General features: G+C 46.6%; 3 protein-coding genes and 1 long non-coding RNA gene across 5 annotated transcripts; 2 read left to right on the forward strand and 2 right to left on the reverse strand.

Annotated features, from left to right (window-relative positions):
- Positions 1-21,626: 21,626 nt before the first annotated feature.
- Positions 21,627-25,505, reverse strand: LOC144720181 (uncharacterized). Its single transcript, XR_013585721.1, has 3 exons — positions 25,344-25,505; positions 22,622-24,009; positions 21,627-22,414 (listed from the first exon to the last, which is right to left on the reverse strand). It is a non-coding gene; the product is annotated as an uncharacterized LOC144720181 (long non-coding RNA).
- A 1,245-nt stretch (positions 25,506-26,750) lies between these two features.
- On the forward strand, positions 26,751-143,386 carry UTP20 (UTP20 small subunit processome component). Of its 2 annotated transcripts, none has more exons than XM_078596680.1 (63): positions 26,751-26,965; positions 27,191-27,256; positions 27,985-28,065; positions 28,350-28,416; positions 28,632-28,764; positions 29,472-29,660; positions 30,243-30,324; positions 30,708-30,845; positions 32,217-32,372; positions 32,552-32,698; positions 33,675-33,809; positions 33,961-34,038; positions 37,959-38,137; positions 38,675-38,830; positions 39,327-39,415; positions 40,846-40,954; positions 41,275-41,425; positions 41,994-42,056; positions 43,468-43,620; positions 48,700-48,776; positions 49,582-49,661; positions 50,868-51,108; positions 53,245-53,463; positions 54,094-54,184; positions 55,217-55,302; positions 55,475-55,600; positions 56,509-56,675; positions 57,628-57,836; positions 59,170-59,313; positions 59,999-60,078; positions 61,764-61,987; positions 68,062-68,212; positions 70,828-70,915; positions 71,039-71,182; positions 72,057-72,110; positions 76,487-76,639; positions 77,437-77,592; positions 79,673-79,810; positions 80,618-80,755; positions 82,668-82,807; positions 83,273-83,358; positions 85,359-85,645; positions 86,313-86,452; positions 88,046-88,202; positions 90,048-90,146; positions 91,738-91,905; positions 93,235-93,401; positions 97,814-97,958; positions 99,827-99,943; positions 100,760-100,930; positions 102,793-102,924; positions 107,267-107,377; positions 108,317-108,396; positions 109,117-109,369; positions 116,662-116,793; positions 117,172-117,304; positions 122,509-122,684; positions 124,372-124,443; positions 130,410-130,563; positions 138,887-138,987; positions 139,956-140,082; positions 140,985-141,130; positions 142,878-143,386. In XM_078596680.1, exons 2-63 carry the CDS (start codon positions 27,212-27,214, stop codon positions 143,031-143,033), a joined length of 8,367 nt encoding a protein of 2,788 aa, XP_078452806.1. In that variant the 5' UTR covers positions 26,751-26,965; positions 27,191-27,211; the 3' UTR covers positions 143,034-143,386. The 2 variants fall into 2 exon arrangements, with proteins under 2 accessions (XP_078452806.1, XP_078452805.1); XM_078596679.1 differs by having other exon boundaries at positions 26,751-26,924.
- Positions 143,387-143,495: 109 nt separating this feature from the next.
- LOC144720185 (potassium voltage-gated channel subfamily A member 1-like) lies at positions 143,496-150,100 on the forward strand. Its single transcript, XM_078596682.1, is given in 2 exon segments — positions 143,496-146,648; positions 146,651-150,100. Coding segments are annotated over 2 exon segments (1,311 nt in total). The 5' UTR covers positions 143,496-145,358; the 3' UTR covers positions 146,672-150,100.
- Positions 148,674-235,836, reverse strand: LOC144720184 (anoctamin-1-like). Its single transcript, XM_078596681.1, has 23 exons — positions 235,366-235,836; positions 234,556-234,701; positions 233,956-234,010; positions 232,738-232,789; positions 221,965-222,020; positions 220,835-220,870; positions 219,409-219,473; positions 211,597-211,731; positions 211,103-211,263; positions 207,260-207,342; positions 204,890-204,967; positions 204,144-204,224; positions 201,958-202,032; positions 198,107-198,308; positions 185,086-185,197; positions 184,623-184,680; positions 178,628-178,728; positions 178,064-178,212; positions 173,543-173,695; positions 169,693-169,745; positions 166,030-166,196; positions 152,697-152,802; positions 148,674-151,594 (listed from the first exon to the last, which is right to left on the reverse strand). Exons 1-23 carry the CDS (start codon positions 235,378-235,380, stop codon positions 151,298-151,300), a joined length of 2,436 nt encoding a protein of 811 aa, XP_078452807.1. The 5' UTR covers positions 235,381-235,836; the 3' UTR covers positions 148,674-151,297.
- Positions 235,837-281,977: the final 46,141 nt, after the last annotated feature.

Below are 281,977 nucleotides of genomic sequence, written 5' to 3' on the forward strand. Positions count from 1 at the left end.
GTGAGTGGTTAGTGCTGAGGGTGAGTGATGAGCGTGAGTGGTAAGAGTGAGTGGTGAGGGTGAGTAGTGAGGATGATTGGTGAGGGTGAGTGGTGAGCGTGAGTGGTGAGGGAGAGGAGTGAGTGGTTAGGGTGATTGGTGAGGGAGAGGAATGAGTGGTTAGGGTGAGTGGTGAGGGAGAAGGGTGAGTGGTGAGTGGTGAGGGTGAATGATGAGCGGTGAGGGTGAGTGGTGAGGGTGAGTGGTGAGGGTGAGTGGTGAGGGAGAGGGATGAGTGGTGAGGGTGAGTGGTGACGGATAGGGGTGAGTGGTGAGTGGTGAGGGTGAGTGGTGAGCGTGAGTGGTGAGAGTGAGTGGTGAGTCGTGAGTAGTGAAGATGATTGGTGAGGGTGAGTGAGGGTGAGTGGTGAGTGGTGAGGGCGAGTGGCGGTTGTGAGTGGTGTTTAGTGAGGGGTGAGTGGTGAGGTTGAGCGTGAGTGGTGAGTGGTGAGGGCGAGTGGTGATGGTGAGTGGTGAGCGGTGAGGGTGATTGGTGAGGGTGAGTGGTGAGGAAGAGTGGTGGTAGTGAGTAGTGAGGGAGAGGGGTGAGTGGTGAGGGTGAGTGGTGACGGAGAGGGGTGAGTGCTGAGGGTGAGTGATGAGCGTGAGTGGTGAGAGTGAGTGGTGAGGGTGAGTAGTGAGTAGTGAGGATGATTGGTGAGGGTGAGTGGTGAGCGTGAGTGGTGAGGGAGAGGAGTGAGTGGTTAAGGTGATTGGTGAGGGAGAGGAATGAGTGGTTAGGGTGAGTGGTGAGGGAGAAGGGTGAGTGGTGAGTGGTGAGGGTGAGTGGTAAGGGTGAGTGGTGAGGGTGAATGATGAGCGGTGAGGGTGAGTGGTGAGGGTGAGTGGTGAGGGTGAGTGGTGAGGGATGAGTGGTGAGGGTGAGTGGTGACGGATAGGGGTGAGTGGTGAGTGGTGAAGGTGAGTGGTGATCGTGAGTGGTGAGAGTGAGTGGTGAGGGTGAGTGGTGAGGGTGAGTGGTGAGGGTGAGTGGTGAGCGGTGAGGGTGATTGGTGAGGGTGAGTGGTGAGGGTGAGTGGTGAGGGTGAGTGGTAAGGGAGAGTGGTGAGCGTGAGTGGTTAGGGAGACGGGTGAGTGGTAATGTTGAGTGGTGAGGGACAGGGGTGAGCGTGAGTGGTGAGGGAGAGGGGTCAGTGGTGAGGGAGAGGGGTGAGTGGTGAGGGTGAGTTGTGAGGGAGCGGGGTGAGCAGTGAGGGTGAATGGTGAGCGTGAGTGATGAGGGTGAGCGTGAGTGGGGAGTGGTGAGTGGTGAGATTGAGTGGTGAGTGTGAGTGGTGAGGGTGAGTGGTGAGGGTGAGTGGTGAGCGGTGAGGGTGATTGGTGAGGGTGAGTGGTGAGGGTGAGTGGTGAGGGTGAGTGGTAAGGGAGAGTGGTGAGCGTGAGTGGTTAGGGAGACGGGTGAGTGGTAATGTTGAGTGGTGAGGGACAGGGGTGAGCGTGAGTGGTGAGGGAGAGGGGTCAGTGGTGAGGGAGAGGGGTGAGTGGTGAGGGTGAGGGAGAGGGGTGAGGGTGAGTGGTGAGCGTGAGTGGTGAGGGAGAGGGGTGAGTGGTGAGGGTGAGTGGTGAGGGAGAGGGGTGAGTGGTGAGGGTGAGTGGTGAGGGAGAGGGGTGAGTGGTGAGGGTTAATGGTGAGCGTGAGTGACAAGGGTGAGCGTGAGTCGGAGTGGTGAGTGGTGAGGGTGAGTGGTGAGGGTGAGTGGTGAGGGTGAGTGGTGAGCGGTGAGGGTGATTGGTGAGGGTGAGTGGTGAGGGTGAGTGGTGAGGGTGAGTGGTGAGGGAGAGGGGTGAGTGGTGAGGGTGAGTGGTGAGGGAGAGGGGTGAGTGGTGAGGGTGAGTGGTGAGAAGTGAGGATGATTGGTGAGGGTGAGTGGTGAGCGTGAGTGGTGAGGGAGAGGGGTGAGTGGTTAGGGTGATTGGTGAGGGAGAGGAATGAGTGGTTAGGGTGAGTGGTGAGGGAGAAGGGTGAGTGGTGAGTAGTGAGGGTGAGTGCTGAGGGAGAGGGGTGAGTGGTGAGGTGGTGAGTGGTGAGTGGTGAGTGGGGAGGGTGAGTGGTTAGCGTGAGTGGTGAGAGTGAGTGGTGAGGGTGAGTGGTGAGGGTGAGTGGTGAGCGTGAGTGGTTAGGGAGAGGGGTGAGTGGTGATGGTGAGTAGTGAGGGACAGAGGTGAGCGTGAGTGGTGAGGGAGAGGGGTGAGTGGTGAGGGACAGGGGTGAGTGGTGAGGGTGAGGGAGAGGGGTGAGGGTGAGTGGTGAGCGTGAGTGGTGAGGGAGAGGGGTGAGTGGTGAGGGTGAGTGGTGAGGGAGAGGGGTGAGTGGTGAGGGTGAATGGTGAGCGTGAGTGATAAGGGTGAGCGTGAGTCGGAGGGGTGAGGGTGAGTGGTGAGGGTGAGTGGTGAGGGTGAGTGGTGAGCGGTGAGGGTGATTGGTGAGGAGGATGAGTGGTGAGGGTGAGTGGTGAGGGTGAGTGGTGAGGGGTGAGTGGTGAGGGTGAGTGGTGAGGGAGAGGGGTGAGTGGTGAGGGTGAGTGGTGAGAAGTGTGGATGATTGGTGAGGGTGAGTGGTGAGCGTGAGTGGTGAGGGAGAGGGGTGAGTGGTGAGGGTGAGTGGTGAGGGAGAGGGATGAGTGGTGAGGGTGAGTGGTGACGGAGAGGGGTGAGTGGTGAGGGTGAGAGGTGAGCGTGAGTGGTGAGAGTGAGTGGTGAGGGTGAGTGGTGAGGGTGAGTAGTGAAGTGAGGATGATTGGTTAGGGTGAGTGGTGAGCGTGAGTGGTGAGGGAGAGGGGTGAGTGGTTAGGGTGATTGGTGAGGGAGAGGGGTGAGTGGTTAGGGTGAGTGGAGAGTGGTGAGGGGTGAGTGGTGAGGATGATTGGCGAGGGTGATTGGTGAGGGAGAGTGGTGAGGGTGATTGGTGAGGGAGAGTGGTGAGGGTGAGTGGTGAGGGTGAGTGGTGACAGAGAGGGGTGAGTGGTGAGGTTGAGTGGTGAGAGTGAGTTGTGAGTGGTGAGGGTGAGTGGTGAGGGTGAGTGGTGAGTAGTGAGGATGATTGGTGAGGGTGAGTGGTGAGGGTGAGTGGTGAGGGTAAGTGGTGAGGGGTGAGGGTGAGTGGTGAGCGGTGCGGGTGAGTAGTGAAGTGAGGATGATTGGTTAGGGTGAGTGGTGAGCGTGAGTGGTGAGGGAGAGGGGTGAGTGGTTAGGGTGATTGGTGAGGGAGAGGGGTGAGTGGTTAGGGTGAGTGGAGAGTGGTGAGGGGTGAGTGGTGAGGGTGAGTGGTGAGCGTGAGTGCTGAGGGTGAGTGGTGAAGATGATTGGTGAGGGTGATTGGTGAGGGAGAGTGGTGAGGGTGATTGGTGAGGGAGAGTGGTGAGGGTGAGTGGTGAGTGTGAGTGGTGACAGAGAGGGGTGAGTGGCGAAGTTGAGTGGTGAGAGTGAGTTGTGAGTGGTGAGGGTGAGTGGTGAGGGTGAGTGGTGAGTAGTGAGGATGATTGGTGAGGGTGAGTGGTGAGTGGTGAGCATGAGTGGTGAGGGTGAGTGGTGAGGAGTGAGGGTGAGTGGTGAGGGAGAGGGGTGAGTGGTGAGGTGGTGAGTGGTGAGGGTGAGTGGTGAGTGTGAGTTGTGAGAGTGAGTGGTGAGGGTGAGTGGTGAGGGTGAGTGGTGAGCGTGAGTGGTTAGGGAGAGGGGTGAGTGATAATGTTGAGTGGTGAGGGACAGGGGTGAGCGTGAGTGGTGAGGGAGAGGGGTGAGTGGTGAGGGAGAGGGGTGAGTGGTGAGGGTGAGGGAGAGGGGTGAGGGTGAGTGGTGAGCGTGAGTGGTGAGGGAGAGGGGTGAGTGGTGAGGGTGAGTGGTGAGGGAGAGGGGTGAGTGGTGAGGGTAAGTGGTGAGGGAGAGGGGTGAGTGGTGAGGGTGAATGGTGAGCGTGAGTGATGAGGGTGAGCGTGAGTGGGGAGTGGTGAGTGGTGAGATTGAGTGGTGAGGGTGAGTGGTGAGGGTGAGTGGTGAGGGTGAGTGGTGAGCGTGAGGGTGATTGGTGAGGGTGAGTGGTGAGGGTGAGTGGTGAGGGAGAGGGGTGAGTGGTGAGGGTGAGTGGTGAGGGAGAGGGGTGTGTGGTGAGGGTGAGTGGTGAGGATGAGTGGTGAGTAGTGAGGATTATTGGTGAGGGTGAGTAGTCAGGGTCAGTGGTGAGCGTGAGTGGTGAGGGAGAGGGGTGAGTGGTGAGGGAGAGGGGTGAGTGGTGAGGGGTGAGCGTGAGTGGTGAGAGTGAGTGGTGAGGAAGAGTGGTGAGTAGTGAGGATGATTGGTGAGGGTGAGTGGTGATGGGTGAGTGGTGAGGGAGAGGGTGAGCGTGAGTGGTGAGAGTGAGTGGTGAGTCATGAGTAGTGAGGATGATTGGTGAGGGTGAATGAGGGTGAGTGGTGAGGGCGAGTGGCAGTTGTGAGTGGTGTTTAGTGAGGAGTGAGTGGTGAGGGTGAGCGTGAGTGGTGAGTGGTGAGGGCGAGTGGTGATGGTGAGTGGTGAGCGGTGAGGGTGATTGGTGAGGGTGAGTGGTGAGGAAGAGTGGTGGTAGTGAGTAGTGAGGGAGAGGGGTGAGTAGTGAGGGTGAGTGGTGACGGAGAGGGGTGAGTGGTTAGTGCTGAGGGTGAGTGATGAGCGTGAGTGGTAAGAGTGAGTGGTGAGGGTGAGTAGTGAGGATGATTGGTGAGGGTGAGTGGTGAGCGTGAGTGGTGAGGGAGAGGAGTGAGTGGTTAGGGTGATTGGTGAGGGAGAGGAATGAGTGGTTAGGGTGAGTGGTGAGGGAGAAGGGTGAGTGGTGAGTGGTGAGGGTGAATGATGAGCGGTGAGGGTGAGTGGTGAGGGTGAGTGGTGAGGGTGAGTGGTGAGGGAGAGGGATGAGTGGTGAGGGTGAGTGGTGACGGATAGGGGTGAGTGGTGAGTGGTGAGGGTGAGTGGTGAGCGTGAGTGGTGAGAGTGAGTGGTGAGTCGTGAGTAGTGAAGATGATTGGTGAGGGTGAGTGAGGGTGAGTGGTGAGTGGTGAGGGCGAGTGGCGGTTGTGAGTGGTGTTTAGTGAGGGGTGAGTGGTGAGGTTGAGCGTGAGTGGTGAGTGGTGAGGGCGAGTGGTGATGGTGAGTGGTGAGCGGTGAGGGTGATTGGTGAGGGTGAGTGGTGAGGAAGAGTGGTGGTAGTGAGTAGTGAGGGAGAGGGGTGAGTGGTGAGGGTGAGTGGTGACGGAGAGGGGTGAGTGCTGAGGGTGAGTGATGAGCGTGAGTGGTGAGAGTGAGTGGTGAGGGTGAGTAGTGAGTAGTGAGGATGATTGGTGAGGGTGAGTGGTGAGCGTGAGTGGTGAGGGAGAGGAGTGAGTGGTTAAGGTGATTGGTGAGGGAGAGGAATGAGTGGTTAGGGTGAGTGGTGAGGGAGAAGGGTGAGTGGTGAGTGGTGAGGGTGAGTGGTAAGGGTGAGTGGTGAGGGTGAATGATGAGCGGTGAGGGTGAGTGGTGAGGGTGAGTGGTGAGGGTGAGTGGTGAGGGAGAGGGATGAGTGGTGAGGGTGAGTGGTGACGGATAGGGGTGAGTGGTGAGTGGTGAAGGTGAGTGGTGATCGTGAGTGGTGAGAGTGAGTGGTGAGGGTGAGTGGTGAGGGTGAGTAGTGAAGTTAGGATGATTGGATAGGGTGAGTGGTGAGCGTGAGTGGTGAGGGAGAGGGGTGAGTGGTTAAGGTGATTGGTGAGGGAGAGGGGTGAGTGGTTAGGGTGAGTGGTGAGTGGTGAGGGTGAGTGGTGAGCGTGAGTGCTGAGGGTGAGTGGTGAGGATGATTGGTGAGGGTGATTGGTGAGGGAGAGTGGTGAGGGTGATTGGTGAGGGATAGTGGTGAGGGTGAGTGGTGAGGGTGAGTGGTGATGGAGAGGGGTGAGTGGCGAGGTTGAGTGGTGAGAGTGAGTTGTGAGTGGTGAGGGAGAGTGGTGAGGGTGAGTGGTGAGTAGTGAGGATGATTGGTGAGGGTGAGTGGTGAGGGTGAGTGGTGAGGGGTGAGGGTGAGTGGTGAGCGTGAGTGGTGAGGGTGAGTAGTGAGTAGTGAGGGTGAGTGCTGAGGGAGAGGGGTGAGTGGTGAGGTGGTGAGTGGTGAGTGGTGAGTGGTGAGGGTGAGTGGTGAGCGTGAGTGGTTAGGGAAAGGGGTGAGTGGTGATGGTGAGTGGTGAGGGACAGGGGTGAGCGTGAGTGGTGAGGGAGAGGGGTGAGTGGTGAGGGAGAGGGGTGAGTGGTGAAGGCGAGGGAGAAGTGTGAGGGTGAGTGGTGAGCGTGAGTGGTGAGGGAGAGGGGTGTGTGGTGAGGGTGAGTGGTGAGGGAGAGGGGTGAGTGGTGAGGGTGAATGGTGAGCGTGAGTGATGAGGGTGAGTTGTGGGTGGTGAGTGGTGAGGGTGAGTGGTGAGGTTGAGTGGTGAGTAGGAAGGGTGAGTGGTGAGGGTGAGTGGGGAGGGTGAGTGGTCAGTGGTGAGAGGTCAGGGTGAGTGGTGAGGGTGAGTGGTGAGGGTTAGTGGTGAGGGGTGAGTGGTGATGCTGAGTGGTGAGTGGTAAGGGTGAGTGGTGAGGGTGAGTGGTGAGCATGAGTGGTGAGGGTGAGTTGTGGGTGGTGAGTGGTGAGGGTGAGTGGTGAGGTTGAGTGGTGAGTAGGAAGGGTGAGTGGTGAGGGTGAGTGGGGAGGGTGAGTGGTCAGTGGTGAGAGGTCAGGGTGAGTGGTGAGGGTGAGTGGTGAGGGTTAGTGGTGAGGGGTGAGTGGTGAGCATGAGTGGTGAATGGTGAGGGTGAGTGGTGAGGGTGAGTGGTGAGGGGTGAGTGGTGATGGTGAGTGGTGAGTGGTAAGGGTGAGTGGTGAGGGTGAGTGGTGATGGTGAGGGGTGATGGTGAGGGTGAGTGGTGAGGGTGAGTGGTGAGGAAGAGTGGTGAGGTTGAGTGGTGAGTAGTAAGGGTGAGTGGTGAGGGTTAGTGGTGAGGGTGAGTGGTAAAGGTGAGTGGTGAGGGTTAGTGGTGAGGGTGAGTGGTTAGGGTTTGTGGTGAGTGGTGAGGGTGAGTGGTGAGGGTGAGTGGTGGGGGTGAGGATGAGTGGTGAGGGTGAGTGGTGATGGTAAGTGGTGATGGTGAGTAGTGAGGGTGAGTGGTTAGGGGTGAGCGTGACTGGTGAGGGTGATTGGTGAGGGAGAGTGGTGAGGGAGAGTGGTGAGGGAGAGTGGTGAGGGAGAATGGTGAGGGTGAATGGTGAGGGTGAGTGGTGAGGGTGAGTAGTGAATGGTGAGGGTGAGTGGTAAGTGGTGAGGGTGAGTGGGGATTGGTGAGGGTGAGTGGTGAGGGTGAGTGGGGAGGGTGAGTGGCGGTTGTGAGTGGTGATTAGTGAGGGGTGAGTGGTGAGGGTGAGCGTGAGTGGTGAGGGTGAGGTTGAGTGGTGAGCGGTGAGGGTGAGCAGTGAGGGTGAGTGGTGATTGGTGAGGGTGTGATTGGTGAGGATGAGTGGTGAGGGTGAGTAGTGAGGGTGAGTGGTTGTTGTGAGTGGTGAGGGTGAGTGGTGAGGGTGAGTGGTGAGGGTTAGTGGTGAGCATGAGTGGTGAGTGGTGAGGGTGAGTGGTGAGGGAGAGTGGTGAGGGTGAGTGGTGAGGGTGAGTGGTGAGGGTTAGTGGTGAGGGGTGAGTGGTGAGCATGAGTGGTGAATGGTGAGGGTGAGTGGTGAGGGTGAGTGGTGAGGGTGAGTGGTGAGGGTGAGTGGTGAGGGTCAGTGGCGGTTGTGAGTGGTGATTAGTGAGGGGTGAGTGGTGAGGGTGAGCGTGAGTGGTGAGTGGTGAGGGTGAGTGGTGAGGGTGAGTGGTGAGGGTCAGTGGCGGTTGTGAGTGGTGATTAGTGAGGGGTGAGTGGTGAGGGTGAGCGTGAGTGGTGAGTGGTGAGGGTGAGTGGTGAGGGTGAGTGGTGAGGGTGAGTGGTGAGGGTCAGTGGCGGTTGTGAGTGGTGATTAGTGAGGGGTGAGTGGTGAGGGTGAGCGTGAGTGGTGAGTGGTCAGGGTGAGTGGTGAGGGTGAGTGGTGAGGGTTAGTGGTGAGGGGTGAGTGGTGAGCATGAGTGGTGAATGGTGAGGGTGAGTGGTGAGGGTGAGTGGTGAGGGGTGAGTGGTGATGGTGAGTGGTGAGTGGTGAGTAATAAGGGTGAGTGGTGAGGGTGAGTGGTGATGGTGAGGGGGGAGGGTGAGTGGCAGTTGTGAGTGGTGATTAGTGAGGGGTGAGTGGTGAGGGTGAGGGGTGAGTGGTGATGCTGAGTGGTGAGTGGTAAGGGTGAGTGGTGAGGGTGAGTGGTGAGCATGAGTGGTGAGGGTGAGTTGTGGGTGGTGAGTGGTGAGGGTGAGTGGTGAGGTTGAGTGGTGAGTAGGAAGGGTGAGTGGTGAGGGTGAGTGGGAAGGGTGAGTGGTCAGTGGTGAGAGGTCAGGGTGAGTGGTGAGGGTGAGTGGTGAGGGTTAGTGGTGAGGGGTGAGTGGTGAGCATGAGTGGTGAATGGTGAGGGTGAGTGGTGAGGATGAGTGGTGAGGGGTGAGTGGTGATGGTGAGTGGTGAGTGGTGAGTGGTAAGGGTGAGTGGTGAGGGTGAGTGGTGATGGTGAGGGGTGATGGTGAGGGTGAGTGGTGAGTGGTGAGGGTGAGTGGTCAGGAAGAGTGGTGAGGTTGAGTGGTGAGTAGTAAGGGTGAGTGGTGAGGGTTAGTGGTGAGGGTGCGTGGTAAAGGTGAGTGGTGAGGGTTAGTGGTGAGGGTGAGTGGTTAGGTTTTGTGGTGAGTGGTGAGGGTGAGTGGTGAGGGTGAGTGGTGAGGGTGAGGGTGAGTGGTGAGGGTGAGTGGTGAGGGTAAGTGGTGATGGTGAGTAGTGAGGGTGAGTGGTTAGGGGTGAGAGTGACTGGTGAGGGTGATTGGTGAGGGAGAGTGGTGAGGGAGAGTGGTGAGGGAGAGTGGTGAGGGAGAATGGTGAGGGTGAATGGTGAGGGTGAGTGGTGAGGGTGAGTAGTGAATGGTGAGGGTGAGTGGTAAGTGGTGAGGGTGAGTGGGGATTGGTGAGGGTGAGTGGTGAGGGTGAGTGGAGAGGGTGAGTGGCGGTTGTGAGTGGTGATTAGTGAGGGGTGAGTGGTGAGGGTGAGCGTGAGTGGTGAGGGTGCGGTTGAGTGGTGAGCGGTGAGGGTGAGCAGTGAGGGTGAGTGGTGATTGGTGAGGGTGTGATTGGTGAGGATGAGTGGTGAGGGTGAGTAGTGAGGGTGAGTGGTTTTTGTGAGTGGTGAGGGTGAGTGGTGAGGGTGAGTGGTAAGAGTGAGTGGTGAGGGTGAGTGACGGTTGTGAGTGGTGATTAGTGAGTGGTGAGGGTGAGTGGTGAGGGTTAGTGGTGAGCATGAGTGGTGAGGGTGAGTGTTGAGCGTGAGTGGTGAGGGTGAGTGGTCATTGTTGAGGGTGTGATTGGTGAGGATGAGTGGTGAGTAGTGAGGGTGAGTGGTGAGGGTGAGTGGTGAGGGTGAGTGGTGAGGGTCAGTGGCGTTGTGAGTGGTGATTAGTGAGGGGTGAGTGGTGAGGGTGAGCGTGAGTGGTGAGTGGTCAGGGTGAGTGGTGAGGGTGAGTGGTGAGGGTGAGTGGTGAGCGGTGAGGGTGAGTGTTGAGGGTGAGTGGTGAGTGTGTGAGGGTGAGTGGTGAGCGTGATTGGTGAGTGGTGAGGGTGAGTGGTGAGGGAGAGTGGTGAGGGTGAGTGGTGAGGGTGAGTGGTGAGGGTTAGTGGTGAGGGGTGAGTGGTGAGCATGAGTGGTGAATGGTGAGGGTGAGTGGTGAGGGTGAGTGGTGAGGGGTGAGTGGTGATGGTGAGTGGTGAGTGGTGAGTGGTAAGGGTGAGTGTTGAGGATGAGTGGTGATGGTGAGGGGTGATGGTGAGGGTGAGTGGTGAGGGTGAGTGGTGAGGAAGAGTGGTGAGGTTGAGTGGTGAGTAGTAAGGGTGAGTGGTGAGGGTTAGTGGTGAGGGTGAGTGGTAAAGGTGAGTGGTGAGGGTTAGTGGTGAGGGTGAGTGGTTAGGGTTTGTGGTGAGGGTGAGTGGTGAGGGTGAGTGGTGAGGGTGAGTGGTGAGGGTGAGTGGTGAGGGTAAGTGGTGATGGTGAGTAGTGAGGGTGAGTGGTTAGGGGTGAGCGTGACTGGTGAGGGTGATTGGTGAGGGAGAGTGGTGAGGGAGAGTGGTGAGGGAGAGTGGTGAGGGAGAATGGTGAGGGTGAATGGTGAGGGTGAGGGTGAGTAGTGAATGGTGAGGGTGAGTGGTAAGTGGTGAGGGTGAGTTGTGATTGGTGAGGGTGAGTGGTGAAGGTGAGTGGGGAGGGTGAGTGGCGGTTGTGAGTGGTGATTAGTGAGGGGTGAGTGGTGAGGGTGAGCGTGAGTGGTGAAGGTGAAGTTGAGTGGTGAGCGGTGAGGGTGAGCAGTGAGGGTGAGTGGTGATTGGTGAGGGTGTGATTGGTGAGGATGAGTGGTGAGGGTGAGTAGTGAGGGTGAGTGGTTGTTGTGAGTGGTGAGGGTGAGTGGTGAGGGTGAGTGGTAAGAGTGAGTGGTGAGGGTGAGTGACGGTTGTGAATGGTGATTAGTGAGTGGTGAGGGTGAGTGGTGAGGGTTAGTGGTGAGCATGAGTGGTGAGGGTGAGTGTTGAGCGTGAGTGGTGAGGGTGAGTGGTCATTGTTGAGGGTGTGATTGGTGAGGATGAGTGGTGAGTAGTGAGGGTGAGGGTGAGTGGTGAGGGTGAGTGGTGAGGGTCAGTGGCGGTTGTGAGTGGTGATTAGTGAGGGGTGAGTGGTGAGGGTGAGCGTGAGTGGTGAGTGGTCAGGGTGAGTGGTGAGGGTGAGTGGTGAGGGTGAGTGGTGAGCGGTGAGGGTGAGTGTTGAGGGTGAGTGGTGAGTAGTGAGGGTGAGTGGTGAGCGTGATTGGTGAGTGGTGAGGGTGAGTGGTGAGGGAGAGTGGTGAGGGAGAGTGGTGAGAGAGAGTGGTGAGGGTGAATGGTGAGGGTGAGTGGTGAGGGTGAGTAGTGAGTGGTGAGGATGAGTGGCAAGTGGTGAGGGTGAGTGGTGATTGGTGAGGGTGTGATTGGTGAGGATGAGTGGTGAGGGTGAGTGGGGAGGGTGAGTTGCGGTTGTGAGTGGTGATTAGTGAGGGGTGAGTGGTGAGGGTGAGGTTGAGTGGTGAGGGTGAGGTTGAGTGGTGAGGGTGAGTGGTGAGCGGTGAGGGTGAGCAGTGAGGGTGAGTGGTGATTGGTGAGGGTGTGATTGGTGAAGATGAGTGGTGAGTGGTGAGGGTGAGTAGTGAGGGTGAGTGGTGAGGGTGAGTGGTTGTTGTGAGGGTGAGTGGTGAGAGTGAGTGGTGAGGGTGAGTGGTGAGCGTGAGTGGTGAGAGTGACTGGTGATTGTTGAGGGTGTGATTGGTGAGGATGAGTGGTGAGTAGTGAGGGTGAGTGGTGAGGGTGAGTGGTGAAGGTGAGTGTTGAGGGTTAGTGGTGAGGGTGAGTGGCGGTTGTGAGTGGTGATTAGTGAGGGGTGAGTGGTGAGGGTGAGCGTGAATGGTGAGTGGTGAGGGTGAGCAGTGCGGGTGAGTGGTGATTGGTGATTGGTGAGGGTGTGATTGGTGAGGATGAGTGGTGAGTGGTCAGGGTGAGTGGTGAGGGTGAGGGTGAGTGATGAGTGGTGAGGGTGAGTGGTTGTTGTGAGGGTGAGTGGTGAGGGTGAGTGGTGAGGGTGAGTGGCGGTTGTGAGTGGTGATGGGTGAGTGGTGAGCAGTGAGGGGTGAGTGTAAGCGTGAGTGGTGAGGGTGAGTGGTGAGGGTGAGTGGTGAGGGTGAGTGCTGAGTGATGAAGGTGAGTGGTGAGAGAGTGGTTAGTTTTGAGGGTGAGTGGTGAGGTTGAGTGGTGAGGGTTAGTGGAGAGTGGTGAGTGGTGATTGGTCAGTGGTGATTGGTGAGGATGAATGGTGAGTAGTGAGGGTGAGGTTGAGTGGTGAGGGTGAGTGGTGAGGGTGAGTGGTTGTTGTGATGGTGAGTGGTGAGTGGTGAAGGTGAGTGGTGAGGGTGAGTGGTGAGGCTGAATGGTGAGGGTGAATGGTGAGAGTGAGTGGTGAGGGAGAGTGGTGAGGGAGAGTGGTGATGGTTAGTGGTGAGGGTTAGTGGTGAGAGTAAGTGGTGAGGGTGAGTGTTGATTGGTGAGTGGTGAGGGTGAGTGGTGAGGGTGAGTGGTGAGGGTGAGCAGTGAGGGTGAGTGGTGATTGGTGAGGGTGTGATTGGTGAGGATGAGTGGTGAGTGGTCAGGGTGAGTGGTGAGGGTGAGTGGTGAGGGTGAGTGGTGAGCGGTGAGGGTGAGTGTTGAGGGTGAGTGGTGAGTAGTGAGGGTGAGTGGTGAGTGTGACTGGTGAGTGGTGAGGGTGAGTGGTGAGGGAGAGTGGTGAGAGAGAGTGGTGAGGGAGAGTGGTGAGGGTGAATGGTGAGGGTGAGTGGTGAGGGTGAGTAGTGAGTGGTGAGGATGAGTGGCAAGTGGTGAGGGTGAGTGGTGATTGGTGAGGGTGTGATTGGTGAGGATGAGTGGTGAGTAGTGAGGGTGAGGTTGAGTGGTGAGGGTGAGTGGTGAGGGTGAGTGGTTGTTGTGATGGTGAGTGGTGAGTGGTGAAGGTGAGTGGTGAGGGTGAGTGGTGAGGCTGAATGGTGAGGGTGAATGGTGAGAGTGAGTGGTGAGGGAGAGTGGTGAGGGAGAGTGGTGATGGTTAGTGGTGAGGGTTAGTGGTGAGAGTGAGTGGTGAGGGTGAGTGGTGATTGGTGAGTGGTGAGGGTGAGTGGTGAGGGTGAGGGTGAACAGTGAGGGTGAGTGGTGATTGGTGAGGGTGTGATTGGTGAGGATGAGTGGTGAGTGGTCAGGGTGAGTGGTGAGGGTGAGTGGTGAGGGTGAGTGTAGAGGGTGAGTGATGAGTAGTGAGGGTGAGTGGTGAGGGAGAGTGGTGAGGGAGAGTGGTGAGGGAGAGTGGTGAGGGTGAATGGTGAGGGTGAGTGGTGAGTAGTGAGGGTGAGTGGGGAGGGTGAGTTGCGGTTGTGAGTGGTGATTAGTGAGGGGTGAGTGGTGAGGTTGAGTGGTGAGGGTGAGGTTGAGTGGTGAGGGTGAGTGGTGAGTGGTGAGGGTGAGCAGTGAGGGTGAGTGGTGATTGGTGAGGGTGTGATTGGTGAGGATGAGTGGTGAGTGGTGAGGGTGAGTAGTGAGGGTGAGTGGTGAGCGGTGAGGGTGAGTGGTTGTTGTGAGGGTGAGTGGTGAGTGGTGAGAGTGAGTGGTGAGGGTGAGTGGTGAGCGTGAGTGGTGAGAGTGAGTGGTGATTGTTGAGGGTGTGATTGGTGAGGATGAGTGGTGAGTAGTGAGGGTGAGTGGTGAGGGTGAGTGGTGAGGGTGAGTGTTGAGGGTGAGTGGTGAGGGTGAGTGGCGGTTGTGAGTGGTGATTAGTGAGGGGTGAGTGGTGAGGGTGAGCGTGAATGGTGAGTGGTGAGGGTGAGCAGTGCGGGTGAGTGGTGATTGGTGATTGGTGAGGGTGTGATTGGTGAGGATGAGTGGTGAGTGGTCAGGGTGAGTGGTGAGGGTGAGTGATGAGTGGTGAGGGTGAGTGGTGAGGGTGAGTGGTGAGGGTGAGTGGTGAGGGTGAGTGCTGAGTGGTGAAGGTGAGTGGTGAGAGAGTGGTTAGTTTTGAGGGTGAGTGGTGAGGTTGAGTGGTGAGGATTAGTGGAGAGTGGTGAGTGGTGATTGGTCAGTGGTGATTGGTGAGGATGAATGGTGAGTAGTTAGGGTGAGGTTGAGTGGTGAGGGTGAGTGGTGAGTGGTTGTTGTGATGGTGAGTGGTGAGTGGTGAAGGTGAGTGGTGAGGGTGAGTGGTGAGGCTGAATGGTGAGGGTGAATGGTGAGAGTGAGTGGTGAGTGGTGAGGGAGAGTGGTGAGGGAGAGTGGTGATGGTTAGTGGTGAGGCTTAGTGGTGAGAGTGAGTGTTGAGGGTGAGTGGTGATTGGTGAGTGGTGAGGGTGAGTGGTGAGGGTGAGTGGTGAGGGTGAGTGGTGAGGGAGATTGGTGAGGGAGATTGGTGAGTGGTTAGTTGTGAGGGTGAATGGTGAATAGTGAGTGGGAGTGGTGAGGATGAGTGTTGAGGGTGAGTTGTGAGTAGTGAATGGTGAGGGTGAATGATGTGTACAGTGAATATGCACTGCTGTAATCATAGCAGGTACCACCACCACAGTATGTACTGCTCTCATCAGAGCAGGTACCACCACCACAGTATGTACTGTTGTTATCATACCAGGTACCACTACCACAATATGTACTCCTCTCATCATAGCAGATACCACCACAGCAGTATGCACTGCTGTAATCATAGCAGGTTCCACCACACTGTGCACTGCTGTCATCATAACAGGTACCAACACAGCAGTATGCACTGCTGTAATCATAACAGGTACCACCAGTCAGTATGCACTGCTGTAGTGATAGCAGGTACCACCTCAGTTGGTATACACTGCTGTAGTGATAGTAGATACTGCTATCGAGTTGGTAGATACTGCTATAGTAAATACTAAAACAGTCAGTATATACCACTACAGTCAGTCAATACTGCTATAGTCAGTATATACTACTATACAGTCAATACATACTACCACGGTGAGTAGCTACTAGAGTCAGTAGATACTATTATAGAGTGAGTAGATACTGCTATATATTTTCTAGTTACTACTATAGTCAGTGGATACAACTATAGAGTCAGCAGATACTATACAGTTAGTCGTTACGAGTATATAGTCGGTAGATACTACTGTAGGCCCAGTAAATACTACTATGGTCAGTAGTTATTACAGTCACTAAATACTACTACACAGTCAGTAGCTACTACTGGCTCAGTAGATACTACGGTACAGTCAGTAGATACTACTACAGAGTCAATAGATACCACTTCCTCTGTTGGATGTAAGGTGTTGTTAGTATATATACCTACGAGGGGTAAAGATATTTTTGAGGGGGGGGGGGGGAGACCACAATTTTCGGAAACCTTTTGACATCAACTATTTACCCCACACTTTCTACAACTTTTTGGACTTGTGAAAGCCTCTTATATATTTGCTGGTGGAGAAATGTACAAACAGCCCACCGGGCTTTGACAATACCTTAGTATCTGTGTATATATATGTAAGGTTCTTAAGAAATATATTTTTCACCCGGGCAAAGCCGGGTACTTCCGCTAGTACCAAAAAATTAAACTTGAAATGACAGTTTATGGGGAGTCCCTGACATACAAACGAGTTCTATTCCTAAGACTCGTTCAGAAGTCGAAACCCAATGTGCTGTATTTAAATGGACATAGAGTCAGTTTTAGAAAATGTGTTACGGTTAATAACGGGAAGCATTGTTTAACTCATAACAAAAATTATTGCAAATTAGCATGTCATACTGTATAGTAAATAAAACGTCAAATAAAGTAACATAAATAGAAAAAAAATAGATTTTCATTTCACTTACGAGTCCTGATGCCGGGTTGCTGGACGGAAGGGGCATAATGAGTCGTCACAATTGCATACACACAGGGGGGTAGGCACGCACACAACAGTGACAACGATTCCCTGTGTAGTCTTAACAGATTGTAGCAACAAGTGCTGTTAGCAAGCAGTGCCGATGGAGACCGGTACAGCACACGAGGCGGTGGATGTCCAGCACCACGCTTGGCCGCCTTTGACTCCCCAGTGGCGATGTTTACAAACAGCACTAGGTTCTCAGTTCAGGCTGCGTCGACCTAGCGGAGGCCCAGGACCAATTCATATAATCGTCACTGGTGTTGGTCGACGGATTCGTAGCGCAGTGTGCTAACCACTATATTACCGCTCCCTTACTTTCACACATTCATTCATGTGAGGGCGCGCACACACACTCGCTCCCAGCGGGATCATGGGTGGCAAGTCGAGGTTTAAAATAATTAGGTTTGATAAGGTTTAAATAAAAAAAAACTCAATATCCCTAGGGGCCAGTTAGGGTGAGGTTTTGATGTTTATTATAAAAAGACGCTATTTTGTTTTTTTCAGGAAGTCTGACTGAAGTAACGGACTAAGGAAGGCTGGAGCCCGGAAATCAGAAATCTTGGCATTACCTGAGTTACTAATGTCATCAATCGAACCCAATTTCCACCGCGAGCAAGATAATGTATCAGGACCTGGATGAGGATTTACTCGATTCCGAAGAATGTGACAATGATGTCGTAATTGTTATGGAGAAGAATGGAGTGGCCGATGCGAAGAAGGATTTAGTGGCCGACGAGGCATCGGCGAACACTGGGAAGTCCAGGGGATGCTCAATGGGCCAGTTTTGGCACTTCACCGATGATCCGGAACCGCACAAGTTGAAGAGTGCCATCTGCAAGCATTGTCACACCAGATTCAAACATCACAAGAAGAGTGAATAGGTGATGAGGCACCTGAATGCATGCGCCGCTTTTCGGAGGGCAATGAATGGCACCGAGATAGATGATCGTCCCGAGTAGTATGCGTCGAACAAGAAGCGAGCGAAGCCATCGAAGGCAAGCGGCAGCTCAACTCAATCTACATCGAATGCTTCATCGATGAAGCAAAGATCGATCAAAGATCACCTAATACCCAAGCTCGATAAGAATATGAAGGAGAAGTTCGAGCAGGCCATAGCAGTGCATTACTTTGTCTCAGGCACGTCGTTGCAACGGGCTGAGGAGAACCTGGTGATCGCTGTGAAGGCCCTTTGCCCAGATGCTGTGCTGCTGAACAGGAAGAGGTTGGCCGAACCATTGCTCGATAGGGCGTACATCAACATGAAGAAGAAGGATGACACCGTCATGGACAAAATAAGTCCGTTTACCTGACATCTGATGCGTGGTCAAACATCAAGAATGATCCGATTGTGAACTACATGGTCACATCGCCATCCACAACGTTGTTTCTCGAGTCAGTGTCTACTGGAGAGCAGGGCCACAATGCTGACTGGATCGCCTCGGATCTTCAACGTGTGATGGCGTCCCATCCGAAGGCTACATTTACTGGCGTAGTCATCGACAACACACCCACCAACAATAATGCATGGAAATGGCTCTCGAAGGCGCATCCATCTTATTTCCAAGGCTGTACGTCGTATGGTCTGCATTTGCTTGTCAAGGACATATTCTCTGCGACGAAGACGAGGAAAGCCGGCCAATCAGAACACACATACCCGATCGACTATCCATTCGAGTACCTGCTTGAGTTAATTGTGGGGTGCAAGGACACGGTCAAATTGGTTCACAACAGTCACGTTCTCAAGGCACAGCTGCAGGCTGAACAGAAGATCGCTGGCCTTCGAGCGTTGGTCCGGCTGGCTCCTACACATTGGGGAACGAGCAAAGGCTATTGCGAGACACTGCTGTCATCAGAGAGGATTCTCCATTCCATTGTCACAGCTCGTGACTTCATCAAGGGAAGCGCATGCGAATTAAGACCATCATTACTAGCGACGACTTTATCTCTCTGTTGCAGAAGTCCCTTGACATTCTCACGCCCATCGATGCATTGATTGTCAAATATCAATCCGATTCCGTACCAGTCTCTGAAGTTTGCCGGATTTTCACGCCCTCCCTGCTGAGTTTGCCAAGCTACACGAAAACGGTCATGCGAGCACTGAAGAGATCAACTACCTGATCAAGTTACCAGCAAGTCGCTTTCAGCTCATGTACGGAAAGGCCCAGGCCCATGGACTGGCGTATCTGTTAGATCCTCAGTTCATTGGAGAGGGCTTGAGCCCAGCTAATCGAAACATCTTACTGGAGACACTGATCGAGGTTGAAATGGCAGTTGATGACGAGAGGCGAGAGGGACTCTTTATACAGCTCACCGAGTATGTAATTTCGGCGCAGCAGGAGGATGCCGTCGGGTTTAGATTAATTATGCTGCTCAAGGGACATAAGACACTTTTGCAGTATTGGCAGTCTGACGGCGAAGCCTGGCCCGATCTTCAGAAGATCGGCGTCCAGCTGTTCACCGTGGCGACATCCTCTGCAGCCTCGGAGCGCAACTTCTCAACTATGGGCGTCAGATGTTGTGGTCATGCTGGGACATGCACGGTGCGGGGTGTCTGTGATCCCACAGAATCCCGCCCCTCGGTGGGGAGCGGTATAAACCGATGCGGACCGGTTGGGTTACCCATGGCCAGAACCCCTCTGAGGGGAGGGGGCTGGGGGATGTGTGAGATCCCACAGAACCCCGCCCCTCGGTGGGGAATGGTATAAAAGGCGGGATCCTGAGAGCTGGAGGCAGTTCGCCTCAAGCTGAAGCCAAGAAGCCGCCTGAAGACAAGACCCTGGACCCCAAGTACCGACGTCCTTCTCAGGGCCGGGGCTCAGTGCGGTGCCAGTGGTCAGGAGGCTAGGACCCTGAGGATCCCTCAGCCCAACGTCCTTTTAAGGGCCGGGTCTGGATGGGCCAGTGATCAGGGACCCACCAAGCCAGTGGTGGGTTAGTCTCCCCGAGGTCCAACTAGCCAGAGGGCCATAGAAGACGTTAGCCCGGTGGCTAGGGTACATTAGCCCGGAGGCTGTACCTCCCTAGGTTGTGGGTGGAAGGGGCCGTTACCCCTTCATGTTAGGGACCTAGTTGTGTACTGTGATAATTATAAATAAAACGTGTTGCCTCCGACGACGACCCTACAAGACTACTACACATACATTATGTCATCCCTCTTTTTCATGACGTAGAAATATCCTTTCGGCGGACAAGGGCAATGCCACTGTCATCATGGATAAACACTCATACAATAACAAAATCCAGGACCTACTCAATGATGGCAGCTACTCAAAAATCAATAGATATCCGACTAATAGCCTAACTACTAAAACCAACAAGATCATCACTAGTTCGACTTCCCTAATCAAACCAAGCAAACGCCTCTCCCTGAAACCCTCGGCATTGAGACTTCCCAGATTCTATGGGCTTCCCAAGATCCATAAAGAAGGTACCCCACTACGGCCCATCGTGTCCACGATCAACTCACCTACCTACAAACAGGCCCGTTTTCTGTCTGATACTCTGCTTCCCTTCACTGGCAAGACCACCTCAGCCGTACTTAACTCAACTCACTTGGTCTCTCTAGTCAAGGACATTGTACTGTCTACTGATGATGTCCTCATCAGCTTTGATGTGGTCTCTCTGTTCACCAAGGTTCCAGTGCCTGACACCATAACAATAATTGAAGACTTAGTCCAACATGAACTGAACCCTGATGTCCCTGCACTGGTTAGGCACTGCCTCACTAACACGTACTTCACCTGGAATGGTACCTTCTACAAACAAAATGAGGGCACCCCTATGGGTTCCCCCTTATCACCAGTGATAGCCAATGTTTTAATGGAGAAATTTGAAACAAACGCCATCCAGACATCCACTCTGCGTCCTTTCCTGTGGAAGAGATACGTGGATGACACTTTCGTCATTTAGCCACATGGCCTCCCAGCATTGAACCAATTTCTAGACCACATAAACTCCATACACCCATCCATCAAATTCACCATGGAAGTGAAGGATGGCAAGCTACCATTCCTGGATATTCTGTTTGAGAGGAGGCCCAATGGCTCTTTGGGACATTCTGTCTACAGGAAGGCCACCCACACAGATTCCTACCTGAAGCTTGATTCCCACCACCATCCGGCACAAAAGAATTCCCTCATCAAAACACTATACCATAGGGCCCACTGCATCTCTGACCCACACCACCTGGCCAGTGAATTGGAACATGTACATCTGGCCCTCAAGATGAACGGATACTCAGACCGTGCTATCCGCCAGGCTGTTTCTCTCAACGTGGAGAAACAACCCCTTGAGACTCCAATCAAAACCATTACGTTGCCATACATAGCAGGCGTCACCAAAAAGATTTCCAAAATTCTGAACACCAGATCCAGGTCCGATTCAGTACAGTACACAAGATCTTATCCCATTCGTCAAGGATGTCATTCCTGACTTACAGTACCCTGATGTCGACAAACTGAGTTGCATCTGTGGGGATTGTTATATCGGGGAAACGAAACGACATATTTCTGATTGCATTCGCGAGCACAAGTCGGATTTGAAGCACGGCAGGACGAATTCTTCGGCCGTGGCTGACCACTTGTAATACTGCTGGTTCTCATGACATTGTGTTCTCCGATACCAAGGTACTCTGCAAACCTCCTGGATACTACCAAAGATTTGTCCATGAAGCCATCCAGATATACAAACATAGACATAACTTCAACCGAGATGATGGATTCAAATTGAGCAACCATTGGAAAGATGTAATTAACGAAGTTAAACTTTAGTTACCGTGCAGTTTACTGCTAGACAGCCAGTGTAGATTTATTTTCTTAAACAAATCCATATTCCCAGTCTGTTACCCTCAGCTCCACACACTACCATCACCATTAACATCTCAGTTTGAACTCCACACGGTAGCATAACAAAGGCGGCTTAGTCATAGCTTGCTTATCTACTTCCGCCATCTACATCACATCGCTTCAGTTGCAGCTCCAGTTGCTGCCTCCCAGCGCACCCCCTGGTGTACCCAGCGTCACCTCCCAGCCCACACCCCGCCCCACACTCACCATGGCCCCCTCCCTCCATCCCCTGCAACTATATACTGTAACTCCTCGTCACAGCCATCTCTGAGACACACTTAAGCGGTTGCGCTTTCACTACGTTGTCCACACCTGAAGGACGCTTGTGTTGCGCCCGAAACGTCGTGATTCAATTTATTTTATTATTTTTGACCTACGTGACTTTACCGAAAAAAAAAAGAGTATGAATCCTTGCAGTCACGAAAACTTAAAATCTATCATTCTTGCCCTAACATCTTTTAAGGCTATACGGGTTTTTTTGGGTTGCATGAGCACTGTATGTGCACCACTGTATAGGGTTAAATCGGCTACATGGTGGTGCACCAACATGTCCCCTCTCGTGTCCTCATGGACTCCTGTCCACTGGGTTGTTACACCCATCCTCCCTCCCGCCGACCCGTGCAATGCGCACATTTGCTCTGATACGTGGCCTTTGTCCCTGCAGTACATGCCTGAGCAACCCCTCAACTGAGAATCCTCGAGCCTGCTGGGATTCTGTATCACTCTTCCAGACCGTGTGACTGCTGCACTTGCTTTTTAAATCCCCTGGTCGTCAACCCCTCTCAGGAACCCACAACTCGGCCTGACAAAGAGCTTAAGCACACGATGGTGCGCAACCCAAAATCATTTCCCGCATTTTACCCGCTACGATTATGTGACAGCATCAGTAACATTTTCAGTGACACTTTCGACGGCTGTGCTAATCAGAGGTGGGACAAAGTCATTGATATGCAAGTCACAAGTAAGTCTCAAGTCTTTGCTCTCGAGTCCCGAGTCAAGTCGAGTCAAAGATGAGGAAAGTCCCAAGTCGAGTCAGAAGTCAAAGCCTGCAAGTCTCAAGTCGAGTCCAAAGTCCTACCATTTTAGTTTCGAGTCATTTCAAGTCCTCTTACCACAGAAATAAAATTTATACAAATCATGTATGTCTGTAAGATTTGTATTTATTTAAACCTCTTTTTATACAATGACATTAATCAAACACAGTAAAAAACAGAAAATTTAATTTTCACAAAAAATGCTCTTATTTCAACAGCATATTGCACTAGAACAATGCACAGCAGCTTCAGTCCTGTATTGCATTGACCTCATATTGCAAAACAGTTTAACTTTCAAATAGACATGGGTTCTTTTAGCCTAAACTTTTTTAAACATGTCATCAATAAAATCCTCACTCCTCAAAATTATCACTTCTGAAAAACTGGACCAACCTGATAATATAATTGGAATGCCTCCATAGAGACTGGTGTGTATGAGAGAGAGAGCTGTGTGGACAGGTGATGAGCAGAGAGTGAGTGTGTGTGCGCATGCGTGCTGTGGACAGGTGGAGGGAGGCCCCTACACTGCATTGCATTTGCAAAAGATCAAATTGGCCAAAAGTCTGTCAGTCATTTGTGCACGATGGGGACGCAGAATGATGCCACCATGGCTGAAAACTCGCTCCACTGGAGCACTAGAAGCAGGCACTGCCAAGACTCGGATGGCTACTTGAAAGAGTGAAGGAAGAGTCTTACTGTTCAGTGCCCAGAACAAAAGGGCATTCTGTCCTTCTGCCATGTCAATGTAGTGACTTAGCTGTACTGCTGGTGGGGTCCCAACATCCCTTTTCTGCCTCCTATGGTATGCAGCAAACAGCCCTTCTCCTTCCATGTCCTCTAGTTCTTCTTCAGCAGGCACCGGCACAGGCACAGGTTGCTCCGTCTCTGCAGCATCTTTCAGGATCAATTAAAAAAAAACGTGTCACAACAGCAGAAACAAAAGAGCTCTTATTACCATTACTGATGTTGATGATACTGTGCAAGACTGAAAATTGTTATTATTGTTAAAGTCAGATTAATATCACATTAGATCCTAGATCAGATTAAGATCAAATTATTTTACGTTGCATTTAAGTTGCATTGCAAGTCAATAAGATTTACCTTTAACTCGTTGTGCCACCTCTGCCTTGATGTCACGGTTGACCAGCACATGGGGCTCAATCCACAACAGACAAAAGGCTGGATCCAAGGCAGCTGCTTTCAGGTAGACTGTGTCCGAAAAGGGGGCAGTGATCCCTTCTTGAGACTGGGCCATTTTCACATTAATGAAGATCCCAAGAAATCTTTTTTCCAGGGATGCCTGCAGACCTCTGACCAGGCCGCTCAGGAAACGAACTTGAGGCTTCAGCTTCTCAAGATGGTGATTGAGGGACAAGACGGATGGAACAACTGCACTGATTGTAATTACTTTCTCCCCCTGTGTCAAATCAGTTGCTTCTCCGAACAGTTTCAAGATGTCCACCAACTCCTTCAGTAGATTCCACTCTCGTAGTGTGAATGACAGTTCTTTATGCCCGGCCTTCTCAAGAACTGCGCAGAGCTTTTGCTGATCACAATGAAGGACTGCTTTCACCTGCCGCAGTGTAGAATTCCACCTCGTGCTCACTGCAGCAGGGATGCCTCTGTGCTCCCCAAATTCACCATCGAATATGTCTTTAAACGTTGTGCTTGTGTGGAGCAGGGAGCTAAGTTTTGATAACTTGGAGAGAGAAGGACATGCCGCTTTTGTTTCTTTCAAACCGTCTCCCACCACCAGCTGCAATGTGTGTGCAAAACACTGCAGGCGCAGTTTCTTTGCCATAGCAGCATCGACGGTTTGCTGGTCTTCTAGGGTTAAGTCATGCCATAGCTCAGGATCATCAAGATTATCTCCAGCATCATCATCTTCCTCCTGTTCGCTGGGGAAGCAGAACGTAAATGCCTTGCGCATGTTAGCAGCATTGTCACTAATCATATAGTCCAATTTAGCTTTGATGTTGTATTCATCACATATTGCCTCAAATTGGTCACAGATGCGCTCCGCTATGTGAGAGCCTTTGAAGCGGTTGCAGGCCAAGAGATTTGTCTTTAGCTGTACCCTCTCTGCATCTCTCTCCATCCAGTGCACAGTGACACCAAGGAATCCCCTCATCTTTCGATCAGACCAAATGTCCACAGTGACTGAAACATGGTCCGTGTTGCTCAATTGAGTTTTTAACTTTGAACGTCTCTCCTCAGCAAGGCTCTCTGTTTTTGTGGTCAGCGTTCGGCGACAGACTGGGGTATACTTGCTGTCCAGCACAGCCAGAAAGTGACGAAAGCTCTTATTTTCCACAATAGATAGAGGAAAATTGCAATCAATAATCAAGTCAGACAGTGTCGCATTGGAGATGGCCTTCTGCTGTGGGTGGCTCATGCTGTAACGCCCTACACGAGTGTCCAGGAATTGTGAGATTGAAGGCTGTTGTGGTTCATCTACGATGCTTTTGTTCATCTGGTATTCTTCATACCTGTAACAGAAAAGAATATGAAACAGATGTCAGAAAATCCCTTATTGCCACACATGTTGTATTTGAAACTACTCTTTACTCATATCAATGTTGTTGTGTTAATATTCATTGTCTATTGTACACTACGGTATACGATAATACATTTCAGTTTCAGTGTATGCAATATTAAGAATATTTTCACTGCTTCAAAAGTCATAAGAAAGCCCTTTCCCTCAAGAAACTGAAGTCATATGCTTTATAGCAGTGGTTTTCAAAGTGGGGACGGGGAACCCTGGGTGTCGCTAGGGGGTGCTAGGGGGGCCATGGCAAGTTGGCATGAAAAGTATAGCAAAACAAAATAATTGAATAAATTAAATAAGTAAAATAAACCAAATTAAACCAAAAATAAGCTAAACAATATCCCCATTAGTTAAGAACTGCACTATAATAATCTATTGCATCTCTGAACATTACTACTATAATCGTTATTATTTTATTATATACTGTATATATCCCAGTGGTGCGCTGCCTCACAGACCTAGACTACGGTAGCACGCTATGTCCATGCGCTGCCTGCTGTTTGGGCATGATATGAAAAGGGAAGGCTAATGGTGGATCTTCTGTGACTGTGTCATCATTTTCCTCTTTACAGTGTATATGTCTTACTATGTTTCCTGTTGTACTTGGATGGGTTTAGGGATGCACCAACTCCATCGAGTTGTGAAAGGAGGTGCACAGAAAAAAGAGTGTGGCACGGCCCATGTCAGGGGGGCCTTGGCTGGAATCTACTGCTATATGGGGGGCCTTGTCATGGTAAAGTTTGGGAACCCCTGCTTTATAGTTCACTCTCTCCTGTACACCAGATTCCATGGTGCCTTGCTGCATCACACAGCAATTGCAGGTCTACTGCTGCCTCATTCATTGTTTAATTGTGATAGTTTATGTCTTCAGCGACAGTTCAGCTTAGTTGTGATTAACCAAAATTACATAAACGACCTCAATGAGGCAGCACACCAGCCACTCTGAAACTGAACGATTGAAAGAGTAAAACTGGAAGGCCTGTTTTTGTCTCATGTGTGTTGGAGAGACTGAGATATACATTTGTGTTTATCCGTCTAGCAGCAAGGTAGAAATGATACTTTAAAACGGACGTTGACATGATGTTGAAGAGGTTTTCCATCTGAGTGTGTTACACTCATGTACCTCATATAATCGGGGTTCAAAAATCCCTATTTTTGTAAGCATTAACCGGCAAGGGAGACGTGCGTTTACTGTCTCGTTGATACAGTAAATATGCAGCAGCTAGTAAGTTACGGTACATCCGATAAGGTGCTTAGCATTCGTTCAAAACTTACCTTTCTTTGTGCAACTTCAGGTGTCGAACAAAGTTAGACGTTGTGGCAGCACCGTCTGTAATCTTCGACCCGCATGTTTTGCAAATTGCAACTCGTTTTTTGTCGACTACATCGTAATTTTTATAGCCAAACGAAACTATCTTCGGTATCATTTTGCCAACTGGCGCGTTGTTGCTTGTTGCGCTTCATTGGTTGTCTTGCAATGTGCCTGCTTAGATGCTGTCCAATCAAAACAACGTGAGACTACAGTGATTGGATGTCGTGCAGGCAGCGCGCGTGCTCTCTGCATGCATACAGGTGGTTTACATTTTTTTCACAGATGCAGATAAACTGAGAGCGGCGCGGCCGTGTGAACATTTTTTCCCCCAGTTTTCATGGGAAGTAGCAAGTCTTCTCGAGTCAAAAGGCGCAAGTCCAAGTGAAGTCACGAGTCATTGATGTTAAAGTCCAAGTCGAGTTGCAAGTCTTTGTACATTTTGTCGAGTCGAGTCTGAAGTCATCAAATTCATGACTCGAGTCTGACTCGAGTCCACACCTCTGCTAATTATAGTGTACACCCCCAGGGTAGTGCTGAACATCATAGCCATACGTAAAGTAATTTTTATTTGTGAATTGCGATAACCTATTAGTTATTATGTTAATACGTTTATTGCTATTTTTCCTTTATAGTCTTCTTTCACAAGACTGCTGTAGATGCAGAGCAACAGCTAGTTTCACATGCAGGTGGTCAACCAAATAAGCGCATCGGGAGCAGAGGAGTGTGTCGCTGTTGAGTCTCATTTCGTAGTTGTGGATCTTTGGTCTGTTTTGGATGACCAGTCGCACACTACTGGAGAGTTTTTAATTTTCCATTTCTGCATTAGGTATCCGCATCTGCCATGGTTTGTTCAGTGGATGCGGTTTAGGGTGGATCATGAACTTCGTGTAAGATCAAACCCAGAGATCTTGTGTTGTCTTTACATAAACAGGCTGAATGTCTCACGAACACAGCCACCGTTGCTAATTTGTTTTTCCTACATTCCTCCTTATGACGATTGCTTGTGTGATTACGATCGCTTGTGTTGTGATCGAAACGTCGTAGTTTTTTGTTATTTTATTTAAACCATCTACATGACTTTACTGAAAGACCCGAATAATATTTATCGCTCTCCTTGTATTTGTGGGGGAGCGGGTGCGAATGGAATCGAATTCAAAATCGATTCCTTTAGGGCGGAATCTTACATTCGAATCGTAAAATCTTGGATTCGGTCATCTGTATCGAATGCGGAGAAGGTTGATGGAGGAATCGATTCCGCCTCGACCCTTGCGCCTCTCAGGCGCGGTGACGTCGAGCGGATGGGGAGGGGGTACTCGGCGGACCCGCCGTTTCCGGTGCAGGCCTCGCCCCCTGACCTTCACCCCGGAAGTGACGTCGGACACTGTACACACGTGGAGCCAGCGCGCGGTACAGTGCGTGTTGGAGCTCGTGGTCGGAAACGGAGGAGCCGGAGTGTGAATCGTCCTCGTGGGGTTTGATTCTTAACGCAGGAGCGGCTCGTCAGCTCAGAGATACAGCTGGGAACAGGGTTCACCAACTCAGAGGTATATCACCACATCTCGGGTTCATCGCCACAGAGACACCGGTACGCGGTACTGTATATCAACACCATACGAACAAGGTACAGAAGCATTCATTGAATACATAGAGCCGCTGAAGGCCTCAATAGATACAACAATGTATACCGTTATTGATGATAATACAGATTCCAACAACGCAGTGTTTTTGGCCAAGGAGATGCGATAAGAGGCAGGCTGCAAGATCATGGCCCACTGGACACGTGAATGAAGCTGCGTGTTTGTGATTACAGAGCAACGGAACGGCCTCCACAATGAAGACGAAGTCGAGCCACCACAAGTCTGAAAACAGGTTTCGCGTAAGTGCAGCAGTGTTTCAACGGCTAATTTCATCTCCTGGTTAAGTTGTACGTTACAAATAAATTGATATGTATTCGATTGCTTTCTTAACATTGCCCTATAATGGAAACATAGTGTGCAGTGCAACTACTCTTATCCTAGAAAACAAATTCGTCAATAACACTGTGTGTATGTGGGCTTGAGTTGGCAACTGCACTTTAGACCATACGACCCGAAGAGAATAAAACATGTAAACTGTTTTATGATCAGTTTTAAAATAGACGTGGAAAGTTACCTCATGGTAGCTGTTGAATAACACACTAATTTAAAGAGTATTACTAAATAAACTCGTATTAAAAGTATAGTAAAATTATTCCTGCACATGGTATGATAAAAACAACTTTTTTTATTCCATATGATGTGAGGACGCTTATTGATGCGTGTATTACCGTGACAATTACTCATCGACGTTGGTGTAAAACTGGCCGATTTATATAACATGGTGATAAATTTACCCCCTTTTCTACCAAATGCTGGTGTCAGTCGCCTTTCCGTCATCTTGATCTTAATTGGATCAAGCCGGCGAGGCTCCCAATGGGGCTAAACAGTTGGCAAGACAAATGAGATCCACTATCTTCGTTACATATCAACCAGTACATGTTATCATTCGTGTGAAAAGCTATGCCCGTGATATTTAGTGAAAATGAGTCGAGCCTGTGATAAAGTTATTTCTCGCTTTTCTCCGCAGTTCCTGACCTTTGCAGAGCGTTTGGCGAATGTCAACATCGATGTGATCCACAGGATCGACCGCACGGGCAGCCTCTCTGAGGTGAGGCCTCTCCGGACAGCAGTGGCATTGTCTCTGTTCCAGTCATCATGTTTCCGCTTCTAAATCAGCTAGTATATATATATTTATACATATAGAAAAGTGTTTTTATCATTTTATTGATCCCCGGCACAATTTAGTGAACGTTGTGAATACGTTACAGTCTGAAAAGCATCTGAATGTGGGCACTAAATGAGTATTTGGATATTTTGGCTGGAAAATAAAATGGTGTCCTCACTGAACCATTGTTTTCAGATGTGTATAACTGGACTGTTTCTGTGACTCAGGAGGTGGAGACATACTTTTACGAAGGACTGCAAAAATGGAAGGATCTAAATGCCACGGAAAATTTTGGTATGCATTACATTAAACAGTCATTTTCGTGTAGGAATTTTCCAAATGAATTATCACCTTGAAATGATCACAAATATTTTCCTTGAATAATTGCGTGACTACAGCAGGTAAGTTCTACCCCATACTCTTTTGCCAAGTAACTTTGACTTTTTGAATACCTGCCAATGTTCATGTATAAGTATGCATTGGTTGTAATGTGCGGTTTGTGTTCGCAGGTGCATTTTTACGAGAGGTGAATGGCTTGTGCCAGTCATTCCCCCAGCTGGTACACCACCAAAATGCTGTTGTCCAGGCCCTCAAAGCACATCTACAAGTACCCAACAGCCTGGCCTTACAGCCACTGCTGGAGTAAGCCCACGTCGTACTTTTATCCTGTCACTAGCTTTACTACCCGGCTTCGCCCGGGACTTGGATTCTTGTCTTGAATTAATACACGGCCTACGCAGAGGGTTGGGGGGGGGTGCGTGACGTCAGCAGGCACACTGCGTAACGCTGCCGCAAGCGGGTGACATGACAGATGTGACGTCACCGCTCACTTGCCGTGCAAAATATATGCATTATTGCGCCCCAAACCCCACAAAAATACCAAAGTCTTTATACTTTTTACATTGTGTACAGTCTAGAAGCTACCCACATGCCAAATTTCAAGTTTGTTGCATGTCGGGAAGTATGCTAAACATTTCGAACAGACACACATTCACAAATTTCCCTTTAATATATATTGATGAGCATTCACCGACTTGGATGTCAGAATTTTGGACAGCAAATGCTGTAAATGGCTCTAGGCCATTGATTGAGAGATTATTTTTGCATTTTACATGGATTTTTTGGCACATGAGTGACCATGTAAACGAGTGAATTTTTACTTTTTTTCATTACATTAAAATATTGAAACCATTTTAATATAAATTTTGAAAATATAATCTTGATAGTTGCCAGACAATCAGAATTTCCTCTTGCACCTTTGTAGTTGTATGGGATCCATGAGCAATGTCTTCAGCGTGATGGTGCAGATTTTGTCTCTAATGGTGCATGCTTGTGTGTTTCTTCAACAGTCTGGTTGTGCAGCTGGCCCGGGACTTGCAGACAGATTTCTACCCTCATTTTCCCGAGTTTTTTTCCATTGTGACGGGGCTGTTGCAAACGCAGGACACTGACCAGCTGGAGTGGGCCTTTTGCTGCCTCGCCTACCTCTACAAGTACCTGTGGAAGCCCCTCATTCGGGACATCCAGAATGTCTACAGGTCTGCCCCTCAATTCAACACGGTCGTCAATAATATTACGGTCTTAAAGGAAATACATAATATTTGATGTGTCAGGCAGTGGCCCTTCATATAACATAGGTCAGGGAGAAGTTGTGAAAAATAGTAGGCAACTGTACCGTACACCATTGGTCCCTGATAAGAATTACAGTTTAAGATTGTTTCCAGATAAGTCTTAGATTGACATATAAGTACTTGCCCTTTCATAATTATTGGGTAAAATGTAGTTTGCACGAACTCATTTGTATGGAAAGTATTTCAAATGTTTCTGGCACATTGCATCATGGGTAACCATGTTGCAGCATGGAATCGTATTGAAGAGATCCATTGTTTTCTGACTGACTAATTTCTGGGCCTCATTTGATTTGACATCAATGAGGCATTCAGGTATAATGTTCTCAATTCCTAAAACTTATCCATATATAATTTCTCCTTTGCTCTCATACCATTACATTGGAGAGCTGATTATTCTTATACCATTACATCGGAGAGCTGATAAGTGGATAGCTGTGGTAGTAAACAGTAATCTATATAGCTTTATTTTAACTTTTTGTGTTTGTGCAGTATGTACAGTACTCTTCTGGCACACAAGAAGGAACACATCAAAAATTTTGCAGCTGAGAGCTTCGCCTTTCTGATGAGAAAGGTAAATGGTGTATTGCTAAATTGTGATTCTCATGTTTTTATATGGTGACCTCAGCTCATGGAGGAGGGAGCTGTTTTGTTATTTACCCAAGTACATGTTTACCCCTTAAAGAAGCCGATTTTTACTGCACCGAGAGTCTGTTTCTTAAAACTTTATTATGACATTAGAAATAGCAACGGAATAATATTGAGTTTGGAAAGCCATACATATTATTACTAAAAAGGGGATAAAGGTATGTATATATTTTCCATGCTGCTTTAGCAGCAATGGTGTTAAAAACACTACCTTTCCACTTGGTCGACAAAATAGGGTGTCATGATTGTGTGATGATTATATGATAAGAGGTGCTTTTGCGTTTTTGTCGTAACCGATGCGATAAACAGGTTCCTGACCACAGCGCTCTCTTTGATTGGATGTTTACCGACCTGGAGCAAAACCCGGACAAGCGCGATGGGTTGGGTCGCCTGCTGTTTCAGATGTGCAGGGGGGTCCGCATGCAGTTCCACTCCTGCGCTGGCAGGGTGAGTCACATCTTGTGTGCTTCCACTGCTAAGGAGGGGGTTGGGGGGTTCGGGTATCATCCTGGCGTGTACGCCTCTCATCTAAAGTGTACGATCATACCGCTGTAGTTCACGTAAAACTCGCAACTTATGACTTTTATCTACTTGACCAAAATATTCCTTGTTTGCGATGCATTCTCGCACATGCTGTTTGAACGTATGAGTTTTACACGGCTTTGTATGTGTGTGTGTTGCTCATGAAGGCACATTTACACTACTGCCCTACTGCATACTAGATGGTGCTCTGCGTGGCATGACGTAACCATCGCATTATACGAAGCAGCATGCCTGGAAATGGTGTGACTCCCGCTAGTTTGAGCTCACGTCCCAATGATGTTTAAAGTGCCTTCCTTTCCAACACATATTTACGCGATCTAACCCAAAAACCTATTATGGATAATATTGGTCGCGAAAGCCTATGTGTTAAACTGCCCTCCTTAGCTCTCCCACATAGGTCAGTGGGGAAATCATTTGTAGGAACCACACCCTTTTCTTGGTCCCAACATTCCCAAAATAAAAATTGGATCCTTCTTACATAATCACAGACAAGAAGCACTTAATCTTTTTGAAACTTTTCTTAGGTCATGTTTTCTGTTATTTTTTTACGTACTATAAAAACAAAAACCACACGGAGTCTCAAGATTTTTTTTCAGGAGGGTTCTGCACTGGGATGTTTGGCCAACACCAATGCCATATATTAATTTAGGAGCTTTCGTGACTGCAGGAATTATTCTTTGGTTCTTTTCGGTTAAGTCACGTCTAAAAATAAAATAATAAATTAAAATAACATATTACGACGTTTCGATTGCAACACAAGCAATTATCATCAGGTATAAAAGAAATAGCAACAAAAAATCTAACTAGAAAACTATAGACAGACATACAAGCAGACAGACATCACAACGGCACACAGAGAGAGGACACACATCGGCACAAAGAGAGGGGTTGTCTCTATGACGGTCCCTTAAATATAGAGAGGGGGGGCGAGAACGGAGAGAGGGAGGGGGCAGAGAGAATTAGCATATCAATGAGTGTACGCCAACGTACGCCAACGCAGTTGGCGTACGTTGGCGTGTTGCAATCGAAACGTCGTAATATGTTATTTTAATTTATTATTTTATTTTTAGACGTGACTTAACCGAAAAGAACCAAAGAATAATGCCATATATGTTTAGTTGTGGGTGGAAATGGAGCAAATTAGGCAGAGAACATACAAACCACACACAGAGAGGTGCCCAGTGTTAGGAATCAAACCTAGGTGCTTACTGTGAGGCACAAGAGTATGTTGGTATTCATAAGGGAACGTATTGGACCACCGTTTGCATGCTTCAGGTGCTGCCGATAATGCTGGAGAAGCTGGGACCCCGAACAAAGGTGGGGCCTCCTCTGCCCTGGGCAGACGTGAGCCACTCTCTGTGCCAGATGGTCCAGTGGGTAGGGGACCACATGCTCAAGGAGCACTGCCCGGTGGTCTGGGACTCCCTGCTGGTATGCCTTAACATATTCACTCGTTTATATAAGTGCAAAAGGACACACGTGCTTTTGTGGTTCAGCGTATATTTCGTGATGTAATGGGTGTGATCATATCTACATGATTATTGAGTGTGGCGTGTCAGTTGTATGACATAAGCACATTTATTTCATTTGATTAATTCTCATCTACACAGGATGCTGTTGCAAAGCTAAGCCAAATGTTGGCTGGAGACGGTGATGCTGAAGGCTGGGAGCAGATGGAGAGACTGCTGGTGGTCATTCTCACATTGCTCAAGCACGGGCGTGGAAAGAAGGTCACAGAACCGGAGAAGATCAGCCTCGTGAGTTGCAATCCATGTGCCCCCCATAATACCGCTGGACCTTTACTTTAAACCAAAACTATAAAGCTTAAAACTGTTTTACCATTTGAACTTCACTCTAGTACAGGAGGCCCTTGAATATCGCAGGTTTATCTTCCGTTGTTTCGACCTATCGTGGGCAACCTCTTTGTATACCAGTTTAGTTATCGCGGGGGTTTGGCTTTTCGTGGGTATTCTGTACACAGAAGTACTGAGTCATTTGCTGATACCTTGAGGTGGGACAAGGCAGGCAAGAGACATGAGAGAGTCGGTGGGACCTCAATCTTTGCCGTGCAAGGATCTCGCGGACAAAGACTCTCCTATTAACACTGTTGGCAAATGCTGTTAGCGAGCACCTCTGATGGCCAACAAGGCACACGAGGTGGTGGGTGGCAAACACCACGCCCGGCCGCCTTTGTCCCCCCAGTGGCAATATTTACACACTGCTCCACGTACTCATTTGAGGCTGAGTCGACCTTGGGGAGGCCCAGGACCGATTCAGATAAACTTCACTGGTGTTGGCCGTGAATGGGAATTAAACTTGGGTCGCTGGGTTCGTAGCGCAGCGCGCTAACCGCTACACTACCGCTCCCCACTCGCGTACAAACACACGCACACAAAACCCACTTTGGGTCATCTTCGTTGATCGTTGAGTACAGTATTTATACTCCTATTTATTGTCTAGGAATGCTTTTTTTTTACATGTGTATTTACATTTTTTTTGTGTGCAGTACGGTACTTATTTTAATTGTGTTGTCTATTTTTGGTTGACTTTTTACCTAACCCCATAATTTTGGTAAGGCTTAAGTATTAGATATTGCGGTATTGGATTTCGTAGTACCCCCCCCCCCCCCACCACTGATATTCAAGGGTCTCCTGTACTTGTTCCAATCCATGCACGAGCTTTGCGTTCATGTGTGTGAGATTAAAGTGGAGTTGTACAAATGTCAATCAACAGGTGCTGGTGAGGCTGTTGGAGGGATTCCAAGTACCGCACGAGCGTGCATCCTCGCTGCTCAAGGTGGTGTCCACCCTCCTGCTGGCCGAGCACGCGTTCCTGCCCAGCCACGCCGTGGAGCAACTCCTCCGAGCAGTAAGCCCTTCTCCTCTGCGCGCAATTATTTTTCCACTACAGCTTGGCCGTGCGTGTATTTCATGTGACCATAGTGATTTATGATATAATTACGAATTAATGCGCTTGGATTATTGGTTTTTTTTATAGCTTTGTGTGCGTTCTCTTTCAGGTGTTTGACAGCAGCTGCAGCCAGGAGACTGTGATTAATTTCTGCCTGGAAATGTTTGACGTGCCAGATTTTGAGCAGGTATGTGTACGCTGCAGCCACGTTTTTAGGACAAGAGATTAGGATGTGGTGCCCTAAGATAAGGATTTTTGGGACCGCATCAGTTGTTCGTTTTATATTTTGTATAGTTTGTTTAGCATTGCAGCTGAATTTTTCAATTTTGGAAGGTTATGAGTACAAATCCTGGTCAGGTTCACTTTGGTCCATCGGGCATCCACCGTAGGTAAAAAGAGGGGACCCCTTTGAAAAGTCAAGAGTGGTTGTCTCATTGATTTGATAATTGTGTAGTAATGTTTCGATGCACACGAAGCTGGAATAACAACTATGATTGAACAACATTGTTATTTTATATACTTTGAGAACATAACTTGTTACATACACTTTAATAAAAAATATCCTTTCCCAAACCTGATTTTAAGTGTACATCAATCCCTCGCGAATCGTGGGGTTTAGGTCCCGGGCCCTATGGGAAATAGGGGGGGTTAGGGGAACCAGCCATGGTCAGGCTCATCATATCTGAACTAAGTTGCCTGTTTATTCACTAAACACAAATAGAATACATTACATTACACAATAACATAATAGGACGAACATACATTACATTTACTATTCTTAGGTTTTTTCGGTAAAGTCACGTAGGTAAAAAATTTAAATTAATAAAACTAAAATAAAATAAAAAATCACGACGTTTCGGAGGCAACCCAAGCTTCCGTCTTCAGGTGGAACCGTTACAGCCCGACAGCTGTATCAAGTAAATGAGAGATTACAAGAGATACCACTCCGTATATATAATGGTTGAGGGGGGGGGGCCAGGAACGGCCCACTTTTTATTATTATGGTAAGGTGCGGCTTGAGACTACGAATAGACTACATAACAAATGACTGAGCCTTTATTATGGAGAGGTGCGGTTTTTGACTACGCCTAGCCTACATAACAAAATGCTGCAAATGAGACCGAGCCTCTGCCATGTAGATGGTAATGGACTACATAACAAATGACTGAGCCTTTATTATGGAGAGGTTCGGTTTGTGACTACGCCTAGTCTACATAACAAAAGTGTGAAAAAAGAAGCTAAACCTGGTAAAACAAAACTGGCTGTCTATCAGTAACCTGTAATAGTTGTCTGTCAAATAAGATGGTCCAAATAAGTGTAGTTACATCTTTTTTGCATGGTTAATCACATCTTTCCAATGATTACTCAGTTTGTAACCATCATCATGGTTGAAATTATGTCTGTGTTTGTATATTTGTATGGCTTCGTGTACAAACCTTTGATGGTAGCCAGGAGGTTTGCAGAGCACCTTAGTCTCGGAAAAGACAATTTCATGAGAGCCCACAGAGTTGTAGCAATGATTGGCAACGGCCGAAGAATCAGTTCGGCCGTGTTTCAGATCTGACTTGTGCTCGCGGACACGATCAGAAACATGACGTTTCGTTTCTCCAATGTAGCAATCACCACAACTGCAACTCAGTTTGTAGACTCCAGGATACTGTAAGTCAGGAACGACATCCTTCACAGATGGAATCCGATCACGGATTTTATGCACTGTACTGAATCGGACTTGGATCTTATGTTTGTTTAGAATTTTGGAGATCTTTTTGGTCACGCCTGCTATGTATGGTAACGTGATAGTTTTGGTCGGAGTTTCATGTGGCTGTTTCTGTATGGTGGGAGAAACAGCTTGGCGGATGGTGCGGTCAGAGTATCCGTTCATCCTGAGGGCCCGATGTACATGTCTTAATTCACCGGCCAGTTGGTGTTGGTCAGAAATGCCATGAGCTCTGTGGTATAGCGTTTTGATGAGAGAATTCTTTTGAGATGGGTGGTGGTGGGAATCCGGTTTCAAGTAGGAATCTGTGTGGGTGGCTTTCCTGTAGACAGAATGTCCCAAGGATCCGTCAGGTCTCCTCTCAAACAGAATATCCAAGAATGGTAGTTTACCATCTTTCTCCACTTCCATGGTGAATCTGATGGATGGGTGTCTGGAATTGATGTGGTCCAAGAAGTGGTTCAATGCTGGGAGGCCATGTGGCCAAATGACGGAAGTGTCATCCACATACCTCTTCCACAGGGAAGGACGCAGGGTGGATGTCTGGATGGCGTCTGATTCAAACTTTTCCATGAACATGTTGGCTATCACTGGTGACAAGGGGGAGCCCATAGGGGTACCCTCATTCTGTTTGTAGAAGGTGCCATTCCAGGTAAAATAGGTGTTGGTGAGGCAATGCCTAAACAGCGCAGGTACATCAGAATTCAATCCATGTTGGACCAAGTCCTCAATTATTGTTAGGGTGTCCGGTACTGGGACTTTGGTAAACAGAGATACTACATTAAAACTGACGAGGATGTCATCAGGAGATAGTACCATGTCCTTAACCATAGAGACTAATTGGGTTGAGTTGAGTACTGCCGAAGAGGTCTTGCCTGTGAAGGGAAGCAGAGTATCTGATAGAAACCGGGCTAGTTTGTAGGTAGGAGAATTTATAGTCGACACGATGGGTCATAGCGGGGTGCCTTCTTTATGGATCTTGGGAAGACCATAGAGTCTGGGAGGTCTTGCCGCTGATGGTTTTAGAGAGGGACATGATGATGGTTACAAACTGAGTAATCATTGGAAAGATGTGATTAACCATGCAAAAAAGATTTAACTACACTTATTTGGATCATCTTATTTGACAGACAACTATTACATGTTACTGATAGACAGCCAGTTTTGTTTTACCAGGTTTAGCTTCTTTTTTCACACTTTTGTTATGTAGGCTAGGCGTAGTCACAAACCGAACCTCTCCATAATAAAGGCTCAGTCATTTGTTATGTAGTCTATTACCATCTACATGGCAGAGGCTCGGTCTCATTTGCAGCATTTTGTTATGTAGGCTAGGCGTAGTCACAAACCGCACCTCTCCATAATAAAGGCTCAGTCATTTGTTAGGTAGTCTATTCGTAGTCTCAAGCCGCACCTTACCATAATAATAAAAAGTGGGCCGTTCCTGCCCCCCCTCCCTCAACCATTATATATACGGAGTGGTATCTCTTGTAATCTCTCATTTACTTGATACAGCTGTCGGGCTGTGAAGGTTCCACCTGAAGACAGAAGCTTGTGTTGCCTCCGAAATGTTGTGATTTTTTATTTTATTTTTTATTTTACTTTCATTAATTTAAATTTTTTTACCTACGTGACTTTACCGAAAAAACCTAAGAATATGAATCCTTGCAGTCACGAAAGCTTCAAATCTAGAATTACATTTACTTTTTACATACCTTTAATATTGATGATAGACATCCATGATGACCATGATGACAATGACGATATATATATGTCTGTTTAACTTGTTTCGCACCGTACGTAGCCAGAGATGCTGGGGAAGGACGACAAAGTAAATACAAAAAACTTAACACGGTGACAATGAGATAATGGGTGAAAGGATGGTTAGAAGGAGGAGCTCAGCCCATCCTCCCCCTGTTTGGTTCATCAATGACAGATGAGTGGGCACAGTGACGGCCATCAGCAGTTATGGCTGCGCGGCATATAGGACACTTTTTCATTTTTAGAAGCACCACCAGCAACACTAGCGACGTGGTCTATGTGCTGCGAGAATCGCAACAAAACAGAGGGGACAGTTGAAGAGCTACGCAGCACCACGGGTGGCCCACGGGTGGTGCTGTGGCACGGAGGAGAACCGCGACCCAGCAAAATCTGTAAATGGGTGTTACCGACCTGTGGGTACTCAAAATGTCCAGGCTCCATTTGGTACATTGGTTAACACGTAATAATAAACCGTGTGTACATGCATTCCATGGTTGGCAAGTCCGCGGTTAGCGAGGGATTGCTGTATAACACAGTGACAAAGTAGTAAATTATGGCCTCGTTTGTTGTGCATAGAGCAACCATGGTGGATGCACAAGTCATACTGATTCTGTACCTTTCTCATTGTGCAGTTATTCTTGCCTCAACTGCTGCAGTACCTGGAGTGTTCCTTCCTGAAGGATCAGGAAGACCAATCAGATATGGCTGTGGGCCTCTTGGCCCATCTTGTGCTAAAGAAAGCCCCACCGCCTACTGATGGTTCCATGCCTTTTGAGAAATATCCTCTCCTCTTCTTGGGGAAACAGCGAAGGTGAAGCGATTTGCCTCATCCGCACAGCACGATGACATCTTGCTTGTGATACATTGTAAATGCATCATGTGTAAACATGAAAACTCCACTGCAGGAAAGTGTATTGATGCATGTAAGATATGTTAATCTTATTCTCCAATTCTGTTATTCTTGGACATTCGCTCCACATCAAGAGTTCTACCTCGGCAATATATTTCCATTATTTGGTCCACGTTAGTAACAAGTCTGTCATGCATTTATATATCAACGAGTCCATAATTCATCATTAGCCACAATCAAACCACTGCCGCATGAAGAAGGCTGCTCCAAAGCCAGTGGCACTTTGCATAGTTCCACGCTGCAAACATCTATCCAGCACCAGCACACAAACTGATTTAATAGTTCCATTTCCTCGTTGAATTAATTGCATAATAAACAGAAGCAATTTGCATCGTATAGCCCGGTTGTGATTGTTGTCATCAAGGCTCAATTGGTGAGTATCACGACGAGGCAGAACGGTAATTTACTTGAAAGGCCTCGTCCCTTGGATGCTGACAGGAGCGCCCTGAAGAAGGGAAAGAGTGCGGTGGAGGAGCAGGGGACGTACTTGAATGTAGCGGAGTACCTGCTGGGGCTGCTGGAGATGCCGGGCGACGGCTGGGAGGAGCGGCTGCCTCTCCTCTGGGCCACTCTCCTTGTGCTTCCACATATTCGGTATGTCAACGAATGCATTCGGTGTCGCATACAGAAATGTGAACATGTGTGCCCGTGCTCACCGTTATGCTGGATGTGGGGTTGTATATACGGTGGAATGAGTTGGTTGGTGTGATTGTTATTAATTGCATAATAAGTGTAACTAATATATACATCGGTTTAAACGTTTGTGTAATTCAACGGGATTTCTGATTGTAATACATGTACATCCTGCACATGCCAATGTTTTATTAGTTGTTCTTGCTGTAAAAGAATGATAGATTGGCATTTTATTCTGTGAAATTAACTTGCAGATTCTACTGGAATTGAGGGGTGGTCTTTATTGTTGCACAGCCTGTCCTTGGGCATCGTCTTCATGAAGTGGTGTGGTGTTAACGCTGGCATTATGATAACGAGAAAAGGCTCCAGGGAAGGTCATTGACGTCACCATTTAGTGAGAAGTCTCGTAATGTATGTAATGTGTGAATTTAACTACCAATGCCCCTTTCTCTCACAGGCCACTTGAGAAGATGTTTGTCAATACCATCTGCGAGCTCATTGATAAAACAGTAGCTGTGGTCAGAAACCAAGGCGAGCCAATATCAGGTGATATTTGTATAATATTGATTGCCAATATCCATTCTAACGTGAATATTATCCCAAGCATTGTTTTGTATGTTCTGTGTCTGTTGTCAGTGTATTTTGTTCTGAGGCTCCCTGTGCTGTTAATGCTCTCCAAGAAGACTGATATACTTCTGCCTACTGTATTATATTTGTGAGTTATTTGATTGGATCACTTTGTCGTCATGGCAGATCTAGCACTTCCGAAATAAAATTTACCTCACCTTCATCTTTTTATGATTATTATAATCTGCTAAGGCCAAAGAAATTGTGATTTTTTTTTTCCTGTCATGGGTCTGCAAGGATTTGCTGTCGCGTTAAATAATGGAGAGGAAAGCTTAGATCTCTGCTCTTGCACAATCTTTCAATACTATATGGCTTTTAGAAATATGGTCTCATCACCTAGATTGATTTGTACAGGGGCAAGGAAAGTTTTTTCTCTTTAGTAACATAGTTATCACCTCTGCCGTGTTGAGCCAATCTTCCCGAGCTGTTTGCGCTGCAGGAAATTGAATATTTATCTTTCATTTAACATTGATTAATATTTGAAATATATTAGATTTTTCATGTGCTTATTTTTTATTTGTGTTCTTTGCTCTGATGGCTTTATCTCATTGCTGTACTTTTATTCGTTTTGCTTTTGCAATTTTGGTGATCCAGGTCACCCTTGAAAATGAAACAAAACGAAACTTGAAACGTAAAACTTCATGAGCCCAGATTAATTTCGAACATGGGCACCACAATACCTGGTGACGTGGCCTCATTAGATTGCATCATTAGGGACCTGTGTGATTTTGCCCTATGAATGGCTGCAGAGTTTGCCACTAACAGTAGAGCAGAGCCCAGTCTTCGTTTTTGTGTTGATGGCCGTTATATCAAACCGATGATGACTGCCGGGCAAGCCCAGAACGATTGAAGGTCAATGGGTTTGCGTATGACAAACTCAATTTTGGCTGTATAATGGTTTTTGCACTTCGGATGTACATGCACTGATTCTTAGGTGCACATACAAATCAACATTGGGAGTTGGTATTTATACATTCATAATAAAAATCGTCATTACATGTTATGTATCGCTGGGTCACTTGGATTTATTGCGCAGTTTAAGAGAAACTCGTGTTGCTGATTTTATTATTCGTGACCCCATTCCGATACACTGTCATTTTTACTATTTGTTTGAATGTCGACGGCTGGATTGGGCCGGTATTTGTTTTTAACACTTCTTCCAAATGCCTTGCGCATGTTTAATTCCACGTTTGTTGTATGCATACCATCACTGCCCTCGTTTTGGTGCTGACAGCTTTTCAAATACACCTTCTGGAGATACGCCAGCTCCTTCGTGTGATATTCATCCACGCTGTGGGGGCATTCAAGCAACCGATTGTTTTGTAACGTTTCTTTCGGGCCGCATGCAGGGCTTTTGCTGTTTGTGCTGAGGCAGGCCGTCTCGTCGCTGCTCAGCCTGACGGAGGACGTGGATGTGCTTGCTGTCTTGCCTTGCCCACTGGTCATCACGCTGGTGCAGTAAGAAGCTCACTCTTCACCAGGACAACTCTGCTCTTTGCTTATTGTGGCGTGGTGGTATAATGGTTAGCACCTTTGTATTGCAAATCAGAGATCACCAGTTGTCCACCCAGCAGAAACAGTGTGTAACTCTATGAATGGGTGTGTAACCATGATTGAGTGTAACTCTATTCATGGGTGTGTAACGCTATGAATGGGTGTGTGGCTCTATGAATGGGTGTGTGGCTCTATTCATGGGTGTGTAACTATGAATGGGTGTGTAGCTATGAATGGGTGTGTAACTATGAATGGGTGTGTAACTCCATGGATCTGCTCTCCAGGCGTTTCCCCAGCGAGCTGTCCGTGCTGCTGCTGGCAGACCTGTGCTACACGAGGCTGGCACTGACAGGGCAGCACCACCTGCTCTCAGCACAGCATCTGCTGGAGATTTTTCCTCCGCTTGAGAAAAATCTCTCCTCCTCCAGTGCAAGGGTACCTTAATTTGTTTCTAGAAATGAAGGAAAAACACGTCTTGTGTAGCTGAATCAATGCAGGGCACGCATCTAACAGAGCATTGGTTTAAATAAGCATAGCACTGCTGATGAGATACTGAAGATCGCTTGAATTAAACCAATGCTGCTGAAAATGGCCACTCCGAGGAGGCCTTGTGGCTGGTGAGATCTGTCAAATAAAATACTCCTGGTTTTTTCTGTAGATGGATACATATGGGAAAGAGGTGTCATGTCTATTGTGTTGCTCATAGCGAAGGCAAGGAAACATTGGTAATGGGGCTCTTGTAAAATACAAATCTAATTTAGATCACATGTCTTTCTTATCCAAAATGTAGCTTTAGCCTAGCTTATGGTCAAATACCTCCTTTACACAGAAACTAGCTATTTCCAAAGTAAGCATTTAATTCCTTAAGCATTTATAATATTAAATATATTAAATTAAGTTTAGCTTTCAATAATGTCATTGTTTTGTGGTGAATTACATATATAATGGAATATTTGCAAATGATCTTTGCTGCAATGCTATTTGTATTTGTCTCTTCTCATAGGTGCGGCTACTGACCCTAAGAATACTCAATAATTTTGAAGTAAATCTGCACAAGGTTGATGAGGTAAAATTCCCTACTTCAACATTTAATTATAACATCGGAGGTTAACGTGGCTGGAATCTTTTAGCCAATGAACTTAGGAGTGATTGACCCAAAAATGCCTTATTTATGGGAAGATGCAAGATGTTTGTATTTAAGATGTTTTTGATTAAACCACAGTCCTGTTTAGGGTGTCCAGTCAAACCCCGCACGACCTGGGGCCCGTCGATTAGAGACTGCACACGGAGAGGGAGTGTGATCTCCTCTTTAGCTTCAAGATAACGAGCAACCCCGCACTTCCTTTGGACATGATCCTCAATCTGCCCTTCCCAGCCAGTCGGCCAGGAGCACTTGTACAGTAGAACCGCTCTTAACGATGGTAAATGGTTCCACGAAACCAGTCGTTAAGCGATTTGGTTATTAAGCGAGTATAGGAAATACACGTTAAAGCCTTCATTCGTTCCGATAGCATTTAGAGTTACCCTTCATCCAAAAATCGTACTTTGTCATATTTAAACAATGGATTTTAATACATAAAGATACTAACGTTATAAACAAAAACATTAAAATAAACATTGTTAATTAATGCATTAATTAAAAATGACTTTACCTACAACAGCCCGTCGTTACTAGGAGAATGGTCGGTATGCGAACACATTGGGCTCTATGGAGGCCCGTCGTTAAATGATTAGTCGTTAACAGGGGTGCTCGTTAAGAGGGGTTCTACTGTATTCTTATGTCGAACCTTCTCTCTCTCCGCCTCGTTCAAATATTCGCATCCAGCCTATACATCATCAGCCATTTAATGTTTTGAGAATGGCCCTGCAAAGTAATGACTGAAATGTATATATATACACATTGTTAGCTTTTGTTGGAAATAAGACAAATATAGTGCTGCAGAGCACACCATGAAAGAATTTGAGAATATAATCACACTTTTTTTTGGGAGAGAATCAAAGTAGTGGCTAGTGTGCCTGCAATACACCAGCCATTTTATATACCACATACACACTTGTTCAGAATTAACAAATAGTTGTGGTAAGTAGATTTAACTTTCATAACCACTCAATGCATTCGTCAATAACGCTGCCTTCAGGAACAATATAATAAGGGACCTTTTGGGCAATGGCCCTTCTTCAAAGGACCTGAGAGGCCAGAGAGATGGAGTGAATAGCTCCAGAGTGATGGAGTGAATAGTTACGTCTCTCCATTCCATGTCTCTGGCCACCCTATCTATGCGCTGAAGGAGGCATATTGTCCGAAAAGTCACCTATTATATTTTTCCATTTTAAGGCATTATTTCTGTCTGTGCACCGCTGCCAAACACAGCATCACCAAATAATCTGCACACTTTTACAAAGCGTCCTCTTTTGTCAAGTCTTGTACGGAGGTGATATCGACGCTGATTGTTTGTGTTACGATGCGGTGGGGGTAGGAGGCGTCGAAGCAGACGAGCGTGTTCGAGATCTGCCTGCGAGCGGAGCTGGTGGAGCCCACGTTGCCGGAATACCGTGAGAAGCTGCTGCATATGCGCAAACTGCGCTACGACCTGCTGTCCGACTGTGTCCCGGAGGGACCCTACCAACAGGTATGGCGGCCAAGCCGTTCTCTCTCTCGGATTAGGCGGTTGTGCGTACACACCGGCGCTTCTCACCTGGTAGGGGAAGGAGGGGGGACATGGAAGCCTTTTGGGCTGTGAGGTAGGGGATGCAGACTGCGGCGTGAATCAGGTGCAAACATTTGGAATGTGCGTGAAGGATTGCGCAAGCACCATCTTCTGCTGCAAATATCATTGTCAGTGAACGCGTTGAGTCATGTGCAGACCGCACGGCAGCACTCACTCACCGTGGGGCAGGCGGCGGGGGTCTGTGCTGGGATCGTTGGAGAAAAAAGTTTGGAAATCGTGTAATGAGCATTTTTTTGGTGTTTGCGTAATTGTCATAGATGTATCTTCTTGGTTCTTTCGGTAAAGTCACGTAGAAAGAAATTAATAAAATAATAAAAATAAAACATAAAATAATTCTCACGACGTTTTGGCCACAACGCAAGTAGCCGTCTTCAGGTGAAGAACAGGTCTGGAACGCCCCAGGCTTGGAGCGACTATTTATGTTGGGATGGAGGGGCGAAGAGCGTCTTGACAAAATAATTTGCATATCAAGAGGAATTTAGCATATTTATGGGAAATGCAGAAATGCGATTAGTGCTACTTGTGAAATGCGTAGGGGGTCTGGCGAGGGGTTTAAAGTCACTATGCCCATGCATTATGCAGGATTAGCAGCATCAAAGGGAGGAAGTGAGGTCAGAATTAATAAAGGGAAGGAATCTTCTTGGTTCTTTCGGTAAAGTCACGTAGAAGGGAAGTAATAAAATAATAAAAATAAAACATAATAAAATAATTCTCACGACGTTTCGGCCACAACGCAAGCAGCCGTCCTCAGGTGAAAACCAGGTCTGTCGAGGTGACAGCGTCTGAATGAAACAGCACACGTGCTTGGAGCATATATATAAGCTGGGTTGGAAGGGGGGAAAAGGGCGCCTTGACGAAAGAATATGCATATCAAGAGGAATTTAGCATATTTATGGGAAATGCAGGTATGTGTTTAGTACTACTTATGCCTGTGCATTATGCAGGATTAGCAGCATCAAAGGGAGGGGATATGGGAAATGCAGGTATGTGATTAGTACTACTTATGCCCGTGCATTATGCAGGATTAGCAGCATCAAAGGGAGGGGATATGGGAAATGCAGGTATGTGAATAGTACTACTTATGTCCGTGCATTATGCAGGATTAGCAGCATCAAAGGGAGGGGATAGGGGTAGCATTAATAAAGGGAAGGAGTGTTAATAGTATGTAGCTGCAGTAACTAAAACCACCACGTAAACAACTAAAGTATAATCTACATTGTATCATCAGTATACTAAATATACTCTACAATAAGCTGAGTTACTAACAGTAAGTAATACATTACAATTCTACATCGTAAAAAATATATAATATGCTTATTATGTTTTATTTTTATTATTTTATTACTTCCCTTCTACGTGACTTCACCGAAAGAACCAAGAAGATGAATCCCTGCAGTCACAAGGGAAGGAATGTTAATAATATGGCGCAATGGGAGACTAGTGGTAGGAGGCTTGCAGTGGAGCAAAGAATTCATTCCTTGCGGAGAATATAAGATATATAGTCAATGTCAGTGAGTGGACTGCGGTCTGAAAGTCACCATAAACGTGAACACAATGAGTTAAGATCCGAAATGGTTTATTACGTCCTTCCAATGATTGCTGAGCCAGAATCCATCTTCTCGGTTGAAATTGTCTCTGTGTTTGTATATGTGGATCGCCTCATGGACGAATCTCTCATGGTAGCCGGATGGCTTCCAGAGAACCTCTGTCTTGGAGAAGTCAATATCATGTGAGCCCACTGAATTGTAACAGTGATCTGCCACGGCTGAGGTGTTTGTCCTACCGTGTTTCAAATCTGCTTTATGTTCACGGATGCGGTCCGAGACATGCCGTTTGGTTTCTCCAATGTAACTGCTACCACAGAGGCAACTTAGTTTGTAAACGCGAGGGTACTGTATGTCTGGAACTACGTCTTTTACAGACGCAGAGGTGGTTTTTCCAGTGAAAGGCCGCAGGATTTCAGACAAAAAACGAGCCAGTTTGTAAGTGCGGGAGTTGATAGTGGAGACAATGGGACGAAGAGGTGTATCTTCTTTATGTATCTTTGGCAAGCCATATAATCTTGGTGGCCTCGCTGCAGAAGGTTTCAACGAGAACTGTTTGGTTTGATCAAATAATGTGGTTGAATCAGAAATGATTTTGTTGGTTTTAATGACGAGGCTGTTGGTGGGGTCTCTTTTTATTTTTGTATAGCTACCATCGTTGAGTAGTTCTTGAATTGTTGTTGTATTCTATTTTGTCCATGATAACCGTGGCATTGCCTTTGTCGGCTGAGAGGATGACACTTACAAACTGGCTCGTTTTTTGTCTGAAATCCTGCGGCCTTTCACTGGAAAAACCACCTCTGCGGTACTAAACTCCACTGATCTGGTATCGACAATCAAGGGAATTTCCCTGTCCCCAGACGACCTGCTTGTCAGTTTTGATGTGGTTTCTTTATTCACCAAAGTTCCTGTACCTGACACCATCGCAATCATTGAAGACTTGGTTCATCAAGGACTAGATACTGGGGTACCCCCCCTGGTAAGACACTGCTTAACCAACACATACTTCACCTGGAATGGAACTTTCTACAAACAAACTGAGGGCACCCAATGGGCGCCCCCCTATCTCCGGTTGTAGCCAACGTTTTCATGGAGAAATTTGAGACTGACGCCATCCAGACTGCCACTCTCTGCCCGACCTTATGGAAGAGGTACGTAGATGACACTGTTGTCATCTGGCCACACGGCCGACCTGCTCTAGACCAATTCCTCGACCACATCAATTCCATACACCCAGCCATCAGATTCACCATAGAAGTCGAAAAAGATGGCAAGCTACCCTTTTTGGATGTCCTAATTAAAAGGAGACCTGATGGTTCAATGAGCCACTCTGTCTACAGGAAAGCCACCCATACGGATGCTTACCTAAAACCGGATTCCCACCACCATCCATCCCAGAAGAATTCCCTCATCAAGACTCTATACCATAGAGCCCAATGCATCTCCGACCAGGAACACATTGCCAGTGAACTCAAACACGTACGCCAAGCTCTTAAGGCTAATGGTTACTCCGACTACACAATCCGCAAAGCCATCACTCCAACCATCAAGAAGGATCCTGTTGAGGAGCCTTTCAAAACCATCGCCTTACCCTACATTGCTGGGGTTACAAAAAAGATCTCCAAAATCCTGGTAAAACACAAGATCCGGGTCCGATTCAACACAGTACACAAAATCCGTGATCTGGTCCCGTCTGTAAAAGACGTAGTTCCAGACATACAGTACCCTGGCATTTACAAGCTAAGTTGCCTCTGTGGTAGCAGTTACATTGGAGAAACCAAACGGCATGTCTCGGACCGCATCCGTGAACATAAAGCAGATTTGAAACACGGTAGGACAAACACCTCAGCCGTGGCAGATCACTGTTACAATTCAGTGGGCTCACATGATATTGACTTCTCCAAGACAGAGGTTCTCTGCAAGCCATCCGGCTACCATGAGAGATTTGTCCGTGAGGCGATCCACATATACAAACACAGAGACAATTTCAACCGAGAAGATGGATTCTGGCTCAGCAATCATTGGAAGGACGTAATAAACCATTTCGGATCTTAACTGATTGTGTTCACCGTTTATGGTGACTTTCAGACCGCAGTCCACTCACTGACATTGACTATATATCTTGTATTCTCCGCAAGGAATGGATTCTTTGCTCCACTGCAAGCCTCCTACCACTAGTCTCCCATTGCGCCATATTATTAACATTCCTTCCCTTTATTAATTCTGACCTCACTTCCTCCCTTTGATGCTGCTAATCCTGCATAATGCATGGGCATAGTGACTTTAAACCCCTCGCCAGACCCCCTACGCATTTCACAAGTAGCACTAATCGCATTTCTGCATTTCCCATAAATATGTTAAATTCCTCTTGATATGCAAAGTATTTTATCAAGATGCTCTTCGCCCCTCCATCCCAACATAAATAGTCGCTCCAAGCCTGGGGCGTTCCATTCAGTTTTTGTCTCCTTGACAGACCTGTTCTTCACCTGAAGACGGATACTTGCGTTGTGGCCGAAACGTCGTGAGAATTATTTTATGATGTTTTATTTTTATTATTTTATTAATTTCTTTCTACTTGACTTTACCGAAAGAACCAAGAATATGAATCTCTGCAGTCACGAAAGCTTTAAATCGAAATTTATCATGGATGTGTTTAAATGTGTAACTTTCTTGCTCAGCAATTAAGCGATGAAAGGCCAATGTGTTTCCTCGCTAAAGTATGTGAAGGGGTTTCACATCTCCCTTTACGACCCTGAGCCACTGGTGGAATGTTCACATTTCTATGGTAGGGGGACCATTCTACAGAACAAGCACTGTTTATTTCCCTCTTTAACATGGAGCCCATTGAGGGATGGTCACATGCTCTGACCGTCTTTCCAAATCATCATCCGGTTTGCTTAACATTGCTCAGGAATTTTTACTTAGATTTTTTTAGATTGTTTTTGTGGAAATTGCACTCTTGAGTTACAAACCCTTAAAAAGGTGTGTGTTTGTTTTTAAACAAGCCGCCCCTCCCTCCTTTTCTAATATAGTATGATAGATAGTGTATCTCGCACATTTGCACGGGATATGTGGCAGGGTGGAGGGTGGGTAGGAGGAGGCGCGGTGTCCATACGATGCGCCAACAGGCACAGCACAGAGGGATATCGGTGACATCGCCTCGCATGAGCACTTAGCCTTGTGCCAGGAATCCAGCCAGGAAAACTTTGTTTAGAATAATGTGTTTATCATTGCATTTTAGTTCGCGTGTTGAGATTATCACAGACAATTTGCTGAAACGTTTCACTTACTGGCATTCAGTGTGGTATGGTTATTTTATGAGGTTATATGTCTGTTATCGATGGAGCTGAGGCATGTAAAATATATGAGCAGAGTTATATTTCACTTATTTGACGTGTCGCCATGCTGTGTGACGAATGCTTTTCTCCATTTTCAGGTGGCGTTGCGGTATTTGATTGGGATTCTGTACATTAACTTTAGCATGCTCTGGGATCCAGCTGTGGAACTCATCAGGTAATTACCACTGCACATATTCAAAGATAATGGGTGTTTTTATGTTGCAAATATCAGCAGTGAAATAAAATTGGTCAAACATCCACATCAGTGGTGAAATACAGCTATTGTTCCATTCTTAAAACAGTAAACTGCAAGCCACTTGGCCTAATTGCTACAACCTCTACCGTAGCCCTACCGCTAAATTGTGTATGCTTCTGTTGGCACAAGTAAGACTTTGGTCACAGAAATATAAATGTTGAGGCTCAAGAACCGCCTCCACGTTATTCTGACATAGTAAACCCTCTATCCTCGGTGGTTACGTTCTTGGAAACGCTCCCAAGTGCAGAATCCGCCAATGCAGAAACCTTGTTTATATGGGAAAAATGTGGTTATGTTGCTGGTACGTGTGAACATAGGGGGTAAATGTTTCATAACAATGACTATAATAAATAAATAATGAATTATACAACTAAGGATTGAGCGGGCAGCCGAGGGTGTGCCTAATCTTCACAGACAGTTTCCAATGTAACAACATTCTGTGCGCACCTCTCCGGTGAGGGTGGTCTGCCACTACGTACACTCACGTAACACGGGAATCCGGCGGGTCGCGAATAGGGAATTAGTATACATTTAGTAGCTCGCAAATATACAAACCTCGCTAATCCAGAACTCACGCTTAGCGAGGGTTTACTGTAGTTAAAAATGGTAATAGAGTATTAGATGTCTATTTTCTTGAGTTACTTTTCTGAAATGTTTTTCAATCTCACCATTTCCATATTTTTTCTATTGTAGTGGTGTAAAGAGTGGTTATTTTGTTTGGCAGCTCTCATGCTCGGGAAATGAAAAGCAAGGCATTTTGGGAGGTATTTGAGCAGCAGCTGGAACTTGCGGCCTCTCAGAATGGTACGGCTTGCAAGGGACCAGTGGCACTGTCCAGCACATGCTGCACCACTTATACCCTACATGCACAAACCTATCCACATTCACGGCAAGCAGCCTCTTCCGTGGTCTGTACAACGTACACCCTGGCGCACACTGTGCACTGCATACCATGCTGTTAACATGCACATTGAGCTTTTCTTTGGTTCCTTCGGTAAAGTCACGTAGAAAGAAAATAAATGAAATAATAGATCTCGAGGTTTAGTTTTACGTGATGACGACTGCTTGTGTTGCAATCGATACGTCGTAAATTTTCTTTCTACGTGACTTTACCGAAAGAACCAAAGAGTAATTCCTGCAGTCACGAAAGCTTCAAATCAAGTTTTCACATTGAGCTGTTTTTGAGGTGTCAATATTTCTCCCAACCCTGTCATTGTTCACGCTTAAATTATTTACAAACAGTCCGTGGGATCGTTTTAAAAGCAACATGTCTGCCCTTGGTTCCATTCCTGCCACTTCCGAGCTAGCGCGTTCTATCTTATGCTTGTGCCGCCTACTTTAGTGCCGTCTATTATCATTTCCATGCTCGTTAAAGTCCAGCCGTTTATTTGTATTTACAATAAACATCCACATAACCCCATATCTTAATGAGTGTATTTGACGGTTTGTTTTTTGAGGTGACGAATTAAGCCATGTATACAGTGTAAACATGATTTCTTTTGGTAATATTTCCAAACGCAGTTTCTGAATATCATTTTCACGCACTATTTGAACATTTGCTTCGATAAAAGTGTCATGTATTTGAGTTATGTTTTTTTGAACACTCATATTTTTGCAACCAATATTATTGATAACAGATTTTTTTAAGTTAGGCTCTTGAAATTAACTGGCCACATTTTTCTGTCGTGAAGCCCTCCCCCAACCAGTGGAGCCAAATAAATGTACATTTGCACGTATGTCATTCTAGTTCTTGAGCAATGTTATGCTTTACATATCAATTATTCAATTTATGATGCAAACGGACAATGCCCCATCTTCATGTGCTATGGAGTGTGCTGTGAAGAAGGGCCATTGCCTGAAGTGTCGTCTATTCACTGTTTCCTTGTAAGGCCACTGTTGCTGACGAATGCGTACCACTGTTGTCATTTGTGCTTGTGCACCACACAGCAGTACTAAATAACATGTTCAATTATGTGTTATCGTGTTTTTTTTCACCCCAAACATCCTCAGAGAGAATATTACGCGAAAGTCTGAATGATTATGAAACAGAGGACGAGGCTGTTGGACCAAACGGAGCTTCTGGCAGCATTGAACGTTTGTGCTGGCAGCAGAAGCTGGCGCTCACAGTGTCCCCCGAGCGGCAAGATCACGTGAACTTCCGCCTGCATCTCTGGAAGGCCATGGCTGATTTTCCGGAGAGGGTGGAGCCACATTCTCGAGATCTCTCGCCCTTGCTGCTCCGCTTTATCAGGTTGGTGCTACTGTGGGGAGCCATGCGCTCACATCTGTATATATTTTTTTAACAGTTGCTGAGCACAGGCCCAAAGGCCCCCCAAACACTGTTAAAGTTGGAATAGGTAAAGGTGAATATATTTCTTGAATTGATAAAGTTAGGTTGTTAAATGAGCTTGGAAAAGAGAATTCGGAGGGATATCCAAAGTGGAGCGCGAGGGTTGAATACGATGTAAGTGAGATGAAACAGTCTGGTAGACAGATTCCTCAATGTGCGTAGAGGAATCAAGAAGACAGTTTAATGGAACAGTAGCCATGGTTGGGAGTAATAGTAGCGATAGAAGAGTGATAAGGAATTTACTGACTGCCAGTGAGCGAGTAACTGGATCTGATTAGTCCTACCTTATAAATCGACCTGAACTCCCCAATACGTGGCCCATCGCTCATGCCATTTGTGACCGGAACGTTCTATGACCTGGTTATTTTGGCTATATTTCACGTAGGCGCGAAAGGAGTCAAACTAGTTTAGTTTTTAATGATGAAAAATCTCGTGAAAAGGGGTCACAATAGGGCAGGCTGGTGGGTGAATTTATTGAGGTCTGCTGTTCAAAAACTGAAGAGTACCCTTTCTCTCCACTCTTGTGCACCACCTGCTGATGTTTTATGGACTGGGTTACAATTTCTATAGCAAACATATGTACGGGCTGAAATAAAAAATGATTGTGAGTGTACACAGTGGTGGTAGCGTTAACAACTAACAGAGCGTTACAGTCGTAATAATCATGGTTGATTATTGAGGCTCTTTGAGCCAGACTAAGGTGGCAGCCTTGGAATTTAAAGGAGAGTTAATTTATGAGCCTAAAGGATTTTCCCGGGTCCAGTAGTAACTCCGAATGCTCATAGAGCCAGCTTTAGACAGACTAAAGATGTTTAGGGTTCATTATCAGCTCTCAATACCCAGAGAGCTAATGTTTGGATATGTTATTCTGGTTATGATTCTATGTAATTTTTTTTGCATTTTAGTTCTATTTTTCTGCTATTTGAACACCCATCTTGATGTTGGTCCAAAATAAAATCGGAGGGTCTACTATTTTTTGCCAGCTAAAATGGCAGCATCCTTCTTTAAGTCTTTCCAATGTTGACAGCTTCTTTGCCTGATGCATGTACCTATATATATATTTGTTTGTTTCAATGCAAGTGTAGTGACATCGGGGATGTCACTGTATGGTGCCGGCCCGGGAGGGCCGTTGCGTGCGATGTACTTACGTCGCGGGCAGCACCGTGTGAGCTGCTGTGTGAGGCCGGCTCTAGCACAGCACGGCGTGCGATGCACCGTCATCGCGTACACCCAGTAGGTGGGTGTAGTACCAGCCCTAGCGGTGCTTGGTAGCGCTGGGATAGCACGGGCACCACGCATAGCGTGTAGTGCGGGCTCCCACAAGGGGGAGCGGGAGAGTGTCAGCCCAGGGGCAGGGTTGCCCCGGGCTATGGCACTCTGGTTGACCCCGTAGACACGTGATCCGGAGTGTCCACAGAGAAGGCCCCCAGTGGGGGGGCTAGGGGGTGATGACGTGTCCAGGGAGAGCTCTTGAGAGGGATCGAGAGTGAGCTAGAACGCTCGCGAAGGCGGGCGGGGCCTGGGCGGAGCCGGCCCTGACCCGGGAGGATATAAGGTGGGTCCCTGAGAGGGACCGGGGTCGCGTCGTTCTACAAGCTGGAAACTTTGCATCCTACGTCTGAAGAGGCATCAACACGTGGCCGGGGACCCGAGTGAGAGTCTGACCCTTCGTCGCTGTAACCCCTACGTATAGTGTAGTTAGCTGGGTGGTCACTACCCCAGGCTGTATCTGGTTAAGGGGCAGTTACCCCTTTGTATATACGTGTTACAATAAATGTGTTGCCTCTGAAGAATAACGTCTGCGACTCAGTTGGACTCACTACACAAGTGTCCAGGTTCAACATGTGCCGTATGCATCCTAACTAGGCTCGTCCATCCTTTTCATATTTTCTCAATTGTGGGCCTAATTTGTTTTGTGATGTAATTTTTGCTATGTATTTTCCTCTTTTAATTTTGCTTTGGTAGTAGCAAAGGCATTTTGTTTTTGTGTTTTCTAATTTACATTGACGGGACGTAATGTATGGCGTGCCCACGCAGCCAGGAATACTTCCCAGCAGATCTCCTCGTAGCCCCCACCGAAAATCTACGCAAGAAGGGCTGTGCGAGTGCCCCGACGGAGGAGGCGTCGGCAGAAACATCTGCCGCGTGGAAGGGCGAGAGCGATGATGAGGAGGAGGATGAAAAGGATGAAGAGGTTCAACAAGTGCAGCAGAAGAGGAAGTCTTTCAGAAAAAAGCCAAGGCGTGCGGCTGTCAGGTGACCACGTGTTCTCTTCAGTGAGGGAGATAACTTCGGTCGTCCTGTTTCTTCAGCTAACCATTCATTCGAATAGCTTCACTTGACAATGAGCTTGGTTAAGAATGGATGGGATCTCCTTCGGTGACTTCAGTCATGCTTTTTTTTAATCAGCTGTAGTAGAGTGGCATCGTGCTATTGTGGTCAAAGTACGCTTATAAGAATACGCATATATAATTAGGCAACCGAGGGTTCTCCCTCTCAGCGAGTGGCATAACTACCAAACGCTTATGATGTGGGAGAATTTATACTCAGAACATCCACTGTTGACTTCTCACTGGTGGCGCTCTGTTTATCGACTTCCCCAAGGGAGGAAGGGGTGAGTTGAACCGTAACCAGAACTTGCGGCATGTGCTTGAGTCGCATGATCTTCTGCATTTGAAGTTGGAGATCGTGCACGCTCACTCGCCTTGGAAGCGGTGTGAAAATAAAGCAAAAATTAAAGTTATGAAAGCTAAAGTTGAACTTAAGGAGTAGAGAGATTCAATAGAATATCTAAACTGTCTAAAATGCGTTTCCCAGTAGTATATTGACACTGACATGCAGTGCTCATTAAACAAGTAGCAAATTGTCTTGTCTGGTGTCTCCTAGAGAGCTGGTGGCCCATCTTAAAGTATTTTCCAAGTTCAGCAATCCGAGGGCCCTCTACCTGGAGTCCAAGCTTCGTGATCTTTACTACCAGGTGGGTTTCTCCTCATCCTCTGTATAAATCACACATTACTTTTAAATCACTCAAGTGAAAATTGATCACTAAGGCTTACTCCTTATAAAGATTAAAGTGGCTTCATACTTGCGTTCACACACAAATAAGTAGACCGTATTCCCTCTTTTTGCACGAACTTGCTATCCGCAAATTTTGGCTATCCACGAATCGCATCTGGAACTCTCCACGACTGCATCGAGAGAGAGAAAGAAAGCGATGTGAGAAAGTGATGAGAGAGAATGTGATGAGAGATAAAGTGCTGCGAGAGAAAATTGAGAGAAAGTGATGAGAGAGGAGGAGATGAGAGAGAAAGTGACGAGATAGAGATGAGAGATCGAGAAGTTTTATAAGCTGTAGGCCAACATCATTATCCGTGAAATGTGCAATTCACATATCCCTTGCAAATAATGAGGGAATACTGTCTCACCATTCTTTCTAACATGTTTGCTTTAGGTAGTCCTGATGTCCACTTGGGACATGGGTTATTATTTATGAAAGCTAAATGGTGCAGATGCACAACTAACTTGTTTACTTTTTGACTTCATTGTGCCTGAAGAGTAATGGCAACACTCATGATATGAAGGCAAGCATCTGGATAGTTCAGTGCCCATGCTGCTCAGCAAGTTCATATTGTTGTAAATGATTCAATTACTACGGCAACCTGTTCATTCTTTGGCCGATTATGAAAGAACAATGTAAAAACTGTGACACTCCTTGCAAGGGCCAAACTTCTATTGACTGTTGTTATAGCATAGTATCATTACGTCAACAGAAGAAAGTTTTAAATCCATTAATATTACCTGCCATGACGTGTGTTGGACAAAAACACTTGTAACAAGAGCTAAAAATGAAGCAGAGACGCATGGAGCGATGCGTGTGTTTCGTAGAGAGATTCATTATTACATCGCAGGACAATGAGGGGTGGTGACGATAAACGTGCGTTCATCTAGCAGTGGATGGAGCTTGTCTGATAATGATTACAAGTATTCTAAAATGCTTTTCCATTCACAGTTGCTGTGCCATCGGGACCAGGATGTTCAGAAGGTGGTTCTCTCGTGCTTGCTGACCTACAAACCCAAGTATCTCTTGCCCTACAGGTATCAAGAATGTGCAGCTTCTGTGTGCGCACAACGCGTGTGTGCGACATTTACCTTTATTTTTTGGTTGGATCAATGATGTCTTGTTTTTATAGCATTTCATTTGCGTGTTTGATTGTTGGGGGGGAGGTGTTATGAAGTAAAGTGGCTGAGCGACGGGTGTGCTGTGCAGAGAGAGACTGGAACGGCTCTTGGAGGACCGCTACTTCAAGGACGAGATTGTGCACTTCAGCGTGTCGGAGGAAGCTGGCCTCGTGAAGGCTGACGACCGCGCTGAGCTCATGCCTGTTCTAATGAGGTGATCTCTTCAACCCACGTGCCATGTGGAGCGCTTTTACAATCCGTTGAAAAAAATAAGTGTTGCCATTTTTTTAAACCAAAATCGCTTCTGGTGACCGCTTAGCCAAACCATATAAACATCTGTGTGATCCCCTAAACATGACCGAATGGTAATTCTGATATTTAGTAACGTTCTTCTTCCTGTCTTGAAGAAAGTGGTGTTCGTCAGTGTATTCTTCATCCTCCATTGACCTACAAAGAGAGCTAGGCATTTTTATGAGGTCCAATTACTGATTATGGATAGACATGCTGTGCAGTAAATAAGTCCTCTAATCTTATATTCGTAAAAAATGTGGAAATGTTTGCACATTGTAACTTAGTTTTGATTCTTTGTAACTCTTGCTACAGTCACACGAATACAATTCTCATTGGCTCGCTCTCAACTTGCCCAGACTAAAGATTTTGGCAATTCAGAGATGGCTACCCTCGAGCGAGCCTCACGTGGCACGGGCCTCGAGCCTCGAGCGTGCCATGCAGTGCGTGTATTGCGTGGAGCACAGCGGTTAGCGCTCTAATCTCAATGCGTGCCATGTGGTGCATGTACCGTGTGGAGTGCAGTGGCTCATGCCACACTGCGCTACGAACCCAGCAACCCGGGTTCGATTTTTCACTCTTGGCCAACACTGGTCATGATTATCTGAATCGGTCCTGAGCCTCGCCTAGGTAAATTCGGCTTCCAATGTGCCTGGTGCAGGGTGTAAACATCGCCACTGGGGGGATGCAAGCAGCCAGGCGTGGTGCTGGCCACCCACCACCTTGTGTGTGCTGTCCTTCATAGGCGCTACTCATGAACAGCACTTGCCCCAAGTCTGTTAAGGCTACACGGGGGATCTTTGTCTTAGTACCGCGCATGTGCCGCACCTGTAGGATCCTGTACGGGCGCATGATGAGCAAGACGGGGAACCGCACACAGGGCCGCGCTGGGGCCACCACGCGCATGTCCATCGTGCTGCGCTTCCTGGCCAGCTCGCTGCCCGAGGAGATGCACATGTTTGTGCGCCTCCTCCTGGAGCCTGTCGCCACTTTCATGGAGGGTAAGAGCCACTCGCCTGCCGCTCTGCGGACCCCCTTCGCACAGTGGCACCTCGCAAGTTGCATTTTCGTTCATCTCGACGTATGGATTAGCAGATTAAATTAATATGACTCGACGCCACCTATTCTGGTGGTCTCTGTTGTACTCTCAACCGGGTTTGCTGCCAGTGTTAAAGTATGTCAGTGTTCAATGTCTAAACTGTGTTTAGTTGTACACATTTGTAATGTAGCATTCAGAGACGATGTCTAGCTTAAGTTATATGTATATATTTATTACATATTACAGTCCACCCGACTTGATGACACGTTATCAGGTGGACGCAGGTTCACTACATAGCGGACTGACTATATAGGAGCCGTCGATGTAGTAGCCACGGGGAAGTTATATAACTTCCTTCCCTGCCTTCCAAGACGATGAGGGCGATCCCCCGTGATGTCAGCGACGACAGTCCGGACCCCCAATCCCCACAGCAGCCTTGAACCCCGCTCCGTGCAGCCTTTTATTTCCCCTCTGCTCTTCCACGTCCCTTTCCCCGAACTCTCTCCTTTGCCTCACTATATAACACCCCATCTCTACCCCCGCGTTGACTCCTCACCCAGTTAGCTCACTTGACCCTGCCTGTTCTCATCGCTGCAATCATTATTTATGGAACTAGGCCCCATACTGTCCTTACACATTGAAAGTGGTAGTGGCAGGATTTTACATGGTAATGCTTTGCAGTTCCAAAGATCAGTTTGTTTAAAACATTCAGTGATTGCCAACAAATGAGGAATTTAGTACATTTTGTGAGGTTGTCGATTTCTTAATGGATTTGATTAATTTATGAAAACCCATTTTTTAAATAGTTATTTTTCGTTCGTAGAAGATAAAGTTTATTGGTGTGTGAGACTGGAGAATGTGTGGTGTCTGGCATGTGATGATGATGCCGTTGCCGCTGTCGCTGGTGGACGCAGGCTCTTGCGAGCACGCGGTGACACGTACTGTGCAGGAGCTGGAGCTGGGCTCTGTGATTCCCCTGGGCCGTCAGCACGGCATCCTCAACACAGTCGACACGCTCATGGCCAACGTGGGCCACCTGCTTCACGGCCACCTGTCACAGCTGCTGCAGATCCTCCTGTGCATGGTGGCATCCTTTTCGCACATCTTGGATCAGCGCGATCAGGTAGGCTGCCCCCCCAGCAAAGGAACGACGCGATAATTAATGTGTTGAACCCTCTTGGCAAACCCGTCGTTGATTTTGTCCGTACGTAGCCACCCGTGCTAATCGCAGGTGCGGGTTGTAATCCAATAAACACTCAGGGTTAGTAGCATGATTCATGTCTTAAAACTTTGGTGACTGCAGGAATTCATCTTCTTTGGTTCTTTCTGTAAAGTCACGTAGATAGAAAAAATAATAATTATAATGATAAAAAAGTGAAAGTACTGGCAGTCTATTATGTAGACTGTAGCCTGAATTTTAAGCTGATGAGCATATTGGCAGTCTATAATGTAGACTTATTCTGGTTCTTTCAGTAATACAAATAAAATAAACACAAAAACCACAACGTTTCGCTCGCAATACAAGCGGTCGTCATCAGGAAAAGGGGGGGGGGGGGGTTAGCCTCTAAAGGCAAACTGTTTATAAAGGTTTAGAGATGGACGTAGCCCAAGTGTGTCAGCAGCATGGGCGGGGCAGCTAATGTTAATGTTGGAGGAAAGACAAGCAACTACACCAATCAATGGGCCGCCAGGCAATCATCTCCACACACCCATACTGCTGATGGTGGAGGTTGACGAGAAAAAACACAAATCAAGTCTTGACCCAAAGTGGTTGATGACATTTCCAATGATTGCTGAGTTTATAACCATCTTCTCGGTTGAAATTGTGCCTGTATATATGGATATCTTCATGAACAAATCTTTGATGATAGCCAGTAGGCTTGCAAAGTACCATCGTCTTCGAGAAATCTATTTCGCGTGAGCCAGCTGCATTAAAATACATCTGACAGACAAACGCTCCTCCGTGCTGTTCCGTGGCCGATCCACCCCGTTTCCTTCCCCTCTCCATTGTTTGCCATTAGCCCCCGGCCCTCTCAACTCTCCCAGTGAAAAGGGTCGAAAAGCACTGCATTAAGGCGTTACAGCAAATAACCATGACTGGGGGATGAGGGAGATAATTTTTTTATAAGCATAATATCATTATCATGACACTCATACTGCGTTTAGTTTAGTATGCTTTTGTAAATTCGGTCATGCAGAGTGAGACTACATTTGTGACATGTTTAACACTTTAGAAAAGAGTTGCTTCTAGCGATGCTCTGCAAGGCCATTTTACTCTCCATTGTCATGTGACGGCGTGACCAAATTGGTGGCGCATTTTACCGGGTGGCGGGGTCCTCTGCTTTACTCCGAAGCTGCTTGGTTATTGTGAGTGCCCTTGTTGCATTATGAACCCTGCGCTGCCCGTATCACTGATGCGTGCCTGCCATTGGCACTGTGACCCTGATTGCCTGCAGGTGCAGCCACGCTCGGTCGCGCTCGTGAAGCGGCTGCGACGCCTGGGCCAGGATAGCCTGCTGCACTTTTTTGAAGACAACGATGCGTACGCCTTCTCTGCTGGCGAGCTGGAGGCAGTCTTCCAGGCACTCTTCTGGCCCCTGGTAAACGGAGTCTGTGTGTGATAAATGGACATAATAAACGCACTCGTGAATTCAGAAGTATGCAAGCGAGTTGATGCGTTCTGAATCTTTTGAAAAGCAGGTTTATATGTAATAATTCTGTGATGGTTTATTTTTATATCAAATTCCAACTTGCCTTCTTCGCTTGGCCATTCTTACAGTTGAATGACCCTCACCCACATAATTCAACTTCATTCTGTAAACGCTGCGAGCCAGTGCGAAGCGCAAGCGGTGTCGTAACAATTGTACGAGTGGTCACATCGGGGAAGGTAACACAACTTGGTCAACTTGGCAGCTGACTATGGCGACAATAAGAACATTGGCAGATAACTTCTATATGGTGCATTACTTCTGTCTACGTTTTGTGGACTTTCAACGTGACTATATTATCCGAGATTAAAATACTAGGTATTTTATTTTAAAAACCCACGTTACTTATACTGTTAAACGATTTTTAAAAAGCAACAGATATATGGCGTTTCACATTTGGTGCTTCGATACATGGCCCTTCAACACAGCACTTGATAAATCTACATATTACATGATCTGGTGCTGTTCCCAATTATTAAGCCAGGGATGTTTGACTCTTGTTTTTTTGGATTAGATTTCAATGATATAGCCAAATAATAAAGTATGAATCTTGTGTGCCTTTATGGGTTCCTTTTAGATTACTCGCCTGTCCACAGAAAGCCAGTACTCCCCTACGCCGCTGCTCAAACTTGTACAAATGTGGAGCCAGATTCCAAGGTGAGTGGTTGCGCGAGCCTTCAACGTGTGAGGCTGGATCACTCTGGAACCAATCAAAGCTTTGTCGGACATCAAAATTACTCGATTTAATATGATAAATAATGAGGGAATTATTAACCTAAAATATGAGCGCACAGTGTTCATTGATAACCTTGAACATCCAGCAGTATTGACAAGAGGGCTGTGTACATGTGTTGGTTCAACACCCTTAATCTTAGCTGGGACACTGTCTTAACCGCTGCTTGAAGAGGAAAACTCTACGTTTGCCTCCCATAGACACTAATAATCCTACTCTGTCATGACGCAACTTATTTGGGATGCTGCATTTGCGGTGGCACACAAGCTCAGTGAACAAAAAATGCAACACATACTATGAGACAGAGTACGTGCTATGAAGAAGGGCCATTGCCTGAAATGTCTATTATATATATTTTTTCTTTTAAGGTCACTGGTTGATGAACATGTAGAGTACTCTGTAATTGTGGTCATCTCTGCCTCTTGACATGGAAAAGGTTGTCGGTTTAAATCTATGTGGTTCTCTCCTGGTCCTCCTCACCTCACCGAGTCCCACTATATACCGATGTATTTCTTAGTTCTACGAGATTTGATCGGTTCCAGAGTTGTGTCTCTTGCAATGTTTGAGTGAAGCCACATACACCAAATACTGCAGTGAGTGTTAAGCCACCATCTAACTCAAACACACACTCTTCCTACTTCTCACAATAGTGCTGCCCAAATTTAGTGTTAATCGTTGTCATTTCGTTTCATCTAAATGTTTGGATACATTTACAATCTGTCATGATAGTTACAACATTTTGAAATTTTAGCACTTTATAGGGCGATTGTAAAGTGCCGGCCCTGGATGGAAAGTAATGTATGATCGTCACAAATAATATTATTTTTTTTGAGTATGCCTTAAAATGCAGGATAATGCATGCTTTTCTGGTAATGCTTTTGAACCCAATAATTTCTCTTAGTGTATTTGAAATTTTGTAAGCTCTCCTGGAAATTTCACCAAAAAAGATTCAGCAATATTTCTTCAGTAACTTTCCATCCACGACTCTCAATCTTTTCTTCATTTTTTCCCATAATTCTTGGCTTTATTTTGTATGCTTCTTGCTAATTTTACAAAAAGTGAATGGTTGTCAGGTCAGAGGGCCTTTAAACTTTGGCGACCTACCAAGTGCTCAACCGTGCTCGTAACGTCTTCTCAGATGGTGCCTCCTGTCTTTAGACCCTAGCACACTCTCTCCCAATATTCTTCAGATAGCCACAACACATTGAGATTTATTTTGCACTTTCACGATCTTGTAATGAACTAAGACCAGTGTTGCCACCTGAGTAAACAAAACAAAAATACATACTTGAAATGTATTAAACATTTGTATTAATAGAAAGTTCCATAATACCACTGCACCATGTACTGGATGTATTGTTGGATTGTTGCATCGCGAGATTGGGAGAAGTGGTGGCAGCTTGGGGAGGCCTTCATCCAGCAGTGGAGTGATTGATGATAGCGGATGATGACAATTGACAGGATAATATATGAATATCTTTCCAAAATAAAGGACGCCAATACTTGGATTGGATTTTACACTATCTAACAATTATTGTATATACTACGTTGCCAAAATGTTGGTATAGTCTGATAACTGTGTGGTGTTTTCCTTGGTGTGCAATTGCAGGTTCATCCCACTCTTAGCCAAGGAGCACCCAGAGCGTCCCGAGTGCAGTGTGCTGCCCAACGTGTATGCACTGCTCAAAGCCAAGAATCTGAGCCCAACGACGGCCCAGTGCGTGCTCGACATTGCCGAGAACCTGCTGATCGTGCCTGACCCGGAGTCCACGGAGACGCACTCGGCGCTGTCTACGCAGGGCTGCGTGCTCCCCGCACCTGCCAGCCTCCCCGGTACGGCAACACATTATGCCTCTTTGCCACAAGTTCAAGTAACTTCACACCTCGACACACGACGAGCAGCAGATCTGTGTCATAAGACCCTCCACCACCTGGCATAGTGACACAAATGAAATTATCACACTTACATATATTTAATTTGCCAATTATGGTTGTATTAGCTCAACGGTAAGTTGAATAGCAATTTTAATTGGTGCGTTAAACGTTTGTAGACTTGAAAGTTACATTTGTTTGCTACGTTGGGTGGTGGAGGATACGAACAAATTTGGCAAGATCGTTATGTGGCCCAACCCATAAATCAATCATGAATTGTAATATTAGTTGCAACAACCTATTTGGTAAGTTATATAACGATTCATTTGCCAAAGTAAAACTGTTTGTCAGGCCCCATGGTGTAATATGTATTCTTTCACTCTTATCGACCCTATCTCTCTGGCCTTTCCAGTTTTATTCTACTAGTGGGAAGTACCCGGCGTTTCCTGAGAGAAAAAAATATTTTAAAACTTATCTTAAAAACATAACATACACAAGTACTAATCTATTGTGAAAGCCCGGCATTCCGTTTGTCCATTTGTCTGTCAACAAAATTATAAGAGGCCTGAAGAAGTCCTGAATCCAAAATTAATAGAAAGTGGCGGGTAAATAGTTTATCTAAAAGGTTTCCTAAAATTGTCGACACCCCCACCCTCGAAAAATATTTTTACCCCCCCCCCCCCCATAGGCATATATACCTACACACCCTACATACAATAGAGTGAGTAGTATCTAGTGACTCTAGTAGTATCTAGTGACTCTAGTAGTATCTGGCTCGACAGTAGTATCTGGCTCTACAGTAGTATCTGTTGACTTTATAGTAGTATCTATTGACCCTACAGTAGTATCTACTCACTCTACAGTAGTATCCACTGACTCTATAGTAGTATATACAGACTCTATAGTAGTATCTGCTGACTTTATAGGAGTACATACTGGCTCTACAGTAGTATTTACTGACTGTAGCAGTATTTACTGACTCTAGTGGTATCTCCTGACTGTAGTAGTATCTACTGACTCTACAGTAGTATCTGCTGACTATATATCAGTAAATACTGACTCTACAGTAGTATCTACTGACTACAGTAGTATCTACTGAATCTCTAGTATCTATTGACTTTATAGTAGTATCCACTGACTATAGTAATAACTACTAACTCTATAGTAGTATCTGCTTACTCTATAGCAGTATATACTTACTCTACAGTAGTCTCTACCGACTCTGCAATAGTATCTCCCGACTTTACAGTAGTATCTACCGACTCTACAGTAGTATTTACCGACTCTATAGTCGTGACTACTGACTGTAGTAGTATCTAGTGACTACAGTAGTTTATACTGACTGCAGTAGTATCTACCGACTCTATAATAGTGTATATTGACTCTATAGCAGTAGCTACTAACTCTACAGTAGTATATATTGACTATAGTAATATCTACTAACTCGAAAGTAGTATCTACTGACTCGATAGCAGTATCTACTATCACTACAGTAGTATGTGCTGGCTGTAGTAGTAACGACGATAACTACAGCAGTATGTACTGGCTCTAGTAGTAGCTATACTAACTCTATAGCAGTGTGTACTGGCTGTCGTAGTATCTATACTAACTCTATAGCAGTGTGTACTGGCTGTAGTAGTATCTATACTAACTCTATAGAAGTGTATACTGGCTGTAGTAGTAGCTACACTAACTCTATAGCAGTGTGTACTGGCTGTAGTAGTAGCTACACTAACTCTATAGCAGTGTGTACTGGCTGTAGTAGTAGCGATACTAACTCTATAGCAGTGTGTACTGGCTGTAGTAGTAGCTACACTAACTCTATAGCAGTGTGTACTGGCTGTAGTAGTAGCTACACTAACTCTATAGCAGTGTGTACTGGCTGTAGTAGTAGCTACACTAACTCTATAGCAGTGTGTACTGGCTGTAGTAGTAGCTACACTAACTCTATAGCAGTGTGTACTGGCTGTAGTAGTAGCTACACTAACTCTATAGCAGTGTGTACTGGCTGTAGTAGTAGCTATACTAACTCTATAGCAGTGTGTACTGGCTGTAGTAGTAGCTATACTAACTCTATAGCAGTGTGTACTGGCCGTAGTAGTAGCTATACTAACTCTATAGCTGTGTGTACTGGCTGTAGTAGTAGCTCTACTAACTCTATAGCAGTGTGTACTGGCTGTAGTAGTAGCTACACTAACTCTATAGCAGTGTGTACTGGCTGTAGTAGTATCTATACTAACTCTATAGAAGTGTATACTGGCTGTAGTAGTAGCTACACTAACTCTATAGCAGTGTGTACTGGCTGTAGTAGTAGCTACACTAACTCTATAGCAGTGTGTACTGGTTGTAGTAGTAGCGATACTAACTCTATAGCAGTGTGTACTGCTGTAGTAGTAGCTATACTAAATCTATAGCAGTGTGTACTGGCTGTAGTAGTAGCTACACTAACTCTATAGCAGTGTGTACTGGCTGTAGTAGTAGCTATATTAACTCTATAGCAGTGTGTACTGCTGTAGTAGTAGCTATACTAACTATAATAATAATCTTTGGTTCTTTCTGTAAAAGCACGTAGATAGAAAAATATTAATTAAAAAAGTGAATAAAATTAATGAAAATAATAATAATAAAATAACCATTAATGTAGACTGTAGCCTGGTTTTTAATCGGAGTGAGTGTACTGGCAGTCTATAATGTAGACTGTTGCCTGGTTATTAAGTTTGGTGAGTGTACTGGCAGTCTATAATGTAGACTGAGCGATGTAAGGAAATACATAAATAATAAATAGCACTAAATTCTTCATTTAACTACTTTAAAGTTGACGGATGGGAAAATCGAATAGCGCTGGCTCACCACGGTGCTTATCGCGTGGTACCTGCCTACTTTTTTAAAACGGAAACCCCACGGTTCGCGAGCCAAATCCTTGGCACGTTTCATCCACACACACACACACAGAGAGACAGACAAAAAAATACGTTTAATCGGTAAGACTAGCGGGAAGTACCTGGCGTTGCCTGGGCGAAAAAGACAGACACACACATCGACTTACACAGACTTACAGACATTGACCCACACACAAACACATCAACTCACACACACACACACATAGCGACTAAGATACACACACACATGGACTTACACACACATATGGACTCAAGCACACACATCGACTTACACACATCGACTCACACACATACATAGACTCGCACACATCGACCTACACACACATATGGACTTACACACACATATTGACTAAGAGACACACACATGGACCCATGCACACACATTGACTCACACATATACTCAGACACAACACCCTACACACACACACATATGGACTGACACACACACATGAACTTACGCACACATTGCCCTACACACATACACATATGGAATCACACACACAGACATCGACTTTAGATACACGCACATGGAGTTACACACACATATCGACTCACACACACACACATAAACGTACGCACACACTTCGACTCACACACACATACATCGACTTTCACACACACATCGACGCAGACATGCACATGGACTCACACGCACACATGGACTTAGACACACACATTAGAATTTTAAAAATTACCAACCTAATTGTGAAATATTAGTTGTCTACACACACACCATGCACACACATTGATTAACACACACACATCGACTGACACACACACACATCGACTGACACACACACACACACACATCGACTGACACACACACATCAACTCGCACACATACATCGACTTATACACACACGGACGTTCACACACACACAAATTGTCGCAGACACGCACATGGACTCAGACGCACACAAGGACATAGGAACACATGTAATAATAAAAATAATAACCAAGTAAATTGTGAAATATGAGTTGTCTGCACACAAAAAAATATGTTTGTTTAAAAATAAGGTGATTGTTTAAAAAATTGGTTTGAATGTACATAAGTTTAGTGAAAGAAGCAAGAAAATGAAATAATAGTTGCCTGCACACAAACAATATTATTGTAAGATTTCTAAGGCGATAATGTAAATTATAGGTTTCTTTTGCTACGTGCGTTTAGCGAAAGAAGCAGGAAAAATAAATACTATTTGTCTGCACACAATAAATATTAATTTAATATTTACAAGGTGATTATTTAAATAATAGGTTTCTATCTATGTGAGTTTAGCAAAAGAGTTAAAGTTCATTTATTAGGTATAGCCCTGTGAGCCATTCGGCTCTTGAATTGGGTGCAACCGCAACAAACAAAAAACAAAAACATGAACATGAAAACATATTAAAGTGACTGTGCAAACTGAAAATCCAGGAAAAAAAACAGCAAAAATTCCAGAAAAAAGCACCGTGCACCAACGCTGTGTGCAAAAATTCCAGTGGGATGCAAGTCAAACAACAACAACCACAAGACAACTTAGATTGAGGCCATCAGTCTCACTCCGTACTACAACAAACAAACATGGCCAAACCAAAAAACTTTTCGAAATCACCAAAATAAAGCCATAAAAGCAATGTAACAGTGATCATAGGAACTGTGACCGAATGTTCACAATAAACAACATAAACAACATGAACCACCAAACCCTGCAGCCATAGCTGGCTGCATGAGTCACTCCACAACATCAGGAGCATCAGTCGGAGTATAACATTTTTCAATGCACCTTTAAGATCAGCACAATAAATCAAAACACAGATAATACTTTGCAGCGGTCATCCGGAGCAAAACATTTTATTTTATTTTAGGCCACTGAATAGTAGTGGCAGCTAGGGGTGTACAACTCCTCTAGAGCAGTTTTGAGTGAAGATCTCATAGGTAGTGATTCAAGTTGCAGTTTATTGGCAATAGCATTCCAAACTTATTTTTTTAATATCAGTTTTCTATGTATGTGAGTTTAGCGAAAGCAGCAAGAAAATATAACTTTTGTCTCTCCCTCTCCCTCAAATTGAGCAATCTTTGGAAGAACGTAATCAACCAGGTTGGGGTTGTTGACTGTTGTGTTGGCTGACTTTGTGTTGTATTGCATTATATTTCCAAGTTTACTGTGTTTGTTTTCTCATTCATTTGTACCTGATGATGGTTGCTTGTGTTGCAATCAAAACGTCGTATTCTATTATTATATAATTTAATTTCTTTCTACGTGACTTTACTGAAAGAAGCAAAGAGTAAAATATAACTTACTTAACGTTGCCGTGGTGAGGCCTAGTCCCGTGCAGAGCCCCCGGCCTCGCCTAGATTGGCCAGCCGGCCGAGATGGCACCTTGGCAGGCTGGGGGCTGGGCTGCTCCTCCCGCCCGCGCTTCAATAATACTATCTAAGCGCTATAATATGAATATGTACGGACTCTATAGTAGTAACTGGACGCATTGGGGTGGTGGGAGAAGAGGACATCACACTAAAGAATTAACCTCAGTGTTCTGTGTTTTTTTGTTGCATTCGTAACGCGAATGAAAGTTTTTGCCGATCGTGTGTGCGTTGCTAGGGGCAACCCCTGTCAGCGTTTCGCGCATGCACAATTGCGTGCTTTGTCCCGCGCCGAGTGGCTAGCTAAATTATTAAATTAAGAGAAATTGCACTCAATAATTAATTTAACTACTTTTAAGTTTACGGATGGGAAAACGGAATAGCGCTGGCTCACCACGGTGCTTACGGCGTGCTACTTTTTCGTGGTATCCGGCTACTTTTCAAAAACATAAACCCCACGGTCCGAGAGCCAAATCCCCCGCAAGCGAGCATGCGCAGACAGACGGACAGACAAAGAATGACGTTTATAGGTAAGATGACAAAGGGCCATTGACTGTGAAATGTCTCTTATATATTTAATTTTAAGGCAATTTTTTGTCAAATGTGTTGAGTTTTTTGTGCTCGTGCACTATTGCCAACACAGCATCAACAAATAATGTTAACTTGTTTTTGACCGTTTTTATACGTTTTATTTTTAAGACATTTCAAATATCACAGGACGCCTCAGAAAGAGAAATAGAACCGATGATGAGAAGCCGTTGCATCATCGCCACCTTTTTTCCCCATTGTAGATGGGACACAGCTGGAGCTGGGCACACGGCTGCTGTTGCCACACGTAACGGGCATCCTCCAGTACCTGGCGGGCGTTGTCAAGGACCGTGACAAGATGAACAGCAAAAAATTCCACGATCAAGTTTCCAAGAACCTCAACATTTTGTCTCGGTTAGTACTCGGATGAATCTTATGCAAATGTTCACTCGTAAAAGCAAGCCATGCTGTTATTGTCTTACAATTGAATGGCAACCTTGGCTGTGTGGCATGTTATGGTCGATCAATTTTAAAGTTAATTATTCGACCCTGAGTGCAATTTGACATGTCAAATATATATAGTTTTTATCTAGTTTTTTTCATATATAGTTTTTAAATATTTTTTTCAGTTATACTTGACCACATATAGGCATGACTTTACTATGGGGCACTGCGGTGCCGAGATTTTATCTCCTCCTTGTACGCTTGAGATCGTGGGTTCGATCCCGGCCAGACGATGCCTGGTTCACAGCAGCCGCACCTTTACATCAGCCTCACCTTAACAACTCTTTTCAACCAGTCTACACAACAAAGGCTCATTCCTAACAGCGTGCTTCAGCCGCACCGAACCTCACAATATTAATATCCAGGGCCTACCATGGCTCCTCCCACCCTCAACCAGTATATATACAAGGACTATTTTCTTGGAATTTCTCTTACTTGATACAGCTATCGTGCTGTGACGGTTCCACCTGAAGACGGAGGCTTGTGTTGTCTCCGAAACGTCGTGATTTTTATTTTATTTTTATTTGACTTTTATTTATTTTAATTTTTTACCACCGTGACTTTACCGAAAAAACCGAGTTTTCATGTTCTTTCCGTGGTTGCGCCTATTTTTCTCTGGGCCCTCCAGTTTTTCCCTCCATTTAGAAACGTGCTTTTAGATTAGTTGGCTACTGCAGTAAATTCACACATGGCCAGGTCGCCTCTGAAAAAGAGCTCAGTGGGCTCTACCTGGTAAAATACAAAATAGTTTAGTTTATACACAAATACGATTGTACAGTGTGTTGTTTGCACTCAGGCTGTCCCAATGCAGACAGGACATCCTGGGTATTATAATGATGTCTGAGTATATACAGTATACAATATTAAAACATAACGATCCAATTTCAGTACTTTATTCTAATTATGCACTCAGTGTCATGATGAGGTGAAGAGGCACTCTTATAGATCTGAATGAGCTCTTTCATTCCGAATAGCATGTTTTACTGTGTCATGAAACAGTGATGATCATGTTTCCATGATTTATAACAGGCAGTAATCACAGTTTAAGTTGTATTAGTCTTGCTGCACAAGTGTTCCATTCATTGTGTTACGTTTGTTACAGTCTGGTCAACACAGTTTTGGGATGGCTGTTATAATACCACTTTATATACTTTGGTTCCTTGTTTGGCAAGTTTTAACAGTACATTATATCAGTCCCATTTAACATTACATTTATTGGATTTACACACATACACATCACTGTAAAGGAGTATTTTTTAATGCATTTATCACAAAGTTATTTATTTAGGGCTGGACCTATTAAAATATAGTCTTCAGCCTCAGAATATATGCAATGTTATGTGCAAATCATATTACAGTGGTACCTTGGTATACGTCGTTAATTCGTTCCAGAAGGTTTGACTTATACCGAAAATGACGTATCCCAAACGAATTTTCCCCATAAGAAATAAAGGGAAAGGAAATAATCCGTTCCAGAGTATAAGAAATTATATTTTATGTGGCATATTATAGATTAATGGGGTTGTATAAAATAATTTAGACACTAAATAAATTGAATTTTTTTTTACGTCACTTTACCTTGCTGAGAGGAGTTGATAGCCTACGAGGATGGTGGTGAGGAAGGGGAGGAGTCGTGAACGGGGTAGACACGGGTATGTGGTGACTCATCCAGACCCATACAAGTTCTAGCAAGCGCGTCATATTCCAAGCAAGACGTCGTATCCCAAGACATTTTTTTCTCGTCAAAACACAACGTATACCAAATTCGACGTATTCCAAAGCGGTCGTATACCAAGGTACCACTGTATAATGTTACGTATCAGCTAATGGAGCAATTACATGCAGACCTTGCTTAGCACTCGAGGTGCGTTCCTGGAGAAGTGAGCACAAATAGAATCGCCACAGTGGCGAGATGTTAATGTTAACTACCTCGCCTGGTATACAGGAGGTCGTGGGTTAAAACCCGACCCTGACGCCTGTATATTTGGTGTTTGCATGTTCTCCCTGTGGTCGTGTTGGATTTTTCTCTATGTCTTCCGGTTTTTCCCTTCACATTTAGAAACATGCATTTAGAATATTTGGCTGCTATAATTTTCCACATGGTAAGCCACTTCGTTGATCTATCATTTGTGGCCAGGTCGCATCTGAAAAAGAGCTCTATAGCTCTAAGTGGCGCCCACGTTGCTTGGTTGAGTAGAGTATGTCGCTTTCATTGGCTGAGTGAATGTAAATAAAGATGTTGACTGTTGTTTTTCCTTTGGCCAGCGCTCTGTTCACTCGTAAGCACTTTTTAGGTTTTGGGATTTTATTCATTTAAAAAAAAAAAAATTCTAGGACAAAGATCGCGTTCTACGGGATGACAATGTCTGCTAAGCAATGACTGCTTGTAATGTATATTGCACTCGATGTGCAGTTCACACATTCATGTTACAGGTATCCCACTTGATTTTATCTGGCTTGTGTTTTTTCATCAGTTATTCAGGTTCTCTGCTGACATGTTGGTAATTGGAACTGTGGTTTCGCAGAGTGAGCAAGTTCGTGGTGAACGAGGAGCAGAGCTCTCTTCTCATCGGTCTGCTCGTGCCCTACCTCTCCAAAGCCAACCTTGGACAGGTTTCTAGACGCACAAGTCAATATGAAATTATCCAAGACTGTTCGCATCCTATGCTGTTATACTGTGACTTGACTAGGATTACTACTAAGCTGACATTGCTGGCTGTGTGCATGTGAATGCAGGACATGGAGGTGGACATCCTGGAGACAATCATGAACCTATTGAAACGCGTTTCTGTTCCTGGGAGTTACCTCAAGCCTCTGGCATGTCTCCTGTCATGCCTCCAAAACAAGCTCTCTCGACAGGCCCTCTCTGCCGTCTTCCAGGTAATCTCATTGCATTCACAAACGACGCTTTGTGATGGTATTGTGTTATGTTTTGGATAGTTTTGCGTCAAACTGGGACCCATATCTTTCGGAGAGAGTCCTTGCCTTTTAATAAACATCTTCCGTTTTACCAGCTTTGGTTCAAGCAAGCCTGCCTCTGCTGACAAGACACTCAATGTCAAAAGCGATCCAGAGTTTGCTTGCATTAAACCAATACTGCTGTAATGTAGCTCTCATTGACACCGTCTTGTCTTTCCGTATATTTATTGGAATAAAGTCCACTGACAACTCAACAAATAACCACGAGTGACTATATACACTTAATGAGAAGAAACTATTCTGGGACAACATAGCTTGTAGTCTCAAGACATCTCGAAGACGACGGAGACGACCCGTTCCAAGGCGACGACGACGGCGTTCCCCACCAACAGCCCCCCAGGTCCGGCTCGCGACGGCTCTTATGCCTCTGCCGGTCCGGCCACGCCCCTATTCTCGAATTCTACTCGCCGCACCTGCTCTGTCAATCTCCGCCCTTATTACACTTCGCCGCCATTGGATCCCGTGCTCCCCCTCACGTGACCCTGTCAACGTTTGTCTCATCAATCATCATTAGCAAGTCCATGAGTAACCACATTGTCCCGGGGAACCATATTGTCCAACTATCGCTCCGTACTGGAGAGACAGATATGGGAAGTAGGAAATATTATTCCATTTACTCTGCTCACTTTTAAATGTGTTGCTTGAGTTATGCCTCCTGATTTGTGAGAAGGGCCTACATTCTTGTAAAGACATCAAATCTGAATAACTTGTATGTTGTGATTATTTGGTTGTATTAATTGATTGCGTTTTTTTGCAAATGTGTTGTTTTTCACAGACCCTTGGGGAACTGGACAATACAGTCACATACATCACAGATGTCATTGTACAGGTATGTGTCGTCAGTGTACATAGACAAAGATCCCCCTTATAGCCTTAACATACTGTTGAGGCAAGTGCTGTTAGCGAGCAACTGAAGGCCGGCACGATACACGAGGGGGTGGGTGGCAAACACCACGCCCGACCGCTTTTGGCTCCCCAGTGGCGATATCTTTACATGCTGCACCAGGTACTCATTTGAGGCTGAGTCGACTTGGGGGAGGCCCAAGGCCGGTTCAAATAATCGTCACTGGTGTAAGCCGTGAGCGGGAATCGAACTCGAGTCGTCGGGTTTGTAACGCAGTGTGCTAACCGCTGGTGATGTTTATACACCACACCAGGTAACGTTCGCACACTCACTTTCACACACTCACAAACTCACTCCCAGCGGGCTACTGTGATTCATTACTTCTCGCAGAGAATCGCTTCGCTGAACAAAATCGTTCCGCGGTTCCATTTGCAAGTGCGAGTTCGCGTTTGCAAGTCGATAAAAAGAAATATATCTCATAGAAGCTGGTTCGTAAGTGCAGATCTTCGTATTTCGAGGACTGCCTTTGTGCATAGTCATTGTACAGGTATGTGAAGAGTGACTGCTACCAAAGACAAACAGTGGCTTAAGGAACAAGGAAAAATGTTAGAAAAGGATTTACCTTTTCTGGCATAAATAGAGGTGTTAAGATATTCAATCACCAACTAGACACCTGTTACAAGGCATTACAGCTGCACAAACAAGATATACATGTGGTAAAACGTGCAAACACATATGCATTTATCCTGTACGAACTCTGCTTGGAACTGATTGGCCTATACCAGAGACAGCCTCTCAGGCTCCCTGTTGGCATGTTTTACCTCAACTGTGTCGTTAATACAGACTCGATGCCTTGTAATAGTTGTCGTTTAGACGTCTTGACACCTCCTGTATTTATGGCATTCATGTCATTCAGTATCTTGGTAATGACAAAAGAGGCCAATAAATATAACACAGAAAACTGCTTACTTTCTCATGACATTCTTAGCATCAGACATATGGCTGATACGATAAATGTTTCTGTTGAGCTCAGAGCATATTTTTTTAACTGTCTATGGGGTACTTCCTGGTCAGCGGAAATAAATAACTCAACATAAAAAAAGAAACGAATAGAACTCTGTTAGGTGTGGGTGGTGGCATAGCCGGCATGTCAACTCTGCTATAATCTGTAAAATATGAATAGGTGATGGAAGGTTTTTACCCTTTTAACTGGTACAAAACTGACACCTTTATTCAAGGCATCATGTTTGCAATGACCACAACACAAGTAGTCAATAAAGCAAACAAAAAGAAGCAACTCTGATAAGGATAATAATATGCACTGTCATTGAAGTTGATTGGCCCACACCCGAGACGGCTTTCTTTAGAGCCTAGTCCCTATTGGTGTAGGGCCAGATGACACCAGAAGGCGTACAACTCAAAAACAGTGCAATATCAGAGTATTGAGAGTTCGGGGTAAACATTTACACTATGAGATCTCTTTTACCAGTGGCAAAATATAATGGAAGGTTTTTATCCTTTTAACTGGTACAAAACTGACACCTTTATTCAAGGCATCATGTTTGCAATGACCACAACACAAGTAGTCAATAAAGCAAACAAAAAGAAGCAACTCTGATAAGGATAATAATATGCACTGTCATTGAAGTTGATTGGCCCACACCCGAGACGGCTTTCTTTAGAGCCTAGTCCCCATTGGTGTAGGGCCAGATGACACCAGAAGGCGTACAACTCAAAAACAGTGCAATATCAGAGTATTGAGAGTTCGGGGTAAACATTTACACTATGAGATCTCTTTTACCAGTGACAAAATATAATGGAAGGTTTTTACCCTTTTAACTGGTACAAAACTGACACCTTTATTCAAGGCATCATGTTTGCAATGACCACAACACAAGTAGTCAATAAAGCAAACAAAAAGAAGCAACTCTGATAAGGATAATAATATGCACTGTCATTGAAGTTGATTGAATGTTTACCCCGAACTCTCAATACTCTGATATTGCACTGTTTTTGAGTTGTACGCCTTCTGGTGTCATCTGGCCCTACACCAATGGGGACTAGGCTCTAAAGAAAGCCGTCTCGGGTGTGGGCCAATCAACTTCAATGACAGTGCATATTATTATCCTTATCAGAGTTGCTTCTTTTTGTTTGCTTTATTGACTACTTGTGTTGTGGTCATTGCAAACATGATGCCTTGAATAAAGGTGTCAGTTTTGTACCAGTTAAAAGGGTAAAACCCTTCCATTATATTTTGCCACTGGTAAAAGAGATCTCATAGTGTAAATGTTTACCCCGAACTCTCAATAGTCTGATATTGCACTGTTTTTGAGTTGTACGCCTTCTGGTGTCATCTGGCCCTACACCAATGGGGACTAGGCTCTAAAGAAAGCCGTCTCGGGTGTGGGCCAATCAACTTCAATGACAGTGCATATTATTATCCTTATCAGAGTTGCTTCTTTTTCTTTGCTTTATTGACTACTTGTGTTGTGGTCATTGCAAACATGATGCCTTGAATAAAGGTGTCAGTTTTGTACCAGTTAAAAGGGTAAAAACCTTCCATTATATTTTGCCACTGGTAAAAGAGATCTCATAGTGTAAATGTTTACCCCGAACTCTCAATACTCTGATATTGCACTGTTTTTGAGTTGTACGCCTTCTGGTGTCATCTGGCCCTACACCAATGGGGACTAGGCTCTAAAGAAAGCCGTCTCGGGTGTGGGCCAATCAACTTCAATGACAGTGCATATTATTATCCTTATCAGAGTTGCTTCTTTTTGTTTGCTTTATTGACTACTTGTGTTGTGGTCATTGCAAACATGATGCCTTGAATAAAGGTGTCAGTTTTGTACCAGTTAAAAGGGTAAAAACCTTCCATTATATTTTGCCACTGGTAAAAGAGATCTCATAGTGTAAATGTTTACCCCGAACTCTCAATACTCTGATATTGCACTGTTTTTGAGTTGTACGCCTTCTGGTGTCATCTGGCCCTACACCAATGGGGACTAGGCTCTAAAGAAAGCCGTCTCGGGTGTGGGCCAATCAACTTCAATGACAGTGCATATTATTATCCTTATCAGAGTTGCTTCTTTTTGTTTGCTTTATTGACTACTTGTGTTGTGGTCATTGCAAACATGATGCCTTGAATAAAGGTGTCAGTTTTGTACCAGTTAAAAGGGTAAAAACCTTCCATTATATTTTGCCACTGGTAAAATAGATCTCATAATGAATAGGTGAGTCAAATATATATGTTCTGGATATTGAAAAAAAACTATTGTTTAACTATGTTTTTATTTTGAGTATGCAAGTCTGGCACGTGGGATTGTTTTCCCCTCTCGGAACAACTTTGATGTGACTGTTGTTTCAGTATCAATTTACTTATCTTTTTGGTGTGTGTAGTCATGTACGATATTACACAGTAAGCACCGTCTTGCATTCCCTATCCTTTTCCGTGAAAATAAAATGCTCACTGGGACAAAATGCACTAGCCCCATGACTTTGCGCTTTGGACTGTCAATGTGGTTTTATTCATCAACAAGTGTTTGGAGGCACACATTTCCTATCTGTAGCCTGGTTCGAGAGTGAAAATTCCAAATTACAATGTCAAAGATGAATCAATCCATTGGACAGCAACTTTGGACTCCCACAGTTTAAATAAATATTCTGATTCTAACTTATTTTATCGAGCCCTAGAGGGATGAGGAACCATATGGACTCAATTGTTTTTTTAACTTGGTCACACAAGCCGTGAACTCTGACCATGGCACCACCGGGCTGGTTATAGTTTGGATGGATGTGTGAATATTTCCAATCGGTTGATGATGAGTTTCGCTGGTAATTACAACCAGTTTCATCAGGTGATTTTGCCAGAATTCCCTCCAATACACCGGTGTGGTGAACTAGTAACTCATTGGCACATTTTTTTTACGTGACAAATCTTACTAATTGGCTGTGTCGGGTGGGGGAGGGTTAATGACACATTTATACTTACGTGATCTTAACCCAAAAAAAATCACCTTTTGTGCTGAAGGATTGTTACTCACCAAAGTATTTTTTTTTTCCCTGTATCCATTTTACAGATGATTAAGTATTATACAGTACCTTAGATAACATATATACTTGTACATAAATTATATTCATTAACAGTGCAATTTATTATTTTGACTCAAATTGTGCCTATGCGGTAGGTAATTAATGCTGTTCAGTGTGTTTGATTCTTGATTATTTTCTTTGTACCTATCTACGTGACTTTACCGAAAGAGCCAAAGAATGTGTTTGATTAGCTTTTTGTATTTGAACTCTGCTATGTTTGCCTCTGTTACATGTGTGTGCACGTGTGTGCATTTGTGTGCGTGCTGCAGATGAATGCCTTTGATCGCAGGCATCTCGACGATATCAATTTTGACATCCGCCTCGAGGCATTCCAGGCGGCCACAAAGTACGTGGCTGGCATGGAGAAGGTGGACAGCGGCTATCTGCTGCCACTCCTGCACAACTGCTTCTACTCCATACAGGTGCGTCGAGTGTGAACGCTCGGCTCGTATGCACGAGCGACTTGCATTGCGCCATCAGAGCAAGGCGCGTGGGGATGGTGATGTCGTTTGTGTGGGGAAGCTGTCGTCCAGCAGTGGGTTGACAAAGAGCTGTAAATTGTCTAGGTTTTCACCTGAAGTCTTTGTAACTGAGGAATTGTGTCCCATGAAGATTAAAGAGGGGAGGGGCTGTGGTGCTGAGAATATTCAGCAGATAATGGAGTGAATGGTAACTGAGCACCACCTGCTGTTGTTACACAAGGTAGCCAATGAGCCAACGTGTGTGTGTGTGTGCTACTGTCATGTGGTTCCGTGCTACGGAGGCTGTTGATTTTAAATGTTTATGGCGTTCGGGTGGCACTGTCAAGAGATGTTAACTACCTCGCCTGGTATACAGGAGGTTGTGTGTTTGATCCTGACCCCGACAGCTTTATATATATTGAATTTGCGTTTTCTCATGTGTTCGCGTGGATTTTTCTCCGGGTCCTGCGGTTTTTCCCTCCACATTTATAAACGTGCATTTAGAGTATTTTACTTGTGATAAGCCACTTTCTTGAGCTATCGTTTGCGATGGCTTGGTCGCTTCTGAAAAAGAGCTATGTAGCTCAGTGGGCCTTACCTAGTAAAATAAAAATAGTTTATCTTTTTTTTTTATATAGCTGAAAGAGAAGCAATGTGACCCTTTTTGTTAACACCTGCTCCATGGTTATGCGGTCCCTTGCACCCCACTTAAATTTCCCTCTTGTGTACCACCCCCCCACCTGCATCTCTTTCCCCAGCTGACTGAAATGGCCCTCTCCGACAATGCCAGCTTGTGCCTCGCGACGGTGGTGCAGCGCTTGGCGATCATCTCGCATACGGAGGAGGAATTCCGAGAGGTCATCACCCGCACGCTGCTCGTGGCTGTGCGGCGCGGCCTCAAGTCCCAGACGCAGGTTCGACTCTAGCAGTAGCAGCCGCCTCCACACCTCCACGCCTTTCCACAGTGGCAGCCGTTTTTCATTATTTTTCTTATATTTGTCATAATCGTTTATGCCTAAATATACAGGAAGAGGGGTAGATCATTTTAATAAGATTCGCTCAGAGATTTTTCTATATCCACAAGTGTTTTTTTTGGGTTAAGTCACATAAATATAAATGTGTCGTTAAACCCGCCAACACCCGATGCAGCCAGTTAGTAAGGTTTGTCACGTAAACAAAACGTGCCAATTAGTTACTAGTTCAGCACACGGGTGTGTTGGAGAGTAAACCCGTGTGTACATGTTTGATTGCTGGTGAAGAGAGGCTTGCGGAGTCCCAATGTGGTTTCAAACTGGGGCAGTCCTGAAGGACACCATATTTTATATCAGTCTGCTCCGACAGAAGTTTACAGAATTTCAACAGCACCTAAATATCTGCTTTATTGATCCCTCTGCTAACCCTTTACTCACAATCATGTGGGACCTTCACAATAGTGGGCAGGCTCTGGTAAAGCCGTGTGGCCAGGAGTCAAACCATTCCCTATTCACCTTGAAGCGCGACAGGAATGTCCATTAACATTTGCTGTTTTTAACATATTTGACCGTGTAGTCTGAGAAGCTTTCCATGGCTGTACCAGAGGAATTTCCATCTGGAACAGATCCAGTGGGAGGCTGATCGATGCCGAGGTGCTGTCAAGACATTGCTCCTTATTGTTCAATCATGCTTTGCGAAGGTGTTGGAGATGCTACTGATGAACCTGGAGTGTGCTATTTCAAGATGGCGCTATACAATTAATCTCACAAAAAACAAAGCATCTTCCACGGGTATTTTATGTCATTAAATACTCAATCTCCTCCACTCAAGAGTGATGGGGCAGTTGTGCAGAGTATAGAATTTTCCGTACCTGGGCAGTGTCCTTTTGACCAGCTTTGGTTTGGCAGCAGAGGTCTCACTGAACCAGTCGAGAGGCATTCTCTTTTCATAAGCTGCATAATTCTGTGTGGACGCTACCATATGAAGCTCTGGGTTTTTTATGGCCACAGTTATGCCCTCCCTTCTCTGTGCTTTTGAAACGTGGAGCCCTTCAAAAGAACATCTCCAGTTTTAAACATTCATGCTGGCCTGCCTACGACCCATCCTGGGTTAACCATACTGGACTGTGTAAGGAGCTCACAGAACCTTAAACGATCTGAACACAGTACCATCAGCGAGTTCTTCCGGCAGGCGAGATTGTGTTGGCTGGGGCATGTAGCCCGCATGCCCAGCCACCTCATGCCCAAGCAGCTTTGTTTCGCTGGATAGAGGGGGATTAACGGGCACAGCACGGGTTAGAGAAGAGATGGATTGATATGGTATGAAACGATATGAGCTGATTTGACTTGCCGATGACGAGTTCCAGCGGTGTCAAGATCAGCCTCTGTGGAGAAGGCTTGTGAAGGACGCAACTGGTCAGTCGCCCTCCAACAACAACAGAGGGCAGAGGAGCGACGCTCACAACAATGAGCGGCACAACAGGTAGCTAAATAGTTTTCAGTGGGGAGCACAGGCGGTTTATCTGCCAGTCATCTCAGTCATCAACCCATGGCACCTGTGTCTGTCCCGTGACCTGTCGGCGAGCCTTCGACACTTCAAAGTGCACCTGGCCTGGCATCGGTGCCATGGGTGATGTCACCGTCACTTAATGGCGAATGGTGGGTGATGTTGATTGCTGGTGTGTGAGTGTGTGATGTGTGGGGAGCGGTAGTACAATGGTTAGCGCGCTGCGCCACGAACCCGATGACCCGAGTTTGATTCCCACTCATAGCCAACACCAGTGATGGTTATCTGAACTGGTGCTGGGCCTCCCCTAGGTCGAATAAGCCTCAAATGAGTACATGGTGCGATGAGTAAATATTGACTCTCAGGAGACAAAGGCGTGTGCCGTGCCAGCCTTTATAGGTGCTACACTAACATCACTTGCTCCTACAGTTAGTTAAAGCTATACGGGGGATCTTTGTCTTTGTTGCTGGTGTGTGCATGTAATTGTTGCCGCCTGTGCGTACCTGAAACTCGCAGAATGTGCTGCACGAGTACGTGGGCCTGCTACGCTGCCTGGTGCACACGTTCCCACACCGTGTCGAGTTCCAAGACCTTGTGACGCTCACTGACCCGGACCCCGAGTCGGACTTCTTTGAGAACATGCGGCACATCCAGGTCAGGGGAGCACCGTTCGTCCATGCTGTTTCATGCCATTAACTTTGTTCACCATGGCTCCTTATGTATATCATTATACGTAGCTAAGTGGTAATTAGCTTCATTCATACAGAATGCTGTTGACTTTTGTTTTGACTGCTGTTGCTTTCTCCAAAATTTTTGTGTCATTGCAATGCCCACTACAAGCGGGCACTCCTATTGGCATCATCTGTATTAATTGTGTCTTTTCCTTATGCGCATTAAATTGGTTAATGGTCATGGAAGCTGCCACTCAAATGCAAACTCTAGACTGGTGGGTTCCCAACTTGTGGTTTGTGAACCACTGGTGCTTTGCACGGCCATGTAAAGTGGTCCCTGGACCCATTGCAGATGAATAGAAAATTCCACAAAGCACCATGTGATTTACTACGCACGGTGGTACGCAAACATTTTTTGAGGGTTGACAGCGACCTGTGGTCCAGAAAATGTGGGAACTCACTTCCTCGAGACCAGTGGTTCTTATCCTTTACTTCAGCCTTGCACCCCTTTGGTTCTCAATAGTTTGATGAAAGAAATTAGTTGTATTTACGTGCCCGTGCTTAATTTGTGTTTTCGATTAATTACCTTCTGAAAATAATCTGGCATCTCTCATACCCCCAAGGAAGGGCATCTCGCACCCCAAGGGGGTGCGTACACCCCAGGTAAAGAACCACTGCTCTAGATCATGTAATTGTAGTGGGGTGCTCTTCTTAAGCTTGAAAAGTGTTGAAATGTATGCTTGCTCAACGATGCGTTTGTGTCGCACTGTGGCCGCCACCTCCTATGCAGGTGTACCGGCGGGCGCGTGCACTGAAGCGCGTGGCGAGGCAGCTGCAGGACGGCTCGCTCCGCATTTGTGCCACTGCATTGCAGAGCTTCATAATGCCCTTTGCCACCACGCCACTCGCCAACCCGAAGTTTTCCAAGGTAACTGCGCGCAGGAACAAAGTCGCAGAGCATGTTATAATTTTCCATTCGCCACAATGTAAAAATAATGATTGATTCTTGACCCTAGATATTGTGACGTAGCTTTGAATTTGCCAGAATGGTGAATGTGAATCGTTATGCTTTCTCCCAAGGACATTTTTTTGGTTAAAGAAAACTACCTGTAAATGGAGGCCTTGTCGAACCCGAAGCCAAGAATGCACAATGATCTGAAGAACATACATGTTTTGACTGCACTATGAAAATGCATAATGACAAAGGTCTTGTCCTTTCCAGAAGTTAACGGTATACCTGGCATGGATCGCCCATATGAATGACTTTAACTTTATCTACAAATTACTTACGTTTAATCTTAATTTTGGAGCTTTCGTGACTGCAGGAATTATTCTTTGGTTCTTTCGGTTAAGTCACGTCTAAAGATAAAATAATAAATTAAAATAATAGCGACGTTTCGATTGCAACACAAGCAATCATCATCAGGCATAAAAGAAATAGCAACAAAAATCTAACTAGAAAACTATAGACAGACATACAAGCAGACAGACATCACAAGGACACAGAGAGAGGACACATATCGGCACAGAGAGAGGGGTCGTTTCTGTGACGGTCCCTTAAATATAGAGAGGGGGGGCGGGGACGGAGAGAGGGAGGGGGCAGAGAAAATTAGCATATCAATGAGTGGACGGCAACGTGTTGCTGCTGCGCAAGTAAGATGACGACGTGGCACGGCACGCAAGCTTGAAAATTAGGAGAAAGGCACACTAAAATTAAATAACCTCACAAAATATCGAAATGTGATGTAATGCAACACAGAGAGTCGGTCAACACACAATTAACGCAGGGACCGTCACAGAAACGACCCCTCTCTCTGCCGATATGTGTCCTCTCTCTGTGTCCTTGTGATGTCTGTCTGCTTGTATGTCTGTCTATAGTTTTCTAGTTAGATTTTTGTTGCTATTTATTTTATGCCTGATGATGATTGCTTGTGTTGCAATCGAAACGTCGCTATTATTTTAATTTATTATTTTATCTTTAGACGTGACTTAACCGAAAGTACCAAAGAATAATTCCTGCAGTCACGAAAGCTCCAAAATTAAGATTGAACCACTTCTACGGGGAAGTTTTAAGCTTATCTTTTTTCTCTCTCTGGCTATTTGTTCTCTCTGCCTGTGTCCTCTCTTTGGAATTTTTACACTTAAATTCTCACTTAGCAATCTTTGAAATACGTAATCAACCAGGCTATGCGTTAATTGTGTGTTGACCGACTCTCTGTGTTGCATTACATCACATTTCGATATTTTGCGAGGTTATTTAATTTTAGTGTGCCTTTCTCTTACTTACGTTTCTACGCGAGGAAGTAGCCGTTGCTGAGCGATGCCTCCTGTCCCCATTTCCCCACCCCTGGGTGCCCCCCTCCTACGTGACGATCCCCAGTCGCCTCCCGCCTCCCTCCTGCAGCCCCTCCCAGCTCGCCCCCACACACCTGCGCCCCCTCCCCTAGCGCAGCCCTCTCCCCACGTACGGCCCCATGCACCCCCTCACCCCGTGCGCCTTTGCCCGTGAGTTGGGTACCCGAGCAGCCCCTCCTCACCGCATGTTCGACCCCTTCCTCCTGATTTCAAGAGCCAGACATGCAGTAAGGGGAGGGAGCCAATTGGGGAGCGTGGTGGGCGGTGCCTGACCTCCAGCCAATGAGAACGCCGGGGACAAATTATCACGCGCCACATCACATTTTTGTTGTTGAAGGTGTAATTTGTTTGACACGTTGAACACAATATGTTGACCAACGCACATGACAGTTATTTTTTTGCATTCGAGTAGCTGTTTTTATTCGGAGCTCTGCCATGCTGACGGTGGTGCGCGCAGATTGAGTTGCACTGTTTTTGTTTCTTAGCAAGAGAATGTGGTGGAGGCCTGTGTGGACGCACTGGGGGCCATCTGCCGGCACCTGCCCTGGAAGCCCTACCTCTACACTCTGCGGCACTACATTCACCTGCTGCAGACTACACAGTTGGAACTTAAACTGGCGATCAGGTAGCGTGTATAGAGCTGCACACGATAACACAGCGCTGTGTGGTGGGGAATTTCATTGCACTTGCTGGGGACACATGAGGTCGGCTGTGTAATTGGTGAGAATAAAAATTTAAGGCACCGTTGGCCATTATTATAATCACCGCCTTTAAACAGAGAAGTATATAGAGGGCTCACATTTTAGGAATGGCCCTTCATGATGTGGGTGAACTAGAAGACCACTGCAGAGAGGTGTTTCTCTGCCATTGTCTACACTCACGGATGGGAAACACACGCTCCACACAAATCCCCCTTCCCCTCACGCCCCTCCACGTTACTGCTCTCCAGCTCACACTCGGTTTGGGGGGAATTATGGTGTATTTTTATTGTTGCCTAGGAGATGATAAAATGGGTTAGTTTTAATTTATTTCTATCCAACAAAGATTGTACGCATCATACGTGTGCATTTTTCTCTCTCTGTGTGTGCAGCTTGCTGATAACTGTGTTGGACGCCTTCCACTTTGACCTTGAGACCTTGCAGAGAGAGGCGGAGCAGAGCATTCAGGAATCTCCGGGTAAGGTTCTGTAAGCGGCACAAACGGGAACAGAGACTTGGTCCAACAGGTGTTGCTAGCGCATCGTTTGCTGCGCTCGTGTCTCTGGCTCTCTCGATCATAGTGTTTGAACACGAACATAAAAACGATGTATGTCCATGCTGAACTTATTTGGAACCGTAAATAGCCACATGTGCTAACCGATTTGTGCGTGGCCACTTCTGTACATCTATGGAAGTCATACTTATTTTTATATTTTTTGTTAAAATATTTCACGTGCAAAATCTTTTGAGATGGAACATCTTCTTGGCAAAGTATTTGATCACCTACTGATTTTGTACGTTTACCCACTGACAAAGAAATGATAGGTTGATTTGAACAGTGAGAGACAGAATAACAACAACAAAATCCAGAAAAACGCATGTTAAAATTTTTATAAATTGATTTGCATTTTAATGAGGGAAATAAGTATTTGACCCCCTCTCAATGAGAAAGATTTCTGGCTCCCAGGTGTCTTTTATACAGGTAACGAGCTGAGATTAGGAGCACACTCTTAAAGGGAGTGCTCCTAATCTCAGCTTGTTACCTGTATAAAAGACACCTGTTCACAGAAGCAATCAATCAATCAGATTCCAAACTCTCCACCATGGCCAAGACCAAAAAGCTCTCCAAGGATGTCAGGGACAAGATTGTAGACCTAGACAAGGCTGGAATGGTCTACAAGACCATCGCCAAGCAGCTTGGTGAGAAGGTGACAACAGTTGGTGCGATTATTCGCAAATGGAAGAAACACAAAAGAACTGTCAATCTCCCTCGGCCTGGGGCTCCATGCAAGATCTCACCTCGTGGAGTTGCAATGATCATGAGAACGGTGAGGAATCAGCCCAGAACTACACGGGAGGATCTTGTCAATGATCTCAAGGCAGCTGGGACCATAGTCACCAAGAAAACAGTTGGTAACACACTACGCCGTGAAGGACTGAAATCCTGCAGTGCCCGCAAGGTCCCCCCTGCTCAAGAAAGCACATATACATGCCCGTCTGAAGTTTGCCAATTAACATCTGAATGATTCAGAGGACAACTGGGTGAAAGTGTTGTGGTCAGATGAGACCAAAATGGAGCTCTTTGGCATCAACTCAACTCACCATGTGTGGAGGAGAAGGAATGCTGCCTATGACCCCAAGAACACCATCCCCACCGTCAAACATGGAGGTGGAAATATTATGCTTTGGGGGTGTTTTTCTGCTAAGGGGACAGGACAACTTCACCGCATCAAAGGGACGATGGACGGGGCCATGTACCGTCAAATCTTGGGTGAGAACCTTCTTCCCTCAGCCAGGGCATTGAAAATGGGTCGTTGATGGGTATTCCAGCATGACAATGACCCAAAACACACGGCCAAGGCAACAAAGGAGTGGCTCAAGAAAAAACACATTAAGGTCCTGGAGTGGCCTAGTCAGTCTCCAGATCTTAATCCCATAGAAAATCTGTGGAGGGAGCTGAAGGTTCGAGTTGCCGTCGGCCTCAAAACCTTAATGACTTGGAGAAGATCTGCAAAGAGGAGTGGGACAAAATCTCTCCTGAGATGTGTGCAAACCTGGTGGCCAACTACAAGAAACGTCTGACCTATGTGATTGCCAACAAGGGTTTTGCCTCCAAATACTAAGTCATGTTTTGCAGAGGGGTCAAGTACTTATTTCCCTCATTAAAATGCAAATCAATTTATAACATTTTTGACATGCGTTTTTCTGGATTTTGTTGTTGTTATTCTGTCTCTCACTGTTCAAATAAACCTACCATTATAATTATAGACTGATCATTTCTTTGTCATTGGGCAAACGTACAAAATCAGCAGCGGATCAAATACTTTTTTCCCTCACTGTATAGAGCAAACAGCGACATGTGTACAAACATTGTAAATTCCATTCTTCTTCAAGGAAGTTGCGGCGTTTTACACATCAGCTTGCGCGTGTAATATTTTTTGTTGAGCCGAGAGCCAATCCCGTGTTGTCATCTCACAGCGGCCGCTGTGGAGGCAGCGATGGATGGAGAGGACGGAGACGATGCGATGCTGCTCGGTGAGGAGGTTGCATGTGGAGAAGGCGAGGCTGCTGAGGCCATGGAGGAAGGCAGCACCCAGCCCCTGGGCCTAGGTGGTGAGGTGGCTGATGATGCTGCTGCCCCTGCTGCCCCTGCTGCCCCTGCTGTCCCCTCGCACTGCCTGAACGGGCAGCAGCTTCAAGAGCAGGTGCAGCAGACCATCACCGCCAACGTGTTGCCCAAGCTGCTCGCCTGCCTCGCCACCAGAGTGAGTCAAGGTGGCCACCACACTGGATCTGTCCTTGTAACCGGACGCTGTACAGCACAGGAACGGCAATGATGTATGAGGGCACGTGGCCAATGTCCAATACAGTATTTATGCCACATTTATTGTTGTTGTTGTTTATAGAAATTATTTTTTATATTTTAGTATTTTAAGTGTTAAGTTGTATTTATGCTCATAGTTCAAAATGCATTCTGTTACGTGGTCTTGTCATTGTTCAAAAAAAGATGCCGTGATAATATATTTGTGGAAAGATTACACCAAGAATGTAAGTAATGCATTTGTTAAATTATCCCATTTGAAGGCCAAGTTTGCCTCCAATACCAACTGTTGTGTTATATTGGTTACGTATTGTATGGTATACTGATTATCTTCTCGTTTTGTGTGATATGGAATATCATGTAGCCGTGTGGTTGATGCTGTATGCTAAAAGACTTGTTTTGTATAATTTTCACTTTGTGCTGTGTAAGGTCTGTGCAGTATATCTCATAAACATGGGTTTGTACACCAGGCGGGATGTGAACCACGTTCTGCAATAATCCGCGTACCGATTCCCACTGCTGTGGGTCTCTCATTGTGTGAGTGGCGTTGGGCCGTGTTTTATCGAGTGGTGTCTCCCGCTGTGTTTCCCGCTGTGTGCCCCGCTGTGTAGAGCAAGGCAGAAATGGACCACAAGGCAGTGCGCACGCGAGGGGTGGACGAGGAGCAGGTGGCTCGCATCCCGCTCGCGCTCGCCGTGGTTAAGCTGCTGCAAGCCTTGCCAAGCAAAGTTTTGGAGGCAAACTTGCCCAGGTGGGGGAGCCTAACCTGGCTTACTATGCAATGTATAACATGTGTGTAAATGGTAGCCCGCATTTATAAAATTATAAGGGAGACACTTTTAGAATATTATTTTCCCAATTCCATGGAATTGCAGGACTGTGGGAGGCTTTTAATGTCATGGGTTTCCTATTTCTCTCAACTATGCAGAATGTATGTTTTCTCTGTATATATAAATACAGGGCTCTGTACAGGATGAAGTTGTGGCACAGTGGTTAGCGCACTGCGCTATAAACAGTGATCCTAGTTTCATTCCTGGCCACAAGCTAACATCAGGGGAGAGTAATATTTAAATCAGTCTTGGGCTTCCCTTCACAAACTGGCAGTGACCATTGTGGTGAAGTATGGTCAAACAACTCCCTTACCAACATGGTGTGCGGGAGCCCTTCAACAGTGGATTGAGAATGGGTCGTAAATTATCATGTGTGCTTTATTTTGTATCAAATTATCTATCAACTAGACCGTTTTAAAATTACAGCATCACTTCTCGTAGCATTTTTCCACCAGATATCAGGTGCCTAATGACAGCTGTATCGGTTGGAATTGTATCCAAATAATGAGGATTTAAAGTAAATATTTAATTTCCCTAATAAATATTTAGTGCAACATTTTTTTTGCAATATGGTTCACGTAATGACTGCATGTGAGAAGCTTGATGAATCTTTTGATCCTAATTCATATAAATTACAGACATTACTCTTGTGCAAGGTGCTACCAGGTGGAGTTTTCCTCTGTAGTTCTGTTATGCTGGCAGTGCTGTTAGTTACAGACACAACTTTTGGGTTGTTCATACATTTGATCCTTTGATGAATAGTATCCAATTAGTCTCAGAAAAATACGTGTGCCTAAATAATTGACAAAACGACTCCTGGAGAGATGTTTATTGTTTACCCTATGGCCAGAAAAGCCTCCCTTGAATATTGTTAATATGTCCACTGTTCGTTAACAACCCTTTGCAATCTCTTGCGCACTCACCTCTTTTTACGCCCACATATTTGCAGTCGTGCGTGTAGTTACTGCATCTTGCATTTTGGCCACTCTGCCAAGAACGACGGTGGGGGGGGGGAGGGGGGACACTCGCACGGAGACCATGAAGGAAGTTTGGGCACGTTTTGAGGCGGTGTCTTGTTGGTTGCAATGCCATTTCGTGTGAACGCACGAGAATGCGGCATTACAAATGAAATGTTACTGCCTCAAAACGGGGCTGCCCTGTACATTTCTGAAGTAAAGAACAGGTGAAGGGAAAGTGTAATTTTAGAACAAAAAGAGTCATTCTTAATTCATTCGGAAAGCATTCAAATTAATCCCAAAGCGCTGCTGCTGTTGTCTGCCATCTGAGCCATAATATAAATAACGTTTGCCCTTTGGCAATAAAAACGCAGGCTGTTGCTTGTTCTCTACTTCCAGGACTCTTATAGGGCCATTGCTCAAAGGTGCCTTGAAACCCAGGGGGATTTTGCAGATAAAGGAATTCTTGGCCAGGAGAAACTTGTTTAAATTTGTACTTGTTGAACCATGAGAATGTGGGTGAGACTGTGTGGTTGTTTTGGTGTGCGGTGGTCACAGCGTGGTGCTCAAGGTTTGCTTCATGCTGAGGAACCGGCTGCAGGAGGTGCGGGATGTGGCTCGTGGGGTCCTCATCAAGATCGCGGATGCCTTGGGCCCTTCCCATCTGCCCTATGTTCTGCAGGAGTTGAAGTCCACGCTCACAAGGGGATTCCAGGTTACCCTTAATTTCTCCAACAACCCATAATGCTCTACTCCACCGCACTACATCCCACAGACTGTAGCCCACCTCTTGCTTGGCTTTCAGTGCACGTTGCACACCGTACATGTATAGCCCATCCGATACAGCTTTACCGGCCACCTACAGTGTTGGCCAGATTGAAAAGTGGAGAGTGAGGCAGTGACGTATGATAACGTGGCTGATTATATTTTTATTACATTTTACAGCCTCACTAGTTTATGAATCAACTCCACTAGTCAGTTGAACTCCATTTCCAGATCTTTTTTGTAGCACCGCGCATCCAGATAATTCGCTTTAAGGGGGCCAGATGCAACGCAGGTCATCCATCACACTTACTCCCTGGGCATTTCTGGCCGGTAGAGCAGTAGCAGACATGAAGGCCTTCCATAGTACATCCTTTGTTAAACACAGCACCCTGCGAGCATCATGTTACACATTCTGCATATGAATAAAATTACACCCCGTCGCATCACAGGCTGGATGCTGTACATGACGTGCATCCAAACAGGCTCTAGTTAGGTAAATTTGAACATTTCGGGCCCTATGGGCCCTCATCTCCTAGGTCCTACGGAGGGCTTGGGGGGCCTTTGGGCTTCAATTGTAACCTGTAAAGGCTAAGCTAAAGTACTTTTATATGGGTTGGGGGAGAGAAATGGGCTCACCACCCCACCAGCGGGAGAGACTGTGAGCGGGAGCATGGACTTCTTTTTAGGGGAAAGGGGAAGGCAAGGGAAGAGGAACAAAAGTAAGGGGAAAAAGGGTGACCTTTAACTTTAAAAAATCTCATGGTGAAACATCACAGTTCAAATGTGTAGTCATGTTGGATGATGGGTCATAAATTAAGTTTGTTGTAGTCAATCGATCAATGGTGGTTTTATACTGTATACGTGTCGTAAATATGTGTGTCACATTAAGTCCGGTCTACAAAACCGGATGTAATGTTTCCCAAATTTTAAATCAACATTTGAACTGACGTTAAAAAAAAAAAACTTGCTTGAATAATAATGTTTCACAAATGTTACGTGATCAAAAATTTTGGACAGACAGAGTAAAAACAACTCACACTTGCTCCATTATAGTATTGATGAATACTCAATCAAAACCATGACTGGATAAGAGCCAGTTGGAGTACTTTTGGAAAGCTGAAATTCAAAAGTACTAGGAGCACACTTTAAGTGGCTTTTGCTGTAAGTGCACATTAAAATGTATTACTTGTTATTCAGTTTGCATGGTTTGCCAGTGATGTTTTCATGCCATTGTACTTGTATTTGCTTGTGCGTGCACGTGCTTGGAGGAGGAATCCATGTGTACACTGTTGGAGGTTCTCCATGCCCATCTGTAATTTATGACCATTCACTGGGAGTAATTATTATCTGGACCTTTTGTTAATTCAGGCTAAAATGTACATGAAAATGGTTATCAACCTTGTTGGTGTTGTGGCTCCCCAATCAAGACCACTGCCCCCCCACCACCACCTACCCCATTCACACAACTAACGTTACTCCGGTCCCAATACAGAGATTACATGTTAATCCCTCGATGCGGTGTGTCCTGTTGCGTATTAGTGTGTCTTTTCACCACAACGTAGCACTGACGTTCCTCTCATTCACGGTCTGCGCCCCTCATAAAAGGTTGGGTATGTGCACTCCACCACAGGTTACCAACCACTGATATGTAGTTTATGTATGTATGTTGAACTTTTGTGTAATCAGAATAGGGAGACGTGGTGCTGCTGCTTTTTGTGCAATAGGCATTAACCACCAGCACTCCTCTCAACAATCTGTGCTGCTCACAAACGGCCTCTGCGTTTCTTTGTTGCAGCTGCACGTAATGTCGTTCACGGCACACTATCTCCTGAAGAGCCTGACGGCCAACATGCAGCCGGGACAGCTGGATCCTTGCGTGAACATCTTCGTTCAGGTAACGTGCGCAGTTCCCTCCACAGCCAACACTTTGTCTCCGGTGACTGAAGTACTGACGAGAAGTGACGTGTAACTCTGTGGCAAGGACTCTGTAAACGTTTGACCCGGTCTAACAAAGTCGTCCGTTTTGTTTTGTTGATCTTGAGACAAGTTTATATTGAAAAGCATCTGGCTGGTTCTGGATGGTGTTTAGGATTGTTTGCGAATTGAAATCCAAGCCAAAGGTCAGCTCGGCCCACAACAGTGGTTGTCTCATGGGGAGGCAATGTGAAATTTCCACCACTCCCTTTTAAGGCCATCATCCAGTCAGGGAAATTTCAGGCAATCGTTGCTGGCAATCGTCACCGCCAATGGTTGCCGCAGCATTTCCAACCTTACTCATCTCATTGCCAAAAACCAAAAGTATGCCGAAAGTGGCACCGAAACCGAATTTCGGTCGGCCTCTAGTGTTGGCCAATTATTGTTCAGCATACACATGTTTCATCATGGCTTGCTTTGATTGTTATGAGAGAATTCTGTCACTATTCCATTGACCACCCAAGTTGCCATAGTGGCTGACGGTTAAGGCATTGCCAGGGATAATTGCCAACAACGATTGCCCAAGTGGATCTTGGCCTTTAGGACCACAAAATGAGATTGAGCTGGAATGAACACACGTTTATAGTTCACTGTAGGAGCAAACAGGTTACTGCTGCATTAATCAGTGATTTTCACAAATCCACTCTGGCTTTTCGTAAGAACCACAACTGTAATAATAGTCTTACACTTTCAAACACAATAAAACTAACACTTATAGTGCAATTCTAGCACTACACGGGTAACTGTTATAGGAACCTTAAATATGTAATTAATGTAACTCTTGTTTCTCCATATTGGCTGATGTTTATTGAGCAACAACTACAATGTTATATTGGGGAGCCAGATAATTGCATCCGTTGCAAGTGCAACAATAACATTTTAACACCTCCATAATCCCAATGAGGTGGATGTTGGCAGGGATTGATGGCGTCATCGTTATCACTCGTCATAATCATCATCACCACGTCACTCTGGTCAGTTTCCCGCATTTTCTATTGATCAATAACATCAGTTGGCCTGTATTTGCAGCACTTACAGAAATATGCTATAAATTACACTGAAGCAACAGTCGTGGCCAGGCATGGCTGCTCTGGCTTCTCACATGAAGTGATGTTGAATGGGCATTTGTTTAGTTTTTTTCACGTGTGTGATCAATTGTTTGTGAAGGTACATTTATCCAGCAACGTGGCGCTCCATTGTAGTGAGCGCCTCACAATTGGAAGCTTGCAAGTTTTAAATTATGGTTGTGGATTGCATCAGCCCATCATCCCTCCTGGATAAATTAAATGATAGCCACTTTGTGGTAAAATCAACAGTGGTTATCCTATTCATAGACACACTCCTGCCAAAGGAATGAAGAATTCCGATTTCTGGCTTAAAGGGTGTAAACAGCAATTGAGCACCGCTTTAGTGCTCATTTGAGCAAGAGATCACTCTGACTTCTTGTTGTACATTGGTGGATGTGTATGCGTGTCTGTCCATGTCCGTGCATGGTTACCCCATCCTGACAGGTGTGTAACAACGAGCTGTTTGGCGAAGTTGCTGAGGAGAAGGAGGTGCAGGGCATCGTGCGGAAGAGCATGGAGGCTCGTAGCTGCAAGAGCTACGACACCTATGAGCTACTGGGACAGTTTGTGAGCTGCAGCCATGTTGCCGCCCTTATCCACCCACTTAAGCAGGTGAGCACGACACGCTTGGTTCTGTGCCACACCACCTATTCTGCTCACTCAGGCAATGTCAAACCAATATCTGCATGCTACATTAAACTACTTGTTTTAATAGATGAACTGCCTGGAGGGAAAATGTATATATGTATATACGTCACCTATTACATATTCACGGTAAGGCCTCGACATCCGCGAGGGTTAGGTTCTCGAAAATCGGCGCAAAAGTAGAATTTGCGAATGTAGATACGGTGATTATATGGTAAAAAGTAGGTTAGGTTCCAGTGTCGACTGAACATACAGGAGAAAATTAAAATGTGTCATAACATTAATTCTGTACTGTACACATAAATAACATCTGTATACTTAATTAAATTGTACAATAATACAATAGATAATAAGACAAATAATAACATAAATAAATGATACTGTCAATTTGGAAGTTTTATTTACCTTGGATGACGATGGTGGTCTGATGCTGATAACTACTTCTGCCACACTTTCCCCGATTGCCTATTTATTTGTCTTCATCCGACTGTTGACTCGTGTACCAGGTAATGGCGGCCAACAGCAGACGACGCACCAATCACCCTGAGCACAAGTCCGCCCAAAAACTACACTTTGATCTAAACTTGTCACTTTTTTCTGCCTTTTTTGCTCTCACTCTTACTTTCTCCCCTCACTTGATGCTTCGATGCCTTGATCGACAAAAAAAAAACGACAAATAAGGCAAATGTAGCACGAAAGGCATCGGCACTTGAAGAGTAAAATCCTCGCGTTGCCCACAAACCACTGCTATGCTACAAAAGTACAGTTCCCCCTCCTCCATGAATAGAGAATTGTTGGAGGATAAAAGGTATGATGGTTAAATTGGTATTCAAATCTAAAATCGCGAATAATTGAATTTCGCGAAAAGAAAAATCCGCAAATGAAGAAGTTTGGGCTGTGCGTATTTGTTTACTTTTAAGGCGGTGTTATAGTGATGAATGTATTGTTAGTGCTTGTGCACCACTGTCCACGCAGTATGACCAAGTAATTTGTTTAAATAGATGGCTAAATTTGTGACCTTTAATTTTTAAGAGGTCCTTACATGAATTAAATAATTTTATGGTTGATTATTTTAAAGTAGCCAGGTGGCTTTGTGACAAGATTACTAGATTTCACTCGGATTTGGAAAGTAGTGATATTAAACTCCAGTTAGGGGTTGACTCTGTTTGCAAAATATAACCGGGTCATTCCATCCATTTATTAATTCTACTCATATCCAGAGCATGCACATATCCACGTGGATTAGGTTGGGTTTATGTGGTGTTCAGCAATGTAACCCAACGCTGGTGGCAACAGGTGCTGGAGGGCACGATGAGCCACAAAGTGGCTCACAAGGTGCAGGAGTGCTTGCGCCGCCTGGTTCTGGGTCTGCTCGAGAACTGCCAGCTTACGGGAGACACCTATCTCCTGCTGAGTCACGCCATGATCACGGACAGTCTGCCCATCCTCATCAAGAAAGCCAGGTTTGTGCAGTATCCGCTAAAAAAAACTTGCTTGGCCTTGTTGTTTAACTTCCCTTTCTAGATTTGAAGTTTTCGTGACTGCAAGGATCCATATTCTTGGTTCTTTCGGTAAAGTCACGTATAACTTCCCTTTGTTGGCTTGCTTTCCTAACCAAAGCAGTCACCAACTCAGTCAATAAATTAGATTTTACTTGCCAACAGATTCACTGTGTTCGCATTCCTGGCAAGAAAGAATCGATTCCATTCAGGATATTTTTTTCATTTCACTAGCTTTAATTACATTCACCCCTCATTAGGAGGTAACTCTCAATGTACGGGATTTCGCTAAAATGTAACTCGCACGTTAAGGAACAAATACAATGTACGTTATATGAAAATCGCACATATGGGATTTTTAATCCCTAAATTATACTTTTTTTTACATTTTAGAGAAAAATCTAACAATGTCCCCATTGTCCTTGTGTACATTTTGTGGTGCATACAAATTTTTCTGCTTTAAGTGTGCTTTATTACCACGTCTTGGGGCTCAAATATTTTCAATAGGAATGCATCTACAATTATCTAATGGAAGTCAATGGAAATTCCTGTTGCTATATTGCTCTCGTTACTGGAGTTTTGGGCATTAATGTTGAACCTCAAGAAGCCTTGAAGGTGCATTTGTAATTGGTTCTGGAGACACTTTGTAGATGTAACTTCTTTATTACAATACACCACTCCAACAGTCCTGATACACTGTTACAGCCTAGGGACACAGCCTACTTCTAGCGTGCCTGACACTGGCTACGCTCTCGGGTCCTCCGGCTACAATTACCCTAGGGGAGGCTACCTGACCCGACCCAGCCATGGTGCGAATCTAGACTCTGGCTTCCTCGGACCTCGCCCTTACAAGGGCGTAGAGCTGGGAGTCCCATATTCCCACCACTGGCCCGCACAGCGTCCCGGCCCTTACAAGTGTAATGCGAGCAAGGATTGAGGGGGGGCGGAGTCTGGGTCACGTGGGGAGTGGGTGGAGTTAGGGTCACGTGGGAGAGAGGATTTAGGGGGAGAACCGGAAGGGGAAGCGGGAGTTGAGACGGAGTGAAACAGGAGGAGGCCACGCTGGGCAGGACGGAGAGAGTGGCGCGGTCGCCACGCGGTGGAAGACGTCGACACCGTCGGCCATCGGTGTCAGACGCAGAGAGCTAGCGGCTGTGGGAGGCTAGCTGGATACGGGGCAGCAGTGAAGCTAGAGCTAGCGGAGCAGCGGTGTGGCTGCAAGGTGGAGCAGCAGGGAGTCTGCCTAACGGAGCAGCAGGGAGACTGCATATCGGAGCAGCCGAGGGGCTGTGGAGAGATCGTCGGGAGGGACGCGGGCCTGAGCGAGGACGCCGTGGTAACGAGATTCTACGAACCCAATAAAGGACAACGGAGATCGACATCTGAGAGAGAGTCCTTTATTACACAAAGATAAGCGGGGCGAGGTGTCCAGGGTCCTAAGCTGGCTGTTCTTCGTACTTCGTCTGCAACTGGTCCCGATCGGCTGGGGAGGTCCCCTTTTATGCCCCTTTGCCAATCGAGGGGTGGTGTTGCGTGAGATAGTAGATCCCCCGCAGCCCCCCCCCCCCCCCCCGTTGGTGGCGCCGAGGGGATTAGCTGTCTGGGGTCCTGAGACCCCAGCAGCCCCTCCCCTCTTGGGCTGGCACAGCAGCCCAAGAGGGGAGGGGCTGCTGGCGGTACGGGGTACCCTTGCAGATGGACCCCGTCTACGACTGCCGGTAAGCGTGGCCCATCTACGGCACTACACATTCATCTGGCTCTGAGCCTCGAGCAATATTGAACCATGGGTGAATGGCTTAGCAGTAGAATAAGTGCCTTGCAATCTTAAGGTTGTGAGTTCAAATGCTGGTTGGGGGTCGATTCAGCCCATCAGAACTGAGGTGTCAAAATATGAGGACTACTTGGTGGAAAATTCAACAGTGCTTGTCCCCTGAATAGATTCAGTTCCACCACAGCATTGTGGAGTTTCCAGGAGATGAACTACATTCCTGTCAACCCCATATTAGTGCCTACCTTATTACAGATCAATTCAGACCTTATTGGTCACCCTGTGCACGAAAAATCTCAACGTTCATCCTACAAAGTCCACTCACAAGGTAGAAACGCAAACAAATATACAATGTTTTGTTTTCCCGTATTGAAACGGCTGTACGCCGTATGGACCTGAAAACTAAATTTCCCTGTACAAGAATATGGCTAAACCGTATGGGTTGACAGGTATGGATCTACAACCTGAATGAGCAGGAAATCACTTTGAATTTGAGAATATTGAAGCTGCGCTATTGCATGAATTGGTATGTGTGCAAGTGTGTTTATATATGCAGTGACTATTCATGTCCATATGCTCATCTATGTATATAAGCTTAACATGATACGAGAATGCAGATTAAACTATAATAATACAGTGATCCCTCGTTTATCGCGGTTAATGGGGACCGGAACCCCTCGCGATAGGTGAAAATCCGCGAAGTAAGATTGGCCCCCTAGGAATTTCCGTATATGTGTGTGTGGGTACCAGAATGTTTAAAATATGTATATTTATGCTTTATATATATATTTTACTTAAATCTATTTAATTATAAAACCTTAATATTATACATTCACTCTCTCTCTCTCATACGATACGTATTATGGTGTTCTACACTCACCAATGACAGTAGTATCTTGAGACTTGACTCCAGTGACGATGACAATGACGACGATGACAGACCTGTGCAGTTCGATGAATGTGATGATGAATGATGATGATGGTGTTATCTCGCGCCGGGAACCAATCACGTGCCTAGTCTGAGTGCCCGTGGGTATGTACAAAGCCTTTGAGAGAGTTTCTCTCTTTGTCTGGCATCCTGGGAAACCGTTTCTCTCGCGCATCACGATGAAACAATGCTGCTTTCCGCAATTCGGCTGCCGATATGGCGGTATTTTTTAATGTTTATTTTTCGATGAATATTTTTGAAAAATCCGCGATGCACTGAGGCCGCGAAACTTGAACCGCGAAGTGGCGAGGGATTACTGTACTAGCGGGAAGTACCCGGCGTTGCCCGGTGTACAAACACATTATTACTTTTATATTTACTACGTTTTTGAATAGTTTTCCAAGTGATTTTAGCGAAAGAACCAAGGAAGAGGGGAAATGCACGCGTGTATAATAAGTAAGTAATTAAGAGCGGCGACAATGGTGTTCCGCCCTTTGTGCAAACATTTGCCTCGAGCAAAATCAGTAAATAAATGAAAGTTAACGAATAATAAATAAACTTATCTTACCTGTAACTATGAGCAGATGCGCACCAATTAAGCCTAATTGACATAATGTCACTGCTCCAACCCCTGTACTGAGGGGGCAAGTGTAAATATGTTAGAATGAAGACGTAATTGCATTTAGTATATTTATTTGTTTGCTCCTGTGCAGCAAGTGACATTACGTGGCTGCTTATGCCTCAAGAGTACAGAAAAGGCTATTATTCCCCTTAAACTTGTTTTTTGTGAGCAGGACAGTGACATTTAGAATTGTACCTATTTTCAAAGAGAAAACGTGTACATAAGTGTCATTCCCTCACATAAAGACGTGGTCGCAAAAGCAAAGTTTGTGGGGAATAGTAGCCATTTTGTATATAACAATTTCAAAATAGAACTTAGTACTCAGGGTTAAAAATCGTGTTACTTAGATGAACTAATCCCTTGTCATAAAATATTTTATATCAGGAATAGTAATGAGTAAACAGTCATGGTAATGTTTGAAGGGAGTTGTAAATCTGTGTATTACCTTGCGCAGTGTCCACACGAATAAGAATTCCCCCCTGCCCCCCACCTAACGCGTGTGCCTTGGTAGGGGCGCGCATGCGCAGATGCGTGCTTTGGCGCACGCCCGGAGGCGCAACGTAATAAATAAATAATAATGAACAGCACTAAATCGCTAATTAAAGTACTTTAAAGGTGACGGACACGAAATCGGAATAGCGCTGGCTCACCACGGGGCTTATGCTGTGCTACCTGGGTACTTTTTTTAAAACATAAACCCCACTGTTCGCAAACCAAATCCCTCGCAAGTGTCGGCCACACACAGACAGACAAAAAATGCCTGTCATAGATTAGAAGATTATCTACCAGACATTGCAACGTTACAATATACGTGCCGCTGACTTTCTGGCACAGATACAACATTCATACAGCTGTGCAGTCAGTAGTAGTGGCTCCCTGTAGAAAAAATATCAATAAACGCCAGCTTATTGTTAGCTTAGGCAATGTACGTGATACGTTAATCTTCGTACGGTTACAGCACTTATAAGCCTTCATGTGCCAAAGGACCCAGGTGAAGTTCGTGTTAATGACGTGGCGTGTTTGTGTGTGCGCGTGCGATTGCTGTATGCGGAGTGCAGTAAGGACCGCGTAGCAGCGCTCTCGGCCCCGAACGCGCGGCCCCCCAGCTGCCTGCTGCTGCCTCCGACCCCAACGCGCGGCGGGGAAAAGGCGGCGGTCAACGCACGCACTAACGTGCACATCCTAGTGGAGTTTGGCCTGCAGGTCTGTCCGCACGCTCCGCGTCTCACTGCGCGCCGGTGCCACCGCGCGGTTGTCAGACCTGTGCCCGCCCGTGAGCGCGTATACCGGTGGAGGTCTGGCAGCTGCGCAATAGAGCAGGCATGCCGATATGACATTCTCATGTTGCAACTGAATCCTCCACTCTCCGAGTAATTACATATGGCCAGAACATGTTTGGCTAATCTGATTTTAATAACAGCTTTCAGACAAAATAAAGTGTGTTTTTTCAATGAAGACCAATTTTATTTTGGCATCCTATACTATAAATAGGCCTCTATTCATCTCATCCTGCCATTTCTTTGAACAACTTGCAATAATGAAACCGAACTGGAGCAAACTTCACAAAGGTGTCTCGCATTCCCTCGACCTTGTGTTCAGTCCGACTGCATTGGTGACGCGGCCCAGTGGGTTGCGCATTCGCCACTTTTTGCAGAGGCTCACGGTTCATAGCCAGCGGCTGTCCTGGTTCACACCGAAGGTGTAAGAACTCTCGTACAACGCGCCATTGCTTCACAGTGGACATGAAAGATCCCGTGACGTCATTCACAAGAGTGGGCCGTTGTGTGCTGGCATCAGGGTCCCGATTTGAATTTTTCCCGCAAATGACTCAAATGGGATTACACACAGCAGCAATCATCGCCCCCCTACTGGCAGAATAATACCCTAGGTCACTCTTATAAATGAGTCTATCCTGGTGTCTTGAGTTCTCACCTGGTTAAACAAAATAAACCTGAACTTTAACCATAATAAGTACCAGCAAAAGTCATTAAATAAATAGGAAGGTACAGGTCTACCTCGATTTACGAACATTCGGTTTACGAAGTTTCGCGTGAACGCAATTGACAAATTATGGACACATTTAGATTGATGAAATTAATTTCCGCATTCTCGAAATTTTGCTACGGCCACGAAATCAAGCAAAGAAGCCACCTGGGGGGTTGCGTCGTTTATGCCTCCACATCACCTCTGCAGTGATTACAATCTGCAGTATTTTTGGTGCATTCTCTAAAAGGTTAATTCTATTTGTTTTAAATAAATTATAATTCAGTGTTCTTGGTTCTTTCGGTAAAGTCACGTAGAAGGAAAATAATAAAAATAAAACATAATAAATTAATTCTCACGACGTTTCGGCCACAACGCAAGCAGCCGTCTTCAGGTGGAGAACAGGTCTGTCAAGTAGACAGAGTCTGAATGGCACGCCCCAGGCTTGGAGCGACTATTTATGCTTCGAGTCACGGCATCTCTTCAGAAAGGTGAGAGACTCGATTAGCTGAGCCTTCTTATCCCGGAGCTTGTTGAAGCATCTTAAAGTTTTGTGGAAACCCACCCCGTAGTGGAGGTTAAATTTCGATTTAAAGCTTTCGTGAATGCAGGGATTCATCTTCTTGGTTCTTTCGGTAAAGTCACGTAGAAGGAAAATAATAAAATAATAGAAATAAAACATAATAAAATAATTCTCACGACGTTTCGGCCACAACGCAAGCAGCCGTCTTCACGTTTCTGAAGAGATGCCGCGACTCTAAGCATAAATAGTCGCTCCAAGCCTGGGGTGTGCCATTCAGACTGTCTACTTGACAGACCTGTTCTCCACGTGAAGACGGCTGCTTGCGTTGTGGCCGAAACGTCGTGAGAATTATTTTATTATGTTTTATTTTTATTATTTTATTATTTTCCTTCTACGTGACTTTACAGAAAGAACCAAGAAGATGAATCCCTGCAGTCACGAAAGCTTTAAATCGAATTATAATTCAGTGGTTTTATTATTCATGCTGTGAGCTCGTTTCTCGATATTTCCATCGTTGCTTTAAGTACGTGCTTTACTGAAGTAATCTGTTTTTGTTAATTTTCAGGTTTTGCATCTGACGCTGAAGAGGTCGAAGGTGAAAATGACTGAGAAGAAAGTCTTGGAAATGGTGGACCCGTTTGTTTTGCTGCTGTGCGACTGTTTGGACTCCAAACACGTCAAGGTGCCCGTGCCCTCCCACACAGCAGAGCTGCCACTTGCAGCACTCGCGGACTCGCTCCCGTCGTTCGCTCACCGGCGGCTAGTCGCCTCCCTATCACTCTTCTATCGCTACGACCAAAATTACTGCAGCTATTAACTTCTCTCATTGATTCCTTCAGCAATGTCAAGGAATTCAGCCTAAAATACTGTTTTATCTCAACTATACCTTGTTCAGCCACCACGCTACATATCCCAACAACTCGCTTACCCATTCACTCACCCCACTGCAGGTCACAACACACCCACTCACCATGCACTTATGCACTCACCCACTCACCCTATTTGCAGGTCACAACGCTAATTGTTTAGCTTCTTTCCTTGCACTGCTCTACTTTGAAATCTCCCATTATATATTTGTTACTGGCGACTAGATATGTTGGGGCCTTTGCCCAGAAACTGTTTAAAAATAAAAAATAAATTATTTTATCTTGTAATGTTTGCTGCCCACCCCAAGTGCTCTATTTCTGTCTCTACTCGGGGTATAACAATGAGTCAAATAAATAATTCATATCTACTTATGATGATACATGCTTCAAATGATCTGTGAATGCGTATGATTTCCATATGCTGTATGCAGTCACTAGAGATGCTGTAATGCACGGTAATTAATTGTTGAATCCAATTGTGACCACAAATTACTGCCCTTCACTGTTCCACCTGACAATCCTTTTTACCCCTTCATCCATTCCCCTTGACCCATCCCTCAAAACTTCCCTTTTTGGTCTTTTTTTTCTCCACCACATGCCACACCGCCCGCCCCCCGTGTCTCCTCTGGCAGGTGGTAGCGAGTGCCCTGCGGTGTCTGGCCTGGTCGCTGCGCTGCCCCCTCCCTTCCCTGGGGAGGCTCGCCGACCGCCTCACCAAGCAGCTTTTCCTCCTGCTCAAAAACTACGCGTGCGCCGGCGCTGCCAAGGGGGACAACTTCGAGATGATCCTTTCCTGCTTCAAGGTCAGGCGCTGCGCTGCACCTCGCTGCTGTTCGTTGAGTAAACAAACGAGCCTGTGATCCTCTGCATTAAAGTAAAAGGTGTAGTCCTGCAATTGCTGGCTGATGTCACCACTGCAGACGGAAAGGTCTCTTCTAAAAGGGGATTCATACTTTTTGATTCTTTCGGTAACGTCACGTAGGTATAAATAAAATAAATCACGATGTTTCGGGCGCAACACAAGCGTCCATCATCTGATCATCTGATGGACGCTTCCATCATCTGATGATGGATGCTTGTGTTGCACCCGAAACGTCGTGATTTATTTTATTTTATACCTATGTGACTTTACCGAAAGAACCAAAGAGTATGGATTCCTGCAGTCACGAAAGCTTCGAATCAAGATAGAAGGGGATTCTATCGAGAGCTTCTTGAGTGTATTTTAGCCAACGTTTTCATGCTGGCCAGATGTCTCAGAAGAGGTTGTATTAGTTACCACAGTTGACCCCAGCACACATGACCTTCCAATCGGCTAACTGAGATTTACCCATTTATCGAATCACAGTATATGTGTGGAGAATTAAGACCACGTGTCCATTGCTTCAGCTGCTGCGCCGAGTGATTCCTATTTAATGGCTCTTTGTTACGACAATGTCCAGACCGTTCACTTCACTGTGCGAATTGGTGAGGTGCTGCGATGCATGAGGTGGACAACACTTCACGTGTACCAAGTGGGGTTATTATTACTTCCCTAGCATACGATTTGTTCCAGTAAGGACAGATAAATGTTTTGACTAAATATGTTTTTCTCTCCCAGAGGACGTATGTATATTGAACTTTTTTCACACCGTAGAATGTACACATCCTACATAAATGGTGTGAAATGACAAAAACTCGGTGTCAACTTTTTGTATGTGGCAGAGAAATCTGGAGGCCCATGTCACAGAGTGGCTGAGAGTGCTTGGATAGTGAACAGCTTATTTAATAGTGACGTTTCAGAAATTTTTACAGCCGCCTTGGTAAATGTGTCTTTCTTGGCAAAAGTGTTCGTCAGTAAATTATTTAGCCTTTCCATTATCCTTATTGGTGTCGTTATCTAAGTCCAGGTGATTTGGAGCCTACGAGCGTGTGTCTCCTTAAATATTTCATCGTGCCTAAAGGGCCTGGACACTGCCATTCCTGCTGATTCAGTTTTTTTTGGAAAGATGTCTTTGATTCGCTCAAAACCACTTCTAAAGTATGCACTTATTTGTATATATGCTTTTATTACTTTAAATTTACCAATAATATAGAATCTACTCTTTGGGTCTTTCGGTAAAGCCATGTGACTTTACCAAAAGACCCAAAGAATATGAATTCCTGCTGTCACGAAAGTTTGAATATATAATCTGTTTACCAATGGTTATAAAGGCTCATGTGGGCAGTAGACTGAGCACAGTACTGAACTACATAATAAGTATAGATGGGCAATGGATTACTGAGCATCCTGTTTCAGTACTTACCATGTTACGATCCACCATCCCATCTTTTTGCTTCGATTTAAGTACTTTCGATTTACGTTCTGGTTTTCAGGAACACATCCTGGGCGTAAACCAGGGTATGGCCTGTACATGAAAATAAAACTAAATTATAAAGCCAGGCACTTTTCTGTTTTATAATTATCATGGACTTATGCAAAGGTGAAGTGATTTTATTACCAAGTCCATAACACAGGTTAGTTTGGGTTGTGTTTGTTTTCCTTTTAGCATTACCATAGAGGGCAATCAATGATGCTAGACAACCTTTATAGAGCATTGTACACGTTTAGACGTGCTAGCATTTAGATCATTTTGAATCAGACGGAAAGTAACATTGGATGGGGCCATTGTGGTTTTGTGTGCCTCAGGTGATGACGGTGCTCGTGCGCCACATGGAGAAGAGCCAGCTCACAGAGAAGCAGCTTCAGGTGCTGCTGGGGTATGCGGAAGAGGACATCCATGACTCATCTCGCCAGGCCACAGCCTTCGGACTCCTCAAGGTAATCCATTACAGAAGTGTTTTTTGGGTTAGATTGCGTAAATATAAATGCGTCGTCAAACCCACCACCACCCGACACAGCCAATTAGTAAGGTTTGTCACGTAAACAAAATGTGCCCATTCGTTACTAGTTCAGCACACTGGTTGTGTGTTGGAGAGTAAACCCACAACATTTACAATTCGAGTATCATGATATTTTGCCAGTAATTAAAACTAGCATCATCAGGCGACAGCCAGAGCTGTGGAGGAATAAATAGGAGGGGGTAAATGTGATGTCGTTACTTGTGAGCCAATCAGGTGTGAAGACCAGAGGGGGAGGGTTAATGTTTGCATACAAATTACAATGGATGACCATTAGCGGTTGGGTTATTTATAAGGTAATCAAAATACATAATGTGCATGCACAACGTGCTTGCGCAATGCACATCAATTATGCATGCACATTATGTATGCACACCATGCCTACACATCCTGTCGCTTTGTTGGGTGCAAGAAATCGCAATACCTGTTTTTGGCTGCTCACAGTTAATCACCATCGACATATGGACAGGTTTTGTGAGTTGAGATTATTTATAAATTCAATGTGTATCTTTACCGTGTAGCTAGACTACCAATGTGTTATCCACATATCTAAACCAAACAGAGGGTTTTAGTGTGCTTGAAGCTATTGCTTTTGTTTTAAAGTCTTCCATGTACAAATTTGCAATAACAGGAGACAAAAGAGAGCCCATTGCTGCTCCTTTTGTTTATCGACGTCACTTTTCCACAAGGAATCGGTGTTCTTTAGACTGCTCAGCTCGTCGTGGGATATATTTGGCTAAACCTGTTTAGCCAAGAGTATCGAGTTATTGAATTGACTGGAACCCTTGTATGTTCCAACGTTTTCCTCAAGTTAAACCGGCCTGCTCAAAGCAAGTCGCCTTTCCTAGGATAGAGCATTGGGTAAAATTACTTCCTGCACAATTAAATGGGAAATTGAAGGAAAAAATAATTTGAGATGTTGAGAACTATCTCATAATATACCAATACTTGGAACATTTATATCCAGCTGCGCGGCACTGTAGTTGTTAAGAGCATGTGAATTGCAATCAGAATGGTCGTGCATTCAAATCAAGCCACCCTTGATCGATCTACATTTTCAGGGTCATCTTCCCTAAAAAGTCAATCCCAAGCAAGCAAGGAATAGCAATGGACTTTGATACAAGAACTGGTCCCGTCATTTTGATATCTCCAATGCACACCTCCGCTGTTATTTTCCCAATGATGCCCAATGAGCCGCCATTTGCGGCAAAGCACGGAGCCCCGACGGGACATAGGGTACGACTTTTAGGGGACAAGATGTTAAAAATAAACTCGGAAATGATAGTCGTTGACACACCAGTATCGACAAGCATTCTGATTTCAACCCCCTCTATCAATCCGATAACAGTGGATGAACCTGCGGTCGCGGCAGCCACTCTATGGGCCAACTCCGACCACTGACCCGGTCGGAGCGACCAGTCAGCCCAAGCAAATTGCGAACCCTCACGCACCGACGCACGACGGGAATGAAAACCGACCGAACGCGATGAGTGAGGTGGATTCAGGGGCCGAGTGTGTGATTCATCGCGATTCGCCTTCGGGTATAGTGGAGTGGAGGACGGTCGGGCGGACGACGGCGGCGGTCCGTGGAGGCGTCGTTGTGGAACGCGACAGCCCAACGAGACATGCCCCGGCAGGCTGCACTTGTAGCACATGACAAGCCCGTTCCCAGGATGAGGAGAGGTCTTTCACCCTTGAAGTTGTTCATACCATCGCACCATGCCATCCCCTCGCCAGCCTCCGCCTTGAGTCGATGCGCAGGCTTGGACAGGCTCCACCTCTTTGGATGTATCGCGCACATCACGGGGCGCGGTACACGCCACCAACTCCTTATGTCGTTTCAAGAGCAACCTTGAGAGAAGACAACTCGTCTTCGTTGACAGCCGGCAGGACGATGTGGAGGTCCTTTGCCAACATCAACAATCTCTCGAGGACCAGCGAGTCGACTCCATTGTGGTCCATTTTCGGGAAGGCCTCCCTCCTCCCCGCGGAGCGAACTTGTGCCTCGCATTTGATGGCAGTTCGTAGATTGACGTCATTTGAGCAAATGCTTGATGTCGCGTGGCCCTCTCCGACGGCGGGCAGCACTCTCAGCGCCTCTGCCTCCATCCACCCCGCTTTGTGAATCTGCGCTTGAAGGCAACCCAAGTCGCCTCTGGCGACGGAAAATTATTTAACAAAGAGCAGTCTTCGCCTGAGAGATGGGATGTCAAAAGGCGAACTCAACGCAGTCACAGATTTGGTGGGCTCTTAACTCCGCTCCGCAAGCAAAATGGCGGCCGCTTGTGCAGGCTGCGCCACATAGGTTTCCCGTTGGCGGGAAAGAGCAACGGGATGCTCGATCCCGCACGGCTCCGGTGCTCTCTCTTCCACTACTGGCTCTTCGCGGTCAAGCTCCGCGACGATCGACGCCGCAGCTTCAAGGAGTTCAGCGAGGCGGGAGCGGGCTCTGCGGCACTCCTTCCCCGACGGCAATGAGCTGTCGCTTGGATGGGCAACGCGATGCTCCGCCGACGGCGCCTCACTCCCTTTCTCCGGGGTCGCCATCCCTGGGGCTGTTTGAGGAATTTCGCCTTCATCGTCCTCGTCATTCGATGTCCTGGTATATTGTCTGTATCGTGTAAACATAACCTAACTCGGCTACGTTACTAATAAAATAACGTTTGGCCACTTCCGACACCAGTTGTCGTAGGTTCAACTGAGTCGCAGACTTACTCTTGGAGGCAACACATTTATTTAACACCAACACACGGGGTAACTTCCCCTTAACAGAATAACAACCTACGTGGTGAACACCAGGCTAACTACACTAATTACAACGTAACTGCTACTACGGACTGGACCACAGCTCGGGTCCAGGTCCACTTGTTGGAGACTTGGTAGAACGTAGAATGTAGACGAAGGTTTCTTCGGGATGAACAACAACGCCGGTCCCTCTGGGGGACCCGGCTTATATTCTCTGCGGCGTGCTCCGCCCTTGGCCACGGCCATCTTCCAGAATCCTCGAGCAGGATCTGGAACCTGACCACGTGACCACCCCTAGGCCCCACTTGGGGCCCCCTTGTAGACTTAACCGGTCACGTGTCCTCTCGGGTCTACCAGAGTGCCATGGCCGATAATAACCTAATTTCTACAGCCGGCACTTCCACACCCTATCTTGTAGGGCTGGCACTGCACACCAGGCGTGGTACTATTCAGCGCTGACCGATCCCCTCTAGGGCCGGTAATACACCCACACCATAGTGGTATCCGCGATGTCAATACACCGCACGCCGTGCCTCCCTAGGGCTGGCACTACACAGTGGCATCCCGCGATGTCACTGCACAAGTGAAGCAGTGACAATGAAGCAAACCATAGAAATGTACTACATTCATGAGCTGTAATTCAGTAGGGTGTGTAAATGTACACACTTCCTGTATATTATAACGTTTTAAGTTGTGGTCTGCAGGGCCGTGGCACTCATGAACCATTGTGATCTCTTCATATAGCATCTGAAACTGTTCCTCACGCAGTACTGCACTGTCGCAACTGGTCCGTGAACGTGTGGGGAGACAATTTAAGACTTGTCAGGGTTTCATGGCAGCACAGCAAGTGGATGCATTTCCACCTATACGGGGATTGTCGGGTTATCTTCGGGCACTCTGGTTTTCTCCATCGTGTTTGTCAACCCCCTTCCCGTGTCGTGTCGAGGAGGTGCTTTTCCCTGGCTTGCCAGGAGGAGGCGGTACAACAAATATGGACTCAACTTATTCTGTCTGTATGGGATAGTGTTTGCCCCCCTTGCACATGTGGGTTTTCTCCGGATGCTCTGGTTTCTTCCTACAAGTAAACACTCATCATTCATTGACTGATGACACCGTAATATATAGAGGACCGCAGAGCTTGGAGGAAATGGGTGCTGGCGGACCCTCTGTGACTGCACTGCCTTTCCCACTCGTTTGTGGTTCCTCGGGCCTCTTGAGCCGTTCTCTCGCTTGGAGAGCGAGAAGATACTGCTGTGAGACACGCTAGAAGTCGAAATCATTGTTCTGGCTGCCTTCCCGCTTGTCTGATTTCCCGCACTACTGAATCATTATACCCTCTCTCTTTCTCTCCGAGAGTGAATTAAAACTGTGCAAGTCACACATTCTAAAGTGTTTTTGGTTTTAAGACAATGGCACTAGTCGACACAGCAGACAATCCTGCACGCAGTGCCTGGGAGAGGGTTGCCGTAATTGCAAGCGTTTTCGCGCGTTCCCCCCATGTTCTCTTTTGCACACAGGCCATTGTCCAGCGACGGCTCATGGTTCCGGAAATGCACGAAGTGATGACGAAAGTTGCCGAGCTGGCCATCACGGACCAGGCGGAGGCGGTGCGCGTACAGTGCCGGCAGGTGGGGCGCACAGTAATATAGGCACATTTGCAAATGTGTGATATTGTTAATGTGATTTGTAAATGTAATCCTTAACATTAATTGAGAGTTACATTTTAATGTAAATGTTTTAATTAAGGGACTGTGCATTTTCTTGGTATGGTCTGGAACTGTTTTTGCTATTGTTTTCCTGCCTTTCCGAAGCTTTCCGAATAGATTATGCAATTTGAACTTATATATGGTTGTGTGATGTTATCTTCCTCGCCTGGTATGCAGGAGGGTCGGGGGTTCTATCCCGATGCCTGTATATTTGAAGTTTGCATGTTCTCCCCGTGGTCATGTGAATTTTTTCTCCGGGTCCTCCAGTTTTCCCTCCGCATTTAGAAACATGCGTTTAGACTATTTAGATTATTTTGCTGCTATAAATGTCCAAATTATTTGTGGCCATGTTGCTTTTGAAACACAAGTTCATACCTCAGTGAGCTTTCCCTAGTAGGATGGGGATGGTTTAGTTGTATTTGTATGTGTCCTATCGTGTTTTGTACTGTTGTTGGAACATTCTTACCCCGTGCCCCTATTGGACATCTGTGAAAAAGAGCTTTATAGCTCATCGGATTCCTCCAGTATAAATAAATATTTTGATTCTGACAGAAACACGACCCCAGTGGGGTGGTTCCCTGCAAAGATGGCTACCATGCAGTGAACGCATTCCGCTCACGCAGTAGCGTTACCCATGCTTCGATAAAATGTTTTATGGTTTGTGCAGGGTCACCTTTTGCTTGCAGTGCCATGTTTAATGGATATTTTTTTTTATTCATCTAGTGACGTATTGTTTTTAACTGAATTAATTTGAAGCCAAAACATATATTATTGACATCCCAGGTGACTTGCGTAGAGAGGTTAAATTATTTGCGTTCAGCTCTTTAATGGTTTTGAATGTTTTTGTCACACGTCTTGTAGGTGTACCTGACATTCATAATGGATTACCCCTTGGGGAAGAAGCTTGGTGAACACCTGGAGTTCATCGTTTCACAGCTCACGTATGTTTTTGTTGTTCACCAATTTTTATGCAAAGTGGATGAGCCATCCCTTATGACGAGTTTTTTTATTTATTTCTGAAGACAATACACATTTCGTGGTAATGTGCAAAGTTGAAATGATTTTTTTTCAGATAGTGTTGTCCACACACAGTTATTTCAGTTAAGAACCAAAGGGTATCATCTGGCTTCTTTTAATGGCACTTCAGTGTGCAATACGAATCACTAGTTGAGTTGTTTCTTAGCACGGTTGGTGACGTATGGTGCGAAAGAAGTTTGATATACATGCAACATTATTTTAAATAGTACCAGAAAGGTACTTGCTTTGCACCTGAATTTAGACATATGTTTAAAGCGGCCCAATTCCACTTTCGTGTATACACTATAACATTTAATTTCACAAAGGAAATTAATATTTGGTAGAAGCAGTGTATGATATAAAATTCAAAATTTCATTACACACATGAATAGTGTTTATTAAATCTTTTGTTATTTGTTTGTAAGAGTAATGGCCAGATTTGCATGATGACAAATTACCAAAGCACATCCCCGTTATTGGCGATGTTGCAATCAACAAAAATTCAGAACAATATAAAAAATTTCAGCGCACAACTTCGGTACAAAACCTGAGTTTGTGTTGTATCGCCGTCTGTGTGTCTGCTGTGAGGGTTCGTGCAGAGTTCGACTGTGCCCTTTACGACTATTTTGTGCTCCCCGTTTCAGGTACGAGCACGAGTCGGGCCGCGACTCTACCCTGGAGATGCTCGTCAGCATCTTCCAGAGCTTCCCGCAGGAACTGCTGCTTGAGTCGAGTAGTCTGTTCTTCTTGCCACTCGCCCTGATGCTGGTGAACGACGCCTCGGCACGCTGCCGCAAGATGGCGGCCTTGGCTGCCCGCACGCTGCTCGCCAAGATCAGTGCAGAGAAGCGCGACTCACTCTTCTCTCTTGCCACCTCCTGGTTTCAAAGAAAGAAGGTTAGTATATGAGGTGTGACGACGCGTTGGTCTGTATTATTGCACTTGCCTTCCACAACTTAATCTAATTTCTGCCCTTGAGGCAGCTTGTGACGTGTTCCTTGCATCATTACTGCCATCCTGTTCAACTTTCTTTCACGACTCCTTTATACTTGCTTGACATGTAATTTTATTCAGCATTACTCTTTGGTTCTTTCGGTAAAGTCGCGTAGAAAGAAAATAAATTAAATAATAGAGTACGACGTTTCGAATGCAACACAAGCAACCGTCATCAGGTAGAAATAAATTTGAGAGAGAGACAAAACATAGACACGGAGACACACAGACAGACACACAAGCAGAGAGACAACACAGCTTTCCTTTTTCCAACTTTTCAACAACAACAACAATTTCGATTTAAAGCTTTCGTGACTGCAGGGATTCATCTTCTTGGTTCTTTCGGTAAAGTCACGTAGAAGGGAAGTAATAAAATAAAATAATAAAAATAAAACATAATAAAATAATTCTCACGACGTTTCGGCCACAACGCAAGCAGCCGTCCTCAGGTGAAAACCAGGTCTGTCGGGGAGACAGCGTCTGAATGAAACAGCACACGAGCTTGGAGCATATATATACGCTGGGTTGGGAGGGGGGGAAAGGGCGCTTCGACAAAATAATTTGCATATCAAGAGGAATTTAGCATATTTATGGGAAATGCAGGAATGTGATTAGTACTACATATGCCCGTTCATTATGCAGGATTAGCAGCATCAAAGGGAGGGGATATGGGAAATGCAGGCATGTGAATAGTACTAATTATGCCCGTGCATTCTGCAGGATTAGCAGCATCAAAGGGAGGGGTAGCATTAATAAAGGGAAGGAGTGTTAATAGTATGTAGCTGCAGTAACTAAAACCAACACGTAAACAACTAAAGTATAAACTACATAGTATCATCAGTATACTAACTATACTCTACAATAAGCTGAGTTACTAACAGTAAGTAATGCATTACAATTCTACGTCGTAAAAATTATATAATATGCTTCCATCTAAACTTTATTCTCTTATATTACACGAGTCTACACCGTTCTATATACTGCCATAGACAAACCCAACATTAAATTATATACTGTATTGCTATAAACCACCCTATACCTTATACATTGTAATATAACACTATGTATTAATCTACCCACCCTAATGTGTATCACACTGCTATATATTCACTATACAATTACGATACTATATATTACTTAGAACATTGTATTAAGCATATAAATGTTATACTATTTGTTATTATACACTGTACCATTGACCGTCGTGTCAATGGGTGAGTAGTGAGAGGAAACTTGCAGCGGAGCAAAGAATCCATTCCCTGCGGAGAATACAATGCCAGTGAGTGGAACGCGGTCTGAAAGTCACCGTAAACGTGAACACAATCAGTTAAGATCCGAAATGGTTTATTACGTCCTTCCAGTGATTGCTAAGCCAGAATCCATCTTCTCGGTTCGAAATTGTCTCTGTGTTTGTATATGTGGATCGCCTCATGAACGAATCTCTCATGGTAGCCAGATGGCTTGCAGAGAACCTCTGTCTTGGAGAAGTTAATGTCATGTGAGCCCACTGAATTGTAACAGTGATCTGCCACGGCTGAGGTGTTTGTCCTACCGTGTTTCAAGTCTGCTTTATGTTCACGGATGCGGTCCGAGACATGTCGTTTGGTTTCTCCAATGTAACTGCTACCACAGAGGCAACTTAGTTTGTTGACGCCAGGGTACTGTATGTCTGGAACCACATCTTTTACAGACGGGACCAGATCACGGATGTTATGTACTGTGTTGAATCGGATCTGGATCTTGTGTTTAATCAGGATTTTGGAGATCTTTTTTGTGACCCCAGCAATGTAGGGTAAGGTGATGGTCTTGAAAGGCTCCTCAACAGGATCCTTCTTGATGGTTGGAGTGATGGCTTTGCGGATTGTGTAGTCGGAGTAACCATTAGCCTTAAGAGCTTGGTTACTTCGACTACTTAGAATTGTAATGTATTACTTACTGTTAGTAACTCAGCTTATTGTAGAGTATAGTTAGTATACTGATGATACTATGTAGTTTATACTTTAGTTGTTTACGTGTTGGTTTTAGTTACTGCAGCTACATACTATTAACACTCCTGCCCTTTATTAATGCTACCCCTCCCTTTGATGCTGCTAATCCTGCAGAATGCACGGGCATCATTAGTACTATTCACATACCTGCATTTCCCATATCCCCTCCCTTTGATGCTGCTAATCCTGCATAATGCACGGGCATATGTAGTACTAATCACATTCCTGCATTTCCCATAAATATGCTAAATTCCTCTTGATATGCAAATTATTTTGTCGAAGCGCCCTTTCCCCCCCTCCCAACCCAGCTTATATATATGCTCCAAGCTCGTGTGCGGTTTCATTCAGACGCTGTCTCCCCGACAGACCTGGTTTTCACCTGAGGACGGCTGCTTGCGTTGTGGCCGAAACGTTGTGAGAATTATTTTATTATGTTTTCTTTTTATTATTTTATTACTTCCCTTCTACGTGACTTTACCGAAAGAACCAAGAAGAAGAACAACAACAACTTACATTTTCTAATCCAGCCATGAGGCAACAAGCATCTGAGAGCGTAGAAGTGCCCAGGACGAGAACGGGGTGGGAATGGAAAGGCACCGAGTGAGAGAAAAGAACCATTTGCGTGGGTCTGAAAGCGTGAGGTAACAAAGGAAACGTTTCGAGGAGAGACGTGTAAGCACATAGGGGACCAGGCAGAGTTGCTTAGGGGTTAGGGTTCCAGTGGGGTGAGGGTGTTGTGGCTAACAGAGAAAAAGCCATCCCTTAGCGGAGTAGTAGATCCTTGGGATCAAGGAGGGGGGGAGGCCACAGTCAGTGAAGGGAGTGGGCTGGGGGTGATTGGGTGAAGTTCAGAGAGATGGGGAGAAGAGGAGGGGCTAGGTCAGACATGGGCAAACTACGGCCCGCGGGGCGTATACGGCCAGTTGGACTTTTTAATCCGGCCCGCCGAACTTGTCCAACCCGATTTGGTCGTGACTCGAACCTAATTTCCCCATTGGATTGTATGTAAATACAATTAATCCGTTCCAGACTCCTACAAACTCCATATAAATATATATTTTTAAAGATTATTACGCACAAAAATAGTTAATTACGCCATAGAATTCAGTGTAATAGTAAACTAAATGTAACAACATTGAATAACACTGAGATCACCTTGAATAACAGAGAAAACTAACATTGCCACATGAAGGTTTAGAATCGTTCAACAAGATGATTGTTTCGTCTGCTACATCAGTCGGTCGATTCTGAGAGAGAGAGAATATTCGTATGAGCAATTCATGTTTCTATTGAAAGTAAGTTAACAGTAATATTTGGGTACAGTATTGTTTTTGGAAGCATTCACCGTAATATATCAACGTTTACTTCACCGCATCATCGTATGAATGATGTGAGAAGAGATTAACGGGTTCTTATGTTAGCGATTTACGTACTCGGCGCTTTCGCTCTCTAAATTACGGCTTGAATGGGGGGGAGGGGTATGACTACACTCACAAAATTAATATCTTACTAGGAATTTTATATAACAAAAGTTATATACATAACTGTTACGCTTTGTGTAATTCAACAAAACAAACAACACTTAACTCCGAGTTCTCTCCAAATTTCACGAGTCCATTCTAGACCCCACAGTTTTTTAAAAGAATTTTAAGCACAGAACACATAATTAAAGTTAAAAAAATCATTAATTATACAAACTTTTCAATAATTTCCTTCTTCACTTCGATTTAAATTTTCTTTAAAAGCTTCTTCTCACCAACATTACCACTCATTACCACTTTCTCCGAAGGCAAGTTTATAAAATAATGCATGGTACAGACAGCAGACATCTTGTGTCCGGAGATCAAAAGCAAATTTGAAAAAGTCAGCTTATCACGCAGGACTGTGACTCGCCGTGTGGAACTGATTGATAACAAAATATAGCCAGTCAATTAAACAAAAAGTCTGATTCCTTTGAATTATATTCACTAGCACTGGATGAAAGTACGGACGTAAAATACACTGCTCAGCTCCTCATTTTTATCCGAGGCATTGACAGTTTTGCGATAACAGAGGAGGTTTTGACCATCGAGTCCCTGAAAGGAACAACGCGGGGAGAGGACTTGTATAACCAGGTATCTGCTGTCATCGAAAGAATGACGCTACCTCGTAGTAAACTTGTCAATGTCACAATGGATGGATCGACAAATTTAACTGGAAAAAATGTTGGGCTGCTGAAAAGAATCCAGGATAAAGTGAAAGAGGAAAACCATGTCCAGGATCTTATTTTCCTTCACTGCATCATCCAATAGGAATCCCTGTGTAAGTCTGTATTGCAGCTTAATCGTGTCGTGAATCCAGTCGTAAAACTTGTGAACTTTATACGAGCAAGGGGACTTCAGCACCGTCAGTGTATTACCTTCCTGGAGGAAACTGATGCGGATCATCAGGACTTGCTGTACCACTCTCGTGTCCGCTGGTTAAGTTTGGGGAAAGTGTTACAACAAGTGTGGGAGCTGAAAGAAGATATCATCGCATTTTTGGAGTTGATGGGGAAATCTGACGAATTCCCTGAGCTAAGCGACAAGAGCTGGCTTAGTGACTTTGCGTTTGCTGTGGACATATTTTCACACATGAATGAGCTGAATGTGAAACTGCAGGGGAAATATCAGTTTGTTCACGACATGTACAAACATGTGAAAGCCTTCAAATCCAGCTCACTTTGTTCTCCGGACAAATTGCGAACAAATTTTTTGCTCATTTCCCCACACTTGCCATGCAGGAAGAGGCACCGCGAAACGCAAAAAAAATACAGCAAATCACTTGAGGACCTGCATGGAGAATTCTGCCTTAGTTTCTCTGATTTCGAAAGCATTGAACAGTCACCTTCTTGGTTCTTTCGGTAAAGTCACGTAGAAGGGACGGCTGCTTGCGTTGTGGCCGAAACGTCGTGAGAATAATTTTATTATGTTTTATTTTTATTATTTTATTACTTCGCTTCTACGTGACTTTACCGAAAGAACCAAGAAGACGAATCCCTGCAGTCACGAAAGCTTTAAATCAAAATTGAACAGTCACTTCAGCTGGTGTCCTGTCCCCTGTCACAAGACCTTGAAACAGCACCACAGGAGCTGCAGTTGGAACTGATAGATCTTCAGTCTGACTCCGTCTTAAAGGAGAAGTTCAACTCTGTTAAACTGAATGACTTTTATGCTTCACTTAACAGAGCCACGTTTCCAAACCTCCGGAGGACTGCACAGAAGATACTGACTTTGTTTGGCTTGACTTATGTGTGTGAGCAGACATTCAGCGTCATGAACGCCAACAAAGCCCGTCACAGATCAAAGTTAACGGATCAGCACCTCAGATCTATCCTGAGAATTGCCACAACCAAAATAACTCCAGACTTGGATGCACTGGCAAAAATGGGAGATCAACAACACTGTTCCCACTGAAACTGAAAGTGATGATGTGTTGCTGCAGCGAGGTTGAAGCCAAATCTCCACAACACAGCCTGCATGGCTGCTCTAACCTGTTAATGTAGATAATAAAGAAGTTCAAGTGAGGTAATTGGTTTGGCGCAGGGCTCAGATGTTTTCATGATGTTTGATCAGTCACGTTACAACATGTTTTTGTATTGTTCATGTTCGTGCAATTTGTTAAATTGCCTTGCAAATAAATGCTTTGCTACCTGTTAAAGGACAAATCCTTTCATGTAATGATTTTTACATGTCATTTATATTAGTTCACACAAACACTCCATCCACCTGTTCCTGGTCTGGCCCGTCTGTCAAATTTTAGAACCCATTGTGGCCCGCGAGTCAAAAAGTGTGCCCACCCCTGGGCTAGGCCATGGATTGGTTGGACGGTGAGGATAAGGATCTTGTAGTTCAACATTCAGCTTGCTCTGTCATGGGACCTTTTTTGCCAGTCTCAAAGTATGATTTTTTTTTAGATTCTATGTGATAATTTTTTTTAAAGGTTTGATCCTACTCATCCATACATTTCTGTTAATATACACTCCGATTTATTCCAAAAGGTAGTGGATTTTATCTTACTATCATCCATAAAATACATTTGTGATAGCTTGCAAAAGTCAGAACATGAGGTTTGTACAATGTATTAATCTATAGTATGTGGACTCAATAAGTATTTATAAAAAATAAGAATAGGTTTACCGTTTCTGGAAATTAAACGGGAGGTGTTAAGATGTTCAAACAAATAGATATCTTTTTCAAGGAATGAAATCTGCATTAACCACACGTACTTGCAGTGAACATGCAAACAAACATGCTCTGATAATGTGTGTTGTCTTTGAAACTGATTGGCCTACACCAGAGACAGCCTTCTTTGTGGCCTAGTCTCACCAGTGTCAGACCAGAGAACGCCAAAGCTGAACAGTACAAAGACAATGCACTATCAGAGCATTTATAGCTCGGGATGAGCAGCTATATCATGGAATACATTTTTTATGCCAAGAATAGGTAGGAAAAATCTATTCTTGTTTTTTCATATTCAACTTGCTGTTGCTTATACATTTTGGAATTATTCAGTAAACGGGATTTTTTTCTGGTAGCTTCTGTCATGTTATTGTTTATCTATTTCCATGTGGCCAACCTTTTAAGCAGTCACTCGATTTGTTTAATGTAGTTATGCATTCTGTATTCAGCGGTGGCTATGCACGCCTATGTTGGTGGATCGCACAAACGTTGTGAAACTCCTTTCTCATGGACATCGAAGTGGCCATACATATACCCTGGCTCGCTAGAAGAAGGAAATACAGCAATTTGACTCATGACTATCTAGATTTGAAGCTTTCAGTAAAGTCACGTAGGTAAAAAATGAAATTAAAATTAATAAAAATAAAACAATTTATTTTTATTAATTTTAATTTCATTTTTTATGAAAATAAAACAATTTATTTTTTATTTATTTTAATTTCATTTTTTACCTACGTGACTTTACTGAAAGAACTAAGAGTATCATGACTATCTGTTTCCATTTGTACAGGGATAGAGTGTTGCACCCTTGCATGCTTTATATTTCTCCAGGAGCTCCGGTTTCCTCCAACTGGTATAAATGCTGACAAATTGGCTTTAAAATCTTGAAATAAAAACATAATGCAGGACCATCCTGAAAAAGAGTCGTGCCACTCTGTGTGGCTCGTGCATAAATAAGTGTCCACTGGTGTATAGTGTTTAACGCGTTCAATCGTTCACGTCTACACAGGTGCCCATGCGGCAACTGGCAGCGCACGCATGTGGGCTGTTTGTGGAGGTGGAGGGCGCAGAGTTTGACCGTCGCCTGACATCGCTGCTGCCCTGCATAGCGCAAGACCTGCAGCCCAGCAATCACGAGAATGTAAGCATTTACTTTTCTTCCTGTGGGCACCTGAGAAAAAGGTGTGCTCTAACAAGTAGTTGAAATCTGTAAACCCCACCTGGTCCTTTCTTCATCCCTTCCCTTCAGCTTTTGTCCCATTATGTCATGTAATTCACGTGTGGTGCGTTTCTACTCCGTTCATTCGAACTGTCGACCTTTTCATTCGAACCATCGATTTTACAGTTTCCTTAAAACATCCCTACTCATTTTTGCAGTTTAATCGATTTAGAAAAGTGCCTGTGTAGATTTAATATCTCTTCAACATTTGCATTTTGTGGCCATAATACAAGTGATATTTTGTCGTATATGTATTTGCTTGGATGGTATCAGTAGCAACTTCTGCGTGTTTTTGTTCAGGTGGAAAAGAAGACGCAGGAAAATGCTGCCGACCACCTGCTCTTTGCCCTTCTGACGCTTCTGTCCAAGATCCTAAAGGGTTGCCCTTTGGTCTTCTCGGCAACGCACAGGAAAAATATGAACACCATCTGGGGTAAGAGCGGTCGGTCCCAGTCCTCGTCGAACATGACTCTACGCCAGGGTTTGTGGCGAGAAGCGGCTTTGTTACTCATATAAAATTTACACTCACGTGATTATTGTTAACAGGACCCTGCGGGGTGGGCTGGTAGGAACGAATAACCAAAGAATATAAACATAATGTATTATTACACTTGTTTAGCCAGGAAAGCCCCACTGAGTCTAAAGGTTTTTGTAGGGTCCTGCCAAGTGTTTGCAGTAGGGGGCGATGTTGCTACACCTAATCGGACGATACGAAGGGAGAGTTTGAGGCCTAGTTCTAGGCTTTAGGCCTAGCTGTAGGCTTTAGGCCGCTGTGAGTTAATTTTTTATTTAAATGTTTTAATTATTTATGTAAAAGCTTGTAATTTAAATGTTTCTATTTAAAAACATCAGGGAATGTAACATTGTGAAACATTAACTCCCTTTCACACACGCGGGGGTACGATACGAAGGGAGAGTTTGAGGCCTAATTTTAGGCTTTAGGCCTAGCTGTAGGCTTTAGGCCGCTGTGAGTTAATTTTTAATTTAAATGTTTTATTTATTAATGTTAAAGCTTTAAATATAAATGTTTCTATTTAAAAACATCATGGAATGTTACATTGTTAAACATTAACTCCCTTTCACACGCGGGGGTACGATACGAAGGGAGAGTTTGAGGCCTAGTTCTAGGCTTTAGGCCTAGCTGTAGGCTTTAGGCCGCTGTGAGTTAATTTTGAATGTAAATGTTTTAATTAAAAGCTATCTCAGGGAATTATAAGGAAATGTTACACTTGTTTAGCCAGGAAAAATGTTTTAATTAAAAGCTATCTCAGGGAATTATAAGGGAATGTTACACTTGTTTAGCCAGGAAAGCATCACTGAGTCTTAAAGGTTTTTGTAGGGTCCTGCCAAGTGTTTGCAGTAGGGGGCGATGTTACTACACGGACGGACGGACGATATCATCTATTGTAGGCTGGTTCACTTCGTTCCTACCAGTATAAGGATCAATCTAAGCCACTGTGTCTTGGGTTAAATGATATTGTAACAGAAGTCAAAGTGTCACGGAGATTGTGGCTGGGTTCAGGTATTTGAAAGGCAGATGGCTTTATAGCATTGGTATGCTTGGTATAGCTATACATCTTTTTGGGGATTTTCATGAATTTAGCCCTACAATGGCATGGTGCATCTATTATCTTCTTGTATTCAAAACATACTGAACCAAAGTAAGTCGACATGCTTCTGTTTATGACATGTGATACCATCACCACCAGTTTCCCTTCAGTCGGGATAATACAATTATTCTCGCTTTAACATTTACTGATTATGTCTTAGTGTGTTTATGGCAGGTCTCCAAATTCAAATCTCACCGCAGGATACAGTTCTTATAATTAAGATTATTATGCATGAACTTAGGAAGGCACCACTCAGACTCTTCTGTGTTAAGCAACTTTAATTCTAAACAAAAACATAGACTCTAATATGCGAACTCTTATGCTTGGAATTGTTAATACAGTACTCCTGGAGATGTTCTCCTCATTGATCCGTACATTTAACCCTCAGTGATTACGTTGTCAAACTGGGTAATCAGAACAATCGATTAAATCCTCGGAGTAACGCGAGCATATACGGCGATAGGAAAAAGTCCTTAAACATGTATGTGACGATATTCATACGAACGGCAATAAAGAAACATCCCGAAGGCAAAGTATGCGTCAATTAATTCATCGGTAAGATTATGTATTTAACGACTTGTCTTTAAACAATGGTGTGCGGCAGTATGTCTGCTTAAGCAGATGCTTATCAATTGGCTAAGGCTTCATTAAATTCTCTGGCAAGATTCTGTGATCAAAAGAAACATTTTACACAATATTCTCCCTGCGAGTGTATAGGTTCGTAACGTAGGTTTCTAAACGTTTCGTTTTCATCGATGAATTCACAGGTAATATTTTATGCAATTAAAAATAAAGAAACGACTAAAATACTTCAAAGTGACCGTATCCACGTAACTCATTGGGCAGCGATCTTCTTCGTTATCACTAATAGTTGACGCACCCTTATCATTAGTCTTCTTATTATCAGTCCGGGTATGTGTTTCATGTGTGTGTGGGGATTTGTCTCCTTGATCCTTATTATTAGTCCGGGTATGTTTATGTGTATGTGTGGTTTGGTTCCCTGGATCAATTCTTTGCATCAAACAGACGCCGGGCGATGCGTGGTAGCGTGTGAATGTGGGCGTGTCAAACGAACAGCTTCGTTGCTCCCTCTCGCTCGGGGCGTGTCTGCTGTTAGCTGTCGGCTCCCTCCACTGCTGGATGAGCTGGTTGCACGCGCTTTCTCTCGCTCGGGGCGTATCTGCTGGCAGCTGCCGGCTCCCTCCACTGCTGGATGAGCTGCGTCGGCACGATGCTTGTCCTTGAAGATGCTCGATCGCTCTTGCCGCTCGTCCGCTGGCAAGCTGACACCTGTGCTCGTTGGCGCTGGCGACACTGCTGCGCGCTCTCTCCGGCTCCGTGCTCTCTGGCGGTGCTCGGTTGTGCGTGCAGCTGGTTCTCTGCGATGCTGGCTTGGTCGATGCTTGCCGCTTTCCGCCCTTTCTCGAGGTTGATTGCTTGACGTTGCTCGTCAGTTCAACTCGAGCTGCAGCTGCCCTTGGGAGCTGGCACTCAGTGTAGAATGACTTTCGAGCGATACTTCTTCTGTCAGCGCTGAACTCGCACTGGGTGACACATCGCTACTCAGCAAGCCTCGCCATCCTTGGTTGATTGCAGAGCCCTTCTGTGTTGTGTAGTCTTCTGTAGCTGGTGGTGATCTTCTGTCGCTGGCTGGAATAGCAGTAGCATCAATGTATGGGTCTGGTCTTTGGTTATATCTGAAGTTATCTCCCCTCGGCTCGCCTTCTCACAAAGGACCGGAACTTCCTTTGATTTCGCTCTCAGCCTGCCGGGGGACGTGTGTGTGTGTACGTGTTCTGATTTTATTGAGGTAATATAAGTTTCATCAAAGCCTGGTTCCTGTCGCCTTCCTCAGCCATCCCGCCATAAATGGAAGCAGCTGCTGGGAGACAAAGTTGGTTGGGAGGCTCTCTCTATGAGATGCATTTTATCTTGGTTATGTGTGGTTGACTTATTTCGCCTTTTATTCTTCTGGATGACCCTCGGTCCAATATTTCATAATTATTAGTGGCTTTATGTTTATTCAAGATTTGTGATTTATCATGGTTATTACCACGTATATTCCTATGGTTTTGTTACCCTTTGTTGTCTGTCTGTATCCAGGGATTGTGCTGTTTTACTCGAGTTATATTTTGATGTCCTGAGGTTAGATGTAACTAAGTTCTCACTTAAGCTTTCTTGACTGCTGGTATTCATATTCCTTGGTTTTTGGTAAGGTCACGTAGATAGCAAGATACAACAAGAGACAATATGTGAGGTGAATGGGAGTAAAATAAGGTACAGTGGAACCTCGGTATACGACCGCTTTGGAATACGTCGAATTTGGAGTACGTCGTGTTTTTTCGAGAGAAAAAATGTCTTGGGATACGACGTATTGCTTGGGATACGACGCGTTTGCTAGAACTTGTCTGGGTCGGGATGAGTCACCGCGTACAATACCCGCGTATGCCCCGTTCACGACTGAAACAAAGCGAGAGGGGTGGGGTGGCGTGGGGGAGAGGGGCGGGGGACGTGGGGGAGGGGTGGCGTGGGAGAGAGGGGCGGGGGACGTGGGGGGCTGCCCCCATGGAGGGTGGAGCCCCGGGTCGAGGCGCGCGTGACGTGCGGGGTTGAGGCACGCCACGTGACCAGCGCAGCTGGCAGCAGCGCGGTCACGTGGCTTCTGTAGGTATTTTAGTAATTATTGTCGAAATTATTTTATACAACCCCATTAATGTATAATATGCCATATAAAATATAATTTCTTTTCCTCTGGAACGGATTATTTCTGTTTCCTTTATTTCTTATGAGAAAAATTCGTTTGGTATACGTCATTTTTGGTATTAGTCCTACCTTCTGTAACGAATTAACGACGTATACCGAGGTTCCACTGTAATTAATAAATCAAGGCCACCAATGTGACTGCAGTCTGGTTTTTCATCTGGGTGAGTGTGTTGGCAGACTACGATATCGACTTAATCTTTGTTTTGAACTTTTAACCGTTGTATTAAAATAACCTAAAAAAAACTTGCCCGTTTGGTTTTCGCTGCCTGGTTTATGGCTTATCTCCGGCTCTCTGGTCCCGAGTGTGAAAGGTTGCTGCTCGTGAGGAGAGGGTTTCGCATCACCCCCTTTTGCTCCAAGCGACCCCGCGATTGATTATTCAAAAAATATTGGCAGAAGTATTCTTAATATTATTTTTTGGAAAAAGGCCTATATATACAACAGGGGGCAGCCCTGCAATGTCTTTATTACACCACTGATTGCAGGAGGGCTTCTACGAGTGAGCTCTTGAGTGCCTCTCGAGAGTACTTTGGCCTACTCTTCCACACAAAAGTAAAGTTAAGAAATAACAATGTCATGTTTTAAAGTGTAGCAGCAAAGTATGGTGCATTTATTGTCAGAATATTTATCTGATTTTTAAACATAAGCAGCCATATAAAATTCAATAAACTCTGTCATAAATTGTGGCGTACATTATCAATAATAATTCATAAAACACTGACATGTTTACAATAATAATATCTAGTTTTATATATCAGATTCATGCAATTGCATCTCGAAATCTGAGGAACCACAGTGGAGCAAGAAGGTAGCCAGGCAATGAGTCGGTGCCAACAGTTGCCCAAGCTCTGCAGACCTCTATACAGAAGATGTTTTCAGTCAATTGATGAGTGTTCATACATGTCGGAGAAAATGGGTTCACCCAGAGAAAAAACCCTTGCAGAAGGCACACATGATGTCAGTCTGCAATTTTGCGGTATCACCTTCTCGCAAGCCAGGTTTTTATGGCACCTGGACGCCCAGAGCGGGAAAAGGAATTTCCCCAACATTTGTGCAATCTTTCCGTATATGTTAGGGTTGAGCACACACTCAGTTAAGTACAGTGCAGCGCAAGTATGTCGTTGGTGAACAAGCAAAAATCCATGATCCTAGGTGCAGTTATGAAAAAAGTGTAAGCCACCCGACAGAATGTTTGTCATTAATAAAAAGTAAGGCACAGTAACCTGTGTTTTTTGTTATGTGTGTGGCGTTTGTGGACCTGCAGCAAGCGTGCAGGCTCACCTGCAGCAGCCGCACTCCTGGGTTCGCCTGGCCGCGTGCCAGCTCTTTGGACTGCTCTTTGCTACATGGAATCCCGAAGAACTCGTCGCACAAGCTAAACAACTGGAGATGGCATCGGCCTCCAAAAAGGACTACATTGTTCATGATTTGAACACCAAGGTATAACCCTGCTTTCTTATAAGTTGAAAATAATCGGCTCGTCTTCATGGGGTGGAGTTTTGTTATTCCTGATGTTTTTTTATTGAAACCATATTTGCAATAAATGTCATTTTCTAAAATCTGTGACAAATAATTTATTTGCAGCAAAATCTGTTTATGTAATATTTGGATGCAACCTTTACACTCTCCAAGATGGCTCAGGACTCAGCTGGCAGGACAACAAGTGATTTATGGAAGCTATCTGTGCAGAGCTCTGGATGTTATCCCATGTGTGTGCGCGTGTGAGTTGTGGCCGGGTATTCCAGCTGCTTCCCATTGTAGAGACCCACGCCGCCTGGAGTCTTGTAACTCTCTGAGGTTTTTCTGGGAAAATATCGGACACTAAAACTATTGTAGATGTGCGGCACAGCAACAATATTGCTCGAAGCATTAAAGTCCTTTGGTCACTTGAACACTCGGCATCGATCAGACCAACACTACCATTGGTAAGTGCAGGGCTGAAGAACGTCGTAGCCTGTGATGCACTCCTACATTCCTCTGATGACCAAAGGCATTCTTCTGACTGGTAGAGTGTTGGCCTTTTTTGGAAACTCCCTGGATGGAAGCCTTTTGCTGGAGGACTTTATTAGGCTTACCTTTGTGGCAGTGCTTAGCTTGTGGAGTGTAGCTGTCTGGTAGGTCCTACCCCAATCTTATGCGCCTACCCTTTGGGTGTGATGCCTGCATTGTTCTGTGCTGGTAACCTTGCTTGTCATACTGAATCGTAATACTCTTTGGTTCTTTCGGTAAAGTCACGTAGGTAGAAAAATGAAATAAAAGTAATATATCACGACGTTTCGATCGCAACACAAGCGATCGTCATCGTGCGAAACAGAATCCAGCAGTAGAACTGCTGAACTAGGAAGAACACAGCGAGAGAGCTGCTATAACAAGGGGTTATATATGTTTAAGGGGGTTGTAGTCCAAGGGCAAGCTTGCGGGGTCCGAGCTGGAATGGAGTCTCATCCCCGCATGCAAGTACATCAGTTGTGTTAATGTGGCAGATTAGGGAGAGAGAGATTAGGGAGAGAGAGATTAGGGAGAGATTAGCATGTCAAAGTAAATGAGCTTCCGTCGCCGCATGTCGCTGCACATGCACACGGCAGTAGTGTTAATGGGAGATTAGCACTGTTAATAGGAGAGATTAGAGAGAGATTGGGGTTATTAACATAATCCAAAAAAACAATTGCTTGCTTTAGATACTTAGGCCATGTTTTCCAGGCTGTCTGATTTGTATTTTAATCTGCATGAATGAGATAAAGACTTTGAAGTTATGGACACAAGTGCATTACCATAGCACACTGATGTCACTGTGATTTCAGGCCTACATTTGAATGAGACCATGTTTCTGTTGTGGTGTTTTGCACTTTACTGCAACTAAAGTATTTTTTGTATTTATGAAGCATCAAACTTTCATTGTACATGCTGGGATGCACAGCCAGCGAGGTGAATATGCATGAGAACATGCGTCTTACCTGTTGAGCAATTGCCCACTCTGGAAGCCAATCTAAGGATTTGTCTCTGATACGATTGGGAGGGAGTCATGCCCATTTCACCAGTGTCCACCAGTGCCGCCTTGAAGATGACGTTTCATATTAATGTGGTTCCTGGTCATGATTCTCAGCTCGTGCGCCGTGTCTGTTCACAGGTGAAGGAGCTTGTCAAAGCATTTTGCTTCCAACTCCAGTCCAAGTTCCTGAGTCCAGACCTTGGAGAGCAGGTAACTGGCAGTTTTTGCACTGTACCATTCTCTGACATCACCTAAGTACCGAAATCCCATTCAAAATCATTCATGTAATAATCCCACATGGACAGAAGCAATAGAAGGTTTGTTGCATAACACTATATATGTTGCAAAATATACAGCTCTTGGTCAATCTTTTGCTGATTGAGGGCCTTCCTTACACACTCTCGGTTGTGGGGGTTGTTTGACCATACTTCACCGTGCTAGTGAGTGCGCGTTTGTTCATGCGGGGTGCTCAGGAACTCTTCAGATCTCACTTGCTAAGTTGTTAGCAATGGCCGGCAATCAAACTGGGGTCAACAGGGTCATAGCGCAGTGTGCTAATCACTGAGCCACCACTCCTACCCACTATAAGGTAGAACAAACTCTTGAGTTCATAGCAAGTCAGCAAAATTAACTATTTCCTTGATCAGACCAAGCAGCAAAGCAATAAATAATATTTCAGTTTAACACGTAGGCTTTCGCAACCAATATTCATAATAGAGTTTTTTTTGGGGTTAGATCGCGTAAATATAAATGTGTCGTTAACCCACCACTCTCTGATACAGCCAATTAGTAAGGTTTGTCATGTAAACAAAACGTGCCAATTCGTTACTAGTTCAGCCCACTGGTGTGTTGGAGAGTAAATCCACAACATTTACAATTGAGTACGACGTTTCCCTGGTAATTACATCCAGCTTCATCCGGCAATTTTTCCAGAATTGTGAAGATATCTACCTGCTTCAGGTCTTAAACAGAGCTAGATGATGTGATCACTTTAACCCATCTGTTCAACATTAACATTATCCATTGTTACATGATTACAATTAATCCCCCCTCTCTGCTCTCAGCACCTTTATTATGAATTAATATTTCATACCTTTTATTTGGTACTGTACGTTTTCTCACATGAAGCTGAATTGCGCAGTCAGATGGGTTAATATGGGGCTGAAGGGATTTAATGTTCTGAACCGAAAGTCACAATACAACAAACACTTGAAGTTTAGCAATTAATACGTCCCCAAACACTTTCACTTTAAATTTTCCTTCCTGTACTCCAGATGTCCGTCACTTCCCACTCCCTTGCCTTTTACCTGTCTGCTCATCAGCCTGCTTTGTAAGAATGTATGCACTCCCAGAAAGCTGTGCGGCCGACAGGTTTTGTAATAAACTTGTGTTTTTGATATGTAGAGACAGTTTTACAAAGGAGACATGTTGTCTGCTTATCTATTTTGCTTTCTAAGAGGCTGATCTGTTTTGACACAGTCCCAAGTAAGATGCAGCGTATTAATGTCCTAGACTTACGAACGACTTCCATTCCTGAGGCCCATTCGTAAGTGTTATACGGTATGTTGAGGTTCCTCAAAAAAGTGAAGCACTGTTAAACTCATAAATAATATATATTGTAGATTTGCATATAATACTGGAATAAAGATTGTATTTAGTAAATAAAACAAAATAAAGTAACATAAAAGACGTATTTTCACTTACCTTGAGTCCCGATGCTGGCTTGCTTGTCGAAAGGTGAGCAATGAGTCACAACTATTGCAGACACAACAACCGCCATTCGCCACTAAGTGGCGGTGACGTCACCACGACGCTTGTGCCAGGCTATGTGTACGTTGAGACCACGTGAAGTGTCGAACGCCCGTTGGCAGGAAGTCACGGAGCGGCAGACCCAGGTGCCACCAGTCGACTGACTGAGATGAGTGGCTGATGCACCACCTGTGCCCCCTGCTGTGCCAACTAGCTGTGCTTTAGCCAGGCGTTCCGCTCATTGTTGTGAGCGTCGCTCTTCCCCCCTCCGTTGTCGTTGGAGGGCGACTGCCTCCAACTGCCCGGTAGCGTCCTTCACGAGCCTCCTCCACAGAGGCCGATCTTGACACCGCTGGTACCAGTCATCAGCAAATCCACTCAGCTCCACATTCTCCTGTACCATATCACTCCATCTCTTCTCTAGCCCGTGCCGCGCCCGTTTAGCCCCCTCGATCCGGCCGAACAAAAGCTGTTTAGGCATATGGTGTCTGGGTATGCGGGCTACATGACCTAGCCAACGCAGCCTTTCCTGCCTGAGGAGCTCACCGGTGGGACTTTGTCAAGATCTTTCAAGGATATGTGAGCTCCTCACACAATCCAGCCAAGTTAAACCCAGGATGGATCGTAGGCAGGCCAGCCGAAATGTTTCGAACCGGCGAAGATGTTCCATTAGGGGGGTCCACATTTTGCAAGCGTAGAGAAAGGAGGGAATGACTGGCCGAGAAGACCTGAAGCTTTGTGCGGAGTGACAGACCAGGTAGCTTGCACACAGCGTTACGCAACCGATGAAAAGATAATGCCGCTCGACTGATTCGCAGTGAGACCTCTGTTGTCAAAGCAGAGCCGGTCATAAGCACACTGCCCAGGTATGGGAAACTCTCCACTCTCTCCACAACTGCCCTATCACCAATTGGGCGTTGTGGGGTTGGAGTGTCCGATGGTACAATATACCCAGGCAGGTGCTTAGTTTTGGTGGGGCTAATGGTAAGTCCCCACCTCTTAGTGGCAAGCTCCAGATTCAGCAGCAGCGCCTACAACTTCTCCTCTGAGTGAGCAGCAATTACCAGTTCATCGGCATATGTAACATGGTTGAGCAATAGGGAGCCATCCCTTGACCGCACCCGGGCATCAATCAGCTTCCGATTGTATCTGTACCAGATGAAAATTCCTCCGGTACAGCTATTGAAGGCTTCACGACCTATGTGGTCGAAATATACGTTAAATAATGTGGGAGCCAGAGGACATCCCTGTCGCACCCCAAGGTGTACAGGGAATGGCTCCGACTCCCGGCCACGTAGTTTTACCCGGGCCCGCTCACCATCATAAATGAAGGTCCGTAATGATCGTGAGCAGAGGGTCAGGGACTCTGAAAGGACGAAGAACAACCCAGAGCCCAGGCCTACTGATGGTATCATAGGCCTTGACCAGGTCAATAAAGCAGAGATGGAGGCCTTGTTGGAATTCCCTATACCTCTGCTGTAGCAGACGGACAGAAAATATGGCATCTGTGCAGGACCGCCCTTTCCTGAAACCACATTTGGGGCTCTGCAAGCCTCTCCTCAGCGTGCTTGGCAAGGCAATGTTAAATAATTCTTGCCAGGACCTTTCCCGGCACACTGAGAAGTGAGATTCCCCTGTAGTTGTTACATTCTGTGTGCAGTCCCCCTTCTTAAAGAGGGGGACCACCAGGGCATCCTTCCAATCCTGCAGAACCCGTCCAGTGGTCTAGACTGTTGTTATGATATCATGTAGGGCAGTCTGTGCACAAACGCCACCCTCCCTCAGCATTTTGCTTGGGAGATCATCTCTGTCCGGTGCCTTTCCTGGTCTCAGGCTCTGGATCACTTTCAGTACTTCCTCAACAGATGGCACCTCAGCCAGACACTCACAGGGGGTGACTTCTTCCAATATTTGAGGCACCGCAGCCTCAGCTGGGTCATCCCCACTTTTTTCCACGATGTTTTCCACGCTGAGGGATTTCCCCTCCCCCAGGACCTCACAGAAATGGTCAGCAAATCTGCAAACCTGTTCCTGGGGGTCAGAGATTGGATCACCGTTTTTTCCCCTAATTATGGTAATAGGTGTGGCACTGCAGGTTACTTTTTTGATGGAATTAAAGAGCGATTTGTAATCGTGGGCCATTGAGGCAGACTCCATCTCCTCAGCAACCCGTGTACCACCAACCATCCTTGCAGTGCCTCACGGCTCTCCAAACCTCTGAGCGAAGGCTGTGGTAAGTCTCCTCATTCTCTGACATGGGATGCTGTAGACGATGAGAGGTGGGCCTGTCGCTTTTTCTCAGCCAGCCTGAACACCTCCTCTGTCAGCCAGGATCTCTGAGGAGGTTTGGACCATGTACCCAAAGCAACCATTGCAGCTGCATGCGCCACAGTCCTAAACCTCGCCCATTTCCCCTCGACGTCAGGAGGAGTGGGGTACGATGCCAACCCCAGCCGCAAGCGATGATGAAATTTTCACTTGCAACTTTCATCAGCTAGCTGAGACAATGCCACGATGGGTTTGAATGGGGTCCTGGGTGTACACCTACCACCGGAGTGGAAGAATGGCAGGCGCATCTTACAGATGGCAAGTCGATGGTCAGTGGGCAGATCAGCTCCACGGTAGGTCCTGGTGTCAAGGACATGGGCACGCTTCCGCTGTTCCGTCACTATGTAGTCCAGCAGATGTTCTTGTTCGGACCCGGCATGTATCCATGATGTTGTGTGGATGCACTGATGCCGGAACTGCATGTTGGTAGTTACAAGCCCATGGGCTGCACACAAATCTAGCAGCCTCCTTCTGTTGTTATTGAGCTGATCTGGCCCATGTCTTCCAATCACTCCAGACCAGGTGCTAGCATCATGACCAACTCGGGCATTGAAGTCACCCAACAAGATGACTATCCCGAGGGACCACTTTAGCCAGCACCTGTGACAGGAGGTCATAGAAGGCATCTGACTCATCGGCCTTGCCTGCATCCCTCCACGGATGTTCGTCCCCGGGGGCAGCATAAGTAACCACGACTACCACTCCTCGCCTCTGGTTGATGGGAAGACGAGCCCAAAGTAGCCTGTGGCTTACAGCTTCCCACACCTCACCGCCACGCTCCCACGCCCCCTTCATTCTTTTGTTCAGAAGAAGGGCCACTCCCTGTTGTTTGGCAGTCTCCTGCACCGAGTAGAGGACTGTCCACCCCTCATGGTGGCAGGAGCCAGAGCCGGTCCACCGGACCTCCTGAATACCACAGAGATCCAGGTGGTACTGGTCCAGCTCCCGACAGAGGAGTGGCAGCCTCTCCTCTGCAGTGAGCATTCTAACATTCCACGTGGCCATCCGAAGTGGCTTTTTGTTGTTTCTGGAGGAGCCCCGAGGGTAAGGATTCAGTCTCCTGGCTCCGCCAAATGGGGTTTGGCCAGGGGATGTCATAGACGCCTGTCCCTACAGGGCCTCCGGCACAAGCTTAAAGTTTTAAATCGTGGTTTAGTGGTAATTAGGTGGAGGGGTTACAAGCCCCTCGCACCCGTCCAGAGGCCCCATTTGCTGCTGTGGTGGTTACAAATGCCATGACGGGAATGGCCAATCTAAATTGGCCCTCCCCCCACGGCACTGCTCACCACAGCGTTGCCATCTGCCACCAACGAGGAGGTAGGGGGTTTTTGCCGCACCGTTGTTTCTGGAGGAGTCACAAGGGTAAGGATTCAGTCTCCTGGCTCCGCACATACACAGACAGACGCACACACAACAACGATCCCCCGTGTAGCCTTAACAGACTGTTGGGGAAAGTTCTATTAGCATGCACCTATGAAGGCCGGCATGGCACACGAGGGGGTGGGTGGCTACCACCATGCCTTTGATTCCTCTGTGGCGAGTCACCGGTGTTGGCCGTGAGAGGTAATTAAACTCGGGTCGCCAGGTTCATAGCGAAGCAAGCTAACCATTGCATTACCGCTCCCCACAAACACACACGGGGGTACGCATGCACAAAAATATACACGCACACGTGCACGTACACACGTGCACACTCAACCTTCATACACATTCTCCCAGTGCGAAGCTGACTCATTACATCTCATGGAGGATCGCTCCACTGAAGACAATAGTTCCGTGGTTAAGTTTGCGAGTTCGTGTTTTAAGTCAATGTTAAAAAATATATATTTCATGGAAGCTGATTCGTAAGTTGGGTGTTTGTAAGTTGGTGACTGTCTGTATTAGTCTTGATGACTACCAAGCCACTGTTGTCAAGAAGCTCCTGCTTCTAACATCAGCCGGTGTACCTTGACATTGTCACCAAGTAGTCATTCCAAACAGTCATATATGTATTTAATAAAGAATAAAAGCTCAGATTGTTGTGATAGTATTGCATTTTGATTAAAAATAAAAGTGTAGTAGAATGTGGATCTTTTACCTGAAGTTTTTTTTTTTAATAGGTGGTGAAGAATCTGATCTTCCTCTCGCGAGTGATGTACCTGCTGCATGCCGACTTGACGCCACCCACGGCGGTCGGGACAGACGTACGGACAGACATGGACGTGGATGGGGAAGAGGACGGAGCAGAGGAAGGAGATGGAGGAAAAGAAGCGGGTAAGCATAATTTAAACAAGTTTTATAAATGCAAGTATTGCTTGGGTTATTGTTTGAACTTTTGGGAGGCACGTGTATCCCCGGTTTTGCATTATAGCAGTGGTTACTGGGGCGCCACAGTGATGAGATGGCAACGACTTTGCCTGGTATGCAGCAGGTCGTGGGTTCAATCCCAACCCTGACGTTAGTACCTTTAGAGTTTGCATATCTCTCCCCTTGGTCGTGTGGATTTTTCTCCGGGTCTTCTGCTTTTTCTCTCCACATTTAGAAACATGTATTTACAGTATTTGGCTGCAATACATTTCCACTTCGTTGAGCTATCATTTGTGATCGCCAGGTCACTTCTGAAAAATTGCTATATAGCTCAGTGGTAAAATAAAAATTAAAATTTAGTTTACGCATAATCCTATACAAAATGCAATATTGTGTGGCACATACTGAGAGAGCCCGGGAGACTGCCTGGAGATGGTCATTCAATACTTGGTTCTGGGTAAGTGAGGCCAAGGCAGACCCAGAAGGGCTTGGATTGATGATGTTGCTTTGGACAGGGCTCGGCGTGGGACAAATCGCAGGAACTGCAGAAGTCGGTGCCCTGTGGCGTAGGAGAGTCCAACTTGTGGCCAGCCCTTGGATCTAGGAAGACAAAATGGTGGCTCTGTAGAGCAAACGACTCGCATATGCGAGGTGGTCAGCAGAGGCAAATACAGAAATAGATTAAATCTGCCTCTGGTTTTTCCTATGTGCCATAAGGTTAATTAGTGGAATTGGGTAGAGCAGGACCCGCCAGAGAGAAAGCGCCTTAAGAAGCAATGAGATTCAACGCCTACATTTAAATTCAACAAATCTCGGTTGTGGGTCAACGCAGTTCTTCATCCTGCTAAAGGCAACAAATTGGGTTCCACTCTTTGGGAAGCCAGCGGGTGGTGGAGGCGACTCGTCTCCACTATTGGGATGGATAATTTAAACCATTCAAGCACCCACGCTGCACTTGAGAGGAAACCTACTTTCCTATGACCAGCTAGTTGTGCCTCAGGCTTGTTCCATCTGGGCCAGCCCTCTAGCTTCTACCGTAGGTGCACACCAGGCTCAACATCCCTGGTGAGTCGCTACTGTCAGCAGCTGCCAACACACCAGGCTCAACATCCCTGGTGAGTCGCTACAGTCAGCAGCTGACAACACACCAGGCTCAACATCCCTGGTGAGTCGCTACAGTCAGCAGCTGACAACACACCAGGCTCAACATCCCTGGTGAGTCGGTACAGTCAGCAGCTGCCAACGCCGAACCCCGGGCGGCGGTTCACTAACCCGGAAAACTCAGCTTGTCTGAGCCTGGGCATGTGGAACCCCTGGTGGAGGAAATTCCACCAAAAGGGTCTTTGGACCTTCCACTGCAACCAGGACCATCTCCAGTCGTCTTGACTACGTCTTGCCACTCGGTACAGATGGGTCTGGTCGAGAGAGTGAGGTTGATGCTGCGCAAATCACCCTCACTTAAATCCAAGTTCTCTGCACAAGTCATGGCATTTTTTTACCATCGTCATTATCCAAGGCCTGTGGCGATGGGTGAGCGACGAAGCAGCAGGCACAGATATGCTGGAAGCTGTAGCTGCAAACCTGCACGCAGGCGGTTCAGGATATTGGTCGTTCCCTCATTGGACTGAAGCAGCAGTGAAGTCCGGCAGCACCCTGAGTGACTGAGCAGCCCTATTCAGGAACACACTGCTCACCTCCATAGTGAGGAAAGGGTTAGAACAGGTACCCTAAACATTGCCTGCTTCAAAACATCCTGGCCAGCCTACCGCAGCTGGTGGGATCCCATACCTGCGGTCGAAAAACAAATAAAAAAGACCAAAGTGATACCACTCACTGTTGGCACCTGGAATGTGCGCACTTTGATGGACACATCCGGATCAAAAAGACCTGAGAGACGCACCGCCCTCGTGGGCAGAGAGCTAGCCAGATATAATGTGGATGTTGCTGCCCTTAGTCAGACCCGACTTGCCAATACTGGACAGGTGACTGAAGTGGGTGCAGGCTACACATTCTTCTGGAGCGGACGAGGTCAGGAGGAGAGACGTGATGCTGATGTTGGTTTTGCAGTAAAAAACCACCTGGTCAACAAACTGGCAAGCCTACCCAAGGGTATAAACGACTGTTTAATGACCCTAAAGCTCCACCTAATGGGAAAAAAGGCCACCATCATCCGTGCCTATGCCCCTACCATGAACAACTCTGACGAGATCAAAACCAAGTTTTATAATCACCTGGAAGTCATTATTGCTGCCACAGCCAGCTCTGACAAACTCCTGATACTTGGTGACTTCAATGCCAGAGTGGCAAGTGACCATCAATGATGGACTGGAGTCATGGGTGCACATGGCATTGGAAAATGTAACAGCAACAGCCTTCTGCTGCTGAAAATATGCTCTGAATTTGACCTGCTCATCACCAACATGATTTTCCAACTACCAAAGCACAAGAAAACTTCATGGATGCATCCTCGTTCACACCACTGGCACTTGATTGACTACATCATCATGAGGAGGAGCGACCGGCACGATTTCAGGGTGACCAAGGCAATGTGTGGTGCTGAATGTTGGACTGACCATCGTCTTATCTCCAAACTTAACATCCGTATTAAGCCTCCCAGACACCCACAAGGAAAAGACGTCAAACGTCTTAACATCCAACAGGAACACACCAGACTGGCCTTTGTTGAGGCTCTAGACCAGGGGTCCTCAAACTTTTTAAACAGGGGGCCAGTTCACTGTCCCTCAGACCGTTAGAGGGCCGGACTATAGTTAAAAAAAAACTATGAACAAATTCCTATGCACACTGCATATATCTTATTTTGAAGTGAAGAAACAAAACGGGAACAAATACAATATTTAAAATGAAGAACAAGTAAAGTTAAATCAACAAACTTGCCAGTATTTCAAAGGGAACTATGGGCCTGCTTTTGGCTAATGAGATGGTCAATGTCCGGTTCCATATTTGTCACTGCTAGTCGTAACAAGTGATGCAAGTGTGCATCCGTTAGTCTAGATCTGGTTGGAGATTTCAAATGTTTCATTCTGGAAAAAGTCTGTTCACAGACATAAGTGCTGCCAAAGATGGTTGCCATTTTGAGTGCATGGTTCCTGAGATGAGGATATGTCTCAGAGGGGAGAGATGCATAGAAATTATGAAGGCTGCTTGACTTGAATGCGTCTTTCAGAGAGTCACAATTCTGCAGTTCAGCCAGTTCCATTTGGTAAATTGTATCCACATTTTCAATGTCAATAGAAAATGGGTTACGGAAAAGCTGTATGTCCTGTTCATGGAGATGAAGCTCTTTAAATCTAAATTGGAACTCCTTTTGCAATTTTTCCAGTGAATCCACACATGTTTTGTTTGGGAATTGCAACCAATGTTTTTTCCGCTAACAGATTTTGAGTTGTGGGGAGATGGCAGAAGTTTTCCTCCTTAACTTGTTTGATGAGGAGGCCTAATTTTACTTCAAATGCTTTGACATGTGATTGCATATCACAGATGAGCTTCCCCTTTCCTTGAAGTTGCACATTGAAACTGTTGAGTAGCTCTGTTACATCTGTCAGAAAGACAAGGTGCCATTTCCATTCTGCATCATTGAGCTCTGGTACTTCTTTGTTTTTTGAAAGCAGAAAAGCTGTAATCTGTGGAAGTAAGTCATAGAAACGTTTCAAAACTCTCCCTCGACTCAGCCAACGGACTTCTGTGTGGTACAGAACATCTTCATAGTCAACATTTAGTTCAGACAGAAATTCCTGAAATTGTCTGTGGTTTAGTGCATGAGCTCTAATGAAGTTAACACAAGATACCACAATTTTCATAACAGAGTCCCACTTCAGTGATTTACTACACAGCGCTTGTTGGTGGATGAGGCAGTGTATGGCGATTGGATGAGAATGGTTATGTTTGTCCATCTCTTGGTTAATGCGAGCAATTACTCCTTTCTTAGACCCCACCATGCTAGGAGCACCATCAGTTGTCACACTGGCTAGTTTAGCCCAGTTCAGCTCCAAACCATTCACAGTTTGGCAAACTTTTCATAGATATCCTCTCCTGTAGTTGTTCCTTTGAGGCTTTGCAGTGCAGCAAGCTCTTCTGTGACTTTGAAATTGTCATTCGTCCCACGAATAAAAATTAGAAGTTGTGCAGAATCACGAACATCATTGCTTTCGTTGAGTGCCAAGGAAAAATAGGAAAGTTTTTTTTGTGGAGTTTTGCAAATGCTGATGCAAATTGTCTCCCATTTCTTCAATCCTCCGTGTAGTTGTAGGTCCTGAAAGACTCACTGTACTAAATAAATCGGCCTTCTCTGGACACATCTTTTTGGCAACAGAAAGAAGGCATTCTTTAACAAATTCTCCCTCCACGAATGGTCTGCCAGTGCACGCTATTAGCTTGGCAACTTGAAAACTTGCTCGCAGTGATGAAATATTTAGCTGCTTCTGCTTCACAAAAGTATTTTGCTGAGTTGTTAATGTATTTTTCAGTTTTAATATTTTATCTTTTCTCACTTCTCCAACCAAACAATCATATTTATCTTTATGTTGAGTTTTGATAGTGTCGACGTAAATTGTATTCTTTGAACACAGACACTATATTCTGTCATATCAGACACACAGCTCTTTCCTTGTACTGCATGAAAAAGTAATCATAAGTCCACTGTTCTTTGAATATCCTTCACTCCGAGTCAATTTTTCTCTTTCTTGACATCATTGTTTCCTAGGGAGTCAAAATTGCTATTAGTAAAATACCAATATATATACAGCGCTACAAAAACAATATACCAGCAATAACTTTGCCCACACAGAGACATACAGACTGCACTGCCCATCAATGCAGTCTGATTGGGGGAACTCCGCTTTTACCCCAGGCTCACACTGGTGCGGGTGCCATTAAAAAGTTAATTACACCTGCAGTTTTGTTCACAGATCGCAGTACATCCCCAGAACACAGGAATATCACTGGGAGTGGAGCCGAGGGACAAGTGAGGGAGCTGAGGGAGGGAGAGTCAGTCAAGCGCAGCCAGGGGAGGGCTGGCAACCTTAGGCCTGGGGGGCAAGTCCAGTCAATTGGCCCATTGAACCATTCACCAGCGCAGCCCAATGAGTGCCCACCGCCGCAGCTCAATCAGTGCCCACCGCCGCAGCTCAATCAGTGCTCACCAGCACAGCCAAATCAGTGCTCGCCACCGCAGCCCAATCAGTGCCCACCACCGCAGCCCAATGAGTGCTCACCAGCGCAGCCCAATTAGTGCTCACCAGCGCAGCCCAATTAGTGCTCACAAGCGCAGCCCAATTAGTGACCATGGGCCGGATAAATGTCCTCGGCGGGCCGCATGTGGCCCGCGGGCCGTAGTTTGAGGACCCCTGCTCTAGACCATCACCTGGAGTCTCTAAGCTTCGAGCATGTAGACGCTGAGGCAGACTGGACTGCTCTTAAGACCGTGCTGCATTCTACAGCCCTTGAATGACTTGGTGTTCCCTTACGTACACATCAAGATTGGTTTGATGAGAACGATGCAGAAATCCAAGCACTCCTTGACGAAAAACATCACCTGCATAAAGCATATATGAAAGACAGCAGCTCAAGCTTAAAGAAAACTGCCTCAACATTCGCAGGATTGTCCAGCGGAGACTCATGCTAGACACCTGGCTGTGCGCAAAAGCTGAGGAGATTCAGTCTTACGCTGACGGTGACAACACCAAGTGCCTCTATGATGCACTCAAGCAGGTCTATGGTCCGAAACACTCAGGAACTTCACCTCTCTTGAATGCAGATGGAACAACACTCCTCACAGAGAAGGACAAAATACTTGCAAGGTGGGCTGAACACTTCAGCGCAGTCCTCAACCAGCCATCATGCATAAATGAGGAGGCAATTGCGAGACTGCCTCAAGTTGAAATAAACCAGTCCCTTGCTGTTGTACCATCCATTGAGGAAACCAGCAAAGCCATAAGCCTCCTCTTATCAGGCAAAGCTACAGGGTCCGATGCCATTCCAGCGGAAATCTACAAGGCTGGAGGGCCTCGCTTTGCCGAGAAACTGACCGACCTCTTCCAGTCTCTGTGGAAATTAGAAGCCGTTCCCCATGAGTTCAAGGATGCCTCTATAATCCATCTATATAAGAGGAAAGGCAATCGGCAGGCCTGCGACAACCATCGAGGCATCTCCATGCAATCAATCACTAGCAAAATCTCGGGAAGAATCCTTCAGAACCGCCTAATTGTCCACCTAGACCAGAGTCTGCTACCTGAGAGTGAGTGTGGTTTCAGAAAAGACCGCAGAACCACTGACATGGTATTCACTGCCCGGCAGTTACAGGAGAAATTCCAAGAACAAAATGCTGATCTATATATGGCTTTCATTGATCTAACAAAAGCATTTGACACAGTCAGCCGGGAGGGCCTATGGAAGATCATGGCCACGTATGGGTGTCCAGACAAGTTCATTGGCATCGTGCGAAAACTCCATGATGGCATGATGGCTAGCGTCAGAGACCAGCAAGAACTCTCTGATCCATTCCCAATCACAAACGGGGTGAAGCAAGGCTGCGTTTTAGTGCCAATGCTCTTCAGCATGGTGTTTTCTGCCATGCTGCAAGACTCATTCCAGAACCACAAAACTCGGATTAGCTTCATCTACCGTTTCGACGGTGGGCTATTCAATCTGCGGAGGATGCAAGCCAAAACTAGAGTGGAGGAAGTCACCGTTTGAGAACTTTTGTTTGCTGATGGCTGTGCTCTGGCTGCTGGCTCAAATAAAGATCTACAGGACAGTATGGACCACTTCTCCTCAGCTTGTAACAACTTCGGCCTAACAATCAGCACAAAGAAGACTGAAGTCCTATACCAACCTGCTCCTGGGAAACCCTACACTGAGCTCACCATCTTTGTGAATGGGCAAAAGCTTTTAGCCGTTGACAAGTTTACTTACCTTGGTAGTACTCTGTCTCGTGCTGTGCACATAGATGATGAAGTTAACATCAGGATTGTCAAGGCCAGTGCAGCTTTTGGACGTCTTCGTGACTCGGTATGGGAAAGGACTGGCATCAAGCAGGAAACAAAACTGAAGGTCTACCAGGCTGTTACCAACTCTTCTGTATGGGTGCGAAGCCTGGACAGTCTCCCAGCGCCATGCCAAGAAATTGAATCATCTCCACTTGAGCTGTCTGAGGAAACTGCTGAGGATCAAGTGGCAAGACAGAATCCCTGACACGGAAGTCCTCGGCAAGGCCAATATCCCCAGCATCCACAACTTTGCTTGCGAAGGAACAGCTTGGATGGATTGGCCACGTGACCAGAATGCCCTGCGCGAGACTGCCAAAACAAGTCTTCTTTGGCGAGCTGAAGAATGGCAAGTGAGCGCAAGGTGGCCCCAAAAAGCGCTACAAGGACACCCTTAAAGCTTCCTTGAAGAGCTTTGGATTCAACCTGAAAAGCTGGGAACCCCTAGCTCAGGACCGACCTGCCTGGAGAAGAAAAGTACAGGACGGTGCAGTCCTCTGTGAGAGCAGGAGAAGCTCCTGTGCTATCTTGAAGAGGCAACGGCGCTAATTTACCAAGGAAAGACTTGTGGCTGCACCTCAGAGCTCTACAGCCTCGCTGACCTGTCCAGTGTGCCACAGAGAATTCCGGGCTCTAATTGGCCTGTTCAGCCATCTGCACATTCATCAAAACCCAACAAAATGACAAACGTGCCATGGTCATCATCAACTATGATGGACGAACAAGAGAGAGAGAGACTTTAGCATGAGCAGAAATGTAATTTGTTGCATGTGGTTAAGCGATTATTTACTGTAATACGTGTTTATATGATCAGATCCTGTCTGTTGACCATGAGGCCACAGTGGAGAGATGTGAATTACCTCGCCTGATACACAGGAAGTTGTGAATTCGATCCCGACCCTAACACCTCTTGTATATTTGGAGTTTGCATGTCTCTCTCCCCGTGGTCGCGTGGATTTGTATCCAGGTTCTCCAGTTTTCCCCTCCACATTTAGAAACCTGCCTTTAGAGTATATGGATGCTATAAATTTCCACATGATAAGCCACTTCGTTGAGCTATCATTTGTGGCCAGGTCGCTTCTGAAAAAGAGATAGAGCTCAGTTGGCCTTTTCCTGGTAAAATGAAAAGAGTAAAAAAAGTAAAGCTCAAGTCTTTTTAAAGCAGCCAAAACATCATACATGGATGTAACGGGCACAATGCTTTCTCATAGGCAGAATACAATGTCAGTGTAAATTATTTAGCATATACGTTGATCACTGCATTTAATTAACGATTGCTTTTGTTTCAGAAACCACTGAGAAAAGCCAAGCCTGTTTGACCTGGCTTATGAAGAAACTGTGCTTCATGGCCAAGAAGGAGGCAGCCAACACCCCACTAGTGTCCCTCAAGGTGTGTGACGCTGCAGTTAACACCTCTCTTTTGTTCACAATGTTATAAAATCAAAGCGCCAGCTGATGTATTTGATATACAGTGGACTCTATTATCTGAATTCGGTTTATCCAATTTGTGGATTAACAATGCACCTGAGATTTTGAAATAAATGAATAACTCATGGATTTTTTTTTTCCCCCCTTAAGCCCAAATTAATCATGTTAAAACAGTTCTACATTGTTATTAGTGGATATGTTTGTTAAAAGTAACGTGCTTAAACTGAAATCCACGTGATCGCCCCTACAGTACAGTAGTTGCATTTCTTTACAACAGTGAGCGGAGTTTGATGTTGATTGGCGTGGCTCTGCTACTGTCCACTTAGTGGACTGAGTCTTCTGCGTGGGAGCAGGAAAGTGTTATCACTGAGTACGTGCATCGTATTCCATGGAAAATTTATGTTTGGATTATCAACAGCTGCCCACTGCTGCCAATGCTTCCAGTGCTGCATCTTATATAGCAAGGGTTACTTGTAAGGCATGGTATGCTTTACCAAAGTCCGAGAACATGCATAAGTTTAATCAAGCGTCTACAATCTCGATCCCTTCTTCATGTTGGAAATTGCGTGTGTGTTGTTTGGTTCATATTTGAGCTTGCCGTTCTCACTAACCAGCGTTAATTGTTTGGCAAGTCTGGCTACTGACAAGATCCAGAAGTTTGAAACTGGTCCAGAGATGTCAGTTTCGACATGCCGCTGCTTAACATATCTGGAAGGCCACTCGGCCCGTATTCTGAGATGTTTTCCTTTAGAGGTATGGAATAGGTAATTTATTTAATATTCTGTATTTATCTGTTTAAGTGTGATTGTATTTAGTATTTTAAAAATTAGATTTTTAACCATTTTCAAGGTCTCATTTCTATGAATTTCACCATTTTAAAGCAATATCGTAATAATGTTGGAAATCTCTTTAAATCTTCTCCTGTTCCAGAGAACGTGTGTGTTTAAGTTCTTCGCGGCGATTGCTTTAGACTTGGGAAAAGAGAAAACAACTCCATTCCTGGTGATAATTCTGAGACCGCTCCATCGTGAGCTGCACAGCACATACGTGGAGCACGGTGAGTGCAAAAAGTCTGTTACGTGGTTCGTCTGCTGTTTATCTTTTGCAAGTAGGACAGTGGTGCCTTAACGATGGGTGTGAATTCTAGAAAGGCTAGAAATCTGAACTTTGGCACAAATACATGTGAGGATGTACTTTACGAGAAAATTACAAAAAGTACGTAAAAAAATGTTTTCCATTATTTTTATGTTCTTAGGTTTTTTCGGTAAAGTCACGTAGGTAAAACATCAAAATTAATAAAAATAAAATAAAAATCACGACGTTTCGGAGGCAACACAAGTCTCCGTCATCAGGTGGGACCGTCACAGCCAGATTTGCTGCATCAAGTGAGGCAATGATTCAAGATGTAATCCCTTAAAAGCAAGTTGAGGGGGGAGGAGAGGGGGGGGGGGAGCTCATCAGAATGTGGTAGCCAATGGATGGAACGTATCGGGAGGGAGGGGGGCGGGGCTCAAAGAAGGCACGGAGTGCCACGTACAACGCATCGGGAGGGGGAGGGGGGCGGGGCCAAAAGGATGGACGACGGCGTGGACGCGGTTGTGCGCAAGCAACTACTGCTGCACACGCCAACGCATTGGACAGAGAGGGGGGAGGGGAGGCCTGATACACATGATAGAAAAAAACGAAAATGTCCATGTTTATACCAATGCTGGCTGAACAATGAAGAGAGTACTGTTAAACACTGGGGATGTTAATGCATATATTATCAGTGTTTTTTTGCATTCTGACCACAAGTATTGTGGTTAATGCAGACGTTATTCCTTGTAAAAGGTTTCAGTTTGGTGTGTTAACATCTTAACACCTGTTTTGTTGCCAGAAAAAAAGTAGAAAACCTAATCTCTTAGTTAATCTTGTTTGTGTACTATACATTATAGGTGCTGACTTACTCATGCTTTACAGATCCTACATTGAAGACCCTGTCTCAGGAGATCATCGAGTTGCTGAAGGGCCTGGTGGGGGTGGAGGAGTTCTCACTGGCTTACAGCAGTGTCCAGAAGCAGGCCAACCAGAAGCGCACGGAGCGCAAAGTTCAGCGGGCTCAACAGGTCAGGAATGCCCACGTGCACGGACGGGGTTGGCGGTCCACGCATTACATGCTACTACTTGACATTTGAGCAGGCTGCCTGACCTGCCATTGGAAGGCTCCGAGTTAAAATTTTGGTCAGAGTTCCGGGACTATTAAAATATGTAGCACTTTGTCGGAAGCATACACAGCAATCCCTCGTCGACCGCGGACTTCATGTACACACACTTTATGAATTGTATACCAATTTACCCAACCGCGGCCTAGAAATTTGAGTATCCCCAGGTAAGCACGAAGTCTGCAACTCTCGTTTTACAAATTTCATGGGGCCGTGCGGTTCTCCTCCGCGTCACAGCACCACCCGTGGCCACCCGTGGCGCTGCGTAGCTCATCAGCGAGTCTCGTAGCACATAGACCGTGTCGCATCGCAACCGCATATTTTGTTTTTGTTTATTGGTCATTGATGACCCGGAGGAAGAGGTGCTAGGTGCGCTGAGCCCCTTGTCCTTCTAACAACCCCTTTCCCCATCATCTCATTGTAGTCGTCAACATCGTTAATTTAAAGGTATATAAAGTTAATGTAATATTTATGTTATGTATGTATGCACGTTGGACGTCTTGCACACTCTACGTTATTGTGTAGTGTACTGTATTTTATTCGTTAAGCTATGGTGAGTCTCACCACGGCCATGGTTCCCCTAACCGCCTATTTCCCATAGGCTTTGAACTTTACCAACTGCAGATTTGCCTACCTAACCCCCCTGGTTGGCGTGGGATGACTGTACTGGCTTTCCTGTGGAGATATTGGCTTCCATAATAGGAATTTTGAACTAAAGCCACTGGCTCAATGCTGCCAGTAGAATTGTTTATCACTAAGCGGTCGGGCAGGGAGGATCTTTGGATGTTTTTGTTTTATACCATATAAAAAAAGTTGGGCTGGCTGGCCGGCTTTCACGTCCAGATGGATGGACCAGTGGGCTGATAATCCTAAATTAATCTAAGTGCATGATGAGTATAACAAAAACGTTTATTCTTCAGTTGTTTTTTTTATCTGAATTACAGATCAACCATGCACAACTAAATCTAAAATAAATGTATTTGCCCACTAGTTTAATTATGAATTGCTTCTCGCTCGTGACTTGGACACGTCAAGTACACCACTTATTCCCATTACCCTGGCTAACGAAGCTGCCGCCTGTCAGGGGCTAGCTGCTCAGTCCGAAACCACAGAATGTGGGCCAGCTGCCTTGAAAACACAGCACACAAACAACGTAGTGACAGTTTTTTATTTGACACATTTTTATTTAATTTTATCCTCTTCTAATCTTTATTGTACCTTCAGAATGTGAAAAGGTTACATTATAATTTATTTGACTCTTAGTCCATGGCCTCGTGCGAGCGGGGTCTGGCCCCCTCCACCAGCAAATATCCTTTTGGCCACCCAAGTTCAGTTTCTCCTCCCTCGCGGTGAATTGCTGCCACGGTGCCCCCCACACAACGGTTCAGGTGGCCCCACAGCCAAGAGGAGCTGTCTTGGCCACACAATTATGGAAATGCTATTCAATGGCTTGTGATGCACTATCATCTAATAAATAATATTTACATTATTATTAAAAAAAACTATTACTGGCTTATTGTAAATGTTAAAAGAATGTTTCTAAGTATTTACTCCGCAATATAAAGAAAGTTTTAGAGGAATAAGTCACTCCGACCCGTTTTCTTTCATCGCGTGTGATGACATTTTATTGTTTTCGGTGTGCCCTGTGAAGGCTGTTGCAAACCCGGAAATAGCTGCCCGGAGGAAGATGAAGAAGCACAAGAACAAGGTGGAGGCGCAGAAAAGGAAGTTGGAGGTGCTTCGTCCGGATTACAAGGCGAAGCGGCAAAAAACCAAGAGCGTGCGTGAGCTTGCTATTTTGGAGTGAGGTCTTGGCCTCACGGGAGGACTTCTCACTTGCTCCTTGCCGCTATTTATGATGCCTCGGTGAACTCAAGAGTTCTTTGTGTCCCACAAATGGTGGCCTAGACACTGCAAAAACTGGCAATTTGGAAGGGTGTGCTTTTATTCAGATATTTTTTTTTAGAGAACATGTAAAAACAATGTGTGAAACCAGTGTAAGATTTACGTGCGTTGTTACACGCATTAGGAATGAAAAATGTTCATGGTAAAATTATATGGAATTCATATGAATGATGTGTTTAAACATTTTGTTTGTATTGTTATTACATTGTTAATGATGAACTGGGACTGTATTTGTATTAAAGACATGTTAATGCACTGGCGCTCTACTTTGCATTTTGTATTTGTGCTTGTGCACCACTGCCAAAGCAACATCACCAAATAATTAGCTTTAATTTAGAAGTCGGGGGGTGATTGACTAGGCCCAGGAGTTGGCGACCCAAATAACAGGAAGAGCCATTTTTCTCAAATTTTGTAAAACAAACTCAATATTTCAAGAGCACTGTGGTGAATATGAGACTGTGGTTCCTTAATAATTAACGTCACGAAGCAGCAGTCCTTAAAGCGCCACCGTACTCGGCTCCGGAGCCGCAGGTTGCCGACCCCTGGAGGAGGCAATGGCTCCGGGTGGTTATTGTTTATTGCAAAGATTACGGCGAGCCGTTATTGGCGAATGCTGTCATTGGTTACTGTTGTCAGAATGCGGTGTACTGGCAAACCCTGTGTAACGCAATCTACTGCTGTGTAAGTTCATTAAAATAATGCATTTAAGAAATCAAATGATAAAAAGCAGGCATTGTAAGGAGCTTTCGCCACACGTGGCAGTGGCGCGGTGTGTAATATAATTTGCGGTTGTGTGCAGTGGTTGCTGACTGAATATGCATGATGACCATGTGTGTGCTGACTATATTCTGACTGTGTTGACTGTTCTGACAGTTTGTGCATGTGTGCTGAATGTGCTATGTGAATGTATGTTTGCCTAACTGCGAATGTGTGTGCATGTCAAATGTGCGCTGACCAGAGGTGCAACATGCGTCTATTAGCCACATCTAAACCCACTAAGGTGGGTGTCATGAGTCCGAACACCCATGACATCCACAGTCGTAACTGTGCCACTGCTGATCGCAGCCAAAAAGCGTTATTTTATCCAAGTGCACCTAACGGTCACAAGTTTCCAGCCTCGCAAACTAAATGTCAAAATTTCAATTTAAAGCTTTCGTGACTGCAGGGATTCATCTTTTTGGTTCTTTTGGTAAAGTCACGTAGAATGGAAATAATAAAATAAAACATAAAAAAATAATTCTCACGACGTTTCGGCACAGTCTGTCGTCTCGACAGACCTGTTCTTCACCTGAGGACGGCTGCTTGCGTTGTGGCCGAAACGTCGTGATAATTATTTTATTATGTTTTATTTTATTATTTCCATTCTACGTAACTTTACCGAAAGAACCAAGAAGATAAATGTCAAAATGCCCAAACAAAGATCCAGGTGGACAAACCCGCATCGTCTGTGTTGATAATTTAAATCATATATAATGTGTAAAACAAAAAGGGTAATGTTTATAAATATTTGAGAATGTGTAAATTTTTATAAATATTTGTAAAGAAAACAGCTGACTTGTAATAATGTGAATGTAAATCTTGACTGAAAGCTTTCATGACGGCAGGAATTCATATTCTTAGGGTCTTTCTATGAAGTCACGTAGATTGGTTCTTTTGTTATTTTCTTTGAACCTATCTACGTGACTTTACCGAAAGACCCAAAGAATATGAAAATGTGAACGTATTGTAGAGCTGTAAAATGCTTACGGTGAAGCGGCGTGGATGTTCCATGAAAAGCGATAATTATAAAGTTTGTATTTACCACTTTGGCACATCTTATCAAAATACAAAAGTATGCGAGTACAAGTGCTGCATGTAAAATTGTACGTGACTATATAGCTTCATGTTGGTGGTATGTTCAGTACTTTTTACAGGGATAATTACCCTGAATGTAAACACCCATAGCCAGCAATCAAGACATAAATAATTCACATGCCTATTTACAAGGGGGCATAATAGTAACTGTTCACCTGCCATATGTCGCCCAGGTCGACAGTGTATAACCTTCCACAAACTTCACTGGTCATAGAAGGCATTCTCCAGCAGCATGTCGATTTACTGCTCTCGTACGCAGAGGGAGTTGAAACCCGCTTGCTGCCGCTTACCAACATCTGCAGCCGCCGCTTGAGAGAGCTGCTAAAAAGGGGGGGGGGGCCTTTGTGAGTTGCCTTCGAAGGCGGCAAGAACGATGCGCGGAGATGAGGGGGATGGCCTCGCCTCGCTGCGAGGTGGCGAGGGAACGGGGGCCGTGTCTGTGACCTTCGGTCGCAAGCCAAAGGTGAAGCACAAAGCGGCATCGCGTGCCGATGGGGCCAGTCCGCTCGGCCGTCTGCGGAATGGGGGTGCGGTCGCACCTCCGCGTGGTGATTTGCAGCGAGTGGTAATAAATGTGTCCGGAGAACGGTTTGAGACGCAGTTGAAGACGCTGGACCAGTTCCCAGACTCGCTCCTGGGCCACCCGGACAAGCGAGCGCGATATTTTGACCCACTCCAAAACGAGTACTTTTTTGACAGAAGCCACGTCAATTTTGATGCCATCCTCTTCTACTACCAGTCTGGGGGAAGGCTTTGCAAGCCTGTTGACGTGCCTTCGGATGTCTTCAGAGAGGAGGTAGAATTCTACGAACTCGGAGAAGAAGCCGTTGCAAGGTATGGAGATAATACACTTGACACCCCTGAAGAGGAAAACTTGCACGGAACAGACTTTCAGCAGCACTTATGGCGCTTGTTTGAATCGCGAGACGGTTCCATCGCTGCAAAGATGTTATCCCTCGTGTCCTTTGTGGCGACTATACTGTCGATTACAGTCATGTGTTTGGAGACACTGCCACAATTTCGCAAAGATAATCAAGTTCATGCCAATCGTACCGAGTTCAGCATTCGGACAAGCATCGACTATCTCGATCCTTTCTTCATGTTGGAAACGGCGTGTGTTGTTTGGTTCATATTTGAGCTTGCCGTTCGCTTTTACGCCTGTCCAAGCAAGACGTCCTTTATGAAGGATTTCATGAATGCGATCGACATCCTGGCAATAATGCCATATTTCATCACGGTTGTCTTGGAGATTATGCAACAGCAAGATCAGACGCGGAAACCTTTGCTGAAGATCATACGCCTCGTAAGGGTCTTGCGAATATTCAAACTGTCTCGTCACTGCCAAGATCTGCAAATCCTTGGGCTGACGCTGAAGGCCAGCCTGCGGGAGCTGGTCATGCTGAGCTTTTTCCTCTTCGTCGCTGTGGTCATATTCTCCGGTGCGATTTACTACGTGGAAGCTGACGACCCGCAGAAACACTTCACCAGCATCCCAGACGCCTTCTGGTGGGCGGTGGTCACAATGACGTTGGTTGGCTACGGAGACATGTGGCCCATGACGGTGGGAGGCAAGATTGTGGGTGCGCTGTGTGCTATCACTGGAGTGCTCACCATCTCTCTACCAGTACCCGTCATTGTTTCAAACTTCAAATACTTCTATAATCTAAAAAACAAGAAGGGCATTAAGAGATGTCATCGTTGCTAAAGCCACCTTACCCGCTACGCTTGACCTCCAACATCTATTCTGACAGTCTCCCACATCTGATCTCATGAGGTCTTCCTCTTAGTCACCAGTCTCGTGGAGACCGGGCCTCCTCCATCTCGCACACGTGCAAGTTATGCAATCTACTGGTGCTTTTGTGTTCATGGCTTGAGATATATTTAAAAATCAGCTTTTCCTGGATCCTCTGCTCTCTCTCTTTTACCTTCACTTCTCGAGTTTGTGCACATTCCAAAATATCTTACATTTTACATAATAGACGGACTCTCTAACATCTAAATGATTCCGTCATAGTCCTTTGATGCTGTACTAATCACGTCACACCTCCCCCTGTAGTGCTTTCTACTTCCCTCCATTCTTGTTCCTGCACAGATTAAAATCAGCACACTTTTCTTGATATTGCAGCGACAGTCAATACTTTATAGCAAACATATTGGGCTACACGGAATGTAACCGTCCCCCCCCCCCCCCCCCCAGTAATTTTTTTAATGTTTTACTTGCTTGTATTGTCTCATACGTTATTTTTCTCTCCAATAATCTAAAGTTGCTTTAGCATATAATCCATATACAATTTGTATTTAATGTGCATTGATTAAAAAGTGCATTAAACACGTATGTGCTACTAAGAAGGCCTATTGCGTGAAACGTCGCCTTTTATATATATTTTTTCGTTTTAGGGCGATAGTGTTGAGTTTTATTCATGAATCAAAGAATTGTCACATGCCTAATCATGTACATATACTCTTATATATGATGCTGCTGCCATTGCAGTAAGTAAAGTATGGGTATTTTTTAGACTACCCTGGCCATAGTGGACTGCACTCATCTGCACTCAGGGCCTGGCGTGAACGGATTAAAAAACGTGACTCCAGAGTTGGCTGTGCTCGGAAACAGGACACTCCGACCTCCCCCGGTGGCAGCATGGTCCCGAGCGGTCTTTCAAATGCTCCCATCTGGACGTATCAGACCAATTTATAACGTCACGGATCTACTTTTAATAAGGGAAGGGAGAGTAGCAATGCAAGAATGGACCAAAAGCAGCGTGGGCCAACACATGCAGTGAACATGGCCTATAAACAAGGTCATTAGATCATAAAAAAACATTCATACCAATATATAACAGGTGACATTTCGGGCAATTATATAAGTTGCCCATTTAGTATTTTTCTTTCAAGGCACTGTTATTCACGAATGTGTTGAGTTTTACGTTAATTGCGTTTGTGTGCCACGACCAACGCAGCCTTACCAAATAATTGAAATAGAATAATCGCATTAGATTAATACATTGGTTGTTGCATGCTGCCTGATTTCCATTGCATAATCATTTCCTTTCGTGCTATAGGCACTGTTGCATGAAAATAATAAGAAATAACACTTGAAATTTGGTCAACGTGTTAAAATCGTGGGTTGTACATTAAAACATGTAAAGTGTGCAGAGTTTTACCAGCATGGCAATGAGCAATAGATATTCAAAATTACTCACTAGACATAATATATTGGCACTCGAAATGTATTGCTACAGGATACTGCATCTAAACTGGCCCCAAAGAGTGACCAACGAGCCCCCTGCCCATGATTAGACTTTGATAGACTTCGCAAGCTCTAGATTGGCATCTGGGTTAACTGGAATCAGGATTAGGATTTTACTCGTGCCTTTGCCTTGATTTGATCTCGCCTTCAGATAACTTTGATATTTGGCTTGGTACCCTGCATTTCCTCTTACATTTGAGTTAAAGCCTTGTAGTGTTGCTTTTTTATAACCTAACCAAGTACTTTTGACTGCAGTTAACTTTAATCTTACTCTTGGATTGGTTTCAATTTCCTCCTAACCCTAAAAAACATTGTATACGCCATTGTGTTGTTCTTTGCGACTCCGTTTACTCGATTTCTCCTTGCTCCGGCCCTTGCCCTGGAATCTGGTTTTCGTCACATCCACTGTCCAAGATAAATTCAGCCCAGACTATTGTACAACTCGTTTTGTGTTTTATTTAAAGCCATTGTAAATTGTTACATGGGTGAGGATGAAAACACTTTTCTGACGAGACAAGTTGTGACCGTGCCGGTGCACGTGGACCTCCTAAACGAAATCTGGTCTTGGCATTTTGTAAGTTCTCGAATGTTGCCTTCCTGGAGGCGAAAGCCAAGACTGACCCACCTCACATGTATTTACACTGTAAATATATTTCATCATCTCGCCGAGCTACTCTGGTGCGATTTAACATTTTGCGTGCGTGTGAAAACTTCAGAGCGTTTTTGCGTACAACTTTTCGTTGTAAAACTTAAGTAACTTACTTCCGCTTCATAACTGGAACGTTGTCCTGCCAAGATATTTTCCATGGGGGTGCTGTGCAAAGAAAAGGCTGTTGTAGATAGTCCATTGATGTTATTTTATTTCTAAATATATTTTGTCTTTGAAAGGAATGTGAAAAAGTGTATTAATTTAAAGGAGAAAACCAGAAAGTCAATGTGCCCTGCACATTTTGTTCAACGCAGTGGTCAGCGATGAGATGTAGACATTTTAAAAAACACACGTGTATGCAAGGCATAACTTTGCCATTGACCATATTACACAGGTCAGAAAATGTTGTGTATGTCACAGGCAAAAGTTTAATGCAAGGACCTTTGATCGTGTGTTGGTGTTACACTTTCAGGGGGAAAAAATACATGTGCACTCGTATCACGTGGTATGTTTTACATTTGCCACTATGTAGTCAGACCTTAAGTGCTGCTTCAGAAGGATAAATTCGCCAAAATGTCGGAATCTACCCTTGTGTGACGAAACATATTTCTTTACTTAATCAGTTACTACGTATGCCAAATGTATACTACTGTTTTTGAAAGATGTGACAGGAACATATGATACGGTACCTTTGAAACACTCATAGGTAATAAAATAGTCATCCGTGTCAAGCTTGAGCATTTCATTTTCTAAAAAGTTATAAAATATCCAGTAACAAGTGCAAAATTCGTTGCAAACATTTCCAATAACACGAAAATTGACACGACCTCTATACGTGTGTTCATTTACCTATAAAATATAATGCTGATAAAAGAGTATGGTGATTGAAAACATTAACAATCAAAAACAACATTTTGTTAGGTCTATTAATATCTCAAACCTCAATACATGCACTTTCCTCTTACCAAACACAGCGATAATATGATATATGACATACACAAACATATTCCTCAAAAGCAAGATTGATAAATTTTATCCAAAGCATGGACTTGTCAGGTAACTGCATCAAACAAACAAAATGGGGGCCCATTTAGCACAACCTTATTTCAAACAAGATTACGATATAAAACACCAATCAAGAACTCGGACGTACTGTGTTGCTGTGTTAGAATTTGAAACTCAACCCATTCCTTATCAATAAAAATGTTGTCTCGCCCATCTGCATTAATGCACTGGAATTCTATTTTTCATAACTGGGCGCCACGGTGGGGAGATGTGAACTCCCTCGCCTGGTATACGGGAGTTTGTGGGTTAGATCCCGAATCCGACCTTTATGCCTACTGTATATTTGGAGTTTGCTTGTCCCTCTCACCCCGTGGTCGTGTGGCCTTTTCTCCGTTTTTTCCGGTGTTTCCCGAAACATTTAGAAACTTGTGCTTAAGAGTATTTGGCTGCTATAAATTTCCACGTAATAAGCCACTTTAAGCAATCATTTTTGGCCATGTCGCATCTGAAAAAGAGCCATATAGCTCAGTGGGCCTTACCTGGTAAAATAAAAACATGTTTTAGTTTGATAGTTTTTTTTTACTGTTGGGTGCCAATACATGAATTATTTTGTTTTATATAAACTATTGTATAAGGATAATTAAAGTAATTACTGATTTATAATAGATTTTTGGGTTCGGTCATGCAAGTTTCAGTCTTAAGACCCTTGAGCACCCGGGATAGCTCAAAACATTTAATTGAAAAGTGTGTGTACAAGCTTTTAAAGTGAAATTATTATCTAGTTCACCGGTATGTGGAAGAACAATTCACACAACCAATTATAGCAATTACGAGATGAAACTTTTCGCTTGAAACTAAATTAAGCATCTTCAGGAAATCCAGGAAGTTAGAATCAAATCCAGGAAGTCATAAAAAGGGGCACCACAGTGGCGAAATGTTGCGTACCTCACGGCTGAGGTTTCGATCCAGACCCTGACACCTGCATATTTGGAGTTTGCATGTCTGCCTCCCCGTGGTCACGTGGATGTGTTTCAGATTCTCCGGTTTTTCCCTCCACATTTAGAAACATGCATTTAGAGGATTTGGCTGTTATAGATTTGCACGTGATATGCCATCTCGTAAAGCTTTTAATTGTGGCCTGATCGCTTCTGAAAAAGAGCTATATAGCTCAGTGGGCCTTACCTGGTGGTGGAGGGTCTTACGACTGAAAAGGGTCTTGCAACGCAGATCGTGACATAGCCTCACCCAAAATTCAACTACGAATTCTAAAATTGTCTGTGAAAACCTCTGGGGTTATGTTCAAATTATTCCATTAAGCGTGCCCTCAAATGCTTATAATTTTACTGAGGTCCAGGGATATAATTTTACAATTTGCAAAACACCACGTGTGTGTGTTTGTGTGTTGTGCTCATTCTTTGGAGATCTTTTTGGACAGCTGAAAGCCATGGAGAGACTTGTGAGAGTTGCTGCGCTCCTTTTGCTGGACCTCCTGCAGTTGTCTCACGCTGCTTCGAGTGCTGCTACTGCTCTTGCAGTTGTCCTTGTTCTTGCCTATCAGAGACTCGAGCAGTTGCATCTTATCCTGTTCTTCCTTCAGGAAGACATTGACCAAATACAGCTTCTCCTTCTTCATGCAGTCCTCGATGTCTGAAGGGATGTCCTCAATCATCCAGTCCAGCATGTTACTCAGGAACATTACAAGATTCTGTAAAACAACAACTTCATAACGTTTCTTAGGGAAGGGCTTCTCATGGACATTTCGTGGCTTTCAAGTGTGCTGAAAAAAACATCACGAGGTCTATAGCAAGAATAATTTTGGGTCCTAGTTTTGTCTTGCTAGGTCAATACGATGCTACGATGGCAAATGTATATGGACAACCACATGAACAAAACACTTCGCTGTGGGGCCACAGCTTAGCAGCTCCAGCCACCTCAGGCTGTGATTTTTAAACATTATCAACTGTCATGAAAATCTCTAAACCACAGATTGTTATGCAAATATTCATTCAGATGTGGAAGACTCAGGTAAAACCCTGTTAATCTGCTCTTAAAGGAAAACGAACATACCTTTATTCTAATCCGACCACACCTTTATTCTAATCCGACCACATGGTTCCAGGAACAAAAACGATATTTTCAATGCAATGCCATAAACTCCCTTCTGAATTCCCAATGCCCTGCTTCCTACACTGCTCCATCAATGACCGCATGCAAAGGATTTCCTACTTATACAAGTTTAAGAATAGCACACCCAGTTTTCTATTGAGATATTTGTGCTGCTGAAGATCGCACTCAAGCTTTCTGGGGTTTCATTATATACTTTATCTTTCACATAACCCCAACATTCAACCATGCAGTGTAAACTACTCTATGATTCACATTTTTTTTACAATGTATGATATATTTTTGGACATCTAGGAAATCCAAATTCTATCATACTTGCTTGCATAAACAGTTGTTAAGCCCGCTACTTTATATGAAAATAAATTAGCCATCAAGGCCACAACCAAGATGGGTGCCACTCAAAACTTAAGTGTTTTATTTTCAAGGGCACGCCGCCTGATTTTATTCAGTTGCCTGTTCAACTGAAGCACTGCAAGTTTGAAGACAACCCTTCCACATTTACTGGTTGCTCAACGGAGTTGAAAATATTTCATGACGGTCAATAGGATAGGTATCCATGAAGAGAGTAGAACGAGATTCTCTGCTGTTGACTTTTACACAAAAAACCAACAAATTGATAATAGGGTGCAATCACGGAAAAGTGAAACTTAACTCTTCCATATGCACGTTGAATGTGTACTCACCTGAAAAATAATAACAAACGCCAACCGACCAGCCAGAATTATCCAATATGTCTTGGTGTACTGGTAGGGGTGATCAGACCAGGGTGGCTCTAGATAGTCCCTGAACCTGCAAAATATACCAATATTTATTTTAACAAAAAAACATTCCAATTCAATCACATTTCAACCGAGCATTCGTGGCAAACTAAGCAAATCACTCTACTTTAATATTCACAGCAGAACTTAATAATACACTTTGGCGAAGTTAAAATTGTTTATATATTATAGCCTTTCCATTAAATAGTATATGCAACAGCATTGGGATTCATTTCGTTTCCCTTGAAGCTGGAATTGCTCATACTAACCATCTGAAATAAGTAGGAATATATTGTGAGTTGATAAAATAGGGTTTGAAGTATTTTATTGATGCAGCTTCTGTTGTTTATATAATTTCCTCAACACTACGACAAGGAACGTGTACTTCAAACTCAAGATTATGTTCACGATGGGTATTCAACATTCCTGTGGTGGATGCCAGTATCTCCGAAAGACAATAATTTTCTTCCCACAAAGTGGTACTCTCTGTAGGCCACCGTCCGAGGGATGATAGGCTAAGCTGCACTTAGACCAGGATTTACATTAAGGGACCTCCGATCGTGATACGAGCATTATTTTGGAGTGCCACCAAACGGGTAAATACATTTGCATGAGCGTTTTAACACACTATAATTTCGGCGGCCTAAGTTTTGTGGAGGGCTTCTCGGTGCTTCACGCCTCACTTGTCGCCCCCACTTATGTCCTCTTCTCCCCCCCCCCATATGTGCAGATAATACTAACTATTGTATATAGGGTGTGTAGGCATATTTGCCTACAAAATACATTTCTTTTTTTGGGTGGACAAGTTTTGTAAACCTGTCGGATCAACTTTTTACCCCCACATCTGGAGGTGGGGTGGGGGGAGGTCCACATTCTTTCACTTTTTGAATAAGGCCTTCTGAAAGGCTTTTATTATTTAGTTGACAGACAAATGGAACACCGGGATTTTATAACAAAAAGATGCTTTGCAATTGTGCAACACTGCTGTATTTGGAAAACCGTATTTGCAATCTGGCATATACAATCTGCTCTCTTATAACACGGTAGTTGCCTTCTTGAAGAACACCGCGTTATGGTAAAATCGCGTTGAAATAAATAATATATAACATACTGGCAGGAAGTACCCGGCGTTGCCCGGGGGAAAATGTATATATTTCAAAACTTATCTCAAAAACATAACATGTACATACGCAAATGCGAAACTATTGTGAAAGTGCAGCGTTCTGTTTGTCTGTCCATTTGTCCATCAACAAAATTATAAGAGGCTTGCAAAAGTCCTGAATCGAAAAGTAATAGAAAGTGGCAGGTAAATAGTTGATCTAAAAGGTTTCCGAAAATTGTCGACCCCCCCCTGAAAAAATATGTTTACCCCCCCATAGGCATATATATATATATCTATACACGCTACATACAAAAGAGTGAGTCGTTTCTTGTGACTCTATAGTAGTATCTGGCTCTACAGTAGTATCTACTGACTCTGTAGTTGTATCTGTAATATCTCAATTACGGCAGGAGACGAGTTGACGGGGCAGCACTTATTTATTAACACTGATGCAACAGTTACAGGTACAGCCGAGATACAGCCTACGCTACACGTGCCTAACTCGGCCACGCTCTCAGGCCCTCCGGCTACGCTCTCCCTACGGGGAGCTATCGGACCCGCCTTACCAGGCACGGGTCTCGACCTCTGGGTTACACAGCCCGGCCCTTACAAGGACATCGGGCCGTGAATCCCAAGGTCTCGCCTCTGAGCCGCACAGAGTCCCGGCCCTTACAAGGGCAGCGGGGCTAGGGGTCTCAGGGCCCTATCTCTTCCTCCGTCTTCTGTCTTCACTAGTTGACTTCTCCCCGAGCGCTGCTGCGCATCGCCTTACATAGCCCTCCGCGCCAGGGGGCGGGGCCTATGCGGACCACGAAGTGGACACCTGCCTGCGGACCGTGATGTAGCCACCCACTACGCGCTGTCTCACGATCCTCCCCGCCTGCGCATACCACCTCTATATCACCCCCCTCCACATAGCTCACAGCCGGCTCGGCTGCAAAAAAACTCTCCGCTTGTGCGCCCCGTAACACCAACAACAACAACCAACCACAACACAACATAACAGAACACAATACAACACAACACCGTGAACCCCGCAATAAATCCGAACACTCAACCGTAATAACAATGAACATATGTACACACCGACGAGTAAAACCAATAAATGATATACAAGAATGACCTGTACAGCGTCCCCTCGACCCCCCGCTCGCCCCTTAAACGGAACATTAGAACGGACGGACGGGGAACGCTGTGACGAGGTGACCCGGCGGAACCGCCTCCCCCTCCCAGTCAGGAAAAGTGGCGTGACCTAGCGCGGGTCCGCCTGGCCGGTCCGTCGTACGGCACAGGACGTGTTTGACCGTCCGGCGGCTCCGGCAGTCCAGGAAGGCACGGAGCAGGCTTCGAAGATCCGCGATTGCCTCTGGGAACCGGTCGCCGACGGTCAGCAGCCGTCAGTTCCGAGACATCTGGGAGCGGATCAGGCGGAGACATGTGAGGATCAGGCGGTGACATTCCCCTCCCCGAGTCGACGGCCACATCACATGATCGGTCATCACGACATGAAGGAAGGCCATATGGTGCCGCAAAAGGTTTCAGCCGGGAGGGGTGAACGTACCAACGGCGTTTTCCCCACTTTATCTGAATGCACTGGGGTCATGCAACACGCACGACTTCCACGGGTCCCCGCCATGGCCTCAGCAGTTTCGGAGATGTAGCCAACGGCGCATGCGGGCAGTGCAGCCAGGCCCTATCGCCCGGTTTCCATTCGTGCATGTACACCTTCCGTGCCCGCAACCGCTCATTAGCAATCTGGCGAGACCTTGAATTCAGCCTCGCAGCTTCCCGCGCCTCGGTCAGTTTAGCAATGTTAAATTTATTATGGTCGGCCAATTTAGATTTAGCACGTGGATCGGGAATCCTCAGCTGGGCCTCCATGGGCGGATCGGCCTCCCGACCGTACATGAGATAAAATGGGGAAAATCCTGTCGCCGCATGGGGGGTCATCCTGTACGTGGCGAGGACACCAGGGACCTGCAAGTCCCAGTCAACCTGAGCCTCGCATACCTGTTGGCATAACATGGAAGTAATCGTTCTGTGGAGTCGCTCCACCATCCCATTAGTCTGTGGGTGGTACGGGGAGGTACGCACTTTTTTTGTACCCAAAAGGTCGCACACCTCATGCAACAAAACGCTCGAAAAAATGTTTCCCTGGTCGGTCAGCAAGCGTTCGGGGGCACCCTTGTCCAAGACATAGCCCTGGACAAAGGCGTCCGCCACGGCCGCCGCCGACTGGTTGGCAAGCGGCCACGCCATGGGCCATCGAGTGAAGTATTCCACGCCAACCAGCAGGTACTTGTTACCCCTAGGCGTTACCGGAAAGGGCCCCAAGATATCCAGCGCAACAAGTTCGTTCGTGCGCGAGACTTGAATAGACTGTAGCGGTGGATTAGCCGCAATGGGCGGCGGTTTTCGTTGAGCGCACCCCACACACCCCTTGAGTATGTTCACCACATCACTCCCCATACCCGGCCAATAATAGTCCCGCAAGAGCCGTTCGTGAGCGGCCAGAACGACTCTACCCCGCATAGCAGACGGCACGACAAGCGCATGTCGCCGGGACATACTGTCCCACCTCATAAGGAGGCCCTGTTTGACCACCTAGGAGCCGACTCCCTTTTCCCCTCCCTCGGGACCCTTCGCCTTATGACGCAATGTGAGTAGGGAGCTGTCGGCCATTTGGAGTCGGCCCCACTCAATAAGAGGCAACGCGAGTAACGAGTCCCCGCCCATGGGAGTAGCGGGAACGTCGACCCGTGGCGCATCGGCGGCAGCGACCAACTCTCCCCTGGGGATGGCGACATGCGGCTTACAACGCGCCGAACCCAGAAGACATGCACATTCCGAGCGAGGCGACAACCGCGACAGGGCATCCGCGTTGGTGTGGCGCAATCCCTTACGGTAAGTGGTCGTGAATTGGTAGTCCTAGAGGACCTCCAACCATCGTGATAATTGACCCGAGGGTTGGGCGACACGCAACGCGTATTGAAGCGCCGCGTGGTCCGTATGGACAGTAAAATGACGGCCGTAGAGATACGGTCTAATTGCTGTATAAAAAAAACGATAGCCAGCAACTCGCGACGGGTCACACAGTAGCGCTGTTCCGCTGGCGACAAAACCCTGCTACCATAGGCGACCACCCGTTCGACTCCCCCGATCACCTGTGAGAGCACCCCCCTAATACCCGTGTTACTGGCATCCGTGTCAAGCAGGAATGGTTTTGTAAAATCAGGGTAACACAAGGGCGGAGCACTCACCATGGCGTTCCGAAGGGAGCAAAACGCGGCCTCCTCCTCCGGCCCCCAACGAAACCTCACCCCTTTCGCTGTCAAAGCATGCAGGGGTTTGGCAATGGTGGAAAAGTGCTCAACGAAGCGGCGGTAGTAGGAGGCAAACCCAATGAAACTGCGGACCTCAGTAACTGACGTGGGCGTTGGCCATGAACTGACACAGTGTGTCTTCGCGGGATCGGTGGAGATCCCCGAACGGCCCACAATGTGCCCCAAGTACCGTACCGATTCCCGAAGTAGGTGGAATTTACCCGGTTTAAACTTCAATTTAGCAGATCGCATTCAGAGGAACACCCCCCTCAAGCGTTGGAGGTGCTCCTCGAAAGTTCGACTGAAAACGATGACGTCATCAAGGTAAATCAAGCAGGTATCCCATTGGAGGCCTGACAAAACCAATTCCATTAGCCTCTGGAACGTCGCGGGAGCAGAATGAAGTCCCATGGGCAACCGATTAAACTGAAATAGGCCTACCGGCGTCCGAAAGGCGGTCTTTGGTTTGGACTCCTCATCGAGCGGCAATTGCCAGAATCCCGATAGCAGGTCTAGCGTCGAAAAATAACGTGCCCCCGCTAAGGCATCCAGAGATTCATCCATTCTGGGGAGCGGATACGCGTCAGCCACCGAGATCTTATTAAGGCGGCGGAAATCAACACAAAATCGCAAGGACCCATCGTGCTTGTTTTTTAACAAGCACGATGGGAGCTCCCCATGCACTGGATGAGGGCGAAATGATGTCGGCGGTCAGCATGTCATTAACGGCCGATTGCACATGTTCCTTCTCGGCTGGGCTTAACCGGAAAGGATTCTGCCGAATCGGGGCCGCATCACCCGTCTCAATGTGGTGGCGTAACAGGTCAGTGCACCCAATATCATATTTATGTTTGCTGAACACGTCCGAAAATTCGAGTAGCAGGGCACGCAGCGCCCCCAATTGCACACTGGACAGGTTACTGGAGCCCGCACACGAGTCCAACCACTGTTGATCTTCCCCCGATTGAAGATGCGGACCCGGAGTGGGATCAACGTGCGCAATGAGCTGCTCATCCACGGGCACCGGCGCCGCGTGAGCAAGCACGGTGCCCTGTGGAATGACGGCTGGCCGCGACCCCGCGTTCAAAACCATGACGAATGGATCCCTGTCCGCTCGTACCATCGTCTGAGCCACCGCCAAGTCCAGACCCCCAACAGCTCTGTTCGACGGACCCAACAGCACGCCCTGCCCCGCCGTATCCCCCCCCAAAGGCTTCCGTTACCGGAGGGGTACCAGCATCTGCGATCCCGGGGGTACGTGCACCGTTTGGGTTGCCAGCGCTTGGACCGTCGCACAAACCGTGCGCAGTTTTGTAGGGCTCGACAAAAATGAAATACGGCGACCCGATGGGAGCTCGATACAACCCTGATCGATGAGAATTTTAATCGGCGTTTAGCCAAAAAGTCCGTGCCCAATAAACATGGAACCGCCAGGGAAGAAGAGACCAAAACAGGTCCCGCCAATTTAATATCCCCGATACAAATGCTCGCCCGAATCTGGCCGACAATACCCAAAGAGCCCCCGTTCGCCGTATAACAAGGCATGTCTACCGGGAGCAGGGGTCGACATTGGACGGGGAGAATGTTATAAATAAGGTCAGAAATGATAGTTGCCGACGCACCCGTGTCAACCAGCACCCGGACCTCAACTCCGTCTATAAATCCCGTAACTACGGACGACCCGGCCGACGCAGCCACCATTCTGTGGGCCAACTCGGACCATTTGACCGCTCCCAGCCCCTGTACAAACCCCCCTCGCCGAACTGAATCCCCGGCCCCCATACGCGTTCCTTCCACCACGAAGTGGCGACCCACGTGCGACGTGTATGTGGACCGAGCATGTGTGGTGCCGCGACTTGCCGGGGGTAGTTGGGATGACTTTGGGCCTTGGTCGTCGTCCAGCCGAGGTCCCGTGGCGCGCTGACGCGGAGCGCGGCACCCGGACGCAACGTGGCCGCGAAGGCTGCAGTTGTAGCACATGACGAGAGACGTCGCAGGTTTCGGTTGCTCCAGCTTGCAGGCCGATCGCAGTGGCGAACGACCTCCAGACCTCCAATCCCCCGGTCTCGCTGTAGCGAATGCCTCTTCCCGAGGTAGAACGACTTGGGGGTCGGCGTCCGCCGAGGTAGGAGTTGAAACCGCGGCTGATGCACAGACGACCGTCCGCTTCCGTTTCAGGACCTCGTGTGCATGGATACTCGTAGCAACCCGCAGGAACAAATGTCCACCTCGTCCACCGTGTTGATAGGGACCCCCAGGTCCTGAGCCAACGCCAGCAGCTGTTCCATCACCATGGCGTCCTTCCCCTCCTCGTCCATGCAGGGAAAGGCGGCGTCCGCGAGAGCAAGCAGCGCTGTGCGGTAGGCGAGTGGAGTTTCCCTGTCACCCTTCCGTCGCCCGTAGAATTTGTGGCGGCAGGCCGAGGGTGGTCCATACACCCTGGCCATGAGGCCCAGTGCGGCTTTGAGTGTGGAGCGGCCCGATCTCGGGGTGGACCTGAAGGCCGCGAGCGCGTCGTCGTCCAGCGTCGTTGGTAGCGCACGTAGCGCCGTAGCGTCGGACCACCCCGACATTTCCTGATGGGCGAGGAATCTCCGCTGGAAGACTCCCCAGTCACCCCCCTCAGCTTTGAAGGCCGTCAACGCAGGTAGTCGCTGTTGAAACACCTGGTCGTCTTCCGATAGATTATTTTCCCGCGCTGCGCCGTCGTTATGAGAAATGGCGGCCCCGTCCATGGGTGGTTCATGGCGACTTTTGGCGCGCGCCGATGACGCGAGCGGCGAAGAGTGGAGGTCCCCGGTCACATGGTGGTCGCGATTCCCGCCAACCGACGGACGATCTGTAAAAACGGCGCCATTTTCAATGTCCGAGGCGCGAAGCGCATTTTGGCGGGAATCTCCTGCGCGTTCCTTCGCCACGCTCGCCGTCGTCCTTCCTCCTCCAGATGCGGTGATTTCCGCCAAAATTGAAGCCGCGGCAAGTAGCAGCTCCACCAGGCGAGAGTGCTGATCCTGGAGTCCGGTGTCGGACCCGAGCGGAGCGTCGGGCATCCCCGAAAGGTGCTGCGGTGTCGGCATCTCCTCTTCCTCTCCTCCCGAAGCTCGCTGGCCCGATTCGTCGTGGTCGTCTTCCCGGTCTCGCTCGTGGGTACGATTAGTCTTCCTGGTATCCATGTTTCGAAGACAGTTTCACTTTTGACGCCAGTTGTAATATCTCAATTACGGCGGGAGACGAGTTGACGGGGCAGCACTTATTTATTAACACTGATGCAACAGTAACAGGTACAGCCGAGATACAGCCTACGCTACGCGTGCCTAACTCGGCCACGCTCTCAGGCCCTCCGGCTACGCTCTCCCTACGGGGAGCTATCGGACCCGCCTTGCCAGGCATGGGTCTCGACCTCTGGGTTACACAGCCCAGCCCTTACAAGGACATCGGGCCGTGAATCCCAAGGTCTCGCCTCTGAGCCGCACAGAGTCCCGGCCCTTACAAGGGCAGCGGGGCTAGGGGTCTCAGGGCCCTATCTCTTCCTCCGTCTTCTGTCTTCACTGGTTGACTTCTCAGCGAGCGCTGCTGCGCATCGCCTTACATAGCCCTCCGCGCCAGGGGGCGGGGCCTATGCGGACCGCGATGTGGACACCTGCCTGCGGACCGTGATGTAGCCACCCACTACACGCTGTCTCACGATCCTCCCCGCCTGCGCGTACCACCTCTACATATCTACTGACTGTACATTAGTTATCTACTGAGCATAGTAGTAGCTACTGACTGTATAGTAGTTACTGCTGACTGTAGTAGTATCTGCTGACTCTATGGCAGTATCTGCTGACTCTATAGCAGTCTCTGCTGACTGTAGTATTATATACCGACTCTATAGTAGTATTTACCAACTAAAGTAGTAACACTGACTCTACAGTAGTATCTAGTGAATATATAGTAGTATCGATTTACTCTATAGTAGTATCTACTGACTATAGTAGTAACCACTAACTCTATAGTAGTATCTGCTGACTCTATAGCAGTACGTACTGACTCTATGGTAGCATCTACCGACTCTGCAGTACTATCTCCCGACTTTACAGTAGTTTTTACTGACTACAGTAGTATCTACCGACTCTTTAATAGTATATATCGACTCTATAACAGTAGCTACTAACTTTACAGTAGTATATACTGACTATAGCAGTAGCTACTAACTCTACAGTAGTGTAATGAGAGAGCGCCATCTAAGGGATGACGATGGGTACTTGCATAGTCACCACTGGGTAACTAATACTCAATCAGATGGTAGGGTTCCATTGGGCCAAAGGTAATGGGCAGAGCTAATGGGTATGTACGGGAACCTACGGGAAGGTTCCACGAGGGGGCGTGGCTAGAGGCGGACCTTGCTCCGCCGACCGGAATATAAGGAGAGGCAGTGGGAGGACTCGAGGTCGGTGTGGAAGCCTGGAGACTGGACTGCATCATCACCTCTATTCACCACCGGCCATGTGGCGGGCTCTGTCAGTGAAGCCTACTCTCCTCCCAGCACGCTGCCAGCCAGCCGCAAGCGTGGAGAGAGAGAGACACGCCGCGACGGTGGAAGAGGGAGAGCGCACGTCACGGCAGTAGAGAGAGAGAAGGAAGCCATCCGGAAAGAGAGAGCGGAGCTGTGCAGTAGTTGTTAATAAAAAGGACGCCAGTCAACAGTTGTCGTGGAAGTGCTTTATTACAACTGGAGTCAGAAGTGGTCCTTCTAGAGACAAGAGAGTACAACTGAAAGCGAAATATCCAAGCATCTAAAAAAGGAGAACCCACCTGTGGCATTTTCTGATGACGACGAGGCTGGTGAAGTCACCACGCCAGAGACGGACGGTGCAGCTGCGGCATCTTCGTCACAATGGGCAGAGAACGGCTGGAAACAGGTGGAGGAGCAGCTGGACTCACTCCGGACGGTGCTTCTCCAGCTGGTGTCACTTGTCGCATTGTCTACGGTGACGGGGCACCCACAGGAGGGTTTGCCGAGTGGTGACGAGCAGAGGCTTCGGGATAGAGCCTCGGAGGGTCCCCCTGCGGAGTTGACGGTCGCCATTGCAGGCGCGGGAGAGCTGTCCGCCATTACACACGCTATGGAGACCATCTGGCGGCCCATCAAGATGTTTGCGGGACGCCGCCATCTTGGGCAGTGCTGTTGAGGCACGGTTGGAGTCCGCGATTTCTGTGGAGCCTCGTGGTGCGCAGCCGGTGGAGGCTGCTGCTGTTAGATGGAACGGAGCCGGGCTCAGCCGCCATCTTCCTCAAGTCAAGAAATTTGTCGCTGCAGGCTGCGATTGGAGCGCTTTCACTTGGTGCTTCGAGGCGGCGTTCCAGTCAGTGCACTGGTTGGAGGAAGAGGCGTTGGTCGCTTTACCGACCGTTTTGGATGACGATGCGCTGGCGGTATTTTGATCGATTCTTCCTGAGAAGAAGAAAACATTGAAAGATGTGTACGCGCAAATGGCAGAGGTCTAAGAACCGCCCTCCGATACTCAACGAAAGTTCATGCAGTATAGGCGGGGGAGTTCCAAATCCCTCCTTGCCTACCGTAGCATTGATGGCGTTGGCTGTGTCAAGCAAGAAGTCCTCAACTCACTGATTATGGGAAGAATGCTGGCTTTGGCAAGGGACATGGGGGTGGTTCTGCCTGCTTGCGGTCATTAGCCGCAAACATCTCGATGGGCCGCCAGATGCCTGAACGTGCACGGGAACCTACAACATTGGACGCAGATGGCTGCATGGACGGGGGATACTGTTCGCGACAGTGAGCCGAAGGGTTGGTCGCCAGTTAAAGTCATCCACAATCCAGACGATGTGCCTGCGGGGGGTGATCTTGCGGTGGCTGTTCCTCGTTGGGATCGACATTGGGGCGAAGTTCAACATTGCTGGGGGTTCTACGGCCCACGGGTGACGATGGGGCAGCTCGCTGGCCGGCTGTCACATGCTTCAGGTGTGGCCGGTTGGGCCACTTTGCGCGGGATTGCCGGAGTCGCCCTCGTTCTCCGACTCCGCCTGCTGCTCCGGCTCTGACTCCTTCGTCGAAGGCCCAACATCTTCCCATGCAGCTGCCGAGCCCTTGACTGCTGCTGCTGATGCCGACCCCGTATGATCCAGCCCAGCAGCGACGGACTTCACCACCCTTCCGCTGACTGCCCTGCCTCCTGCCGAGTTGACCCATGCAGGGCTGGACACGGATGCAGGGGATGTTCCGGCGTCGCGGACCCGTTCAAAGATGCCCCGATTTCGTTAACGTTCATATGTGCCTTTGCCTGTGTTGGGTATTGGCCTTACTTTCTTGTTCTTTTTCGATTTAAAGCTTTCGTGACTGCAGGGATTCATCTGCTTGGTTCAATTGTATTTTATTGTTTTATTTTTATTATTTTATCATTTCCCTTCTACGTGACTTTACCGAAAGAACCAAGAAGATGAATTCCTTGTTCTTGCGTTCTAGAGGCGGAGCTTGTTCCGCCGACCGGAATATAAGGAGAGGCAGTGGGAGGACTCGAGGTCGGTGTGGGAAGCCTGGAGTCCGGACTGCATCATCGCCTACCTCTACTCACCACCGGCCATGTGGCAGGCTCTGTCAGCGAAGCCTTCTCTCCTCCCAGCGCGCCGCCAGCCAGCGGCGAGTGTGGAGAGAGAGAGAGAGAGAGACGCGCTGCGACGGTGGAAGAGGGAGGGCTCGCATCACGGCAGTAGAGAGAGGGAAGCCATCCGGAGAAAGAGAGCGGAGTTGTGCAGTAGTGGTTAATAAAACGGACGCCAGTCAACAGTTGTCGTGGAAGTGCATTATAACAGTAGTATATTCTGGCTATAGCAGTAGCTACTAACTCTATAGTAGTATATACTGACTGTAGTAGTATCTACTATAACTACAGTAGTATATACTGACTATAGTAGTAGCTACTATCACTACAGTATTATATACTGACTATATAGTAGTATCTACTATAACTACAGTAATATATATTGACTATATAGTATCTACTATCACTACAGTAGTATATACTGACTGTAGTAGTATCTACTATCACTACAGTAGTATATACTGACTATATTGTAGTATCTACTATAACTACAGTAGTATATATCGACTGTAGCAGTATCTACTACTATCACTACAGTAGTATATACTGACTGTAGTAGTAGATACTATCACTACAGTAGTATATATTGACTATATAGTATCTACTATAACTACAGTAGTAAATATTGACTGTAGTAGTATCTACTAACTCTACAGTAGTATATACTGACTATAGTAGTATTTGCTATCACTACAGTAGTATATACTGACTCTATAGCAGTATATACTAACTCTACAGTAGTATTTACCTACTCTACAGCAGTATCTACCGACTCTATAGTCGTGTATACCGACTACATAATAGTATATATCGACTCTACAGTACTAGCTTAATAGTGCCGTGGTGAGGCCTAGTCCTGTGCAGAGCCCCCGGCCTTGCCTAGATTGCCCAGCCGGCCGAGGTGGCACCATCCCCCCACCTGCTCTACAGTAGTATGTACTGACTATTGTAGTATCTATAATAATATCTGCACACATTGGGGTGGGGGGGGAGAGAAGAGGACATCACACTGTGAATAATTTACCTTAGCATTGTGTATTTTTTTTGCATTTATTACGCGAATGATGAATTTTCCCCGCACCCACCGTTCGCGTGTGCTTTGCATGCGCAGATGCGTGCTTTGGTGCGCGCTCAGCGTAGTAATATAATAATAAATAGGAACAAATGGTTAACTTCACTTCTTTACATTTGACAGATGGGAAAAAGAAATTGCGATTTGTCGATTGGTGGGCTTATTGCGTCGTACGTGTGTAGTTTGTTGAAACGTAAAGCCAGCAGTTTGTGAGTTAAATGCGTCACAAGGTGTGTCCACACACATACAGACAGACGGACAGACAAAACATGACCTTTATAGGGAAGAAGGGTAGAGATAACGCGTGAGATGCATATGAAGGTTGACCAAAGATTGAGGTGCGTAGGTAGCATCTAGAAGCACCCAGCAATTCCCCCTGCCGAGGCAGCTGTACAACCGCTTATTCCGTCTCGCGCGACGTAGTTCTGTTCTCTCAATCGCATTATATCCAATTCGCATCCACTTGATAAAAAATATGTTCCCTCATATATTTATCGCGTTATGAAAACATACGTTATAGGAGAATGGACTGATTATACAAATTTAAAACAAAAATAAAGCAATTTTTTTTTCTTTCAGGTTATATTGTGATCCAGAATTTTTGCTGTTAAATTTTCTATTCAGGTAAAATTCTCACCCTAACACAGCCACCTTACTCACCAAGCTCGAGGTTTTTGCTTTGCGATCTCCCATTAACATGCTAATCTTTCACATTAACATAGCCACCTCAGGGCGCCCGCCGTGGAGGCTGCTCAATGATCTTACATTATCATGCAAATTTTTACTGGGCAGCCCTTTTATTGGTGGGAAAACCCACCACCATCGCGGTCGCTGCCCACCATTTACATTAACATTGGCTGCTGATGTTTGGGCTACGCCCATTTCAAACATTTATACAAATTTACCTTTAGAAGCTAACTCCCTCTTCCTGATGATGAACGCTTGTGTTGCGATCTAAACGTCATAGTTTTTGGTTATTTTCTTTGAACCTATCTACGTGACTTTACCGAAAGACCCAAAGAATATGAATTTCTGCAGTCACGAAAGCATTAAGTCAAGAGTAACATTTTCTCTCGAGAAAAACAATACAAAACGCAATGAAGTACAGGACCTATACGTTATATTTAATATCCTCCACAATTACCACGATTATTTGTACCTGCACAGTGTATAGTTGCTCTCGATTATAATGCCTGGTGCGTAGTCTGACACATTGAAGTAAGACAGTGTGTAGTTGACGTAGCCTCTCAGCGATCCATCAGGACTGTAGAAGTACATGTAGATCAGCCGTGGCACAAAATCTGAAGTCAGGGCAATTACTAGGGCCTGCAAAATGAACACAAGAGTAGATTACATGTGAATCGAGAGAGAACAGGTATGCAAAAATGCTCACTATACACACAAATCCACAGTACAGGAGATCCTTGTATATGGCTGCTTTATATTTCGTTGTTTTGACCAATCGTAGGCAATATCTTTTGTATATCAGTTTAGCTATCACGGGGGTTAGTTTTGGCCTTTCGTGGGTATACTGTACCCGGAATGACGGTATCATTAGCTGATACTGTGAGGTGGGGCGGTGCGGGGTGGGCGAGACAGTCAATGGCACCTCAACCTTTGCAGTGCAAGCATTTCGCCGACAGAAATAAAGACCCCCATATAGCCTATTAACAGACTGTTGGGGAAAATGCTGTTAGCAAGCACCTATGATGGCCGGCACAGAACACAAACGGGTGGGTGGCCAGCACTACGCCCGGGTACCGCTTTTGTCTCCCATGTGGCGACATTTACACATCGCAGTGGGTACTCATTTAAGGCTGAACCGAGCTAGGGGAGGCCCAAGACCGGTTCAAATCATCGTCACTGGTCTTTGGGCGAGAGCAGGATTCAAACTCGGATCTCCGGGTTCGTAGCGCAGCACGCTAACTACTGTAGCACTTCCGCTCCCCACTCACGCACAGACACACACACACCTCCTTTGGGTCATCATCATGGGTAAGAACAGTATTCAGTATTTATACTACTATTTATTGTTTAAAATGTTTTTGTAAAGGGTTTTTACGTGTTTATTCCAATTGTTTGATGTTTTGTTTATTTATAATACAGTGCAGTACTTATTTCAATTGTGATGACTATTTCTGGTTGCCGTTTACCGAACCCCATTATTGACAGTCCCTCCAGAAAAACGCGATTATGCGATCGCAAGATTCCACGCAAAATCAGCCAAAGTCCGCATATTTATGCGGGGGGCGCGTTTTTTCAAAAACGCCGCACTTTCGCCGCATAAATTGCAGATTTCCGCGCGCAAAATATGCGGGCTTGCATGATTTCATAATCCCCGCATTTTCGTTGCAAAAAGTCACATATATCTTAGCAGAAAGTTGAAAAATATTGCGTTTACTTCACACAAGCGCAGCCATTTCCCCTGTTGCCATGGGAACGTTATGAAGTGACGTCACTCATTACGCGACATCATTGAAAAGCTGCAAACCCCGCGATGCCAATGAAACCATGATGAAGAGTTTATGCAACTTTACAGTTGTAAGATTGCACTTTTTTGTTAGTAGTATGTAAATTTACATTACTGTAAGACTGTACTGTTACTGTATTGCTTACGTTACTGTGCACTGAAAACACTTATTTTAACAGAAGATGTCTGTTTTGTATAGCTACCTCTGTAAAACAGGAAGCACACATTTTATTTTTTAATATTTTATTTATTCATTTTTACAGAAGTTGTAGCATATTCATTTTGTAAAGCTACAGAACTTGTTCGACTCAATGTTTTGTAAGTTTGAGCCATCTGTTTGTTAAGGTCTGAAATAAAACAAGATGAGAACTTAAATATTCCCAGCACTTTCTGTGATGTAGTATGCTTGCTTATCATCGGAAGTAATAAGAAATGACTCTTTACATTAAAGTGAATAGGGTGTTGGGGGAATCACTTATTTTTCTCTTTTTCATCAAACCGCAGTTTTTGCAAGTTCCCGCAATTTTTGCAAGTTCCCGCAATTTTTGCAAGTTCCCGCAATTTAATCGCATAAAATTGCATAAATATCCCGCATATTCCATCGCATTTTTTAAGAAAACGTGCCGCATAATCAACGATTTTTGCCCGCAACAATCACCAAAAAACTCCGCGTTTTTCTGGAGGGACTGTATTGAGGTAAGGCTATCGCGGTTTTGGATTTCCCGGAACCTTCGACGAATGTAACCCCTGCGATATTCAAGGGTCTCCTGTAATGTAGCCCGTATTTTTTATTGCGTACTCTCCTATTTATATTCCAATTGTGCCATCGGTCTCATATTTAGAATTGTATTTTTTGGGACTCCCATAGTAAACAGGAGATTACCCTCATATCCCAGAACTGTTGCCTGATAAAATAATATATCAGACACTCTTTTAAACAAAACGGCCTATTTGGAGGGATTAACCCTAGTGAAATACAGTCTGTTCTATAACGCTGCGTGTTGTTTTCATAATGCGAATTGGACGTAACGCAATGAATGTATTAGGGAACACATTTTTTTATAACGCGGATTAAAATGTACTACTATATTTACCCAAGAATGTCAGTGTGTAATGCGCGTGACGTCACTCCACGTCGACCAGCCCCCCTCATTAATAATCATGAACAGGTTATGTCCTCCAAACGGACACCCCTCCGTTAATAATAATTAGCAGGTGACGTCAATCCACATGGGGGGTGCGAGGCGCCTCCTCCCCACTCCTCAGCGTCAACTTATAACCCTCATGAAATAAGTCTGTGTCACCGCGGCCTTACAAATTGCACACGAAAGGATGCAATGAATATCACGTCGCGGTCTGCTTTTCGCTTGCAAGTTTCAGATTTACTGCAATATACCCGTCCTTGGACAGGCAAAAGGCTAGTTGGATGTAATACCTTTGAGAGAACGGAACTACGTCACGCGAGTAGGAATAAGCGGTTGTAGCGGCTGCCTCGATGTGGCATCGCACAAGGCAGCGGAATGCTGCTGGATGCTTCTAGATGCTACCCACGTGCCTCAGTCTTTGTCCAGCCTGAATACACATCTCACGTGTTATCACAGACTGTACTTAACCCTATGTTAAATATTATTTACCTTAATGCGATATTTCCATAACGCAATGTTCTTCAGGAACACAACTACCGCTTTATAGAACAGACTGCACCTTAATCTATATATAAAAATGAAGTACTGCTTCTTAGGCATACGAGGCAGTGCTAGTGATCTACGGCATGAAAAGCAGTGGAGGCTGCCTTGTATGCACAGTTGCGAGTGGCGTGCCACTTAAATTTGAGCTCTAAAACATTTACTTATACAATTTATTTTCCTTTAAACAAGGAGCTCATAAATACAAAGTTGGCATTTCAAATTTAACTCAGATAGACTAAAACTTAATTAACCCAAAAAATGCCCACGCAAATTAATTGTACATATCGGCATCTCAGTGGCTGAATCAAACCACTCCCATGTAGTTTCACAAAGGGCGCTCTGATTTCCGCCTTGGCTATTAACAGGTACAGACATCCTTCCTCTTACACATCCGTCAATCAATGCATCTTTATTTTACGTGCCAATGTGGCCCTCAGTAAAGTAGGCATCAGTGTACATTACACCTCATAATTTTAACTATAAAAGTAAACCAGATATACAAAGCACGGGCATTTCATCTAGATTTGTTCATCGTACATATATTGTCAATGGAAATGTAAAAATGCATTTTCGGATCATATATTTGCTCATTATATTTATATAACATGAGCAGAATTATCATGGAAAATTATAGTTTTTTTACATGGTTGTGGTGAGTACTCACATTAATGATCACTGCCAGCTTGGCTACTCCATTCAAGATGACGTACCATGTACCTGCAATACACAACATGTAAACCCACTCAATAAGCATGTGTAAACCACATGCACTTAAAACAAGGTGAAAAAGTTCGATACGCATACCACATAAAAGCAACATTCATCACAAGCCTTTGCAGGATATTAAACCCAGACTTAACAACTGAGGTATCAAACTTGATTTGGAGCTTTCGTGACTGCAGGAGTTACTCTTTGGTTCTTTCGGTAAAGTCAGGTAGAAAGAGAAAATAATAAATAAAATAATAGCATACGACGTTTCGATTGCAACATAAGCAATCATCATCAGGTACAAATGAAAGAGAAAACAAGCCTAGTAAACTTAGAAATATAATCCAGAGAGGGGGGGGATATAGCATGTCAATGAGAGATTTAGTAAAATTTGGAAATGCAATGCAACAAAGACTCTCTGTGTTGCATTGCATTTCCAAATTTGCGTGTTTTCTCTCTCTTTGTCTCCCCTCGTGTTGTTGCTCTATTATTTCCTGCAGTCACGAAAGCTCCAAATCTCTCATTGACATGTTAATTTCTCTACCCCCCCCCCTCTCTGCCCCCCTCTATTTAAGGCCTCAACACGGAGGAGTTGTTTCTCTGTGTGCCTATGTGTGTGTCTCTCTCTGTGTGTCTCTGTGTTATCTCTCTCTCTCTGCTTTTGTGTCTGTCTACAGTGAGGGAAAAAACGTATTTGATCCCCTGCTGATTTTGTACGTTTGCCCACTGACAAAGAAATGATCAGTCTATAATTTTAATGGTAGGTTTATTTGAACAGTGAGAGACAGAATAACAACAAAAAAATCCAGAAAAACGCATGTCAAAAATTGTATTGATTGATTTGCATTTTAATGAGGGAAATAAGTATTTGACTCCTCTGCAAAACATGACTTAGTACTTTGTGGCAGAACCCTTGTTGGCAATCACAGAGGTCAGACGTTTCTTGTAGTTGGCCACCAGGTTTGCACACATCTCAGGAGGGATTTTGTCCCACTCCTCTTTGCAGATCTTCTCCAAGTCATTAAGGTTTCGAGGCTGACGTTTGGCAACTCGAACCTTCAGCTCCCTCCACAGATTTTCTATGGGATTAAGGTCTGGAGACTGGCTAGGCCAATCCACGACCTTAATGTGCTTCTTCTTGAGCCACTCCTTTGTTGCCTTGGCCGTGTGTTTTGGGTCATTGTCATGCTGGAATACCCATCCACGACCCATTTTCAATGCCCTGGCTGAGAGAAGGAGGTTCTCACCCAAGATTTGATGGTACATGGCCCCGTCCATTGGTTGCGGTGAAGTTGTCCTGTCCCCTTAGCAGAAAAACACCCCCAAAGCATAATGTTTCCACCTCCATGTTTGACGGTGGGGATGCTGTTCTTGGAGTCATAGGCAGCATTCCTCCTCCGAACACAGCGAGTTGAGTTGATGCCAAAGAGCTCCATTTTGGTCTCATCTGACAACAACACTTTCACCCAGTTGTCCTCTGAATCATTCAGATGTTAATTGGCAAACTTCAGACGGGCATGTATATGTGCTTTCTTGAGCAAGGGGACCTTGCGGGCGCTGCAGGATTTCAGTCCTTCACGGCGTAGTGTGTTACCAACTGTTTTCTTGGTGACTATGGTCCCAGCTGCCTTGAGATCATTGACAAGATCCTCCCGTGTAGTTCTGGGCTGATTCCTCACCGTTGTCATGATCATTGCAACTCCACGAGGTGAGATCTTGAATGGAGCCCCAGGCCGAGGGAGATTGACAGTTCTTTTGTGTTTCTTCCATTTGCGAATACTCGCACCAACAGTTGTCACCTTCTCACCAAGCTGCTTGGCGATGGTCTTGTAGCCCATTCCAGCCTTGTGTAGGTCTACAATCTTGTCCCTGACATCCTTGGAGAGCTCTTTGGTCTTGTCCATAGTGGAGAGTTTGGAATTTGATTGATTGATTGCTTCTGTGAGCAGGTGTCTTTTATACAGGTAATAAGCTGAGATTAGGAGCACTCCCTTTAAGAGTGTCCTCCTAATCTAATCTCAGCTCGTTACCTGTGTAATGCGAGCATAAATGGGGTTTGCTGCTGGGCTCTGGCCCGATCACACGGGCCGGGGTATTGGGGGGCGGAGCCAGTATGGGAAGGCCGGATCTGACGATCCGGAAGCGGAGGAGTCAGGATCACGTGGGAAACAGGATATAAGGGGGAGCCTGGAAGGGATCGGGGTCAGTTGCGGGAGTAAGAAGGCTGAGCCACGTTGGGTGGCGAGAGGGGATCCGCGCCATCGGCCACGAGGCCGAAGGACCTTCAGCACGCCGTCAGCCAGCGGTGTGCGGAGTGAGGAAGTGGAGGAGCTATTGGAGGAGCGCGCGTGAGCGCGCGCGAGGTGACGCTGGTCCGCTTTCAGGACCAGCGGGGTGTGAGGAAGAGCGGAGGAGTTGACGAGGGAGCGCGTGCGGGGCGCGGGCGAGGAGAGGAGCTGACGAAGGAGCGCGTGCGGGGCACGCGCGAGGAGTGTGTGGGGCGCGTGCGGGCTGGAGAGGCTAATCCTGAAGCTGGACATACTGCTCTAGTACGCTGGGTGGGGGGGAGAGGGTTGGGGGGACAACTCTGCATGATCAAAACACTGCACGTCAAATTTCCTAGTGATGGTAGTGTGCAAGGCTGGGAGTAAAAGGCTGGGGATGTGGATATGAATATAAACTATAAGGCAGCTAAGGTTTAACTTGGTTAATAACATCCTTCCAATGATTGCTCAATTTGAATCCATCTTCTCGGTTGAAGTTATGTCTATGTTTGTATATCTGGATAGCTTCATGGACAAATATTTGGTGGTATCCAGACGGCTTGCAGAGCACTTTGGTATCGGAGAAAACAATATCATGAGAGCCCACCACGTTGTAGCAGTGGTCAGCCATGGCTGAAGAGTTTGTCCTGTCGTGTTTGAAATCTGCCTTGTGCTCTATGTTGTTATAATAATGTATCCTATTAAAATGTGTACATTAGTTTGTGGGTTATTGTGTACATAATAAGGAATGCTAAAAATAATAATCTTCAAAAAAGTAAACTTTGAAGCATTTTTTTATTCAAGCATTTTTAAAAGAACGACTTAAACATGAAATAAACTTTCAGGAGTGCTAACTCAGTAATTCTCCTTTTGCATGGTTCCAATAGTTACAATGGCAGCTTCCACTGAGTTATGTCCAGTAGCATGCTGAGACCAAGGGAAGAGTGTGGCAATGAGCCAGATTAAATGCTCAGGCCGTGTGTTTGTTTCTGTGGGTATGAAGCCTGCACCGCTGCGGTTGGCGCGTCCCATACGCAATATCGCAGCATGCACTTCCCACATACCAAAGCCCCTTTGGCGGTTGCTCATGATGGTCTGGCAGCATAAACGTTACGATTTTAACTTCTTTTCATGTACACGACGCATCATCATATCCTCTTACTTTTTTCTACATTGTTTTTCAATATTGTCTGCCGTATTTTTTTCATCTGGGTTATTTTTTGTTCCTAACCTTGTTTCAAATACCTTATCAAATTGGTAATTTTTTTACAATACGTTACCACTTTTTCAACTGTTTACTTCACGTTCTACTCCAGTAACTTTGGTTATTAAATACCTTTCTGTTCATTCTCATGCACACTCGAGCGGCTAAAATTGGCAGGTGATAAAGAGGAAAATAAACTTCGCCCTTCATTTAACGATTTATGGAGCATTTATTTACGTACCCATTCAGCGGCACATCGTTTAGTCATTTGCCAAGCCTACTATTCACAGAGGTACTTGGAAGTCTTAAAATTATTTTCGGTAAAATAAATGACTTACCAATGTCCTTGGCTCTCACGGCTGTGGGTCGCCGCAGTTCCGTCACAAACTTTTTCCCATCCAGACGAATCTCAATTACATTGTTCAACAACGCAAAGAAGGGTGCCAGTGGAAAGGAGGCCACAAACAGTGTGACGAAGCCAAACTGGATCACTGGAAACACAGCACAAGGCAAACATGAGGGATGCAAAAAGCCCGAAATTTGAATTGTACGGAAACATGTTTATGCATTACTCAACAATAATATCAGCAATTCCTGAAGAAGTGCATTGTGGTCCTCTTGGGTCACCCTAAACGTTAATTGTGAGCAAATATGACCGATTTACAGGTGCGGTATTTTGGTGGTGACCTAAGACTGGACCATAATACACATATTCAGGAACTTCTGATGGATTTTTTTTTTGTAATGCACATAGGCTGAGTGCTTTTTACATGTGTTTGTGTGGTTTGAAAGTTACGATTTCCATGCCTGCACTATTGTTGCTTTAAATAAGGGGCGAATTAAAAAAATGAATCACTTCTTTTTTAGGCATTTCGAATTGAACTCGGATCGACTGAAAATGAAAAAACATAGTTTTGATCGTTTTTTCTCATCCTTTACACATTTGATGAATACATTTTACTAACTTTGTGAGATTGTGAGATTTCTAGGCCCAGGCATACTCTGGTCAAGAAAACACGAGGTTTGCCGTATTATTAATTGTATAAAACATCACTTAAATTAAAATCACCAAACAAGGAACTGAAGATGTATCCACTGGCATACAGTGGGGGGGGGGGGGGGTACGTGCCCCCCCAATGATCCGATCGAAATCCCTAATTTTGATTTGATCATTTTTTTCGAATCATTCGGGTTTATTAGTAATAAATCGGCATTTTGCGACCCCCACTGCTACTGTGTAGCATATTATTACGTGCCAGGGACTCGATGAGATGATAGGACAATAGTCTGAGTCCATAATTGGCAATAAGTAACGGCAAATCAGTTATAAGTGACTCACAGAATTGTGCACAGTTGCATATATAATACACGACTTCCCTGAAGGCATACCTTCAGCGAGCGCGATGCCGATCACACACGGTTCGAATTCGACCCTCGATCGATGGCTGCACCATCGCCGCACACGCGTCGATACATCCAATGGCTCTGCCATTGGATGTATCCACACAAATAATATACTTTTCTTGGTTCTTTCGGTAAAGTCACGTAGAATGTAAATAATAAAATAATAAAAATACAACATAATAAAATAATTGTCACGACGTTATTATGTTTTATTTTTTATTATTTTATTATTTCCATTCTACGTGACTTTACCAAAAGAACCAAGAAGATGAATCCCTGCAGTCACGAAAGTTTAAATCGAAAAATAATATACTGTCAAAAAAGTAGAGGTCACGTGAGAACTGTGAGCAATTGCAATGTATTTGGGTCAAAGGTAGAGTTGAATATCTTGAAGTAGTTTTTGTATACAATATACCGTACATATGTGTAGAAGCATTATGACATTGTTTGTTGGTTTTGTGTGATGGGAGATTTTGGCTTTCACCTGCCTTTGTGGAAAGGGTCCCCATATCACAATTGGTATTGTGGCACCAATGTTTCTTTAAGTATTTATTTTTGTTCATATTATTGTAATAAAGCTCTTTGAGATGACTTCTGGAATCCGTCTTTTATTCACTTTAGGTTACAGCTACTTCACGTTGATAATAGGCAACGTGAAGGGACAGATAGACCGAGAGAGACGCACTGCCACGTGGCAACTCGGAGCCCCGCTCCCGCGTGGCCCTCTCCTTCGTTGTTTCCCATTCTGACCACGTGTCGTTCCTCTCTACCCCAAATGGGTCATGTTCAGCAAGGGAGAGGAGGCCTTGGGCTAACTAGCCGTGCTGCTTGGAGTAAGGCCACTGCACCAGAGCGGCGGAAGATGGTAGTGCAGGAAGTACGCCATCAGGAGGAGGCTGCAAGGTGGGCCAAGGCAGTCTCTCTTGCCAAACAGGGACAGTGGACTCGATGGGACAGTGTGGAGAAGAGGAAGATCAGCTGGAAGGATCTGTGGGCCATGGAAGTGAGGCGGTTGAGCTTTTCCATCAGAGCAACATATGACGTCCTTCCAACACCAGTTAATTTTCACCAATGGTATGGTGAAGATCCGGACTGTGCCCTCTGTTCCATGCCAGCCAACCTCAGGCACATTCTCACAGGGTGTAAAACAAGCCTCACCCAAGGACGCTACACTTGGTGTCACAACCAAGTCCTTAAAAACCTTGCTTCCACCCTGGAGGACAAGCGAGCTGCCACCAACTCCCTACCACCACCCCCAGCAGCATCACACCCCTTACGGACGACCTTTGTCCGCGAAGGGGCTAAACCACCGAAGAGCGGCTCTACACCATTAGAGCGAGACCAGCTGCGCTTGGCCCGCGACTGAAAAATGCTAGCTGACATTGGCCGGCAACTTGAGTTTCCTCCGGAGATCGCAACCACCACCCTAAGACCTGACATGGTGCTCTGGTCCCGTTCGCTCAAGAAGGTCTTCATCATTGAGCTCACAGTACCCTGGGAGGACTCAGTAGATGAGGCTTATGAGCGAAAACATCTGCGCTATGCCAATCTAGCTGCCGAAGCACGGCATCATGGTTGGAACACAGAAGTCCGACCAGTGGAGGTGGGCTGCAGAGGTTTTGTGGCAACATCTACAACCAGACTGCTTAGAGACCTGGGAATTAAGGGCCAGAGCCAGCGTTCGGCAATCAGAGCTGTATCGGAGGCGGCAGAAGGCAGCAGTCAGTGGCTCTAGATGAAGAGGAAAGACCCCAGCTGGGCCCCAAAGTGAGAGGGCCAGGAGGTATGCAGTCAACAATGCTTGACTCAGGGAGGAGGACGCCCCTGCCATGCATAGTCCCATGGGATGTTGGCTATCAACAACAAGGCAACTCCTATGACTAATTGGGAATGGGACGCAAGCGTAGGATTGATCACCCTGTCACTGGCCGCCTTTGGGGAGGGTGTATAGTATGAAAGGCCGAAACACCCTAGGAACCAAAGGTTCACTACTGACGATGCGCTCCCCAAATTTCACCAGGCTCACTGTTCATGAACTCTTGGAAGTGCTTGCACAAAGGATAGTAACATCTCATCCTGTGTTCTTAGGAATCTGAAATTTGTTCATATTATTGTAATAAAGCTCTTTGAGACGACTTCTGGAATCCGTCTTTTATTCACTTTAGGTTACAGCTACTTCACGCTGATAATAGGCAACGTGAAGGGACAGATAGACCGAGAGAGACGCACTGCCACGTGGCAACTCGGAGCCCCGCTCCCGCGTGGCCCCCTCCTCCGTTGTTTCCCGTTTTGACCACGTGTCATTCCTCTCTACCCCTATTTAATACCCGGATCACGTGGTACGCTTCAGCCAATCCTCGTTAGCCTGCATCGAATCTTCCAGGCTCCCTCGTCAGCTCCCGGGACCACGCCCCTGACTCATCTCCCCATTGGCTGAGGCCAAAGCCAGCAGAACCAATCTCCATAGCTGTCACCCTTCCATCACGTCAGGGCCATGCCCCTAGGCTTCCCCCCCATTGGCTGTAAACCAGGACCGGCAGAGCCAATCACCATGACAAGTTGTGATACGTCAGTGAGCCGGATATATTCTCATATTACAATATTACTACATTGACATAGCTGTCAACCCATACGGTTTATCCGTATTCTTGTACAGGGAAATACGGCGATCAGCCATTTCAATAAGGGGAAATTGTTTTGTTTTGTCTATGTGTTTGTGTTTCTCCCTTGTGATGGGACTTTGTAGGATGAACTTTGACATGTATAAGGGCACGGAGTGACCAATAGATCTGAATTGGTATGTAATAAGATAGGCACTGATAAGGGGTTAACAGGTATGCATTGAATACATCAGAGTCACAGAATTAGAAATGTAGATTTCTAGTTTTGCTTAAAAATACAGATTAAAGTTTTCTGGGTGTGAATTTGTTCTTCTTAGCTGATTAAAGCAGTTGTATATTACTTTACTTGTCTTAGCAACTACCTTGGGCACCAGTTTAATGCATATGAGAATGCATTGATTCATTGATGATGTTAACCTCATGCACGATACATGCATTGAATAATTGATTCAAATCATTAGAGTGTGAGGGTGGCTAATCAGTTCTTGAAAAACAAGGCTGTTCGGTAATGAATGTATTTTGATGTTTCCTTTATTGATAATGATGATGACTTTCTAAATACTATTTCATAATAATATGTATGAACCATTTTAACACCAACCAGTTTGTGCGCAAGATAAACTTCCAGGTGACTGCCTGAACAGAAAAAACGTTACTCACCTGGTATTATCTGCTCCTAATTTGCCTTAAGTTCACATTTGTTTTTTTACAAAATATGGCAGCAACGTTCGTGAGAATACTGCGGGTGACATTGCAGCTATTGCTGTAAATCAATAACTGATAACGTGAAGGCGTATTGGATACCACCTGTTGTATGTAAGTCATTTTGATTACCCATTTCCATGTACTCTGGATTGAGCCCAGTGAATGGCTCCAGCTCATAGTCCTTGCATCCCAATTCCATCCCATCCTCTTCCGTTAGGTGGCTCGCCTTTTTGTGCTGATCCTTCTTGTGCAGATAACGGCAGAGCTTCTTAATTTTTCTGTTCAGAAGAGCGGGGACAGCCAAACCTACACTGAAGCTAAGCTTAGTGGGTGCAACTTTACAACATGCAACGTTTTGTAACTCAAATGTTGCACAATATAGCGTTATTTGTTTTACTTTGTTGATATTTTTGTACCAGTAACACATTCCAATGTTACCATTCTGACCCTGATTACAGTTACAAAGCATCGTTTTGGGGATTAAATTATGCACTCTGGTTCAGAACGGTAGTAAAATTATGCTAAAATGTGCAACCCGCATTTGAAAAACACATTTTGAATACACATTCACGCAACGACCTTTTATTTGAATAAAGAACAAATAATACATGAAGTTGGTGGAATTTTTTTGAGATTCCTGGAAAGTCAAATATTTTTTTATTGCAAAAGTGCACACGCAGAGTTCATACTCACGGGATGCCAACCTCAAACAGGTTGTTTTGGAGGAGCTGTTTGCCCAGCATGATGATACAGAGCTGCAGGGCAAGCTCCTGAAGACATCCACCTGGGGCACACTGTGGACAGCATACACCACTCAGTGGGTGTTCATCAGAAATAATATCTTCAAGGAGGCATTTTCGTCTGTATGTTGCCAGTGCTATAAGTGATAGTCACATATGTAGTGACATAGAACGGTCACTACTGTGTTGGCCCGTACGAGGGCTGGGGGCCCCAAGGGGGTGCCTGGGGGGCACGTGCTGGAGGGATCTGGACCTTCCCAGAGGTGGGGGAAGTGAGGCGTGTCCTGGGAAGGGAGGCGTGGCCTGGAGAGAGCCAGCCACGCCTGGGCGGAGCCGGCCACGCCAAAGGAGATATAAGCGTGGTGTGAACGGAGAGCAAGGCTGTTGTACTGTACTCCAAGTCCCGAGTCGTCGTACTGGGCCAGGCAGGCCGTTGCCTGCCTGGTCAAGTCTGTGTCACGTTCCAGAGTGTTAGTGAGTTGAGGAAGGTGGTCACCACCTCATGTACAGTGTTATATTACTTACCGTTAATAAATAGTGTTGCCTCCAAGTTGTGTGTGCACCTAATTCGAACCCACTACATTTGGCGTCAGAAGTTGTGGAAATATAAATATTGCTAGGTGTTATCCTAGGGAAGTAAAATGGGCACACGAAAAACAAAGACAAAACTCATCTGGACGCCTTCGTACGACGGGGATGGTGTGACGACCATCCTTCGGACAGCCCCGGGGATGGCAGCCCCGGTGACAGAGAGAGAGAGATGGCGCTGCACGCGGAGCGGTGGGACTTGCATCGCACTGCTGCTTCGCCGCCATCGGGAACGGAGCGATGGAGCCGCGGGGAGAGGACACCGTCGTCTCTGCGGGGGCTGGCGGGGGGAGGCCCAGGCATGCGGGCCACGCGGTGGGGCCGCCAACTCGGCGGCTGATCGTGGCGCGGTTCCCGCCAAAACGCCGCTCCCGCCAACTTGAGGGCTGGTCGGGGCGCGGTTCCCGCCAAAACGCTGCTCCCGCCAACTCGAGGGCTGGTCGGGGCGCGGTTCCCGCCAACTCGAGGGCTAGTCGGGGCGCGGTTCCCGCCAAAACGCCGCTCCCGCCAACTCGAGGGCTGGTCGGGGCGCGGTTCCCGCCAACTCGAGGGCTGGTTGGGGCGCGGTTCCCGCCAAAACGCCGCTCCTGCTGCCGAAATGCCGCTCCCGCCGACATCAACGCCTGCAGAGGGGGAGTTCCAGCCTTCTGCTCGAGCGCGAGAGGTGGATGGGTTCGCAAGAGCAGGCCGTGTTCACCATGAAAGATTCTTCGGGCCGTTCCAGTGCTCCACCTTGCCGCCCTCCGATATTCACAGTTTGCCAGGCGAGTCGTGACATGACACGAGAAAAATAATAATAACTTCACCCATCTTGCGTGTGCCGGGTTGCGATCGCGGGTGTTTTTTTTTAACTCGCTGGTTTGCGGAGCGTGTTCGTCTGGTTGTGTGCGTGATAAAGTGACGCGGCGACCATGCGGGTTTCTGCTTGTAACAGTGTTGTTGTTAATTACGGCGTCGAGATCGGTATCTTCTGGGTGTAGTTAATGATTAATTCGTTGTTGGTGTCCCGAGCTCCGTTGATATGCTGTAGGTTGCCGTGTTAACGACTCGTGTTGTTACATCGTTTTGTTGCGAAATCGCCATTGTTATTGTGTATACTGTATGGAGTTTCGCTCGTGATTGTCACGTGTAACTGTAAGAAACTTTGATCGTCATTGTTGCCAAGGTACAGACCGTATGGAGCTTTGCTTGGAATTGTTAACAGGGTATGGAATGTTGGGTACTTGCTTGTGATTATTTACTATGTACGGATTGTCTGGAGTATTGATTGTGTGTGTTGCCATGTGGGGACTGGATGGAGCATTGCGCCAAATGATTGACCGTACGAATTTCATATACTGCATATACTGTATTAATCAATTCGGCGATTCTTGGGGTTTGTGTATAGTTTTTTTGCTCTCAAAATTCGAATGCCCTGAGTCCCTTGGTTAATGTTGAAGGGGTTTTTAAAATGACAGGTTCGGTGTGTTTCAACCTCACTGGTTGGCTCCTGTCCGTTGTTGCACAGATGATGTCTTTTGTGCGGGAATGCCCCTTGTGTTCTACATCGATCGGGGGTGCGTTTCCGTTAATTGCTGTCAAATTGTGTTGCTCTCTCCACTCGGTTGGTACAGCTGCATGCTGCAATGCGAGTCTCGGAGATGATGTGTACGGATACGGGATGTGAGGTGTATTGTTGTGACCATTGAATATTCGGGATCGTCACAAATTGTGCGTACCTGTTCGGCATTGGATCAGTTCTGTGGGGGATCATAATTCAAATTGTATGTGTTGTGATGGTGTTAAATTGCGATGGTGACATGCTGCCAGGGATTTGGAATTGTGGTGCTGGCTGTCACCTATCTTGGGGCGCAGGTCCTGACCAGGATGGCCCAGTGAGTGTTGCGTGTCTAACATGAACGTTGTGGTCCCGTCATGCTATGGCTGACGGCTTGACCTGACAGCCCGGAGATTGAAACACTCCGTGGTATGTCTAGCCTAGTGGGCTGTGCGCTCACAGGGCTCGGAGAGTGTGGTCCCGTCATGCAATGGCTGATGGCTTGACCTGACAGCCCGGAGATTGAAACACTCCGTGGCATGTCTAGCCTAGTGGGCTGTGCGCTCAGATGGCTCGGAGAGTGTGGTCCCGTCATGCAATGGCTGACGGCTTGACCTGACAGCCCGGAGATCGAGACACTCCGTGGCTTGTCTAGCCTAGTGGGCTGTGCGCTCACATGGCTCGGGGAGTGTGGTCCCGTCATGCTATGGCTGACAGCTTGACCTGACGGCTCGAAGGTTGAGACCCTCCGAGGCGCGTTGAAACAGTGGGCTGGAGATTCGTAAGGTTCAGGTGGAGTTGTCCTGTTACGTTGAGACTGTATCCCTCAGTTGTTAGGGTGCATGTTGTGCAGTGAGTGAACGATGGGTCGTCTCAGCTTGGTCGGTACCGCTATATGCTGCGATGCGAGTCTTGGAGAGAGACTGGGTCGTCTCAGCTCGGTCGGTACAGCTATATGCTGCGATGCGAGTCTTGGAGAGAGACTGGGTCGTCTCAGCTCGGTCGGTACAGCTATATGCTGCGATGCGAGTCTTTGAGAGAAACTGGGTTAAAATCCCACCGATATGGCCGACGCGTGCTGCTGGTTGTGACGCCGCGTCGGAAAGGCGGTGGGGTGGTAACATGGAAATTCCCCCCCCGATATGGCCGACGTGTGCTACTGGTTGTGACGCCGCGTCGGAAAGGCGGTGGGGTGGTAACATGGAAATTCCCCCCCCGATATGGCCGATGCGTGCTACTGGTTGTGACGCCGCGTCGGAAAGGCGGTGGGGTGGTAACATGGAAATTCCCCCCCCGATATGGCCGACGCGTGCTACTGATTGTGACGCCACGTCGGAAAGGCGGGGGGGTGCTAACGGGTGACTGTCATTGCATGCGTGATTCTAACGGGGGGGGGGGGGGGGGGGCTGTGCTGGAGCGTAAGTGGGTTAGCCAGTTTTCATGTATATTTGTTGTTAATTCCCCGTTTTCTATGCGGTTCCCGTTTACCCTCGTCGATTCTGTATATATTACGTGATTGTATTTCTTATCGGTCGCCGGTCATTTATTGATGTTGCTGGTTCGGAGGCACACCTTTTCGATGTTTCACAGTTGTGTTACAGCCGGGGACGGCTGTGTGTTTATACAGGGGGGGGTGATGTAGTGACATAGAACGGTCACTACTGTGTTGGCCCGTACGAGGGCTGGGGGCCCCAAGGGGGTGCCTGGGGGGTCACGTGCTGGAGGGATCCGGACCTTCCCAGAGGTGGGGGAAGTGAGGCGTGTCCTGGGAAGGGAGGCGTGGCCTGGAGAGAGCCAGCCACGCCTGGGCGGAGCCGGCCACGCCAAAGGAGATACAAGCGTGGTGTGAACGGAGAGCAAGGCTGTTGTACTGTACTCCAAAGAGAAGACATCATCGGTCGTCAAGTCCCGAGTCGTCGTCCTGGGCCAGGCAGGCCGTTGCCTGCCTGGTCCAGTCTGTGTCGCGTTCCAGAGTGTTAGTGAGTTGAGGAAGGTGGTCACCACCTCATGTACAGTGTTATATTACTTACCATTAATAAATAGTGTTGCCTCCAAGCTGCGTGTGTGTGCACCTAATTCGAACCCACTACACATATATAAATATAACCAGAACCCACTCCATCCGCAGCGTTTTTTATAGGTTCACAGTTTGGTTTTGGGAGCCTGCCCTGGTTAATACTGTGGTGTATATTAACAATAAAAAGTTATTGCATCTGATTCACAGTCGATGTTAAAGATCCATGGGCATTCGAAGAAGAGTAGGCCCATTTGTGTGCCGGCATCATGGTCCACGTTTTAAAGTGATTTACTCAACTGGCACCACGTACAGTGTGCGGTGCGGGCTCCCGGTGAGGGAGCGAGAGGGAGTGTGAGCCAGCCAGGGTTATGTTGAGGCGTGATACACGTGACCAGATGATATTGGAGGGGGGCCACCGGTGGATGGGGGCCATTGGACGGTCTCATGGGAAAAAGGAGCTCTCGGGAGCCTTCGGGAAAGAGCTCGAGAGATCTAGAAGGTGGGCGGGGCGAGGGGCGGAGCCAGCCCCAGCCCAGGCCGATATAATGGGGGCCTCATGAGGGGCTCGGGGTTCTTCGGGTGGTTGGTGAAGAAGATCCACGTCGGGTTGAAGAAGTCTCTAGCCACGTGGTCCGGGACCCAGCTCGTGGTCCGGACCAGGATAGCGAACCGTGTCTAGTTCTGCCATAGCGTGGTTAGATGGGCGTTCAACGCCCATCTAACCACGCGTGTGTTGAGTTGGTGTAATAAATAGTGTTACTCCCAAGACAACGTCTGCGACTCAGTTGGACTCACTACACTTTTATGCTGTGTACAATCTTAGTTATGACCGTAGAACACTGTGGCCGATGCATTTTATGTTCTAGTTACTGAATGTGCACACTGCAGTGAAGGGAATCCTGTACAGTAGTGGGATTTCCAGCTTGGGATGTTTTTCCTGCTACTCTTAGGATCTTTGATAAGTTCCTTTGGTTGCGACTGAAGAAACTGTCTTGAGGCAACGCACAGTTCTTAAACGCAACAGTTGTGAAGGTGTTGCTTTTCTTTGGTCTCTTAAACTGACCATTATAAATTGAGTGCCCACTGCCTTTCGTGCCAATCACTTCCTGAGCAGAGCTAGTCTTTCATGCAAAATAAATCGCCACCTTTTTTTATAAGGGACATTTTTTTTAAAACCAGGATTTGTTTCACCCTCACCAGAAACGTCCCTGCTGGGGTTGAAAACCTCAAGGCCTTTCCAGGGAAGAAAATACATTATTCCTAATTTTTTATGTCATGATGAAACCCACCATTATAACCAACTGGAAAGAGCATGATCCACGAACACTACAGGAATGGGCCAATACATTTTCAGAAATTGCCGCTTTAGAGGATCTAAAACTAAGGGTCAGGGAGGAGGCTTACCACCAAACATGGAACCCATTCACTACCTCTCCTCCAGAGGGCATTGATTTTAAGAGCATTCATGAGGGCATTTAGGCACTTCCTCCCTCCCCCCCCCTTTTTCAACTCCTACAGGGGTACCAGGGCAGACACCAGCGGGTTGGAGAGTTTACTGAAACATTTGATTGAAACATGCGGTGTAGACAGGTTTCCATTGCACTGTAATCCGTAATGTGTTTGTGCAAGAGCTGCCATTTCATATTCATATATTTGTAGGTAATGTGTTGAACAAATAAGATGATGATACAGATCCTAACCAAATATATAAAGACTCTCTGCCTCAGTGTTAAATATTAAACTGCGTGCATTTTCATAATATGTTATTGATAGTTACTCTTAAAAATATTAGATGACATGTCATACCTCTTCCATGCGATAATTAGGTAAAATGTAGTAGTATTTCTTGGGATAACCAGTTATTCTGTAACAGAGGCAAGTATGACACGTGAATAAAGTACTGTACAATCTTAAAAACGAATTCAAACGCAAAAAAATATATCATACACTGGAAGATGTCCTGTAAATGTATGATGTACTGCTATCAATATCACAAAAGCATGAACAAATTATTCAATGATCAGTACAACATTTATTTATTTTGTTGAAATCTTCAAATTCTTGCCATAACTATATTCGCAAACCTAAAATATTATCAAAAATGTAAAACTACTACAAACGATTTGTTTAGAAATTTCCCTCTTCAATTACCTACATTCAAGTACTGTATAGGGAAGATTGTGAACTACGAATGAATGTTGATAATTTTTGTTTAAAATAAAACCTGTGACAAAATAACGCAATATTGATTTGACTTTTTGCAACTTACCTGCCCTTGAGGAAGGCCACGTATATGATGCTGGTATAGGAGTTGACAAACTTCAACATGAAGGACTTGAAAATTAGCCGGGTTTCAAATTCTTCCTCCGTTTTTGGAACCTCTGGAAAGAGATGAAAGTCGCAGGACGCTGGGGTTGTGGACATGGTGTGGAGAGTCCACAGGGCTCCTCTGGCCAGCGGGGACAGGGGTGGCCCTAGACGAGCTGCCAGCAACTGGCGCCCCCGAGGGAAAACATATTGCCCCTATTTTCCATTTAATGTTTTTTGTAAACGTATTTTTTAAACAGAGGCATAGTTATACGTTTGTCCGTCCATCCGTCCATCCGTCCATCTGTCCAATAAAATCTCATAAAAGTTTAGAAATGGATGATAATGCATATTCCCTCTGTACGCGCACGGGAATTGAAATAATCACATCTTCGTTATTTTATTTGTATATTTTGTATTTGTATTTGTCCCTTGAATTTGACGCCCCGCTTAACTTGGCGCCCTAGGCGACCACCTAATTAGCCTATAAGGACGGCCGGCCCCGAGCGGAGATTATCTATAGCCCCTGCGAGCGAAATTAAGGGGGCAGTCTTCTACAAATGCTGAAGACTACTCACATCCATCAGTGTGAACACAGTTCCACCACCATCGTCGTCGTCGTACAGTTGTAATTACTTGCAATGTGGGTTTCCGTAGACAATACAATGATCCATATGTTGAAATAATGACATCCAAATGTGTTCGTGGGTTAGACCACGTAGTGGTGTTATGCCAAAATTTATTGTCATTAACCCTCCACCACCCTACAAGATTGTTACATTTCAATAGATAAATTATACGTGCCTATTTAAAATGATCAAATGCTGACCAACACCCAGCAGTGTCTGAAACATTTTCTCGACCGAATCTAACATCAAACGTACGACATTTAATAGAACCACTTTGAGCAAATTTCTGGGTAGTGCACCCAGAAATCACTGAAAGTGCCAGCAAGCTGGGACATGGCTATAACCCCCCACGACCTACACAGGGTAAGGAGACCCTCATCCAGCAGTGGCTTGATAAAGGAGCTGTACACGCACGAGCGCATAATTATGCATTGTGAATAATAATGAATGATGCGATCATGCGTGTACAAACAAACAGGACAGTGGCACAGCGTGTTTGAGGTTCGCGTGCAAGTTAAACTTTTTTTTTACCAGGTAAGGCCCACTGAGCTACATAGCTCTTTTTTCAGAAGCGACCTGGCCACAAACAATAGCTCAACGACGTGGCTTATCATGTTGAAATTTGTAGCACCCAAATACTCCAAACGCTTGTTTCTAAATGTGGAGCAAAAAACCGGAGGACCCGGAGAAAAATCCACGCGACCACGGGGAGAACATGCAAATATGCAGGTACCAGGGTTGGGATCGAACCTACGACCTCCTGTATTCCAGGTGAGGTAGTTCAAGTTACCTCCTGTATACCAGGTGAGGTAGTATAAAGTTACCTTCTTGAAGATGAACTAGTTAAAGCTTATTCTCAAGAAGGTAACTTCATACAGTAATGTGTGATATGCCTAAACTGAAGGTTTAAAATGGAAATTGTTACATTGTAGTATAACAATTATTGTAGCTAGTGTGCTTTTTTGATAATTTGTTTAAGTAATAAAATAAAACGTTTCATAGCCAATGATGCCATGTAATGTCTAACAAGACAACAGGGAATATACTGAAATACAGAAGAGCATGACATTTTGTCTCATGTGTAAAACCACTTAAAAATAGGCGTCCAGGTGTAACTATAACTCTAATCACATGTGCGGCGAATATCTCTTCTTATTTTGGTGCAAGCATGCTGGTGTCATCACTGCCAAAAATATAAGATATGTTGCCAAGGCGACATGTTCGCCGGTTATGTAAAGACTAGCCTTTTGCCCGTCCAAGGACGGGTGCATTTCACTAAATCTGAAACTTGCAAGTGAAAAGCAGACCGCGACGTGATATGAATTGCATCAATTTGTGTGCAATTTGTAAGGCTGCGGTGACACATAATTATTTCATTAAAGGTTAAATTATCTTGTTCATCATGACGTCCTTTTTACTTCTATGTCTCAATAGCGTTATGGAGATCATGTGACGTGAGGGTTCTGCCTTTATAGTGAAGGTTGTAAGTTGACGCTGAGGAGGGGGGAGGAGGCACCTCGGCCCCCCATGTGGAGTGACGCCACCCGCTAATTATTATTAATGGGGGGGGGGGGGTGTCCATTTGGAAGACGTCACCTCTTCATGATGATTAATGAGGGGGGATGTTCGATGTGGAGTGACGTCACCTTTTCATGATTATTAGTGAGGGGGGGATCCATGTGGAGGACGTCACCTATTCATGGGTCTTTCGGTAAAGTCACGTAGATAGGGTCAAAGAAAATAAGAAAAATAAGAAAAAACTACGACGTTTCGATCACAACACAAGCAATCGTCACCAAGAGAAAAAAGAGCGGGAAAGCTGCTGAGGCAGGCTGTTTTAAAGGTTTGAAATGGGTGTCGCCCAAGGGTCATAAACGAAGTAGGTGGAGCTAGTGATGTTAAAGTGAGAAATTTGCATTGTAATGTAAGGTCGGAGAGCTACCTCCACGACGACAAGGCACGGAGGTGGCCATTGTATTGTGAGAGATTAGCATGTCAATGTGAGATCACAGAGCCACCGCCACATCGAGGACACGAGCGACGGCGGCTGTGTTAGTGTGTGACATTTAACCTGTTAATGTAAAACCAGAGAGTCGAAAATAACTACTAACATTGGAAGGTAGGATGGAAACATCACAGCCAGTTATTCCTTAAACTGGTTAATAAAGTCCCTCCTATGATTGCTCAGTTTGTACCCATCTTCTCGGTTGAAATTGTGTCTGTGTCTATATATATGTGTAATAAATCTTCTTGAGACGGTTTCCAGAATCAGTCCTTTTTATTTTCAACTTCCACAGTTACACTTCACACACACTCCCTATTGCTGACAGACAACGGAGAGAGGGCAGACTTCCCGCCAGTTCCCCACCGCGCACGTGGCACCCAGAGCCCCCGTACGCACGTGGCTCCTGCTCTTCTCGTTCCCAAGTCTGCTCACGACTGCTCTCTCTTTCTCTCTCTTAATCCCTTCGTCACGTGGTACCCCCCAGCCAATCCTCCATAGACAGCGTTGACCGTTCCCGATGGTTCCCTGTCAATCCCGGGACCACGCCTCTGATCCGGCTCCCCATTAGCTGAGGCCCCAATTGGCCAGGCCAATCACCCCTGCTAACATGCCGTGATCACGCCGAGGCCATGCTCCCAGACTCATCTCTTATTCGCTACAAAGCAGGACTGGCAAGCCAATCCCCACGTGAACCCTCTATGGCTGTTATTACATATGGATGGCTTCATGAACGAATCTTTGTTGATAGCCAGTGGGCTTGCAAAGTACCTTCGTCTTAGAGAAATACATTTCCTGTGAGCCCACCGCATTTAAACAATGATCAGCCACGGCCGAGGTATTGGTCCTATCGTGTTTCAGATCTGCCTTATGTTCAAGAACACGGTCCGAGACATGTTGCTTAGTTTCCCCAATATAACTACTGCGGCAGACAGCTTAGTTTGCAGACGCCGGGGTATTGCATGTCAGGGATCACATCCTTCACAGATGGGATCAGATCACGAATTTTAAGTACTGTTTAAATCAAACCTGGATCTTGTGTTTGCTCATGATTTTGGAAATCTTTTTAATATTTTTAATCACCCCTGCTATGTATGATGGTTTTGATTTAGATTGGGTCCTAAGATGGTTCTTTTCCAACGGTTGGGGTGATAGCTTTATGGATTGTGTGGTCTGAATATCCATTCATCTTGAGAGCTTGGTGTACGTGTGCAGGGGTGTTACGGAGGGGCTGTTATACAATGGGATCACACGGGAAAGAAACACAGTGGGCGTGGCTATGTCGGTGCACGGGAAGGTGCTCCCAGCGACGTCCACATCGGGCAGCCTGGGGGGCTGACTCGGAGCTGGGATCCCCCGGGGCCCCACCCCTCAGCGGGGGTTTTGGTATAAAAGGGGATGAGCCGGAGGGCTCGGGGAGAGATGTTGAAGCTAACCAGTGAAGACAGAAGGTCGTCTAGATAGAGCCCTGGACTCCCCTGGATCGCCGCCCTTATCAGGGCCGAACAGGATCGAGCCAGCGGCGTGGTCCCGAGAGCCAGAGCCGGTGCTCTTGTAAGAGCTGGTCTGGGACTCCGGGTACCGTGAGCCCGACTTACCAGTGTCGGCTAGCTAGCCTCCCCTAGCCGTTAGTGGAGGACCAAGAGGTAGGCTAGGTGTAGCTAGAGGGTGTATTCCCAGTTAGACGGGTGAGGGGGCCGATACCCCCTCCAGTGTTGTATGTCCAGTGTTGTGCTGTACCCGACACGGAATAAATACGTGTGCCTCCAACCCCGGCGTCCAAGTCTCCTGGAACATTATTACATCTGGTGTTAGAAGTGATCTGCTACGAACATGGACACGCGACGGACGGCTCGTGCCAGGGAACCGGGGGCGGAGGACACCGCTGCCGAAGTTGAGCCCGAGATGGCTGAAGGCGACGCCGAGCAGCCGGGGCCGGGTCCATCCACACCGCAACGTCTGGATGGAGGGGAGCCGTCAGCAGATGGACTGCGGCAGGCTCACGCGAGACTGGCGGAGCTACTTTACGCTGCTGCCGCCACGCTTGACCAAATTACGCGGCTGGGGGCTGGTGGACCGCCACGGAGCGACGACAGCCAACGGGCAGCACGGGTTCCCGCCACTTTCACGGAGCCGGATTCTGAATTTCCCGCCATCGCTGCAGCGACTGCAGAGGGCGTGGCCGGGCTGAGCCTCGCGTCCGACGTCGGGCGTACAGTGGCTGCTACGTCATCAGGAGCGGCCAGCGCGTCACCAGTGGTGCGACCGGCGATGCCACTCGTCGTTCACGCCGAAGCCGAGCCAAGTGACGGGAGCAACGGGGGGCGACCTTCGACTGCGGCCGCTGCGTTGCACCAACGTTTACCTCCCCTCAAGGAGTTTGTGGGCGAGGATGGTGACTGGGGCGGCTTTCAGCGGCGCTTCCTCGCACACCAGGAGATGGCGCAGTGGACAGATGCCGAGGCTCTCCAAGCGCTGCCGGCGATGCTAGACAGCGATGCCCTCGCCACTCTCACCTCGGCGCCGAAAGCCAAGCGCGCCACGCTGCAGATGGCGCTTCAGCTGCTGGCTGCAGTCTACGGACCACCTTCTGACTGCAGACAGCTATTCTACGATCGTCAGCGGGGTGCCAAGGAGTCGCCCCTGGCGTATCGCACAGCTCTCCTGGCACTGGCAAGAACGGCTTTCCCGCGAATGGATGACGAAGGAGTGGATGCCATGGTGACGGAGAAGATCCTCTTGCTGGCTGACGAATTGGATATTGTCGTCGTGGCGCAGGACGACGCTGAGATGTCTTCCCTCCGGGCCGCACGACACCTCCACGCCAACTTACTCTCGCAGCGACGAAAGGCCAGCAAGGCGGCGACCGGCCGTGCCGTGGCTGCAGCCACCCTCCCGGCGGAGGAAATTTGCGCCGTCGACCATCAGCTGGAGTGGAGAGCGGGAGTACGGCCGGCTCGGGACAGACCGAGCCGCCTTGACCAGCCAAAGTCATCGGGAGTGCTCCCGCGCTGCTACAATTGCGGCCTCCGGGGTCATGTGGCCTCGGGATGCCGGTCTCCTCGGCAGCGCGGGGCGACGCCTCGACAGGACGCCGCGCCTCTTCCCAAGCTCCAACAACATAACCCGGCGAGTCGCGGCACCCCACATGGTTGGCCTACACACACACCCATCACACACTCACGCACCGCAACGAACGGGGGTCTGAAATTGCACACCGTCGCGCCAACACGTACCACTGTGGGGACTAATTTCCAACCCAGCCAGTGGTCCGTGTTGGCCCATCGCGTTGTGGCCGCGTCGTCGGGGTCGTCAGTCGTTGTGGGGCACATTGATGGGGTTGAGGTGCGCATCCTGGTCGATACGGGAGCATCGGCGACCATTATTTCGGAATTAATTTACAACATTCTTCCTGTTCAGAGCCGTCCTTTGCAGCCCGTTGATGTTCCGTTCTATGCTGCTAACGGGGGCTCACTTGGCATCATTGGACAAATTCGAGCGCAAATTTGTATCGGGGATATCAAATTTTCTGGCCCAATTTTTGTCTCCTCCTCGCTGGCGGTTCCGTGCCTGCTGGGGACGGACTTCCTGGCCAAAATGCCGATTTGTATCTTAGTCGACCAGGGCTGTATTGAGCTCCCGTCGGGCCGACGTATGTCATTTCTGCCGTCTCCCTCTGCGGGTCGGATGGCGTTCGCGACGGTACCGACGCTCGTCGATAGAACGGTACGCGTACCGCCGGGGGCCCAGATGCTGGTGCCTCTTAAACTACGTCGGCCTTTCGCTAAGGGGATTGGGGACCAGGGGGTTCTGCTGGGACCGTCTAGGGTTGGGGTTAGCGGACCTCACTTAATTCCGGCCCAGACCATCGTTAAAGGGGACGGGGACCCTTTCATCGCGGTTCTCAATGTGGGGTCGCGGACGGTGGTGGTTCCACAGGGGACCGTGCTTGCGCATGCAACGCCGGTGCCCTGTAAGGAGCCCGTCGTAAATCACGTAAGCGCTGCCCCTCTGCCGCGACCACATACGGACAGTGATGAGGGGTGGCTCGAGGCGCTTTGTGCGGGATCGACGGACCTGCCAGACTTACAGCGTCAAAAGCTTAAAACACTGCTGCGTGAATTTTCCGACGTTTTCAGTCGGAACAAATACGATCTGGGCTGTACTCATCTGCTGCGTCACCATATTGATATGGGTGACAGCGCGCCAATACGCCAGAATCCTTTTCGGTTAAGTCCCGCCGAAAAGGACCATGTCAAATCGGCCGTTGATGACATGTTAGCCGCCGACATCATTTCTTCTTCTACCAGCCCTTGGGGAGCGCCGATTGTCTTAGTTAAAAAACATGACGGCTCGTTGCGGTTTTGCGTCGATTTTCGTCGCCTCAACAAAATTTCTGTTGCCGACGTATACCCGCTCCCACGGATGGACGAATCGCTTGACGCCTTGGCGGGGGCACGATTCTTCTCCACATTGGATTTGCTTTCGGGATTCTGGCAGCTTCCTCTGGACGATGATTCGAAACCCAAAACTGCATTCCGTACACCGCACGGCCTGTTCCAATTCAGCCGGTTGCCGATGGGACTCCACTCAGCGCCGGCAACTTTCCAGCGATTGATGGAATTGGTCTTGGCTGGGTTACAATGGGACTCGTGCTTGATTTATTTGGATGACGTTATCGTCTTTAGCAAAACATTCGACGAACATCTCCAGAGGTTGCGGGCGGTTTTCCTCAAAATGCGGGCTGCTAATTTGAAATTTAAACCCCAGAAGTGTCATTTGTTACGCGAATCTGTGCGTTATTTGGGACATATTGTCGGACGCTCAGGTATTGCTACCGATCCCGCCAAAACGCAGTGTGTCAGCTCCTGGCCGACTCCCACCTCTGTGGGAGAGGTCAGGAGTTTCGTTGGATTTGCGTCGTATTACCGACGGTTTGTCGCGGATTTTGTAATGATTGCAATGCCCTTACATGCTTTGACATCTAAGGGGGTCCGGTTTCACTGGTGACAGGAGGAGGAGGCTGCTTTCCGATCCCTCCGGGACGCTCTGGTAAAGGCTCCTCCTTTGGTTTACCCTGATTTTTCCAAACCCTTTTTGCTCGACACGGACGCGAGCAACACGGGAATTGGGGGCGTGCTTTCGCAGGTGGTTGACGGCGTGGAACGGGTAGTAGCGTACGGTAGTCGGGTGTTGTCTCCAGCGGAGCAAAGATATTGTGTCACCCGTCGGGAACTGTTGGCAATTGTTAACTTTATCCAACAGTATCGCCGATATCTGTACGGTCGGCATTTCACCGTCCGCACAGATCATGCGGCACTACAGTACGCCCTGCGAGTTCAACAACCATCGGGACAATTGTCTCGATGGTTGGAGATTCTCCAGGACTTCGATTTCGAAACTACGTACCGTAAGGGCGTTCGCCACACCAATGCGGACGCTCTGTCACGGCTGCCAACCACCTCCGGATGCGCATGCCTCCTGGGGTCGGGGCGTTGCAGGCCTCCGAGTGACATGTCCGTTCCGGTCCTGGCGGCCGCCGCTGACGCAATGTGGTTGACGGGTTCGATTGCCCAACAGTGAAAAGATTCCTTGCTGGGGTTGCCTGTTGCTGAATGGGGGCGCCGCCAGATGGAGGACACCTCCCTCCTCGCGTTGCGTCGTCGCGTCGGAAGTGCTGGGCGGGAGAGGGGTGATGTCGACTCATGGGAGATGGTCCAGGGTCTGTTAATGCATTGGGACGGGAGATCCCATCGACACCGGCTGGTGGTCCCTTCTGGTTTGCGGGGGAAGGTGGTGTGGGCCACGCATGAGCGTCTCCTCCACCTGGGGACTCAAAAGACCCTCGCCATGCTCCAGCTGGATTTTTTTTGGCCGGGCATGACAAGGGATGTCGGGGATCTGTTGGGGTCATGTCCTCGGTGTGCGCAACGTAAACCACCAGCACGGGAGTCTAACCCGCCTTTGCAATCCATCAGAGTTTCCAGGGTCAACGAGCTTGTCGCGCTTGATATTCTGGGCCCATTTCCCGCTACCCCCAGGGGCAACAGATACCTGTTGACCGGGGTGGAATATTTTACGCGCTGGCCTATGGCCTAGCCCCTTGCCAACCAGTCGGCAGCAGCCATCGCGGAGGCCTTTGTCCAGGGATACGTCCTGGACAAAGGTGCTCCGGAGCGGCTGCTGACCGACCAGGGCAAAAATTTTTCTGGTAAACTTCTCCAAGAGGTCTGTGAGCTCCTGGGCACGAAAAAAATTCGTACCTCCCCATATCATCCGCAAACTGACGGGATGGTGGAGCGTCTGCATAGAACCATCACGTCAATGCTGTCCCAACAGGTCTCGGACTCACAGACCGATTGGGACCTTCAAATTCAAGGGGTGTTGGCAGCATATAGAATGGCTCCCCATGCGGCGACGGGATTTTCCCCCTTCTTCCTGATGTACGGCCGCGAATCTGACCCACCTGTTCAGACCCAGCTGCAGATCTCCACGCCGCGGGGTAAATCTAAATTGGGCGACCATGTGAAATTCAATATTGATAAATTAACAGAGGCACGGGAGGCTGCTATGCAAAATTCCGACCTCCGCCAGAAGGCTAACGAGAGGCTCAGGTTGGGTCGGGCGCACGTGCTGCAGTGGAAACCAGGTGACAGGGCATGGTTACACTGTCCCCAAGTACCACTTGCAACCTCCTCTAAACTGGTGCGGCCGTGGTGGGGTCCTGTGGAGGTGGTTCAGGTTTTTCGGCCTCAGTGTGTACGTATCAAATGGGGGAAGCGGTGGTGGTTTGTGCACCCCTCCAGATTGAAACCGTTCGTTGCGGTCCGAGTTCCCACTTCACACACGCATGGCCAAACATGTGGGGGGTCCGCCGACTCCCAGGGTCCGCCTCCGCTGCTCTCACCTAACGTGCTGCCGGCTGTCCCGCCCCCAGGTGCACCGGGAGTGACGGGCTCATGCCCGCCAACCCCTCCTGGGGATGCCGAGGGTCACGCGGCAACAGAAAGTGACTCACTCGGACACGGACGGTTGCCACCCAACAGTCCGCCATCCGGGGTTGCCCCGTGTGACGGGCCTGCTGCAAGAACGCGCGCGAAAATGCGCAGACTTTTGTGATGCCCGGAGGATTGTGTATATGTTGTGTTCACTGTGTGTTGTGTCTGTGGTGTGGTTTCCTGCTAATTGTATATATGGTGCTCTTACGGAATTCGTATTTATTCGGGGGGGTGCGTCGGGTTATTTTCTCTTCTTGCTGTTGTTCTTCTTGTTGTTGTTCTTGTTGTTGTTCTTGTTGTCGTTATTGTTGAAAAAAATTGTGAGGCACACGCGGGTTCAAGGGGTAAATACACTTTTATTGTCGTTTTGTTGCAGCCGGGACGGCTGCGAGCTGTACAGGGGGGGGGGGGGGGGGGTGATGTAGGAGTGTTACGGAGGGGCTGTTATACAATGGGATCACACGGGAAAGAAACACAGTGGGCGTGGCTATGTCGGTGCACGGGAAGGTGCTCCCAGCGACGTCCGCATCGGGCAGCCTGGGGGGCTGACTCGGAGCTGGGATCCCCCGGTGCCCCACCCCTCAGCGGGGGTTTTGGTATAAAAGGGGATGAGCCGGAGGGCTCGGGGAGAGATGTTGAAGCTAACCAGTGAAGACAGAAGGTCGTCTAGATAGAGCCCTGGACTCCCCTGGATCGCCGCCCTTATCAGGGCCGAACAGGATCGAGCCAGCGGCGTGGTCCCGAGAGCCAGAGCCGGTGCTCTTGTAAGAGCTGGTCTGGGACTCCGGGTACCGTGAGCCCGACTTACCAGTGTCGGCTAGCTAGCCTCCCCTAGCCGTTAGTGGAGGACCAAGAGGTAGGCTAGGTGTAGCTAGAGGGTGTATTCCCAGTTAGACGGGTGAGGGGGCCGATACCCCCTCCAGTGTTGTATGTCTAGTGTTGTGCTGTACCCGACACGGAATAAAGACGTGTGCCTCCAACCCCGGCGTCCAAGTCTCCTGGAACATTATTACACGTGTTCCAGTTCACTGGCTAGGTGATGACGGTCAGAAATACATCGAACTCCATGGTGTGCAGTTTTTACGACAGAATTCTTCTGGGATGGATGGTGGTGGGAGTCAGGTTTTAGGTAGGCTTTCCTGTAGACAGTGTTCCATTGAGCCATCTGGTCTCTTTCCAATTAAAACATCCAATAATGGTAACTTGCCATCCTTTTACAACTCATACTCTTAGGTTTTTTCGGTAAAGTCACGTAGGGAAGTACATAAATAAATAATAAAATATAAATAATAAAAATAGACGAAATAATAGAAATAAAAAATCACGACGTTTCGGAGGCAACACAAGCTTCCGTCTTCAGGTGGAACCGTCACAGCACGATTGCTGTATCAAGTAAAGAGAAATCCCAAGAGACCCGACCTGGTTGAGGGGGGAGGAGCCAGGGTAGGCCCCTGGAGAGGAGTTTTTTTATGATAAGGTTGGTACGGCTGCGGCTGCTGCTGGGACTGAGCCTTTGTTATGTAGACTGGTTGAGCAGGGAGAAGCAATCTAGAACTTTTACACCTCCATGGTGAATTTGATGGTTGGGTGTATGGAATTTATGTGGTTGAAGAATTGGTCGGCTATGTGGCCAGATGACGAACGTGTCATCTACGTCCCTCTTCCACAAGGACGGACGTAGAGTGGATGCCTGGATGGCATCTGTTTCAAAATTTTCCATGAAAACATTGGCTACAACTGGAGATAAGGGAGAACCCATTGGGGTACCTTCAACTTGTTTGTAAAATGTTCCATTCCAGGTGAAGTAAGTGTTGGTGAGGCAGTGTCTCACCAGGGCCGGTACATCAGCATTCAGTCCTTGTTTGATCAAATCTTCAATGATTGCAATGGTCATCAATTCCATACACCCAGCCATCATATTCACCATGGAGGTGAAAAAGGATGGGAAGTTACCATTCTTGGATGTTTTAATTGAAAAGACACCAGATGGCTCAATGGGACACTGTCTACAGGAAAGCCACCCATATGGATACCTACCTAAAACCTGACTCCCACCACCATCCATCCATCCAAGAAGAATTCCTTCATCAAAACTCTACACCATAGAGCTCGATGTATTTCCGACCGCCATTACCTTGCCAGTGAACTGGAACACGTACACCAAGCTCTCAATATGAATGGATATTCAGACCACACAATCCGTAAAGCTATCACCCCAACCGTTGGGAAATAACCATTTGAAGATCCAATCAAAAATATCATCACCTTGCCATACATGGTCACTAAAAAGATTTCCAAAATCATGAGCAAACACAAGATCCAGGTTCGATTTAACACAGTACATAAAATTCGTGATCTGATCCCACCTGTGAAGGATGTGATCCCTGACATGCAATACCCCGGCGTCTGAAAACTAAGCTGTGGCTGCAGCAGAAGTTACATTGGGGAAACTAAGTGACATGTCCTGGACCGTGTTCGTGAACACAAGGCAGATCTGAAACACGGTAGGACCAATACCTTGGCCGTGGCTGATAATTGTTTTAATTCGGTGGGCTCACACGAAATTTATTTCTCTAAGACGAAGGTACTTTCCAAGCCCACTGGCTATCAACAAAGATTCGTTCATGAAGCCATCCATATATATAGACACGGACACAATTTCAACCGAGAAGATGGATACAAACTGAGCAATCATTAGAAGGACGTTATTAACCAGTTTAAGTCATAACTGGCTGTGATGTTTCCATCCTATCTTCCAATGTTAGTATTGATTTTAGACTCTCTGGTTTTACATTAACAGGTTAAATGTCTCACACTAACACAGCCACCGTCGCTCTTGTCCTCGATGTGGCGGTGGCTCTGCGATCTCACATTGAAATGCTAATCTCTCACAATACAATGGCCACCTCCACACCTTTGTCGTCGTGGAGGTAGGTCTCCGACCTTACATTACAATGCAAATTTCTCACTTTAAAATCACTAGCCCTGCCCACTTCGTTTATGACCCTTGGGCTACACCCATTTCAAACCTTTAAATCAGTCTCAGCAGCTTTCCTGATCTTTTTTCCCTGATGGCGATTGCTTCTGTTGCGATTGAAACGTAGTTTTTTTGTTATTTTTGTTATTTTATTTGAACCTATCTACGTGACTTTACCAAAAGACCCAAGAATATGCATTTCTGCAGTCACGAAAGCTTTAAGTTAGGACGTCACCTCTTCATGATTATTAATGAGGCGGGCTGGCCGACATGGAGTGACATCACGCATGGGACACACGGATATTCTTGGCTCATTATAGTAGAAAATGTGAATCTGTCCCTAAGTGTCAACCTGTGCTCGCGTGTGGGGTACGTACCGATGACAGTGAGCCAGCGTGCAACAGAGCCATAAATCTCATCCAGAATTAGGATAATGACGAGATTGATGAGGAAAGCTGTAGCCATGATGATAGCTGAACGGTTGGATTTTAAGTAAGGGTCGGTACTGTTGGCCAGAAGCACGTTCATGGTAATGCGGTAAAATATCATTCCAACCACGATTGCAAATGAAAGTAAAACCTGCAAAACAAAATGTAAACAGGAATACAACGTACATCAAAGCAAATTATGCATATCTGTGTTGTGTCTTGTAACTAACCACACGGAGACGTCTGCTAGGAGGCAACGCGTTTATTACAACACTCTTCACAACCTTATTTAACACTACTGTAACACGAAGGGGTATGATCCCTTCCACCCTATATCCTAAGGGAGAGACAGCCTCCCTTCTAGCGTGTCCTACGCACTCCGGGCTACCCTACACGCCGGTCCCTCGCCACGGCTCTAAGGGAAGACTGGACTGACCGACCTACTCGGGGTACGGGACTCGCCCCTGGTCCACTGCAACCCCCGGCTCTACCCAGAGCCCCGGGGAGGGTCCAGGGGGGTCAGGCTCACCTCTGGTCTGCTACACCCCGGCTCTAGCGAGAGCCTCGGGGAGGGTTCCAGGGTGTCCTAGCTACCTCGGATCCACAACAACCGACTCTAACATGAGCCTTGGTTGAGGATTCCCGGGTCCTGGTCCAGTCTTCAGGTCTTCGGATGTCTTTAAGCTTGAGTTGGCAAACACTGCCCGGCCCATCCAGAGTGCCGGCCTTTTATCCCCAGATCCCCAGGTCGGGGTCACCCCTCCCCTCATGACCCCCTCTCCAGAACCTTCTAGAAGGTCTTAGAGGATCTTAAATCTTAAGTGGTCTTAGGAAGTGGTGGGGAGCCCCCATCCCCCTCAGTCCCCAGCCCCTGGGGGGTCTGGGGTGTCAACCTCCGGTCATGGGGGGGGGGGGCGGGGGTTTGACCTTCGGTCAACCCATATGCACCTCGCTCTCTCTCAACTGCCCCCTGTCGGCCCGTGAGCACGGTGGCAGGTCAGCTGCCTCCAGCGCCTTATTATGGCGCAACATCTGTAAGAGAGCCCCTGTCGTTTTACTGTACGGAATATGAAATGAACTAAAGGAATAGTTTGGTGATTTTTAAACATCTGAATGGTGAGTGTACTGGCAGTCTATAATGTAGACTGTAGCCTGGTTCTTAACCTCAGTGAGCGTACTGGCAGTCTATAATGTAGTTTACAAATTAAGCTGTATTTGCAGCAGCAGTTACATTGGGGAAACTAAGCGACATGTCTCGGACCATGTCCGTGAGCACAAGGCAGATTTGAAACACGGTTGGACCAATACTTCTGCCGTGTCTAATCATTATTTTAATGCGGCTGGCCCATTGTAGTGACGTGGAGAAGTAACCGCTTCAGACAAAGGCGCTCGATGACCCTTGAAATCGTACTCAAATTTGAGATCAGGCGATAGTTTGCGGCTCACAACAACTTTTTTCAGGAGCGGTGTTCCCTCATCCATTTTTAACCAGTCTGGGAAACAGCCCTCGCTGAACGAAAGATTTGCCAGGTGGACAATCCGCAGCACAAGGACGTCTGAGGCTCTGAGCATGATTTGAGAATCGACGTGTGGATGTAGTCCAGCAGCCATGTCTCATTTGGCAACCGTGCGATGAACATCGACACCTTTACCACCAATGTTGATGCCGGGGTCTCGAGTTTTGCATTGGTTTCAGGTTGATAAAACTCAGATGTCAGATTGGGACAATGCGTTGCCTTCAATTTTGAAACTGCCGTTTTGACCATCACTATTTTATTGGCAAATAACATCGCAAGTACTGTGCACAGACCGGATTGACTAGTTTATGGGAGGTCGGAGTGCAGCAGGCCCTTCACGACGTGCCACAGAGCACGGGGTTGAAAGTCGACTCATTGACATGAAGAACATAGAACGATCTGAGACTCAACCATGAATCAGTTGGCAGATCTGCAGGCCACTCTGTAAGCGAGTTGGACAGTCTCACAACCAGTTTTCTTCCAAAGACACTCCAGCCTCATCCACGTCTACTTCGCTGCGATTGCCTTCGGTGAGAGCCAGTTACTCTGCACGTTCCCTGCTCTCTTTGTGCTTATTTGGATGGGCACGAGTTCATCAAGAACAGCAGTGATGTAATTATTTTATTGAGCTGCAAATGAATTGACCGTCGATCCAAGATTTAAACACCGATCATGACCGGATATTCTGACGGAAAGCATTGTGTTACAGTCATTTCCTGTCTCTGTATGATATCATTGTGACAGGTTGGCGTATAATCGGCAATGCCACTTTGCAAGTCACGAGACTGTGATCTGAAATACTCACATCTTTGAAAACATCGGTCACAGTTATGGCATTGGCGGATGTGAAGATGTGATTCAGTATATTTCCCAAGCGACATGTCATGCCACTGAGGTGCTGGGTTAAACTGTGACTGTCGATAATCTCCGTGAGATCACTCTTGATTTTACCATAAGAACCGGTTGGTCCGGGACAGTTGAGGTCACCACAGATTGTGTAGCGAGAGCCAAGTGACCCACAGTCTAGCTGATTGGAAAGCTCAGAAAATAATTCTGACAGCTGTGAGGACGGCAGTTGATAGATGACAACGATCATAAGCCCCCGCATGCTAGTGGTTATTTTCACAAGGAGCTGCTCCAGTAACGTGATTGTTAATGAGACGCTCAGGACTTCATGGTGAATCGGTGCGATCCCTCCACGGTGTGGGCTGCCGGTGCCAGGCTTCCCATGACGGTGCTGATGTACAATAGCGTATCCGTTAGGTGTAGCCTCATGTTTAATTACGTCCGGTGAGTCATCATATACCCGGGTTTCGGTAATGACCAATATGTCGAGTCCACAATTGTTGATGAGATCGTGCATCAGCGCCGTCTTGTTGACGATGGAACATTCATTGACCAATTCAAAAGTTAAGAGGAGCCGTGGTCCAGGGTTTGGCAATGAAGGCGCTCTTCTACAATCGTGTGGATGTAGGGCGGAACAAGAACTGACTAGATCTGCAGCGCAAACATGGTGCGAGGGATTGCAACAAGTGACGAATACGGGCTGGTCGGGGTCGCTATTTCCACAGCAGATCGTAGCACAGTGGGTACCGGGACTCGAGTCGTTTGAATTGGAAAGTTGGCCAATCAGCAAGCCAAGAGAAGTTCCCGATATGGCCTCAAGTTCTCCAAGGAAGAGGAGCAGTCATTGCTTAACCAGACCGCTCGGCTCTCTCAGCCGGAGACCCACGAGACCAGGACCCTGGCCGCAAGCAGTCGGGCAGCAGCAGATGTCACAGCGTCGCCATCGCAAAGGTGTTGTTGTTGCTATTGTTGTTGTTTCTGTTGTTGCTATTTTTGTTGTTGTTTCTACTGCTGTTGTTTTTTGTTGCTGTTGTTGCTATTGCTGCTGCTTGCTGCTGTTGTTGTTGCTGCTGTTGTTGATGATGTTGTTGTTGCTCTTGTTTGTGCTGCTGTTGATTTGTTGTTGGTGTCGTTGAATGCACATACTATGCATAGAATGTCAGTGCTTATGAGCTTTAATGCACCAACTATAATGTAGAGCGATTCCACCACGGATGATCAAGTGTTATAGTTTGATTACTATAATGCCTATCTTATGATTTGTATAATATTTTATGTAATACATTATATAGTAACTGGATTAGTATATGGACACAAGAGACATTAATGTAAAATTAAAATAGTAAGGCAGTGCACGTGCGTAAAGCATTAATTGGCCGAACATAAACGTATATAACAAGGAAACACGTGTGCATAATAAAAAGTAACGTCACTGACCATGAATAAAATGCAGGAACAGTTGATGAGGAAACTCGGGAGCAGGTCTCTCCAACTGAGCCCGTACTCCTCTGTCTGTCGATCGGCACCACACACAGAATGCTTTAGTGTGATTCACGTGGGAGTGGCGAGGCTTTTGTGAGGAGGCTCATGGGTAAATCTCAGATGTATAAAGTCCTGGCTTGTGCGGTACCTCATTTGAAGGGGATCCTAGCACTGTCCGTATATAAATTGTGCAGTGGGCCCTACTCAGGGCCGTCTATAGGGGGGTGTGGAGCCTGGGGCAAATCACACTGCTTGCCCCCCCCCCCCCCCCGATGCCTTCAAACTAAACCGAAAATATTACATCTGACACCATGACATCGTCGCTGGGGCCCCCCCTAAAGTGTGGGGCCTGGGGCGGTATCCGCGAACCGCCATACCCTAGGGATGGCTCTGACCCTCATGTGATATTGTGCTCAAGAGTTTGATTTGCAAGTAATGTTGCTAAGGAAGTTATGATATTATTTCATTCAGGATTCATTTGGACGAGCACAGGATTTTGTATAATCCGGCTATGTCAAACTGCAGATGTGCACTTTTAAAAACTGTCATTAATACACTGTTTTGCTGTCCTATGTCATAAATATAAAAAGTGTTTTTACAAAAGCATAGACGTGTATCTGCATATAAAGTTTCACAGGGCGCAATTCATAGACAATTTACACCAGCTAATGTGTCTGGTTGTGGCATAATCCTGGCCTGTATTGGCCCAATTCCACCATTTATCATTCATGAGCAGCTACTCTCACTACTGGGGGTTCGCATTCCACTCCACCTCAACCGTTGCTGTGAAGTGGCACTGTAAACTCGGGTGCAGATGAGGGTATGGCCCTGAATAGGGTCACCACTTTTCCACTCTAGACCAAACCCAGACGTATTAGTATTTCTCAGGCTAGGTCTATTATCAAAAGTGTTCAGCATCCTCTAATACAGTTCAACTCAATACCACCAGATCTCATTATAAATCCATCTCTGCAACCCAAACACAAATACCAATTGCCAGACTGCCCAGGTCAAACCCGAGGGTGGCAACCCTAGCCCCAACAGTGGTGGAGGAGAGGAAGCTGCCTAACATTCTCGTGCGGCTGAGTAAGGAAGTCCTGGCAAGGAAGGGCCTATCCCATTCCCAATGGATCTGATCCATACAGCCTATACACATGCATGCCCAAACACATATATACACATATACATAACTGCTCTTGTTCGTTTTGATATGGGGGACCAATACCGTGGATCTAATAATCTGCAAAAAGATCACAAGTAATAGGAGTTGCACTGCAATGGGTCTTTGAAGCACAGTGTGTACACAACATGCTGTTTTTACTAAGATTGTCTTTCTGTATATCCGAGTCTCTCTGTCACAAGGAGAGACAACGATGGGGACATAAATACACACAGAACTAGAGACAAGACACAGAGACACACAAAAAGGGAGACAGACAAAGACATAGAGACACGCAAAGATACACGAACATATCATAACCATATTTGTGGATCATGGGAATAGGGTTGCGGGTAATATGGGTTTTCATGAACCCTACAATGCTCACGGATAATAGGGTAATGGATAAATGGAGATCTCCTTTATATAATACATGCACTCGCACAACACTAATACAAACGCCCACTTAACTGATGCATAGAGTTAGCATTTAGATTATTTAGATTCTTTGGATGCTAAAAATATCCACATGATAACCCACTTTGTTGAACTATCATTTGTGTCCAGGTAGCTTCAAAAAAATAAACTAATAGCTCAGTGATCTTTACCTGGTCAAATAAAAATAGTTTCGTTTTATTTGTATCTTTTGTGATTTGTTTACCTTCCCTACACTTTGAACGTCTGTCGTGTTTTTTTGTTTGTTGTTGTAACATTCTGATCCGCCTCTACTGGACATCTGTGAAAAAGAGCTGCATAGCTAATCGGATTCCTCCAATATAAATATTCTGATTCTTAGTCTCAGACAATACAGTCTCTGCCAGGGCTGGCATCTGTCCTTAACCTGGCATATTAACTCCATATGGCCCATACACCCTCTGACATGCACACATCATTACACACGCAAACATTTCAAGTCAATGATAATGAAATGTGGTTTTATACTGCATCACTTTCATCCCACGTGTCGGATCATACTCCTCACCATCCTGCTGCCCGTCATGATGGTCTCAGCCTTGTTCTTCCAGCGGTTATTGTGCGAGTCTTTTGACGGTTTCTGCAGCTTCTAAAAATATAAATGACTATGCATTACTTTTGGTTTGTGTTGAAATTTCTTAATAGGTGAGATTTATGTAACATTTACTCCAGGAAAATGGGATACAAATATGCATAGATACGTGCTGTGATTTACACGGATAAAAAGAGATGTAAATAGGCTTTGGGCAGGACATGTCGTGCGTAGCCAGCCGCACCTCCGATTCGCACGTTTGGCTATGTACGGCGCGAAAGAAGTTCAACACATATATACATGCATACTGCCCATAGACTAACGCTATCCACAGATTCAACAATTCCTATCGACTCAACACTGCAGCTTCGCTTCGCACGGTTTGCTATGTATGGCGGTGCGAAAGAAGTTCGACATACACGCATCGCGTACGTAATGAAGGAAGATGGCCAATGGACGAGACTGGTGATGGAATGGCAGCCAAAAGAGTGAACACGCATGAGGAGAGGATGACCATTGAGGAACAAGGAGCGATGGGAGCTCGTCTGGAAGAGAAAGGCATAATTGTGGCATCGGCTGGACGATGAAGGCTGATGAGGACATGGCGTGGTCATCACCCAGGAGTGAACTGATGGCAGCTGCTGAGGAGGATGATGATGACGTTTAATCATTCTCATCTCAAAGTATTTCAATTAGATGAGTACAAATAGGCTTTGACCGACCTGTGTTTTTGCAAGCTTGATGTCAACTTTCCTTTTCTTTTCCAGCAGCTTGGCTTCATACTCTGGCCGAAGTTGTTGCTGATAGAAAAATAACGCAAGCAGCCTGTGGTTATAATATAACTTACGGATGATAACACAGTAAATTCTCGGCGAGCCAGACTGGTCCGGCTAGTTAGACTGGGTGCAAAAACGAATTCAAATCAATGTAAATAAGTATAACCCGTAAAAACAAAGTTTTTCACTATAAATCCTTTATATGCGTGGCAGCGAACTTAATATAAAGGATTTAAAATATATTCGCCTGTGGAGGACGCGGGGATCGATCCCGCGACCTTTGGCATGGGAAGCGAGGGCGCTACCAACTGCACTACTCCGCCACGGCCTGTGGAGGGGTTACGCTCTGGGCTCTTATACTGTGACGTTCAGCCAAAGCGATGAATGAGTTCTATTTGAATATATATAAAATATTTTTTTTTTGCCTAAAAAGTGTAAAATTTTGGGAATTTTTTTTCACGAACATTAATTGTCTGGCACAACGAGTCTGTGTGGAAAATGTCAGCTCGATTGGATCACGGGAAGTGGGTTAAAAAACGAGCGAAAGATTTGCACGGTCCTAAGCAAGCAAGCACGCAAGCAAGCACGCAAGCAAGCACGCAAGCAAGCACGCAAGCAAGCACGCAAGCAAGCACGCAAGCAAGCACGCAAGCAAGCACGCAAGCAAGCACGCAAGCAAGCACGCAAGCAAGCACGCAAGCAAGCACGCAAGCAAGCACGCAAGCAAGCACGCAAGCAAGCACGCAAGCAAGCACGCAAGCAAGCACGCAAGCAAGCACGCAAGCAAGCACGCAAGCAAGCACGCAAGCAAGCACGCAAGCAAGCACGCAAGCAAGCACGCAAGCAAGCACGCACGCAAGCAAGCACGCAAGCAAGCACGCAAGCAAGCACGCAAGCAAGCACGCAAGCAAGCACGCAAGCAAGCAAGCACGCAAGCAAGCACGCAAGCAAGCACGCACGCAAGCAAGCACGCACGCAAGCAAGCACGCACGCAAGCAAGCAAGCAAGCACGCACGCAAGCAAGCAAGCAAGCGAACTTAATATAAAGGATTTAAAAATATATTCGCCTGTGGAGGACGCGGGGATCGATCCCGCAACCTTTGGCATGGGAAGCGAGGGCACTACCAACTGCGCTACTCCGCCACGGCCTGTGGATGGGTTACGCTCTGGGCTCTTACACTCTGACGTTCAGCCAAAGCCATGAATGCGTTCTATTTGAATATATGTAAAATAATTTTTTTTTGCCGCAAGCAAGCAAGCAAGCACGCGAACTTAATATAAAGGATTTAAAAAAACCCACCATCAACCCTGTGTAAGAGTGTACGTGTACGTATATGTATTACTGTAAATATATTGGAAACATTATTTTATGATATTGCTATGGAATATTTGCACAAGCATAAAAAACCAAAAAACTCGTGAATGAAAACTTCACATCAGAACATTTTTAAACGTTATTATTACGAGGCTCCATGGTGTAAAATGCACTCTCTTATCCTCTCTATGATGTGCTACGAAGAAGGGCCTTTGCCCAAAGCGTTGCATATTATCTACGTGGGTTCATAAGACATGTTAACGGTTCATTTATACAGGAAATCCGAAGACCTGCATATTCCAATGGAAAGAATGAGCCACTATTGAAATTTACATATTCCCTTAAGAGATAACCACTTACCCAGAAAATGGTACTTATTTTAACAACCCCCAAAAAGAATAATAACCTGATTGCACATAAAATAGCATGTAATCAAGTCTAGGAATTATAACCTATTATTATAAAACAATGCCAACGTTTATCAAATTGATGGTTTATTCTTGTTTTCAATTTAGCATGCTGGTTAGTGCTGGGCGATTCCCACCATTCCTCACCATTCAGTTCTTGGCACGGGATCTAATGCTAATGGAACCGTGGGATTGTTAGAAATGTGGAACATCCAGCGTTATAGGGGGGTCTCCCAAATCCTGCCATAAAAGATGGTGATCGTGTGTTTCAGTGAGGACTCAGTGGTTACATGGCAGAAACACAAATTGTTTCTATTTAATTTTACCAGGTAAGGCCCCACTGAGCTATATAGCTCTTTTTCAGAAGCGACCTGGCTATCAAAAATGATAGCTCAAATAAGTGTGGCTTATCGTGTGGAAATTTATATTAGCCAAATACTGTAAATGCAGGGAAAACCCGGAAAAAAATCTACACAACCACGGGAAGAACACGCAAACTTCAAATATACAGCAGACGTCAGGGTCGGGATCGAACCCACTAACTCCTATATACCAGGCAAGGTAGTTAACATCTCGCCACCAAGTCGATCTCACCTCACTCTCCTCCATGCCATTGAGATCCCACGTGTAATTGAGGCGGGTCTCTATTCGTTTCCAGTGTTCCAAAAAAGTGGTTGCTACAGACCAGACAAAACGTGATGCGTCTCAAGGTACAGCTCACAACATATCACACACTGCACAGACATCCCCCTAAACAATGATGAATAAACATAACATACTTTTAGGGTTAGACAACGTACTTACAAAATAAATGTAAAAATATGACATATGACAGTCTGCTTTTGTCTTTGTTAATCATCAATAGCTCTTTTTCCGTGCTTCTGATTGAAATGTGTACACGAGTCTTACTGTTGCCAACGCACTCAGCCTACGAGTGCAACGCGGTAACTCGATCCTCGACGACAACCAAGTCACATTCTCAATTTGGCGACGTGATGGACGTCGTGGGCGCAAAGACGTGGGGATGTTAAGTGAGTTGTGTTTTCATTGTTGCGTTATCTAACCATGGAGACAAGGGTTGATGTGACCTGCATCTTTAACATTTAAACAGGCGGGGTGGGAGCTCAATTAATTGTTCTCAGGCCATTGTGACAATTCATGATCGTAGCGTATTTGAAACGATGACAGTGCTGCGTTGTGCAGTTTCCACCACTGGCGCAGGACTGCCAAGGGAGATGAGCACCATCACGTGTTCATTAAAGGGACTCCTCTACTTACGAACGCGTTAGGTCTCAATATTCTGTTCATAAGACGATTTGTTCATAAGTCCAACTTTACTCCTGTCGATTCCAAACATGTTGTACGATGTTTACACTAAACACGGGGAATGGCTTTAAAAGTTGTATAATCTCCTGTTCTTCATGTTATGCAGATGTAGATGCCACTGGTTCTTTGTGTTCTATAGATGTAGATACTAATTCCCTTTGGTGCTCATGTTTCCTCTCTCCTCTCTTCGAACCGGAAACTGGACATACGGACAGGTGTGTTCATATCTCTGAAATTTCGTAAGTTGAATGTTCGTAAGTAGAGGCGTCCCTGTAATTTCAAAGCAAAGGTACACTCTCACTTTGTGTGTTTTCCAGCCACGGCTGTGTAACCTTTAGCATCAGCCTCTTTTTTTCAGACAAGAATGTCTGCACAACCAAATGTTTGAAATAAAATATATAACTTGGAAAAAGATAGGAAAAGGTCCTGCCCACTTACAACCCTTTTCACCAACCTGCAGTTCATTCCTGCTGGACGTTATAATGACTGCAACGTCAGCAAATCTAAGATTGTGAATTGTCATCTCCATTAATATGTATGCCTTTGTTTCTCAAATCCAATGTTCTGAAAATATATTCTGTCTCCCTTTTTAATATGCATTTTGAGACTTTCATCATGAAATCTTAGTGTGGCTGTTCCATTGTTAAAAATGGGTTTTATGTTTTTCTTGGGAGTTGAATGTGTTTGTATAGTCTACAATGGCCAGGTACAATGGAAATTTAAATTCATTGTTGGTCTTTTCCAGAGATATAGAGCTTCATGCTGCAATAGCTATTTTTTAGCTAGAGGGCCTCTTTACAAAAGTTGCAGATATCGATAGGCAGGCAGAAAGCTGATACAGGACCACTTTAGTGTGACCGCTCTGGCATGAAGGCTAAGCCCATATCTCATGTCCACACTGTGTACGCTGTGTGCTATGTAAGTTATCCACTATGAGCAACGGGTGGTGAGATGAGAACAGAAGGTAAAATGATGCGTGTATGCTCTGTATTGCATGACCAGTGTGCTACAACACCAGTGACCACCTGCACCACTCACATTTGATCACTTGGTACAATTGGCGATTGGGTTTACTAATTCTTTGCACACATATCACTGTACATTCATTATTTGAAATTTTTTTGTTGCATTTTATCACGTAAATTAGGTCAATGCAATTGGGAAATGTAAATCAGCTTCTCTTTTTGTGTGATCAAAATTGTAACATGTGTGGTATTTTAATGTCTCGAGTTAAAATGATTAATAGGCCCTCACACTCGGGCGAAGTCTTCACCAGTGCATGTTACTCTCAACGATCTGTCTTAGAAAGTGTTCTTTGTATCTTTACCAATGTATAAATACTGTGATGATAATACAGCATAACAATTATGATTACATTAAAACATGACTATACATGTGGCCAGAACATAATTCATCAGCTGATGTGAGAAATATACTACTAAATATTCAGCGCTGCATGGATGTAAGTTGAATGTTTAAAAGTCCGAGATGATACCCTCATTCTCAGGCTGCTCGAGCCCAACCCCAGTTTTATGCCTGGGCATTAAATTGAAGAGCAATGAGATTAAATACTTGGGAGCTACCATCCCTGACATTTTCAAATGACCCTACTTGGTGAGTTTTCAAAAACTGCGACAAGACACAAAAATCCAACTCTGATCACTGGAATTCATTGACGATTTCTACCGCGAGTATCGTGCAATTGCTTCTGATGATTGTTCTCCGCAAATGTTTGTAATCTCTTTCATGTCCTATCTCTGGCACCCATATACTAAGTATAGATCTTAAATAGTCAACACTACTGAAAATTGCAGGAGGTTTCATCCTCCCGGATTTGCTTCAAAAATGCCATCACAGTGGGCAGCAGATTAATTCATATTTGGTAAACCAAATTGGAGTGTCAGCCACCGTCTTTTGTAGGGGGACATTTGGAAGCATATCAGTGCAATTTCCCTTCTGCGTGTACTCAGGGGTACTATTCCTATTGTGACCGGATGCAGTTAGACAGTTTAGTAATGTTGGTATATGTGTAGTGGTGATACGCGCTGGTAGTAAGGATCGTGGGGTAGCGCGTGGTGATTGGCTGTGTGTTGGTGACGCGCGCTGACGGTGAGGGATCGTAGGTCAGCGCGGGGTCATGGGTTATGTGATGGTGATTGGCTGTGTGTTGGTGACGCGCGCTGACAGTGATGGATCGTGTGGCAGCGCGTGGGGATTGGTTAGGTGCGCTGGCACAAGAAGGGATCGTGTGGCAGCGCGTGATGATTGGTCGGTTAGGGTGGGTGCTCGCATCGCGGTCCGCATAGGCTCCGTCTCCTTGGAGCGGAGGGTTATATAAGGCGGTGCGCGCGGGCGCTCGAGGAGAAAGTTGGTGACCAGTGAAGACGGAAGACGGAGGAGGAAGAGATAGGGCCCTGAGACACCTAGTCCCGCTGTCCTTGTAGGGACCGGGGCCCTGTGTGGCTCAGAGGCGGGACCTTGGGACCCGGGGGCCGGACGTCCGTGTGAGGACCGGGCCACGGGACCCAGTGGTCGTGATCCGTACCCAAGCTGGGGTGGGTCTAGAGGTTTCCCCGGATGCTACGGGGCTGGAATGCCCGTGTGTGTGTAGCCGGGTGGAACGTGTAGCGTGAGCAGTAGTTACCACCCGTGTCAGGTGGAACGTGTAGTGTGAGCAGTAGTTACCACCCGTGTCAGGTGGAACGTGTAGCGTGAGCTGTAGTGTCAACACGTGTTATTGTGACAACCTAAGTGTGAATAAAGTGTGCTACCCGTCAAGTGGTTTCCCGCCGTAGTTTACTATACTTCATATGTACAAAGAGTTGGCATATATAATAATGAATCATTCACAAAGTAATGTCATATGCATCCTGATTCATATGTTAGGGGAATTAACTGGTCTGTCTATATGTTGGCACAGGAATGGCCACGTAATTGCAAAATACTAAAACAAATCATTTTTTGTACAAAATATCAAGATTAATGACCTTTCCTTAAACACATGAAACAGGGCCTACATAAAACAAATCAGCATGCTTTGATGTAATCGAGTATGAATACCAGTGCAAACTAACAACACATTTTAACGTAAAAATTCTGAAATATGCTCACCCCAGAGGGCCATGAAGATGGAGAACAAGACGGTGGTGATGTTGTCAAACAGGTGGCTGCTCCTCACTCGGTCGCAGTTCTCACTGAGGCTCTTGTACTTGCACAGCTTGTCACACGTGGGACACATTGTGATGTTCTGGCCAAGCATGCAGGTCTCGAATCTGTCACATGACATCGCATTACCAGAGGGTAAACAGAGCATTACTGAGTACAACGAAACCATAACACTTTAAGCTACATAAATTTACTTTCGTTTTTTTTTATTGAATAGTCGACTCAAGATGTACAATTACAACAGTAACATTTCACTACCCAAAACACATCTGCCCAGTAGAAAATGTATCAGAAATGGATAAGAAAGTACTGTGATGGTGATGCTGTTGCAAGCTCATGGGTGATAAATATTAAGTGCACAACGAACCTTGTTTTGGAGTTTACCTGATGGCATTAGAAAGACCCCTTTGCAAGATTGTGAAAATATAAAATGTAATTACCCTGGAATGTCTTTGTCAGCAGCAAGCCAGCCATACAAGAACACCGCGATTCCCACCACGGAAGGAGGGATAAGCATTTGCGTGTACACTCCGAGCCAGGCAAAGTAGAGGCCAATCTTCTCTCCAAAATATTTCCTGAAATATAATAAGCCACAATATTACGTTCAAAAATGTTGCAACTCATGCATTTGAATACTTATTCTATTAATGTAGTGGACGTTATAAATTTGTATTAATATAATTTAGTTTCATCTTCTTGGTTCTTTCGGTAAAGTCACGTAGAAGAGAAGTAATAAAATAATAAAAATAAAACATAATAAAATAATTCTCACGACGTTTCGGCCACAACGCAAGCAGCCGTCCTCAGGTGAAAACCAGGTCTGTCGGGGAGACAGCGTCTGAATGAAACAGCACACGAGCTTGGAGCATATATATATAAGCTGGGGGAGGGGGGGAAAGGGCGCTTCGACAAAATAATTTGCATATCAAGAGGAATTTAGCATATTTATGGGAAATGCAGGAATGTGATTAGTACTACATATGCCCGTGCATTATGCAGGATTAGCAGCATCCAAGGGAGGGGATATGGGAAATGCAGGTATGTGAATAGTACTAATTATGCCCGTGCATTATGCAGGATTAGCAGCATCAAAGGGAGGGGTAGCATTAATAAAGGGAAGGGATGTTAATAGTATGTAGCTGCAGTAACTAAAACCAAAACGTAAACAACTAAAGTATAAACTACATAGTATCATCAGTATACTAACTATACTCTACAATAAGCTGAGATACTAACAGTAAGTAATACATTACAATTCTACGTCGTAAAAATTATATAATATGCTTCCATCTAAACTTTATTCTCTTATATTAGACGAGTCTACACCGTTCTATATACTGCCATAGACAAACCCAACATTACATCATATACTGTATTGCTATAAACCACCCTATATCTTATACATTGTAATATAACACTGTATTATTCTACCCACCCTAATGTATATCACACTGCTATATATTCACTATACAATTACGATACTATATATTACTTTGAACATTGTATTAAGCATATAAATGTTATACTATTTGTTATTATACACTGTACCATTGACCGTCGTGTCAATGGGTGAGTAGTGTGGGAAACTTGCAGCGGAGCAAAGAATCCATTCCCTGCGGAGAATACAATGCCAGTGAGTGGAACGCGGTCTGAAAGTCACCGTAAACGTGAACACAATCAGTTAAGATCCGAAATGGTTTATTACGTCCTTCCAATGATTGCTAAGCCAGAATCCATCTTCTCGGTTGGAATTGTCTCTGTGTTTGTATATGTGGATCGCCTCATGAACGAATCTCTCATGGTAGCCAGATGGCTTGCAGAGAACCTCTGTCTTGGAGAAGTCAATATCATGTGAGCCCACTGAATTGTAACAGTGATCTGCCACGGCTGAGGTGTTTGTCCTACCATGTTTCAAGTCTGCTTTATGTTCACGGATGCGGTCCGAGACATGTCGTTTGGTTTCTCCAATGTAACTGCTACCACAGAGGCAACTTAGTTTGTAGACGCCAGGGTACTGTATGTCTGGAACCACATCTTTTACTGACGGGACCAGATCACGGATTTTATGTACTGTGTTGAATCGGACCTGGATCTTGTGTTTAATCAGGATTTTGGAGATATTTATTGTGACCCCTGCAATGTAGGGTAAGGTGATGGTCTTGAAAGGCTCCTCAACTGGATCCTTCTTGATGGTTGGAGTGATGGCCTTGCGGATTGTGTAGTCGGAGTAACCATTAGCCTTAAGAGCTTGGTGTACGTGTTTGAGTTCACTGGCAATGTGTTCCTGGTCGGAAATGCATTGGGCTCTATGGTATAGAGTTTTGATGAGGGAATTCTTCTGGGATGGATGGTAGTGGGAATCCGGGTTCAGGTAAGCATCCGTATGGGTGGCTTTCCTGTAGACAGAGTGGCTCATTGAACCATCAGGTCTCCTTTTAATTAGGACATCCAAAAAGGGTAGCTTGCCATCTTTTTCGACTTCCATGGTGAATCTGATGGCTGGATGTATGGAATTGATGTGGTCGAGAAATTGGTCTAGAGCAGGCCGGCCATGTGGCCAGATGACAAAAGTGTCATCTACGTACACTTTTATTATCGGGCCACATGGCGGGCCTTCTCTAGACCAATTTCTCGACCACATCAATTCCATACATCCAGCCATCAGATTCACCATGGAAGTCGAAAAAGATGGCAAGCTACCCTTTTTGGATGTCCTAATTAAAAGGAGACCTGATGGTTCAATGAGCCACTCTGTCTACAGGAAAGCCACCCATACGGATGCTTACCTGAAACTGGATTCCCACCACCATCCATCCTAGAAGAATTCCCTCATCAAGACTCTATACCATAGAGCCCAATGCATTTCCGACCAGGAACACATTGCCAGTGAACTCAAACACGTACGCCAAGCTCTTAAGGCTAATGGTTACTCCGACTACACAATCCGCAAGGCCATCACTCCAACCATCAAGAAGGATCCTGTTGAGGAACCTTTCAAGACCATCACCTTACCCTACATTGCAGGGGTCACAAAAAATATCTCCAAAATCCTGATTAAACACAAGATCCAGGTCCGATTCAACACAGTACATAAAATCCGTAATCTGGTCCCATCTGTAAAAGATGTGGTTCCAGACATACAGTACCCTGGCGTCTACAAACTAAGTTGCCTCGGACCGCATCCGTGAACATAAAGCACACTTGAAACACGGTAGGACAAACACCTCAGCCGTGGCAGATCACTGTTACAATTCAGTGGGCTCACATGATATTGACTTCTCCAAGACAGAGGTTCTCTGCAAGCCATCTGGCTACCATGAGAGATTCGTTCATGAGGCGATCCACATATACAAACACAGAGACAATTCCAACCGAGAAGATGGATTCTGGCTTAGCAATCATTGGAAGGACGTAATAAACCATTTCGGATCTTAACTGATTGTGTTCACGTTTACGGTGACTTTCAGACCGCGTTCCACTCACTGGCATTGTATTCTCCGCAGGGAATGGATTCTTTGCTCCGCTGCAAGTTTCCCACACTACTCACCCATTGACACGACGGTCAATGGTACAGTGTATAATAACAAATAGTATAACATTTATATGCTTAATACAATGTTCAAAGTAATATATAGTATCGTAATTGTATAGTGAATATATAGCAGTGTGATATACATTAGGGTGGGTAGAATAATACAGTGTCATGTTACAATGTATAAGGTATAGGGTGTAACATCCCAATTTCTGACAATCTAAAAACGGTACTGGCCAAAGGACTAAATTTTGCCGTCACCCCTAAATATATACCAGTAGAGGATGTGATTTCTCAGATTGATGTAGCCCTCAAAGGCATAGGACACATACATGCGGATGTAGCAAGAGCTGAAATAGCAACTATTCTTAAGAATGCTAAGAAACCCACTAGTAACATCAGCAAAAACGAACGCTCTGAACTCGTGGACCTAAAAAAGAGAGATGATATAGTCATCCTCTCGGCAGACAAGGGCAATGCCACGGTCATCATGGATAAAGATTCATACAACAACAAAATCCTGGACCTACTTAATGATGGGAGTTACTCCAAAATTAAAAACGATCCCACTAAAAGCCTAACGACAAAAACCAACAGCATCATCACGAGTTCGACTTCCCTAATCGAACCAAGCAAACGTCCCTCTCTAAAACCATCGGTGGCAAGACCTCCCAGACTCTATGGTCTTCCCAAGATCCATAAAGAAGGCACCCCGCTACGACCCATCGTGTCGACAATAAACTCCCCTACTTACAAACTAGCCCGGTTTCTATCAGATACTGTACTTCCCTTCACAGGCAAGACCTCTTCGGCAGTACTCAACTCAATCCAATTAGTCTCTATGGTTAAGGACATGGTACTATATCCTGATGACATCCTCGTCAGTTTTGATGTAGTATCTCTGTTTACCAAAGTCCCAGTACCGGACACCCTAACAATAATTGAGGACTTAGTCCAACATGGATTGAATTCTGATGTACCTGCGCTGGTTAGGCATTGCCTCACCAACACCTATTTTACCTGGAATGGCACCTTCTACAAACAGAATGAGGGTACCCCTATGGGCTCCCCCTTGTCACCAGTGATAGCCAACATGTTCATGGAAAAGTTTGAATCAGACGCCATCCAGACATCCACCCTGCGTCCTTCCCTGTGGAAGAGGTATGTGGATGACACTTTCGTCATCTGGCCACATGGCCTCCCAGCATTGAACCACTTCTTGGACCACATTAATTCCAGACACCCATCCATCAGATTCACCATGGAAGTGGAGAAAGATGGTAAACTACCATTCTTGGATATTCTGTTTGAGAGGAGACCTGACGGATCCTTGGGACATTCTGTGTACAGGAAAGCCACCCACACAGATTCCTACTTGAAACCGGATTCCCACCACCACCCATCTCAAAAGAATTATCTCATCAAAACGCTATACCACAGAGCCCATGGCATTTCTGACCAACACCACCTGGCCGGTGAATTAAGACATGTACATCGGGCCCTCAGGATGAACGGATACTCTGACCGCACCATACGCCAAGCTGTTTCTCCCACCATACAGAAACAGCCACATGAAACTCCGACCAAAACTATCACATTACCATACATAGCAGGAGTGCCCAAAAAGATCTCCAAAATTCTAAACAAACATAAGATCCAAGTCCGATTCAGTACAGTGCATAAAATCCGTGATCTGATTCCATCTGTGAAGGATGTCGTTTCTGACTTACAGTATCCTGGAGTCTACAAACTGAGTTGCAGTTGTGGTGATTGCTACATTGGAGAAACGAAACGTCATGTTTCTGATCGTGTCCGCGAGCAGAAGTCAGATCTGAAACACGGCAGAACTGATTCTTCGGCTGTTGCCGATCATTGGTACAACTCTGTGGGCTCTCATGAAATTGTCTTTTCCGAGACCAAGGTGCTCTGCAAACCTCCTGGCTACCATCAAAGATTTGTACACGAAGCCATACAAATATACAAACACAGACATAATTTCAACCGTGATGAGGGTTACAAACTGAGTAATCATTGGAAAAATGTGATTAACCATGAAAAAAAGATGTAACTATACTTATTTGCACCATCTTATTTGACAGACAACTATTACAGGTTATTGATAGACAGCCAGTTTGTTGTTTTACCAGTTTTAGTTTTTACTTGCTTTCTTTTTTCACACTTTTGTTTTGTATGCTAGGTGTTAGTTACAAACCGCATCTCTCCATAACAAAGGCTCAGTCCTTTGTTATGCAGTCTATTCTTAGTCTTAAGCCTCACCTCACCATATTAATAAAAAGTGTGCCGTTCCTGGCCCTTCCCCCCTCAACCATTATATATACGGGGTGGTATTTCTTGTGATCTCTCATTTACTTGATACAGCTGTCGTGGCTGTGACGGTTCCACCTGAAGACGGAGGCTTGTGTTGCTTCCGAAACGTCGTGATTTTTATTTTGTTTTATTTACTTTTATTAATTAAATTTTTTACCTACGTAACTTTACCGAAAAAAACCTAAGAATAGGTATAGGGTGGTTTATAGCAATACAGTATATCATTTAATGTTGGGTTTGTCTATGGCAGTATATAGTACGGTGTAGACTCGTGTAATATAAGAGAATAAAGTTTAGATGGAAGCATATTATATAATTTTTACGACGTAGAATTGTAATGTATTACTTACTGTTAGTAACTCAGCTTATTGTAGAGTATAGTTAGTATACTGATGATACTATGTAGTTTATACTTTAGTTGTTTACGTGTTGGTTTTAGTTATTGCTGCTACATACTATTAACACTCCTTCCCTTTATTAATGCTACCCCTCCCTTTGATGCTGCTAATCCTGCATAATGCACGGGCATAATTAGTACTATTCACATACCTGCATTTCCCATAAACATGCTAAATTCCTCTTGATATGCAAATTCTTTTGTCGAAGCGCCCTTTCCCCCCCTCCCAACCCAGCTTATATATATGCTCCAAGCTCGTGTGCTGTTTCATTCAGACGCTGTCTCCCCGACAGACCTGGGTTTCACCTGAGGACGGCTGTTTGCGTTGTGGCCGAAACGTCGTGAGAATTATTTTATTATGTTTAATTATTATTATTTTATTACTTCTCTTCTACGTGACTTTACCGAAAGAACCAAGAAGATGAATCCCTGCAGTCACGAAAGCTTTAAATCGAAATATAATTTAGTTTGTTTACCCAGGAAAGCCTCACCTAGTCTCAAGACTATTTCAGGAGAGTCCTGACAAGTTTTTCGGAGTCGGAGTTGCTGAGTAAACCCAACTGAGGAATGTGCAGGCAAAGTTTTCAGCATTGGGACGTTTGGACAGTACCAGTTAGAATGTATGATTTTTTTTTATCTGGGCGGAAACCGATAGAGACAAAGGGATAACAAGGGTGGGATGTACAGACTCCACACAGAAAGGCACCCTAGTAGAGGATCAAACCCAGGCACTTCTTGATATGTATATTATTTGTGTCATACATATACACTCATAGAATTCGAATTTAATAAAAACATGCCCTTTCCCATTATCCATGTTTTATCAGAATGATTCACGTGTACTCTTCACCGTTAAGCATTAGTGATTAGTGACTGAAAATGTGAAAATATTTTAACCATCTGGAAGAAAATCAGGCATAATACAAAGTAAAACTTGGAGAATGAATATCAATCCCAACATCATTCTAAAATTAAATATCTTATTTCCGCAATTGAATTTAACTTCAAACTGAAAAGCCATGAACTCAAATAGGAAATTAAAACATGGGTAACATTGCTCACCTAAATTTAAACACGTGCAAATCCCTTCCTGATTGCAGGTGATATCACTCTTTGCCATATCATGCGTGTTCGTCATGTGATAGGTGAGGTCTCAACTGACCGAGAAAAGATGATTCTTAATCATGAGTAACACGGTACCCCTTTACTAAAACATGACTCTTAAGACTTATTTTTAGCACATTGAATGTTTGCCCAATAATATAAGTCATTTTGCATCGGGGAGGAAACTGGAATATTAGGACAAACAAAATAAACACATGAATGGAGATAACATTCAATATTTATCCAGATCGGCGAGCAGCTTGCTTGTTCTCCTGCTATCTCCTTGGCACCGCACTGGGGTTGATGTCTGGGTCATGCAGCAATTTCTGTTGATTCAGCCCCCCCACCCCCCGCTTCCAAAACTGTTTGAATTAAGAGGCCTACACACATTTATAAATCACCTCACGTACCCCCTGGTTGAGAACCACTGGTCTACAATTATAGGGAAACTAATATATTCGTAAAAGCCTTTTCCCACATGTAAGAGTTCTATTACATAATAATTTTTTGTGAAGGAATTCAAATGCCTTTTTTAAAATCATACTTTTTGCTAGGTATGAAAGCCAAGACATGCAAAGATTCAAAACTATAGTGGGAGGGCTAACATACAGTAGGGTGCACAATATAGATACCATTTGGATCTGTAACATTTTCTCAGTGTAATTATGGTTGTCCACATGAAAACTCAAATCACTGATCTTTTTCCCTGATGGAGTGTGGGTCAACAAATTACTCCTATAGAGTAATCATTGGTCTGCTCATCACAGAAATGAAAGAGGGACGAATGCCACCCTCTCTCTCTCCCTGAGTATCTTGCACGTGTGATTTGTCGGATTGCAAACAAAGGCACAAAAATAAACACAGCCGCTATGGCACAAACAAAACCCTTACTTGATGAGTTCAAGTGGCTGGTACTTGTAGAACTTGTTATAGCTGGCCCATTCATCGTGCAGCAGCTGCACAGGAGCACATTGATCGTATTCGAGTTTGGTCACGTCTCAAAACATGATTTCCTGCACAATTACATATATACATACTACGGCACTGGTTTATTACAAGTTCCATTACAATTAAAGCAATTACAGTAGACTCTCGATTATCCGCGTGTGGTTTATTTGATTTGCAGATTCACCGCACACCTGAGATTTTGACATAAATTAATAACTCACGGATTTTTCCTTCAGCCCAAATTAATAATCTTAAAACGTTATACATTCTTATTCTTGGAAATGTGTATTACAAGTCACACAGTGCTTAAACTAACCAAATATGTGCTCCGGTTAATCCAAAATCCACATGATCGCCTCTAAAGTACAGTAGTTGCAATATATTTACAAAAGTGGGCAGAGTTTGATGTTGATTGGCGTGGCTCTGCTGCTGTTCACTTAGTGGGCACTCTCATGGGCAGGAGCAGGAAAGTGTTACCACTGAGCACGTGCATCGGTCGGCCGATCGTTAGTATTTGTTCTTAATGTAAACCTATACATAGAGATCTGCAGAAAATGGATATCTTTTGAATGATCTGCGGCCGTCCTCCCCGTCATTAGCGTGGATAATCGAGGGTCTTCTGTACATCAATGCAAATTGTCTTACAAACGCTCTGAAGTCATCGTTGTACTGAAAAAGTAAAGCGACTGTAGTACCGTCAATGAATACACTACAGTCGTATCCGTGCTCACAACTGTTCACACATTGAGCGGACACGGACATCGCTACTGACTCATGTAGTGTACCTCAACATTAGTCGATATTCATGGCTTAAAAAAGTTTAAATTCGTGAAAGATATCACTTTTTTAAAAAAATTATGAGTAGTTTTTTTTCTATAAGATGTCGGTGTTACGGTGCGGCCATAAGACCTTGGACCTTTCACACAAAATCTCAGATACAGTCTGTTCGCCTATACAGTATCGTGTTTTCATAACGTTAATCTATTAGTGTATTAGGGGACACATTTTTTATAACGCGGACGCTAATTGGATACAACGCGATCGAGTGAATGTAAAGTACGTCGCACAAGTAGAGATAAGTGGTTGTAGCAGCTGCCTCGGTGTAGAATCACACGAGGCTGCGGGATGCTGCTGGATGCTTCTGGATGCTACCTACGTGCCTCAGTCTTTGTTCAGCCTGCGTACGCATCTCACGTGTTATCGCGGACTATTGCTTTACCCTATATAGTATATTATTTATTATAACGCGATATTCTTCAGGAACGCAACTACGGCGTTATAGAACAGACTGTAAAGCTGCAATGGGGATCTCGGCTAGAGGTGCAGAGAACTCGCCAGAAATGTACGGCACCCAAAAACGCAACAATACCTTTCTGTCGTTCACTTCACTGCCATGGAGCTCTCCCTGCAATCATCACCAACAAATATTTCAACAACATCACTCCAGTGCAATAGAGGACTCGACATAAGCCAGGAACAAGACAAGAAGACAATGACCTACTTGCCGCACTTCAATTGTGATAACTTTGTATGCTATAGCACAGGTTATTGCAGTACCGTGTAGTCACAGTATCATTCAAAGAATTTCACAGGGCAGCAGATACAATTGTGCAAAAACAGCATGTGTGTTAAACTCTACATATTTATTGGTTTGCCAGACATCCACGTAGAGCATTCCAGAAGTAACATCAATATTAATGTAACAGTCTCGACGGTATCTGGATACAAAGGCATCTTTAATTGCTGTACATAATATCCCACATAACACCCCGGTGCAAAGACGGGGTGGATTATAAACATTAATCAAAGTAAATTTAGGTCATTAGGGAAGGCATTCTATAATCACGAACTATCCCTGAAGATCAGCAAACATACTCTCTTTCCAGAGTGGTTTAAATCAAGCTCATCTAGAAAAAAAATATTGGAAAAAAAAGCGAACCTCCCAGTTCATGAAGAGAAACATTGAGCATCATGTCGACCGCACGCAGAACGACGGTGGGCTATGACAACTGGTAATCAAATCCCAGATGTCTCCATGCCTCGAACAGAAACGACAGTACTGTAGCACAGCTTTGTAGTAAATTGCCGAATAATGAGATCCTCCACAGGAGATGATAGTAGGGTTGTCCCCTTTCTGGCAATAAAACAGGTGTTAAGATATTAAAACACCAAACTGAAACCTTTGCAAGGAATCATTTCTGCATTAAACACATGCACTGTTTGAGACTCGGCTCTAAAGAAAGCTGTCTTTGGTGTAGACCAATCAGTTTCAAAGACAATGCCACATACTGTCAGAGCATGTTTTTTTGTTTGAATGTCCACTACAAGTACTGTGTGGTTAAGGCAGACATTATTCCTTGCAAAGGTTTCAGTTTGGTGTTTAAACATCTTAACACCTGTTTTATTACCAGAAAGGGGAAAACCCTAGTATCATAATTTAATACTGGCAAAGTAGGTCCCATGATGTAGCTCCACAGGAGATGTTCCAGTTTTACTTACGTCATGCAGCGGGAATGCAGAAGTATACACTCCGTTGGCGATAAGACTCGTGATGCCTGCAAAAATATGAAAAAAAGACAGATTCACCATCACCGGCCATTGTCTATTCACTGCTGGATCATGACCTCCCCAAGCTGTTTGTCATCCCTCACAGTCCAGCGGTGCTGCCATACATCGCACTCCTGCACACGAACGGATCTCATCACTGCATCTGCCTCGGCAGTCGTCCTCCTAGAAGCATTCTCACCTTTGGCTGTCAATCCATCGGCTCTATCAGCCAATGACCATCATCCCATCTAGCGATGCGTTCTGCCCAAGTCAATTGACTTTCCTTAATATGACGTCTCTGCTTTGGGTGTGTTCACCGATCCACGTGTTCCCCTTTTTAAATCCTTTATATTAAGTTCGCTTGCTTGCTTGCTTACGACCGTGTAAATCTTGCGGTCGTTTTTTAACCCACTTCCCGTGATCCAATCGAGCTGACATTTTCCACACAGACTCGTTGTGCGTGACAATTAATGTTCGTGAAAATTTTTTCTCCAAAATTTTACACTTTTTAGGCAAAAAAAAAATATTTTACATTTATTCAAATAGAACTCATTCATGGCTTTGGCTGAACGTCAGTGTAGGAGCCCAGAGCGTGACACCTCCACAGGCCCTGGTGGAGTAGCGCAGTTGGTAGTGCCCTCGCTTCCCATGCCAAAAGTCGTGGGATCGATCCCTGCGTCCTCCGCAGGCGAATATTTTTTTTTACATTTATTCAAATAGAACTCATTCATGGCTTTGGCTGAACGTCACAGTGTAGGAGCCCAGAGCGTGACACCTCCACAGGCCCTGGCAGAGTAGCGCAGTTGGTAGCGCCCTCGCTTCCCATGCCAAAGGTCGCGGGATCGATCCCCGCGTCCTCCACAGGCGAATATATATTTTTAAAATCCTTCATATTGTAATAAACGACTGGACCACGATGTCTGGCTCAGTGTCCTTTATTCGGTTCGTGCTGTACACCCACACGGCTGTCTTTACTCTGTAGCTTCTCCACGGTGCTGACTCCAATGTCGGCCCGATCCACAACAGCAGCCCCGCTGCTGTTCTCTCACACAGCCCCCCTTGGCTGTACTCGCTGCAACTCCTCTCTCTCTCCGCAGCTCTGACAGCCTCGTGCTGTCTCTCTCTCTCTCTCCGCAGCTCTGACAGCCTCGTGCTGTCTCTCTCTCTCTCTCCGCAGCTCCACCTGGCAGCCACCCCGCTGCCTCTAACACGCAGCCCTTCTGGCTGTCTCCTCTGCAGCTGCACACCACTCCGCAGCTTCCTCTTGTCTTCGGGGTTGGCTCCCGATGGCCGTCGGTGCCCCCCCTCTTCCCTCTCGCCCGCGTGGCCTCACTCTTTTCCGCTCACACCCCGACTGACTTCCCCTTCCGGTTTACCCGCTTAAGGACCCGAACCTTCCACCCACGTCACATGACTCCACCCCCCGTGACGTGACATCCGGAAGGTCGCTTACGCCCGCATTACACCACCCTCCCCCGTAGAAAAATCCCAGCCGACCTCGGCTGACCAATAGCAAATCGTAATGCGGCGAACCGAGCTTCCCCCCCTAAAGGACACTAAGCATACAATGTAACAGCAAGAACAACAACAACAACGCAATTAACATCAACGAACGTACAAAAAGCATGCAATAAATACAACTGTAAGAAAAAAATAACAAGACAGCAACAATCAACGAAACGTAAGCGATTTGGAACGTGTGCGGGTCGCCGGCCCGTCCCGGACGGTCGGCGGCCCACTCGCAGAACGGGAACGCGATGAAAGTCGAGGAATGACAGGGGGTAATCCCCCTGTCGCAGCTGGAAGTCCACCGACGTCCCGTGTCCCTAAAGAGTTAGTCTTGGGCTTGTCCTGTGACCGTGCCCGCAGCTGGGTCGGAAGGGCTGCAGGGCTCGAAGGTCCCGCAGACCTGGCAGGCGTCCTCCGAGCAGGGCCCCTCGTCCCCCGCAATGTCACGGCCGGCCTGTCTGGAACAGGTACGACAGGCGCTCTAGCAAGATCAATGGACGCAGGCAGGGGAGAGTCAGCAGCAACAGACCCCGGTACAGTGGACGAGCCCGTAGCGGCCGCGACGACTCTCCGTGCCAACTTGCGCCACTGCGTGACCGAGCGACAAGGCCCCGTCGAAGGGCATGCTTTAACCACAACGTTAGGATGGCGCAACGACGGTGATGGGTGAGGTGTAAAGCCTTGCCGAGTGTCTGGTGTGTGCCGACATGCCTGTTTCGGAGGATCTTTAGCCGACTTGTCCGGTGCCGAGGCCTCCTGCTGCGGCGGAGCCGGGAAGCGGGCCCAGCAGTCTCTGGCGTAGTGGCCCCTACGCCCGCAGCGGAAACATTCGGCCTCGTTGCGCCGAAGCGCAGGCCTCGCCTCCTGACGGCCCCGTTCTGGTAGCGCCGCGCGCGGTCTCGGCCCGCCGCGTCCCGTCCATGGAGCGGAGGCGGCCGTCAGCTGTTGAGGGCCCCGGTCATCCGGAACATAGACAGCCTGCGCAGGGTTCCACCCCAGCGCATCCCCTTCTTTGACGGGCCCCCCCGTCCACGCCGTCACTTGTTTCCAGCGACGGAGGTTGAATTGCGCATCGAGACACTTAGCAGCCGTCCGGGAAGTTAGCTTCTCATGCCCACACACAGGCATGGGGATCCCTAGATCCTGAGACAGCTCCAACATTTTCCCTAATATGAGAGGCTCGAGCAGGTCCTGTGGCGTCTCAGGATAAGCTGCCATGGCCAGCTCCAGCACCGCACCCCTGAACGCCACGGGCGACTCCTCTGGTGCTCGTTGTCGTTGAGCGAATCGCCGATGCGCATCATCTGGTGGCTCGTAAGCATCGGCCATTTCTTGAAAAACACCACTTAAAGTTGCCTTCTTATCGGTCGTTATGGAACGGAAGAATCGGACAGATTCGTCGTCCAGGAGAGTCGGCAACACCTCCAAAGCCTCCGCATCGGTCCATCTTGCTGTGCGTACCGCCGCCAAGAAGCGGCAGGCGAACGCGCTCCAGTCCCCACCGACGGAAAATTCTTTAACCGTTGTAAGGTGGCGACTCCGACTCCTCTTCCCGCCGTCTTCCAATGGTGGTGGTTGTGGTGGCAAATTCAAAATGGCGTCGGCCCGCGGCGTGGCCAAGATGGCGGTTTGGCGCCGCGGAGCACGCAAAATGGCGGCCTCTTGCCGCGTGGGCAATGGCGGCGGCAGGACAGGCAACGTGGCGGCCCGCGGAGCACCAACTGCATCATCCATCGTCCCTGGCGCGACGAGATGGCATAGATGCGCCAGGACGTCCTTAAGTGCCTCCAGTTGTACCGCCATCGCTTGCCATCGTTGATCCGCGTCTGATGATGTCGACGGACCCGCCACCGCGCCAACATCCTCCACTCCCGTTCCCGTGGTCGCCTCAGCCGGGCTCTCCTCCACCACCCCAACAGGATTCGTGGTTGGAGGGAGTTCGTCGTCGTCAGACGAAGAAGCCGATGCAGGCGCCGGATTAACTTTCTTCCTCACTTGTTTCGACATGCCGTTGCACTTCCGACACCAGTGTAATAAACGACTGGACCACGATGTCTGGCTCAGTGTCCTTTATTCGGTTCGTGCTGTACACCCACACGGCTGTCTTTACTCTGTAGCTTCTCCACGGTGCTGACTCCAATGTCGGCCCGATCCACAACAGCAGCCCCGCTGCTGTTCTCTCACACAGCCCCCCTTGGCTGTACTCGCTGCAACTCCTCTCTCTCTCCGCAGCTCTGACAGCCTCGTGCTGTCTCCCACTCTCCCTCCGCAGCTCTGACAGCCTCGTGCTGTCTCTCTCTCTCTCTCTCCGCAGCTCTGACAGCCTCGTGCTGTCTCTCTCTCTCTCTCCGCAGCTCCACCTGGCAGCCACCCCGCTGCCTCTAACACGCAGCCCTTCTGGCTGTCTCCTCTGCAGCTGCACACCACTCCGCAGCTTCCTCTTGTCTTCGGGGTTGGCTCCCGATGGCCGTCGGTGCCCCCCCTCTTCCCTCTCGCCCGCGTGGCCTCACTCTTTTCCGCTCACACCCCGACTGACTTCCCCTTCCGGTTTACCCGCTTAAGGACCCGAACCTTCCACCCACGTCACATGACTCCACCCCCCGTGACGTCACATCCGGAAGGTCGCTTACGCCCGCATTACAATATTAAGTTCGCTTGCTTGCTTACGACCGTGCAAATCTTTCGGTCGTTTTTTAACCCACTTCCCGTGATCCAATCGAGCTGACATTTTCCACACAGACTCGTTGTGCGTGACAATTAATGTTCGTGAAAATTTTTTTCCAAAATTTTACACTTTTTAGGCAAAAACACATTTATTTTACATGTATTCAAATAGAACTCATTCATGGCTTTGGCTGAACGTCACAGAATTGGAGCCCAGAGCGTGACACCTCCACAGGCCCTGGCGGAGTAGCGCAGTTGATAGCGCCCTCGCTTCTCATGCCAAAGGTCGCGGAATCGATCCCCGCGTCCTCCACAGGCGAATATATTTTTAAATCCTTTATTAAATTCTTTATATTAAGTTCACTTGCTTGCTTGCTTGCGCGCTTACGACCGTGCAAATCTTTCGGTCGTTTTTTAACCCACTTCCAATCGAGCTGACATTTTGCACACAGACTCGTTGTGCGTGACAATTAATGTTCGTAAACATTTTTTCCCCAAAATTTGACACTTTTTAGGCAAAAAAAATATATTTTACATTTATTCAAATATAACTCATTCATGGCTTTGGCTGAACGTCACAGTGTAGGAGCCCAGAGCGTGATACCTCCGCAGGCCCTGGCGGAGTAGCGCAGTTGGTGGCAGACATCTCAAGCCAGAGGACGAGAGGACTCTAGCCGCCACGCATATAAAGTATTTATAGTGAAAAACTTTTTTTTACGGGTTATACTTGTTACACGCTTTCTATTAACTCTGTTGTTGTTGTCGTATCCTCAAATCTTGTAACTCAATTTTAATCCACTTCCCAATGTGCTATCGACTGCAAACTTGGTATACTTATGTCATACTGATGACAATACTATATTCTATCACTAAAAAATAAAAATATTTTTAAACCATCTTTTGTATATGTCATGTTTCGGCTTGGGTCTAATTGTCCACGCTCAACTGACGTTGGCTGTAGATCACCATGGCCCCTTACTTTATGGCAAGCTTCGGGGCCACTTCCTGGAGTCGTGGAGTTCTGCCATTTTTTAAAAACTATTTTAAAATATTACTTATTTGTCTCTCAGTGGTAATATCTAGCGTGTGTCTCTGCATGCATTCTTTGCACTTTTCAGTTTTGTTTCGTTTTCTCCGTCAGTGTCCGCATGTCATGTCCTGCAGTGTGCACTGCTTGAAAACACGTTCCATCGGAGTGGGCAGGTAGGAACTTGGTTGGACAGCGCGGCGTTTGGGGGGGGGCAGTTGGATGAGTGGGCATGTTGACCCTTCCCCCCCACCCTCCCCGACATCGTCAACCAATCGCGGCATAGCTTGGTGTTCGGTGGGGAGGTGCATGGGTGGGCGGAATTCCGGATATGCACGACAGACAGACAGACACATAATCCTTGAAGAGCAGTGTGGAACCTGTTGTTGCTACCTGTATTACACTCTAGGTAACTAAGACTCACACACACATACACTCACTCTCACACTCTGAGACTCACACACACACACTCTCACACTCTCAGACTCACACACACACACACACTCTCATACTCACACTCACACACACTTTCACACTCTCAGACTCACACACACACTCACATTCTGAGACTCACACAAACACACTCACTCTTACACTCTCAGACACACACACTCACGCTCACACTATCAGACTCACACACACACTCACTCTCAGACTCACACACACACTCACATCTCACACTCTCAGACTCACACACACTCACATCTCACACTCTCAGACTCACACGCACATACACTCACTCTCACACTCTCAGACTCACACACACACACTCACTCTCACACTCTCAGACTCACACACACACGCTCACACTCTCAGACACACACACTCACCCTCACACTCTCAGACTCACACACACACATACACTCACTCTCACACTCTCAGACTCACACACACACACACTCTCAGACTCTCAGACTCACACACTCACTCTCACATTCTCAGACTCGCACACACTCACGCTCACACACACATTCTCACAATTTTAGACACACAACAACAACAACCGCCATTCGCCACTAAGTGGCGGTGACGTCACCACGACGCTTGTGCCAGGCCAAGTGCACCTTGAGGCCACCTGAAGTGTCGAACGCCCGCTGACAGGAGGTCACGGGGCAGACCCAGGTGCCACGGGTCGACTGACTGAGATGTCCGAGATGACTGGCTGATGCACCACCTGTGCCCCCTACTGTACCAACTTGCTGTGCTTTAGCCACCCGGCGCTCCGCTCGTTGTTGTGAGCTTCGCTCCTCCGCCCTCCGTTGTTGTTGGAGGGCGACTGCCTCCAACTGCCCAGTAGCGTCCTTCACGAGCTTCCTCCACTGAGGCCGATCTTGACACCGCTGGTACCAGTCATCGGCAAGTCCACTCAGCTCCACGTCCTCCTGTACCAAATCACTCCATCTCTTCCCTAGCCCGTGCCGCGCCCGTTTAGCCCCCTCGATCCGGCCGAACAAAAGCTGTTTAGGCATGTGGTGGCTCGGCATGCGGGCTACATGACCCAGCCAACGCAGCCTTGCCTGCCGGAGAAGCTCACTGATGGGACTTTGCCCAGATTTTTCAAGGAGCTCCTCACACAATCCAGCCTGGTTAAACCCAGGATGGATCGTAGGCAGGCCAGCCTAAATGTTTCCAACCGGCGAAGATGCTCCATTAGGGGGGTCCACGTTTCGCAAGCGTAGAGAAGGGAGGGAAGACCTGAAGCGTCGTGCGGAGCGACAGACCAGGTAGCTTCCACACAGCGTTACGCAACCGATGAAAAGATATTGCAGCTCGACTGATTCGGAGTGAGACCTCTGCTGTTAAACTGGAGCCGGTCATAAGCAAACTGCCCAGGTATGGGAAACTCTCCACTCTCTCCACTACTGCCCCATCACTGATTGGGAGTTGTGGGGGTGGAGTGTCCGATGGTACAAAATACCCAGGCAGGTGCTTAGTTTTGGTGGAGCTGATGGTAAGGCCCCACCTCTTAGTGGCACGCTCCAGTCTCAGCAGCAGCGTCTCCAACTCCTCTTCTGAATGAGCAGCTATTACTAAATCATCGGCATACATGACGTGGTTGACCAATAGGGAGCCATCCCTTGATCACACCCGGGCGTCGATCAGCCTCCCAATATATCTGTACCAGATGGAAATTCCCCCGGTACAGCTATTGAAGGCTTCACGAACTACGCGGTCAAAATAGATGTTAAATAATGTGGGAGCCAGAAGACATCCCTGTCGCACCCCACGGTGTACAGGGAAAGGCTCTGACTTCCGGCCACGTAGTTTTACCTGGGCCCGCTCACCATCATGAAGGTCCTTAATGATCGTGAGCAGAGGGTCAGGGACTCTGAACGCACGAAGAACAACCCAGAGCCCAGGCCTACTGATGGTATCATAGGCCTTGACCAGGTCAATAAAGCAAAGATGTAGGTCTTGTTGGAATTCCCTACACCTTTGCTGTAGCAGACGGACAGAAAATATGGCATCTGTGTAAGACCGCCCTTTCCTGAAACCGCATTGGGGCTCCGCAAGCCCCTCCTCAGCGTGCCTAGCAAGGCCATGTTGAATAATCCTTGCCAGGACCTTTCCCGGTACACTGAGGAGTGAGATGCCCCTGTAGTTGTTACAGTCTGTGCGGTCCCCCTTCTTAAAGAGGGAGACCACCAGGGCATCCTTCCAATCCTGCAGAACCCGTCCAGCGGTCCAGACTGTTGTTATGATGTCATATAGGGCAGTCTGTGCACAAACGCCACCCTCCCTGAGCATTTCGCTTGGGAGATCATATCTGCCCGGTGCCTTTCCTAGTCTCAGACTCTGGATCGCCTTCAGTACTTCCTCAACAGATGGCACCTCAGCCAGTCACTCACAGGGGGTGACCTCTTCCAATATTTGAGGCACCGCAGCCTCAGCAGGGTTATCCCCACTTTTTGCCATGATGTTTTCCTGGCTGAGGGATTTCCCCTCCCCCAGGACCTCACAGAAATGCACAGCAAATCTGCAAACCTGTTCCTGGGGGTCGGAGATTGGATCACCGTTTTTTCCCCTAATGATGGTAATAGGTGTGGCGCTGCAGGTTACTTTTTTGATGGAATTAAATAGTGATTTGTGATCGCGGGCCACTGAGGCAGATTCCATCTCCTCAGCAACCTGCGACCACCACCCATCCTTGCAGCGCCTTACGGCTCTCTGAACCTCCGAGCGAAGGCTGCGGTAAACCTCCTCATTCTCTGACGTGGGATGCTGTAGCTGATGAGAGTGGGCCTGTCGCTTTTTCTCAACTAACCTGAACACCTCCTCTGTCAGCCAGGGTTTCTGGGGAGGTCTTGACCGCGTACCCAAAGCAGCCATTGCCGCTGCATGAGTCACAGTCCTAAACCTCGTCCATTTACCCTCGACATCAGGAGGAGTGGGGGACGATGCCAACCCCAGCTGCAATCGATGATGACATTCTTGCTTGCAACTTTCATCAGCTAACTGAGACCAGGCCACTTTAGGTTGGAATGGGGTCCTGGGTGTACACCCACCACCGGAGTGGAAGAATGGCAGGCGCATCTTACAGATGACTAGTCGATGGTCAGAGGGCAGATCAGCTCCACGGTAGGTCCTGGTGTCAAGGACATGGGCTCGCATCCGCTGGTCCGTCACTATGTAGTCCAGCAGATGTTCTTGCTTGGAGCCGGCATGCATCCATGATGTTGTGTCGATGCGCCGATGCCGGAAGAGCGTGTTGGTAATTACAAGCCCATGGGCTGCACAAAAATCTAGCAGCCTCCTACCATTGTTATTGAGCTGATCTGGCCCATGCCTTCCAATCACTCCAGACCAGGTGCCAGCATCATGACCAACTCGGGCATTGAAGTCACCCAACAAGATGGCTCTGTCCCGAGTGGCCACTTTAGCCAGCACCTGTGACAGGAGGTTATACAAGGCATCTGACTCATCGGCTTTTCCTGCATCCCTCCACGGATGTTCGTCTTCGGTGGGGGCATAAGTAACCACGACCACCACTCCTCGCCTCCGGTTGATGGGAAGGCGAGCCCAAATTATCCTGGGGCTTACACACACACACTCACTCTCACATACACATACACTCAATCTCACACTCTCAGACTCACACACACACTCACCCTCACACTCTCAGACTCACACACACACACACTCTCACTCTCACACTTTTAGACTCACACTCACTCACTCACCCTCACACTCTCAGATTCACACACACTCAATCTCACACTCTCAGACTCACACACACACATACACTCACTCTCACACTCTCAGACTCACACACTCACTCTCACACACACATACACTCAATCTCACAGACTCACACTGTCAGACTCACACACACACTTAGCGCGGCGTTCAGGGGGGGAGGCAGTTGGATGAGTGGGCGTGTTTACCTTCCCCCCACCCTCCCCGACATCCTCAACCCACTTAACTATCGGCCCCTCCCCCTTCCCTTAGCCCCCTCCCCTCTCCGTACCCGGTAGTAGGTCTCCACCAATCAAAGAGCTGTTTGTATTATATATTTATTTATGCACGACAGACAGTCAGACAGACAGACAAAAAAATCCCTGGTGGCCAGTGTGGAACATTGTTCCTACCTGTAAAATTATTGTACACTCCTTTTCATTAAGATGTTAAACTTTCCAAAGGGCACTACTTCCTGCTTTTATTCTACTCATTTTGTTTTCAACCAGAATTGCCTGAAAGTAGTGCCCTCGCTCTAGATCATGTTTATGAAGTTATTCAATCGTATGTAGGTCATTAATGTTTGATACTTTTTACAATGACTGTGTCATGGGCAAATCTTAGCAGAACATTTCTTCAATCGTGTTTGTTAAACCTTTATTTCTAAATTTTAGAGAAATATCCGCGGTTTAAAATTACCTTTGTAAGGTTTATTTTTTCTCACCTGAAGATGGACGCTTGTGTTGCGACCGAAACGTAATGTTTTATTTTATAAAAAAAAATTATATCTACGCGACTTTACCGAAAGAACCAGAGAGTATGGATTCCTGCAGTCACTGAACCTTTGTAAGAGCACATCTCCTTGCCTGCCTTCACTTTCTGTTTGTATTTTTTCACTCCCTTCATGCGACCTCAACGTAGCCGTGCCGTTTTGTAAACTGTTTTGGCATTGAGCGAGGCTTACTTTTCCACTTAACCAAATGGCTTTTCACAATGTATAAGCTGGGCATAAAAGTATTTGGTATGCATTTGTCTTGTGCAGGATTTGATTGATGGGATGTGGTAATTGGTGGAAAGACCTTTACCCAACTCCAGCTTGCTCATTTGTTGGATGGCCTCAACATTTATCTGTCATTCGGTTCCGTGAGACGTGAATGATGTGCGTGACAGGAGGCTGGTGGGTGTGTAATCCTTCAAATCGGGGTTTTCTCCTCCTTATTTCGAATAAAGTGATTGCCGAAGAATGATTCCGGGAACAGGTTTTGACTAATTTTGACCATTAGCTAAAATGAATCAGCATTTGAATTTTTTGGGAAATTTAGATATGGCCAATATTGACACGAACTCACCCATTTTGTAAGGCCCTTTGGTGCATTTGACCCTTTTCAGAATTTCAAAGACCTGTAAGATAGACAGGAGCAGAATCGATACATTTGTGAGTTTACATTTTGCAACACTTGACTGCAGATGTACATTTGCAATGTTGTCGCTGTTTTCACAATAAACGTTGCCAAATATTTTACACGGGGTCTAGGAAAAGTTCTCGGTGAGATTTCACTTAACTTCTAATAGTTGCACGTGTGAGATAAAAGTTTTAAACACTAATGCAGTTTTATCACAGTGTCACATTCAATTGCTTTCCCACTAATGCTACAATCACCCAATAGTACTAAACACTGCGCGTGCACTCGTCCTCCAATCTATTCCACCACACGTCTCTCCCTTGGTTATCCCCGTGCTCACGACACACCCCCATACATCTCCTCTCCTTCCCGAACTTTCTAAAATTACTCCTAACCTTCATCCCAGCTCCCTCGATCACCAAACCTCTCTTCACCTCTTTCTCTTTCTTCGCCTCCATATCCCGTTCTTCCTTTCCCACTTTTTTTCCCCTTTTGAATTATCTGGCCAATTTCCTTGCCCCTTACTCATCTTTGCACTTCCCGCAGTCACTGTCGCAGCGACCAATGAGGCCTCCTGGTTGATTGGAAAAAAACATGGATCCCTATCCCCCATGGTGAAAATATATTTTTGTTAAATGCCAGATAAGAATTAACTGCAAATTAATGAGAATAATATGCAAACCTAACTGTTTGATTTTCATTGCTTGAGATGCATTATATTATAGCACTAGACAAAAATATATCAATTTGAGTCATAACTGCTTTGATAAATGTTAGTTTGATATTTTGCCGTGCAACGCTTTTGCTCATTAAAACCAGCAATACTGCTAAACATTCGGTATAATCTTTCGGCTCAAGTAAGAACATTTCACAAACAGAAGTCAAAGTATTTTGTGAAGGAAAATAAAGCATCTGAGAAAGGTTAGACTTACGTCATGTTTTTGCTGACATGTTCAATAAGACATTAAGACATGTTTGTTGGAACTTTCTGACCCGCCCCCTACTGGACAGCTGTTAAAAAGAGCTTCAACGGTCATCGGATTTCTCCGGGATAAAGAAATATTCTGATCAAAAACATGTAAGCTTAAAATTACTTTAATATTCATACAAGGTGGATGTTTAATTGTTTAAAATTTTGTTTGATTCACACCATTGAAAACTTACAATGCGGCTTCGCGTGGCACTGTCAAAGAATGAATCTTCACTTTTGATATCAAATCTGCAACAACAAAAACCCCATGTTAAATACATTGCATAAAGACAAGCAAGTTAATATGATACAGTATATAGCATAATTAGATATAATTGAGAGTGGACATATCTCAAAACCGGAAGTTCCCGACCTGATAAACTTATAGTATACATTTCATCCAGACCAATTCACATAACAGCCTAAAACCACCACATTACGCCTATTGTGAACCTTCTGAATGTAATTAAAATGTATCCAATGTTGAAACATGCCGACCAGTATTGCCAAATTCAGGTTTCATTTGCTGCTAAATGCACAAACAGGAAAGCCAAACCTTGGATTTGTTTTTACAAAAATTGCAGCTTGTATTTTCTTTGCTTGGATTCCGTTTAGTATTTACAATTTTCCAATAATTTAATAACCGTGCAAGTGGCTATTGAAACAAGGCTATACATCCCGTGCAGAGATATTGGGATCACTTAACGTATAATTAATCCGGAGCTTAGAATATTTTTTCTTCAACAAATATAGCAATGTTGGGTCGTGCGAATTATGAATGATGTCACACGCACAGCTTCTGCTTGTCTCTGGAGAAAGGGAACGAGAGCTTTTTCTGGGACATAGCCTCCTGCGAATGAGGCACGTTGGGCTGCAGCGCATGGTTGATTCTTGCACCGAGCCCGTGCAGCACTCCCGACGATTGCTTCATCTCAAACACCTGGATGCACAATTTCACAACACAGCAATTGCATCATCGTGTTATGTTTACCATAAGAAGTATTCTCGTAATTTGTTTCCGATGTCGGAAGAGGCTTTTCCTGGATTTAACACTCCTGCCACAACTTTCTGGCCCGAAGGGTGCTGATGAATTGGCGGAAATTTATTATTTTCCCGAGGCTCTTGAGTTGCAAACTTTCGGAGAAAAATATTAAATTATCGATTCATGAATTTTGCCGCAGAAGCGTGTGGCGGGAGGTTGGATGTTCACAGAAAAAATGACGATCTAATTGAGCTGATTTAAAAATATATTTTGGTGGGGTTTTATATCGATTTTTTTGGAGTCGACATTCAAAATGCATTATATAAAATACACATGACACAGACGGTTTAACACGTAGGCTTTTGCGACCAATATCAAACATAATACAGGTTTTTTGGTTAGATCGCGTAAATATGAACGTGTCGTTAAACCCACCACCACCCGACACAGCCAAGTTTTGTCACGTAAACAGAACATGCCAATAAACAAATCGGTTTGTCACGTAAACAAAACATGCCAGACGCATAGATATGGACATATAGATGTTGTATTTACGTTCTAAGAACCATATGAACTCTGGATCTCTTTTTATAGCTGTCTATGAACAGGCTGGTTAACGCACCTTCTTAGTAGGCATCTTGATTTTGAGGAATTCGGCCTCCCTGATGAGGACCAACCAGGGTGCATGAATCCGCACGTATCCATGTCCCTCCGCCTGGTCCTAATAACAACGACATCCACACACACGCCCAGTTGCATGCCCGTGCTTACATGTAGCGCAGCGGTTAGTGCGCTGCTCTACAAACCTGGCGACGATTATCTGAACCGGTCATGGGCCTCCCCTAGGTCGACTCAGCCTCAAATTAATATTTGGTATTTGTGTGCCGTTACGGCCTTCATAGATGCTCGCTACCAGTCCTTGTCCCAACAGTCTGTTACAGGCTATACGGGGGGTCTTTGTCTATGCATAAAAATGCACACCTGTGATACAGAGGATAACAGGACCCTGTGGGGTGGGCTGATAGGACCGAACAATTGAATGGCTATAATAAAATGAAATGGCAAAAAATGGCCGCCAATAAGTGGATGCCCCGTGGCCCCGCCCTCCACCCGCGTAACCCCACCCCGGCCACCCGTGGCCCCGCCCCATCTCGGTGTCCCCGCCCCCAGCTCGTTGCCCCGCCCCTTACCGCCGTAACCCCGCCCCAACCCCGCGTAGCCCCGCCCTCCACCTCGTGCCCACGCCCCCTGCCGCCGTTGCCCCGCCCAGCCCCAAGTAGCCTCGCCCCCTGCCGCTGTAGCCCCGCCCAATACACCCTGAGCGGGGGAGAGATTCCCAGGCCTGGCTCGGCTGAAGAGCCGCCGACGAGGGGGGGTGGTAGGGAGTTGTTTTTAATGTAAAAGCTTTAAATTTAAATGTTTCTATTAAAAAACATCAGGGAATGTAACATTGTTAAACATTAACTCCCTTTCACACACACGGGGGAACTATACGAAGGGAGAGCTTGAGGCCTAGGTCTAGGCTTTAGGCCTAGCTGTAGGCCTTAGGCCGCCGTGAGTTAATTGTTAATATAAATGTTTTAATTATTTATGTAAAAGCTTTAAATGTAAATGTTGCTATTAAAAAACATCAGGGAATGTAACATTGTTAAACATTAACTCCCTTTCACACACACGGGGGAACTATACGAAGGGAGAGCTTGAGGCCTAGGTCTAGGCTTTAGGCCTAGCTGTAGGCCTTAGGCCGTCGTGAGTTAATTGTTAATATAAATGTTTTAATTATTTATGTAAAAGCTTTAAATGTAAATGTTGCTATTAAAAAAACATCAGGGAATGTAACATTGTTAAACATTAACTCCCTTTCACACACATGGGGGAACTATACGAAGGGAGAGTTTGAGGCCTAGGTCTAGGCTTTAGGCCTAGCTGTAGGCCTTAGGCCGTCGTGAGTTAATTGTTAATATAAATGTTTTAATTATTTATGTAAAAGCTTTAAATGTAAATGTTTCTATTTAAAAACATCAGGGAATGTAACATTGTTAAACATTAACTCCCTTTCACACACGCGGGCTACGATACGAAGGGAGAGTTTCAGGCCTAGGTCTCGGTTTTTGTAGGGTCATGCCAAGTGTTTGCAGTAGGGGGCGATGTTGCTACACGGACGGACGGACAAACGGACGGACGATATAATCTATTGGTGGCTGGTCCACTTCGTTCCTACCAGTATAACTTGGTAGCCTCACAACTGGCAGGAGCAACGATAATTATGGTTCAGTAAGTTTGGCACACATCATCAACCATCGTCAATGCTTCAATAGATTCGTGTAAACGAAAACACTTACTTCCTCATCCCATTCCAGTTCTAGTCTGGCATCCATTAAGTTTTGCTCAAATTCCTCCCGGCACATCATCTGCTCTTTCTCCAAAAGGTGGTGGCTGTTGGGTCCCGTCTCACTGCCCTCCTCCAACACGGACGTTTTTCTGGAACGTGCGCGTTTGGTCAACTCGTCTTCAGTTTCCGACTTCTCAGCTGGAGCAGTGATGACTTCCAAAGTTGTTGCAGTGTTTTCCTCACTTGTTGGGCTCCCAGGAAATGATCTGTGCCCCTTGAAGTGGTATGCCAACACGAAGTCAACCCGCCTCTTTCCATCACGCATGTAAGGGCCTCCCTTTGGGATGTCCATTACGTCACTCACAAAGTTATTTAAAACCTGCAAAGTGAAAAAAAGCCTCCGCATGAACAATTATGAGATTAGAGACGATACTCCGCTCAAATAATACGCCGACGAGGTTGCTCAGCAATAGAGGGGAAGGTTGCAACACATTTAAAATCCTGGTTAGGGGGACGAATGACTCAGCCCATCTTCCCTCCAATGTTGATATAAAATAAGTGTCACTTTGTGGAGAAGTCAATGGCGGTTTTCTTCAGGACAGACTCACCCTGCCATAGAAATGTGGATTTCCCAACACTGGCTCAGGACTGTAAACAGGAGATGAGCACTGCCTCAATGTTTGTTTGAGCATCAGGAAATCACTTTGACTTTAGAACAATGAAGACAATAATTAACACATCGAATAGGACGGTATTCATTTCTGTTTTCAATAATTTAGTATTTACATTTGTTATGCATGTCAAGTGCGACATTCCAATTCACGAGGTGAGAGCGTGATCACTTTTACAATACTCGTCAGCATCATGTTCAGCACGAGCCTATATGTTAGTCCACACCCTGTCTTGGTCTTTTCCACAGATCCTTTGAGATCTTCAAAAGTTAAGTTGTCTCCCCACTGAAACGCTAATGTTTTTGAGCCAGTGATGAATTTAAGGACTCCCAATGATTACATGCAGTTCATAGCACGCATAACTAACTATCCCAGCTCTGCATGTGCTCGTCGCTCTCATATCTTTCCAAGCGTTTAATTTTGCACTCAGGTCCTCAATGCGAGCGTGCGGTATTTACCTGCAAGCCTGTGTAGAAGGTGCGGTGGATATCCTTGTCCTTATCGCTTTCCTGGATAGAGTCTGCAACAGTTTCCAACGCAATCATCGGGGGCACCATCAGCAAGCTGTTATCCTGATTTTGCATGCCCTGCAAGGTAGCGTACACACAGACCACTGAATTCCAACATGACCGTATCTGCTTTTCCCCACACCCACTGCACGTGATACGTGCTGCATGTGCTGTGTAGACTGTCCAACATTATGCGACTATGCAACCTGATGCAAAGACTTATACAATGACAAAAAGCAATAAGAGCTAATTGGGAAAAGTTGGTGACAAATGTCAGCAATAACGTTCATTACAATTTTCATATAATCTGTATTGTGTAGTTGAACAAGTCCTTCAACAAACGGGGAAAAAAAGAGTTCGTGATGATCAAATATAAACGTAAGTATTTGGGTGCCGCTCAAACTTCAAGTTTGTTGGTTTCAAGGTCACGGGCTCGTCGTTTCATTTATTTGCCCGAGTTTAAAGACAATCCCTCAGTATGTACTGGCCGCACAGCGGCGGCGAAACATATACTACAGCCAATAAACATACTCTTTGGTTCTTTCGGTAAAGTCACTTAGGTAGAAAAACAAATAATAAATTACGACGTTTCGATCGCAGTTTTACAGCTGTATCTTTCTACCTGATAACGATTGCTTCTGTTGTGATCGAAACGTCGTAACTTATTGATTTTTTATACTACGTGACTTTACCGAAATAACTAAAGAGTATGGATTTCTGCAGTCACAAAAGCTTCAAATCAAGATTGAGCCAATAAACAGTCACGGTGCAGTGAATAAGAAGCGGAGACCCTGAGCAACCTGTGACTGAACAGGGTAGAACGAGATTCTCCGTTGATGACTTTTACACCAAAAGTAACAAATTGAGAGGAGGGGTGTCACCCAATAACACTGACACTTCACTTTTTCCATATGGACGTATTGGCGGTCCACCGGTGCCAGTCAAACGATGTCGCTGTTGCTCCTTGAGTGAGCTGCAGACTCTCCATCAGAAGTTGCCTTAGATTCAGCAGCTTGCTTTCCCATTCGAACGTGTGACATTAAGTCATAATCTTTTCATGCCACCGTCCACCAACATTTTTTCCGGAAATTAATTGAGGAACCGTCCAACCAAGTCTCGGGCACAAGGAGTCAAACCTGCCTTTGGAACACGGAGCAGCCAATCGTCATCGCGCTGGGTGCTGCTATTTGGCAACATACTGTGTGGCTTCGTGTTCAGCTGCTCATAAACGTTAGTCTTTCAACTGCTTCAACATCACGATAACTAATTTTGACGCACCATCACCACCCCACAATATTTTCTGACCAGGGTTTGCGAATTGCGGGAAATAAAAACATATTCATATATTTTTATACTGCTCACCACCGGTGTACCGCCAATACGTTCACTTCATATTGCGTGGCACCCTAAAGTGTATTTATAAATTGGCAGCCATTTATAAATGGAAGTTGCCAGGCATCCCGGTCTACAACTCGCGGGAAACTCACTGCAGTTCATGCCCAGCGTGCTGCGGTGACGACAATATCCAAAGGCAGCTACAGAAGCTCTTTTGAATCCAAAGATCCACGTCTGACATTGGGGGACCATATTGAGGATTCTGCAATCTGTGGCGCACTGCGGACGTGAGAATTATAATCGGGGATAAATGTTCCGTGCCGACGCAGTGTGAATTAGCCATGCGGCTCCATACAAAAAGTGAAAACAATTACAGATAACGGGGAAAGTGTGGCAAGTGGTGAGTGGTTATTTTTGTCTCAGATCCAAATGGGCATAAATCTGCCTATGGGTTTATGTTAAACCATATTTTGCATTATAAAGACTTGATATTCAAGGTAAAAAAAAACCTTTTCTAATCAATACATCGTGTCAGCACGGCTCGTTTGTGCAACGTAAACCAAGAAAAGTAGCAAACCCCATTTTCCCTGCAACTTCGCTTCTGCAGCTCTCCGTTAGGCCCTACACACTGTGGCAGTTTTCAGTCTGCCAGGCGTTTTCAATCCACCTCGGTGTGCCACGGATTATAGCGAACCACCGATAATTAATCCTTGATTTACGGGGATTCGTATAATATTATATGGCAAAATAAGGGGGTTTACCAACGTCTAATGCTACTCTGGGTGGTTGGTGAATAAGTTGTATCTCATTTTGTTACACAATGTAAGGGAAGTGACCTCGTGAAGAAGTAAGGGCACATCCCAACAGAGCAGCGGCCACGCCACGGGCTGACATGTGTTTGAGCCCGATGGTGGATGCGTAAAGTAGCAGCTTGCTGCTCTGCCAACACAACTGCTTCTCTTTGTGCTTCTTCCCTCGCTCTGCTCCACTTTCGAATTCCTTCCCATCGTCCCTTTCCAAATTCAGTAACAAATTTCAGTAACATATTATAGTAACATATTTCACCTGGAAAATGTCTTGAGATGGGACATTATCATTCGCAAGGATGTAATGCAATGTATGCAAACATGTTCAATCTTATCTAATACCATTTTAATAGTGCTGTTTGTTGCTGACCGCTTAGTGTTTTGGCCCTTTGAGTCAGTGCTCAGCAACCATGACAAAAAACCCTCTGTAAGGCATCTTGCAGAAACAGATTTTTATTAAGCGGTCTCATCAGCCACATTTGGCTTCCTTAATAACCATCATCGTCATCATCGCTGCCATCATCGCCACCGTTATTTGAGCTTCAATGTGAATGGTCTCATCACGGATGACGTGGATGCTGACATCAAATGCAGGAATTTTAATATTTTTCTGAATTTATATCAGTACCAACATCAAACTCACTCATCATCCACGCAATTACACATATAGGGGATCTGCGAGCCATCCTCATGCACTCGCACCACGCAGACATGAAATCTCCGCACTCAGCATTGCACACACCAATCACACGCACGGGAATACACTAGACGGGGGTCAATGGTTAAAGGGCACTGACGTCACATGGACTCAGTGTGCGAGACGGAGATGTGTGTTGGGAACGAGGGCGGAGATGGAGGGTTTAAAAGTGGCTGCGAGGCGCGTGTTCGTGGACTCAGCCAAAATACGCTCTAGGTGCCTGGGACGAGAATTGCTCGGAAATGGAACCGACGAGTCGGGATTCGTCCCCCAGCTCATCGGCGGAATCCATGGCAGCTGCTCGCCCCGTGTGGGCACCTTCCTCCACTAACCCGGTGGTGCAGACCCAGCGCCGCCGCCGCAGATCATCCTCTAGGGATCGGAGGATGGATCAGCTGCTGGAGGCAGTAACTGCGCTGCTTCGCCGGCTGAGTCCTAAGGTCGAACGAGCAGGGGGAACTTCAGCCGCATCACCTCCCCAGCGAGGGGACGGGTGCCACGGTCAGCCTTCCCGACCAGGCACTCCACAGCAGCTATCAGGGGATGGAGCAGCACCAGCGACGCTGCCGACCGTGTGTCCTGCGCGGGACCCATACTTCCCCCTGGCCTCTCCTACCGATATCCGCCGACAGCAGGGGCAACCGGGGGACATGAACGACTGGAGCGCAACAGTGAGCAGCTGACCGGGCAAGGGCATGGAGGACCAGGATGGAGCCGCCAGCTGGGTTCGATACAGAGGTTCGCGTCCAGATCGGGAGAATGGCGTGCTTTCGTCCACCGGTTCGAGACGGCCGCCCGGGCAATGAAGTGGACGGAGTAACAAGCCCTGACAATGCTGCCCACTGTGTTGGACGACCCCGCACTGGCAGTGTTCGACCGGATCCCGCCTGCAAAAAGAGGATCCCTGCAGGGTGTCTACAAGGAGATGGCGGAGGTGTTCGACCATCCGTCCGGGGCGCACCAGAAGTAAAAAAACAATCGCTCCTGGTCTTCAGGATGGAATTGTTGACGCTGGCAGAAGCCGCATTCCCACGGCTCAACAAGCCGGGCCTGGACTCGCTGGTGGCAGAGGGGCTCCTTGCCATGGAGTAATGCTGCCGGTGGTGGAAGAGGAAGCCTGCTCATCGCTATGGGTTGCACGACATATCTGTGCTTACGAAGAGATGGTGGGACCCGTGCGAAGTGTGGCACACGTTGTATAGCATCGCGGTGACGTCGAGGGGCTGCCACGGCCCCCAGCCAGACACGCGCCGCCAGCGGAGGAGGACGAGGGAGAAATGGTGGTGGCCCTGCAGCAGTATCCGAGGATCCCGCGGGAAGTGGAGCGCCAACCCTGGGGCTGGCCACCTCACGAGGCAGGAGAGCATCCTCGGGTCATGGAAGAAGTAATCTGCCATTGCTGCGGTTGTGAGAGACACATCGCCCGCAGATCCCGCAGCAAGACGAGCGCACCGGGGATGACCAGCCGGGATCGTCAGCCTCGGTCCGCGGCCGTTCCGACTCAGGCGAGTGCTGACACCTCGGACACCCGGCCAAAACCATCCACCCCAGGTTTAACCCATTACGCATCTCATTCCTCGGGGCGGCAGCTATAATTTCTGCTGATGGTCCGGGCCCATGGCCGGAGACGGTTAATAAGTGGCATCGTTTGACCAGAAGGGTGGTGGCGGCCACGGCTGGGACGTCCATGTTGATAGGCTCGGTGGCAGGGGTTAGCGTCTGTGTGTTGGTTGACACGGGTGCGTTAGCCAGCATCATATCCCTGCGTGTCTTTGACTTGTTACCGGAGGGACAGCGTCATCCCGTGCTAGTTCAGGCAAGGTACATAGCCGCAAATGGGGGAAGTATGGGGATAATAGGCCAAGTGGTAGTGCCGATCCGCATCGGGGAGCTGGAGGTACGGGCTCCGGTACTGGTCTCCAATGTGTTCATGGTTCCCTGCTTGCTGGGCATGGACCTGTTGAGTCACATGCCCCTTCGCATTCTGACGGACGAAGGCTGCGTCGAAACCCCGTCGGGGGGTCACTTGTATTTCTTGAGTCCAGACGGGGAACGGAAGCAGCTTCCGCGAGTTCAGGCACTGGTTGGGACTATGGTCTCGATCCCGCCTGGTGCGCAAGCCTTGGTGCCGCTTCGATATCGCACACTGCTCGTCACTTCCCGGTCGGATGCGCCACTCATCGTGTACGCGGTACCGTCTGTGGTTGGTCGCCATTGCCTAGCAGCAGCTGGCACGCTCGTGTGCAGGAATCATCCACTGTTCCTGCAGGTCCTTAACACGGCTGACACACCCATTACAGTTAAGGAAGGAACCTTGTTTGCAAATATCAGTCCCATGCATTCGGACCCTGAGGCGCAGACCGTCAACAATGTGCATTTGGATGGTCCGTCAGTTGGCGCGGAGGATATGTCATGGATAGACACACTCCTGGCACAGAACACCGATCTGTCGGCAAAGGAATCGGGGGAGCTCAGGACTTTGTTGTGTGACTTCGCAGGGTCCCTACGATGTTGGTCACACGACGCTGATGGAGGAACACATTGATACGGGCGATGCGCCACCCATTCGGCAAAATGCCTATAGGATGGCTCCTAGCAAGAAGGAGCATGTGTAGAATGCAAGAGATGATGATCGCCATCTACGAGTCCGTAGGGGGCACCGGTTGTATTGGTTAAGAAATCGGATGGATCTTTGCAGTTTTGCATAGACTTCAGGCGGCTCAACAAAGTCTACCTGCTCCCGCGCATAGATGACTCATTGGATGCACTCGCAGGAGCAAACATTTTCTCGACACTAGACCGTTTGGCAGGATTCTAGCAGCTACCACGAGATGCTGAACCCAGACCGAAAACTGCTTTCAGAACGCCTCAAGGTCTCTTTCATTTCAACTGTTTGCCGATGGGTTTACAGATGGCTCCCGCCGCTTTCCAGCGATTGAGGAGTTTGTACTTGCGGGGTTGCAGTGGGAGTCATGTCTCATCTATATGGACGATGTAATCGTATTCGCTCGCACATTCGAGGACCATAAGACCGAGGCTACACTACGCGTTCGCTATTTTTGGCCAGGCATGTCCGCCGATATCCGCCGTGGGGTGTCGGCGTGCACGTACTGTGCGTGCAGGAAGCCCCCGCCGGTCGTGCGAAGCGCTCCCCTGCAGTCCATTAAAGTTTCACAGGTAAACGAACTCGTGGCCCTCGATATATTGGGCCCCTTCCCCGCCACTCCTCGAGGAAGTAGATACCTACTGGTGGGGATGGAGTACTTTATACGCTGGCCCTTTGCCTGCCCGTTGGCCGACCAGACTACGGCGTTCATAGCAGACACCTTTATAAATGGGTATATCGCTGACAAGGGGGCTCCTTAGCGGCTGCTGACAGACCAGGGCAGAAACTTTTCCTCCAAGCTTTTGCAGGAGGTGTGTGACATACTGTGTGTCAAGGTGCGGACGTCCCCTTACCACTCATAAACGGACGGGATGGTAGAACGCTTTAACCGCACCATCTTGGGGATTGTTCTGTCTCACGGCAGGAGTTTTGCCGCACGGCAGATGGGGGGGGGTGTATGTACACAGGAATTTCCTGTTTTTGATGCTAATTTTGGTCACGTGACCAGGAAGTTACGATTTTAGATTTCCACTGAACCACGCGGGCGTCGGCCATTACACAGATGAGTCAAGATGGCGGCACACATCGCGTCTCAGTGAAGCTAGACGCAGTTGTCCATTGTGGGACTTTGAGAAGCATTGTCTGTAAGTTTGTTTATATTCTTATAATATTGGCAATGCTGTTGTAATGTTGGAATGACCATTATAGTGATGTAAATGCCTTTGTAGGGGTGTCAGGGGAAGAATTCCCACCAATAGATGGGTTAGTGGGAGGGGTGATCGAGGAGATATAAGGAGAGAACGGGCGGGAAGAAGGGGTCTTTGGCGGGAACGAGATTGGGACGGCTGGGGACAGGTGTGAATGGAAAAAAGGAATAAAGGACGAGACCCCTGCAATCTCGTGTCGGCTCCCCTTTACATTTTGTGGCAGCGGTGGGATCTTAATGGCTACAAAGAAAAATCCCCGCGGGAAAGAGCCAAGGGAAGAGGAAGCAGGGGCCGGGGATCCTTCCCATCCCGGGCAACAAGGGGGCCTGCTATCAGAAGCAGCAGCAGGGGGCCCGGATCGCCTGGAGGACCCCATGGAGGACCGCATGGCCCGCGTGGAGAGGGCACTCCAGGAGCTACTGCAGAGGATCCCTATGGGGGGCCCGCCAGCACCGGGACTCCCATCCCCACGCATACTACGGGAGGAGAGGCCACGGGACCCGGAGGCCGACCAGCCGGCCGGGCGGGAGCCGCAACCAACCTCGTCACGCCAGCCGCCGCCGCTCCCGCCAAAACCCCCAGGGCTAAACACCCAACACGGAGAGCAGGTGGCCGGACGGCCGCGTCGGCTGGGGCCCGTCGACAAGTTCGTGGCTGAGGAAGAAGATTGGGAGGGGTTTGTCCGCCGATTCGAGGCTGCCTTCCACGCTCTCGAGTGGACAGACGAAGAGGCACTACGAGCGCTGCCATCCGTTCTGGGCAAAGAAGCACTCTCCTCTTACACCTCCCTTCCCTCGCACAGCAAGTCCACGCTACAGGTGGCCTACGAGGCTTTGGGGGAGATCTATTGCCCGGCGGAAGGAGCCTTTGAACGGTTCCAGGATCGCCAGCGAGGGGCTAAAGAATCCCCTTTAGCCTACAGGGGTGCGCTGCTCGTGTTGGCGAGGAGAGCTTTCCCTCGCCTGGCTGAAGAAGCGCTCGAGGACCTCGTGGTCGAGCACCTCATCGCCTACGCTTGCCGCGCCGGCGTTGTAATGCCCGTGGTGACGCCGGAGGAACGCACCTCGCTGTGGGCTGCCCGGACCATCCAAGCCCACGAGCAGGTCATGGGCCGGGCGCCACCCGTGGGCCCGGTGGCTGGCGCGGCGGGGGGGAACAGCCGAGCCGTTGCCGCGGCGCTACTGGGTCCAGCGACACCAACCGCCGAACCTGCACCGTCGCCACAGGCTGCCTGTGGGGCAGCTGGGAACGGAACGCCGACGTCTGAGACGGAGCCATCGCTGCGCGAGGTGTACGCGGCGATCCGGGGACTGGCGGAGCAGAGGGACCAGGGGCGCGACCAGCCGCCGCGTCGCTGGCAGCTGCCTCTACAACATCGCGCCAGCCCCCCCGATGGAATGCCCCGTGGGTCTGCCACCGTTGTGGTCGAGAGGGGCATGTGGCGAGGGGGTGCCGCACGGAGCCGGAGGCCGCCAACGTCACCTGGAATCCGCCGGGGCCGAACGCCGACAGGATCCAGGCGAGTGACGCCGTCCCGCCCGGCCTCTCGGTCGGGCCGAGTAATTACAATTCCGACGCCACGAACTCACCTGGAGTCTCCTCGGGGTGGGCGCCGGTGGTGTCGTTCCCCGGTCCCCACTGTCCTGGTCTGGGGAAGGGGATAGCGCCGGGGCCTGTGATTGCGTCGCAACCCGGAGTGGCGTCGCGAACGGACGTGACGTTGCATCCGGAAGTGACGTCGCGGCCGAAAGTGGTGTCGCGGATCGCGCCGGGAATTGCGCCGGGGCCGTGGACCGCGCCGGGGCCGGGGACCACGTCGGGGATCGCGCCGAGGCCGGGGACCGCGCCGGGAGTCGCGCCGAGGCCGGGAGGGACGTCGCGGGCAGAGGTGACGTCGCGGGCGGAGGTGACGTCGCGGGCGGACGTGACGTCGCGGGCGGAGGTGACGTCGCGGGCGGAAGTGACGTCGCGGCCGGCAGTGACGTCGATGCCGGGCGTGGCGTCGCGGGCGGGCGGGGTTTCGCGGGCGGGCGTGACGTCGCGGGCGGGCAGGGTTTCGCGGGCGAGCGTGACGTCGCGGAGGGGCGGGGTTTCACGGGCGGGCGTGACGTCGCTGGCGGGCGTGGTTTCGCGGGCGGGCGTGACGTCGCCGGCGGGCGTGACGTCGCCGGCGGGCGTGACGTCACCAGTTACCTGCGACGCCGGCGAGTTGCCAGGGGCAACGGCCCGGGGGCGGAGGCAGCCCACACGATTGACATTGCACCCTGGAGCAGTTCCATGGCCCGCCTCACCACCGCTTTGCGGCAGAGCGAGACGGAACCAGGGGGACCACGCCCCCGTGACAAAGGAAAGGGAGGGGCTCATGGGAAGGCCCACCCCCCAGTCCCCACCACCCCCTACAATGGGGGGGCCCCCCCACACCACAAGGGGGGCCCATCCTACGTCACCAAGGGGGGGCAATTTGCACCACATAGAGAGCCCAGCCCGCAACCCAGGGGTAAGCCCACACTATGTAACAAGGGCGCGTTCACCCTGCTGCGACGCACTCCAAAGGGAGGAACCCCATCTTTGGTCCATTCACATCCATCCCCCATCATTTCACCATGCACCACAGGATAACGAGATGCCGCCTGGTCAGTGGCCGGACTCAGCCACACAATGGAGGAAGCTGGCAAGGCGGGTGGTAGCGGCTACGTCAGGAACCTCGGTCCTGGTCGGTGAAATCGCGGGAGTGTCGGCACGTATCTTGGTGGATACGGGGGTATCAGCCACGATCATCTCGAGCACCATGCACGAGATGCTGCCGGATAAAATCTGACCTTTAGTCCCCGTCAAGACAACGCTCATTGCAGCAAATGGAGGCAGCATTGGCTTCCTGGGCCAGGTTGAAGCCCCGATACAGATTGGGCAGCTTTCGGTAGCAGGACCCATCCTTGTCTCCGCAACGTTGCCCGTACCCTGCCTGTTGGGGACGGACTTTCTGAGGCGGATGCCAATAAAAATCGATCTGGCCAATGGGCGGGTGGAAGTCCAAGGAACGCATCTCCATTTCCTAAAGGCGGAGGGGGCCAGCCGGGGTGTACCCTACGTGCAGGCTCTGGTCAGTAAGGCTGTCTCCATTCCCCCGGCAGCCCAGATGCTGGTTCCGCTGCAATATCGGTCCCCCCTCGTGACAGCCCGACCAGACTCACCCATCATGGTGTCTCCGGCGTCAGCTGCCATGGATTGCCATGCGCTGGTGGGAGCCGAAACTATTGTACAGAGGAACCAGCATCTGTTCATTCAGGTGCTGAACACCTCCGATAGAACAGCGACGGTGCAGGAGGGAACAGTTCTGGCCCACGTTAGTCCCTTGTCACTAGGAGCCCCAGGGACAGAGCCCGAGCTTGTAGGCAGCATCAGCCAGTCCGAGGACAGAGGGGCCGAATCGTGGATGGACCAGCTGGCGGGGCCTGAGCCGGGATTGCCGCCCGACCAGAAACAGCAGCTGCACTCGTTATTGCAGGAGTTCTCGGACGTGTTCAGCCGGGGACCGTTCGACCTAGGGCGCACAAATCTGTCACAGCACCACACCAACACGGGAGATGCCGCACCCCTGCGCCACAACACATATAGAATGAGCCCAATGGAAAAAGGGCACATTCAACAAGCGGTGCAGGAGATGCTGCGGGCCGACATAATTTCTCCATCCTCGAGTCCCTGGGGGGCACTGGTGGTCCTAGTCAAGAAGTCAGATGGGTCACTGAGATTCTGTGTGGACTTCCGACGCCTAAATGCCGTCACGCTGGCCGACGCATATCCCCGACTCATTGGATGCACTGGCGGGAGCAAAATTTTTCAGTACGCTGGATTTATTGTCCGGGTTCTGGCAGGTCCCACTAGACGCGGACTCCCGGCCTAAAACAGCGTTGCGGACACCACAGGGCCTGTTCGAGTTCAACTGCCTGCCTATGGGCCTCCAGACTGCACCGGCAACGTTCCAACGCATAATGGAGTTGGCCTTAGCAGGCCTCCAATGGGAAACGTGCCTCATCTACCTGGATGACGTCATTGTTTTCAGCCGATCATTCGAGGAACACATTGACCGATTACGTCAGGTATTCCTGCGGTTCCGAAACGCGAACTTGAAGCTCAAGCCGTCGAAGTGCCACCTTATGCAGTCGTCGGTACGCTACTTGGGCCACGTCGTCAGTGAGTCTGGAGTGGCTACAGACCCGGAAAAGACGACCTGTGTGAGGGCCTGGGCTGTTCCCACAACGGTTCCGGAGGTACGCCGGTTTGTGGGTTTCGTTTCTTACTACCGCCGGTTTGTGCCCAACTTCGCAACCATTGCCAAGCCCTTGCACGTGTTGACGGCGAAGAACCAGAGGTTTTATTGGGGCCCTCTGGAGGAAGAGGCATTCCAGCAGCTGCGCTCGCGTCTGACAGATGCACCACCATTGGCCTTTCCGGATTTTGGCCTCCCCTTTATCCTGGACACGGACGCCAGCGATGTGGGCATCGGCAGTGTTTTGTCGCAAGTCCAGCAGGGTCGGGAGGTGGTGATCGCCTATGGTAGTCGCGTGCTTTCATCAGCGGAGCAGCGCTACTGCGTCACACGTAGGGAACTCCTGGCAGTCGTTCACTTCGTGCAGCAATTCCGACCCTACCTGTATGGTCGTAAATTTACGGTCCGCACTGACCACGCGGCCTTGCAGTATTCGCTCCGCATCGACCAGCCTTCGGGCCAGCTGGCCAGACGGATAGAGCGCCTGCAGGAGTACAGGTACCAAGTAGTGCATCGCAAAGGGACCAGACATGCCAACGCAGACGCATTGTCCTGACTGGCGCCCCAGGGCCCTTGTGCATGCACCACAGGCGGGGCACGCTGCAAGGAGGCGAGGCCGGAGGGGACGGTCATCGCTCCCGTACGCACGGCGGAGAGCGCACAGGGTGAGGTCCAGCTGACCGACCACGACCTGGGGCTGACCTTGGACGATTGGAGACGGCTACAGCTGGAGGAAGCCCCACTGCGAACACTACGCGCCTCAGCAGAGGCAGGGGGGGAGGAGTACATCGTATGGGATGATCTCCTTATGCGATGGGACCCGACAGGGCGCCGGCGATGCCTGGTAGTTCCGGAGTCGCTGCGTCAACAATTGGTTATGGACGTACACGGCCGCCAGCTGCTGCACCTGGCGGGGCGGAAGACACTGTGCACATTACAGGGTCGGTACTTTTGGCCAGGTATGACCGCTGACGTGCATCGATGGGTCGCTACCTGTGTCGAATGTGCGCGGCGAAAGCCGCCACCCTGGGTAAGCCGGGCGCCCCTACAGCCCATCACGGTGACCAGGGTCAACGAATTGGTTGCGTTGGACATCCTGGGACCACTGCCGGTCACGCCACGGGGAAATAAATACCTGTTGGTCGGAGTCGAGTACTGCACGAGGTGGCCGATGGCGTGGGCCCTCCCGGACCAAACGGCACAGACCATCGCCGATGCCTTCGTGGGAGGCTATGTCCTTGATAAGGGGGCACCGGAGCGGTTGCTTACGGATCAGGGCAGGAATTTCTCCTCACAGCTTTTGAAGGACGTCTGCTTTATCCTGGGCACTAAAAGGTCCGAACATCTCCGTATCATCCCCAGACCGATGGGATGGTAGAGCGGCTTAACCGCACCATAGCGGCCATGCTGTCCCAAGTGGTGGACGAAAACCATTCCGACTGGGACCTCCACATTCCATCGGTCTTAGCGGCGTGTAGGGTGGCCCCGCACACGGCGACGGGGTTCTCGCCGTTTTTCCTGATGTACGGACGGAATCCCGTTCCGCCTATTGAGGTGCAGCTGACGGACATTCCCGCAAGAGCTGACGCATGGCCGAAGGCACTAAAGAACTCCCTCATTTATTTGAGAGAGGCCCGCCAAGCAGCCGAGGCCGCATCGGCCACGAGCCAAGAGAGTAATGTACGGATATGGGAGAGGACAGTGACAGCCAAGCCCTTTAAAGTCGGGGACCAGGCATGGCTACACTGTCCTCAGGTGCCGGTTGGACTCTCACCAAAGCTGCACCGACCCTGGAAAGGGCCGGTCAAGGTCATTAAAGCACTCCGACCGCAGTGCGTCCAGGTCCAACTGGGTAAGCGACATCTCTCCACCGTCATCTTCACCAACATCACCACCAACATCACTGCCAACATCATCATCATCCCTACCCAGGCCAAGGTCGCCGACCACCACGCGCCGACCGGCAGGGGGTTCGGTGCCCTGTGTTCCCTTGTCACCTACAGCACCCCATGTGAGGCCTGACGGAGTGGCGGCACAAGCGGGGGCCGGAGAGACAGCGGCACCAGGCAAGGCGACACCGGCACCACCGAGCCAGGGACCGCGACGAGAGGGCCTTCGAAGGAGGGGGCCGCCACGGTCATCTGCTGCCTGTGGATGTCCGGGCTGTTACGGGATGCTGGCTGGAGACCTGGGCAGGCCGCGCAATTGATTTTGTTGTGTTATATTGCATTGTATGGTTGTGGGGGGGTTAAGGGCTGTCGTCACTGTCAGTGGTGGGAGGCATGGGGAGACTTAAATGGTCCATGGGGGAGGCAGAACCGAGGACGGTTATTTTTTCTCCGGGGGGGGGGGGGGGGTGATGTAGGGGTGTCAGGGGAAGGATTCCCACCAATAGATGGGTTAGTGGGAGGGGTGATCGAGGAGATATAAGGAGAGAACGGGCGGGAAGAAGGGGCCTTTGGCGGGGAACGAGATTGGGACGGCTGGAGACAGGTGTGAATGGAAGAAAAGGAATAAAGGACGAGACCCCTGCAATCTCGTGTCGGCTCCCCTTTACACCTTTATGGTGCCGTTAAGTTGTTGTGGTAAATACGAGGCCTAGTTAGCAACGAAGCCTGCAACTTTCCTTATTGTGTATGTTACTTGTGATTTAGTAGGTCGAGTCAGACTTGTGCCCAGGTGGCTATGTTGCGATCCTGAGAGCAAAGATGACGAAGTATCTCATCCACAGTTTAGTGTTATGTGTAATGCTCTACATTTGGGATGCAGTGGGATGAATACATGATGTGCCTTTATGCAACGCACCGGTTTGTGCTCTTGTGTAGTTGTTCAGTGGTAATGTAGGGGCCTGGTCCGTCCAGGATCTATTGTTATCTAAGACAATGTTCTGATGCTGTGGTGTTCATTGTGTTGGTGTTTTCGGGTTATAACAGATGCTGTATCTGTGTTCTCTCACCAGTTTTTACCTTGTTAAAATCAATAAATGACGATTGGAGTCGGACGTTCATCCTGGCTCCGAGGGTTTATTGAACGCAAGGTTATCTACTCGACTAGCGGTGCAACGCAGCGCACAGCCAGGTCAAGATAGGGATGCTGCGTCACTTGCTCAATGACCAGCAGACAGACTGGGATTTGCACATCCCTGGGGTTTTGGCGGCCTATCGCTCGGCGCCGCAAGCTTCAATGGGATACTCACCCTTTTTATTGATGTATGGACGCGAGCCGAGCCGTCTGATTGAGGCACAGTTGCGCCCTGTCCCGTCATGTTCGGGAGATTGGCCAGCTGCGTTCCACCACTTGCTCAAGTATTTGCGCAGTGGCCTCGGCAGCATCCACGTCTGCGCAAGCTATGAACCAGCGCTTGCGGGCTAAGCCGCCGGTCACGGATCTTTTTGCAGTGGGTGACCTGGCTTGGCTGCACTGCCCGCAGGTACCATTATGTACGTCAGCGAAACTGCACCGGTCCTGGCAGGGCCCGGTCACAGTGGTGCAGGTATTGCGCACTCAATGTGTTTGCATTCAGTTGGGAAAATGTAGGTGGTACGTTCACCCCTCTAGGCTAAAACGTTACGTCGCGGCGGAGCTGCCCCTACGAGCATTGTCACCTTCACCACCTTCATCATCACTTCAGCTGGGTGGGAGGAGGTTGTCACACTCGTGGCCTTCTACGCATCTGACTGACAATGCAGCCACTGTCCATCCTGCAGGACTACAGGTGACCGGGACGCCAGCACCGGATCCATCAGCATCCGTGGCTGAAGACGCAGCCGCAGCATCGGCCGAGGACTTGGCCACAGGACGGGGACCCTTAACTCGCTCACGCTGCCTCGTTGCAGCTGTGGACACAGACATCCCTGCAACCCTGTTGTGTTCAGTCTAGGGGTCGGATCATGGGGGAAGTCTGCGACAGAGGCGGCACACTTGTTAACAAGGGGACGGAGGGGGAATTGTGTTGTGTTACTTTTGCCTTTATTCCAAATTTTCGTTGTGTTACTTTTGCCTTCATTGCACTTTTTTGTTGTTGTTTGTGGAAATTACATGCGCCCGGCCACGGTTGGCTTTGACCGGCCGAGGCGTACAGTTGTTGAGCCGAGGACGGCTCTGTCTCAAGGAAGGGGGGGGGGTGTAAAGGATCTGCGAGCCATCCTCACGCTCTCGCACCACACAGACATGAAATCTCCACAATCAGCATAGCACACACCAATCACACGCACGGGAATACACTAGACGGGGGTCAAGGGATAACGTTTGAGAAGTAACTAGTGCTCAGTTTCACCCTGTTTGTTTAAATTTGTTAAATGTTGGGAAAATCCATCACAACAGAAAAAAATGCAGGCCTGAAAACAAATCAATTTCTAGCGACTGCTAAGAAATGGTGGACAGCTGGGCTGGCGAGCAGGTTAGCGGCAGCGAGAGAGCAGGACAATGGGAAGGTGTAAGAGCCGGGAGGGAAATGTTGTGGTGAGAATAGCCGAGTTACCATACGACACATTTTGCAAAAGACTGAGTGGCGGGAGTTACCATGAGAAATACGATGACCAGGTCAGGCCGGTACACAGAACGCTTTAAGACAATATCGGGAAAGGAGGAGGTCGATACAAAATCAAGTGGGGGCGAGGACACGGGGTGGTTGGTTGCAGTTGGGACAGCTCGTGAAGATGGCCCGTCCAAGGTAGAGCGAGACGGGCAGCGCAGTGCGAGAGTGGAGAGGCATGGAGGAATGTGGCTACTCTAGGTTGAGTAGCGTCTTACTCAGCGATGATTTATTTTGTAAGAAGCCGAATAAAACATTTTATAATATATACGTTTAGACTACGATTTTATCTATATTGGATCATCTTTACGATAATTATTACGACCCCCTGTTCAAGTAGTTAGGACCATAGTTGAAAAGCATTAAAATGTGGAATAAATCTCAGATTGTTTTTTTGGTTAGACCACGTGATAGTTTAAGGTCAGCATTTCTTGTCATTAACCCTCCACCACCCGACAAGATTGTCATGTCTACAAAGATATAATGTAAGCGTGCCAATGTATCGATCACAATCTGACCAATGAAGCTGCTTCTTACTGGTGGATTAAGACTTTCCACGGCTGAATTCAACATCAACAACATATGACGACGTTTCGCTTAAATTGCTTTGAGCTTCATCAGGCAAGCGAGCTCGGCAATCGAGTGCTCGTATGTTGCGAAATGTCGTGTGTTGGTCTTAAGCCACCGACGAGGAGTTGCATTGGTCAGAATGTGATTAATACGTGTGCAAGTGAAATTATTATTTGTAAACGTGACAATCTTGTCTGGTGGTTTGTAGATTACTGTTTGGCATAAAACTACCACGTGGTCTAACCATGAACGCCTACATTTTATATTCATGTTCATTACTTCAAGTCAATAAATTCAGCACTCCATGTCAGCCGTTTGACATAACAACATTTTTCAATGTCATCCATGTGCCTTGGTATAAAACATCTCCTTCTATTGTTGTGCATGCTTACTAAATTAACATCTGCGTAAACAAACAATGGCTGTGCAAACTTTAACTCTTTTTCCGTATAAACATTCCTTTCAGTTGTTTTACACCACTACATTGCTTTTTTTAAATCAGATATACGTATGAATATATACATTCTGAACTCTTGTAACATGGGATTTTTATTTCTACGTAATACTTAAAAAAGGTTGTATCCTACTTATCTATACATTTCTGTGATAGCTTCCAGTCAGAACATAAAGTTTAGTACAATTTTTTAATCTACAATATGCAGACTCAATAAGTATATATGAAAAATAAGAATAGGTTTTACCTTTTCTGACAACAAAACAGGAGGTGTTATCTTAATTTTAGAACTTTCGTGACTGCAGGAATTATTATTTGTTTCTTTCGGTTAAGTCACGTCTAAAGATAAAATAATAAATTAAATTAAATAATAGAATACGACGTTTCGATTGCAACACAAGCAATCATCATCAGGTATAATGAAATAGCGACATAAAATCTAACCAGAAAACTATAGACAGACATATTAGCAGACATATATCACCAAGATACATAGAGAGAGCAACACAGGTAACAGAGAGAGGTGGTCGTCTCTGTGGGGTGGCCTTAAATAGACAGAGGAGGGCGGACGCAGAGAGAGGGAGGGGGGTTAGAGAAAAAATTTGCATATCAATGAGTGGACAACAAAACGTGGTGCTGCAAGTGCGATGACACGGCAAGCAAGCCTGAAAATCAGGAGAAGGACACACTAAAATTAAATAACCTAGTAAAATATCGAAATGTAATGTAATACAACACAGAGGGTCGGTCAACACACAATTAACGCATAGCCTGGTTGATTACGTATTTCAAAGATTGCTAAGTTAGAATTTAAGTGTGAACATTCCAAAGAGAGGACACAGGCAGAGAGAACAAGTAGTCAGAGAGAGAGAAAAAAGAAGATAAGTTTAAAACTTCCCCGTAGAAGTGGTTCAATCTTAATTTTAGACCTTTCGTGACTGCAGGAATTATTATTTGTTTCTTTCGGTTAAGTCACGTCTAAAGATAAAATAATAAATTAAATTAAATAATAGAATACGACGTTTCGATTGCAACACAAGCAATCATCATCAGGTATAATGAAATAGCGACATAAAATCTAACCAGAAAACTATAGACAGACATATTAGCAGACAGATATCACCAAGATACATAGAGAGAGCAACACAGGTAACAGAGAGAGGTGGTCGTCTCTGTGGGGTGGCCTTAAATAGACAGAGGAGGGCGGACGCAGAGAGAGGGAGGGGGGTTAGAGAAAAAATTTGCATATCAATGAGTGGACACCAAATAAATACCTTTGGCAAGGAATAAATGAGTATATCTTTTTTGATTGCTGTGCATATTTTGCATTAAAAACGTGACATTGCACGAGTCGCACGTGTCTCACCATGCCGGCACTGTTGTCTTTCAGGCCCGGCGTCTCTTCCTCCTTCCCATCGTTGGAGGCCTCCTCTGGCTTTGGCACTGCTGAAGCCGAGGGCATTGGATTCCTATTTGAACACACGATATTATCCTTTCACATACATGCCCCAAGCCACATTATTTGCATAACTTCAACAAACATCAGCATGTATGTACAACAACGCATTTCATGGTACGGTATTAATTTGTTGCAAATTGGTCATTATGGGGAATTGTTCTTCTGGGCGTTTGTGCCACGAGGTGGGGTCCCCTTTCTGAGTCCCCCCCCCCCCCCCCTCGATTCTACGCCATCTCCACGGAAACGCCTCGTGTCTTCCATGACAACTTCTCACCGTGTCTCGTACTGGCTCCCACTCTTTCTCCTTTTCTCAACTTTGATGGTCTGAATGTCCTTTTCAAAGTCATATTCTGACATGGCCACATGTCAAAAACATAAAAAAAACTAAAACTATATATAACAAATATTTGACCAGGTAAGACCCACCGAGCTAAAAAGCTATTTTTCAGAAGTAACCTGGCCACAATTTATAGCTCAACAAAGTGGCTTATCATGTGGAAATGTATAGCAGCCAAATACTCTATGTTTCTAAATTTGGAGGGAAAAACAAGATGACCGGAGAAAAATCCATGCGACTGCAGGGAGAGAGACATGCAAACTATAAACATACAGGCATCAGGGTCAAGATCGAACCGACGACCTGTATACCAGGTGATGCAGTTAACATCTCGCCACCATGGCACCCCGTCTTCGTGAATAGATATTGCATTTATACATAGTAAAACCCCAGATCAGTTTTGATGTCACTTAGTTTCATCAACAGCCAAGCATTTGGAGACTCTAAAATTATTTTACTCAGTAGAAGTTGATGCAGCCATCCATGCTTCACAAACCAAGGCTGAAATATATTTTTAAATATCATAACACATTTACTTAGATAACATGGAACAGCTACACTTATATTACCTCAAGAAATTACCAGACATGAAGACAAACATTCGGAAAAATGTATTCATAGCAATATTAGACAATGTTTTCTAATAACTGGATTGCAGAAATAAAGCCATGAATCTAAATGGGGAAACTATTAAACCATCTAATTTTCTCATGCCAATGATTATGATATAGGAATTAACTACAGGTAATGGTATCATCATTTAATAAAGACGGTCACCTGTGTGGGTTCAGGTTGAATATGAGCAAACAAAAGTAATGTACAAGTACAAACACATCATTAGACCTCCTTTGCCAGTACCAAAATATAATAATAGGGGTTTTCTCCTTTTTTCTGGCAACAAAACAGATTTTTTTACAAGGATTCATGTCTGCATTAACCACAATACTTGCAGGCAAAATGCCTCGGCCCAATTGGTGCTCGACCAGAGGACGCCAAAAGGCTCAAAAGAAAGCCGTCTCTTGGTGTGGACCAATCAGTTTCAAGGACAATGCATATATTATCAGTGTGTTTTTGTTTGCATTTTGACTGCAAGTATTGTGGTTAATGCAGACATGAATCCTCGTAAAAAGGGTTCAGTTTTGTTGCCAGAAAAAAGGGGAAAACCCCTATTATTAAGTCCAAAAACAATTGAATATGTTTGTAATTGAAACACAACTCAGGGGCCTCCTTCGGCTGCAGCGTAGTCGGGTCTCGCCTCGACTCCTGCAACTCAGTCCTTGTTCGATCCTCATCGAGTAAACTCAAACTGTTGTAAATACATCTCACACCCTGGTGTCGTCCTCGGCGTCCGTCATTCCTGGCTAGGTTCCCTCACCTCCCTCTGCTCTCTCCACTGGCTATCCACCATCACCACCAGGGCCAGCTACCAGACTATTTCCCTGTGCCACCGTGCCTCTACTTTCGGTCGTCCACCGTATCTCTCGTCGCTGCTGTCACCCTCCACTATAGCTCACAGCGGAACTCTCTGCAGCAGCATGAATCACGAATCTCTTCCTCTCCTGCCATATAAAACACCATTCCCCTGCAAATTTTTCAGCAGCATTCAATCGATACCACCGACTTTGAAGTGACATTTAAATGCCCCAACTATTTCGCCCCGGCTTCCAAGTGACACTGAACTTTGCTCCACGCCTCAGAGTCACGGTCATTTATGTCTGTGAAATATTGTGCCGCACTCTAAATTGCGTTAAAATTAAGTGAAAAACACAGCAGAATACGTATATCTAGGACAATTGTTGAAGGTGGATGGAGATCCAACCTTTAACATTTAGGGGTAACGAGAACAAGGAAAGTTAACAATGGGCCAGTGTTAAGTGAATAGCCGATAACAATGCTGTTATGAATTCACAACCATGGAAACCAATTGTGTGTGACAGCAAGGATCTTTTTTCACGTGTGTGTACAAGTCATTCTTGAATAGTAAACATGACGCCCGCTTAATTAACTTTCTTCCAGTTACATCCCACCTGCAGTCATAGCTGTAAAGCCTCTTCTGGTCTTCGCATGGTCAAATGTGACCTGAGTCATCCGGTGGTCTCTATGCAACGACATCACTAAGCACCGGCTTCATACAATAAGGGACACTGAAAGCTATGTTGTTTATTTTTGCATTGCCAGCGGTGTTAAACTATTTGCTAACAGTTTAGGTTATAATTAGAATTATTTTCTGGAGTGTCATTTTTTTATGTTTGGCCAAATCCGCGAGTGTATTTGGATATAAAGGCCATCCAATTGTACAAACACAGACATAATTTCAACCGTGATGATGGGTACAAACTTAGTAATCATTGGAAATATGTTATTAACCATGCAAAAAAGATTTAACTACACATATTTGGAGCATTCCTGGCAGCGATTTCAGCCGCACCAACTCTACATAACAATAGGCTCAGTCAACCATTCTACACAACAAAGACTCATTTCCTGGCAGCGATTTAAGCCGCATCATCTCTACATAATAATAGGCTCAGTCAACCATTCTACACAACAAATACTAATTTCCTGGCAGCGATTTCAACCGCATCATCTCTACATAATAAAAAGGCTCAGTCCCTTTTACACGCACCTTTACATCATCCGCACCTAGTTTACACAACAAAGGCTCATTCCTAACAGCGTGCTTCAGCCGCACCGAACCTCACAAAAATAATATTCAGGGCCTACCTTGGCTCCTCCCACCCTCAACCAATATATATATACAAATACTGTTTTCTTGGTATTTCTCTCACTTGATACAGCTATCGTGCTGTGACGGTTCCACCTGAAGACGGAAGCTTGTGTTGCCTCCGAAACGTCGTGATTTTTATTTTAATTTTATTTTAATTTAACTTTTATTATTATTTTTTTAACTACGTGACTTTTCCGAAAAAAAACCTAAGAATATGAATCCTTGCAGTCACGAAAGCTTCAAATCTAGAAGTAAAGTGGAGTTCATGTAAAAAACAAATCCGCGCTCATCAGGAGATATCGTTCATTATTCAAGGGAAAGCAACTCTCATGCTGTACTGCCTCCTTCAGGCACCGCATTGCTGTGGGTGGATATCTCACATGATGTCGTCTGCATGACCTACACACCACCCTGCCTTAGACACTGCATTACTAATACTCGACATTGCTGCTTTCCATAGCGCCTAATATAATTAAAACACGTCTTTTGAACAGTAGACAGTTTTTTTATAGCATATATGAAGTTCAATGTCCACAAATCTAACTCTTGTTCATCTGCTGTTTTCTTCTTCTTTCGTGTGGCTGATGTACATGCAGAGCAACAGCAACAATTTCACATTTAGGTGGTCAGGTCAGACAACCGCGTCAGGAGCAGCGGGGCATATCATCGCTGTGATGTCTCCTTCATATTTGTGGCATTGCGTTGTTATAAGTTGCATGGTCTGTTCTGGATGACCTCACTCGCACACTGGAAAGTTTTACATTTTAATTTATAGCTATACCATGGTACAACAGCATCCGCCGTGGTGTAATGGTGAACCCACTGGACTGGCAAATCTCTGGACTGCCAGTTCGATCTATCTTAAATTGCAGCAGTTGAAATATTGGGGCAAGTTTTTTTATTTTATCCCCCACCTCTGTCCACCAAGCAGTATAAATTGGTACCCCACTGTTAGTCAATCTGCAGGTCACGTGTGGTAAAGTGTGGATACTCCCAGCTCTTCCAATACGTCTGGTCAATTTGGAATAGTAGACCAAATTCTCTCCAGAGCTCACTCTCGTGCTGGCTTGTCTGCCAGCAATGGTCGGAACAGTAATTTCAGGGCCGCACCCTTACCTGTTCAATACAGCACTATTATGTATTCCCTGTACAATCTGTGAGGCAATGTTAATGATCACTGTAGCACAGGTTTTATCAGCATACACTAATATGGAGTCAAATGTATAGATTTAAAACAAAACACAGGTCATAAAAAAGAAGAATTAATTTCACAGTTCCGTTGACCGCTGTACACTGTCGCCATAATTTAAATTATAGAACAAAATATATCGGATTGCAAATACACTAAAAGGCTTCTGTCCGAGTCTCTTGTTTCCGGTTGGAGATCACGTTTCATTGCCCCCCAACATCTAGCCACTAAACGAACCATTATATTCTCAAACCTATATTTTATGCGGCTATGTAAGGATTTACCTAATTACGGTGTTGGAAACGACCAACATTTGTTACTCCTGAACTGTGCTTAAAAGTGATAACATTTGTGAGTGTAACATTTTATCTTAAAAAAACTATTTCAGACAAGTGCTCATGTAAAATACGGTGCAGCAGCATGCCATTAGCTTTCATTTCTGCAGTTTTTCAAGAGGATAAAGTTTGTATACGACGTTTGCCTTTCCGATGAGGAGTGGTTGATGTATGTTGCTTCAATATGAAAACTTGTTGTTGAAGGCAAGGTCTTCGGTGACAAAGTCACTGGTACGAGGACACCTCACCTCATTACTGCTTCCTTTCATGATATTTTTTGCAAAGTTAAACCAAGTCTAAAATAAACTCTCTCGTGAGCTTTACCCCTGGTTGTCTGCCTGCGGGTGTCCACTATACTGTCTTTTTTCCATCTTGCATGCATGCCATCCACCACAGCCTCCTGTTGTTAATCACTTCCACAACATTTTTTACACGTTCAATTCCAAACTTACAAGAATCTTACCCTCCGCATCCTTAAATATCCTCTAATTATGCACATGCCCCTTTTTTCCAAAAACCTAGATTTTTAAAATAGCTTATTCAAATCAACTGATGCAACTCATATGCATTTCAAAAAGCCTTTCTGTGCCCCCAGTGGTTGATTCACAGCCCATTATGGCCTAATTCCATAATTTATAGTTCATGAATGAAGGCCATCTGAGGGGTGGGATTATGGTAGCATATCTGGTGAGTTCCATCGGTCCTTTATGCCATGAACTCCCTGCTACTGTGTGGTGGGACAATGCCACAAAATACTGCCATTCTCATCTTGGCAAGAGTTGGGTGGCTCAGAAGTTAACAAGCTATCCCTGCCAGAGACAGGCTCCACCCAGTCCTTGGCCTTATTACCCCATACAAGCACACATGATCCATGATCAGTTTTGCGTGAGGCCACATGGTCGTTTTATTTCAAAAATTTCCAACACCTGACAAGATTGTCGCGTTTACAAATGTGTTATTTATACCGACTTGTTCTGATGGGAATAACAACTGAACGGGATTTATTTTCTCCAATATTATAAAATGACGGTCATCAGCAGCATCACCATTAATGCTCAAGGCTTATAGCTCTTGATTATCTGTGGGCGGATGATTCGATTTGCAGAGTAACTGTGCTCATTCACACTTTGTACCGTGCATGCTAGGTTAATTATTAGACCGATTGCCATCACAACGTTCAGGGGAGGTTCATTTGTCCTTGTCATGTATTTTAATTTGAATGCCGAACGCGAATGAAAATACCACAACTGTGTGAAGATATATATTCTTGGTTCTTTCGGTAAAGTCACGTAGAAGGGAAATAATAAAAGAATAAAAATATAAAACGATACAATTATCGCGAAGTTTCGACTTCAACACAAGCAATCATCATCAGGTGTGAAATCCACAGCAAGACATTTTTTAAAAAGTGGCGTTTTTTTCTTAACGTCAGCACCACAGACAGCGATTTGGTAGTTGGTCAGATTGACGAGTCCATCTATGTTCGGAAAAGAGGAGTGGGGAGAAGAAAATGGAATGCGGTCTGAAAGTCACCGTAAGCGTGAACACAATCAATTAAAACCCGAAATGGTTTATCAAATCCTTCCAATGATTGCTAAGCCAGAATCCATCTTCTTGGTTGAAATGTCTCTGTGTTTGTATATGTATATGTGGATAGCCTCATGTGTGAAGATAATTTAAAACAAATCAAAAAATTTAAACATCTATATTCTTTGGTTCTTTCTCTACAGTCACGTAATAAAAAGTGAATAAAAATAATTAAAATCAAATAAATATATAAATAATAAAAATTGAAAAATAATATAAATTATCTTATTTTTTATTTTTCACTTTTATTATTATTATTTTTATATCTACGTGACTTCACCGAAATAACCAAAGAATATGAATTCCTGCAGTCACGAAAGTTCTAAGAAATTTTTTTAAACATCTTTCATGAATTCGTGTCAGAAAAATAATAATGTAATAGTTTGCAATTGCAAATCAATCCATTTAATGAAAAATTAACAAACTGTAATATACTGTAATAAATTAAATCAAGAGTAAACTGTAATACATTTAGAATGGCTGGTTTTTGCTTGTTGCGGTTGCACCCGATTCAAGAGCCGAATGTATCACAGGACTATACCAAATAAATGAAACTTAAAAACGTTTCTAGAGCACAAAACTGCAGCACATACATATTTTAAAAAAACTCAGGAGTTAAAATAAACTAAATAGATATGATATCGAAATGCAGTTCGGGTTTCTTTATGGGCCAAGGTTCACTGGGTACATGTGGCTACACGAGCTTCACGCGTCCGTGAGGGGCGGGGATGGTTGTGAGGTGGGGGCAACCGTGGGGTGCGAGGTGGAGGGGCGGGGGTGGTGGACGGGTGTTGGTGAGGGGTGGGGGGGACGGTGGGGTGCGAGGTGGAAGGGCGGCGGTGGTGGAGGGGAGGGGGGAGTACGAGGTGGAGGGGAGTGCGAGGTGAAGGGGAGGGGGTGGGTGATGATGGAGGGGAGGGGCAGGATGGGATGCAAGCCGAAGTTCCGTGTGTTGCTTTACCGTATCCGTGCTTGCTTTAATCCTGACTTATCTCCCCCCATGAGGCAGGATCATTGAGAGTTGATTGAACAGCAGCACACTTAAAAATTGAGAGTTGACCACAGTATTCCAATATTGAGCCACCATGGGCATAGCCACCATTAGCTTGCTCAATGGGACAATTGGGCCAAGCGCATCAGAATCTGAATCTTTATTTAGAGACTGGAAAAATCCCCCTTGGGGGGCAGCTTTTCCATTATGACCACTGTTGACTTCCCACACACAGTGATGGCCATTCGGCATGTTAACAATTCACTCGGCTCGCGATTTGATTCAATTTCAACGCCCGTTCTCATTATCCACTCGTGCTGCGACTGCAATCGCCGGAGGCTGCAGGAACGCGCGCGTTACCCCGATCACAGACAATGGATTGCATCGTTACCACGCCTCACAGTTGTAGCCAAGGGCTCGTGCGCATTGCGGACTCCCGTATGCCACCTCATAACCATTCAAATATCTCAAGGCCTTAACACTCACAGTACACGTATATGTACAGCCCATTTTCTCAAACCGCTGTTGGATGAGGTAATCCCTAACCACTCTGCTGCGTGGGTCTTGGGGGCGATTTGACCATACTTCCCCGCCACGGTCAGCGCGGGTTAGAACACGTGAGGAGCAAATGGAGTTTGCAGTACGTTACATAAATGGATCGTGCTGCAGACAAATGTCGCCCCGCAGCAGCCTACAGCACCTGTTATACAACTCCACGCTGGGTCGCCGAGCACTATCCAGGCTCAGCTGGCGAGATCCGCGCATTCCTGGCGAGTCATATAGCGCACGCAGCTGCGGCTCTAAACTGCTCAAGTTATCTCTAGAGCTTGTGGCACTTCTTCTTAACCTGGGGTGCACGCTGCACCCCCTGGAGGTGCGAGATGCCCTTTCTGGGGGTGAGAAACATGGCCAGATTTTTGTTTAGAAGGTAAATAATCGAAAAACAAATTGAGCACGGACACGTAAGTACAACGACTTAATTTAATAAAACTTATATGTATTTATTAACATTGTACATTCTTTAACGATTGAGAATCAAAGGGGTGCAAGGCTGCAGTAAAGGTTAAGAACCACTGTTCTAGACGAACAGCTCAGATGTTATGAGACGACAACTCTGAATTAACACGAACTTCGTGTTGACAAGCCTTTTGTATGAATTCTGCGAAGTTGAAAATGCGACACCAGTTTTCCCTTTCGCATTTCACCGACGATGCAAACCTCTAAACACGTACACTGAGCACAGTTTCCCATGATATACGATTCCGCAAGCGACACATATACCACTAGAGCACGCCTATGCGAGCATAGCACAAATGATTTGGCTTCGAATCACCTCAATTGTAAATGCTTCACTCACTGACTTCAGTGGAACTTAACAATCAAAGTTCCCTGCATCGCATCTAACGGTGTACGTACCGTGTACCAGTTACATCTAGAGAGTACAGTCGATTAGTTTGTGACTGTATTTACATCACACTGCGTCGCAGAATAGCAATGTAATATGAAAGTTCACTATAGTATACACAGAATATAAACAAATAGTTCTTAAGTTTATTTCAAAAGTACTCATCGTAAACATTCATTTTATACACACATTATAATGTTATTGGCCCGTGGTTATAATGTATATCGCATCAGTAATCTGCCTTAAACATCAAATTGCAGCATTCTTCACAACCATTTTGTAAATGAGTAGGTCAACACTAAACCATTTACACATACACACACAGGTAGGACGTTTTTGATTAATTGTACTGACGGATTACCTTATTGCAGGGTTCAAAGTGCTGATGTGGAGACGCGTGCGTCAAAGCGGCAGGTGCATGACAGAGAGGAGTGCTGCACGGTGCCCTGCAGATGCTCAATGATCGCCTGACATACGATCCTGCTCTGCTGTTACCTGGTCACGATGAAAAATCAGCCCCGTCACACACACACACCTTTTGTGCGCTGTTTTGGTATGACCGTGTGGATATGAGTGTTTATCTTGGTCTCTACCAAGCACACTTTCAGATTGAAAAATATTCCATTTAGAAAGCAAGGTCCTATTGGAGATTAGAAAACGGGTCTATATATATATTATTTTCCATAATATAGTTTTTTGGGGTTAGATCACGTAAATATAAACGTGTCGTTAAAGCCCGCCACAACCCCAAACAGCCAATTAGTAATGTTTGTCACGTAAACGGCACATCGGAGTGTTGGAGAGCAAATCCACAGCATTTACATTTACAATATTTTATTCTGGTAACTGAGATGAGCGGCATATCGAATTACTGTATATTTTATTTTAAGCCTATTGTATTGGCCAAGTTCACTTGTTCACAACTATATATTGATGCAAAGAATATTCACTTTTCCTTTGCCACGCACTTTTTGGAATTCCCTCACATTGTCTCTTGCTGCGTTATAAAAAAAAAGTGTTCACTCAAACATTACAAGTTTAGAAGTGGTGTTTGTCACTGTCTGCTTGGCATGTTGGTCCTGCGCTCGTCCACATTTAATTTTAAACAACACGCATGTCAATGTCTCCTGTTTCCCGATTAATGTTTTCACATTAACTTGATATAATCATGAGCCATTTGCAGTACATTTACTTTTATCTCACTCTATATTTTACTGGCAAAATCTTTGATAAAATCCCGGCGTTCCATCTGTCCATCTGTCAGTCAACGAAATTATAAGAGCCTCTTAGAAGGCCTGAGTCAGTTATAAAAACTGGACTCCCCCCCCCCCCCAGATGTGGGGGTAAAACGTTGATTCAACAGGGTTACAAATTTGTCGACCCCATCAAAAAATTATTTAACTCCCCCCATATATGCCTGCACATCCTACAAACAATAGAGGCAGTAGTATCTGCACACATGGGGGGGGGGGGGGGAGCGAGAAGAGGACATCAGTGGGGGCGACGGGCGATGCGCGAAGCACTGAGAAGCCCCCCACATGAGTTTTATGAAATTGTGAAGTTGTATGATTTTATTGTGATTATATTGTAAAGAAGAACATGAATTAAACTACACCTAATGTTCATTATTTTATGTCCTGAATGATTGTATATAGTCACTGGTCTATAAAATATGTGATTCAATCCAAATAAATAATGGTAGATCATTCAGATATTCTAAATATATATTTGAAAATGTTTGGCACTTGTGAATTTGTGATTGTGTGTTCCCACTTCAATTGATTATCCAAAGGCTGGTTAGATCTTCCCAAATACTCTATCGCTATAAAGTGTATATTTTATTTATACCGATTTCCTATGACTCATTGTTTTTGCAGTTTTAACCTTTCTACAAAATTGAATATCACCTATACACTTGTTTTCCGAAATATGTTTTGTATTGCGTATACTGCGAAGCTCACTTTAGAGTTTACACCATTCCTGAAGTTATGGTCCTGACACATACAAATATATTGTGCGCTGTTGTGGAATGACTAAGGAATACATGAGTGTATAGTTTAGTATTTCCATATTACAGGTTTTTTGGGTTATATCGCGTAAATATATATATAAATGTGTCGTTTAACCCGCTGACACCCGACACAGCCAATTAGTAAGGGTTGTCACATAAACAGAACATGTCAATTCGTCACTAGTACAGCACACCGGTGTGTTGGAGAACCAAGTGTTGGAGAGCCTAGCCACAACACGTAACGGTAAGATAACAAAACCAACGAGCGCCACACAGTGGAGGTGAATGGAAGAGGCTGGTGACGGTTAGTAAACCGTGTGTGTGTGTAAAGCAGTGGTACTCAACCTTTACTGCAGCATTGCACCCCTTTGGTTCTCAATCGTTAATACATACATAGAGGTTTTATTAAATTAAGTCGTTGTACTTACGTGTCCGTGCTTAATTTGTGTTTCGATTATTTACCTTCTAAAAAATCTGGCATGTCTCGCACCCCCAAAAACGTGCATATCGCACCCCCACGAGGTGTGTGTGAATGCGGTCTCCTGGTGCGGTTTTGCTTTGTGCGCCCTATTAATGGAACACATTTACTATCGCGTAGAGCGAAATAACATGTATAGTCTAGCTACTGCCGTGCTGATATTGACACAAGCTGCTGGTAAAGTATAAATTACAATTATTTGCGTAATTATTACTTTAAAGCAACTAGACATAAACAGCTACTAATTGGTACATCGTACTTAATAACAATTTAATACGTAAAGTAAAGGAGTTATTACACAAGGTACTACCAATAAAGGTAGGGTTGCCATGACTGTCAGCAGGATAGTCTGGAAGTGCTTTGAAAGAAAAAGCTGCTCATTGTGGGGCAGATAAGTGCTTTTTTACAGGAATCGTTCAAATTGTAATGCAAGTGTGACACTTTCTATAGATATTCACAATGGTGTATCTTTTCAGAAAAAAATGTTAGCCACGAGGAAATCCAAGTTAACAGCCATTTATTAAAATGGCCACCAATGAGTTCTATCTTTGCTACAGAGAATAGCTACTTCGTCCAATTTGGATGATTTCAGTGTACATTTCTAAGTTAATGAGCATCCAGTAACCGATTTTACAATTTTTCAAACCCAGATAGTATTTTGTATGCATCACTTCAGGACAGTAGGTGAAAAGAGTGAATTTGAATGCACTACCAGGGCACACTGGATACATCACTGATTTGCACCTCAAAGTGGGGTTTAATGGTCGACAATGTATTTGTACTAAGCATGCAGTTATAATTTAGTGTCTCAGATGCTAACTAAAAAGCCACATAAGAGTTAGATATCCACTCCGGAATTGACAAGATGTTCCAATGCAAATCGCACTGGAATAAAAAGCACTGAATAAACAATCTGGTTAGGTTTAGAGCAAAGGCATGAAACTAACTGTATCCAACATATTAAAGTGCTTAGGTGAAAGTTGGTAAAAGGATACACCATTGGCCTTGAGTTATTAATCTCAACCTCTAAAATTGGCTATTCCTGTTAGCTTTCAATATAAATGGAATATTGACTGGAGCAAAATGTTGCCTTTATAAAAAGCACAAAAACAAAGTGTCACCACCAAACCCATAGTGCAGAAAAAATGGCCACAGCAACATCGCAAAAAAATATTCTTGGTTCTTTCGGTAAAGTCTTGTAGATATAAAATAAAAATAAAAATTTAAATAATATTTTATTACTTTCAATTTTTTTTAAAACAACATTTTCATTTTATATCTACGTGACTTTACCGAAAGAAACAAGAATATGAATTTCTGCAATCACGAAAGTTTTTTATTTTTTTAAGTCAAATTTTATGATGGATCCAGCCAGATTATAGGAAGGTGGTGGTATAGAGTGCACATTTGATCATCTAATCTAAACCAGAGCATTTTCACCCAAGGTGCTTGACGTAGCTTAAAAAATGGAGACATAATATAATGATTTAGATGTCAGGGGCATACATGTGTAGTGTTGTAGAACGACACTCCTGTATTGGGCCGGTATGGGGGCTGTAGGCAGGTGTCACGGGGGTCGTGTCAGGCCGTGACACTCTGCGTGAACCCAACAGGACACGTGACCGGATAAAGGGGGGCCAGGGGTCCCAGGGGAGTCACGGGGTTGGGGTTCGGGCCTTCCCAAAGGATCGGGAAGGGGGGCGTGGCCTGGGCGGGACCATCCACGCCGGAGTGGATATAAGCGGTGTGTGGACAGAGAGCGGGGCTGTTCTGCTGTCTGAAGTCTGGGATGAAGCTCTCTGGTCTCTGCTAGTGGACCAGGCAGCGTGTCAGGCTGTCCTGGTCCAGTAATGTAAGGGGCTGTCCATAAATGACGTCATGCGATTTTGGACGATTTTTGACAGCTAAATGCTGCAATGCGAGGCTGGAGAGAGGTGTTGGTGTGTCCTCTCAGCTCGGTTGGTACAGCTGATTGCTGCAATGCGAGTCTTGGAGAGAGACTGGTTTAAATTTCCCCCGATACGGCCGACGCGTGCGACAGGCTGCTTCGACGCGTCGGAAAGGCGGGGGGTGCGAACAGATGACATGATGTCCGTTTGGCTCCCCAAGGGAGGGATGCTGAGATGCGAGCGTGGGAAAACCGCGGAGATGTGGTTCGCGCATGCGGCCACCATTTTGTGAGCTCGGGAAACCGCGGAGATGCAGTTCGCGCATGCGGTCGCCATTTTGTGTGAGCACGGGAAACTGCGGAGATGGGGTTCGTGTATGCGGCCACCATTTTGGGGCGAGCGCGGGAAACCTCGGAGATGTGGTTCGCGCGCGTGGCCGCCATTTCTGGGCAAGAGCAGGCAGATTTTTTAGTTTTGTCACGTCGATTTTATATATATGCTTCTTTAAATGTAGATACTGGGGCATCCCTGAAGTGCGACTTTCTGCCCAGTACATGGGTCGGCCCTGAAGTACGACTTCTCGACCCGGGACATAGATAGACGTCCGGAATATTAATTGGTGTGTGTGGATGGGTGCTTGACATGTCGATCTTCGCCTTCTCACCACCTGACGGATGGGACAGTGGCGGGGTGGTGTGGGACCCTGCCATCCATGGGGTGGTTGTGTGATTTTGGTTCGATTACGGGTGTTGGTTGTGCATCCAACACATTGGAATCTATACATTTTTGTATTTCTTTTCTTCCGTCGGGTGGAATACGATCATCTCCACTTCCCTTGGTCCGGGTGGCTGTCGTGTCCGACGAGCTGAGGCGCGGGCTCGTGGTGCTGTGCCTCGGGAGGTTTGGTGTCTTTTCGTCACAGGATTCCTGCACCTGCCACCCTTGGAGTCGCCAGTTGTGCTGACCGGATGTGAACTTGAAGAGGGGAGTGGAGCGCCCGTCCGTCACTCCTGCTCGTCCTGTTGCCCAACTCCTGGGGAGGGGCCGTGCCCTTATTGGGCCTTTTTCAAGTTCCCCCAGGCTGTGCTGAGTAAGCGGGTTGACCAGTTCTTCTTGATGTATATGTGGTTATTGTTGCTTCCCCTCGTTACATATTTTCTTCCCTTCTCCCCTTCTCGGTATGTGTACATATGTTTCTCGCGATATTTATAATCGGTTGTCGGTTATTTATTGACGTTGCTTGTTCGGAGGCACACCTTTCAATGTTTTCACGATTGCGTTACAGCTGGGATGGCTCTGTGTTACACAGGATTGAGGAATGAGTGACAGTGATAGAGAGTACTTAGAGATCACAAAAGGGTACGGGAGGAACGGGAAGTAATGGAGGTGTGAGGGGAGGGAAGAGAATGAGCAAGAGAGAAATGGAAAGAGGTTAAAGAGGGAGAATGCTTAATATACAAGGGAAAATTATTTCAGTGGAGGGGTGCAATGAGGGGCACAGGCAGAAGGAGGGACAGAAAGAGACAAAAAAGATTGGGAATGAAGAGGGTGAGATGTGGCTTGGAATGAGATGAGAGAAGCAATATAAGGTGGGACAACGCCCCACCTTATATTGAAGGAGAGGTGAAGTGTGAGAATTAAAGGGGAGATTAAAAATATCTCGTGTGTAAGCATTTGTAATTTGTTGGGGAGTGACGGCAGAGGAAGGGAGACCAAGAAGAACATAATTACTCCATATAACTATGAACTAAACTAATTTTTATTTGACTAGGTAAGACTCACTTAGCTTTATTTTGCAGAAGCAATCTGACCAAAAATGATAGCTCAATGAAATGGCGTATCATGTGGAAATTGACAGCAAACACTCTAAACGCACGTTTGTAAATGTGGAGGGAAATTACCGGAGGACCCGGAGAAAAATGTATGGACTATGGGGAGAACATGCAAACTCCAAATATACAGGCATCAAGGGTCGGGATCGAACTCACAACCTCCTGTATACTAAAAAAGCTAGTTAACATCCCACCAACGTGGCGCCCAACAAACTGCAGGCCCCACACACTGCAGTGATTTGTTAGATAAAAAAACCCAAATGTTAATATTGAGAGGTGGTTCAACCATATACTTCCCGAATAATGAAATGATACAAACGCATATAATACAATACGTACGGCAAGTAAATGTCGTTACAGGCCAACTAGTCCTATGATTAATCCCACAAGGATTCGTATTCAGTTCCAAGAATGGAATCACAATTTCAAGCTAGAAATTGTAGTAATCGCCGCAAGCTCTCATCACCACCACCACCATCCACATCATCCATTGTCATTCACCATTTATTGATGTCGTCGGCATCCATTATTTTCTATCATCATCGTTATTATTCATTATACAGTACTGGTATTTTAAAAATAGTATTCTAGATAGATGTGTAAATAATATCTAAACAAGAAGACTTTCCCATTATCTATTTCAATGACCAATTTTATGCAGGTAAGGAATTGGCGTTATTTTTATGGTTGCATTTTATTGTGATAACATTTTCCCAAAGGAGTGAACATTACAATTCTAGATTTGAAGCTTTCGTGACTGCAAGGATTCATACTCTTAGGTTCTTTCGGTAAAGTCACTTAGGTAAACATTAATAATAATAATAATAAAATAATAAAAAATGAAAATAATTAAATTTAATCACGACGTTTCGGAAGCAACACAAGCCTCCGTCGTCAGGTGTAACTGCTCCAGTAAAATTACTGTAGCGTGTGAAGAAAGCTATTCAAGACACGTGTTTTTTATATCGGGTGCTGGGCAGAGAGGAGCCAATGAGTCGGGGGGGGGGGGGGGAGATAACCATCTCGGTGCTTATACACTGCATGTACGGTGCTTGTACACTGCATGTACGGTGCTTGTACACTGCGAATGGGAATGAAACACTCTTGTAAATCAAACTTTTTCTTAGTGATGGTGGTGTATCAGGCTGGATATGACTGTAAAATTATGAGAATCAATATGGATATGGTTATGAGAGTAAATATAAACTGGCTGTTGAGCAGAAAAATGCACGGCAGCTAAAGTTTAAACTTGGTTAATTACATCCTTCTTCAGGTGGGGACTGCGAAGCGTATGCACAACGGCTTAAGTGTGTCTAAGAGGTGGCTTTGACGAGGAGTTAAATCTTTTTACATGGTTAATAAAATCTTTCCAATGATTGCTCAATTTGTACCCATCATCACAGTGGAAGTTATGTCTATGTTTGTGTATCTGGATGGCTTCATGCACAAACCTTTGATGGTAGCCAGAAGGTTTGCAGAGCACCTTGGTTTCGGAAAAGACAATATTATGAGAGCCCACAGCGTTGTAACAATGATCGGCAATGGCGGAAGACTCAATTTTGCCGTGTTTCAGATCTGACTTGTGCTCGCGGACATGATCGGAGACATGATGTTTCTTTTCCCCAATGTAACAATCACTACAGATGCAACTCAGTTTATAGACTCCAGGGTATTGCAAGTCAGAAATGACATCATTCACAGATGGGATTAGATCACGGATTTTATGTACTGTACTGAATCGGACCTGGATCTTATGTTTGTTTAGAATTTTGGAGATCTTTTTGGTCACGCCTGCTATGTATGGTAACGTGATGGTTTTTATCGGAGTTTCAGGTGGTTGTTTCTGTATGGTGGGAGAAACAGCTTGGCGGATAGTACGGTCAGAGTATCCGTTCATCTTGAGGGCCAGATGTACATGTTTTAATTCAATGGTCAGGTGGTGTTGGTCCGAGATGCAATGAGCTCTGTGGTATAGTGTTTTGATGAGATAATTATTTTGAGCCGGGTGGTGGTGGGAATGAGGTTTCAAGTAGGAATCTGTGTGGGTGGCCTTCCTGTAAACAGAATGTCCCAAGGAGCCATCAGGTCTCCTCTCAAACAGAGATGATATAGTCATTATCTCGGCCGACAAGGGCAATGCTACGGTTATCATGGATAAAAACTCATACAACAACAAAATCCAGGACCTACTCAATGATGGTAGTTACTCCAAAATTAAAAGTGATCCTACTAACAGCTTAACGACAAAAACCAACAAGATCATCACGAGTTCGACTTCCCTCATCGAACCAACCAAACGACCCTCCCTAAAACCCTCGGCTGCAAGACCTTCCAGATTCTATGATCTTCCCAAGATCCATAAAGAAGGCACCCCACTACGGCCCATAGTGTCCACGATCAACTCTCCTACCTACAAGCTAGCCCGTTTTCTATCAGATGCTCTGCTTCCCTTCACTGGCAATACCACTTCAGCTATACTTAACTCAACCCAATTGGTTTATATGGTTAAAGACATGGTACTGTCTCCTGACGATATCCTCGTCAGTTTTGATGTGGTTTACCAAAGTCCCAGTGCCTGACACCTTAACAATAATTGAAGACTTGGTCCAACATGGATTTAACTCGGATGTACCTGAGTTGGTTAGGCATTTCCTCACCAACACTTACTTTACCTGGAATGGCACCTTCTACAAGCAGAATGAGGGTACCCCTATGGGCTCCCCCTTGTCACCAGTGATAGCCAATGTTTTCATGGAGAAGATTGAATCAGACGCCATCCAGACGTCTACCCTGCATCCTTACCTGTGGAAGAGATATGTGGATGACACTTTCGTCATTTGGCCAAATGGCCTCACAGCATTGAACCATTTCCTGGACCACATCAATTCCAGACACCCATCCATCAGATTCACCATGGAAGTGGAGAAAGATGGCAAAGTACCATTCTTGGATGTTCTGTTTGAGAGGAGACCTGATGGCTCCTTGGGACATTATGTTTACAGGAAGGCAACCCACACAGATTGTTACTTGAAACCTGATTCCCACCACCACCTGGCTCAAAATAATTATTTCATCAAAACACTATACTACAGAGCTCATTGCATCTCGGACCAACACCACCTGACCAGTGAATTAAAACATGTACATCTGGCCCTCAAGATGAACGGATACTCTGACTGTACTATCCGCCAAGCTGTTTCTCCCACCATACAGAAACAACCACCTGAAACTCCGATAAAAACCATCACGTTACCATACATAGCAGGCGTGACCAAAAAGATATCCAACATCCTAAACAAACATAAGATCCAGGTCCGATTCAGTACAGTAAATAAAATCCGTGATCTAATCCCATCTGTGAAAGATGTCATTCCTGACTTGCAATACCATGGAGTCTATAAACTGAGTTGCATCTGTGGTAATTGTTTCATTGGGGAAACGAAACGTCATGTCTCCGATCGTATCCGCGAGCACAAGTCAGATCTGAAACACGGAGTCTTCCGCCGTTGCCGATCATTGTTACAACGCTGTGGGCTCTCATAATATTGTCTTTTCCGAGACCAAGGTGCTTTGCAAACCTTCTGGCTACCATCAAAGGTTTGTGCATGAAGCCATCCAGATATACAAACATAGACATACCTTCAACCGTGATGATGGGTACAAATTGAACAATCATTGGAAAGTTGTTATTAACCATGTAAAACATATTTAACTCCTCGTCAAAGCCACCTCTTAGACACACTTAAGCTGTTGTGCTTACGCTTCGCAGTCCCCACCTGAAGAAGGATGTAATTAACCAAGTTTAAACTTTAGCTGCCGTGCATTTTACTGCTCAACAGACAGTTTATATTTACTCTCATAATCATATCCATATTGATTCTTATAATTTTACAGTCATATCCAGCCTGATACACCACCATCACTAAGAAAAAGTCTGATTTACAACAGTGTTTTATTCCCATCCGCCATTCAGCGTCCAGGCACCGTACATACAGTGTACAAGTGTAATACTCCTTCGGGAGACGGCTTCGGAATCAGTCCTTTTATATCCACTCCACAATACACTTTGCTCATTCACTCTCCGTTGCTGGCAGACAACGGAGAGAGGACAGACTACGCACTAAGTCCCCACCGCGCACGTGGCACCCCGAGCCCCCGTCCTCGCGTGACCCTGCTCTTGTCAGTTTCAGTCTGCTCCCGATCGTTCTCTCTCACTCGCTTATAATACCTTCGTCACGTGGTTCCCCCAGCCAATCGTTCATGGACAGCTTCGACCATTCTGGATGGTTCCCCGTCAATCCCGGGACCACGCCCCTCATCCGGCTCCCAATTAGCTGGGGCCCCGAATGGCTAGGCCAATCACTCCTGATGACCTGTCGTGATCACGCCTGGGCCATGGTCCCTATCTCAACCCTTATTGGCTACAAGCAGGACCGGCAAGCCAATCCCCACGTGAACCCTCTATGGCTGTTATTACATCACCCCCCCCCCCCCCCGGTGAAAAAATTTAGCCGTCTCGGCTGGGAAAAGGGTGAAAAACCAATTCCGCAACATCTAATTAGGGCACCAAGGTGCGTTTAACAATTTGAGGGTGAACCGGCGTTCCCGCGCCTAACAACATTTAAAACAGTCACCCATAATAAAAAAAAATCACAACATACATTAGGGCGCCCCTGCAGCGCGGTAACGACAGGGAAATCAGCGAACGATCAAACGTTAACGAAACGGAAGAGATTTCGACCGCGTACGCGACGCGGGACCCTCTCCGCTCCCAGCGCAAGGTCGCTTTGCTTCCGGATGGACAGGAGGTGGCAGGCTCGAAGAAGAAGTCGGTTGTTGGTGCTTGGTCACGTCCAGGGCGGGCCCCGTTGGAGGGGGAGCAGCGGGGGCTTCCTCAGCCCTCAGAACCTGTTCATCTGCAGGAGGCACAACACAGTCCCCCCTGGGATCAACGGGCGTGTCAAGCGGCGTAGTCGGCCCAGCAGAACCCGGCAGGTCAGCTATTGGGGATGAAGGACCGACACACGCGTCAACATAGGGTTTAAGTCGCGAGGAATGAACATACCACTGACGTTTTCCGTATTGAACGCGGATACTTTGCGATTTCCGAACATCTACGAGCGTCACAGGCCCCCGCCATGGCCTGTGCAGTTTAGGGGATGTGCCCGCCGGTACCTGGGGGCAGTGGAGCCACGCCAGGTCTCCCACTGACCAAGGCATGCGGGTATGCGATCGACGCGCGTACCGTTCGTTCCTTGCCTGAGCACGGGCCGTCGCACACCGGGCAGCCTCTCGTGCCTCCGTTACTCGTTCAAGCGAGTCACGCACATGGTCAGGCATGGATCGGGACGGTTGTTTACTCGGCGTACCCAGTTGCACATCGATGGGTGCAACATTTTCACGGCCATACATAAAAAAAACGGTGAGTATCCCGTGGACGTGTGCGGAACCATGCGGTATGCCGCCAAGACGCCTGGTATGTGCAGGTCCCAATCGGTTTGCTTTTCACTGACCATGTGACAAAGCATAGCGGAAAGGGTACGGTTGAATCGTTCCACCATACCATCTGTTTGTGGATGGTATGGGGAGGTGCGAACTTTCTTTGTACCTAGCGCGTCACAAACTTCCCTAAGCAATTTAGAGGAGAAATTCCGGCCTTGATCTGTGAGCAGCCTTTCAGGTGCCCCCTTGTCCATGACATACCCGTTCAAGAAAGCGTCGGTGATGGACGCTGCCGTTTGGTCGGGCAGAGGCCAGGCCATCGGCCATTGAGAAAAATATTCCACCCCGACCAGAAGGTATTTATTGCCCCTAGCCGACGGGGGAAACGGCCCCAGAATGTCGAGAGCCACTAATTCGTTGATACGGGACACTTCAATGGAACGCAACGGTGGTACATAGTGGTTCCGAGGCGGCTTCCTCTTCGCACAATCATGGCACGAGCGGACAAAATCATTGATGTCCGCCGTCATGCCGGCCCAGAAAAAATCCTTTTGCATCGCGGCCACAGTCTTTTGGACGCCGAGGTGCATCAACTTATCAGCGTGCAGAGCACGGAGCAGGTCGTAGCAAAGCGAAGTAGGCACCACCAAGCGTGGTCGGTCAGACACCCCGTCGGTACACATTAGCAATCCCGACTTACCCCGGAACATCTGCCACTTCCAGCCCGCCAATTGCGATTTCTGTTTCCCAACCAATTTACGTAGCGGAGACAGCGAGGCATCGGCCTCCTGCTCGCGCAACCAGACCGCGTGCGGCAGCCGTAAGGTATCATCGGTGTCCACCGACACCTGCTGGTCCTCCTTCGCTTTCGCCCCTGCATTGTCCTCATTCGCTATCGCCCTCATAACCGGGCAGGGCGACGTGGGCGGTGCGGCGCAGCGGTGCGTGCCCGTAAGGCAAGTGCACGGAGGAACGGGCGGCAGCCTTGAGAGCGCATCAGCGTTCGCATGACGGGCCCCCTTTCGGTATGTTATATCGAAAGAAAATTCCTGTAACGATTCCAACCACCGGGCCAATTGGCCTGACGGCTGATCCAATTTGAGGGAATATTGCAAAGCCGCATGATCATTGCGGACCAGGAATTTCCGTCCATACAGGTACGGTCGGTACAATCGAACGAAATGGACAATTGCCAAAAGTTCCCGCCTTGTCACGCAATATCGCGTTTCCGCAGGGGACAGAACCCTGCTGCCATACGCCACCACCCTCTCAACCCCGTCCTTACGTTGCGACAAAACGGCCCCAATGCCGATATCACTAGCATCCATCCGTATCAAGGATGAACGGCTGTGAAAAATCTGGGTAATCTAACGTAGGCGCCGTGGCGAGGTGGTCCCGAAGTGCCATAAAGGAACTTTCTTCCTCCGCCCCCCATTTAAACCTTTGATTTTTGCCAGTCAGAACGTGTAATGGTTTTGCCAACGTCGCAAAGTTCTTAACGAAGCGGCGATAATAGGAAGCGAATCCAATAAACCACCGAACATCACCCACTGAGGTGGGTGTGGGCCACTCACGTACACACTTCGTTTTCAGAGGGTCAGTGGATACACCGTCCGAACTGACAATATGACCCAGGTAACGGACGGAGTGTTGCAGGAGGTGGCATTTCCTCGGTTTAAACTTAAGGTCAGCCGCACGTATTCTTTGAAAAACTGTCTCAAGGCGTTGGAGATGTTTCTCGAACGCGCGGCTAAAGACAATTATATCGTCTAGATATATGAGGCACGTTTCCCACTGCAGTCCCGCCAACACCAATTCCATGAGCCACTGAAACGTGGCCGGAGCCGCGTTCAGGCCCATCGGCAACCGATTAAATTCAAAGAGGCCTTGCGGCGTGCGGAATGCCATTTTGGCTTTTGACTCGTCATCGAGGGGAAGCTGCCAGAAGCCCGAGGACAGGTCAAGGGTGGAAAATAATTTAGCACCCGATAAAGCATCCAATGAGTCATCCATCCTCGGTAAGGGGTACGCGTCCGCTACCGAGATTTTGTTCAACCGGCGGAAATCAACGCAAAACCTCGTACCACCATCTTTTTTCTTAACCAAAACGACGGGCGTGCCCCAAGGGCTGTTGGATGGCGAGATAATATCCGCTGCCAGCAATTCATCGACCGCTCCACGCACGTGTTCCCTTTCCGCCGGGCTCATGCGGTGAGGGTGCATACAGACAGGAGGCGCCGCACCGGTTTCAATATGGTGCGACAAAAGCGATGTGCGGCCGAGGTACAAATCATTTCTGCTGAACACATCAGCGTACTGCAGCAACAGCGAACGCAAGGCGTTCCTATGTTCATTTGACAAGGAAGAATTCTCTCCGCATAAATCCGCGATCCAGCGTTCTTGTGAACGATCATGCGGAGGCCCATCCGCGGGCATCCGAGCGCGCGGCGGTTTTTCACAAGAGGCGAAATCAGAAGTGGCGTGAGCCAGCACCGATCCCTCCGGAACAACAACGCGATCAGGTCCCCCATTCAAGACCTGTATGAAAGGTGCCTGACCTGGGCGCACGATCGTTTGTGCCGCCGCCAAAGAAAAAGATTTCGATACGGAATTCGATGGGGATAATAGCACGCCTTTCGCACCCCTTCCCATTTGAAGTGGTTTTCGGTAACGTAGCGGAATAAGCATTTGCGCTCCCGATGGAACCTCCACCGTAGCCGCAACTACAGCAGTAACTGCGTTACCTGTAGGCGCCTTGGCCAGCAGGGAAGGCAGGAACGCCATCCTACGACCCCCCGGCATTTCCAAACAGTCCTGGTCGACCCGTATTCTCAACGGCATCCGGCGCAGGAAATCCGTACCCAACAAGCATGGAACAGCTAGCGAGCGAGAAATTAACACAGGTCCTGCGGCGGTAATATTTCCGATAGCGATGCTCACATCCACCTGTCCACAGATACCCATGCTCCCCCCATTGGCGGCAACACACGCATCATTAACCTTGCGTATTCTCGACGCAGGAATTGACAACAAATGAAAAATTACATCCGAAATGATGGTAGCCGATGCGCCAGTGTCCACCAAGATACGGACGTCAACGCCGTCGATGGTACCACGTACCGTCGACGAGCCCGACGCCGCAGCCACAATCCTGTGAGCCAATTTCTTCCACTGTGTAGCAGAGCGTGTCAATGGAGCAGGAGAAGTAAAATTATGCTTAGGAGTGTAAGAATGAGTGCGAGTGGATGAGTGATGTGACACGACCTGCCGGGTATCCGATTTATGCCGACTCGCCCGAGGTTGTTGCAGCTCCGCAGCAGGTAGAGGAGATGGAGGTCCCCTTGGCGGAGGAGGCGACAGCAGAGGTCGGCAGCGGCAGTCACAGGCGAAGTGGCCCCGTCTGCCGCACTTAAAACACGCGGCCGACATCGGCCGGTGGTCGGACGACCCGGCCCTCGCACGCGGTCGGCCCGTGTAGTCGCCCCGCTGGTCGCGCAGCCGCTGTCCCGGAATCCTATGCGGGACAGCAGCAGCCAGCATGTCGTCGTCGCCCGAGTCGTCGGAGCAGTGGACAACCAGTCGCGGAGACCACCCCAGAGGCGGCCCGTCGATCTCGAGTTTCCCCGTCCACGCTGGTCCCAACGCTTGATATTAAACTTAGCGTCCAGGCAGCGTGCCACCCACCGCGATGAAAGCGGTTCGTGGCCGCACACTGGTAGAGAGATGTTGAGCTCCTGACACAACTCCAGCATGCGGGAAAGGATGAGTGGATCCAAATGCTCGGCCATTGCGTCGGGGTAGGCGGCCATGGCCATCGCCATCAACGCCCCCCGATAGGCCAACGGCGATTCCTCCGGTGCCTGGCGATGCGACATAAATTTTCTGGTGGCCGATGTCGGCGGGTCGTAAAATTCCGCCATCTCTGTGAACGCATCCCGCAGTGTCTTCTTCTTGGACGCCGGGATGGAGCGGAAGACTCCCAGAGACACATCATCGAGCAGCGTAGGTAGCGCTCCCAGCGCTTCTTCCTCCGTCCAGTTGACAGATCTAAAAGCTGACTCGAAGTGCCACGTAAAAGCACTCCAATCGCCCCCGGCGATAAACTCTTTTATTTGTTGAAGGCGATGTCCGCGGTGGCAGGCGCGTGCCGCGGGCGTCTCCGGCTGCCGTTCCCGCTCTCCGCTCGGTGCCGACAAAATGGCGCCCGGCGGCCGCGTGGTGGTAGGCGCGCCCAAAATGGCGGCCGACGACTCCGGCGTAGCCGCCCCACCCAAGACGACGGCGTCCTCCCGCGTGGCAGGAGCAATGGCGGGTCCCGCTTCCATAGCAGGACCCCTTCCCACGGCGTCCAGCTGATCGGCGATCTGGTGACCCACGGCTGGTGAGGACGCCACCGCGGTCACCAGGCTTAGCAGAATTGCGTTCAATGACTCAATCTGCTCCGCCATCAGCCGCCATTCGTCTCTCGATCCTGCGGTGGTCGCATCCTCCCCCGGTCGACGCTGAGAGGCGTCGAGGCGAGCGTCATCAGCCGGCGGCACCAGGGCTGTAGCTCCCAACAGCTCATCTTCATCCGTCTCGACCTCTTCCTCCGATAGAGGCACGGGCAGGTTCTTTTTTCTGAGGTGCTTAGACATCTTGACGATCGTCCAAACAGTCGCAGAATTACTTCTGAAACCAGTGTAATAATCCTTCGGGAGACGGCTTCGGAATCAGTCCTTTTATTTCCACTCCACAATACACTTTGCTCACTCACTCTCCGTTGCTGGCAGACAACGGAGAGAGGACAGACTACGCACTAAGTCCCCACCGCGCACGTGGCACCCCGAGCCCCCGTCCGCGCGTGACCCTGCTCTTGTCAGTTTCAGTCTGCTCCCGATCGTTCTCTCTCACTCGCTCTTAATACCTTCGTCACGTGGTTCCCCCAGCCAATCGTTCATGGACAGCTTCGACCATTCTCGATGGTTCCCTGTCAATCCCGGGACCACGCCCCTCATCCGGCTCCCCATTAGCTGGGGCCCCGAATGGCTAGGCCAATCACTCCTGATGATCTGTCGTGATCACGCCTGGGCCATGGTCCCTATCTCAACCCTTATTGGCTACAAGCAGGACCGGCAAGCCAATCCCCACGTGAACCCTCTATGGCTGTTATTACACAAGCACCGTACATGCAGTGTACATGCAGTGTACAAGCACCGTACATGCAGTCTACAAGCACTGTACATGCAGTGTACAAGCACCGAGATGGTTATCTCCCCCCTCCCCGACTCATTGGCTCCTCCCTGCCCAGCACCCTATATAAAGACACGTGTCTTGAATAGCTTTCTTCACACGCTACAGTAATTTTACTGGAGCAGTTACACCTGGTGACGGAGGCTTGTGTTGCTTCCGACACGTCGTGATTTAATTTAGTTATTTTCATTTATTATTTATTTTATTTTATTATTATTATTATTTTTACCTACGTGACTTTACCGAAATAACATAAGAGTATGAACATTACAATGTTCTGGGATGTTGTGTGCGGTGTCCACAATGCTACGATAAGTGCACACTGCACGTT

Source organism: Lampetra planeri, chromosome 8, assembly GCF_965212315.1.
Source record: "Lampetra planeri chromosome 8, kcLamPlan1.2.h2, whole genome shotgun sequence".
In the NCBI taxonomy this organism is placed as follows: Eukaryota; Metazoa; Chordata; class Hyperoartia; order Petromyzontiformes; family Petromyzontidae; genus Lampetra; species Lampetra planeri.

Bases quoted from the DNA above. Each gene is read 5' to 3' on its own strand.
- UTP20 (XM_078596680.1), top strand. From the start codon at position 27,212: ATGAAGACGAAGTCGAGCCACCACAAGTCTGAAAACAGGTTTCGC. The intron at 28,066-28,349 runs GTGAGGCCTCTC...TCTGTGACTCAG, and splicing joins GCACGGGCAGCCTCTCTGAG to GAGGTGGAGACATACTTTTA. The intron at 28,417-28,631 runs GTATGCATTACA...TTGTGTTCGCAG, and splicing joins AAATGCCACGGAAAATTTTG to GTGCATTTTTACGAGAGGTG.
- LOC144720184 (XM_078596681.1), bottom strand. The intron at 211,264-211,596 runs GTAATTACATTT...GTCATGTGACAG, and splicing joins GCTGACAAAGACATTCCAGG to ATTCGAGACCTGCATGCTTG. The intron at 204,968-207,259 runs GTGAGATCGACT...TTTTTCTATCAG, and splicing joins ATGGCATGGAGGAGAGTGAG to CAACAACTTCGGCCAGAGTA.